The following is a 246,028-nucleotide window of genomic DNA, read 5'->3' as shown; positions in this document are numbered from 1 at the left end:
GAGTTAAGGTGTGTTCTACCAAAGATAATTTTTCATTTACCTTTATTGTTTACCTCTCTTCTCTCACCTGTCCTACCGCCTCAGGTATAATAGCTAGAATGAAGTCCAGCTTTCTGAACTAGGAAGAAAGGGAGGAAGAAAGTCTTTTAGACTATTTATTCTCTTTCTGACTGCCAAATCTTCCCTTGGGAAATGTATGTGGGCAGATATTTGTATTTGAAGACTTACTTTGTTGGCTACTTAAATAAAACAAGAATGTATTGAGCTCTAAATAGTTTAGAGGCAAACATTGACTCAAACTAATATGGTTAGTAATAATACTGATGTGACTTTTCCTGGGGTAACAAGAATGTCTGCTAGTTGGAATTTTTCCAAACCTCTTCCCAAGCCTTCCTATAGTGCCACCTCCTTGAATCCCCTACCTCAAGCTCCTTTTGTGGAAGTCTAATCATCATCAACCAATATTGAAGACATTAATAGCCTTTTACCAGGATTGCTAGACTGACTTTATCCATTCCTCCTGAACTCAGTCTCTTGTATATAGTAAAATGCTATAATAATGTTGCATTAATATTAATTAAAATACAGATGCCTTTGTTAAGGAAAAATGAGTTTAGGCAATCTTGTTACATACAGATTTGACTTCATATACACTTGTTACTGGAAAAACAAATTATCAACTTAATTTACAATTTATAGTTTTCTATCATTGGTATCAGTCAGCCTTACTAGGTGCCAAAACAATAAGATAATTTTTCATGACTTGGAGATTAAGACCTCTCCATTCTTTGGCTTTTTTCAGAGTGTGGGAGTGAGATGTGACTAGGAGAATTTCTGTGTAACAAGGGAAAACTACAAGGGTGAATATGATCAAAATGTACGTGTGTGAAAGCAGAACAATGAAGCTTGTTAAAACTGGTTTGGGAAGGAGAAAAAAAGGATGGAGGAGGAAATAGGGAGTAGGGAGTTTAATTGAGGTACTTTGTATGAATAAATAGACATGTCAAAATGACTCTCACCTTGCATAACTGATGTTAATAAAATATGTGGAATAGGGGCTAGGAAGGTGGCTCAGTGGTAGAGTGCTTGCCTTGCATGCATGAAGCCCTGGATTTGATTCCTCAGCACCACATAAGGAGAAAAAGCTGGAAGTGGCGCTAGCCTTGAGCTGAAGAGCTGAGGGACAGCACCCAGGCCCAGAGTTCAAGCCCCACTACTGACCAAAAAAAAAAAAAAAAAAGTGGGATGGGATAAAGGGAAAAAACTGAGCAGCATTGTAGTTGTTACAGATGAGCAATGTGGTGGAGCTCTTACTGTCTCATAAAGATGGCTAGAAATACTTTAAATATTATTTTTCAAAGAACCAGATTTTACTTTCATTAGTTTTTCTTTACGCAAATTTTCTTAATATCATTGATTTGTTAAATTTTATTTTCTTTTGCTTGCTTTGGGTTTAATTTGGCCCTATTCTTGTTTCTAGGGAAGACATTGATTTGAACCTTTTTTTTTTTCTTGTTTTTTTTTTTTTTTGGTTGTAGGGCCTGGGCCTGGGCGCTGTCCCTCAGCTCTTCAGCTCAAGGCTAGTACTCTACCACTTGAGCCACGGTGCCACTTCCGAGGATTCGAACCCAGGGCCTCATGCATGCAAGGCAAGCATTCTAACACTGAGCCATCTTCCCAGCCCCTTGAACCTTTCTTACTAATATAAACATTTAATGAAGTATCTCTGGATTTAGCCATATCCTATCAAATCTGATAGAATTATGTTCATTTTCCTTCAGTTCAAAACATTTTCTATTTCCATAGTTTAGGAGAATATTGCCAATTTCCAATTTTGGGAGATTTTACAGCTATTCAAGCTTTTGAAGATTTTGTAGATAGCTCTGTGAATTATTTCTAGTTTAATTTGTGGAGCATATGCTCTGTATAATTCTCTTAAAATTTTAAAGATTAGTTTAAGCCCAGAATTATAATGTATTGCTGAACTGCCCATGTTCATTTGGGCAGTTGTAGTACTGAGTGTTGTGTTATAAATGTTGGTTTACAGTGTTCTTTATAACTTCTATATCTTTCCTAATTTCTACTTGTTCTATAAATATTGAGTTCACACTGATACAAGGATTCCAATTCAAAATCCTAAGATTAATGCTACTTTCCCCACATTTTTTGCTTCTGCCTGACAGTTAAAAACAACAAGAAGAAAAATGCCTCTGATTCCTGTTTATTACTAGAATAATTACCAAGAGGTAGGAACAATTGTGCATAATGTTTGACAATATAAATAGGATGTTTTTAACATACTGTTGGTACTGGAGAGAGAGACAACTGCAAGATTCAAATCTCACCTCAGCCTCGCTGAGAGTTATTTGCTTTATGATCTTGGACATCTTAACGTTTCTGTGCCTAGACTAAAAACCAGGCTAACAGAAACGGTACTATTAACTCGTAGGGTTGTTGATTTAAGGTTATATAAGCTCGTTAGGAGTGGTCTTGCACTCTTGAAATCCCTACAACTTGGAAGGCGGAGATCAGGGGAATCATGGTTTTAGGAAAACCCAGGCCCCCCCCCCCAAAAAAAAAAAAAAAAAAAAGTCAAGCGGGGAGTGGCGGTTCACGCCTGCAGATCCTGGTGAGGTAGGTAGGTAGGGTTTCTAAACAGGGTCCTTCCTTAAAAAAAGAAAAGTGGGAGAACTCACAGGAAAAATAAAGCAAACGAACTAGGAGTTGGCTCAAGTGGTGGAGGAAGTCCTGCGCTCAGTCCTCGATACTGCAGAACAAAAACAAAACAAAGGCACATAGCATTGTTTAGATTTACGACACAGGCTTCCCAAGAGACGGGGTTAAACTAAGAAGCAGCCGGATACAGTTGAGAAACTTCGGTCACTGTCCCTTCTGGTCCCAGTGCACCCCTTTCCTTCCTTTTAGCTTCGGGCAGACTTTGCCCTGTAGTCCTCCCGGCCGGTCGTTTCAAGCCTTGAGACTCAGATCCCTACAATTCCCGCCTCTACAACAGGCATCGCGATGACGTCACGGAGGGCGGGCTGAACGTTCCCGCTTCTCATTGGCTCTTGGCCCGCCACCGCGGGTGGTGAGGAGGCGAGTACGTCGCCTCGGCTATAAAAGGGAAGGCTTGTGACGCAGAGGGCTGGAGAAGGCGCGTACTGGCTCCTCGGCCGCCTCTCCGCCCGACCGCTCGCGGGACTACGGTACAGCTTGGCGTCCGGCCGGCGCTGTCGTCGCCTCCCCGCAACGCCCGCCTCCGCTCCCAGCCCAGCAGCTGCCGCCGCCCCCGCCCGCGTCGCCGCCGCCGCCGCCGCCACGGAACTGACTGTATGATCAGGCCGAAGCCGTTCATGAGTAAACGCGCTCCGTCCTGTGGTGTTCTCAGTCTCGTATCTATGGAGTTCCCGAAGGGCCGCGGAGGCTACTGTCAGGCCCAGCACGGCCTTCCCGAGGCCAAGTGAACCGACGACGGTCCTCGCTGGGCCCCGGGAAGCCCCTCCCCCCGGAAGCGCGGCGCCCGGCCCGGAAGCCCGCCGGAAGCGTTTGGTGGGACTTCCGACGGGGACGGGGAGACCTCCGCCCGCTCCTTCATGTGACTCAAGGTGCCGGAACTGGAGGGCTGCTGCCACATGGCCTTTGGCTTCCGGCCCCTCCTAACTTCCTGTGCAGAGCGCTGCGAGTTCCCGGCGGACTGCACTACACTTCAGTGTCTCGGCCTCCCTTCCGTGTTCGGACAAGTTCTCTCATAACTGCATTGATCGTTTGCTTAAAGCTAGATGACCATGGCGCCCATGAACCGCCCAGCTCCTGTGGAGGTCACCTACAGGAACATGCGATTTCTCATTACACACAATCCAACCAGTGCGACGTTAAGCAGGTTTATAGAGGAACTGAAGAAATACGGGGTGACCACGATAGTAAGATTGTGTGAAGCAACTTATGATACTGCTCTGGTAGAGAAAGAAGGCATCCAGGTTCTAGATTGGCCTTTTGATGATGGTTCATCACCGTCCAAACAGATTGTCGATGATTGGTTACATCTGGTTAACATTCAGTTTCGTAAAGAACCTGGCTGTTGTATTGCTGTTCACTGTGTTGCAGGCCTCGGGAGAACTCCAGTGCTTGTTGCCCTAGCATTGATCGAAAGTGGAATGAAATATGAAGATGCAGTACAGTTTATAAGACAAAAACGACGTGGAGCTTTTAACAGCAAACAACTTTTGTATTTGGAGAAATATCGTTCTAAGATGCGCCTGCGATTCAAAGACTCTAGTGGTCACAGAAACAACTGTTGTGTTCAATAAAATTTGGCTGCTATTGTGCCATGGGTGTTGAACTCGAGACGATACCTAATGTAGCTACGTATTAAATAACATTTGGGCTTAATGAAAATTTCTTAGCAATATTGAAAAGTCACAGCTTGACAGAAGAGTAACCAACCGTTGTTTTGCTTACTACTATCTTGGGCCAGAAACAATATGTCAGGTATTCACTGAGGGTAGGTGCCAAAGATAGCCAACACAATATTTGTATATTTTTAGTTACACAGAATTTAAATCTCAGGAACCATAAACAACATTCTAGACCTTATGTGAGTTATTCATGTCAAACACCGCAAGTTGAACTTATTTTCCGGATTCACATAGGTACTAGTGTACATTGGGTTTGTGCAATAGTTGATTTCTTGGATCTTTAATCTTATGACTACCTAATGCCTTTCTATAAGACTAATTTTATGTTATTGTGATACCTCCATTTTGAAAAAAGAACTTCTAGTTAAAAGTTTGTCCAAGATCCACATTGTACTGAAGTGTGTGTGTTTGATGTCTTCATATATAAAAGCTTCACAGTAAATATTTTATGTGCAACTTAACAGGAAGGGCCTGAAAGACAGAATGGGAGAGGACTAAGATGTATTTTTAGTGAAGTGTTGCCTTTGTCTTATTCAGGGTGTATAGGATAGACTCTTTAGTAGACATCTTTTAAAGAGTAGAGACACTGTAGCTATAATGCTTCCAAATTTCTAAAATTCTTGTAATTCTTCATAGCTATTGGAAAATGCATATTACTTGGGTTTGAAGTTCAATGTTTCCTTTCTTTCTCCTAACCAAAACAGGAGTAGCCTTCTACCAATGAATTGCACACGTCATATTTTATGTATTGTTTAAACTGTGTACCAGTGTTAGGATACTTTATAATTAGTTTTATTATGAAGTTGATAAAATTATCTGTTTTAATGTTAGTTCAACTATTTCCTTACTGTCTGAGAGCCAAAGGTAGGAGATCTATGGGAGAAATAATTTGTTAACCATCAGCAGCTAGTATAATGTATGAATAAACAATGAATTACAAGAAAGATTTCTAAGATGGTTTAGTTACGTTAATATCAGAGTTAATATTAGAGTTAAATAACCACTAAAGTTTTCAAAAGTTTTAGTACTCTAGAAGTTATAACAATTCTAAACTTTTAAAAAATCTCTGTTCTAAAGTACATGAATATGTACAAAACTACAAGGAAGTTTGAAAAGTTTGCCATGGTAGAGGGGAAATTTTTCTGTCTTTCAGAAACAAGAAGATAAGAGTGTGATAAATAAACTTTTTTTCTTGGAGGGGGGGGGTCGGGTCGTGGGGCCTGAACTCTGGGCCTGGGCACTGTCCCTAAGCTCTTCAGCTCAAGGCTAGCACTCTACCACTTGAGCCACAGCACCACTTCTGGCTTTTTTCTTTTTGCTTATGTGGTACTGAGGAATTGAACCCAGGGCCTCATACATGCAAGGCAAGCGCTCTACCACTGAGCCACCTTCCCAGCCCAGGACAAATAAACTTAATCATATGAAAAGATGAGCATTACATCCAACAAGTGTGAGATACATATTCTTTTTAAGAACATGAAATACTTTCTTAAATTTGACTACATTTGATAAAAGCCAAATTTCCGACTTGAGTAATTTGAGTAATTCAGAACAAGTTCTCTGACCAAATTTCAATTGGGAAAAAAGTTTCTACCATGTAATTCAGAATTTTGAAAATCTATGTCTATAAATTCTACTTGTAGAGAGAATGTAGTAGATCATGGAAGCTTAACATTCCCCCAAAGTACTAGAAAAATAAGTCATACATGTAAATATATGTGAGAGCCAGTAGCAAGGACTAGTTGCATAGGAATTCCAGAGAGGAAGGAGCCTTCTAAGATGGAACACCATCTTTTCTAAATACCTTCACTGATCCTGGACATGGACTGTGAGGATAAGGCTTGGGCTAGGCAGAAGATCTCTGAAGGGATAGGGTAGCATGAGAAAATGGAAAAGCCTGGCCAGTTGCTTCCGTTGAAAGTTAGATTCCCAACAGGTTTATTAAGGGGTATTCTCAGGAAGCAACACCTGTGATGGAGTGTGAGAATAGATATAAATTTCATGATGCCAGATGTTATGGATCACATACAATCACTATATGAGAGGTTAAGAGATTAGGAGGATTGAGCTTCCCTGTGCAAAAACAAAACACAACAACAAAAAACCCCTTAGCAACAAACTAGTTGGGCATGATGGTACATGCCTGTAATCCCAGCTATGAAAGAGGTATATGGAGAAGGATAAAGGTCTGAGGTTGGCCCCAAGGAGTATAGATCCTACCTGAAAAACAAAAGTAAAAAGGACCAAGGAGCATATTTGAAATGATAGAATGCTTCACAAGAACAAGACCCTGCTTTCAAACCCTAGTATTGCCAAAGAATAGAGTTGAATAGAAATACACAGCTTCAAGATACTAAACTCAGTTAATCTCTTGGGAGCTCTAGAGATGGGATTACGATTTAGAGATGCCTGCAATTGAGGCAGAGAAGTTAGGCCCTTGGGATTCTAAATCAGTTAGCCATTGGCTATAGGTTACACCTGGGTATGATGGTATACCCTTGGGTGGGTCATCTTTCTTCAGGCAGACAGTTCCCTGAAGGGGATGCATTGTGAGTCTTAGCTGATAAGGGCTGGTAGGATCATGATGGTTTTATACTTGGAGACCTGAGCAGTGTAAAGGAAGCATCCACTGGACTGCATATGATAATGACCTCAGTTCTGGGAAGCTTAGAATGCAGGAAAATCATCTTGTTTAATAGTATGTTTAGCAGATGTTGTTCACTAGGAAGTCCAAATTTTTCCACATTCTCACCAACATTCCCCCTCCATGTAAAAAAATTGTCAGTTGAACAGTTGATTTTGACACGTCAATGGATACAAAGTGCCTTGGTTAGACAATCCTGTCTATAACTCACCCCATCCCCTCCTCGCCTCCCTCTCTAAAGCAACCTCAACCAGCTCCATTGTTTCATTTTCACACATAAAGTGTGAAAAAACCCATATTCACTTTTCTTCACTCTCTCACCTTCCCTCTCCTCTAGTATTTCCACCCAGGATAGATAGAACCTGTTTTTTATTCCATTTTTAAAAAAAGTATATGTTAATTCTTCAAATTGGTTTTTACGACGATTTTCACCTGCATGTACTGTACTTGAATCAGACAGCTTTCAATGAACACAGAGATGCAATAAATTTTTAATATTGTTCATTCTCAGTTGCAAGAAACAGAAGCAACATTTTGAGAGGTCGAATCAGGAGTCTTTTTATTGGAAATCCAGTGACCACAGGTGGACTTTGTCACAAAGACCTGCAGCCCCACGAATACACTTTAACAGTGTCAGACAACTGAGTCATGGGAGCAGGAGAGGAAAGAAAGCAGAAAAACAATACCAACAAACCAGAACATTGGTGAGCTGAAGTGGGATGGCATGGTGACTAGAGACAGGAGACACAGGAATACAAAACATGGCATAATAGTGCCTGAGCTGGTCTGGGTCTAAATAGAATTAGGGTCCAGGGGCAGGGTCGCAGGAAACTGGAGTCTGGCCAGCTCAAGGCACAGGACTGACAGGTCCAGTAACCAGTAATCTTTGTCCAAGTCCCTGCCCCTGCCTCTAGGAATTCAGGCACACCCATCACCTGGGAGGAGGGACTTTGCCTTCCTCTGCCATGAAGACAAGATAGTGTCAGTTAATCCAATTCCCTGTCCACCATGTAGCCAAGATGGTACCGGTTAGACCCAGCATCCCCACTTCACACTGTCCTTTGCTGGTGCTAAGGCTTGTCACTGTCCCCTAGCATAGGTCAAGAATGGCACTCTACCTCAGCCTACTTCTAACTTTTTGGTAGTTCATGGAAGCAACAGTCTCACAAGCTTTTCTGCCCTAGCTGGCTTCAAATGATCATCTTCAGATCTTAGCTTCCTAAGTAGCTAGGATTACTGATATGAACCATCAGCCTTATTAATTTATATAAAAAGGCTACCTGAACCATTGCAACAATGAGATGTACAAGTTATGTCAAAAACGAACTTTACAACTTTCGTGCGGGGGGGGGGGGGTGGGGGACTGGGGGGCATGGGGAGGATGGGAAGGGATGGGAAGGGGAAACAAAGGAGGAGGCCACAATGCTTGATAAGAAATGTACTCATTATCTTGCCCATGTAATTGTAACCCCTCTGTACAGTATTTTCACAATAATAAAAAAAAAAAGGCTACCTGAAGAGTTCTGGGATATGATGTAAAAAAGATAGTGTAAATGGTTTCCTGGTGTCCAGCTTCACTCTTCAAAGCCTTCTAAGAATAGCTTTCCCTTCTCTGGGAGGGTGAGATCATAGGAGAGGAATGTTTTCTAAGGATATTCTCAGTTAAGAAGAGTGTTTGCACCAAGGAAGCTAGTGCTACAAAAATAAGACCTGAGCATGTGGTGACTGATAACACTGCTAACTACTCTTCTAGGAGCCTAGTGGTCTATACACTTGTGGACACGCTTGTCATTGAGAGGTAGCCAGTGGAGATACTGAGGCTGAGGTGGCAGCAGCAAGGGTGGGACTATAAGCAAGAGTAAGACAGACTACGGGGCTGGGAAGGTGGCTCAGTGGTAGAGCACTTGCCTTGCATGCCTGAGGCCCTGGGTTCGATTCCTCAGCACCACATAAGCAAAAAGAAAAAAGCTGGAAGTGGTGCTGTGGCTCAAGTAGTAGAGCACTTGCCTTGAGCTGAAGAGCTGAGGGACAGCGCCCAGGCCCAGAGTTCAGGCCCCACTACCGGACCAAAAAAAAAAAAAGAGTAAGACAGACTAGAGACTGAAAGTTGTCATCTGAGCAGGTCTTAGAGGGGTTGCTACCTCTTTCCTCAGCTATATTCTCTGTAGTGTCTGCTCCCCTGGATATAGACAAGGTAAATGATGATGTGGAAAGAACTTGATCTCTGAAACACCCAGGGCCAGACTGACATCACCTCTACAAGGAAGCTGCTCTGGGCTGCTCAATTACTTCAGAGTATGGAGGATGGATAAAAGTGTGTTCCAGAGCCAGGAAAATGAAATCAAGTCTTCCTTAGAACTCCCCATGGCATTTTCCCTCACTGTTTTGCTTCCTCTTTACTCCCGGCCCTGCTGACCCTCCCCACCCATATTTCTCTGGCTTTCTTTTTAGTAATAACCCCCTGCAGAATCTCGGAGGGGAGTGTGATCCTAAGAAGGGTCTGGATTCCTTGATGATTGGACCATATTTTTTGGCTGATGATTGTACTCATACTTGCTCATCTGCCCCCGAGTCCCATCCATTCTTCCCCCTCGAGTCTCAGTGCAAGAACTACTCCTTGAGCCTTCTTTTGTATCTTACAGGAAACATCCTTCTTTGACCACCCTCCACCTTTATCTACATGGTTCTCATGGCCTTGAACCTTTTTCTGTTATGGCAAAAGGAGTTGTGTCCAATTACTCTCCGAGGCCTTGATGAGCTCTATAAAGGTGGGATCCTGAGAATTCTCTGTTTTCTGCAAGACCTAGACAGGAGCTAGAAATCAGGAAGGAACTAAGAAAAGGACCATAGGAAGGTAAACTGCCAGAGCCTTCAAGGACAAGTCCTCAACCACAGTAGGTACCAGCATCTCCCCTCCCACTAAAAATCTCAAATGGAAAAAAACAAAACAAAATGATGGCAACAAGGATGTCAGTTTTGGAACCCATTTATAGAGTGATGTTATAAGTTCCTGAAATGGCATTAGATAGTCTGAAAACTCATGGCTTCCTTGGGCCAAGTGTAGGTGTCCCCTCTAAAGGAGTCATAGTTGGAAGTGTAGACCAGGGATCTTAGAAAAGCCTCCTTGTCTGTGGGTTCCGGATAGTAGGAAGCCAGGTTGTGCTTGTATGCGTAGTCAAGGATCTAGGGGGAAAAAAAAAACAAACACAATCAGATTTGGTTGAGGAATTGAATCACCAGGAAAAACTGCCTAAAGGCCCTTATTTGAAAACCTAATGCAAGGATGGGGATTCACCCTAAAGAGCCAGCCATGTTCCTCCTCATGAACTGTGGGTAGGAAAATGCTAAACTTTTTGTTCTAGTCAGGCAACTTTGGCACAGAATAAATAGTGGGCCAGGGTCAAAAGGTCCAGTCTAAATTTTGGCCCATTTCCCATAGCCTGTGGGTTCCCAGTAGTAAGACATTATCCTAGCTGAGCTTCTATTTCCTTGTGTGTACAGCAGGTGTAATGATACATTTCTCTGGAATGGTGTGAGGCTAAATTTAATTAACAGGTAAAAGTAGCACATAATTAGAAATGAATTGCTTTCCCTCCTGAATGTGGATGGAAGTGAATTCACATGCTGGGTATTGTTTGGTGAGTGTGAGATTTGGTGTCAGGAGAGTATGAACTTGAATTTCTCCAGAAAGAAGGAACTGGACAGGGTAAAGACTTCTGATCTTTAGTCTGGTTTAAAGGCTCCTGCGCTGATTGACTTATGGGGAATGTGTGCTGTTGTACAATGCATTTTCTAAGATGATTTGAAAAAGTTATGGAAAAAAGATACATTAACAGACATAGCAGTATAATAGACCCTTATACGCCCTTTATCCAGCTTTAACCACTACCCCTTTGACCCAGAGTTGCACTCTGCTCAGATTCTTTGAAAAACCTATCGTTTCTGAATAGTTTCCTAGTCTGGAATAGATCATGAATTCAATTGTCTTAGGATCCAGCCAATCTGAGAAAAACAGGAAGAACGAGCATCTATTCTGGCCAGATAAGCACAGAATGTGGAGCTTTCTCACTGCTGTCTTTGAGCATCTTCAGAATTCTGGAAGAGAGGAACTGGCCTTTTTGGGAAAGGCTCCAGGGAAGGAAAGGACTGGGCCTCAAAACCCAAGCCCCCTTTTGGGATGCTATGCAAGCTAACCTTTCTTATCAATGGGTAACTCTGATTCATTTTTTTTAAAATTTCTACCCACTTTCCACTTCACAAGACTTCAGTGACTTTTCTGCTCCATGTCTGGGTAGGGAGGAGGCAGGATCAGGAACTTCCCCAGAACTGGTTTGGGTGGGTATTCAGGGTGGAGCTTGGGCTGCAGGCTCAAATTCGTTGCTCAGCCTCTGAGCCTCTGGGCTGCATGCCACAAAGCCAGATGAGCTCATAATGGCTTCACAGCACCATCTCCTGGCTCTTTTGGAGCCAGAAAGTGTCTGTGTCCCACCACCCTCTACTATGAGGAGAGCAGTGCTCCTTACTTTGGCAGCAATTCTTATAGAGACATCTCGAATGATGGTGAACGGTGGGTACAGTCTCCCCTGGGAAAGATGAAACTCAGAGACCTCCTCGGCAATGTGCTACAGACAGAGAAAGAACCAGGAGGAATCAGCTGTTTGTCCTTTCAGAACCCCAGCCCTTGAGCTGGAAGGTGGCTTAGTGGTAGAGTGCTTGTCTAGCATGCATGAAGCCCTGGGTTCCATTCCTCAGCTACACATACACAGAAAAGCTGGAAGTGGCACTGTGGCTCAAGTGGTAGAGTGCTGACCTTAAGCCTGGGACAGTGCCCAGGCCCTGAATTCAAGCCCCAGGACTGGCAAAAACAAAACACCCCCCACCCCTAGCCCCAACCCATTACCTAGAGATGCCTCACCCCTGCACAGGTGGTAAAACACTGTAGTTTCTACTGCTAACCATTACATAGTCTCAAAGAGAGTTGATACTTAGGCTGTTACTCACGCCTGTAATCCTAGCTACTCAGGAGGCTGAGATCTGAGGATCTGAGATCAAAGCCGGCCTGGGCAGGAAAGTCCATGAGACTCATCTCCAATTAACCATCAGAAATCCGGAAGTGGTGCTGTGGCTCAAGTGGTAGAGTGCTCACCTTGAGCTAAAGAGCTCAAGGACAGCACTCGCGTCCAGAATTCAAGCCCCATGACCAACAAAAAACCAAACCAAACAAACAAACAAAAACCCCAGGACACATCCTTTCTATACTGTGAGTCTGGCTGAGATTTAAAGTTGCATGAGACCTTCCAAATTCCAAAGAAAAATCACTAAGACCAAGGTAAATAAACTTGTGACCTACAAAGACTACAAAGTGTCCTCTTGGTTGATCTAGCGTTTTGCACAAAGATTGCTGGGTCTATCATTTTGTGGGCTTAGCCTCTTTTCACAGGCTTGGTACCATCCTGAGTGCCCATCAAAGCCTTAAGCACTGGTGCTTAGTCAGCCTTGCAAATCATTTTCTCCAATGTGGTGGTTGTGAATCTCCTCCCAATGGTGCTAAGAATATTTGTTGGTTTTGCCTCAGAGTTTACAGGCACTGGAAAAGCAAATCGCTCTCTCCTTTGCCTCCTTCTCATATTCCTATCTCACCTTTCTATTCATTCAAATGTTCACTGAGTTCTACAGTTCCACCTGTGCTAGGTGCTGAGACTCCATGGAGAAAAACTATAGTCTTTAGTGGGGAGCAGCAATCACTGGACAATTAATAAATAACAGTACCAATTATAATGAACTCATGCAATGAGAGGGGACATGAAAGCATATAAAAAGACAAGGCCTCATCTGCTGTGTAATGGAAAAAGTGGGATAGGCAGAGAGCTGATGAACTAATTATAAATCACTGGGTAGGGAGAAGGTATAGTACATGTAAATGCTTGAGGTATGAGAGAGGAGAGAGAGGGAGGACGGAGAGCTTGGACATGACATTGAAAATAATATTTAGTATGGCAATGAAGTGTCTTGCATAGAAACCAGGAGAGGTAGGAGAGTTATCCTGGAAGTTCAAGGAGTTGTACAAAGATATGAAATGAGGAGAGCCACAGCATGCTCCTACCCTTGCTTCTGACAGGTGCTTACTAAGTGGCTAAGGAGCAACTCCTGTGTCATTGATGGGCACTGTTCACAAAATGGAGCCAAAGGATCTCTTGGCACTGAGGGAGGGATGTGCAGATATGTTGTGGGGGTGACCTAAGAGGGGCTCAAACAACTATGTTTTTGCTTAATAGGGAAATCTGCTTTCAAAGTAATTTCAAATAGGACATAATTCTTTCCATGCTGGGATTTCAAACAACTCTACCCACAGCTACAAGAATCACCCATCACAACAAGGTGATAAGACTCATAGAATACTCAGACAAGGACAGAGGTCTGTCACCCAAAGTTGTAACTGGTGTGGGTAGGGTTGAGAAGTGGCTACTCCCCCCTCTAGGAGACATTTTTTACATGATCTGGCAGACTAATGCCAAGCCCAGCCACAGTAAGAACGAAGCTGGGGCATAAAGATGATTCCTTTGGGGCTGACAGAGAAGGATGTGGACAGGGCTGCACAGAAGCTATTCCTGTCTTGTTAGATTTAAGGCTTTCACCAGTACCATTGGGAGGAGGCCAGAAGTCACAGGAAAGCCTGTGGAGCTTGTTGAGTATAAATACATTCAATATTTGGATACAGCTTTGATTAGCTTATTTCATCAGAGGTATTTCTTTTTCTCCTCTCTTTCTCTCTCTCTTTCTCTCTCTCTTTCTTTCTTTTTTGTTGGTTGGGGGGCTTGAACTCTGGGCCTGGGTGCTGTTCCTCAGCTCTTCAGCTCAAGGCTAATGCTCTATCACTTAAGCCTCAGTGACACTTCTGGTTTTCTGAGTGTTTTATTGGAGATAAGAGTCTCACGGACTTTCCTGCCTGGGCTGGCTTTGAACCACAATCCTCAGATCTCAGCCTCCTGAGTAGCTAGGATTACAGCATCTGGTATTTCTATGCCTTGGTTTCTTCAGAGTGAGAATGTGCTTGGCACTTAGTGTTTGTAATTGTCACTCATAACTAATAATATGAATATGTTATTTTTCTTAATGAGTTCTTTCATTGCTTAAAAAAAAAAAACCAAATCAGCCAGGCACCAGTGGCTCACACCTGTAATCCTAGCTACTCAGGAGGCTGAGGAATATGGTTTGAAACCAGACCAGGCAGGCAAAGTCCATGAGACTGTATCTGCAATTAATCACATAAAAAGCCAGAAGTGGTGCTGTATCTCAAGTGTTAGCCTTGAGTAAAAGGAGCCCAGGGACAGTGTCCAGGCCCCGAGTTCAAGACCCAGGACTGGCAAAGAACAAACAAAACAAAACAGCAACTCTTTCTTCTAGTAAGGAACTTTTTCAAGTAAGGAATGCTTCTTTCCAGGAGCTTTTCCAGTATGATACCTAGACCAGAAACATCCTCAACACATCCAGAATAGTGCATGCACCCCAATTTGTTCCCCTATAGAAAGTATCCTAAAGGGGCTTACTGCCACCATGACTCCAGAGATGTGTTCAAGGTCACATGAAGAATCCATCACCCAGCATGGTCCATAGGTCCACACATTCAGGGGGCTGGTGGCATCTTCCCTGTCTATGCTTTTAGGTGGCATTGCTAGGAGCTGGAAAGCAGTGGGCTCATTACTAGCCCATCTCCTCACTCATTCTCTCCTTCCAATCCCCCATCCACTGACTATACCCCCTATCTTCTTAATAGTCCTTTGTGTGCTTGGAGCCAAGGCCAAGTCTCAAGGTAATCTGGAAATTCATGTGCTTTGGAGATCCATTGCCAAAGTTGCAGGCCCATGAGTAAAAGAGATAAGAGGAAAGGAATCTTTAGGGGCTACCAGTCTTGAGGACCTGGTGTGGACCCCAGGGCTCTATTAGAGAGCATTTGAGAGAGTGGTGACAGTGGTACCTCGGCTGTTAGGAGGAAGATCTCATCAGGGATGTGCCGGATCTTGCCAGCAATGACTCCCAGTGCCACCCCGGGGAACACGTAGGCATTGTTTCCTTGCCCAGGAGTGAATGTCTGGCCATTTTCCAGAGTCACACTGTCGAAAGGACTTCCACTTGCAAAGATCCCTCGACCCTGGAATCAAGAAGAAAAGCAGAGGTGGAGCTCCAAGATTAGTTTGGGGGCAGTCAAAGCAGTCCATTTTTACCTCCCAAATTTAAGGCCATTCTTCACTCTTTCTGGAATGCCCAGTATAGTTCTGAAGAACATGAAAGGTGCTCAAAGCACATTTATTTATTTACTTGGCCAGAAAGCTCAGTCCCCAATTCCTTTGGAGTTACCCAACAACCCCACTGAAAGGTGATGGAATTTGTGGGATCATTTTTTTTTTAACCTGTCACTTCCTGAGAAGGCCAATCCAGGACATGACAGATACTTCTCAAAGTCTTGGGGTTTTGGCAAGAGCTCTGTTTTTTGTCTTTTTGTTTTGTTTTTTTTGGGTCTGGTCGTGGGACCTGGGCGCTGTCCCTCAGCTCTTCAGCTCAAGGCTAGCACTCTACCACTTGAGCCACAGCGCCACTTCTGGCTTTTTTCTTTTTGCTTATGTGGGGCTGAGGAATCGAACCCAGGGCCTCGAGCATGCAAGGCAAGCGCTCTACCACTGAGCCACCTTCCCAGCCCCAAGAGCTCTATTCTTTAGGGGAAACCCTGAGCAGTGGGGAGAGCTTGGACTTTCAACTAAGACCTGTTCTTATGGACCAGTTCTCCTTATTAGCTCTGTGACCTTGGAAAACTTGTGTCACCTTTCCAAACCTTTCCATACCATGATGGACTATTTCTTGCCCCCTCAGCATGTGACTTGTCATTATTATTATGATGCCCTCTTAGCTGGGGGAAGGAGGGACTTCTGCTGACCTCTGTAAGCCGGTAGCACCTTTCAGCTGTGCACTCAGCCTTGCTGGTGGGGTTGCTCAGGGCAAAGATGACAGGGCGTTCATTGAAGGAGGCCATGTCCTTCAGAATCTGATCTGTGAAGGCTCCTGTGGCAGCAGCAACACCTACAGGGGAAAACAAATGGGGAGTGGGTTTGCCTACTCTGTTATAGACACCTCATTCCTCTCCTTGGTAGTAGTGGGAGAAGTCAGTGCACCATGAAAGAATGAGGAGTCATGGGAATTTCCCTATGACTCAAGTTTCTGCTTGAGCTGCCTAAGCCCTTGTATGGAGGAATCTGTCTGAGGGCACAGATCCCCTTCAGGCTCCTGATAGAGGCACCAGGAAGGCATTCCTGTTGCTTCCTTTGTACAAGGGGAGATAACACGATATCAACCCAGGATACTTCCTATGCCTTTCCTGTACATTGCAGACAAGGCCTCACCTAGGGCAGAGGAAGGCTTGTCTCTGCCTGATTAGCAGTCAGCCCCACAGTTTTCCACTGCCCTCTACCAATGTACATCATCAACCCAACTCTAGCTCATTCCTCTGTGAAATATAGAAATTACGCATGTGTGTATATATTAGATATTATATATGTAAACATTATATATATACACACACAGCTATAGATACAAACATAAACACAGAATGGACTTCATGAAAGTTTAGAGCCCAGAATGGGATGTGCCCTGGAGGTTAGAGATGTTTTTCCCAAGGGCGCTGGGTTCCCTGGATGAGCCCCAGCGTCCCTATTTGCAAGTGAAGAGGGCTGGCCAGCGGGTTGGGTTGCTTCCTCCTCCTACCTATAATGACGGTGGGCTTCACCAGCTTCACCACCTCCTCCAGAGAGTGCGTTTCCTGATGATCCTTGGCAAATACCTCTTTTCCATGGCCCATATTTCTCCTCCCCTGTTGGAAAGAAAGGTTCGTGAAGCAGCTGTGGTGACAAGGGCTTGCTGGCAGGGGCACTGATGCATCTGGGATTTCCAGGAGCACTGGCTCTAGGCTGAGCTTCCAGAAGCCTTGAGGGTCAAGTTTGTGATGTTATCACCCAGTAGTATGTAAGATAGAAACTAAATGTGTGTGTGTGTGTGTGTATGTGCACATATGAGGGGGTTTATAGCCAAACTACAGAAGGAGATCCTTAAATCTTGTGTGTGTGTATGTGTGTGTGTGTGTGTTCCAGTTCTGGATCTTAGACTCAGGGCCTGGGTGCTGTCCCTGAGCTTTTTGTGCTCAAGGCTAGTGCTCTATCCCTTGAGCCCCAGCCCTACTTCTGGCATTTGGTATTTCATTGGAGAGAGGTCTCACAGATTTTCCTGCCTAGGCTGGCTTTGAACTGAGATCCTTTCATCTCAGCCTCTTGAGCAGAGTAGCTAGTATCACAGGCACAAGCCACCCACACCTTGCAATCTTTTTTTTTTTTTTTCTTTTCTTTTTGGGCTGCTGGAGTCAGATAGAAAGGCTCTCAAGAAATGTCTTAGTCTCACCTCGTCCCTTGTTCCCAAGATATGCAGCACCTGAGCCCAGTTGAGACTTAAAGACTTGAGAATTCCAGGATCTGGGAGCTCATGGGAATGTATCTTACAAGAGTGTTTAGCCTTCTGGTAAGTCAGACAAAACTCCAGGACAGACTTGGAGTAGCCAGCTGTATCCAATCAGCTCCAGGTTCCTTGAATTTCTTCAGGATGTTCACAGGTCGGCTCACATGCGCAGGGACGTACCTACAAAGTTTCTACTAATTCCTCTGAGCCAGCTGGCCTCATGAGAACAAAAAGGAAGACACTAGCTTTGAGATCAACTTGAGTGAGCAAAATGATTTTGAAAAATGAGTCAGCAGAAAGAGTGGCAAGCCCTATTAGTCTATATGTGACGAGAAAGGTCATGCGTGGGGTGGGCAAAGAAACCTCCAAGCCTAAGTCTCCTCCAGGAGTAATCTGGCTCTTTATAAAAGGCTAGTTTCTTCTGAGAGTCTCTGCTATTCTTCGATGCATGACCCTGTGTGCTTTTATCTGCTATTTTTCTTTCTTTGGTGCTAATACTGGGGCTTCAAACCAGGGCCTTGGACTCTTTTTAGCTTTTTCACTCAAGGCTACTACTTTGCCACTTGAGCTACATCTCCACTTATAGCTTTTTCCAGTTAGGGATAATAGCCTTTCAGATTTGGCTGTCCAGACTGGCTTTGAACCTTGAACCTCCCCTGCTCAGTAAATGATATTTACTTATTTGCTGGCCCTGGGGGTTGAACTCAGGGCCTAGGTGTTGTTCAAGGCTAGTGCTCTACTTCTTGAGCCACAGCTCCACTTCCTGCCATTTTTGTTGTTGTTGTTGTTGTTGTTGCTCATAGGGCTTGAACTCTGGGCCTGGGCACTGTCCCTCAGCTCTTCAGCTCAAGGTGAGTACTCTACCACTTGAGCCACAGCACCATTTCTGGCTTTTTCTGTTTATGTGGTGGTGAGGAATCGAACTCAGGGCCTCATGCATGCAAGGCAAGCGCTCTACCACTGAGCCACCTTCCCAGCCCTCCTTCCATTTAAAAAAAAAGAAAAAGAAAAAAAAACAACAACCCACAAAACCCTCTCACTGCCATTCAGTGTTAATAGGACTGAGACATGAACACAGGAATTCTGAGTGAAGCCCTAACAGAAGGGGGGTGGCCAGCTGCATCCCTAACATGTTTTCATCAGATGCTGAGCTAGACCTCTCACTCCTTTGTACACTCACACCTCACTTGCTATGTTCCAGGTACTGACCGCAAAGCCCATCTGGCTAAGAAAACCAAAGGGCAGAACCAAAGAGAAGACATTAGTTTTGAGATCCACTTAGGTGGGCAAAATGATTTTGAAAAATGATCAAGCAGGAAGAGTGGCAAGCCCTATCAGACTACGTATGTGACTAGATTGTGTACTGAAAGGACGTGGGGTGGTGAAGACAGCTCCACGCTAAGCCTAGAAAAAGGGCAACTGCTCTACAGAGAGTCAGTGCAGTTTGGAGGGAGAGGGACTGGTGAGCACAAATACAGAAAATCAATTGAGACCTATGCTCCAAGAAAACTTGTGAAGGAGGCAAGTGACCTGTGATCTCAGGAGAGAAGAAGGGAATTGGGAAGGGGCTGAGGTTTGAGAAGGGGTATGTAGGAAAAGGAGAAAAACATTCAGGCAAAAAAAAAAACAAAACCCAAAATGTGAAAAGCTGTGGATGAGAGAGAGAGTACACACATTACTTTTGAAGAACTATAATATGGCTGAACGTTAACGCAAGACAGTGGTAGGAGCCGGGCACCGGTGGCTACTCAGGAGGCTGAGATCTGAGGATCGCGGTTCAAAGCCAGCCCAGGCAGGAAAGACTGTGAGACTCCTATCTCCAATAAACCTCTAGAAAACCGGAAGTGGCGCTGTAGCTCAAGTGGTAGAGCGCTCGCCTAGAGCTGAGGGACAGTGCCCAGGCCCAGAGTTCAAGCCCCATGACCGACAAAAAAAAAAAAAAAGACAGTGGTAGGAGAGAAAGCTGGAGGGAACATATGCCCATGGGCAGGCGCGCTCACGCGTGCGCGCGCGCGCGCGCGCACACACACACACACACACACACACACACACAGAACTTTTGAATTGGAGCCTAGGTCTTTGCCCTTGTTTAGCTCTCCATTCTGAGCACTAGGCTCTGAGAGAACTCTTTCCAGTCCAGGGGCTGGGAACTCCAAATATCAGAAAACCTGCAGGTTCCCAGAAAGACAATACCTTGATGATCAACCCATCAGCATCCATCATCCAGATCTTCTTTACAGCCTCTGGCTTAGACACACCTTCCTTTTCTAGTGCCATGATAAGGAGATGGGTGATGCCCATGGCGGCCTGGGAGGGACCACAAAAAGAGTGTTTAGTCACAGGATAAAAGGTGCTTGGAATACATCAGATTCTCCTCTTGTCTCTGCTAGCCCAACAACTCCCAGGAGAGCCAATTAAGTCCTTATATTGAGAAACCCAAATATTGAGGCTCAGGCAACCGAGACCATCACAATACTTGTATTACTTCCTCTTAGCAGAAGCCTAGAACATTACCCCCATTGTATCCTACGGGAACACCAGTAGAGATTCCCAGATGGTGCTTACCTCGCCTGCACCTAGGAAAACAAATACTTGATCAGAAAGCTTTTTCTTGGTGATTCGAAGAGCAGCCAGGATTCCAGCCACAGCAACAGAGGCTGTACCTGCAAGAGTGGACTGTGATCAGCCTCCCGCCATGGGCCCTCATCCCCCACCAGAAGACCTTTTTTTTTTTTTTGTCAGTCATGGGCATGAACTCTGAGCCTGGGCGCTATCCCTCAGCTCTTCAGCTTAAGGCTAGTGCTCGACCACTTGAGCTATAGCACCACTTCCGGCTTTTTCTGCTTATGTGGTGCTGAGGAATTGAACCCAGGACTTCAGGCATGCAAGGCAAGCACTCTACCACTGAGCCACCTTCCTAGCCCCACCAGAAGACCTTTGGAAGAATTCCCAACCCCTATGACCTGTGTGGGAGGAAACAACTTTCTTTAGCTCTTAAAGAAGTCAAACCTGAAATCAGGCAGGTTTTGTTTTGTTTTATTTATTTTTTTTTTGCCAGTCCTGGGACTTGAACTCAGGGCCTGGGCACTGTCCCCAAGCTTCTTTTGCTCAAGGCTAGCATTCTACCACTTCAGCCACAGCACCACTTGTGTCCTTTTCTGTTTATATGGTACTGAGGAATCGAACCCAGGGCTTCATGCATGTTAGGCAAGCACTCTATGACTAAGCCATATTCCCAGCCCAAATCAGGCAGCTTTTTAGAGCCATAATTTATGCCTTCTTTTTGTAGATTCCTATGGAAGAACAGACCTGATTTTTACTTATTGCTCTCAGAGGGGAGCAGCCAATTAGGTGCTGCTTCTGCCATCATTCATACATAAAGCAATGGGATAAATACATGTACATGGAGACCACAAAGAAGCCACAAAGAATGATTCACTAAAAAGATAATTAGATATATTTAAAATGGAGAACACACAGAGAGAGGCCTACTAAAGATTCAGGGCCTTCAAAAATGAAGGCTTGGGTCACTCTGTTGGGTAAAAACCCCGGCCAGCTGGGATCCTGTCTAAGGACAAGAAAACTTGGAATCAGAGACTGAGGAAGAAATTTATAAATGTCAGCTCTGGCCTCAGGACTGGTTAAAGGGACAAGGAATGTGGCAGCCATGTCTATCCCTTCCTTGACTGTTTTGTGACTATGTAATGGAATGCATTAGCTGATTTATTCTCCCTTCTCTTATTTTTACATCTCCCTTCCTTTATTACTCATCTTAGTTGTGTTGGAGGTAATTCTTTAGTCTTTGAGCAGTAGAATTTTCAAGTGTAACTGTGATTATTTATGACTTTATGACTATTTGCACAAATTAAAAAGATGATGTTTTCTAGAGTGAGTAAGGGAGCAATGAAAAATAAATGTCTCAGTATGCTTTTCATTTTAAAAAGCCATAGTTATGTCCTAAGTCATTTACAACAGTGCTGTCATGACAAGTTTAATAAAGGGCTAGTGGGCGAGTAACTTACGTTGTAGTCATTCAAGATGAATGGAAAGGATGAAAGTGGTGACATTGATTAAGGTACATTGTACTTGTAAATTGACTTTGTACAACTACTTAAAGACAGTAAAAATTAATTTAAGAATCATAAACAAAAATGATCATAACGAAGATTTTGTAACATCATGGTTCAGAGGGCTTTCTAAAAGCCTTATATGTTTTAATATGAAGGTATTTATTATTTAATCCTCACAGTTATCCTCCTTTTACACAGTAAAGAAATGAGGTACACAGCAGATCATGCAATATAAAGAAGTTTGAATGCAGAGAATCCGATACTAAGGTCTATGAACTTTGCTACATTGAGCCGCAAAGAACAGAACCATACAAAGTCTGTAGAAGGAAGTACAAGATGCTAATCATTGCTGGGCAAGTATGTAAGTGAATTTTAAAACTGTCTTTCCATCTTCACCCTTCCCTGTATCAATAGTATTATTCATGTTTCCTTGAATATGCCACCTATTTTGATTGTGTTTTTCTTACTCTTTACAAAACTAATTTATTCCTTAAGACTCAGCCAAATGCCTTCTGCTTCCATGAGGCATAATCAGTTTCTTCTTATCCCTTATCTACTTTAAAAAATCATATCTGAATACAACTAGACTACAACATAGCTGGGCACCAGTGTCTCATGCCTGTAATCTTAGCTACTCAGGAGGCTGAGATCTGAGGATCTCAGTTCCAGGCCAATTGGGAAGAAAAATCTGAGAGACTCTTATCTCCAATTAACCACGAAAAAGAAAATAAAAACCAGAAGCGAAGCTTTGGATCAAGTGGTAGATCAATAGCCTTGAGAAAAAATACTCAGGGTAAGCACTCAGGCCCTGAGTTCAAGCCCCAGTACTGACACAAATAACACCAACAATAAACCAAACCAAATCAACAAAAGTACTAGATTACACCATTGCCTGCATCAGCACTTTACTACACTCAAAACAAACTCTGAACTGACATCTTCAGAAACCACTGAAATCACTTAAAGCCACCTGGCGCTGGTGGCTCACACCGTAATCCTAGCTACTTGGGAGGCTGAGATGTGAAAATCAAGGTTTAAAATGAGCTCTGTCAGAACAAATCTGAGAGACTTATTTATAATTAACCAGCAAAAAGCCTGAAGTAGAGGAGTGGCTGAAAAGAGGCCCTGAGTTCCCATAGAGTTGACAAGGGAAATCCCATTGTCTTAGCCTCTCTCCATGTCCCAAGTCTTTGTGCATTATTTTCCCACCGGTATGGTGGCTCTTCTCCACTTCCATCTCCTGAAGAACTACTTTATCCCCATTAAAAGCTGCTTTCATTTTTGGTTCAATTGAGTCAGAGTCTGTATTTCTCTGTTTGATTTTTTTGCCCAGCATGATGTCAGCGAGTTAGCAGTTCCCTGTCATTTGGATACAGATTTCTGCTCAATAAGATCCCTGAACTCAGGGCCTGGGCATTGTCCCTGAGCCTCTTTGCTCAAGGTTAGTGCTCTAGCACTTGAGGCACAGCACTACTTCCGGTTTTTTTCTGTGGCACCGAGGAATGGAACCCAGAGCTTCATGCATGCCAGGCAAGCACTCTACCACTAAACCACACCCAAAAGATCCCATTTCATGGTAGCCTTTTGCATCCTCAAAGGAGGCACTTTTTCACCACCAGATGGCGCTAAAGATATTCTGTCAGAGACATTCCCCAAACAACATTCCTTGAATTATTTATCCTTTTTGGGTGTCAAGTATCTTTGGAAGTTAGAATCTGAGGGAGGGCCAAATAACTCGGACTTTTCTGCAGAATCTCAGTGCTAGAAGAGGGCTGGAGATCATGATAGATGAGGATACTGAGCTAGAGAGAGAGTTTGGCCTGGCCTGGTCAGTCACCCAGTGGAAAGCAAAGCAGAGGGATCTGGGGTGTAACTTCTATCCATTCAGCATCTGCAGTCCACACAGCCTTTCCTGATTGGAGGTGGAGGACACTGAAGAGTAATGGTGGTTTCTCTGGGGTGGGAGGGAGAGATGTGAGGGGAGAGAGGTAAAGAAGAAGGGGAGAAAAGAGAATTTAGGCAGCTCAGCTGTGGAAGGGGTGGGGTGGGAGACACAAAACACTGGGAAATCTGACAGGAAGGAGTGACACATTTCAGTGAAACAACACAAGAGCAGCTACCACTGGTTGCTCGTACTGTGATTGTGACTTTGTACTCTGTACCAGCTGCTTAATCTCCACCATCACCTGTGTGTTGTAAGCACTATGTGGTCCCACACTGTAATTCTCTCTCTCTCTCTCTCTGAAGAAGGTTCTGAGGCTCAAAGGCAACAGCAGCAATCAGGAGCAAACCTGGGAATGTTCTCACTACCAAGGGTACAAACCCTCTGCCTCAGGTTCACATGCTTTGTCATTTCTGCTGAACCATGGATGGACTTTCTCCTCCTAGTTAAAGCCATGGAGCCCATCCATCATTTTCGTCTTCTCAGGGAATTGGTCCTGTAATTTTCTTCTCTGTTTCTTGAATTGTCAATGTCTTCCTCTCTACTAGATTTTTTTCCCCTTCAATATACAAACATGTTTTAAAGCATCTAGCTTTAAAACACTCTCTTAGCTGGGTGCCAGCGGCTCATGCCTGTAATCCTGGCTACTCAGGAGGCTAAGATCTGAGTTTGAAGCCAGCCCAGGCAGAAAAGTCCACAAGGCCCTTTTCTTTAATTAACCAGCAAAAAATTGGAAGTAGAGGTGTGGCTCAAGTGGTAGAGTGCCAGTCTTGAGCCAAAAAGACAAGAGTACAAGGCGCTGAGTTCAAGCCCTAGCACTGGCACAAACAAAATCCCCCACATTTACCCCTACCTCATTCCCTGCATTGACCTTCTGTTGGTCTCATCTTATTTCTTACTCTTCTAGAGAGCCAGTCTCTTCTAAAGAGTTGAATATACTCACTATCTCTGTTTTCTTCTCAGTCTCTGCGAAACTCAGTCCATATGAATGGGTGCCACCTCTTGTCAAGACCACCAAAAACTTCCACCCTGCCAAATTCAGTAGTTGGTTCTCAGCTTTTCCTTTTCCTCGATTTCTCAGTATTTGATGTTTCTCCTTCATTTCTTTAGGAAGATCTTTCTGAACTTCTGAAATCCCATACTCACTGGCTACTTCAATGGCTTCTTCATCTCCTTTCCCTCCCCCCCCCCCACCTCTTTCTCATATCTTAATTGAGACAGTGTCTCACCATGTCGCTCATACTGGCATGGAACTCTTGATCCTCCTGCCTCAGTCTCCTCAGCTCTGGAAGTACAAAGGTATAAGAACAGAGCTCAACAAGGAAGACAGGGGTTCCTACGCCCTGAATGATAAAGTTCAAGAAGTGAAGCTATCATCGCCATCTTTGCAGAGGCTCATGGGCTATGGGCCTAGAATTTAAAAATGAAAAGAAAGGCGGTTGCTAAGTTTTTGGAGGTGACCATCTCAACAATTCCAGGGGTCCAGGAATATGTGGGCACATGGATGTGCCCATAAATGCTCTGGCCAATGTGCAGTATGGCTGGTTGTTCCCAATCTTGATGAAAGAAAAAATACATTTTCTTTTTCATAGGGAACATTCTCTAATGACATTTCCTGAAAACTGAAAACTTGAGGTTGTAGGATCAGAAATAACACAAAAGGACAAGCTGAGAGCTTAGTAGAGTTTCCATGATTAACTACGGGTTCCTGGAGGAAAAGGAAGCAATCCATTGCCCAATTAAGAAAGGTCAGAGCCGGGCTGGGAAGTTGGCTCAGTGGTAGAACGCTTGCCTTGCATACATGAGACCCTGGGTTTGATTCCTCAGCACCACATAAACAGAAAAAAGAAAGCTGGAAGTGGCGCTGTGGCTCAAGTGGTAGAGTGCTAGCCTTGAGCTGAAGAGCTGAGGGACAGCGTCCAGGCCCAGAGTTCAGGCCCCATTACCGGACCAAAAAAAAAAAAAAAGAAAGGTCAGAGCCGCTGTCAGTGGGAAGGGCTGGGATCTGGGGGGCTCAGGCTCTGGCTAAGGTGACAATGACCACAGAGGCCCGGGCGCCTGCAGGATGGGACAGTCTCTAGTCTAAAACTAGACCAACTTCCATGATCTGCAAGAATGATCTTCCTCCAGCAGCCAGCTGCCCTATTAAGCGCATACTGAGAGCCTGCTCTGGGCCTTGGATAGGTAAAGAATAAAACAGAAGTGTTCTAATTCTCAAGTTGCCGGGAGCATACATGTTCAGAAAAGTAAGGCTTCCCTCATTGAACACCAAGCCAAGGCCTTCAGGATGGTCTCAACATTCTTTCTGTGTTACAAGGGTGTCTTCCTGAGTTCTTGGATTCCCCCAAAGGGTGAGGCTAGGCCTATGTTTCCAATTTGGAAAAAAAGGCAATAATTACCATCCTTTCAGCCTCTCCAAAGTGTTAGCTGCCCAGCAGCCTGACATCTGAGTTCTCAGAGGAACTAAGATTATAAACATGAGACTTATGTGAACCTCACAGCCAGGGAAAACTTTGAAGCAGAGAATAGCCTCAGAACATGGGGGTTGGTGACAGGGAAAGCTTTAGAGACTGGGGAGAGACAAGACTAGGGGAACCAGAGGAATCTTTAGTACAGGACTAAGTGAGAGCTAAAGAAGGTCCAGAACTGGGCTCAGTGTGAGTGGTGGTGAAGAGAGGGCAGTGGACCCTCAGCTAGACAGAAAGCTGTGGTCTTACATAAAGGACAGACCATCTGACATGCCCATCTGCCTGTAGCTACTGTTGCCTCTGGAGCTAACTAGGCCTCTCCTACCCTCTTTCCCTCAGGTCATCTTCTCTTAGTGGTGTTTCACATCTCTTGGCTGCACATCCCTTCTGTGTCCCTGGGGAACTTTGGATCATTCTGCAAACTACAAGAACACTATTCAGTGAAACATCTGGGCCAAGGGAAAATGTAGGGTCATACAGATACTGGTGGCTTGGTCCCGGATACAGTATCTTGAGGGACAAACCCAAATTAGCTAAGAAAGGGACCAGAGTTCTAGGCAGAGGCACCAGTCCATTCATCATCACAGAGAGGGCAGAAAATTCTCATAGTAGAGACTGTAATGCTGGGAGAATGAGGCATCTGTGGGAAAGTGGAGAAAAGGGATTTGGGCCCTGCCCCCCTTCTTCTCAGGCTTCCTCCGTCTTGGGCTTACACAAGTTTTTGCTCACCTCCATCAGAAACTTTCTGTCTCAGATCTCAAACCTTGTACCCTCCTCCCATACCCGTGTGTTGACACCTATCATGCCCCAGAGATATTAGTAATAGGTACTATTACTATATTAGTAATAGTACTATGACTGAGTACTGCTGTTACTACTACTTAAGTAATAAGTCATGACTGAGTTCCTGCTCATGTACTCATTCCTACAATCCTTTACAATAAATGACATAACTGAGTTAATGATAAAAATGCTTAACAAGGAATTGGCATAGCTGCCAATCAACGAGTGAATGCTAGCCTTAGAAAAGCATCTTGGGCCAGGCACTGGTGGCTCACACGTGTAATCCTAACTACTCATGAGGCTGAGATCTGAGGATCTGCCTGTCCAGGCAGGAAAGTCTGTGAGACTCTTATCTCCTGTTAATTACCAAAAAAGCCAGAGGTGGAGCTGTGGCTCAATTGGTAGAGTGCTATCCTTCATCACAAAAGCTCAGGGACAGTACTCAGGCCCTGAGTTCAAGCCCCAGGACAAACACACACACACACACACACACACACACACACACACACACACACACACACACACACACACACACACAGTATCTTGGCAATTTTGGTGGTGTTTGGTAACTCTTATTCATGGCTGCTAATACTGTTATTTCCATTTTACAGAACAGGAAAAAGAATGTTCTGAGCTCTTTTGCTTAAACTCACAAAGCAGAAAAGTGAGGTTTCCACTTTAGACTTGTCTCAGTCTAAATGGCTGACTGTTAAGGACTTTGGCTTGCTAATGAAAGCTTAAAACTGTCAAGTGGTGATGCTGGCCTGACATGGCATTTAGGCAATCTAACAGGTCATGTGGCCCTGGGACGTGGAAGGAATTGTGCAGGGAAGGTCTGGGGAAGGCTGGTGGGCCAGAGGATGCTGTGGAACTGATGGGCCAGTTGGGCTTTCCTGTCCCTAGCCACAGTGTGGTCAGTTTACACGGAGGCCAGAAGCCTAGGGCCACTAGGCTAGCAACATTTGTGATCTGGTTCCTCGCATGCAACTCCGCTTTCTGAGGTCAAAGTTGGCTTGGCCCGGAGCATGACCATCCCCACTGCTTTTCCCCTTCCAGGCCTCTCTTCTTTCCTCACCTCAGAGCGGACATGATTTTCTGGTCCCAGCTGAAACAACAAAAGCCACCTGAGCCTCTGCCTTTTCCAAAATTCCTGAAGAAGCTGCCAGCAATGAATCAGTGCATGGACAGCCTTGCTTGCCAGGGTCTAGCCTGGCCTGGGCTGAAGCTTGCTGTGAATCTGATGGACGGTGGGGTTAGAGAGTGCAGGGGTTAGAGAATGCAATCGCAAGTGCTTTCCCCAAGTGCTTCGGCAAAAGAGACACAGCCGTGTGGCATTAGTGATTGCTTCCTTCCTCTCTCCTTCACTCTCCGCACCTTCAATTCTGTGCACGTGGAGGCATTCCTTTCCAGCTTCCTCACCACAGTGTGGTTTTAGGCTTCCTTTCTCCCTGCTTTGTATTTGGAAGGAAAAGGACATCTCCAGGATGGGCTGAATCCTGTGTCGACTCCTTCCTCCTCAGACCTCTTGGGTGTCCCCTCACCCCCTAGTGGTGGGAACATACATCACAGCCTGCTGGCCTCTGGTTCCCTCACTAACCACTCACTCTTCAGGTGATTCTCCTCCCCATTCTGGGCTGTGTAAACGGTAGGAGTTAGAGGAGGCTATGGGAACAATGAAAATGAAAGGACCACAGTGGTGGCATGCTGTGGGGGCAGTGACACCACATTGATGTAACGTCTGGAATTTAATCCTTAGAAAGAGGATCAAGTCCACCACCACATGGGGGGACAATCAGCAGCCTGCCACGAAAAAGAGTGAGAAATAACTGGGTTCTAGTCCTGACTTCGTGATTAACTTTCTGTGCAACCTTGAACATTTTCTTTCTTTTTCTTTTTTTTTTGCCAGCCCTGGGCTTGAACTCTGGGCCTGGGCGCTGTCCCTCAGCTCTTCAGCTCAAGGCTAGCTCTCTACCACTTGAGCCACAGAGCCATTTACAGCTTTTTCTGTTTATATGGTACTGAGGAATCAAACCCAGACCTTTATGAATGCTAGGCAAGTACTCTCCCACTAAGTTAGCCCTAAACTTGAACAACTTTTGCCCCTGGTACTTTAGTTTCTTCATCAGCAACATGGAGAAAGGCAGCAGTATCTGTCTGTCCATGAACAGGAGGGCCCTATTTCTGGGAACTTGTGATATAGTATGAATACAAAGCGCTGTTGAAACCTAAAGAGCTCCATGCATGCAAAATGTCATTATTTGTGACACCTGACATACAAGAGTGTTCAGGGTGTTTTATAGTGTTTAGGGTAATATAGGTATGAAGGCCTCAGCCGGCCTCACTGGGAGTTTAGTTCTACACTGGACTAAAATGGTTGGGTCACCATATCCCTTCATTAGTGGGTGAGAGTTGCTGCTGGCAGGCAAGACTGTGGGCAAAGTGGCTCTCTGTAGCTGAGGCCCTGCTGGATGTTCTGGCAGCCTTGTCATAAGCTGAAGCAATAAGCCTTTCCTTTAAGGAGATCTGGGTACTGCTTCCCATGTCCACAGCTTCACTGTGATCTGTTACATGTACACTATATGGCTGTGCACATCAAAGGCTAGAATAAATTAATGGAGAGCCTGTCATTCCTGTGCTGTTTGTCAGCTCTTCTCTAGATGAATGACTTCTGCCTTCATTTCTGAGAAAAGACTGGGAAATCCCTCTTTCACTTTCTGTAAGAACTAGAAACCTATTTCATTTGGCTTTGTCTGAGAACCCATAGGTAGGACAAAAGAGCCAATAAATTCAAACAAATGAATTTAATTGTAAAAAGCTCCATGTGTATGCATGTCGGCATGCATGTGTATTTACACCTGAGTATGGGCACATGTGGGTGCATTTATATGTGGGAATGTTTATGACATGACAATGAAGACAAGACAAAGGCTACGGGGCAGGTGTCAACTGTAGACAAGCACACCAACAGGTGGATGCAATGATGAGAATGTCCCACACAGGTGCACATCTCATTCATTCACTCCTCTCACATTTACTAAGGGCCTACAATGTTCTGGGAGCTGGAGAATAAGAATGAAGATGTGGTGACTGCCTCTGGAAGCCTCTTGCAAGAGGCAGAGAATGAAGTATAAGTATCAGGATACAGAAAGGGAAGAGAACTGTTATGGTTTGGATATGAAGGAGCAGGTGGATACAGCCATGGAGAGTTGACTGGGTTCTTAGTGCTCTGGATTCACCAATGGATTAATCAATTGATGGGTCGGAGATGAAAACCAAGAGGCGGGATTTGGTTTGAAGAAGTAGGTAACTGGAAGTGTGCCTTGAGATTTTATCTTGTTCCTGAGACCTTCTTGTTTGTTTCTCTCTCCTGCCCCCCCTCACTTTCTCTATCTGTTTCCTGGCCACCATAAGGTTCACGCTCTACCTCACCCCAGTCTCAAAAACAATGGAGGTAGTCAGCCATGGACTAAATCTCTGAGACTCTAAGTCCAGATACATCTTTACTCCTTTGTCTTTCTCATATATTTACTATAGTAATATAAAACTGACGAACACAAGAATGGACAGAGTTCCATTTGGGAGCCCCTGGGTGGGTAGGTAAAGCAGATTGGAGAAGCTGAATCATGAAGGGTGAAGGAGTCACTCAGGCAAAGATGATGGAGAGGTATGAGCAGAATTTTCACAGGGAGAAACCAGTGACTGGCAAGGAGATCAGATCACTAAAAGTGGAGGGAGGGTCAGAGGACAGAGACAACTGCCAAAGCCATATATAGTTCCGTGGCTAGTGTGGACTGTCTCACGGAGAGTGGATAGCACAGTAGTCTTATTCCCCAAGAGGCAAATTCTGGCAGCAATGTGGGGGTGGATGGAGGCTGACCGACTTCAGGGCTCTGGTGGGTTCCTGTGGATGACGTTTTGAGGATGTACACACTGTCTGGGTGTCTGTAATCCAGAGTTGGTATACCAGGTGTGCTACCCACATTGCATTGTTTTCCTCTTCCACCCTCTGGCCTTGGCAGTCCAGGTGGCTCAGGGGAGAGTTTTCCTGCCACTGACTCATGGGTGAGTGGTAGGATTGGGGAGCTGGTCAGGATCAGCTGACAGGTGCTTCCTCCAAGGCCACAGACAGACCCTTGCTGGCTGGGCTGTGAACCACATGACTGTCAGTCAGTGAGAAAATGCCTCCCTGACACCCCACCCTCCGCCAGTCTTCTTGGGTCCCTCCTCCCCCCAACTGTCACTGTGGCCTGCTTGGCTTGCTATAGAGCTGTATTCAAGGCCTATCAGAGGCCAAACTTCAGGGTAAGAGGAGGAAGAATGGAGAGGCTGTGAAGCTAGTGTACGATTAGGATTCAGATTTCCCTATTTGGATTTTCCCCTCACTGGGCACCCAACCTTCAGACAATGAAGTCACATATTTCAAGGCAGTCACCAAAAGTTGTGTTAGAACTGTTAGAACTGCAAATACAAGACAAATACAAAAAAAGTGTATTTCTGATATTCCCTAATGTGGACCGTCAGGAAAGGAAGAGATACTTGGGTACCATGAGGTACTATGAGTACTTGTAAACTTAGAACTTAGTCTCAACAGTACACAGTACATTTATGGGCTTTGTATGTTCCTCAGTCCCTCTGTGTTTCAGATACAGATGCTAATATCTTAGAAGAACTAAATGTGTAAAGTGCCTACCACAGTGCCTGATGTATCATAAATAGTCAGTGATAAACCTTAACTCATTTCACGGGCTTGAGTTCTCTCAGCCATAACCTTCACTCACTTGATGAAGAGTTGTGACCTTTTGGGGCCTCTAGAGGAATCATTTGGAGAATGAGTTCTTGGCCAATCTTTCACTCTCAGGGACCAAGTTCTTTTCCCACCAACTCGTTCTTTTTATGTGATCGGGCCACTGGATTTAATAAGACTTTGCTTGCCATTACTTACTAAGTAATACCCCATGGGGACGCATCAAGGTTCCTCTTCAGCCTTACAATACATGAGGAATAACTTCTAGTGCTCCTTATTGGGAACGCATGGACCAAGGGAGATGCTGCTAGTGAGGCTTTCCTCCTCTCCAGCCTCAGACACTGGCCCCTCCACAGCCACAGGCGTGCCTCAATTTCTGGGCTCTAGAATAGGTGACTAAGTTGAATCTGAACTAGTAGATGCTTCATATTGGCTTTCCCCCCTTTTTGGTGCTAGGACTGGGGCTTGAACTCAAGAGTCTTAGGCTCTTGCTTAGAGTTTTGATTCAAGGCTGACACTCTACCACTTTAGCCACAGTTCTGCTTCTGATTTTTGTTTGTTAATTGGAAAAAGAGTCTCATGGATCAATCTACCCGGGCTGGCTTTGGTCCATGATCCTCAGATCTCAGCCTCCTGAGTAGCTAGGATTACAGGTGTGAGTCACAGGCACCTGGCTCACATTGGCTTTTTTTTTTTTTTGGCTGGTAGTGGGGCCTGAACTCTGGGCCTGGGCACTGTCCCTCAGCTCTTCAGCTCAAGGCTAATGCTCTACCATTTGAGCCACAGTACCACTTCTGGCTTTTTCTGCTTATGTGGTGCTAAGGAATTGAACCCAGGGCCTTATACATGCAAGGCAAGCACTCTACCACTGAGCCACCTTCCCAGCCCTCACATGGGCTTTTAAAGTACTTCATGCTCCTGGTGCCCATGTCTCTCAGGTTTAGCATTCTCAGCTGTGCTCGTTCTGGCCAAGTGCAGGGAAGGACTTGCCCAGCTCTTCATAGGGACACAACTTTGTGTTCAGAAAATCCATGAGTACATTATGATTACAGAAAATAATGTTTTAAAATAATGATGGATGTTTCTATCTGATGGGTCCTGGCTGGGAGTACTTCCTTCCTATATATCTGTTCTTTAAATTTCTGCAATATTCTTCCAAAGCAATGATCATTTCCATAGGACTCATGACGAAAGTATGGTCAGGGAAGTGATTTTTCAAGTTCAAGTAGTTAGTAAAAGACATCACTGTAAGATTTAATATCTATCTATCTATCTATCTATCTATCTATCTATCTATCTATCTATCTATCTATCTATCCATCCATCCACACACACATATATGAGTATCTATCTAATTCCTACCCTCCTCTAAAGTAGCAATGTTTTCCATTTCATAAACAAGCAAATTGAAGATCAGCAAAGTGAAGGGACTTATCTGACATCACAGAACTAAAAGTTAGCCAAGTGGGAGTTGAATCCCAGCTATGAGATGATACCTGTCTTTTCCCTTGGCATCCGGGTGAGTCCTGGGAAATAGTGTGTGTCAGGTGAGTGGAAACATACCTTGGATATCATCATTGAACATGCAGTACTTGTTGCGGTATTTATGGAGCAGACGGAAAGCATTGTCATTGGCAAAATCTTCAAATTGCACGAGGCAACTTATTCCAAACCTGTGGGAGGGAGGGGCAGGGAAGAAGACACAATTGCAGATCTCCGGCAGATGGCAACCTGCACTAGAGAGGGAGGAGGCTCAGGCCCCAGGGTGGCGACATTATGGCTCCTTTCTTGGGTTTTTGCCACTTGGCTGGATTAGGAACTCCTGGCAGTTGAAATCTGTTTGCCCCAATGAACAGGGATTGGAAAGGGAGAGGGGAGCGGCCCTAGGCTTCACACTTATCCAAGCTAACATCAATGTGTCTAATCTGGTGGCAACCCTATTATCTCATGGTAGACCCTGGCATGCAGAAGGACTGAGATGGGGTCTGCCTTCTCTACAGCCTGTGGTCATCTGAGATCACAGAAGGAAGCTTACTCACACCCACATGTGTACAAAGAGCCAGGGTTCCCCAAGCACAGATGGCCAGGGCCTCCAATTATCTTCCTTGATAGACCTTGAGGCTTGTTGTTCCTCTACTGGAGACTCTAAATCGAGGTGCTATTCCCTAGTAAAGAAGGCTGGAAAAAAAAGTCACCATACAGCTACACTATCTTCTGCTAACACTTTGGTGAAGACGACTTTCAGCTTACAGGACTAAAAGAATCTATTTGTGAGCTTGTTTAAAATCCAGGCTTCCTCATAGTTGGCCTCACTCAGAGAATGTGAGATAAGGCCCAGGAATTGGCCTTTTTAAACAAGCACAACAGATGGTTCTGAATGGGAAGTCTAGAAAACTTTGAAAAATCACTGCCTTGGCGAATACAGACAATGCATAGTAAAGCTGCTTGAGATGTTTGTTTGGTAACCTACATTAGTTTGCCTCCAGGTCTTCCCAAAATGACATTATTCATTTGAATTTCATAACTTAATTTTTCTTTCTTTTAATTTTTGTGCCAGTATTGGGGCTTGTAGTAGGACTTACACTTTCATTGTTCTTTTTCCACTCAAGGCTGGCATTCTACAACTTGAGCTACATCTCTACTTTCTTAATTTTTCTTCTAAAGTTTGTGGTCTGCCTAAGCTGAGAGAAATATCTCGCTCATTTGCAGTAAGACTCCTGAACCTGAGATCTCTGAACAAGACTCTTCCCTAACTTCACTGTTGCTATCTGATTCTTGTATTTGCTAAGCAGGTATTCTACCACTTGAGCCACGCCACCAGCCCTGATTCTCCATTCTGAGTCTGTCTGTAAATGAGTATGGGATGAAGTAATCAAAATTACTTAATACATGGATAAAAATAGTTTATATCTTATGAATTCATTTGTGATTGAATAACAGTCTGGGAGGCCATGTTCACTGAGAAAAATACCTTGAGTGATCCACAGTTGATACAGGAGTGTGGAGGAATGTAATAGAAACAAGTGCTCTGCCATTCCTAACTTTGTGTGGATCACCATCTGGGACCCACTTGGGACCAGCTGTGAAAAGGTTTGTTGTTTTGCTAGAGAGCACTGGTGCCTTCTGTACCCTCAAAGCATCTCTCTGATGAGGCCAGTCACTACGAGGAGTGGGCAACACTGAGATAATCCAGAAAACACCTTTCCAACCTCATCATTTCACATGTGTTCCTGCTCAGCATCAGTGCCAGCAAATGGGCAAAGCTGTGCTGCTGTCTTCGTCTTCTAAGAGTGCTGGTTATGGAGCTCCAGTGGCGCAATTGGTTAGCGCGCGGTACTTATAAGAGTGTTGGTTATTCAGAGTTGCTGATAGAAACACGAAGACATGGAGTCACGTTTCAGGACAGACCTACAGAGCCAGTGACTAACTGTGCTTGGGCCGGGTGATTTATGGAACTGGCCTAGCTGTCCACATAAAACTGAATGGCCTTGTACATGTCACTTTATGTTCTATTCTGCCTCAGTTTCCCACTTGTTAATGTGCATAATGGTAACTACCTGGCCAACATTTGTGGGCTGCTGTGGGGATTAAAACTGAAGGTGTTTTTTTTTTCATCTCAACCGAAGTTTAATTGGTCAATTAAAATTGTATCTATTAACTTATGCATGATGACTTCATATTTGTAAATATAATAAAATGATTACCATATTTAAGCTAATTAACATATCCATTCTGCACATGGTTATCTTTTTTATGGATTTTCAAGTATACAGTATTGTACTATTAGCTATAATTTTCAGGTTCATTTTTGACTATAATATACTAAACTCTGTGCCGGGGGGTGCTATCTTGCCCCTTCTCTCCTGTATAAGTTTCTTTTTTGTGGTCTGATTGTTATGAGACAGAGTTTCACTATATAGTCCAAACTGCTCTTGAATCTGCACCCCTCTTACCTCAGTCTCTCCAGTGCTGGATTACTGGTGTGTACCATGCCTGGTTTGTACCCGAGTGTGTGAAAGGAAGAGTCATAAATGGTTTAAGTCAGTAGTAATAGCTGAAATCCCACTTCCTAGTTCTGAGAGAGAACACAGCTCTTCTAGGCTCTTAGGGAAGTAGTGGCCTCTCCCTTCAAGGTCAAGTTTCAACCTGGCCATGAAAACAGGGAGCCCTTATAGCAAGGAGAATGTAAAGTTTAGGGATCAGAAATCTAATTCTGAGAAGATAGTAGAGCTCTCTAGAAAAGAGACGAGTTTTCTAGATGACTCTTTTCTAGATAACTCTAGAACACCGTTCAGAAGGAAAGTGAGGTGTAAGGAATTGCTTTGGACAATGGGAAGCACACAAGTTCAGCTTTGAATTCCTGTGTGCTCCGGGAAGATTCATGACTGCTGTCTACCTCAGAAAGACAGCATAAAAGCAAAGGAGGGGGTAACAATGCTAGATAGGAAATGTACTCATTACCTAACTTGTGTAACTGTAAACCCCATCTGTACAGTATCTTTAGAATAAAATATATATTAAAAAAGACAACATAGAGGGGGCTATGATATATTCCCCTTTAAGGTCACCTGAGTATCAGTCAGTACAATCACCCCCTCCATCTCTCTGTCTCAGAATAACTACATACCAATTGCCATACATTTCAAGTTCTTAAAAAGTTTTTGTAGGGGCTGGGAAGGTGGCTCAGTGGTAGAGTGCTTGCCTTGCATGCCTGAGGCCCTGGGTTCGATTCCTCAGCACCACATAAGCAAAAAAGAAAAAAAAAGCTGGAAGTGGCGCTGTGGCTCAAGCGGTAGAGTGCTAGCCTTGAGCTGAAGAGCTGAGGGACAGCGCCCAGGCCCCGAGTTCAGGCTCCACGACCGGACCCCCCCCCCAAAAAAAAGTTTTTGTAGTTTCTTTCAATAATGCATTTAAACAGTTTAACAATCCTTTAGCAATCAGTACTGTGTCTGGCACATAATAGGTTCTCAATAATTTTGCCAGTATCTTCACGTGCTATAGCCATGGATTCAACCAATTCAAAGTCAAAACTATTTTAAAGAATACTGTTAGAACGGTACATGGTCTCCCTGATAAGTGGATGTTAAATCCAAAATGTTAGGTGATACGACAAAATTAACAGGACTTAAGAAACAAAGAACTTCCACTCATCTGGTCGAACCACTACTAAATAACCCCATGCTGCTGATCACATGTATGGTGTATAACATGTGAACACCGTTATATGTTATAGACCGTGATAGACAATTTGCTCCAGGAAAGTTAGAATGAGCTTGTGACTTTAAATGAGCATCATTATTCCACAATACTGCGAAATTTGGGAAATTATGTAATCACTTAATCACAATAAAAAAAAAGAATACTGTTAGTACTGAATATGTGCAGATGTTTTGTCTAGTCATTATTACTTAAGCAATGCAGTATAACAATGGTTGATAAGGTATTTAGATAATATAAGCTATTATAAAAATATAGAGATCATATAAAGTAAACAGGAGCTTGTTCATTGGTTGAATGCAAATATTTAATAAGGGATTTGAGCCTGCATAGCTTTGGTATCCAGAAAAGTTCTGGAACCAATCTCCCTTGGATACTGAAGGACAATTTTACCATGAATAGAAATAAGTAAAACCTTCCATCTATAAATATAATGCAGTGCATGCCAAGTCAAAATTTACAGCAATATTTTGTTCTGAGTATGAATTTCAAGTATTTGAACTGGGAGTGGGGAACAGTATTTCTTTAGATGCTGGAGAGATTTTTACTATTTACAGGACTTCCAGCATTACTCCACAGCTAGCCTGAGGCTAAAAGCTAAAAAGGTCAGACAACAAAACAAGCCGTGCCTGTTCTCCCTCCCTCCCTCCCTCCTTCCCTCCCTCCCTCCCTCCCCCTTCTCTCTGTCTCTCTCTGTCTCCCTCTGTCTCTGTCTCTCTCTCTGTCTCTGTCTCTCTCTCTTTTCTCTATCCTCCTCCCACTTCTCAGAAAGACCTTTAAGGAGTACCAACCATCATCTGCTGAGATAAAAATAAAGCAAGAATTATAAATATTCTTGGTTGGCATATGATTACTATTTCATATGTAATTCAGTTCTATATAAGAAAACTCCCTGGTTCTCTTAGAAAAATGGATGGAACATTGAGTATACCTCACTTCAGTTCATTTTATACACTCGGAATTGTACAAAAGGCTCTGTTGACCCCTCCATCTAATGTCCTGGGCCAAGACTTCCTAGAACTCCAGAACTGCCAGAAGCCCATCCTTGGACACACATCTCTATGCCTGCTTCCTGGGCCTTCCATCATCTGGTACCACTCCTACTTTAGGATTTCATACTGGCCTCATTTTAGTCTCTGACTATATCTTCTCCTTCTCCTTCCCTTGCTTTCACTGAATTTGTCAAGATCTCTGGGACCTTCACCATATTATTCCAGTTCTTCATCCTTTCCCTTATGGCTTTTCATGAAATCAGTCTGCACCAGGAGTGAGTACCCCAGTAACTGACTTAGCACCATTCATCCATTCATCATTCCTTCATCAATCTTCTCTCCATCAATCTCCCCATCCAGCTCTCCATCCATCTCTCCATGCATGTGCATACATGCATTCTTCCACCCACCATTCACCCATCTATCCATATCTCATGAAAACCTGTGGTGAGCTGATACAGTTCAATGGTGGTTTAAGGAAGGATAGATATATGGCAGATTAGTGTTGTGAATTTGCCAGACAACTTGTTAATGTAATTAAAAGCTAGTAAATAAAACAAAATTTCAAGATAAAAATGGAAAGTGAAATGGCTCAGGTGGAAAAACTTTTCTCAATCTGTCTGTGTGCACCCAAATGCACACCATAACACAAATTCAAATGGTACACACATGAAAATACTAACAATAGTTAATCTTTGCTGAGTATTTATTACCTATAGGACATCACACTTTATATATACTCTTTAATATTCACATTAATTTATGAAGTGAGTACTATTCCTTTAAAAAAATTATTTTTACAGTATTTTCACAGTAAAAAATTATTTTTATTATCATTATCTTTTAAGTCATTTTACAAAGGGGTTTTCAATTCAATATACCAGTCTGTGAATGCAATGCATCTTGATCAATGTCAACCCTTTTTTCATTCTCCCCAATCTTTCCAAATACCACCCATCTCTACAATTTACCTAGTTTCATTACAAATGGTTATATGCCACAAAGTAGGTGTCATGGTATATGTTGTCAGGTCTAAAAGCCTCTTCCATACTTGTCATGGAGAGTGCTAGCCTTCTCTCCTTTCATACAATACTGAAATTAGTAATACTTGCAGAGAAGGAATCCTGAATTGTAGATGCTTTTTGCCTAGGGTTACTTATTCTATGAACTTTGGTATGTGCTGCTGCTGAAATTTGGATCTGGATCAACCTTAGCTTAGTTTAAAAACCAATATAGATTCATCAGTGGTAAAATTAAATTGGTACCAAAGCTTTCTCCATCGAGAAAGACACATGGTGTAGAAGACACTCAACAGGAAGGCAGAAAAACCATGTTCTTTCTCTGCCTGCAAACACTTGCTTGAGTCTCCTCTGTCTCTGTCTCTGTCTCTGTCTGTCTGTCTGTCTCTTTCTCTCTGGGTCTCAGTTTCCTAATCAGAGAGTGTTGGAGGAGGAGGAGCACAAGCCACTTAACTATGATGTTGGAGTTGATACACTGCGGGGGCTTGGGAGGAGGTCCCAAGAGTTCTTAGTAAGAGCAACTGGAGCTAGGATAATCTAGAGAATGGGTACCTTGCAATCTTCTTTGTGCAGGTGGCCACTCTTCAAGGGGAGCATTAGTACCCACTCCCCCACCCACCTAAGGGATCTAATCAGGGCCCCTTACTCTGGGCAGCCCAGATTTGACTGCTCCTGTCTCCTGCTGCCCTTATGTCCTGGCAGAAGCTGTCCATCCCTTCTAGGAGGCTCTTGCTTATGTGTCCTGCTTTGAACTTTTGAACTCTCCACCCTTAAGCCCTGGCAGCAGCAGGGGAACATTGGATGCTTCTCTAGTGGGGAATTCCTGTGATGGGGAAAAATGCACCTCCCAAGCCACACAGGGAACAGCCTAGACTTCTTGACCCTGAGGACTTAACTGGGAAATGGCACTGGAGCTGCCAGGGAAAGCATTCCAAGGTCAGGGCTAACTTAAAAACACAGGAGGATGGGTGGATATTTGTTCTCCTCTCCCCTTGCAGCAAGGGTGATCTCTGCCTGGGAGTCTGGGAAAGCTATATAACAGTGCGATGAGAGGAGACCATGGCCAGCTGGAGCGAGTATCCATCACCTGGGATACAGACACTCCTGGGTTAAGGAAGTGATATTCTGCTCCTCCATCTGCAAGCTAGCAAATGTAGTGTGAGGGTTGGTGGTGGGGGTAGTAGAGCATTCCAGGGGTGGTAGACCTGGTTTCTGTGTTCCAGGGTCAGGACCTGCCATTCTTTCAAGCACCTGGTCTGACCTCTTTCAGGCCTGAACAAATATGAGCGACCTGGGAGGAGCAGGTGAACTTGCTAAGCCTGTCTCCAAACAGAATGACTAAAAGCTACCATTCATATTTCCATGGAAGCCTGCTCTATTGTCTCAGTGAAAAACACATGCAGGATTCCCACAGCAGAGTCCAGTGAGAATATCAGTTATCACCCTATGGAAAACCATTTCTTTCCATTTCTTTTCCTTCCAGGAACTAGAGATGACAGAATTATGAAACTCTAGGTCTTCCCCCCTCTATTTTACACATTCCATTAAGGTTTATGCCCTTAAAATGCTCTCAGGAAAAGGTGCATGGTAAAATAGCTTTGGACACCTCTGTATGTTAAACATACCACATAGAACATGTATGAGAAACACTGAGGAGTCCCACGTGAAGAAATCTGTGCAGCCCAGCATCTTCTAGACTTATTTGACCACAGACCTGACTGTGTTGTGTCATTCCTTCATGTCTGTGGTGAAGCACACTTTGAGAGACACTTGGAGAGGCTGTGATCCTATAATGACTGATTTCACCTCCTTCAAATCTATCTTTCATTTTCAACTGATTTTCCATATTTTATTGTGCACAAGTTTGCATAGGCCACTTATTTTTTAAAAATCCTAACAGGATTTCTCCTGGGTTATATTCAAATTCCCTAGGTGATGTTCCCTCTAGTCCCAGCCTGACCGCTTATTATCTATCCTCGACTTCCAACATTTTGCTGCTCCTCAGGCATGTAGGCCCTTTCACTGGTCTCTCTGTTTAGAAGGTTCTTGTGTGCCCAAGCAAACTCCTACTCAAATTGTAGGGCCGAATTTACCCAAATGACAACAATCTAGCCTACACTAAAACCACCAACACAACCATGTTCATTGTAGAATTATTTACTATATCTAAGATATGGAACCAACTCAGATGCCCCTCAGTAGATAAATGGATCAAGAAAATGTAGTACATTAGGCTAGGTGATGGTGGCTCATGCCTGTAATCCAAGCTACTCAGGAGGCTGAGATCTGAGGATCACTGTTCAAAGCCAGCCTGGTCAGGAAAGTCTGTGAAACTCTTATCTCCAATAAACCACCAGAAAACTAGAAGTGGTGCTGTGACTCAATGGTAGAGCACTAGCCTTGAGCAGAAGAGCTGAGAGACAGTGCCCAGGCCCAGAGTTCAAGCCCCATGAACGACCAAAAAAAAAGACAAAAATAAATAAAAAAGAAAATGTAGTATATAGACACAATGAAGGTCTATGCTTCCATCAGAAAAATGATATTACCCCATTCCTAAAGAAATGGAAAGACTTGGAAAAAATTATATTAAGCCAAGTAAGCCAGACCCAAAGAAACAAAGGCTGCATGGCTTTCCTCACTTGTAATGACTAGAATATGTCTATAAATCTACAGTTAATCCAATGGATAGTAAAAGACACATAATTACACCTGAACATGTAATTAAACATCACTCTAGACATTCACACAATGAAAACAAAAGAAGATATTCTTAGGAGAGGATCACAATGGCTCAATAGCTGTTTGCATATAACCATATAAAATGATGTTTATTGAAATGAACTCCAAGAAATGGAAACAAGAAGTTTTTATTGTACTGTTTTCAGTTATTTCTTTTTTATTTCTTTCCCCCTTTTGTTTATTCTCTTTTTCAGTGTTTTTCATCTCTGTACCTTTTGTCTTACATACAGGTTTATCTGATTTGGGGCAGGGAAGGGGACAAAAAGTGAACCAATTCAGCAGTGATACTCACTAGATACTATGTTGTAAATGAGCTTTACAACTGGGGAGTGGTATCAGAAGGAGAAAAAGTGGGAGAAAATGAGGGAGTGAGTAACACTGTTCAAAACAAAATGTACTCATCTTACTATGTAGCTGTAACTTTTCTGTACATCACCTTTACAATGAAACTTAAATTTAAAAAAAACCTGTAGGGCCCATCTCAAATGTCAAAAAGCTTTCTCTGACCAGTCGTATTCCCTGTCCTTAGGGTAGTGTGAATTTTCTTCTATGGGTTCCTGTGATATTCTGGATGCACTATCTCTCTCTCTCTCTCTCTCTCTCTCTCTCTGTAACATTATAGTACACACACACACTCTCTCTCTAACATTATAGTAACATATCAAATCATTTATTGAAATTTTTGTTCTAATTCAAAGAAAAGTCTCAGGCAGGGTAACCTCTGGATGCTAGGAATTATACTAGGTATGATATAAAACTTAATTCAACAAATAGGTCTCTATGAGACAGAGATTGAGGAGTGCTTGTTGTAGTCAGTGTCTGGAAGATCATTGGTGACTTTCACAGACCACTTTTACTGGAGTGGTGAAAAGGAATCTTACTGCATGGGGTTAAGTATAAATGGAAGGGGAAGATAATGTGTCCTAAGAAGTTTGGTGATGAAATAGAGTACAGAAGAGCCATTGGGGAATGCAGGACTGAAGGATGAATTTGTTTTGGAGATGAGAAGTATACACATGAGATAAGGCAATATAGAGGAGATAAGCGATGAAAGACAGGATGCAACATGGGAGGATGGGGAGATCCTGAGCAGCTGCTGGAATGTGAAGAGGAGGAGGGTGGATATCATGGGACTGATATGAACTCTCACACTAGAAGCCAGATGTGTGTGGGGAGTGACGCACTCTTCTTAGGTGGAAGGAGAAATGAGGGTCAGGGGCTGGAGAAGGAGTCATAAGGATGATAGGACAATTGTTCTGTAGGCGAAGATGCTGGAATGGATTGGAGAAAGGGGCTCAGTAAAACCTGAAAAAGAGAAGGCAGAGTGGATATTCTTCAAAATTAGGAAGGACTGTTCTGTGAGAAAAGAATAAATCTGACTTGTGTTTGTGTGGCCTTGAGGAAAAATAGCAAAGTCAATGTGTGGAAGTCAAGGTGACTTAGATCTCAGTGTCATGTAAGGCAGAAATGTCACACACTAGGTAGACAGAGTTGCTGGAGATGATTCCGTGGTCAACAGAGTCTAATATGGTGAGGAAATCCTGAAAGGGATCCACACAGGGTGAGGGTACACCTCAGAGGTCCTTTCTTTTCCAGCCCTCTGCCTGGGTGTGTGTGGGGGTCCCTGGCATGCCTGCCTGGTCCCTAAACTGGCCCCTGGGTGTGGTACTGTGACCTCAGGGGGGAACCTCTAATGACTGGCAAGATGTGACAGGAAGCAGCAATTTCTAGGCCAAAGTCTCAGGATAATGTGGTCATTCCTCAGTCATGGCTCTGATGACAAGTTTAGGCTGACAGAAAATACTTCAGGAACAGTGGGATTTCCTTGTGAATTTCCCTGTTTGTCTCAGTTCCTGGGCAAGCACACACACAAGGCGCCAGTGATCCTAGAGCTGGAAAGAGGGTGGGGGCTGACCTATTGACCTTTCAACCTCTCAACTGTCGGTAGCCAGCACTCAGTTATTCCTCCAGAATATAGCAACTCAACCCTGAAAGTCATAAAATATTTTTTGTTTCGGTCAACCACCCACTGGCTAGCCTGTCAGTTCATCAGTCCCCATAGATTATGTATCTAGTTGTCACTGATGCTCTCCATGAAACTCTCTGTTTATTCCTGTCTCCCCCTCCCCCAACCCGGTCTGTTCAGAGGTGCTACTGTAGAGTGCAACCAGGGATGCAATCACATCTTGATCTTCCTTGAAGTCATTTGGGGAACTAGGTGAATTCTATTTTGAATTATGCCAGTTGGTCTGTGGGGACATGAGGTCTTGAGGTGGGGCTTTTGGTACCTAAGTGAATCAAAGTTAGTGAGAGGAAGGAAGGAAAAGACCAGCTCACATAGCAGTGCAGGATCAAAACAGGCACTAGACTGAGAGTCTTAGAAGGCAGAGTGGTATCTCAGTCTCCATTGCATGGTGTGACACCTGAAGAGGAGCTTTATTGACTCTCTTTCCTGCCCCCTGCTCTAGACATGTGCATCTCAGACACATATTGAGGAACAAACATAGTACTGCATGTCCAGTGTCCTATGACTGCATGTTGAACAAATGAAAGAATGAATGAATACCAGAGAAAAAAAATCCTTTTCAGGGGCTGGGAAGGTGGCTCAGTGGTAGAGTGCTTGCCTTGCATGCATGAGGCCCTGGGTTTGATTTCTCAGCACCACATAAGCAGAAAAAGCTGGAAGTGGGGCTGAGGCTCAAGTGGTAGAGTGCTAGCCTTGAGCTGAAGAGCTGAGAGACAGCACCCAGGCCCAGAGTTCAGGCCCCACGACTGACAAAAAAAAAAACCTTTTCAGAGGAGTGGCCAATCACCATCAGACTATCCAGTCACATACTCCTCTAGAGGTACACAGGGCAAAGTATCTGCAGGCCACAATATCTGAAGTCTCTTTCTTGACCCCCAAGGAAGGAAGCCAACAGGAGCAAGAGCCACCTGGAGGGAGCAATTTTTCAGCTAGCATAGAGCAGCAAAGGGTCCCCTATAGCCAAAGGCATCAGGTTTTGGAGGCTTGTAGATTTATGAGTCTAGCTGAGTGATTTGGGGCTTGTAACGTAACCTTTTAGAACTTCAATTTCTTGAACTTCATGAGTCATTGGATAGTTACATGTAATGTACTCAGCACAATGTAGATGCTGTATAGAAATCAGTTGCTAACCCTTTCCAGAGAATAAGACCATGACTTTTTAAACCCAACTAAGGGTTCCAAATCCTTTAACTACTTATTCCCTCTAACCGGCAGGGCTATCTGATAGGCACATAGTAAAGTCTGCACAAATCTAGCAATAGTTATTTGAGTCCTTCTTCTTTCCTTCTCTACAGTAGATTGTAAGATCCTTGACAACAAAGTATGTTTCTGAGTTCTTACTGTGTTCAATGAATATGAACCAATACAGAAGTTAGATTAGTTAAAACCCAGGACTAATGGACAGCATCTTAGCCTTGTAAGCTGAAACCAGATGCAAAAGAAATCTTGTTTTAGATCATCTTGCCTCTGTTCCCATCCCTACCCTCTGCTAGTTTTGATTTCCCAGTGACTCTAGGGATAGGATTTGCAGAAAGGACCTGATTAGGAATTCATAGCCAATCAGAATGTTGTGGTACCTGACCAATAAAGCATCACCTTCCAAAACACCTAATTATCATTGAGGCAACCAATCAAAGCATAGTCTGTTGTATATAAATGCCTACACCCAGCCACCAGGACCCCTCCCTCCAATGCTCCCCCCAATAAGAGCCTTTCCATCAAGTTACTTCTCTACCAAATCAAATTCTTCCCAGTCATCCTTATCTGTAGACTTCATTTGTCTAATTCTTGAGACAAGAGCCTTCAGAGGCTATAGGGGCAGCAGTGGGCAGTGGAGCTACCACACTGGCAGACGTTGTCTGCCACTGAGCTGAACACTAAGCAGGCATGGCTGTGGCATGGCTACAGCCCCAACAATCTACTGGCTGCAGAGCCAGAAGGGATGAGTGTGTGCTGCCTACCACCAACAGTAGAAAAAGACGCGCATCAAATACATATAGTGTTGCATTCAGGACAACAGCGCTCATCTTTTTATAATCTTTGAAAGTTAGCATGGAATCCTCAAACTCTTGTCATAGTATGGATATCACAAGTTTAGTTTACCTTTGCTTTGAGGTCTGGATATCACAAGTTGAGTTTTCCTTTGCTTATGTCACTTTAAGACTAATAGGAGAAGTTCAGAGTCCCAGAGTCTTAGCTTTTCGCTTGGGAGTAGACTGGGCTGGCAAGGCAGCTAGGGTCTGAAGTTGATTGAGAGGCCTGCGGGGGTTTCCAAGCTCTGATGAACTATGGAGCAATTGGATGACTGGCCCTTAAATGGTTGTGAAAGAAGAATAAGGAGGAGACAGTTAACTACCCTGGATATAAGTGATGTAAGAGGCTGGCTGCTTTCTTCACTGCTGTTAGAGAGGTGTGTGGGTTTTTTGTTGTTGTTGTTGTGTTGTTTGGTTTTGTTTTTGCATGTGTTTCTATTACTAGAGCTTAAACTGAGCACTCTTGCTGGGCTTTTATTTGCTAAAGGTGCTTTATCACTTGAGCCACGCTTCCAGTCCAGCTTTTTGGCTGCTTAATTGGAGATGAATCATCTTGACTTTTCTTGCTTGAGTTGGCTTCAAACCATGATCCTCAGATCTCAGCCTCCTCAGAAGCTAGGGCTGGAGGTGTGAGCCAGCAGAATACAGCTGGAATCTAGAGTTTTGAAGACATTTGTATATCTGAGAATGGTCTGTTCAGCTTATTTGCCTGTTAGTTGGATTATTTGTTCTTTTAGTGTTGAATTTTTTAGGTCTTTGTATATTCTGGATATTAATCCTTTATTCATTGAATAATGGGGGAAGGTTTTCTCAAATTCTGTGAATCGCCTCTTAGATTCTGATCATTGTTTCCTCTGCTGTGCAAAAGTTGATGCAATCTGACTTTTCCATTCTTGCTCTTATCTGCTGAGTAATTGCAGTCTATTCAGAAAATATGCCTATATGCAAGACTTTCCCCTATGTTTTCCTGTAGTAGTCTTAAAATTTTAGGTTTTGTATTATAATCCATTTGGAGTTTATTTTTATAAAGGACAAAAGGACATGTAGATAACCAGATTGGCCAGTACCATTTGTTGAAGAGGCTGTCTTTTTCTCAGTGTATGTTTTTGGCTCCTTTCTCAAAGATGAGATGGCTGAAGCTGTGTGGTTTTATTTCTGAGTTACACTTGTTTTTGTGTCTCTTCTTGTGCCAGTATTACGATGTTTTTGTTAGGATGGCTTCTATAGTGTAATTTTAAGTTTGGAATTGTGATCGATCTAGTGTTACTCTTTTTTTAAAATTAAGATTGCTTTTGCTCTTTGGGTTATTTTAAAATGCTTCCATGTGAAATTTAGAATTTATTTTTCTGTTTCTGAGAATCATGCCGTTGGGACTTTGATGGGTACTGAATTGCACCTGTACATTGCTTTCAATATTATATTCATTTCCACAATGTTATTCAGCCAAACCATGACATGGGAGGTCTTTCCATCTTCTAGTGCCTTCTTCAGTTTCTTTTTGCCTTCTTTCATTCTTTATTTTCCTTTCTTTCTATCTCCCTCCCTCCCTCCCTTCCTTCTTTCCTTCCTTTCTGTACTCGTCCTAGGGCTTGAATTCAGGACCTGTGTGCTGTCTCTGAGCTTTTCTTGCTAAAGGTTAGCACTCTACCATTTGAGCGATCACTCTACTTCTGTTCTTTTGGGAATTTATTGGAGATAAGAATGTCATGAAGCTTTTCCTCAGAGCTGTGTGAGGTGCGTGTCGTGGTCTCCGAGTCTCCGGACAGCTCTACTACAAAGATGGCCAACGTACACAAAACCTGAAGGACTTTCTGTAAGAAATATGGCAAGCGTCAGCCTCTCAAAGTGACCCAGTACAAGAAGGGCAAAGATTCTTTGTATGCCCAAGGGAAGAGGCGCTATGATCGGAAGCAAAGTGGCTATGGTGGGCAGACCAAGCCAATATTCCGAAAGAAGGCTAAAACCACCAAGGAGATTGTGCTGAGCCTTGAATGTGTTGAGCCTAACTGCAGATCCAAGAGGATGCTGGCCATTAAGAGATGCAAACATTTTGAACTGGGAGGAGATAAGAAGAGAAAGGGCCAAGGACTCTCCTGCCCAGGCTGGCTTTGAACTGTGATCCCCAAATCTTAGCCTCCTAAGTAGCTAGGGATTACAAGCATGAGCCACCAGGGTCCAGTTAGTGTTCATTAAAGAGACTGGTGTATAGTTTTCTTTTTCTTTTGTTGTATCCTTGTTCAGTTTTGATATGAGTATAATACTGGCTTCAGAAAATAAGTCTGATAGAATTCCTTCCCTTCCTTTTTCTTTTCTTTTTTTTTTTTAAATTTAATTTTATTTTATTTGTGAACATACTGTACAGAGGGGTTACAATTACATGGGCAGGATAATGCGTACATTTCTTACCAAGCATTGCAGCCTCCTCCTTTGGTTTACCCTTCACATCCCTTCCCAGCCTCTTTTCTTTTTTTTTTAAATGAAAAACCTCTTGTTTTCATTTCTTGGCGATCATTTCTATAAGCATCATTTTATATGATCATATGCACATAGCTATTGAGCCTTTGTGATCTCCTAAGACTATCCTCCTTTGGTCTCACTGTGTGAATTTTTACAGTCCTGTTTAACTTATCATGTCCAAGTGTAATTTTTTTCTCATGGTTGGACCACTAAAACTTGAATGAGCTCCCCACAAAAGTGTTGCAGTGACATTTGCAAGTTATTTTACATTTTTAAGATAGTATTTCAGTAAAATTGTATTTTTAAATTTTAGTTCAGAGAGCAAGCATAGTGATAGTGGTCTTGAAGTCAGCACCCCAGTCTGCATTCATCCTTCATGGATATTATTCTCCCAGTGATCCTGAGTTCATGGAGACTCAGAGTGTTCCCTGTTCTGCTTGAGGTTACAAATCTAAGAGCAGCAAAAGTCAGGACCTGCATCCAAGTGTAACCATGATACTCCAAACACTTCATCAAAATGCTCCATGTTCCCTTCCTTTTTCATCGAAACATTTGCAAAGTATTGGTGCTAATTCTTCTTTAATAGTCTGATAGAAGTTGAAATTGAAACTGTTTGGTACTAAGCTTACTTGTATCTTTTCTTCTTCAGTTCAGCATTTGGCAAGAAAGAAAGTAACAGTGCAATAAGAGGATGGCAGCCTGGAGGACTGTGGAAGGCTGGGATGGGTATATTAATAAACTGTGGTTGTACGAGTATGACATCACTACACAACTGCCCCAAAGGAGATGGCTTTGGAATTGCCTGAATTAACAACAACAATAATAAACAACAGAAAACACCAAGTGTTTGTTACCATTCAGGAAAATGTTAATCATTTTATACGCATGAACTCATCTATCCATCATAAGCACTCTGCAAGTTAATAGTGCATATTAGAGCTGGGTACAGTAGTATATGCCAGTAATCCCAGCACTGAGAAGGCAGAACTCTGTGAGTTCAAGGCTAGGCTGGGCTACATAGTGATAGCTGTCTCAGAAAACAAAATTAAAAAGAAATTCAAGATACTTTGGAGATGAGGAAACTGAGGCAGACATGAATGAACTATGTGTCAATAAGTAGCTTGTTAATAAGACTCTCAAACATAAGCAGCCTAGCTGTAGAACTCATGCTTATATACATAATAGTTAATGGTAGAGTCTTCATAAAGTCTTCTATATTACACCAGACACATGTGCTTTATAAATTTGTTTCTTCACTTCTTAAAATGAAGCTAATAAAATTTTCTGTTTCATAGGGCTGTTGTGAGAACTAGATGAATTAATATAGTCTGAAGTGCTCCTATCAGTGTCTGCATTTAGAAGGTGATTAAGCAAGAATTGTTATTATTTTTAATCTATGGAGGGAAATTGAGTCTCTCACTCATTCACACTAACCCATGTAACACAAAAAACACACACTTATTCCTTCATGTACTCTGACGTAATCTGAGAGTTTTATGGCTGGACACAATCTTGTTCCTGTTGTTGAAGCCAGGCAATAAAATCAAGCTGGTGAGAGAAAATGAAAATTCCAGCTAGAATCATAGAATCGATCTCCCTGGCCAGTACATTTCCTCCAGTACATTTTGGTATGCGTCCCAAGGCTGGACCTTAACAAGAGAACTTCAGACCCTCTCAAGTAGTCAATCTGCTAGGCCATGATGGAAATGAGCAGGACCTGGTTTGGTTCCAGTGTGTGCTTTGCTACAGATTCCTAGCATATTCCTTCTGTGACCTAGGATAGACTCCATACAGGACCAAGAAACTGTTTCCATGTGGCATCTGGCTCTTATTCTGACAGGAACGTGTAGGAGCTAGACTCTCAACAATTAGCCATGTCAGGTTGTGACTGGAAAACTGTCTTGCTTCTTCAGAGGCCAGATGATCCAGAATGAGTTTCAGAGTTCCTTTGTCTAAGCTTTTCCTCAGCTGTAGTCTGATTCATAGCTTTCAGTCTGAGGTGGGACTGATCTGTGAAGTCCATCTACCCTAGGCCAAACAAACGTGACTTAAGCCCTTCTACAACAGTCTAGGCTTATCTTTGCTCAACCTCTTCTCTGACTGTGGGGAAAAAACAAGCTTAAAACATCTTATTCAACCATTATAGAAGAGATAGCACAATCTGGTATACATAACAAATGAAATATACAACAGATAAGAGTATAACCTGGGGGCTGGGAAGGTGGCTCAGTGGTAGAGCGCTTGCTTTGCATGCCTGAGGCCCTGGGTTCGATTCCTCAGCACCACATAAGCAAAAAAGAAAAAAAGCCAGAAGTGGCGCTGTGGCTCAAGTGGTAGGGCTCTAGCCTTGAGCTGAAGAGCTGAGGGACAGCGCCCAGGCCCAGAGTTCAGGCCCCATGACCGGACCCAAAAAAAAAAGAGTATAACCTGGGAGAGTTTCGCATCTGCTGATCAGGGTAGATATCCCTTGATTGATGGAAAGAGTTACTCTGATCAAGATATACTATACACATAAATGGACTTGTTACATTGTAACCTCATTGTACAACCATTTGTAGATAACAATAAATTACTAAAATTATTAATTTGGGAGATCACCTAGCTGAACAATATGGCTACCCCCCTACCAACTTTGCTATGGACAACACTGTTCTGGGAAAGTTGTAACTCATTATCTTCTACTGCAAAATTTGCCTTTCTGCTATCTGCCCCTGTTCTGTGATAAAAGATTTCTTTTGTATCTTTATGTGTAGTCACAAGGTTAGCTATTCCTGGGAAAAAAGATTAAAATGATGTGAGTCATAAGATTTCTAATCAGCAAATTTTGCTTTAGATTTACAAAATCCAGGCCATCTGGTGGACCTACAGATAGCAGAGTCTGTGCATCAAAAAAGCAGACCACCCCAACATTTGTGACTGCCCTGGGATTTGTAACTGGCCTAGCACCATGCCCTCAACCCTGCATAAGCCTGCAACTCCTGAGCCAAATAGTCTTAATAATAGCTTCTATCTTGTTTGGTTGTCTACCTTTCTAAATAAATATTTTCTTGTCTTAGAGTCACTGAGTGATGAACAACATAGAAAAGTATAGAAACCACAGAAATGAGTGTGTGCCCTGACTCCAGTGGTGAATAGTTGTGGAATCCCATCTCCTTGTGTCTAGTATTTACTTTAGTAATGTGCTTTGGTGTTTTGAATGGTCTGCTAAGCACTAAATCCTTTAATACTTCTCAGTCAGATTCGGAGAGAGTAGAGATGTCTAGTTTTGTTTTTGTATGTTTGAATAGAAACCCTACACAAATCAGGGTAGAAACAATAAGTTGGGCGAGACACATGTAGGGGCTGAAGGAACACTGGGAAGGCATGATGGGACACCTGGCTCTTGAAGGTTGAGGTATACGTCAAGTTTGGAAGAAAATATTAAGGGGCAGGCATGTGGAGAATGTGGAGAGACTGAGCAAAGGAAGCAGAGGTGCAGGGCTGTTTAGGTATCTTTGAAACTAAAGCTTTTTTCATATAGGCTATCGACAGTAGTTATTTTGACTGGTTAGAGAGAGAGAGAGAGACACAGAGAGAGAGACAGAGAGAGAGAATTTTTTTTCTTGAAACTAAAAGGTAGACAACTTATTTTCTTTTAGAAAGCAAAGTTCCAATAACTATTATTTCTCTTTTTTTGACACTCTCGTTTCGGCAACCCTAAAATCACTACATGTTTAGAATTCAGGGAACTGGAGAAAAAGCAAGAGATTTCCTTCCCTGATTTGCCTAGAGGCTGAAGCTACTGCTCCTGTTAAACTTCAGCCTCACCCATGTCAATTGTCAGTCAGAACTGGGACTCCGGTGCAAACTTCAATTAGACAATTCCCATCTATTCTTCTGTAAGCAACAGAAGAAGTGTTAACGGAAACCCTTCGGGATAACTTGTCACACTAGGATGTGGTGCTCAGGTGCAGGGCTTCAGGACCCACCACTGGCAGGAGAAGAGTAGGAAGGATGAAATGACTCATTTTTTGACATGTAATCTTAATCTTTATCTCAAAGATCAAGCTGAAGGATGCTTCCATCATCCTATTTTTGAAATTCAGACTTAATGGAGATTTTCTTTGCTTTGGTGAGACCTCTTAGTGGCCAGCTGCCAGGAAACAGGAACTGAACCATCCATACACAGTGAGTTGTTTTTAAGCTAAAACATTCTCAAGACAAATGCTAATTAATGAGGAGGGGTAAGAAGATGAAACATTTTTTCTTAACAGGAAGTTGGGGCAGAGAGGAGGATGTTGAAGGAGGAGTCAACATTTCCCAAGGTTCTTTCTTAAAATACCTTGTGTATGTCTTCAGGGCTTCTGACTCACACCGAGGCCAAGCATTCCATTTTGGGGCTATGATATTCCCAGCTGGTGTGTGGAGAGACCAGTTCACTCCCCACCTCCAGTATCTACAGAAACATCTGCTTTAGCTTATTAGAATGTCAAAGCAGCCGACCATCAATCCATCATCTTTTCTGTTTAAGGACAGATTCCTGTTGGCTGACGTGCCCTTCACCCTGGACTGCCTGTGTGTATCTGTGCAAGTGTGAACTGAATTTGGTGATCATTTGAAGAGCCCCTTACATCCTAGTTTATTTAACCTTCTCACAGGAATAGCAAGATTTCTCTTTGGGGAGTCATGGAATGATTACTGACTGGTTAGATAAGCGGCAAGCCCTGGAAGCAGGAAGTTAAAGTAGGCTCTTAAAGCCAAATTCCCTTCTCTCAGGTAATGGAGCAGCCTGGACACAGAATAAATAGACTTGAGTTCAGCTCAGTCATACCAGGAACTATGTGTGCTGAGTCAGATACTTTAGCCTCTAAGGGTCTCAGATTCCTCTTCAATAAGATTTCTCTTCTATAATAATAATTATCCTGTCAGTATCACAGGTGGGTCTTTAAAAAAAAAAAAACATTTTGTACTTGGGGCTTGAACTCAGGGCATGGGTGCTGTCCTGAGCTTTTGTGCTCAAGACTACTATCTAGCACTTGATCCACAGCTCACTTTCCAGCTTTTTGTGTGTGTGTGTGTGTGCTTATTTGGAGATTTTCTTTCCTGAGCTGGCTTTGAACTGCAGTCTTGACATCTCAGCTTCCTGAGTAGTTAAAATTACAGACATAAGCCATCGGTATCCTGCTGATCTCCCAGGATTCTTTTTCTTTCCTTCTAATTTGCTTTATTATTGTTTTAGAGGTGATATACAGCCCAGTTATCTTTATATATGTCAGGTAATAAGTACATTTCTTTTAGTACGTTGTCATCCTTTCCTCCATTCTCTCCTATGTCCTCCCTCCCGTCTCCACCCACAAGTTGCATAGTTCACCTTCATCAATGTCCAGTGTGCTCTACTGCTTTTACCCTTTTCCCTCTGATTCTGTGCCCCCCCCACACTCCCACAGATGTGCACATGAATACACCATATATAAGGTAAAAAATACAGAGTCATCAGAAAAAAAACCAAATTATGAAAAGTTCTTTGTTTCTATATCTTTGGAGTTTGTTTCGGTATGAATATTATTTTATATACATATAAAGAGACTCTTGGGTATTGTTTCTTTGTGACTCTCTCCTAAGACTATCCTCTTGGTCTCACTATATGTGGGTATTTAGAATTCTGTGTATTTTGTCATACCCCAGTGCATTTAGCTCTAACTTCTGTGTTTCAGGAAGAACATTAGCCATATGTCTCTCTGATCTTGGCTTACCTCACTTAATATGATTTGTTCTAGTTCCATCCATTTCCCTGCAAATGACATTATTTTATTCTTTCTAATGGCTTTGTAAAATTCCATTGTGTATAGCATAGGTACCACATTTTTTTGGATCTACTCATCTATTGGGGGCATCAGGGTTGTTTCCATATCTTGGCTATTGTGAATAGTGCGGCAATGAACATAGATGTGCAGGTGTCTTTATCATATCCTGGCTCATGATGCTCAGGGTAGATACCAGAGTGGTATTCCTTAAAACAATAAAGGCTATATATGACAGACCAATGGCCAACATCATACTAAATGGGGAGAAACTAAAACCATTCCCCAAGGCAAAGACACCCATTCTCTCCACTCCTCTTCAATATAGTTCTGGAATAAGGCAAGAAAAGGATAGTAAAGGGATTCACATGGGGAAAGAAGAAATTAAACTATTCCTTAAGGACCCCAAAATCTCCACCCCCAAATGTCTAGAGCTAATCAACCACTTTATCAAAGTAGCAGTTTTCAAAATTAACCCACGGAAATCATGAAAACAACCCCATTTGCAGTAGCCTCAAAAAATACTTAGGAATTAACCTAACCAAAGATGTAAAAGATCTTTATAGCAAAAACTATAAAAAAAAATCTAAAGAAAAAAGTCAAAGAGGACACCAGAAAATGTTAAGAACTTCCATGTTCATGGACAGGTAGAATCAGTATTGGGAAAATGGCCATTCTGCCAAAAATGATATACAAATTCAATGCAATCCCCATCAAAATTCCAATGACGTTCTTTACTGAGATAGAGAAAACAATCCAAAAATTCATTTGGTACAACCAAAGACCTAGAATAGCCCAAACAATTCTAGGTAATAAAAGCAATGTGGGTGGTATCACAATACCAGATTTCAAACTCTACTACAGAACCCTAACAAAAAACAACAGCAGTCTATAACAACAACAACAGCAAACACTTTGGTACTGGCACAAAAATAGACCTGAAGACCAATGGAATAGATGAGAAAACTCACAGGATTTTTTTTTTTTTGGTCGTTGTGGGGCCTGAACTCTGGGCCTGGGCGCTGTCCCTCAGCTCTTAAGCTCAAGGCTAGCACTCTACCTGAGCCACAGTGCCACTTCCGGCCTTTCCTGCTATTGTGAGGCTGAGGAATCGAACCCAGGGCCAGATGCATGCAAGGCAAACACTCCACTTTCCCCGCCCTCACAAGATTCTTAAGAGGTCAGAATAACGGGGAAGGAAGGCATGTTGAAGAGCATCTGAAATTTGAATTCCTTCTTACGAAGTCACCACCAACAATCTATATAACTTGTCTTGGAGTTCTTTTTGTGACCAAGAGTCCATTCTTCTAGACTTGGACATTGTGAGATAGATCTGATTTATTCTGTGCCCCAGGAGGCTTCTGTTGTCATTTTACCAATTGCTTCTTCTCTACTGGTTATTCAGAAACAAGTCCAATCTGTTTCTGTAAGAATAGCTTCTAGATCTCTGGAGGTAGTACTGCAGCTCTAATATAAAACCTTGCATTCCCTTCATTATTTTCTTTGGTTATTGTTCTCCAAAAATACTCTAGGTAATTTATGACCCTTAGCCTATTTTGTTTAGATCTGAATCTGCTATTTAGGATGGTTTGAAAGAGGAATGGCATGGGTACTCTTCCTTTGTTCTATATTCTATGCTTTTATGAGTGCATATAATCCTTGAATTAGTTTCTTTGGTGGCTACCTCTTAGTATTTCCTCCATCATTTCAACTACAAACTCCTATTTTTTGGTTATTACTTTCTTTCTGTCCAGCTCATTCTGCCTGGTGGCCAACTCAACATCTTTCAGACCCCATCGGACTGTTCCTTACCCTTCTCCTCTATTTCCTCATGTGTCTTTCTACTTAGCTTGGACTTTAAGAAATTGAGGGGAGGGGTAACAAGGTTGACAAAAAATGTATTCATTACCTTACTTATGTAACTGAAACCCCTCTGTACATCACCTTGACAATAACAAAAAGAAATTATCTTTAAGGAGGTGCCATTCAGCAAAGCAATTTATGAATACAATGCATCTTGATCAATGTCGGCCCTTTCATCATTCTCTCCCATCCCTCCTGACCTTCCCTCTTCTATCAATTTTCTTAATTTTGTAGGACATGCACTGACTGCTATGATTGCGTTCTATAGCCTAGACTTTTGCTGTATCATTATAATCATTCCCATGAATACAGTCACAGCTCCTTTTTTTCCCCTTTCTCTCTTGAACTGCAAATCAGGATCCCAATTATATTTTATTCTGTCTCATCCAGCCCTCCACCCAAAGAGTTAGACTTGCCTAGAGAAACACAGAAACAGGTCAATTGACTGTCTTACTTTGGTTTGTGTTTCTATAACAATCTATGCTTACAGTTCATCTGGGAAGTCCAATACAGAGCACTAGCATCTACTGAGGGACTTCATGCTGCATCATCCTATGGTGGAATGAGGAAGGGCAAGAGATCTCAGATTGGACTGGGTACCAATGGCACATGCCTGCGATTCTAGCTATTCAAGAGGCTAAGATTGGGGATGGGGGAATCACAGTTCAAGGACAGCATTGGAAAAATGAGTTTGTGAAACTCAATCTCAGCCAGGAGCTGGCTGGGTACAGTGGTACACACCTGTCATTCCTGCTACATGAGTTGAGAGGATTGTGGTTTCAGACTAGCCTGGGCAAAAATATTCATGAGATTCTATCTCAACAGAAAAGGCTGGATGTGGTAGCATGTGCAGATCATTCTAGCTATAACAGGAAGCATAAATGGGAGCATCACAGGTCAGGCTAGGAAAGTCACAAAGTGAGACCCTACTCAAAAATAGCCAAAGCAAATGGGCTGGAGACATGGCTTTAGTGGCAGAACACCTGAATAGTAGGCACAAAGTTCTGAGTTCAAAACCCCAGTACCACCAAAGAATGAGAGAGAAATACAGAAGCACAAAATCAAGCCTGCTCCAATCTAAAGGTCTCACTCCTACTGCATATGGCTTATATATAGTTTTACATGCAATATGTGCAAATATATAGGTTGCATTTTTCTTCCTGAAGTACCTTCAAAGGTTTCTCTAATGATTCTCTTATTATCAAAAATTAAATGCTAATACTTTTTGAGAATGAAAAATGAAAATAAAAACCTCTGCTTTAAAAAAAGTCACATGGGGCTAGGAAGGTAGCTCAGTGGTAGAGTGCTTACCTTGCATGCATGAGGCCCTGGGTTTGATTTCTCAGCACCACATAAGCAGAAAAAGCTGGAAGTGGTGCTGTGGCTCAAGTGGTAGAGCGCTAGCCTTGAGCTGAAGAGCTGAGGAACAGCACCCAGGCCTATAGTCCAGCCCCCACAACCAACCGAAAACAAATTATCAAAAAAAAAAAGTCTCACTCCCTTTTATAATTGGCATTAATCTATCTGTGAGAGTATAGCCCGCATGACCTAATCTCTACAGAATTCCATCAGGGATTGAGTTTCTGACACAGCCTTTATAGTTGATATGTTCAAATCATACTACTGATATGAATTAAATTCTTGGTCAAAAACCTCAAGGAGACTCCCAGAGCTAGCTGGCTAGTTCCCAGGTCTGTCTAAGTAACTTGGTCACATATCTTTATCCTTCATCCTCTAGTGCATCTTTCTCCACACTCACTCTCACTTGATGAGTTTATCTTCAACTAGACACGTCTCCCACTTGTTCCTTCCACCACTCCTACCCACTTGCTCCATCTGTGCCCAATATTCTGCCTCCTTCTGGATAGTTCTTGTGCTCCTAAGACTAAGCTCTCCAGATGTGTACTACATTATTTTATTTTTTGTTTCTGGTCATGGGGCCTGAACTCTGGGCCTGGGCGCTGTCCCTCAGCTCTTCAGCTCAAGGCTAGCGCTCTACCACTTGAGCCACAGCGCCACTTCTGGCTTTTTTCTTTTTGATTATGTGGTGCTGAGGAATTGAACCCAGGGCCTCAGGCATGCAAGGCAAGCGCTCTACCACTGAGCCACCTTCCCAGCCCCTCCCCCCCCATGTTTTACATTCTTGCCCTCCAACTTACTCAAGGACTTTTGTGCTCCTCCTGTACTCCATCAATTTTCTTTGCTACAGTATTATCTTTTTCTCTTTTCAAATGAGGCCCACTGACTAAACTGCTAAAATTCTGGCTTGCCCAGCTTGTGTAAGTGTTACCAGAACTCCATCCCCACAGCGTACCAGCTGGGACAGGAGCAGCAGGGAACCCGGACGGCAGACAGAAAAGGTAGGTGAGGAGCGTGGGGCTGCCAATATCTTCACCTCAGCAAAGACATGACATCTCATACATCTATCTAGAAGGTTCAGAGTTAGGTGGTCTTCAAGAATGGCTCATAATGCTGTTCTGTCCTCACATAGAGATGCAAAATTATGGTAAATGTGGCAAGCTACCCTCCAAAGCTAACTCATCAGAAGTATCCCATCTTTCTATCACTTGCAACATCTTGTTTATGCTGAAAACCCAGTCAGCTCCCACCAAGAGAGTTTTCCTCCTAGAACAACAGATTCTTCACTATTTCCAGGCCACAGAGCCTTCAGCCCATTAGTTGTCTTCCCTCTTCCCTCTTCTTCCAAAGATTCTTCCAGAGAATGCACCCATTCAATTCTTGTTTTCTATCTGATACATGGGGTTCAACTGGAATTTTCACACCACCTGGAAAAGCACATTATCTACTACCTCATATTTGAGGTTCTGCCCAAATAGTCATGGTATCTCCTAGGAGTCATTTTTACTGAAGGGACAGCTTTCCCACTTACTTGTCTGTCACAGCGTGCATGAATGCATCCAGAAACTCATCATATTCCTTCCCGCGCACACGGCGATGCTTTAGGCCAATGTACAGCGGGTCTCTGAGCAGCTCCTGGAACAGAAAGAGAAGAACCAACTCCATTGCTATTGATTTATTATCATTATCATTATTATTAGTTTAAAAACAACTGCCCAGGGCTGGGAAGGTGGCTCAGTGGTAGAGCGCTTGCCTTGCATGCCTGAGGCCCTGGGTTCAATTCCTCAGCACCACATAAGCAAAAAGAAAAAAGCCGGAAGTGGCGCTGTGGCTCAAGTGGTAGAGCGCTAGCCTTGAGCTGAAGAGCTGAGGGACAGTGCCCAGGCCCAGAGTTCAGGCCCCACGACCGGACCCCCAAAAAAAACAAAAAACAAAACAAAACAAAAAAAAACCTGTCCATGTTCAGCATGAAGAACTATGGGGTAGGAGAAAAAAGGAAGTAGAAAGCTGTCTGGGTCTTCCTATCCCTACCCAGGAATCATCTGGGAAGGTGATATCTGCCTGTAATTCGAGCTGAGGGGAAGTTAGGTGATCCTGGCTAGCTAGTCGGGACAGAAAATGATGGTAGAGACCAGCTCTAAAGTGGCAGGGAGTTGACATGGCAAAAAGAAAAATAGCTATTTTATTTCCATTGGGTCATACAGGTTCCAGTGCCCAAATGCATATGCGTTTTGTGGCTGTGGCCTGGTGTGTGCCCCCTTAGCCTCCATTCAATCAAAGGTTCCGTCCAAATCTGAGACAGAGGATCTAATCATGGGGGAGCCAAGTATAAAAACCCTCTGGTCAATTGGAGCAAAAGTATTCCCTTAGGGGAAGGAAAACAGAGGACCCTAACTGATCAGGCCCTGGGAGAGAATGTGCCCCCTTGTTTCTGGGCCTTTTGTTACACGAAGAGTCTGCCTTTTCTTCTTTTTAATCTTTAAGTTGTTGTACAAAGGAGTCTCCATTAACAAAGCAGTTTATGAATACAGTGCATCTTGATCAATGTCACCTCTTTCAACTTTCTCACACATTCCTCCCAACCCAGCCCTTTCCTCACTCTTAATTTTGTAGGATATACAAAATTCTTGACTATATCCTCCTTTTTTCCTCTTCATTGTCTACTCCTTTCCCCTTGACCCCACCCCACCCCTTTCAAGTACCAGCTTCCAGTGTTTATTTTGTTGAACTTTGATTTTGCCTTTCTAAGTGATTACACTATTGCTTCTATATTTTCACTGTCAAATAAGCCTTCTCTGTTTGCTTTAAATGTTTCCCTGCCCTTTGATGCTTTAATCCAAAGAGAAAACAAGCCTAAATCCTAGATAGTATCATTGTAACTCCTATCAATAAACACTTTTAAAAAGCTTTACCCTTTAAATGATTCTTTTATTAGAAAGATCATTGTACAACTCTCCAAGGAGATGGAAATGAAAAAGGAACTCAACATTCTGTGATAGGCTATTATTGTCACCTTACTTTTTTTTTTTTTGTCAGTCCTGGAGTTTTAACTTTGGGCCTGGCCGCTGTCCCTCAGCTCTTCAGCTCAAGGCTAGCACTCTACCACTTGAGCCACCGTGCCACTTCCTGTTTTCTGGAGATGAGTCTCAAGGACTTTCTTGCCCCAGCTGGCTTTGAACCGTAATCCTCAGATCTCAGCCTCCTCAGTAGCCAAGATGAAAGGCATGAGCCACTGGTGTCCGGCACCCCACTTCTTTAATGGAGAAGTTAAATACCTTGCCCAAAGTTACAGCACTAGCTCAGTGACAGAGAAAGTGACTCAGATGATACAATTCCAAAGCCTGAAGCCCCTTCAATATCACACTGAGGATGCTCAGAAAAGCATCTCAGTCATGGTCTCCAGGCCATAAATCTGGTTTCCTCTGTAGGATGGGGTCTTCTTGCTCTAACATTCTTTCTGCCTCCATTCATAGGGCAATTAGATTTAGCAAATAAAAGTCAGGACTTCCATCAAATTGAAATTTCAGATAAATATTAATCATATTTTATCATAAGCATGTTCTATGCAATACTTGGCACATAATTAAATTAAAAACAATTAGGAATTACTGCTTGTCCGAAATTCAAATCTAACATGACATCTGTATTTTATCTGACAATACTACATGCTGGAGACTTCTAAATGCACAAGCACATACCTAATGAGAAAAAAGGAAGAGGTCTGGGCAGTAAACGTTCCCATGGTCTTTCTTATATACAATTCAGTTGGTAAGGCACAGGGTGCAATGTGTGCCTCTTGCTCTGTGCAATTCCCAGCCAACGGCATCCTTGCTGATTTGGAAAAGCTACTTCATGCCTGCTAGAGGTATGACAGCTGGCTGCAGGTATGGATATAGCCTTTCCTGGGGTTCCATTCTGCCTTTCCCTACTCCAAGTATGGTCTGCAGAACAAGAGGCTGAACCCCTGGACTTTCCCAGTCACAACTGAGCTCTCCTGGGAGAACTAGAAGAAGTTCCAGCTATAGCCTAGTTCCCTGCCCCACAGTGTCAAAGTGCTGGAGAGGAGAGTCCCAGGTCATGAAACCTCCCAGCAGGGCTTGGAGTCAGGTTAACCTCAAACCCCAGCTTGCTCATCTATAAAGCCGAGATGAGCATAAGCCAGGATATTCAAAGCATCACATGAGTGAATCACTTGAATACTCTATATTAGCATAAGAAACCATTTATTTATTTATTATTTATTTATTTACTTATTTATTTATTTTGGTTGGCTGTGGGACTTGAACTCTGGGCCTGGGTACTGCCCTCAGACCTTCAGCTCAAGGCGAGCACTCTACCACTTGAACCACAGTACCACTTCCAGTTTTCTGGTGGTTTATTGAGCTTAAGAGTTTCATGGACTTTCCTGCCTGGGCTGGCTTTGAACCGTGATCCTCAGATCTCAGCCTCCTGAGTAGCTAGGATTACAGGCGTGAGCCACTGGCACCCAGCTCAAAACTAATTTTTACTATAATCTATATCTTGAGGCATCGAACATTTTATTATGAAAATACAATTTTAAAAAGTCTTTTACAGTCAATAGTATCTAATAAAGATTGTCCTTTTATTTTTACTGAAATGTACTGTGCAATGTTTAGAGCATTCAGAAATTCTTCAGGACAAATGAAGAGTTTGACTCATCCCAGTTAAGACTGTCAAGTCTGAATTGGCCTCCTGACTCTTGCGCACTTACTTTCTACTCAAGGTCTTGGGCATGTCAGAACGTTTCTGTAGTATGTTCCCTCATAACATAAGGGGAAATGAAAACCATGAATAATTTCCAGAGACCAACAAGGCATCTCCGTGTGATCTTACAGAATCACAACACTTCACTCAGAAAAAGACCTCTCTGCTCATGAGGTCCACTTGGGAAACTCTGCATTAAATTGGATTATCTCAGGGCTTGGGGGAAGCCCTGCTTTGGGGCTCTTTTTCCATATAAAATGAAGGGCTAAAGGAGTTAATGGTTCAGCTTCCTTCTAAGTTAGACAGCGTAACTGTCATGTGTTTTGTTTCACAGCACAGCACAACTAAGAGGTGCTCCCTTCCCTTGTTTTCTTGGAACTTATGAGACATCCCTTTTCATGGGAGCTGTGCTATGTATTTATTTTCCAAAACTCCTGGATGCTGGCAGGTAAAAGTGACTACATTTCAGGGCTGCATACAGCAGATGTTTTCCTTCAGCAGGAAACCTGCACGGGTGTTTTCTTTGATGATGAGTAAAACTCCTGTGGCCTCAGCAGTTTCATGGAGACACACACACACAGATGGTGGAGTTGTTCTGACACCAAGACTCCCTGGAACACACCCTCACTGCACTGATGCAGAGAGAAGTTATAAGGCTAAGCCTGCCTCTCCTGTAGCACAGGCTTGCTCTGAGCAAGACATGTGCCCCAGACTTGTGGGGAGAAGATCATGCAAATTGACACTTGAAGAAAATAAAAAGAACTGTAGTGTGGGAGATGACATAGTAAATCTATTGGAAGAGAGACAAACCATTGTCTTCCCAATGCTGGTCTACTCTGCAACTTTGAATTCTCATGCTCTGAGTGCAAGACTCAAGGGAGAAGCAGACACTTGGCGTGGATGTTACACAGGACCCATTAAAGTGAGCAATGAGGTGACAGGGTTGAAGCACTGACAACCAGGCTCTTCCACCCAGGCCTGGCTTTTTATTTATCCCCTTCATTCCTAGCAGAGTGCCTGACACTTACTAAACACTCAATAAACTTTTATTAAATAAGTAAAGTGCCCACAAAATAATCATAGTTGGAAAATTAGAACAAAATGACCAGCACACTATGATCATAGTTAGGTCATAACTACATCTAAGTATATGCATAGATAAGTGTGGAGGGAGATCACATGTATAGCATTGTGGAAGAAATGCTCTTTCTGCTTTCTTTCAAAAATTTAAATAATACTCCACAGTTACTTTAATTAAAAAAAAAAAACACTCCGGAAGTCAAGAATTAGTCTTCACTTACAAAGAAACTGAAGCCTCAGTAGTGGTCTAATATATGGAAAGGGTCATCTTAAGATCTCAGTCTTACCACTTGTAGCAGATCTTTTTTTTTTTTTTTTGTCGGTCGTGGGGCTTGAACTCTGGGCCTGGGCGCTGTCCCTCAGCTCTTCAGCTCAAGGCGAGCGCTCTACCACTTGAGCTACAGCGCCACTTCCGTAGCAGATCTTTTTGAGCAAATTAAACTCTCTGGGCCTCAGTTTCCCCAACTGGAAAGAGAATGATGACAACTGTTCTACTCTCTGGGCTACTGTTCGGCCTAAACTGAGTGTAAGGTACTGGTTTATGGTTATAGCTCATTTCTGGTCAGCTTTTCTGGTGGGTTTGTCACAAACTGGGGTCAACCCTGAACTTGAGCACACCAAGGGTGAGTGCTGGGGCCTTCAACAATGAAGGATTGTAATGTATATCCTAGAGTCAACGAATACCCTTTCAGGGGATTCAGTAGCCCTAAATCAAAATCATACGGCCAGGTTTTAGGAGTGAAGGTCTCCATTAAATCCAGTTGGAATACAGCCAGAGACATTGGATGGGAAGAATACCTAAGTTAAGGCTTGCTGCACTCATCTGTCTATCCAGGCAAAGATGGACGTTTTGAAATTGGAAGACCACTTTAATAGCTGCCTGGGAAAACTGATTCTGCTGAGCAGCTATACAGCTCGTGCTGCAATCCAGCCTCCCATCTCCTAGGCTGGCAAGGAGGCTTGTGAAGAAGAAAAGCTTTAAAGGTGGAGGGCTGCTCAATGATCTTCCAGTCTGGTTCCCATCCAGTGTAAGGAGATGCAGGGGCACTGGAAGATGCATCACTACTTTTCAGTCAGGTCTTGCCCCATGCCTCTTGTTCGTTCTCATCTCACTCTACCTACCTGATTTCCAAGCTTGTAAGCAGGGTCTGCCTGGAACTTAATCATTTGCTGGCATCTGTGGACAAAATCTAATAAAGCCCCATTCCTTGCTAGAACTAGCACACTCCTTTTTTTTGTTGAGAAATAGGGATGTGTGGTGTCTAGACAAGAGGAAATCTGTGGAGTTTTTCAAATTTTCTTGAGAGAAATCTCCACAGAATATAAATAAGGATTGCTTTTTGACAACGTGAAATCAAGAAAAGAATTTATCCTAAGGAAATAATCAGAGAAAGGGACAAAATGAGGGTCAGAGCATGGGTTGTCTACAGATGACCTAACTGCCCAACCCATGATATACCAGGCAGCTATTAAAATGACCAGGAAGAATAGTATTATATCACATGGAAGAAAACTTATGCTGTACCTCAGAAAGAACGATGAAAAACTATTGAAATATAGACCCAATTTTGTTCTTGTGAGTTTTTGGGGTAAAAAGGTTGGAAGGAATACAAGAAAATGTAAAAATAACATTAGCTTTGGTCATGTGACTGACACCATTTTTAATACTTCTTTGGATTTCAAAAATAAAGCTCATTAAGAAGGAACTGTTGAGTCATTCATTAGTGGCTCACACTTGTAGTATTAACCAGCAGCTGATATCTGGAGGTTTGTAATCCAAAGGAAAAAAAATCCACGAGGAACACTGAAAAGTCCACAAGATCCTAACTCTAAAATAACCAACCAACAAAAAGCTGAGCTGGAGGTGTGGCTCAAGTGGTAAAGTACCAGCAGAGTAAGCAAGCTGAGCAAGTGTGAGATCTTAAATTCAAATGCCCTATACTGCTGAGAGACTCGAGGAGAAAGAGAGAGAGAGAGAGAGAGAGAGAGAGAGAGAGAGAGAGAGAATTCTTGGGCACTTTCTGATGCAGAGACACAGAACTGAGAATCACAGACTTGCACAAATACTGCTCATAGTATTTGTGGTGCTTGTAGCAGACAAACTCTTGGCTAGGGTTTGGCCTCCAGTTCCAAGGCAGATAGAATTACTCACAACATAGCTAAGTTTCTCTCCCTAGGTTTACAGGTTGCTCAAATGCCTGATTCTGAGATTTCAGCCACTGGTACTGATGCTTGGAGTTTTAACCCTTCTACTCAGGCAACTCATCTAAAAAAATGCTGAAAAAGTACAGCACACTCTTACTTGCTGGTGATAACTGTCAAACACACCAGAGCGGTCAGAGAGGCTTTGAGGGGAATGGAATCTCTTTGGGATCTTAGAGGCAATGGATGAATGGAAGCCCAAGCAAAGGTTATGATGGGCACAGAAGTAGAGGAGAAGCAATGGGACCTGGAAATGAAAGTGGGCTGGAAGAAGCAGCAGCCAGGAAGAAGGAAGGTCCTCCCATTTATGTCTAATTGGGGATGGGAAGATTTTGACCTTGATCTGGTCAAAAGGATGCTGAACATAGCTTTTGACCTCTTCTGCTTGTCCTAGACATATACTGGTTATTGCAGATAAGGGAAACCATGGGACCTATGTTTCTTTGAGTCTGGTTTGCTTCACTTAATATAATTTTTTCCAAGTCTTTCCATTTTCTAACAAACGGGGTGATGTCATTTTTTTCTGATAGAGACATAGAATTCCAGTGTGTGTGTGTGTGTGTGTGTGTGTGTGTGTGTGTGTGTGTGTGTGTGTTGTGTATGCCACATTTTCTTGATCCATTCATCTACTCAGGGGCATCTGGGTTGGTTCCATATCTTAGCTATGGTGAATAATGCTGTGATAAATATGGTTGTGCTAGTAGCTTTGGTATACCTTGTTTGTGATAGTTTGGGTAAATGCCCAAAAGATGCTAAATGAAGTGAACCCCAAGATAGGAACACAAGAGGTTTTATCTTGATGTTCTTTTTAATGTACTTATAATGTACTATGTGATTTTTTTTTTGTTCCTTTGTATGTTCTTTCCCATGGTACAATCCCTGTTGTCACTGTATTTGATTCAGGTGTTCTGCAACTTGTATATACATTTTTCTAATTTTGGGAGGGGAAGGGAAATAACAAAATGATGAAATAAGGATTCAGGTTGACCCATTGTAATAATAAGATGTACAAGACAGTATGTTGAAAACAAACTTTACAACTTTGTGGGGGGAGGGGAGGGAGGAGTTGGGGAGGTGGATAGGGAAGGGATGGTAGGGGAAAAACAAAGGAGGGCGTACCAATGCTGGATAGAAAATGGACTCATTACCTTGCTCATGTAACTGTAACCCCTCTGTACAGTATCTTTACAATAAAAATACATATATATTAAGAAGAAAAAAAAGGATGCCAATAAAGAAATTGCTATGTGGATATAACACCCCACCCACAAAAGCACTCCTCCTCTCCTTGGTCTAGACAGTCTGTTACCTCGTTGTTGGTGCCGACATCCAGCAGGACAGGGAGGCAATGCTGTGGGCTCACCCCACCGCACGCTGTGTACAGGGTCAGCTTGCCAGTAGGGATGCCCATGCCGAAGGAGCCCAGGTCTCCCAAGCCCAGTATTCGTTCTCCATCAGTCACCACCACAGCCTGAAAAACACAGCAAGGAGCCATCAATTGAAAGTGTCTTCTGAGACAAAGCTTTCATTCTGTGTCTAGCAGTACGGCGTGACAACTGGATGTCCGCTGACTCTGTGGGGAATTCGCCAACCGCAGGTAGCTAGTCCTCGGAGCAGGCTGGTGAGAAACCCCACTGTGGGTGTGATGACAGAAAGACACCAGCCCTATATTCTGAGCTGTGGAGTGTGGACTGCAGACACAGCTGGCGGAAACCACATCTAGTCACTCTCCCTCAAAGAAACTCAAAAGAATTCTCAGTCTCAGGTGGAGGATGGCAGTGGAGAGGGATGGACATACGAAAAAAGAAAACGTTTCTACAAATATTTATGTTGCTTCTCCAACACCAGGGTTTAGAGATGGAATGTATGTGCTTCCTGGCCTCATCCTAGGCTGTGCTAACTCAGATTTGCAAAGGACATGGCTCCTTGCAATCTTTCCTAGAGTCTTTATTTCATGTGGAGTTAGGGAGATCGTCAAGCTGTTCTGAGATTACTTTTTGCACTTGACAATGAACCTTCGAGGGCCAACTATATATCTAATAATTCTAAGAATCTAATACTCTAATAATTATATCTAATAATGTGAGTTCAAAGCTTACTACCACAAGTTCACAGATGCTTAGGAAGTTGATGGTGATGACAGACATGATTATATGATTCTGTGGATTTCCATTATTCATTCACTTAATACATATTTATGAAGCATCTACTTTGCATAAGACAAAGTGCCAGATCCTAGGAAAAGGAGCTTTCTTTATCTATAAAACAAGTATGCATGGATTTAGCCCTGATTATAGGGTCAAACAGAAACAGAAGGTATATATTGACAATTTATGACTTTGGGACAGAGGCTTAGTACAATGAGCCAATTGGCATAAGGGGCAGCAGGGATGGAGAGCTCCTACCACCTTAAGGTAGGTTCACGAATGAGGGGACATTTGTGCTAGAGCTTGGGTGAGTAGAGATTGAGGATACAGAGGGGGAGAAAAGTATTTGGTACAGAAGGAAGTTAAGATTCAGGGTAGAGATGGGGGGTATGTAGAAAGTATCTGGGGAACAAGGAGGTATAGGTTTCATAAAAGGAGAGGATAGAAAGTCAGGTAGAAATCAGATAGTGAAGGATCATGAATGTCATGCCATGTCAGGGCAACAGTGAAGCTGTTTATAGGCCATCCCAAATTGCTCGCCATCACAGGGGGCCTCCATCTCTAGAAGAGTTAAGCTTTTCAGCTACTCACTTCTCCATTGGAACCTTGTGTTAGACCAGAATTTAGCATCATTTCTGAGCTTTGGGTGGCCTGGTTGGCCCCAAGCTTGGTGCCAATAGGCACACAGGACTTAGTTTAATCTATTCAGAGACAACTCTGGTTGCTGATGTTAAAGAGATGAAGACCATTCTTGCCCAGAAAGAGTTAATGATCTGATATTTGGAGGGTCCATGGCAGCCTTGCCCTTCTATTTTCTGTTCCTCTGGGGGTGAGTATATATGGCATGCAGCCGCTTTTTGGTAGAAACAGTTATAGAACTTCTAGAAACACTTCTGTGGAAAAGAAATCATGAAAAGTGCATCAGCCCCACAGAAATCCTACTATTTCCTCATAGATTTCTGATGAGTATTCACAAGCCTGCTGCTCACTGATCCTCTCAATAGCCTCAGCAAGTCTGAGATGGTTAAACCTCCCTCCTCAACAGAGCAAACTGAAGCCAAGGCCTTCTTCTTCTATCTGAAGCATCGGCCACATGTCAGACACTGGGTTGAAGTTTCTACACCAGTTATCTCAGAAAACCTAGTTAACTGACTAAGGTCACCTTGTTTGTGTATTGGCAAAATGTCAGGCTTTGGGTTTCTGGTTCAGGATTCTTTCTACCACTCCATTCTACTGTGCTCTTGTCCTGCCTCAGCACCCCACCTTCACTGCACCCCTCTCTGTAGCTGGCCTATGATTTCCTCCTGGCATCTCTTCCAACTAAGCCTGTATCTTTACACAGGCCCTGGGAACCCAAACTCTGGGCATTTCTCTACATTTTCTTCCAAGCAAAACTTCCTTATTTTGGCTCACCTTTTCAGAATCCTTTTTCCTGTCAAAAGGCAGTGAGTGACACAAAAATAAGAATAGGAAATCAACTACTCTAAAGCATTATTTCTACACCCCTGGAAGTCAAACAGTATATTAATCTAGGTTCTTTATTATTGTGTCATATGATATCTCGGATAACTTTTGTGAGCTTTAATTTTGCATAAAATGGATACAGTAATAATAATAATAAATAATGTCTAAATTATCAGATTGTTATAAAGATGACATGAAATAATGCATGGCTCATTTTAAGCTGGTACAATCAACATATAGTCACTGTTTTAAGATTATAATGATTATTTAGGGCAAACATTAGACTTTTAAATGACTTCTTGTTCACTAGTTCAGCATTACTACAGAAAGACCATACAAGCCTGGTGCTGGTGGCTCACGCCTGTAATCTTAGTTACTCAGGAGGCTGAGATCTGAGGATCTCGGCTCAAAGCCAGCCTAGGCAGGAAAGTCCGTGAGACTCTTATCTCCAATAAACCACTAGAAAACCAAAAGTGGTGCTGTGGCTCAACCAGTAAAGTGCTCGCCTTGAGCTGAAGAGCTCAGGGACAGCACCCAAGTCCAGAGTTCAAGCCCCACAACTGACTAAAAAAAAAAAAAAAAAAAAAAAAGACCAATGAGTATCTGTTAAATGAGAGAATAAAAGATGAAACAATGGGTCCACCTCTATCCCTAGTTAAATGATTTGTTTTTTCCCTTCCCCTCCACAAATTATACCAATCAAATACAGTGAAAGCAGGGGTTATATCGTGGGGAAAGGACATACAAAGCAACATAGAAATCATCTTATAAATATGTTAGAAACAATCGCATGAAAGAAAAAAACATTTAAATACTTATGCAACAAGGAGATGTACAACTCGTTATGTCGAAAAACGAACTTTACAACTTTGGTGGTGGCGGGGGAGGATCGGGTGGAGGGAGGAGAGGGGGGTATGGGAAGGGAGGGGAAGGGGAAACAAAGAGGAGGCAACAATGCTTGATAAGAAATGTACTCATTACCTTGCCCATGTAATTGTAACCCCTCTGTACGGTATTCTCACAATAAAAAAAAAATGAAACAATATGAGACCTTGGAGAACTATTTTGGAGGACAGTACTTGGGTATGAACTCACACTTGCAAGGTAGGCACTCCACCACTTGAGCCACTACCCCAACCTGGAAAATGCAGCTTTTAAGAAAGTCAGGCTATGCAAAGCTTTGAACATCCTAACCTTCTCATCTTTATCCATCCCATAAGCTTCTACAGTCACCTTTTAAGCAGATGACATTTGTAGATGGCTATTGGGACACAGCCACTTGGGTGTCTGATATTCCTCTCAAATTCAGCAAGTTGCTAAGCAAATAAATCTTCTTTTCCTTATTGTTTTTGAACATTTTTTTGTTGGGCTGTCCTCCTTCCTCATTTTTCACATCTCCCATGCCCGAAGCTATCCAATCTGTTCTATCTCCTCTCTACTGCTAGTTGGCCAACAAGTTCTGCTGATTGTATCAGGTCCATATTTCTGGCACCTTCTCCATGATATTTCTATCATCTCTACTGCCTTGAACCAGTGCATATATTTCTCATTTAAGCCATTACAGTTGAACAGTTTAGTGAACAGTTCTAACTCCCCATTCCATTTCATGTTCTCCAAACCATCTATAGGTGAATTACTTTCTTGCCTTCAAATCTCCAGTGGCTCCTTATCTCTATAAAATAAGGCTCACATATTTTAGCTTGACCTTAAGCTTTTCATAGACTATGTCCAATCTGCCCTTTAAATTTCTCCTTTATCTTCTCCATGCTTCATCCTCTCTAAAATCTTTTCAGTTTTGTATGAGCTTTGTATTTTCATGAATACACGCCTGTCTACTCCTCAACCCCTTTAATTTCTACATTCAAATTCTACAATCTTTGTAAATTCCAGTGGAAAACTAAAAAAGCATCTCCCAGCTGGGTGGTGGTGGCTCATACCTGTAATTCTAGCTATTCTAGGCTGAGATCTGAGGATCACGGTTCAAAGCCAGCCCTGGCAGGAAAGTTTGTGAGACTCTTATCTCCAATTAAACGCCAGAAAACCGTAAGTGGCGCGGTGGCTCAAGGGGTAGAGCACTTGCCTTCAGCTGAAGAGCACAGGGACAGCATCCAGGCCCAGAGTTTAAGCCCCACAACCAACAAAAACAGAACACAAAAAACAAGAAAACATCTCCCTCCCATCTTCCCAAAGCTGCCCTTCCAGAAGACATGACTTCCTCCTCTGAATTTGCATAGTAATTTTTTAAAAAATGATCTTTCGTTCCGTACTACAGTTGCATTCATTTCCTTCTCTTTCCATAGTAGCTCTATGGTCTTTAAGGACAAGTAATAGTCACGTTATTTTTTTGTTTTTGAAGACTTAGGGAAAACCTGGGCAACACCCTTGTGTTTTAAATGTGATGGAATTATATATTCCTTGTTTGGGTATTTCATAGGTCATAACTCCTTTGTCTTTCAGATGACTACAGGACAATTGGAGGATAATGTGCCATCAACTTTCTGTGCTTGCCACTTCATGCCTAAGACCCTTTCTGATATATTGGAAATGTCCATTGACTTAGATGGGTCCAATAGGATGTGTCAAAGACTGGCCTGAGGACCATGCTTCCTTGCTTTCACTGGGGCTTCTTTAGCTATGGGTATGGATGTTCCATAGGACTGTGTGTGCAACCATTTTCTTCCTCTTTTTTGTGTCATCTTGCCCTTTCTTCTTTCATTTTCTCATTTTTTCCTCTCCTCTTCCATAACTTAAATCTTGCACATTTCTTAGTTTCAAATCTTGATTCCACTTGCAAAGAACTTAATCTCAGATTTGTTTGTCTATAAAACACAGATAATTCTCATTCTATGCATTATCTTGCCTTTCTCCCTTTCATGGGGATTGGACCTAGAGCACTTCCTACTATGTGAATTAGTATCTCATAGACCATGTCTAGGGACACCCAGCCTTTGACACTAAGTAAGCACAGAGTGGAATTTAACACAACACAGATCAGTGCATGTTAAAAAGTAAGCACTTGGCCCTGACAATCTGATCCAAGTTTAAGCACCTACATGGCTGGTTTCTACTGGTAGCCTGTGTTTCCTTAACTCTACTATCTAAAGATCTCTCAGCATATCATTCCCCAAAGCTGCTGTGGCTGAGATGAGAGAGATTTAGGAACTTGGGAAATCTGTTGTGGAGGAGGGGGATTCTTAGCTGAGTTTTCTCTTGGCTCCAAGTAATGGACTATGTGGTAAAGAGTCAGAAAAGCAGTTCTCACTCTTCTTTTGTGACTAATGCTGGACAGCTCTTAGCAGCCTGGTGTGGCTTCGTCCCTGAACAAGAAAGGCTCACAAAACTTCACGATCTAGCATTTGGCTCCATTTCCCTCATGGCCCGCCTCTTTTACGTCTCGGCTTGCAACTTTACTTTCTAACTGGGAAACCACAGAGTTCAGTTTTTACCTTCTGACTTGAGTCCTCCTCTTTATCCAGGAAGCCAGTAGCAGCAGAGCCTAAAGACTGGGAAACTCTGCCTCAGCTACTCTGCTGCTGGGAGAGAGGAAGCTCTGTAGCAGGCTCTGGGCTGGGCCCCAACCCACATCTGTGAATGATCTCAGACAGGTTATTTCATCTTTACATATTCAAAAAAAAGCGACTTCATCTTAACATGAGCGAAGCACACTCCTGCCAATTCTTGACCCAGCCTGAGGGGCTCAGAAGCAGTCTTTCTGCCCTCTTGTGCCTTTGAAAACCAAATGAAATGAAGAATTCCTCCATCAGCCTAAAGCATTACACAAAGGATGATGAGTAAATTCATTACGTAAGCAGGGAGAGCTTTGCCTTCTCTCTTTTTTGGGGGGGAGGGGGGTCCGGTCATGGGGCCTGAACTCTGGGCTAGGGCGCTGTCCCTCAGCTTTTCAGCTCAAGGCTAGCGCTCTACCACTTGAGCCACAGCGCCACTTCTGGCTTTTTTCTTTTTGCTTCTGTGGTGCTGAGGAATTGAACCCAGGGCCTCATGCATGCAAGGCAAGCGCTCTACCACTGAGCCACCTTCCCAGCCCCCTTTGCCTTCACTTTTTAAGGCAACTGGAAAGAAGGCTGAAGCTTGGAACATTGGGAAGTTTTGGAAGGGCACCTTGGGTATGGGGGAGGATACATTCACAGAAAACCCCGGGAGTGGGGCAAGGTAGAAGTCTGAGCTACATCCAGCCCTAGTTGGCCTATTTACATACCAAACTATTGGCCCAACAAGTTACACTTCTTGGTTTTCTAAAAAACACACAAACAAAAACCCAGAAATCCAAGTGTTTTGGTATTTGTTTTTGAAAATGGTATCTTACTTTAAAATGCTACCTATAAATGAAAAAATTCTCAACAATCACTGAGGGCCAAATCAAATGTGTCTAGGGTCCACTGATTTCATTGGACTGCCTATTTCAGACCTCTGATTCCCAAGAAAGACACCTCCAAAGCTGCCTGTAATCTCTGCACAGCTACGAATACCACAGCTGCCTCTGATACCTCCAGTCATGACAATATTCATTCAATTTCCCTTTGATGTGCACACACATTCTAATATTCTTCACAGTAGGAAAGCAAAGCACAGAGAGTTTATCTGCACATAGTAAACAGAATATTCAAGACCAGAGTTCTGGTCTGTCTGTTGCAAAGCCAGAGTTGCTTCTGCTCCATAATCATTAGATCTCATCTTCAGGCTTTTCCAAAAGTGAAACGACCCTAGTTATTCACTTGCCCACTCCAGGGTCCTGCAGGGTGGGCGGGAAGCCAGTGGTGTGTGCTGTCTTTGCTTCCTGGTCAGCTTCTCTAACTAGCTTGAAAGCTCTTTGAGTTAGGGTCTAATGGCTTTATCCAGAAACCCTAAGAAACTCTTACAGAGCAGGCATCAATTAATGCTGTCCAGTGCAACTGAATTAGATGCCACTTACTGGCTCAGAGCTGCTTGTGTAACTTACACCATTCTTAGAGGTGTGGATAGTTCTCTTTTGGGGCTTGTTTGAGTCTTATTCCTTGAAAGTGACCCCCCCATCTCTGTGTTTCTCTACCTCTAAAATCATCACTGAAACCTAGAAGGTTTATTGAAGTCAACAGATATGCAGCTCCTAAGGTTTCCTAACAAGGGACATAAAGCTATTTGGGGACAAGACCTATGCTTCTTTTATTGTGCATCTGTTGCATCAGGACCTCCCCAGTAACAACTGTGCCCTGCCAAAAGGAGCAACTAAAACCTAAAATTCAGGCCACGATTCCCTTCCCCAGCCCCTGTGCCAGCTTGGTGGAAAGGGATTTCTTTTTTTAGTTTTTTTCATGAGAGAGAGTACCCTTTCATCATTCTTATTCATTCTTTGCAGTTTTTATAAACTACTACTATATGCATTAATGAGAACTCCATCTTAGTTCTTGGTGCAGTGCCTGGGATATGGAAGATGTTCCTTCAACTCAGCAAATGTCTTCTGAGATGCCTATTGTGTTCAAAATTTCCCATGGTTGAGCTGTCCAGGCATGTGGAAAAGATCAGTGTTCAATTCCTCAATATAATAAAGGCTGTGCATGACAAACCTATAGCCAGTTTTATTCTTAATGGCGAAAAGCTAAAGCCATTTCCTCGAAATTCAGGAATGAGACAAGGAAGTCCACTCTCTCCACTTCTCTCCAATTTAGTATTAGAATGCCTGGTTAGATTAATAATACAAGATGCAAACATAAAGGGGATCCAAATAGGGAAAGATGAAGTAAAACTCTCCCTCTTCGCAGATGACATGATCTTGTATTTAAAGAACTGCATGGACTCTACTCCCAAGTGTTACTTGAGCTGATTCAAAACTTTGGCAAAGTAGCAGGGTACAAAATTAACCCTCAAAAATCAATGGTTTTCTGTATGCCAATAATGAGAAGAGTGAGGGTGAAATCAGGAAAGCAACTCCTTTTGTAATAGCCCCACAAAAAATAAAATAAAGGGGCTGGGAAGGTGGCTCAGTGGTAGAGCGCTTGCCTTGCATGCCTGAGGCCCTGGGTTCGATTCCTCAGCACCACATAAGCAAAAAAAGAAAACCGGAAGTAGCGCTGTGGCTCAAGTGGTAGAGCACTAGCCTTGAGCTGAAGAGCTGAGGGACAGCGCCCAGGCCCAGAGTTCAGGCCCCACGAACGGACCCCCCCAAAAAAAATATCTAGGAGTTAACTAGTGAAGGACCTCTATGATGAAAACTTTAAAAACCTGAGAAAAGAAATTAAAGTAGAACTAAGGAAGTGGAAAAACCTCCCATGCTCCTGGATTGGGAAGATTAACATCATGAAAATGGCAATACTGCCAAAGGCTATCTACAAATTCACTGCGATACCTATCAATATCCCAACCTCATTCTTCAAGGAAATAGAAGAAGCAATCCAAAAACTCATATGGAACAAAAAAAGACCCCAAATAGCAAAAACAATCCTTAGCAAAAAGAACAGTGCTGGAGGAATCTCAATACCAAATTTCAAACTCTACTACAAAGCCATAATAATCATAACAGCTTGGTACTGGCACAAGAACCGACCTCAGGACCAATTGAATAGAATTGAAAACCCAGAAATGAACCCACAGACCTATAGTCACCTAATCTTCCATAAGGGAGCTAAAAAAATAGAATGGAAGAAAGACAGCTTCTTCAGTAAATGGTGCTGGCAAAATTGGTTAATCACCTGTAGAAAACTAAAGCTAGAACGTTCTATATCTCCCTGCACCAGAATCAACTCCAAGTGGATCAAAGGCCTTTGGGTAAAAGCAGATACCCTGAACACATTACAGGAAGGAATAGGAGAAACTCTAGGGCTCCTTGGCACAGGCCCAAATATTCTTAATAAAGACTCAGAAACACAACAAATCAAAGAAAGGTTGGACAAATGGGATTGCATGAAATTGCAGAGCTTCTGCATGGCAAAGCACTTAGCTAGCAAGATTAATAGAAAGCCCATGGACTGGGAGAAAATCTTCACTAGCCATACAACAGACAAGGGTCTGATATCTAAAATATACTTAGAACTAAAAAAATTAAGTCCCCTAACAAATCCTCAAAGAAACAACCACCCGATTAATAAGTGGGCTAAAGACTTGAAGAGAAACTTCTCTGAAGAGGAAGTAAGAATGGCCAATAGATACATGAAGAAATGCTCAACTTCTCTAGCCATGAAAGAAATGCAAATCAAAACAACATTGAGATACTACCTCACCCCAGTTAGAATGGTTATAATCAAGAAGTCTAATAACAACAGATGGTGGAGGGGATATGGCCAAAAGGAAACCCTACTTCATTGTTGGTGGGAATGTAAACTTGTTCAACCAATTTGGAAAGCAGTATAGAGGTTTTCCAAAAGATTCCACATAGAGCTCCTCCATGACCCAGCAATCCCACTTTTGGGCATTTACCCAAATGATCACAAACAAGGCTATACTAAAGCTATCTGCCAACTATGTTTAATCACAGTATTATTCACTATAGTTAAGATATCAGATCAACCCAGATGCCCCTCAGTAGAATAATGGATCAAGAAAATGTGGTGTGTACGTATACAATGGAATCCTATGCCTCCACCAGAAAGAGTAGCATTGCCCTATTTGTTAGGAAATGGAGACTTGGAAAAAATTATATTAAGTGAAGTAAGCCAGGCCCAAAGAAACATAGGTCTCATGGTTTCCCTTATTTGCAATAACTAGTACATGTCTAAGTCAAGAAGAAAAGGTCAAAAGCTATGTACATATGACCATATAAGATGATGCTAAGCAAAATGAACCCCAAGATAGGGAGGGACACAAGAGGTTTTATCTTTGTTGCTATTGTTTTTAATGTACTATGTGATTTTTTTTTTGTTTCTTTTGTATGTTCTTCTCCCATGGTATAACCCCTGTTCTCACTGTATTTGATTCTGCTGTCCTGCATCTTGTATATACATTTTTCTAATTTGGGGAGGGGAATGGAAATAACAAAATGCTGAAACAAGGATATAGGTTGACCCACTGTAACAATGATATGTACAAGACATTATGCTGAAAATGAACTTTACAACTGTGGGGTGGGGAGAGGGAGGAGGCAGGAGATGGAGAGGGAAGGGATAATAGGGGAAAAACACAGGAGGGGGTAACAATGCTCGATAGGAAATGGACTCATTACCTTGCTCATGTAACTGTAACCCCTCTGTACAGTATCTTTATAATAAAAAATATATTTAAAAAAGATCATTGTTCAGGCCCTTGGCAGCATGCCCACTGAGGTTAGTCTTGAGTTAACTTCCCATCATGAGCTAACTTCCCTTAAGATCCTCCAAATTTCGGGCTGGGAAGGTGGCTCAGTGGTAGAGTGCTTGCCTTGCATGCTCGAGGCCCTGGGTTCGATTCCTCAGCACCACATAAGCAAAAAAAGAAAAAAGTTGGAAGTGGCGCTCTGGCTCAAGTGGTAGAGCGCTAGCCTTGAGCTGAAGAGCTGAGGAACAGCGCCCAGGCCCAGAGTTCAGGCCCCACGACCGGACCCCAAAAAAAAAAAAAAGATCCTCCAAATTTCATTCCATTGATCCTAGACATGCCCTGGAGACTTGCCTGCAGGTCAAAGCCTGCAGATAACAAGAGTCTAAGCAGACAGCCAGGAAAGAAAAACACAGGGCAAAAATCATACCCAAACAAGAGATATACAAAATAAACTATTCATCATAAGCAGGATGCATATCCAAGGGCATTTTCTGTGGTTCAGGCCTGGCTACCGAGAGTCAGTTTTCCTCTGTTCTGCCAGAAGTGGACAGAAGTAGGCAGATAGAAGCTGTATTCGGTGCCTTTTGGAGAGGGGTGAAGAGGCTCAGCGAATTGGCAGGAAGGAGGGAAGAGAAGCCCCGGCAAAGAAATACTAGAGCACCACAGTGTCCTACTGGTGGCTGGGTGATGTGAGTGTTTGACATGAGAGTTACTTATACTCTACTCAGTCAGTGCCAACCCCTGCAGCTCATAGGGCAGAATAACTCTCTAAGCAGCTTCCTCCATGTTGTTCCCAGAAATGATAATGACTTAGATGCCAGAGCTCTTCAAACGCTTCCATGGAAGTCTTAACAGCAATAAGAGATCTGGGGACTTAGCTAGAAGCTAAGTTTCTAAATTTCTAAAACATTGCATGTTTTAAATTTAAAAATGAACACATTACATTTCACATTTATATCTTGTTTGTTATATAAAAATGTTTCCTCCCTAAATTTTGGAGTGAAATTGAACTTCAGAAAGAAATGTTGGGTTTGCAAGATAGGGACACAAGAGATTTTGTCTTCCCTGTTTTTTTTTTTTAATGTACTTTTAGTGTTCTATGTGATTTTTTTTTTGTTTCTTTTGTATTTTCTTCCCCCATGGTACAATACCTGTTGTCACTGTATTTGATTCTGGTGTCCTGAATCTTGTATATACATTTTTCTAATTTGGGGAGGGGAAGGGAAATAACAAAATGCTGAAATAAGGATATAGGTTGATCCATTATAACAATGAGATGTATAAGACACTATGTTGAAAAAAAACTTTACAACTTTGGGGCTGGGGTGGGGATAGTGGGGGAGGAGTTGGGGAGGTGGGGAGGGAAGGGATGGTAGGGAAAAAAGGAGGGGGTAACAATGCTTGATAGGAAATGGACTCATTACCTTGCTCATGTAACTGTAACTCCTCTGTACAGTATCTTTACAATAATATATATATACGTACATATATATATATATATACATACACACACACACACACACACACACACACACACACACACATATAATGTTGTGTTTGTCCCTCTGCATACAAGCCCCTATTGCTATGTATACCTGTGTCACATACACCCAGGTGAGGAGACAATGGTTACCTTACATTCTCTCTTGTTATAAAAAGTCCTCAACTACATCTTAGTGTCTGCAATGCCCAATGATCCAAGCTGTATCCTCAATTCAATTCATTTACCTCACAAAGACATAGCAGATTTCCTTCAAACGAAGAGTGGCCTCCGCTTCTTTGAACATCCTCAGCTCTTTCTCTGTTCCTCACTTATCTCTGATCAATTCTGCCTTGTTATTCCTCTGACATGTCAATGACTCTCTGTGTTGTTTTCCTTCTAATATGATGTGTATATCTAATATTTCCCATGGAAACTGGCTTTGTGTATTTAGCACATGCTCCATACATATTTCCTCAGATTCTTAAGAATAATAACAATAAGCAATTTCATACAGACATCTGGTTGAAGTAAATCTCTACTCTATGGTACATTTATGTTTGTTTATTGCAGGTTTGTGGTCTGGGCTTGGAAAGAAAGGTACAGTATGTTGCCATCAGCATTCTAATGGTTCCGTTTAAAAGTGGAATGATACTTTTTTTTTGGGGGGGCGTTGGTCATGGGGCTTGAACTCTGGACCTGGGCGCTGTCCTTTAGCTCTTCAGCTCAAGGCTAGCGCTCTACCACTTGAGCCACAGCACCACTTCCAGTTTTCTTGTGGTTAATTGGAGATAAGTTTCTCACAGACTTTCTTCCCTGGATTGGTTTTGAACTTTATTCCTCAGATCTCAGCCTTCTGAGTAGCTAGGATTACAGGCAAGAGCCACTGGTGCCCAGCTTAAAAGTGGAATGATTCTGATGCAGGTTGACAATAGAGCAACAGCAATGAAAACTGTATCATACCTTAATATTTTCTTCTGGCCAAGAGTTCAGGATTGTCGCAATGTGGTCCTTGTCATGAATGGTAATAAACAGCCCACTAGGAGAAACAAACACACAAAGAAAGAAACAAAGTGGTCAGACAAGAAACATAAGAGACCACAAGTACTGGATATCATTGCATCACTTAATTTTGCACATAGACTTGGGCAAAAGAAATTCCTTCCTCAAACCTTAACAGTTTACAAGTCCTGCTTTGGTTCTACCATTTTTCCTCTCCATAGAACCAAAAGTCCATCAGGCCAAGGGGTATATATGTCCATGTGGATTCTGTATTCTCCAGAAACTGCATTTTCTCATTTCCCTTTTGACCAGTTACCTACACTTGAGAATTCTGACTGCTTTGAGAACTGTATGGATCTATTCTCAAGGTCATTTTTTTTTTTTTTTGCTGGTCCTGAAGTTTGAACTCTGGGCCGGGTACTGTCCCTGAGCTTCTTTTGCTCAAGGCTAGTGCTCTACCACTTGATCCACAGTGCTGCTTCTGGCCTTTTCTGAGTAGTTTTATTGGAGAGAAAAGTCCCAAGGATTTTCTTGCTGGGGCTGGCTTTGAAATGTGATCCTCAGATCTCAGCCTCCTGAGTATTTAGCATTACAGACATGAGCCACCAGATCATTCTTGAAAACAGACCAGTGGCTAGATCTTAGGCCTGAGGCTGTGGGTGGAGCTTGGACATGTGGGCGACTCTGTTCAGACATGTATGCACCTGGTACCAGAAGTGCGGGACGTAGTTGAGATGAAGTGGGTAAGGTGAGCATGCTGAGAGTTTTCTCTGCACCACTGGAGTCTGAGAATTCAAAATTGGCTTTCCAGACCACAAACAAAGTATATTTGTATACATAGGATGCTAGAACATACTTTATTTATCAGGTAGATTTAGAATTCTAATATTTTAGACCTATAGTATATGGCCATAAATCTTCTGCCCTGGTATCAGGAGTGAGACATTATGTGTACCTATATGTGGAGAATCCACAGTGAATCACAAACAAATCTTAATCTCTCATTTCTTGTCAGGACAATCCTTTCTCCTTTCCCTTGCCAAACTTTTAAAAAGTGTTACCCAAACTAGCTGTATGTTTTTTGTTTGTTTTTCACTTCTTACTCAATCCTCATCCTCTACCAGTATTTTCCAATATCGTCTCTCAGCATCATGATTCCAAACTAGCAGTAAGTCTCACATCCTTAAATGAAGGATGCTTTCTACCCATGCCTCTCTCTCTGGCTTCTCAGTAGTATCTAGATTCTTTCTTTCTTTCCTTTTCTTCCTTCCTTCCTTCTTTCCCTCCCTCCCTCCCTCCCTCCCTCCCTCCCTCCCTCCCTCCCTTCCTTCTTCCCTTCCTTCCTTCCTTTCTTCCCTTCTTTCCTTCCTTCCTTCTTCCTTCCTTCCTTCCTTCCTTCCTTCCCTCCCTTCCCTCCCTCTCTTCCCTCCCTTCCCTCCCTCCCTTCCCTCCCTCCCTTCCTTCTTTTCCTCCTTTCTCTTTCCTTCCTTCCTTCCCTCCCTTCCTTCTTCCCTCCTTCCTTCCTTCCTTTCTTTTCCTTCCTTCCTTCCTTCCTTCCTTCCTTCCTTCCTTCCTTCCTTCCTTCCTTCCTTCCTTCCTTCCTTCCTTCCTTCCTCCTTTCTTTTTGGTGTCAGTCCTAGGGTTTGAAATTAGGGCCTGGGTGCTATTTCTGAGCTCTCTTTTTTTTTTTTTTTTTGGTCAGTCATGGGGCTTGAACTTTAGGCCTGGGCACTGTCCCTCAGCTCTTTAGCTCAAGAAGAGTGCTCTACCACTTGAGCTACAGTACCACTTCCTGTTTTCTGGTGGTTTATTGGAGTTTCAAGGACTTGGGGGCTGGGAAGGTGGTTCAGTGTTAGAGCGCTTGCCTTGCATGCCTGAGGCCCTGGGTTTGATTCCTCAGCACCACATAAGCAAAAAGAAAAAAAGCTGGAAGTGGCGCTGTGGCTCAAGTAGTAGAGCGCTAGCCTTCAGCTGAAGAGCTGAGGGTCAGCGCCCAGGCCCAGAGTTCAGGCCCCATGACCGGACCCCTCCCTCCCCCCCCCCCCCCAAGAGAAAAAAGAAAAGAGTCTCAAGGACTTTCCTGTCCAGTCTGACTTTGAACTGCAATCCTCAGCTACTCAGCTTCCTGAGTAGCTAGGATTGCAGACACTGGTGCCTGACCTTGAGCTCTTTTGGCTCAAGGCTGGTACTCTACCATTTGAGCCGCAGCTCCAGTTCCAGCTATTTGGTTGCTAATGGGAGATAAGAGTTTCACAGACTTTCCTGTCTGGGGTGGCTTTGAACTGTGATCCTTAAATTTCAGCCTCCTGAGTAGCTAGGATTATAGGCCTGAGCCACCAGCACCTTGTAGTTTCTAGCACCTTTACTCACATCCTCAAGCAAACTTTGAGTTTTCCTCCCTGTCCTCTAGCTCTACCTTCTTAGTCTCTTACTAGCCATTGTATGATAAGTTTCCCCAAAACACATACCTCAAGCCTGTCAGAACGGTAGTCATCAAGAAAACAAACAACAAATATTGGTGATGATACAAAGATAAAGGAACTCTTACACACTGGTGGTAGGAACATAAACTAATAAATGAAAATCAGTATGTAAATTCCTCCAAACATTAAAAATAGACCTACCTTATTATCCTGGCATACAACTTGGGCATATATCTAAAGGAGAATAAATCAATATACAAGAAAAATATCTGCATACCCATGTTTATTGCATCTCAGTTCACCAAAGTACTCAACAATTAGTGAATAAACTATTATATAATAATCCTTTATATATATTTATGCATATATATAAAGAAAAATGAAACAAAGAAAAATGGACAAAGATGGAGCTCAGATTGAGTGAGATGAAACTCAAGAAGTCAAATACGCCATTTTCTTGCTAATTTGTGAAATCTAGACCTCAAATAATGGTGAGTGATGATGACCATGGTAATGGGACCAACAGGTGGAGGGTAAAAGGAGGGGGTGCTGAGGGTACATGTGAGAGGGATAGCTAGTGTAGGACTCTCAGATGCTCCTGTGTCCTTGTGGCCCCAACCAGATGATAGGAACCACTTAAGTGCTACAAAGCGCTTTGTATTCTCCAGCGGAGCATTTCAATCTTGTCTCCTTTCAAAGGATCCAGAACCCTGGGGACACGATACTTGTGAGACATTGCCTACTGCTAGAGGTACACAGGGAATCAGGAAGGTGGGTGGAATTCCAGGAAGCCTTGTCTGGATCCAAGGCACAGGACATCTCTAGCCTATGAGTGAGTTATGCACAGTTTGGGATCCCAAGGTACTGAACTTTCTACAGTGAAGTCCTGCAGGCTGGGATAGCTGTCATTGAGGCCATGTCTCCTCTGAGAACTTAGAACATTGCTCACCCTTCCTGGGCTACCCAGATGGGCATGGAGGCAATCATGGTAATTTCACTGCCATAGTCACTAAGAGGAACAGGACAAAAACAAAAGTAATTCTAGCTACTGATGACTTCTTTTTTTTCCTGTTTATTTCAGGGAAGCAATTTTAGATCTTGAGGATGAAAAACATAATGTAATATGGCAAGCTGCCAACCTATGGAACCCAAGATTTTAATGAATTGCCTTGCTTTACATAAGACAGAACATAGACTTGAAAAGTTGTGAGTTAATAAAATATATAGGTCGAAAAGCATATTGTATGCATATACATGAGGTTCCTGTTTAAAGAGAAAATGTGAGGAATTGGTTAGGAATGTATATTATTTCCTGATGTGTTCATCTGCTTTCTGTTACTGTGACAAAATGACTGAGATAGACCACTTACTAGGAGGAAAGGTTCATGTTGGCTCACAGTTTTGAAGGTTCCAGACCATGGATGGTTGACTTGTTGTTTTTGAGCCCATGGTGGTTTCCATCATGATGAAAACACATGGCAGGGAAACCCTCACCTAGAGGCAATTAGGAAACTAAGAGAGAGAGTGGATCCACCCACTGGCCTGACTTCACCTCACTAAGCTTCACTTCTACCACTTCTCCATAGTGCCATAGTGAGCTTTTGGGGGAATATATCAGATCAAAATTATAGTACTTGATCTGTGGCTTTTCCAAGTTTGGAATTTCCTTCTTCAGGTCCTAGAAAGCAGGGTCTCTCTTAGCTGACATATGGTCAGCATGGCCACTGACCAAACCTGAGAAGCAATAGTCAAAGGAGCATGCGGGGTTCCCTCTCATGATATTTAGGGGTAAGTGTGCAGAGAGAGGAGGGAATAGCCTAAAGCTTAATCAAACCTGCCCTGATCATCTACTCTGTTCTATATCTCAGATACCTTGTGTGATCTCTGTTCCAAGCACAGGCAAAATGAGCATCCATGATTTGCTGAAATAAAATAAGGGTGGCCATTTGCTTTGGCTATAAAATATAAGTGGCTACAACAGAGCTTTCCTGTGTAGAGCTTTAAGAGTCAGTATGTGATTTACTCACTTCTTTTTCTCTCTTTGCCCCACAGAAACCTATATGATTCCAGATGGGGTTCTGAATAAAGGGTGACACAGAGCAGAGCCTGCAGGTTGGTGGTGGTAGGAATGGAATGTGCGTATGTGTGTACAGAAGCACATGGAACAGAAGCACAGAATTACTTTTGAGCATTGAGATTTTAGGATTGTTTGATACACAGTAGAACTCTATCATGTTTAACAAACTCAGAGATACCTAATATTCATTCATTTCCATCTCAGCACCCAATATTCTCTCAATAGGCCTCTGGCAATGACATCCAAGGAAAAGAAATCCTTATTATAAACAGTACTTGGCATTAACTAATATTTAGGACAAGGTACCTCTAATGCACATTTCATTTTTTCATATACTTTTTCATTTTTGTATATTTTTATTGTAAAGATACTGTACAGTAGGGTTACAGTTACATGAGTAAGGTAATAAGTACATTTCCTATCAAGCATTGTTGCCTCCTCCTTTGTTTTTCCCCTATCCTTTCCCTACCCACCTCTCCAACTCCTCCCTCTCTCCCAAAGTTGTAAAGTTCATTTTCAACATAGTATCTTGTAATCTCATTGTTACAATGGGTCAACCTGTATTCTTGTTTCAGCATCTTGTTATTTCCCTTCCCTTCCCCAAATTAGAAAAATGTATATATATGCAGGGCACCAGAATCATATACAGTGACAAACAGGGGTTATACCACTCCCATAGACTTTATGTTGCAGGAGGGCTATACCACATGTATCTTATTCATGGCTGTAACTATGAGGCCTAAAGGGGTGCCAGGCACACAGCAAGCACAAGGGAATATGTATACTAGCTACATTGGAGCTGAATTGGCTTATTGGTATTGTTTTTGTTATTTCTTTCCTAGCTGTGTTATGTGAATTTGTGTGCTGCAGACCTTTGTAACAACTGGTGGCCTGCAGCTTGTTAACTGTATAATAAATACACCAATAAATACACCAATATTCTATATTTTAAAATGTGGCTTCTGGGATGATTCACCTTACCAAATAAATTTCTATTGTTTCAAGAATCCAGTTTATGGTAATTTGTTATAGCAGCCCTCGGGAGCTAATACACCAACTACTCAAGTTTTGAACAGAAGCCACAAGGAGTGGTCATCACACTTCCTCTTCTGTACATTTCTTAAAAGTTCAAGGCTGTTGGAATTTCCTAAGGGCAAATGCAGGTAAAGCTTTCTCCATCTAACAAAGGCCTGCAAATTACATCATTATCTCCAGTTTCCATCAGGGGCCAGAAAAATTCTCTTGAATTTTAGAATTCAGTTACATGAGTCAGAAAGACAAACAAAGATAATGTTCACTTAACAGAATGGTATTTCTTGAGAAAAAAGGCTCATAACCCTTATCTCAGTCCACAGAGGAGTGACCCTTCAAAATTTCCTAAAATAGAATTGCTAAGACCAACAACAAAGCCCACTGAAAGAGACAACACTGGTTTAGTCTTCTTGGCACCAAGTCTAACACAAAAGGAGGACTTAATTAAAACAAGGTCAGTGACATTAGGCAAAGCACTGCAGCAGGCTGGGGTGGGGGGGAGGACGGGGGACCTGCACTTTCAACTCTACAACAAAGGCTCACTGTTGCCCATGAAATCCACATACCACACATTTTTGGCAGGAAGGAAACCTGTCCTCTGAAAACCTGCAAAAGGCTATTTTTAAAGCCTCGGAAATCTCCCAAAGTCCACAGCACAGCAGGAGTAACTAGGTCTAAGAAATCCAGGAATCTAAGAATCCATTGGGGCTCTATAGACCAAGAAGTTGGAAAACAAGAAGCAAAGTCATGGTTCAACTGGAGAGCTGCCAGTGAGGCCCCTGCCCATGCCTTGGAGGAATCACACTTAGGCTGTGGTCCACGAAGATCTCAGCGTGGTGTGATCTAAGTAGGAGATGGGTGTCCATAGATACCTGCCAGATAGGTGTCAATGGCTGGCCACTCACAATCCTTCCTTGGTTTAACTGTGTCTCTTAAGGAAGATATTGATTATTTATATACACTCAGCCACAGTACAGAATTTCCTGTTCTCTGGTCAGCCCGTTCTGTTTGCACTTGGTTCCTCTTGGAGGTTGGGTGTTACAAAAGGAGATGTGTGTCCTGTAACTGTCTAAGGGAGGTCCCCTTTCCTTCTGACCTTCCCTAATAACAGTGGATATGGAGTATTTCTGTACTGAAGTGAGGCTTCAGGTATGGACAGTGATTTTTATCCATGTGACACCATTAACCAGATCTTACAGTAGGTAAGGATACTTGCATTTACATTCCTTCCTCTCATCCCCTCCCAGTCCTGGGGCTTGAACTCAGGGTCTGGGCACTGTCCCTGAGCTTCTTTTGCTTAAGGCTAGTGTTCTACCACAGCACCACTGAAGGATTGAGTCCTGCCTTATTCCCCGGCGTCAAGCAAAGCACCAGGTATGTGCTCATGTGCTTGTCGGCAGGCAGGCCATTCTGACCTTGGCCTCTAGGAGACCTCTAGGAGACAACAGTCCCCATACCCAGAATTCTACAGTAAGCCTGGCCAAGGATATCGCCTTTCGTCCCCAGGAGACCATAGCCCACTTTTTTATTCTCTGCTTCCTTGTTAAGATCAGTATATAAGCCCACTCCAAATCCAATCCCTTGCACAACCTCCAATCCTACAGGAAGGTCTGTGCTCCTCACTGTTCCTCAATAAACAGTCCTTCCCTGTTGATGATCAAGTCTGGCCTATTCCTTTTCCATTCTCTTCCATTTTCCTAACAGCCACTTCTGGGTTTTTCTGTGTATATGGTACCGAGGAATCACACCCAAGGCTTCATGCATGCTAGGCAAGCACTCTACCACTAAGCCACATTCCCAGCCCTGGATTTACATTTTTGAGGTTAACAATTCCCTTGACCCACACAGGCTTTGTGTAGTTTGCATTGGCCTAGACTTTTTTTTGTTTGTTTGTTTTTAGGCACATGGGATACAAGGATGACTATAAGGTTGATTCTCAACCCAAAAGGTTTTCTAATTTAGGCAGACTAGAACAATAGCAATAAGAAAAGTACAGCACAATGTTGATTAAAGAAGTATTTTTGGAGAGCTGAGAACCATTAAATAAGAAGGTCCAGAATGACTAAATCATGATGTTAGGAAGTGGCAGAGCTAGGGTGTAGTATTTTATGGCCCCCTCTTTCTCAGCCTCTCTCTGCTGCTGCACTATGGTTTCCCCCAAGCAGACATGAACCATCACAAGGGTAAAAACCATGTTCTCTACTTCCATTGATTTCCATGGGTGCCTAAGTACAGCCCTACAAATAGAGTATTTGCTGTAGAGCAGTGTTTCCCATTACTAGATCTAGCCATGGGAATTTGAGGAGGCTAGTAGGCTCTCTTAGTCTGTTTTCTCCTCTGCAGAAGGAAGAAGCTAGATTAGATAACTTCTAAAATTTGATTATTTTATGACTATAATGTAGCAAAACTCACAGATAGACATGGAATCATTGTAAGCACATATATTTGGAGTTGGGCAAACCCTGATTTTTCAGTTTGTAAGTATGTATGTTTGTAACTTTTCTGAATCTAATGGATGTCTAACCATTAAATCCACCTTACTAAGTTGATGAGAACATAACATGCATATATACACTGTTAGTTATAAAGTAGTCTCTTGATAAACTTTAAGTTGGTGTTATAGAAATGTTTGCCAAAGGTATTATAGAAATGCCTCCAAGACACGTGCAATTTCATTCCACAGTTCAAAGACAGAGCAACTGCATATTCGGATTTTCATGTGTCATCATGCAATTATTATTTGTTTCCCTTTTCGCTCTAAAATACTTATCTGCAGACCAAGTATATTGAAGTCAATGCTACAAACATTTATTGGATGCTAGCTTGGGAAAGCTTAGCTCATTCTTTTGGTTACATTGTTAGAATCCCTTCTCTATGTAGTTATTAATTAAAATTCTAGTAACAACACAAACTATCTACAAAGTGGCACATAACTCAAAGATTTGCTATCCCTAATGCTATGGTTTGGTGTACTGGTTTCAAATTCTGCAGTTATTCTTCAATACAAAGAATGGAGTCATAGATGCCTCAGGCCAGCAAACTTCAAGCCTGGTCCTGGATCTTTTGAAGCCTGGACTTTTTATTTAAATATATGTTTTTTATTGTAAAAATACTGTACAGAGGGGTGTCAGTTACATGAGTAAGGTAATGAGTACATTTCCTATCGAGCATTGTTACCTCCTCCTTTATTTCCCCCTACCATCACTTCCCTCCCACCTCCCCAACTCCTCCCCCTTCCCCCAACAAGTTGTAAAGTTTATTTTCAACATAATGTCTTGTACATCTCATTGTTACAATGAGATCCTTTTTGTTATTTCCATTCCCCTCCCCAAATTAGAAAAATGTGTATACAAGATACAGGACACCAGAATCAAATACAGTGAAAACAGGGGTTATACTGTGGGGGGAAGAACATACAAAAGAAACAAAAAAAAAATCACATAGTACATTAAAAACAACAGCAACGAAGATAAAACCTCTTGTGTCCCTATCTTGGGTTCATTTTGTTTAGCATCACCTTATATGGTCATATGTACATAGCTTTTGATCTTTTTCTGCTTGTCTTAAACATATACTAGTTATTGCAAATAAGGGAAACCATGGGACCTATGTTTCTTTGGGTCTGGCTTACTTCACTTAATATAATTTTTTCCAAGTCTTTCCATTTCATAACAAATGGGGTGATGTCATTCTTTCTGATGGAGGCATAGAATTCCATTGTGTATATATATATATATATATATATATATATATATATCACATATATATATCACATTTTCTTGATCCATTCATGTACTGAGGGGCATCTGGGTTGGATCCATATCTTTGCTATGGTAAAAATTCTGCAATAAACATAGTTGTGCTGGTAGCTTTAATATAGCCTTTTTTGTGATCGTTTGGGTAAATGCCCAAAAGTGGGATTGCTGGGTCATAGGGGAGCTCTATATGGAGTCTTTTCAGGAACCTCCATACTGCTTTCCAAAGTGAGGCCTGGACTTTGGCTTCAGATACGTCATGTCATTATCACCTCTGTTATTAAATGTAATAAGGATGAAAGGAAGGAAAGAAGGAAGGGAGGAAAAAAGGGAAGAAATGGAAAGAGGGAAAGAAAGAAGGAAGGAAAGAAAAGGAAGAAAGGAAGGAAAGACAAAAGGAAACCAGAAAGGAAAATGGAAAGAAAGAAACCAGTATTTATTCAGCTCCATTGGAAACATTTTGCACATCATATGCCATTTATTCACTGCCAAAAGTCCAGGAGGTAAGTACTGTTTTCCTCATTACTTCTGAGAGCAGTAAGGTTAGGAGATGAAATAAGAAGCAGCAGAGCAGTATGGGAAATCAGGTAAGAAGCCACCCTGCTGTCTTCTATCTTGATGAAACTTCTGCCCTTTTGAAGACTCTAAAACACTAGGCCTTTTAGAAGACTGAATTCTATCAACGTAGAGGACAATCTGGAATAGGTTTCTAATTGTCTTTACTCTTTTTTTTTTCCTTACTGGAATTTACAAATAAAATACATTTGTCTAGCTTCTTTGTTGATCATGAGATGGTTTTTTTTGGCAAGAGAAAATTGTTGAGTCAAATTCCAAGCGCTGGAGGAATTTTCTCCATCTCTTCTCTTTGAATAAGAAAGAGATGGATAAGGTGTGCAAATAGCTGAAGAAGTGCAGTTTTCATTAAAAAGCATGAGTGCACAACAAAGTGGATAAAGAATGACCTGTATCTCTGTCACATCATTAGCTGACTGAATACTATAATCAGGAAGGAAAAAAAATAGCCTCTTATATGAGAAGCTCACCTGAAATCAATACTCTACCCCAAATTAAAAAAAATCACTTTGGAATCTGAAAATTCAAATTCTGCCACACACAGATGCTTCCAATTATTACAGAGAAGGTAAATGTAGTTTCAGCTGTTACTAGAAATATTCAAACGTGCCAAGAAACTTTGAGGGAGTTGGTACAAAGGCGTTTCTTTTTTCTACTGAAATATTTACTCCTCTAGAAATAATAATCACTGAGGTTTCAGACTCCCTTTACTTGGAAAAGTCACACTTAACACTCTTGCTTTCTTTCATGGCTGTGAACAGGGCAAAGACCCACACATGCCTCCACTTTATAAAGCAAACACCTTCCTGCCGCCTACAAGGCCTCTGGTTAATTTGTGTCTCTGGGTAGTACATTGTTTTGGAACATGTCCCTGTTTGAATTCAAACTTCTGATATCCAAAACAAATAGTCATCAACCTGAAATCCTGAAATGGCTGTCCTTCTGACTCAGAGGTATAGTCAATGAGTCATTCGGTTACAGGGATGTGGTAGATACAGAGAGACAAAAACATCCCATCTTCTTGCTTTTCTCAGGCAGCATTGAGATGTAGTTACACAGATTGTTTTCCACCGAGTCATAAATAAGTCTTTGCGGCTTCATTTTGAGAAATAGGCCAAAAACTCCGAACCCTATGGAGACGGACTGAAATAATAGGGCCTTGAGCCAAAGCCAAACTGAACTTATAAAAGCTCGAGTTTGTTTTAGGCTAGCATTTATGAGGCAAGTCTATGGGCAGACATCTGAGTTCTATCTTGAAGCAATTTGTAAGCGGAAGACCCTGCCCACTTTAATTTATCACATAAACATTTCTGGAGTTATCCTTGCATATTAGTCACAAAAGCTGGAATTTAATAAGAGAACAGAAAGTAGTTTCGAAGAGGACAAAAGTTCACAGGGAAAACATATGTTTAAATCTCAGGGACTCTGATCACTACAAATGAATGTAAGAGACAGCCAAGTGCCTGGAAAGTCTGCAAAAAGGCTACTTATTAGATGCAACTAAACAGAAGACACATTTGACCTCATTTGTTGTTTTGACCCAGTTAGTCTCCAAGCCACAAATACCTTTAATAAAAGTCTGTACATCAGACAACTCAGATCCGGAATGCTCTAAGCCAAGAGAGTAGTTTTCTTTGAGATGACTAGAATAAGACCTCAGCAGATCCACTCTAACTGCAAAACATCAATGCTATTATGAAGCCGGAGAGCAGAGCTCAGACAGACTTAGACTTGAATTCTAGGTATTTGGGTACTAAGAGAGTGACCCTAGTAAATGACCACATATTAACCTTAGTTTCCTCATCTGTCAAACAGAAGCAATGAAACACTTTCCATAAACCATCACATGTTAAAGTTAAAAGAGAATCTATGCAAATTAGTGAGTACAATGCCTAGTACAACTGGATTCAAAGAATCAATATAGTGAAGAAAGACAAGAAACACACCACTTTGGAAAGCTTCAATCTAGAAAAGAAGATAGCAGGAGAGGAAGAAAGAATCTATAAAACTAGCAGAAAACAATGAGCCAAAAAGAAATAGTTAAGTCCTAACCAATCAATAATTACTTTGAATGTAAATAGATTAAGTTTTCTAATCCAAAGTCCTAGAGTGAGTGAATGGGTAGAGAAACGAAACTCAAGAGCCTACAAGAGACCCACTTTACCTTTAAGGATTTACATAGACTTAAAGATCAGGGGTGGAAAAAAAATATCCCATGGAAATAGAAACCAGCAAGGTGCAGTGGTGATTATACTTCAATCACATGAATAGACTTTAAGAAAAAGTCTAGATAAAAATATAATGATAAAGGAAGCATCAAGATCGTGTAACTATAAATATATATGAATTCAACATTAGGCATTTAAACAAAACAAACATTAAGAGATTTGAAGGGAAGCATGCACTACACTGGAATAATAGCAGAGAATGTATATACAACAAAGGCAAAATTTATAACAAAATTCAAAATTCAATAAGGATATGTTAGATTTACATTACCCTTTGAACTAAATGGACTTAATGGACAGACATAGAACATTCCACCCTTAGGAGAGGACCACAAAGGCTCGATAGCTATGTTCATATGATCATATAAAATGATATTCATTGAAATGATCTCCAAGAAATGTAAATGAGTTTTTTTTGTTGTTTTGCTCTTTGTATTTTTGTTGTTTTGTTTTTTCACTATTTTTGTTTTCTGTACCTTTTTGTCTTGTATGTAAGTTTATCTGTTTTAGGGAAAGTAAGGGAGAGCATAAAAATGGTGGGACAAAGTGTGAACAAATGAGCAGGATACTCTCTAGACACTATGTTGAAAATTAACTACACAACTTGTGAGGAAGGGGGATTGTGAGGGAAAAACTGGGAGGAAAAGAGGGAAAAGGTGAAACTGTTCAAAAAGAAATGTATTCATTACATGATTTATGTAACTGTAACCCCTCTGTACATCACCTTTACAATAACAATACAAACATATTCAAAAATAAGTAGGCAATGTATAACAATGCAAATAAAGTAATGAATAAAAATTACTTTTTTAAAAAAAAGAATTCTGATGATAAGCGCATTCAGCATCTTGAATTTCAGATCAATTCAGTAGCAAGTTTAAATGTACAATTTGGAGATTAGTTCTAGCATCATTTTGCATTATTTTCAATTAATTATATTACCACTGAAATGTATCTAATTGAGAATAAATTTGCAATTGACATAAAGAAGGACATTCCAGTCAACAGTAACAGACTATACATTCTTCTTGAATCTGTATGGAACATTCTCCTGGTTAGCCACAAATAAATATTTACATATCTTAAGAAGCTTGCAAATTAAAGAGGTTTGAAATTAGAAATCAATAATAGGAACAAATTTGGAAAATTCACAGATATGTGAAGCAGTATTATCCTAAAGAGCCACTGGGACAAAGAATAAATTAAAATGGAAATTAAAAAGTATCTGGAAACAAAGCCAGCATACCACAGCTGATGGGATGCAGCAATGCAGCTGATGGGATGTTTATAGCAATAAACACTTTTATTAAAAAGACGAATGACTGGGCTGGGAAGGTGGCTCAGTGGTAGAGCGCTTGCCTTGCATGCCTGAGGCCCTGGGTTCGATTCCTCAGCACCACATAAGAAAAACGCCGGAAGTGGCGCTGTGGCTCAAGTGGTAGAGCACTAGTCCTGAGCTGAAGAGCTGAGGGACAGTGCCCAGGCCGAGTTCAGGCCCCACGACCGGACCCAAAAAAAAAAAAAAAAGACGAATGACTTCCAATAAACAATCTATTGTTACATGTCAAGGAACTACAAAAAAGAACTAAGTCCAAAGTCAGCATAAAAGAAAGAACAACGAAGTTAAGAGCAAAAGTAAATGAAATAGAAACCAAAAACAATAAGAAAGGCTAACAAAACTAACAAGTTTTTTGTTTTGTTTTGTTTTTGTCGGTCATGGGGCTTGAACTCTGGGCCTGGGCGCTGTCCCTCAGCTCTTCAACTCAAGGCCAGCGCTCTACCACTTGAGCTACAGCGCCATTTCCCTAACAAGTTTTTTGAAAGGATAAAGTTGACAAATGTTTAGCCAAAGCACTTACTTAAAGAGAGAACACTCAAATAAATAAAATCAGAAATAAAACAGAAGACACTAACTGATTACCATAGAAATGGAAAGGATGGTAAGAGAATACCATGAACAATTATATACCAATGGGTTGAATAATGTAGAAGAAATGGGAAAATTCCTAGGAACATATTACCTTCTAATACAAAATTATGAAGAAATAAAAAATTTGAACAGATTAAATCAATAACAAAATCAGACATCAAAGAAAAGCCCAGGACCAGATGACTTCATTGTTGAATGAGATTTAGAGAAGAGATACTAATGGAAGTGGAGGTGTGGTTCAAATGCTCAAATGCCAGCCTTGAGCAAAATGCCAAACTCAGGTAGGTCCTGAGTTCATGTGCCCATACTGACACATAGAAACAAAGAAACACACACACACACACACACACACACACACACACACACACAAAGTGATAATGTTAATACTGATTCTTTTCACACTCAAGAACTGTGATGAACACAGATGTAAAAGTCCTCAATAAAACATTAAAAAGACAAATTTAATAACACATTAAGATCATTCATCATGATCAAGTGAGATTTATCCCTAGGATGCACAGATAATTTAACATAGCCAAATCAATGAAAGTGATTCATCGTGTGAACAGACACTAACTACATGCTCATAATAACACATGCAGAAAAAAAGCATTTGAGAAAATTCAATGTTCTTTCATGGTAAAAATTTAGTGTAGAAGGAATGTTCAATGCATTAAAGAGCTAACATCATACTCAACATTGAAACATTGCCTGCTGTTCCGCTTAATGCCTACTCTTAACTGCTTGGGACTGGGATCTCAGGTGCCCTCTTAAGGCCTAAAGTCTTGGTCATCATTTGTTCTGGGAGGCAGTAAACTGTTATGAAGTGGGGCTTAGTGAAAGGAGGTGAGAGTGATACTGAAGGGGATCCTAGGACTCCAGCTCCCTCCTCTCTCTTTGCTTCTCAGCTTCCTCCACTGTGCAGTTCCACCATGATGCAGTCTCACCACAGACTCAAAGCATCAATCAACCATGGACTGAAACCTCTGAAGCCCAAATCATCTTTCCTTATTTAAAGCTGATTTTTTCAGGTATTTTGTCAAAGCAATGGAGAGCTGACACACCACTTACACTTAACATAGTCCTAGCCAGTCATAGCCAGAGTAATCAATCAAGAGAAAGAAATTAAGAGAACCAAAATGGCAAAGAAAAACGGAAAGTATTCCTCTTTACTGAGAATATGATCTTATATATAGGAAACTCTCAAGACTGTACCAATAACTAGCAGAATGATCAGTGAATGTGATAAAATTTTAGGGTACAAAATAAAACACATAAAATCAGTATTGTTTCTTTTTATTAAAAGTAGACAACACAAAAAGTAAGAAAGACATCCTGCTGACAATAGCATAAAATATTTAGGATTATATTTAACTAAGAAAGTAAAAGATATGTATACTGAAAACTTTAAGGCACAAATGGGAAAGATTGAACATGATACAAATAAGTAGAATGCTTAGCATATTTACTAAATTTTCAATAAATGAAGTTATTTTTACTTTTATTATTTCATGTATTCATTCTAGAGGATTCTTCACATCCGAGGCTTACCATTAGTAGAGACATGTAACAAGTAAATCTAAAAGTTGATGTGTTCTAAATTATGTGATTATGAGCAAAATTCTTGTTTATTATTATTACTGGCTTTTTTTTTTTTTTTGGTCCAGTCGTGGGGCCTGAACTCTGGGCCTGGGCGCTGTCCCTCAGCTCTTCAGCTCAAGGCTAGCGCTCTACCGCTTGAGCCACAGCACCACTTCCGGCTTTTTTCTTTTTGCTTATGTGGTGCTGAGGAATCGAACCCAGGGCCTCAGGCATGCAAGGCAAGCGCTCTACCACTGAGCCAACTTCCCAGCCCCTATTACTGGCTTTTTTGCATCAAGATACTTTAGGTCTATACATATAACCTCAAAACTATTCAATGCTAGAAAATAACAAATTATAATTTCAATTGTAGTCTTCTCAGGCAACAATATTGTTGCCATCAATAAAATTCATATTTCTTTTTTTTTTCATCTTTAACTCATAAAATTCTTTTTTTTTAAATTTAATTTAATTTAATTTTATTTGAGAACATACTGTACAGAAGGGTTACAATTACATGGGCAGGATAATGCATACATTTCTTACCAAGCATTGCAGCCTCCTCCTTTGTTTACCCTTCACCTCCCTTCCCAGCCTCCCCCCTCCCCCCCACCCAATCATACCCCCCCTCTCCCCCCCCACACCGACATTGTAAAGCTGGTTTTGACATGACATTTTGTACTTCTCATTGTTGCAACAGGTCCACCTGAATCCTTAAATGACTTGTTTGTCCCCATCTCCTCCACATGTTATACTGACATCAAATATAGTGAAAGCAGGGGTTACACTGTGGGGGAGGGACATACAAAGCAACAAAGAAATAATCTTATAAATGCGTTAGAAACACATGCATGAAAGAAACAAAAACATTAAAATACATATTTAAGGGTTCGTTTTCCTAACATCACATTATCTGACCTTTTCCGCTTGACTCATACCTATACTAGATATTGCAAATAAGGGAAACCATGGGACCTATGTTTCTTTGTGCCTGGCTTACTTCACTTAATATAATTTTTTCCAAGCCTTTCCATTTCCTAACAAATGGGGCAATGTCATTCTTTCTGATGGAGGCATAGAATTCCATTGTGTATATATACCACATTTTCTTGATCCATTCATCTACTGAGGGGCATCTGGGTTGGTTCCATATCTTAGCTATGGTAAATAATGCTGCAATAAACATAGTTGTGCTGGTAGCTTTAGTGTGGTCTTGTTTGTAAACATTAGGGTAAATGCCCAAAAGTGGGATTGCTGGGTCATAGGGGAGCTCTATGTGAAGTCTTTTGAGGAACCTCCATACTGCTTTCCAAAGTGGTTGAACAAGTTTACATTCCCACCAACAATGAAGTAAGGTTCCTTTCTGTCCACATCCCCTCCAGCATCTGTTGTTGTTCGAGTTCTTGATTTTTGCTGTTCTAACTGGAGTGAGGTGATATCTCAATGTTGTTTTGATTTGCATTTCTTTTATGGCTAGGGATGTTGAACATTTCTTCATGTGTCTATTGGCCATCCTTCTTTCTTCTTCAGAGAAGCTTCTCTTTAAGTCTTTCGCCCACTTATTTATTGGGCAGTTGTTTCTTTGAGGATTTGTTGTTGGGGGATTTAATTTTTTGAGTTCCAAGTATATTTTAGATATGAGACCCTTGTATGGCTAGTAAAGATCTTCTCCCAATCCGTGGGCTTTCTATTGATCTTGCTAGCTATGTCATTTGCCCTGCAGAAGCTCTGCAACCTTATGCAATCCCATTTGTCCAACCTTTCTTTGATTTGTTGTGTTTCTGGGTCTCTATTCAGAAAATTTCGGCCTGAGCCAAGGAGACCTAGGGTTTCTCCTATTCCATCCTGTAATGTTTTCAGAGTGTCTGCTTTGAGTTCAAGGTCTTTGATCCATTTGGAGTTGATTCTGGTGCAGGGTGATATATAAGGATCTAGCTTTAGTTTTCTACATGTAGTTAACCAATTTTGCCAGCACCACTTACTGAAGAGGCTGTCTTTCTTCCATTCTATTGTTTTAGCTCCCTTATCGAAGATTAGATGGCTATAGGTCTGTAGGTTCATTTCTGGGTTTTCAATTCTATTCCATTGGTCCTAAGGTCTGTTCCTATGCCAATACCAAGCTGTTTTGATTACTATGGCTTTATAGTAGAGTTTGAAATTTGGTATTGATATTCCTCCAGCAGTGTTCTTTCCGTTGAGGAGTGTTTTTGCTATTCAGGGTCTTTTATTGTTCCTAAAATTCATATTTCATTTTCAGAGATATACTAGCCTCATTCTCTTGTTTCTATTGGATTGTCTAAGCTAAAAAGTACTTATTTATTAATTAGTTCAATAATTGTTTATTAAATCCCTCTACATAATAGGTGCTATTCTAAGCACTTGAGATATTTATTTTAGTAGGTAAATCCCCAGATTTCTGTTCTCGTGAATTGTATACGCAGTCAATCTATCCATTTGTCCATTCATTTTTACATCCATTGCTCCATCTATTCAATCATATAGCAAATGATACAGAAGGAGTTAGGGAAAAGACAAAGCTATAAAGATGAGTAAAAAGTTGGGTTCTATTGCCTAACGCCTATAATCCTAGCTACTTAGGAGGTTGAGATCTGAGGATTGTGGTTCAAAGCCAGCCTGGGCAGGAACATCTGAGAGACTTGGATTTCCAGTAAATTTATTCAGAAAAGCCAGAAGTAGTGATGTGGTGCAAGTGGCAGAATGCTAGCCCAGACCCAGAGTTCAAGCCCTAGGACCAGCAAATAAAGATGAGTAAGATACACTGTCTAATTGAGCTTCCTGTCCAAAAAGAAGAAAGAGGGAAAGCAGATCTGTAAATAGCTATTAAATTCTAGTGAAATAAATTATGACATAGAGTATAGCTGAGAGCACTGGGTATGAATGAATGGAATGAGGGAATGAAGTATTCTACAGTGAGAAGAGAGGACAGAACTAGGGAGGTGGTAAGAGGTAAAGACATCTGAGATGGATTTTGAGGAGGAAGCAGGGGTTTGTTACATGGATATGGTGGAGAAAGGGCATTGGGCAAAGCAAAAACTGTTGGCTTCTATCAGTTAATATACTAAATGGTAAAATGCAAGATTAAAAGCAATTACAATTGCCATGTGCTGGTGGTACATACTTGTAATCCTAGCTACCCAGGGAACTCAGCTCTGAAGTTCAAACCTGAGCAGGAAAGGCCATGAGATTCTTATCTCTAGTTAAACACCAAGAAGCTGGAAGTGGAGTTCTGGCTCAAGTGGTAGAGTGATAGTGCAAAAAAGCTCAGGTACAGCACCCATCCTTGAGTTCAAGCCCCAGGTCCAGAAAAATAAGTTAAAGCAAATACAAAATATAAGCTGAGAAGTGATTACAACATATAAGGTGTTATATCAATCACTGAGTAAACCAACTCTTTAAGTAGAAAATGGTGTTTATTCTCTGTAAATTTTTTTTTTTTGCGTTGCACATTTTAATTGCACTGGTAGTTTAAATAAAGGGAGGAAACACCTTTCAGACAGCTATACTAGCAGGAAAAGATTCTATGGCATTTACATAGTAAATTTCTGTAACTTTACAAAAAGATTCTTCTTTTCTGTGGGTCCTGGACCTTGAACTCAGAGCCTGAGTGCTGTCCCTGAGCTTTTCTGCTCAAGATTAGCACTCTACCACTTAAGCCACAACTCCACTTCTGGCTTTTTGCTGGTAAACCAGTCTCACAGAGAGACTTTCCTGCTCAGGTTGACTTCAAACCATGATTCTCGGATCTTAGCCTCCTGAGTAACTAGAATTACAGGTGTAAGCTACCAATGCCCACCTGAACAAAAGATTCTTAATCCTTCCTTGAACTATACATGGGGGAAAAAGGAGCCCCCTCAGTAGATGTTTCTCTCCTTGAACAAACTAACTAAAGGATCTAAAATCAAGAGGCAAGCCTAGGATGTCAAGAGGGAGAGAAATGATAAAGGGTCTTTCATAAATTCCATGTCGACTTAAGACAACACGTCAAAAGATGATGGTATAAGTATCGCAGGGTACACGATCACCTTTAAGACAGAAGGTAATCTCAAAGACTGTCATTCTGAATCATAGTATCTGAATACCCTGGACTGCTGGATGTGGACACAATACTAGGAGCCAAATACAGGAGTTCTCTAGGGCTGTATACTCCCTACTTTGGCTTTTTGAATGAAGCATAGGCTTCTCTGCTGTCCTCCAGGCCATGTAATAGTCAAGGACAAAGGCAACAGAACTGGATTGTTCCTTACACACTAATCAGCTGGGGGAAGAGTTCATTGGCAAAAGTGTCCTCCCAAGAATGGTTTGCACCAAGAGGAGAGGACATGTCATTGAAAGGGGACGGGGACCCCTCATATCCACAGTCACTGTAAGCATCCAGCAGGGAGGAGGATGGCTTCAGGCAGTGGCCAGATGAAAGTAGATCTGAGATACCCAACTCCGGAATGAAGTCATCTTCTATCGGTTCTTACTTCACGGAGACAAATGAATTCAGGGTGATCTTTCTCTGAGGGGCTGAGAGGTGCTTCCTCAATGTTCACTACCACATTAGTTTGGTTCTCTGTCTCAGAGGGTATCTCTAGGATTAGAGGCTTGGTGTATACATGGTCAAAACGAATGAGTTCATTAATGGCTTCCAGCTTGGCTGATGACGTCCTCACTGACAGAGATAGGTAAGGAACTAGCTTCTTCTTGGCAGATCTCGGGGAGGTCCCCCAGACATCTCCTCTGGGCTCAGGTACGTGAGGCGCTGTCGCTTGCATGCTTGGGGCAGCCCCCACCCGCCGCCTCCGGGCTGGCCCCTCTCTGGCCGGCTGGGGTTCTGGCGGCGGTGGCGGGCCGGACAGAAGCAACACTTTAGAGACTCCAGCGGCCGAGCTCTGCGCAGCTGCACCACGACCATGGCCACAGACTGTCCACGCCACACCGCCCCGCCGCCGCCGCCCCCTCTGTAAATTTGTTTTGTGAGGTGAGACAAATTGAGTGGGCTCCAGGTTGGGGCTGTTCTCTGATGTTTTGTGCTACTTTCTTGCAGTGCTTATTAAAATATGATCCATAGGCTTCCTGCAGAGACTAGGTTGTGCACTGTTTTAAAATGGAGAATCTTAGACCCCTCTCTGGACAAAATGGTTCAGAATCTTGGTAAAGGGAGCTAAGTTAGTACTTTTTCATGAGTAGATTCTTAGGAAAGTTTGAAAGTACTGGCCTAGGAAGAAATTTATTCTCAAACACTTCTCTCTTACGTTGATAATAAAAAAAAAAATCATTAAATTGCTCCTCAATTATTTCAACTAGCACTTTTCATAGATTTTTTAAAAACTATTATTTGAATTCAACCTTCCGGCACTTTCTTTGACTACATAGAGAAATATTTCTGCTTTTCACTACTGGATATCTCTACTGCATCCCCAGGCAATCCAAAGAGGGTCACTCCAGCTTCATCTATTCTTCCAATCAGTTAAAAAGTTGCCATGACAACTTCACATCTATGTTCCTACGCTTGGCTGCATATGAGAAGAACTGATTGGCTCACTCGGGGGCCACCCTGCACCAGTAGGAAAGGGCAATCAATCTCTTCAGCCTCATTTATGATGAGGATTGGGCATTGTTATTAATTCTCTAAAACTAGGTATTCTGGACATGTAGGTCATAGTCTCATTTCAGTCAAGCAATTTGTTTCTTCCCAATTTATAGGCCTGGCTTTAAGGATAAAGTTATTTTGAAAACAATGAATAAAGCCTGTTCTTTTAATTATCCTGGTAACATAGAAACACTTGGTAAATACTTTTATCTCCCTGTGCCAGCATTGAAATATAATTAAATGTTAGAAAATTACTGAGTGGCTACCATGACCTAGGCAAATCTTCTTGTTGAAAATTCTTAGGGGAATCAAAGCATTTTTGCACTGATGTTCTAAAAAGTTTAAGTTAATGTGTTTTAAACAAAGAGTCACAGTTCTTGGTGTTTAAGGAAGAAGCCATTGATGATAGACGTTCACTTCTTAGGGTTCTATTAGAAGCCACTAGGGGATAGAATATTTCTAATTTCTTCTGTCTGCCTTTCCTCTCATGCATCTTTCCTTTTCCTCTAACAAGGAACACTGGCAAGTCCTGCCGGGTATGGGCATACAATAGTAAGCACAGTAATATTGCTTCTCCTTGCTGGGTTTTTAATGGATCAGTAGTAGAAAGCATCCTGGATGGCAAAATAGAAGGTTCCAAGCAATTCTTGCTTACTAATTTGTACAGCTTTGGGGGAGTCTCTTAATCTCTTATATTCTCTAATTCCTCAAGTGAAAGGTGCCCACCCTGCTTCACAAGGCAGTTGGAAGGACATTTTTCACTCTAAAACTTTAACATGTTATATAAATATAAGTAATAGTTGTGAATTAAATTTAATTCAAATAATGGAGAGAATACTTATCCCTGTGTACAATGGGAGAGGAGTAAGGAGGAGATCTGAGTTCTAATCCTGCCATTTCCATAGACTTGTGCCAGTGGTGGGCCGGGTGCTACTTCCTCGTTTTGGCTTTGGTTTGAGCTGGTTGATTGATAGCTCTGTGATCCTGCCAGAATATGCTGTGCAGGGGGGCAAATTTACAGAAAGGCAGAGCTCCAGGGTCTCTTAAGAGCTCCCCAACAAAATCTATTCAAAGACAGGGTCCTACTTACTGCTTCCTGGAGAGATTCAACTCTATTTTGAAAGGCCTCTTAGGAGACCAATGCCTCAGCATTGTTTGGGAATTCAGAGCTGGGAGTTATCTAAATGTTCTTGGGGACACACATGAGATGTTTGTGTTGGCTAAAACACTCCCCAGGCCACGCAGGGAGTTTTAAAAGGTGGAGGCCATTAAATAATCCAGACATCCAATATCGTGGAGCAAAAACCCCATCAAGTGCATGGTGTTTCCTTACCACGAGACTAAAGGCTCTGCCTGTGCAGTTGTGAGGAACCTGGGTAGAGTCCTGGCTTTCCTTCTCTGGCTCTTTAATCAAGAACCTTGACGTGGTGCTGATCCACAGCCCTGAATTTCAGCGTCTCACTGCAAGGGACTCTGGCCTTGAGGATGATGTGTGCAGCTCCTGCAGTACCTGTTTTCTAGTTTCTTTGGGTCTAGGAATGTGTTTGCTATGTAGTTGGTGGGGAGACGGGGAGGGCAGTTGGGCACAGTATGGCAACATACACAATTCAGGAATGCTGATTTTTTTAACAATGTAGGACCAAAATGGAAGAAGTGATCTTAGAAGAGTTCAGTCTGACTCACATCTGAGACCTCCTGCTTACAAGCCTCATAGCTTTAAGCAAGTTTTTCATTCACCATGGAACCTCTCATTTGAAGAACTATAATACATTCTGACTTCCTAGAGCTGTTGTGTGATAGAAAGATAATAAGAACAAGTTGACCATTCCAGTTCTGGCTGCTCAATAAAGGTGACTGAACTTGATAGTAGTAGTCCTTATAATCCATCTCAGTTTCCACGACAGTCCACGACAGCACTTTGCAATCTGACAACTCGGTCACCTTCACCCTCCCATTGACCAATCTCAACGTACTGCAGATTCCACTTCCCTCCTGGGATTTCCATACCTAGGATACTGTCAGGCTCTTGGATTTCATGCCTTATTTAATTGGGTAGTTCCCCTTGAACTCTTCCCTTTAGTTCTCTGGTCACTATTCTTCTCATGAAACCCTTCCACTACCTCCACTCAGTAGTGGATCCTGACCCCTGGCCAGCTTGATACAAGCTCTTCCCTTGGCTTTTCATCCAACCTGACTTTCCTCACCCTGCTTGGTTGTGTAATCTCCTTGTATGGCCTGAACATGAGTGGCCCGACTCAGTGGAAAGTCCTCTGTCCTGGAGACCATTGCTCAGTCACCAGAAAGTACAAGTTTATGAAATGAGAAACTCTATAGGGAGCCAACTAGGATGCACACTTTGGAGCCTGGGGAGGGAACTGTGACTCTTGTGGCCTTGATACCTCATCAGCTGTCTTAGTTTAACTTTCAGTGCCTCATGTCCCTCTTCATGAAAATGGGATTAATAATGTGGGCTCTGAAGGAATCAGGCATATAGATATCCTATGACACCGGCAATCCTAGTAACCAATCAGGGAAGGGGAAATGTTTTCAACCTTTTGACTTGACTAAAAGGAAAAAGAAAACTTACTTTATATAACAAGAAGTCTAGAACTATATGTCTCTGGGATTTCTTTTTTTTGTTGTTGCTGTTGTTGGTTGTGGGGCTTGAACTCAGGGCTTAGGCGCTGTCCCTCAGCTCTTCAGCTCAAGGCAAATGCTCTACCACTTGAGCCACAGCACCACTTCCAGTTTTCTGGTGATTTATTGGAGATTAAGAGTCTCACAGATTTTTCTGCCAGGCTGGCTTTGAACCACAAGCCTCAGATCCCAGCCTCTTGAGTAGCTAAGATTACAGGCATGAGCCACCAGTGCCCGGCTTCTCTGGGATTTCTTTAGTGACTCAACAATGTTGCCAAAGAAGACTCAATTCTCTATATTTCCACTTCAGCATCCCTCCATTGATGCTGGGTTTGTTTTTTCTCAGGGCTATGGATTATCAGATATGTGAGGCAGGTATGAGGATGTCTAGAAAAGAAAGGTCTCTCCTCTGAGTAGAAAAATCATTCTCTCAAGTCCTCTGGGAGATCACTCCTACATCTTTCTAGCCAGCATTGGGTCATGTGTCTGCACTTAAATTAGTCACTGGCAAGTGAACTACTATGATAGGCTGGGGTTATTGAGGACCCACTGTGTGACTGTGGAAAAGCAAAGTTATCAAAGGATATGATGATCTGGAGGAAGAAAGATAACTGAAAAATCAGGGTGTGTTAAGAAGGAAGGTTGGGCAATTCCCAATTCTGGGAATATATCATTCTTGGCTCGTTTCAGCTCAATGCCTTGCCTATAATATTCTTCCTGCTTGAAACCCATGTTATAAGGCTAAGGACTATGCCTGGAGTATTCCTAATGTGAATAAAAATCTTCTCAAGATTTCAATCAAGAGCCAACAAGTTAGTAGAGAGATAATTTACCATAATGAAATCACTTCAGTAGTTACAAAGAAAACCAGAAAATCCCTATCATACTTTCTGACATTTCCTTAGAACTGTTCTAGGAACCCATACTACATTTTAAAATTTATTTCAAAAATTATCTTTAAATAGTTGTACAAAGGGGTTTCAATTTAGCATGTCAATTTATGTGTACAATGTATCTGAACTGTTAATTCCTTAAGGTCAGAGGCCCTGAATAAACTATTATTTTGGGTCATTCATATGTTTGTGGTGGCCAACAGTACGGGCAAAGCTCAACCAATCTAATCAGAAGAAGGTAGTTGTTTTTATGGGAGGGCGGGCTGCCAGGGATGGAACTCATGGCCTCATTCATGCTAAGCACCCTTAGCTCTACTCCCAGCCCAGTGCAAGTCTTTAAGTGGAATTTCTAGTAAATGCTTGAAGAGACTATGCTCAATAAGTATCCTTGGGGATTCAGAGAAGAACAATTCACAGTTCCTTGCCCTCTGAAGCTTGTACTTAGGGAAAAAGATCATCTAAATATGTAAATCTGGAGAAATCTATCTTTACCACCTACACTATGTGTGTTTATTGTCTTTAAGCAGTTTTACAAAGGAGTTTCAATTCAGTATTTCAATTTATGAATAAAATGTATCTTGATCCAGTGTTGTTCTTTACATCATTCTTCCCATGTCTCTCAACCCTATGCATTCCCTCAAGTACCTAGTTCCAGTTCACATATGTACATAGAACATTAGGACTGTATCTGCCCACATTTCCTCCCTTCATTTGCTTGCTCCCCTTCCCTTAAACCCCTACTTCCTCTGACATGTTTCAGCTTCCTGCTATTCATTTTGTTCCTGTCTGATAATTGTTCAGCCCTGTGCATATCATACTTCGGTCAATTTGTGTATGCATATCGCTCTGTGTTTTCATATATGCTTGTATTTTTTAAATCAGATTTCCTCATATGAGAAAAAACATGTCCCCTTTGTCTCTCTGAGTCTGACTTGCTTCATTCAACGTATTTTTTTTCCAGGTCCATCCATTTCCCTGCAAATGACACAGTATTATTCTTCCTGATGGATAAATAAAATTCAGGTAGATGTGTATGTGGATACACATATATTGCATTTTCTTGATCCATTCATTCATTGTAGGATTGCTGTTTCCATAACTTTTATTTTAACTTACAATCTGTTGGATAATTGCTCAACAATGGCATGACTAGATCATAGAGTAATTCTATTTTTAGTTTTTTGAATAAGCATCATTCTGCTTTCCATAGTGATTGCAATAATTTACATTCCTACCAAGAGCGTAAAAGAGTTCCTCTTTTCTATTATTGCCAGCATTTATTGCTGTTCATATTCTTAATGATGCCATTCTAACCAGAGTGAGATCATATCTCAGTGTTTTTATTTGCATTTCCTTTCTGGCTACGATATTGAGCATTTCTTCATGTTTTTATTATTTATTTTATTGTGAAAATATCGTACAAAGGGGTTACAATTACATGGGCAAGGTAATGAGTACATTTCTTATCAAGCATTGTTGCCTCCTCCTTTGTTTCCCCTTCCCAACCCTTCCCAACTCCACTCCCCCCCAAATTGTAAAGTTCGTTTTCCACATAATGACTTGTACATCTCATTGTTACAGTGGGTCCACCTGTATTCCTATTTAAACGATTTGTTTTTTCCCTTCCCCTCCACAAATTATACCAAAATCAAGTACAGTGAGAGCAGGAGTTATACCTTGGGGGAGGGACATAAAAAGCAACAAAGAAATCATCTTATAAATATGTTAGAAACAATCGCATGAAAGAAAAAACATTTAAATACTTATCTTGGGGTTCATTTCACCTAACATCAACTTATCTGACCATTTCTGCTTGACTCAGACATATACTAGTTATTGCAAATAAGGGAAACCATGGGAACTATGTTTCTTTGGGCCTGGTTTATTTCACTTAATACAAATGGGGCAATGTCATTCTTTCTGATGGAGACATAGAATTGTGTATATATACTACATTTTTTGTCAATCATGGGGCCTGAACTCTGGGCCTGGGCGCTGTCCCTCAGCTCTTCAGCTCAAGGCTAGCGCTCTACCACTAGAGCTACATCGCCACTTCCGGCTTTTTCTGCTTACATGATGCTAAGGAATCGAACCCAGGGCCTCATGCATGCAAGGCAAGAATTCTACCACTGAGCCACTTTCTCAGCCCTTCTTCATGTTTTTTTTTTTAAATTATATATATATTTTTTATTGTGAAAATACCGTCAGAGGGGTTACAATTACATGAGCAAGGTAATGAGTACATTGTTGGCTCCTCCTTTGTTTCCCCTTACCATCCCTTCCCACCCACTCCCCGCCCCTCCCCCCCCACCGCGTCAAAGTTGTAAAGTTTGCTTTTCGACATAACGTCTTGTATATCTCATTGTTGCAATGGGTTTTTATTGGCCATTTTTACTTCTGAGAATTATCTATTTGTCCATTTATTAACAGTATTACTTAGTTTTTGGTAGTTTAGTTTCAGCCATGTTGCAATAATAGCTAAATATCCTTCTGTTTGGGGAGGACTCCTCATGCCACCTTCCTTAGATCTACTCCAGCATCAATCCTGAAGCCATAGCACTGAGCAACCCGTAATAGACCATGGACTCTACAGTAGGTCTATCTGCTCATTTGTGAATCAGTGCTTTCAGAAAAAGTGACACTCCAGCAGATAAGCCTGCAAGCTTTTTCTTGTCAGAAATGAATAGTATGCATTTTCATCCACTTTTGCATTTTTTCCCTCTTAAATGCCAGAAGCCTTAAGAGACAAATTTATAGCTGCAGTGCTCTAATTTGCTCTAAAAAATGAGAGATTGTTAGGGTTAGAAGGAGCCCCTGAGCTCCCTTAACAAAACTCTCTCATTTTATAGATGAGGGACTTTGAGGCTCAGAAAGAGGGAGGGATTTCCAGAATTGTTAGTTGGTGACAAGAACTGGAACCAGAACACATAGCTCAGGATGCCTAACTCTTGCTACTAACATACAATGGGGACTGGGAGTATCTACTTTGGATGGCCTGTGGCGATTCCTTTCACTATCCTTCAATTCAGGGGTTCTCAAAGTCTGGTTCCTGCAGTGTTGATGGTTCAGCATCACCTGGACCATGTTAGGTTTGTATGTTCTTGGGCCCTTCCTAGACTTCACTATCTGTTCTTTATCAAGCCCTTCAGATGATTGCAATGCATGCTAAGGATTGAGATGACTTACTTTCATCTGTTTGCACCATCCAATCTATTAACAAGGGAATCAGGAATCAATCCTATTCATCCGATTTCATAGTGCTTTTTTCAGTTAGGCTTTTCTCGTTTCCCAAGGCAGAGGTTTGCTTCAGTTACCTCTGAGAAAAGAGTTTGCAGTATAAATTTATGTGGAAAGTCACACGCACTGTCTTTGCTTGTGTTTTTCCCTCTCCTGCTCTTCCATCTGCTCTGTTTTCTCTCCATAGATTCATTTCTCCTGCTTCTTGGTCCTCTTTTTGTTCCTTCATAGTTGGTATTTGCCTTTAGTTCAGTATGACTTTATAATCTGACTAGGGCATTCTTTTGCTTTCATTTCACTTTCTAAATGGAAAAATAATTTCTTGTTTCAGTTCAAATTCGTAAACAGATCTCCAATTGGCCCTGTTCATCATTTGAGCCATGCCATCCAAATCACATGCTTGCCCAAATGATTCACCCTTAAGTACAATGTTGTTTCTGTCTAATCAGTTGTTGATATCAAATATGTGGGCTGCCATTACCATTAAAGGTGGGCGATTACACTGTGTGTATGTGTGTGTGTGTGTGTGTGTGTGTGTGTGTGTGTGTGTGTGTAGAATGCCAGTGAAGCCTGAGAGAGAGGTGAGTCCTATGTGTTGATTGTGGAGAACTTGGGGAGGAAGAAGATAGTAAGACTCACCATCCCTAGCAACCCTGTCAATAGACATGAGGGCAGTAGGGCTCAACAATTTGAATTTGCTGAGGGCTCTGATGGAGATGAACACTATATTACATGATGAGCCCAATCATCACATATACTTCTAGGTTGGGGGACCTGGAAAATAAAATGCAAGTTAATCAATTCCCCCCAAAGTCATGGAAGAGCTAAACTAGGAGGAAGGATAGAGATTACTCTAGAATCTCTTTGGGAACTTTGGGAGACGCCATGTACTTTCCATGCACTGAGAATAGCTGTTCAGACAACATCGTTTTAATTTCAAAGGTGGGAAACTCAGGCTCAACAACACAATGTGACTATGCCTCGCTTTAAGGAGTCATTTCTAACTTGTTTATTGTTAGAGTTGGAGGAGCTCACAGGTACCATGTAGACCCACCCTACCACTTTCACTGCAGTGAGGCTAATGAGTCAAGCACTTGCCTTAGAATTCATAGCCAGGAAGGGGTAGTTAGGGTAGAACCCGACCTCCTAACTCTGGATCCAGTGCTCCTCCCATAGCATCCAGGGCTAAAGGACTAAGAGGGCCAGAGGAGAAGCTGCAGACCTCGTGCTTTCTTCCCTCAAGAAAGAGCTTCCAGCAGCACAGCTGAAAGAGTTTGGCAGAAGAATCTGGGTGTAACTGGATGTGGACCAGTCTTGGCAAAAGGAATCAGTACTTTCGTGCCCTGAGGCAGGAGATGAGGTGTTTCTTGATGCTAATCCTTCATTTCTGCCTGCCTTCAGTTGTGCTAGGAGTATGTGCGTGTGAGTGTGTATGTGTGCCTTTAGTCAGCAGACGCTGAGTTGGAATCCAAACTGTGATGTACTCAAACACTGGATGTTCTGATGATCAGGGCCTTCTTATTTGCTGAAATGAGGTTGTGTTTGTTTTCAAAGATGTTGACACCCATATTTCAATAGATGGCTATTCATGACCCTGGATGAGCCTTTGAATGGGTGATATGTGGAGAAGGTGGTGGTGAAGGTGGCTGAAGATAAAAATGTCTCAACAAAAGAAAATGAAACTCATCAGAAATAGTAAGCAGGAAACTATAAGGAAGTGAATGAAATGTAACCATGCCTTTTTACAGGGACTAGGATTATGAGGACCATTGCACTTGATAAAGCATTTTCACATGCACTTAGCTCATCCTAGTTTTGCAAGAATCCCACACAGTACCAAGTTTCTGTGATCCAAGCTTGGGAGGTAGAGTAGCCAGGCTCCAAGGACATGTGGTTATTAATGGGGAACTGACACCCTCTGGACTCCAAAGCCATTGCTCTGTCCACCAAGTTATACTTCTCTTCGGATGTGTGTGTGTGTGTGTGTGTGTCCAAGCCCTTCTTGTGTGCAGAAGTTCCATCATGGGAGTTTATAGAAAGGCAAGAACATAACTGTTTATCTCTGTTTTTACTAGGGTCCTAAGAAGCTGGGCTATAAATCCATGAAAACCACAAGGAATTGGCTCTAGTTTAGCTTTAGCTCATATATAATATACATAAATTTTTAGCCGAGGGCCCACCACAGTCATTGCAACCATTCAACAAATGAAAATTGTTAATCTAATGTGTGTGTGTGTGTGTGTGTGTGTGTGTGAGAGAGAGAGAGAGAGAGATACTGGCCTGTGTACAGAAACCCACCTGTTTGTAGATAAGAAAGCCAGATACTTGGCTCAGAGCCAAGGGCTGTTAGCTTTGTCCAAACCCAAATACATCTTCCAGTACCAGTCCGATTCTAGTTTTTCTAATTCATCACAGACTGCTTTCTGAACTCCAGTGCCATTGCTCTGTCCACCTAAATATACTTCTAATTCTTCACTTGGTTATGAATTTGCTAGTTAGGAAAATTCAGAGAATTTGACGTCTGAATCAAACAGAGTATGGTGTGGGTATTTCAGAGAACTAAGATCCCCTTAGTTTATACTCTTGGGTAGGATGATTAAGCCACATTCTAGGGGTGATATGTCAGGCAATTTATAACTGCTGAGCACCTATGAGAGCAAGACTCTTTATATATGCAATCCCATACAATCTTCACAAATAGCCACATACATAGGTATCATTCATATTTTGTGCATTTTGTACACACACACACACACACACACACACACACACACACACACACACACACACACACAAAGTCATCAGAAGCTGAGGTTCAAAGCCAAGACTGCCTGACTTCAAAGTCCAAGCTCTTTCCATTACCCACAATTCAGCTGTGTGACAAATTCTCTGACTAAAACATTGGTCAGATTCCTTAGTCCTTTCTGACTAGGTCAGACAGTAAGCTTTGCTCTGTCCTTTGACAGTAAGCTCTCTCTTTTTCTCCATGCAAAACCTATTCTGAGAAACACTTCTTCTAGGTCAGTTTAGCAAACTTCCCTCCCTTTTGATATCTGACCACCTTGAAATCTTATTACCTAGTTTAATAATCATACCAACTTAGTTCAGCCAGAAACCCCTCATTTTGTTTATTTACTTATTTTATTTATTCATTTAGTTTTTGCCAGTCCTGGGGCCTGAAGTCTGGGGATGGGGAGGAGTGTAGTTGTGGAAGTGGGAGGGAAGGGATGGTAGGGGTAAAACAAAGGAGGAGGCAACAATGCTTGCTAAGAAATGTACTCATTACCTTGCTCATGTAACTGTAATCCCTCAGTATAGTATTTTCACAATAAAAAAACATATAAAAAAAGAGTCTCACAGACTTTCCTGCCCAGGCTGGCTTTGAAGTGAGATCCTCACATCTCAGCCTTCTGAGTAGCTAGGATTACAGGCGTGAGCCACTGGTGCCCGGCTTATTTTATTTATTTTTAGTATTTTCCTATCCACTGCTCCCCATATGTTCTTGTTGGAATTGAATCCATTTTCTGAAGAATCACCGTAGTGTTCCTGATACCTATGGCCATGTCCCCCCTCCCTCTTGAATAATGTCTTTCTCATCATCTTCATCTGTTTCATGAACATCTTTTTTTCTTTTTTTAATTACAATAAGTTTTTTTTCATTAATACCTCAATCACACAAGAAACTTCTTCCCACTTCCACAAGTGGACTTCATACCGAAATGGAAAGTGTGAGGTTTACAAATATGTGCATATCATTTGGAGTCTAAGTGGATCAGGAAGGTAAAGACAGGGCTGGTCAAGAGCATGGTAGATAATGTTGTAAGTTCTTGCTTGAACACTTTTGCCCATTATGTCCTGGGTCCTGACTCAAACAGTGGAAAGAGTCAGGGTGGTGCAGCACAAAACCTAGAGAAGGAAATGCCAGAAGAAACCCTTACTATAAAAACTGCCCTCTGAGAGTACTCCATTAGACTCCTCTTTGAGGTCCCTCTTCAAATGGAGTTTCTCTACTTTCCTTTCAGGACTTTCACTTTCAAATAAACTTACTATATTTACCTTAGGAAAAAAAAAGAAGCTGTGTGGCCTGGGGAGGAAGAGTATTCACTAACATTGGACACCATCTTGGCGTCCCCTTCTTGTCTCTTTTCTGGGTGTGATCTGTCCTGGCCTCCACCAGCCTCACCTATGACTTTCTTCCAAAAGACCTCTGGGAACATTTCTGCAATCCAGGTCCATGGGAACACATGCAGAGGATGGGCAGGAAGGGGACAATGGTGAGGGCTCCAACAGTTCCCAGAACCTTCTCCTGTATCTAGCTGCCCCTACCCTCAGGGACCTTTGAGACACTGGCATCTCCTTCCTGGTAGTGAGGTGATTCAGAGCCCAGGCATGTTGGAGGCTCAATTTTAGTATCAGCTGGACCTAATTAACCTTGGTGGGGGCCAGGCCTTTACAGAGGCCTACATTGTTCCCAGGAACCTGGCAGGAATGTTTATCTTTGCAGAAACTGAGAGGCCTGGCTCTCTTCCTCTTGGCCTCAAGGCTGTCCTCCCTTCAGATGCTAATCCGCAAAGCCATTTGAGGCCAGACCTCAGATGAAGCTCAAGGCTGGGGCAGGAGCCTAAACTCTCCTTTCCCTCAGGAGAAAGGCAGGTGTGAAATCAGCACTTGGAAAGCAGCCAAATGGAAACCTAGAGCAGCAGCTCAAAATGTCACATGTCAAATAATTTAATTGGGTAATCATCTGAAGAAGGGTTCGTGCAAAACATAGGCAGGAAGTCTGCTGACTGTGAGGGACTAATCCGAGAAGACATTCTGTCTGCCCGAGCCTGCCTCAGCCTTACTCCACTGCAGGCCTAGGACTTGGCTGGAAAATTCTTTGCAAGGAGGCTCTAGAAAAAGTCTCTGGCAATCCCTGCCTTAGACTCCTGGGCAAACATTCCTGGCACTACAATGGGACACCAAGCCCATTGTCTATCAAATGGCTCACAGTCCTGTGTAAGAGAGTATGGTAAATGAAGTGCAGTGGTCCTGGCTATATGGTTCAGGTTGCATGGGTTGTGCCCTGGCTTTGATAGTTACAGGCTGTGTGATTTGGCAACTGCTTTCTCTGTGCATCAATTTTTGCATTTGCAAATGGGATGGTAGTAGTTCGTGTATCCAGAAGAAGTGCAACAAATAAGATATGTAAAGTTTTTTTAGGATAGCATTTGGCCTTCAGAATTATATTTTTCTCCTCATTCTACCTCATCTGTAGGTTTCCTGTTGGGACCGGGCATGCCTATTTTTCACATGTGTGCCCAGCTTCTATAGCATCCTGTCTACCTCACCCAGGGATGTCCTGGTTTTCTGGGGTGAATAGCTTCAGGGACCTGTTATTACTCACATGGAACCCCATTCTGCTGTCACTGCCTTGTTCATTGCTAGAGGACCAATAATGGGGTCTAGACCTAGGTCTGAAACAGTTCCCCATTAATCCAACTCCCTTCCCTTGTTGGTGATTAGAAAATCAAAGACTTCCTCTTGGTTGGGTGAAACCCCTTGCTCAGTCTGCTCAGCCCCTCTGCAACATCTTATTTCACCCAAATGTTCCAGGAACTATTCTAATGAGTGCACGGAGAGGTATTCTTGGATCAGTGTAGACCCTTTTTTGTCTTAGTTCTTCACATCCATCTTTCATGGTCGAGTCAAAATTAACAAAAGCTAACCATGATGACATGACATGCTTCCCATAGAACACATGAATTACAAACACTGATATATGCATTCTGTATGAATGCAAATTACACATCTGAGCACATAATGTATTTGTATATTCTAACATAGGTTAGGTAGCTCCATTGTCTTTAATGTGGGAACTATGTATTATAATAGCTAGTCACCTTTCACTGAGAACAGTTTGAATATTCTTTCATTATTTTTCCTTTTCAAAACTATTCTGTACTCAACATAAATAAAACGAAGTGCTTTTTGGAGAAAAATGTCCCCCATGCCCTGCCCTTCTCCAAATACTTTAGCTCTGGAAGAAAATGCAATGCTAAAATTTTCCCTAGTAAAATAACGTTTTTCATGGAATCTGAGTCAAGCCCAAGTGAAGGTATACTGGCTCTTTGAGGCAGTGAGAGAATTTGTGTATGTTTTCCAACACTCTATTCTTCATTACCCTGAACTGCCAGGAGAGCAGTAGGCACTTTGGAGATGAACAGAAAAAAGGGTGTGGGCTATCAGATAATGTGAGAACAATGTGAACTACTTCTCAGGCCAATTCTGACAACATGCTGAGCAGTTATTTGAAGATGGAGAAGAGTTAATGCTTTTCTAGCTACTCTCTCAGCCTATTTCTCTGCCAGTGACCTACTTTTCTTGGGCCAGTGTTTTAACTCAATTGTGTCTTTATTGTCCTCTGTGGAGCCCCCTCCCTGCTCAACCCTTGGGCACCGGCACTCACCGAGGCCGTCGAAGGATGACGCCATAGTGCTGGCAGGCCAGCCCCACCGTGGGTGTGTACACGATGGGCATAAACCTCTCCACATCTGAACTGAGCACTCGGTAGAACAACTTCTCATTCCGGTCTTGGAGGGTCATGAGAATGATATACCTTGAAAGGGAAGAGAAGAAGCACGCTGATCTCAGGAACACAGGGTTGAGGCCAGGTGCTGCTGCTGAGTTGCAAGGGAGAAGCCCAGTGCAAGGTAGTGCAAAGCACCTGGGCTCCCCTTCAACTGCAATGACACAGTCACAGGCAAATCACCTGTTTTGAGTATGGAGACAACAGCCGTGGAATGACAGTAGTATAGCCTGCCTTACAACACTTACTAGTACATGCAGTGTAGGAACCATTCTACGTAGTTTACAATAACTCATTCAAGACTTGCCAATGCCTGGTGAGGTAGGTACTATAATTCTTTTTTTTTATTGTGAAAATACTGTACAGAGGGGTTACAATTACATGGGCAAGGTAATGAGTACATTTCTTATCAAGCATTGTAGCCTCCTCCTTTGTTTCCCCTTCCCATCCCTTCCCATCCTCCCCCCACCCCCCCCCACCCAATCCTCCCCGCTTCCCCACCCCCCCACCAAAGTCGTAAAGTTGGTTTTCGACATAAGGACTTGTACATTTCATTGTTGCAATGGGTCCACCTGTATCCCTATTTAAACGATTTGTTTTTCCCCTTCCCCTCCACAAATTATACCGTAGGTACTACAATTCTAACTATTTTAGAGACAAGGAGACTTATGTAGGAAGAATGAAGTTCAAGTTTCATGACAGAGTAGGGATCTGAACTTAAAAAAGTCTAACTCCAAAATCTTCACTAACAACTGTTGTGCAAGATGGCTTGTATGACTGTATGGACAGGAATGAGTGACACTTCAATGATAATGACCTGGAGTAGGTCAAGGGAAGTATATGAGCAATGTCTGAATTGGCTTTTCCTGATACCTAAGGCTCAGGAAGCATGTGCCAGAAATTATGTGGGGTTTTCCCCCCACTTAGCACTATGGATATAGAGGGAAGCTTTATCTTCATCCTACATGCCTGCTACACCCTTTACAAGGTGACACATCTGTTTTTTTAAAATAAGTTATTTATTGTGAAAATACTGTACAGAGGGGTTACAGTTACATGAGCAAGGTAATGAGTACATTTCTTACCAAGCATTGTTGCTTCCTCCTTTGTTTTTCCCCTACAATCCCATCCCTCCCACCTCCTCAACTACACCCTCCACTCCCCCAGTCCCCCACCTAAATTGTAAAGTTTGTTTTTTCAACATAGTGTCTTGTACATCTCATTGTTGCAATGGGTCAACATGTATCCTTATTTAAACATTTTTTTCCCTTCCCCTCCCCAAATTATACCAACATCAAATACAGTAAAAACAGGTTATACCGTGGGGGAGGGACATACAAAGCAACAAAAAATCATCTTATAAATATGTTAGAAACAATAGTAAGAAAGAAAAAACCACTTGTGTCCTTATCTTGGGATTCATTTCGCCTAACATCATCTTATCTAACCTTTTCTGCTTGTCTCACACATATACTAGTTATTGCAAATAAGGAACCCCATGGGACCTATGTTTCTTTGGGCCTGGCTTACTTCACTTGTTTAAATAGGGATACAGGTAGACCCACTGCAACAATGAGATGTACAAGATGCCATGGTGTGAGGGGTGGGGGTGAGGGGTGGGGGGGAGTGTAGTCGTGGAGATGGGAGGGCAGGGATGGGAGGGGAAAAACAAAGGAGGAGGCAACTTGCTAAGAAATGTACTCATTACCTTGTTCATGTAATTGTAACCCCTCTGTACAGTATTTTCACAATAAAAAGCTTACTAAAAAAAGAAGCCTTTTGTTATTTAGTGGTAGAATATGGACTGGACTCAGTCTAGAACTAGAGTTTGGCCTTGTAGATAAAACTAAGTCCTGCTGACTCAACTTTGAAATAGCAAGAGAAGATTAAAAACATAGACTGAGGAACTGCTGTCTGTTTAAATCCTCCTTGGGCCCGTTAATAGACATAAAGCACGGACACAACAAATTCCTATAGTAAAGCTGGGAACGCAGACTCGGAGACTCATAAATGGGGTTCTTTGTATTAACATCTCCAGTAAGGAGAAAGGAGGCCCATTATTAACTTGCTCATAATCCCCAACACCTGGTATGTAGGTTCTTTCCACAGTATCTCCTATCCACCCCACTCTCCTATCTTCAGATTCCAGAAACCTGGGCCATGCACCACTTCCTTAGCATTCCTGTCTCTACAGTGTTGATCCATCTCTCGCTGTCTCTGTAACATGCTCTCCTTAAATGCCGTAGTTGTCTGATGAAGCCTCATCAGTATTTCTGGCACAGATTCATTTCTATCACTGTCAGGAGGACCTCTCAGAATCCACTGGGTCTCTTTCCTAGTTCTCCAAGATCATGCGAGCTACCCCTCTGTCATCACAAATCTCATCGCTCAGAAGGATGTTCACTCCTCACTTCAGAATTGGACCTGGGATCTTTCAGCCTTTTGTAGGTGGAGCATACCCTCCAAACTCCCAGTGGGCCACAGAAAATAGGATTGGACAGAGAACAGATTCAGGCACTGACCTATCCAGGTCTGTGCGCAGCTTGTCATAGTATTTCATGATCCTGAGGAGCTGGACATCTTGGCTCTGGAAGCAGGGGGCCAGTAGTCCATGGATTCCAAGCTGTAGCCTTTCTTCAAGTGTAAAGGCTAACCCCTGGGGAGAGCGGGGAAGAAACATACATAAATGGTGCTTCAGAAAGTCACAAAACAGAATCGTCTACAGAAAGAAGCAAAACTGTGTGATTCAGTAGAAAGCACCTTAGACACAAATCCCATCTTTGCTTTTAAAGCAAAGGCAATCTTGTGCTACTTACTGGGAGGCTACAAAAGTGGGGGAAATACCAGCACAATCAGGTTTTGACTGTTTTTAGTTGTAAAATTTTTAGAAATTTTAGATTTACAGAACAATTGATACTATAGAACAGAATTTCCATATACTTCTTCACCAAGTTTTCCTAATTATTGATTTCTTACATTAGTGTGCTCATAATTCATTCAGATTTTCTTTGTCATTTTTTTGTGCCAGCACCGGGGCTTGAACTCAGGACATGAACTACATCCTTGAGCTTTTTTTTCTCAAGGCTAGCACTCTACCAGTTGAGCCACAGTGCTACTATTGGCTGTTTTGGTAGTTGATTGGAGAGAAGAGATTCACAGACTTTCTAACCCAGGCTGGCTTCAAACTGCAATCTGCAGATTTCAGCCTCATGAGCAGTGAGGATTACAGTGTGTGAGCTGCTTGCACCCAGTTCCAATCTTTCTACTCTTACAAACACATTTTGAGGGACATTTTACAACCTCTGCTTTACAGATGAGAAGGTTAATGAAGATAGTTTTCCTAATGCTTTGCAGTTACATGGTTATTATTTCTTATTATATTCTTAAATTAGGACACATCTTATAATCAATGAGTACATTTATCACAATAGTTTTGCCATGATTATGTTTGACTATAGGTAATAGAACCAAGATTTGGTCACAGCTTACCTTGTTGTCTTGTCACTATAAATCATCCCCAAACCTTCAAGAAATGTTGAGAGGGAAGGGTGGCAAGGGAAGCACAGGAAAAGAGAAATACAAGTGTGGGTGCAGTGGGGGGAGAAGGAGTGAATGAAAGGCCAGGTGGCTGTCCTCCATTTCCTCTTTGTTTTGTAACTTGGTGATCTTTGCCACTGAATTCCTTCTGCATTTTTATAGAGTAATAATGGCAACTCAACTTCTGAAAACCTTGAAGAATTGTTCCTTCTTCCAGAATTGCTGGAACTAGGAATGATCCGTCTTAAGACAGGTCCCGTTCTGTTTGACAGTATGACTCACAGAGACCTCTCGAAAGTATTACCACACATAAAATTCCAAAGCTTTCCTTCAGCAGAGTCACCAGTTCATAAATCCCTTGTGCTGGCCACCAGCTTTGCAAGCAGGGAGAAACATTGTGCTCATAGATCCTTTTCCAGGAAACCACTTCACCCTGGAGACTGGGCACTTTCACCAAACACCATTAGGTAGGTGACTGCTCGCTGCCTTAGTAAAGACTGATTCCCTCTCCTTAGCCCCAGGGATCCCAGAAAGCCCAGACATTTAATTATGACATCATCTTTGCTAATGACCACTATGGTTTTTAATAACAGTCTGCTTCTCTCTACAAGGCTAAGTGTTTCTCTTGGCTGACTTCCATCAGCTTCTTTTGTATTTGAGGAAAAAGAATAACTGTTGAGCAACTGGTAATTTCAGGGATTTAAAGAAATTACTTCTAGAAGCTTCTTTTCATCTTAAAGCTAATGCTAACAGAACTTCAGATTTACAACTTTGCAAAGCAGAAAGGCAAGTGATTTAGCTGTACCGCAACTCTAAAATAGGACTCTAAAATAGGCATTCTTAAGACCACTCACTATCGCTATTAGAATTTGCATTTATCTACGGATTTGTTAGCCTATGGCCGTTCCAATCATCCAGTGTCCATGCCATATCAGATTTAATCCTTCACTCATCACTCCTACTTTTCTCAAACCCAGCCTCTGAACTTTGTCCATGGACAAATTTGTTCAGGTTTCTAGGACAAAACTAGGTGTGTGAGAAAGGATATTTGAGTAGATTCCACTATCAAATGGCAGGGCCAGAGGCAGCAAGGTACTCAATTGTACTCTCTCCTAGCCTTCTGGGACTGAGGATTCCCAGTGCTCTTGTTCTTTATGACTAAACTTTTCTAAAAGTCTGTTTCCCACCAGGTACCTCCTAGCTACTAAGGAGGCTGAGATCTGAGGATTGCAGTAGAAGCCAGTCCAGGCAGAAAAGTATCTGAGACTCCAATGAATCTCTAATTAATCAGAAAAAAAGTGGCAAGTGGAGGTGTGGCTCAAGTTGCAGAGTGCCAGCCTTGAGCATAAAAGCTAGGGGACATTGTCTAGATCCTGAGTTTTGGCATGTAGCTCTGGTACTGCCATACACTCACACAGAGTCTGCTTTTAGTCCTGCATGATGATCCTAATGCTTCAACCTATATCCTTACAGTGCACTTGCCAATCTCTCCTGATATACCACAAGCATCCATGAGTTCCTGCTCATGCTAAGGTTTCCATAGCACTGGAGAGTCCAAGGGACTAGATTCTGGTCATTGACCTGAGAAATCAATTAGACTTGTGGACCAATATTTAGTAGGACTACTTTTAGTGGGCTACCTTTCCCACTTAGGCAACATATGTCTGGTTTTCATGTGCGTAAAGTGCTTTCACACAGATCCCAACATGTAGAGATTACTTAGTGAACACATTGTTCTTATTACTGTTATTATTTTGTTCAAAGATGGTGATACAGGAGAACTCATTAGCTGAGTCTTGAGGACAGTAAAGAGCTTGTTTGGACAAAGGTCTGCAAGATAGGAGCTGACGTGATGTCCCCACATCGAAGTGTGACTGCTACTCTTTGGGCTCAGACAAGACTTCTGCCTTTGGAGCTCTGAGCATTATTCCCTTAAAAGACATACTGCCAACCATATTCTGACCAGTTCTCTCCCACAGCTTTCAGTCCACAATCAAAGCTTCCTACCCCCAGGCCTGCTCTGGTGCCAGTCAATGCTGTGCAGTTTAGCACTTGCAATGTGTCTTCATTTGTTTTCTTGAGCATTTATTAGGTAATAAACTAGGTGGTGAAGAAGCAAAGCACAGACTTTAGCACAATGATGGCAACATCATTTTATATATATTTTAAATCAACATCAATGATTACCACTTACAGATACCCATGAGATTGGGTCAGATACTGAGACACAGACATATTACACTTGTCCTCTCATCTGATCCCTCAGTGACCCTGAAAGGGAGCTGTGACTATTATTCCTATGTTGTGGATGAGGTAACGTTGGCTAGATGCATGATTTTCCCAAGGTGACAGAACAAGAAAAACCAGCAGTAGAACCCGAACCCAGGTGTTTTCCAGGTTCATGCTTTTCCCACACAGCTAATCTACAATTCTTGAGGTTGGATGGAATGAAGAAGCTGGATGGAACTGGAGATCATCATGTTGAGTAAGAAAACCAAGCTCAGAAACACAATTGCATGTTTTTTTTTCTCATATGTGGAATTGAGACCAAAATAAACTAATGTGACATGATTGTAAAAGGGGGACTGTTTGTGGGAGCCAAAAGGAAGAAGGGAAAGGAGAGACTTATAGTGTATGTGAATATTATATGTACTATGTAAATTATGATTATTAAGATATACATATACTATTATAATAGTTACTATAATATAATATGAACTGCTATATATATATATGATGAAACCCACTAAAAACTCTTAAAAATGATGTGAGGTTGAGAAAGAGTAGTATAAACAGGGTGAATTTGATCAAGCACATTATAATAAATTATATCCATTTATATCACATATAATTATTATATGTGTAAATATCACAATGAAACCCTTTTGTATAATTAATTTATACTTATAAAATTTCCTAAAAGAAACTGTTGCCTGGGTTGGCCTTTTCTGATCAGGTATGTGGTTATTTTGCATTTACCTATTGAGCCAGGTATACTAATCATTTCAGCTACTGTTCAGAGTTCCCTCCTTTGTATTTGTATCAGATCACTCAATTCATCTGCAAACATGTGTGTGCTTTTACTTCAGAGTTTCTGTACATGGCCCATGGCATATGCATAGCCATGTTTGCTCTCTCAGCATCATTACTGGTAGGAAAAGTTAGTAGATGAAGGTGTAACTGTCAAGGTTTTCTGGTCCACAGATCATGAAGTTATGCTCTGTATTGAGTGCTTATGTGATAGCCAACTTCTTTCATTCATAAAACAGAACATCATAGAGTAGTCATAGCTAGGAGAGAGCTGGGAACATTTGATCTTCAGCCTACACAAGGAAAACTGATTAGCTGTTAGAGAACCAAAAGACATTTTCTCCTTAGGGTTTTTTTTGGTTAAAATGAAATTATGATTTTATTAATTTAATTAATTAATTTATGATCCTTCAGTAGTTGTACAAAGGAGTTTCAACTCAACTCATCAGTTTGTAAGTATAACACATCTTAATCAATGTTACCCTTTCATCATTCTGTCTCACATATTTAACTCCCAAATATTCTGCAAAATAAAAGTTTGACAATCAGGATAATCAATATGTCTAAGGGCATTCTGGGATTGCAGGCATAATGCCAGGAGTCTTGAGTACCATTTTAGAAACATTATGCTTATAATTTTTAAGGGTCAGGGTGATGTAATTCCTGGATGGAGACAGTGGGATAATGAAGGCTGCTATTTTTTCTGTCTACATCCCAGGTTTATGAGAGACCTGAGCACATTCCTGGAATGGACATAGAGGATCTCAGAAACACAAGCTTTAGGATGTTTCTGCAGACAGAGACCTGAGAATGGCCTTCTTCCAAGACTTGTTTCTTTGTACAGGTGCAGAATTATATATCCAAAAATACTTTGTATGTCCCTGAGAGAGGAGAAGAAAAAACCTGCTCACTGCTGCTCAAACAAACCCTAAATCAGACCTGGGCTCAAAGACTAGGCTCTGGGGTTGTGGCCTGCATGTGTATGGGGGAGGTATGGGTACGTCCATCTTCCATATTGTAGTTGGGCCCATTTATTACTGTGGAATTAAATGGAGTGCAGTCAGTACACAGAGGTGTGTACTCCCAGGGGCAGTATGGGAGTTGGAGGAGGGACTAGGAAGAGAGAAAGTCCACCTGAAATTCTCTTTTGTCTATGTGATCCTGATGAAATTACATCCTCTCACTGAGTCTGCTGACTTTGCTGGAGTTTTATATCAGATTGAAACATAAATGCTGATATCTCTGTAAATAACTGATCTGTGATGACTGTGTGTGTGTGTGTGTGTGTGTGTGTGTGTGTGTGTGTGTGTTTCTGTTTGTTTTTTGCTGGTTGTGGGGCTTGAACACAGGGTCTGGTTGCTGTCCCTGAGCTTTTTGGTGCCCTATCATTGAGCCACAGCACCACTGCTGGTTTTCTGGTGGTTAAATAGGAGGTAAGAGTCTCTGGGACTTTCCTGCCCCAGCTGGCTTTGGATCATGATCCTCAGATCTCAGATCTCCTGGGTAGCTAGGATTATATATATGAGCCCTGGGAACTTGGCAATATTTTTTTTAAATATAATAATCCCATTCTATAAGCTGTTTTTATATTATTATATGATTATTGTAGTTTCAAATCATTCTAGGTGACTGACTAAACAATTTAGCATAATTAGCAAAAGTACATATTTAGCTGGGTTATTGGACTTGGATTATTAATCCTTAAGAACCCTGGAAAACTGTATTGTATCCTTCTTACCCTGTGCTAAATATCAACTCTAAGTAGATCAAAAGATTGTAAGACCTGTAACTTTGAAGCTGCTTCAGGAAATGATCATGGAAAACATTGCCCCTAAGCAGTATGGAGGTTCCTCAAAAGACTACACATAGAGCTCCCCTATGATACAGCAATCCCACTCCTGGCCATTTACCCAAAGGATCCCAAACAAGTCCACACTAAAACTACCAGCACAACCTTGTTTATTGCAGCATTATTTACCATACCTAAAAGATGGAACCAACTCAGATGCCCCCCAGGAGATGAGTGGATCAAGAAAATGCTTCCATCAAAAAGAATGACATTGCCCCATTTGTTAGGAAATGGAAAGACTTGGAAAAGATCATATTAAGTGAAGTAAGCCAGACTCAAAGAAACATAGGCTCCATGCTTTCTCTCATCTGTAATAATTATGGGATATGAGATATGGGATATGTCTGGGATAGTCTTAGCAGGGGATCATAATAACTCAATAGCTATGTACATATGACCATATAAAATGATGCTAATCAAAATGAACTCCAAGATGTGGAAACAAGAAGTTTCTCTGTTTTTAATGTACTGTGTGAAGTTATTTCTTTTTATCCTTCATTCCCTTTTCCTTTCACTGTTTTTGATTTTGGTACTCTGCGTTTTGTATATGGTGAGACAAAGGGCAAAGGGTGAACCAATGCAACAGCAATACTCACTAGACACTATGTTGGAAAGGAACTGTACAACTTGTGGAGGAGAGGAGTGGGGTGGGGAGGGAAAGTGGGAGAAATTGAGGGTAACAACTTTTGACAAGAATGTAGGAAGTGCCCTGTGGCTCAAGTAGAGCACTAGCCTTGAGCTGAAGAGCTGAAGGGACAGCACCAGAGTTCAAGCCCCATTACCGACAAAAAAAGGAAATGTACTTATTACCTTACTTATGTAACTGTATTCCATCTGTATATCACTTTTACAATTTAAAATAGTGGCAAAGTAAAAAAAGAAAAGAAAACATCGGCTCTATAGGCCAAGGCTGTGGTTTTCTGAATAAAATTCCAGCTTTTCAGAAATAAGAAAAAGGACCAACAAATTGAATCATATCAAACTAAAATGATTTTATACACCAAAGGAAATAGTAACTGGGCTCAAGAAACAGCTTTTAGAATGGGAGAACATTTTCCACTTATATAACCTGACAAGGGATTAATAATAAAATTGTATTTATATTTTCAACTTCATTTTATTCTCAGTCGATGTGTCAAAAACTATGGGTCAAAAACTATAGATGGCTTTCTCAGCTCTTTCTCAGCTCTTTCCTTCTCTTGTCTTTCCCAGCTCTCCTCTCTTTCCCAGCTCTCTCTCATCTTTCCCAACTCTCTTTCCCAGGCCTTTCCCAGATGCATGGAGTGCCAACCTTGCCTGGTCTTAGCAGGTCTACTAAATAAACCTACCCCCTACCTGAATACCATGTGCGTGGTGCTGTTCTTACTCCGCTACCTCTTTTTAAAAACCTAACATAAATGGTGCCAAAACCTGGGAAGGGCTTAAAGTCAGGATAGGTGGGATTCCTCTCCGTTTTTTCTTTTTTTGTTTGTTTTTCCCTTTTTTCTCTGAGGAATATCCACAGTTCTGACAGCCTTTTGCGAACCCGTCTGTCTGCTGCGGACACAGTGCATCGATACCATTGCTGGCCTTCACATCCACATCCACACCACTTCTCTACTCTGGTGAGTGAAACTACTCTCTACGGTTCTCTGTTGCTCAGTCTCTGTCCAGACGTGGCACCACACCAGAGAGCTCCTATGGCCTTTAGCTGAAAGGCTGGTCACTTCTGAAGCCGCTTGGTTTTGGGGCTTGGCTACTTCTCTCTAGAGGGCTCTGGGGGAAGTCAGAACGCCGCTTCTGCCTGGTCAGCTCTCCTTCACTCACCAGACTGACTCTCCTACTCATTTAATGGGGTGCTGTGAATCATGCCTGAGCCGTGAAACCCCTTTGAAATGCCTCCTGTGCTCCCTGGAAAGCCAGAGCACCTATAATTTTTATGCCATTCTCAGATATAGACAGGTTTTGCCACTGCAATGGTAAATGGTCAGAAGTCTGTTTACTTTCAGGCTCTCTTTGCTCTCTCTTTCTGCCATTCATGTCCAACTTTCCCTATCTCTCCCTTCCTCTTTTCTACATTTTGGCTTGTGCCCTGAAGAGTGCGATACAGGCTGGGTCCCGGGGACCCCTCCTCTAGGTTCCCTCTCAAAGGCTAGCCAATGTAAGCTTGATCTATTTGTTCAGGGTTTCTTTGCATTTTTTTCAGAAATTCACCATCTTGAATTTGCCATCTTGGCCACATGGTGGGTTAAGGGTTTGGCCCCATGTGACCCTTAACCTTCTACCAAGCTTACTATTCCATCCAGCTATTCTAATGTGCCTTGCTAACAAGTTGCTCTTTTCACAGGCCCTGGTAACTGAGGCCCAACCATCTGATGTGCTTTGTTAGCAAAGATGTCTACACATTGTTATAAAAAATTTTAGGTTTTGAGTTTTGCCTTTTTTGTTTTGTGTTGTGTATTCTACTACTGACTACGTGGTTCTAAAATTCTGGGCCTATCTGTGCTAAAATTCTCATCACATCTAACAAGTTTTGTCATTGCAGAATATTTGTTGGTCAATTCTTGATAAGGACCAGGTAAGCTCTATTCTATTTGATCTCCTTGTTGCTTTGATTGGAAATAATAAAAGGCTTTTGTGGCAAAGATTGCAGTTCAAAGCCAGCCCAGGCTGAAAAATCTCTTAGACTCCATCTCCCAACTAACCTGCAAAGAGCCAGGCTGGAAGCTTGGCTCAAGACTCTTATCTCTAACCAGCCAAACACTGGAAGTGGTACTGTAACTCAACGTGGTAGAGCAGTAGCCTTGAGCAGAAGTGCTCAGGGATAGTGCCCATGCCTTGAGTTCAAACCTTGAATACCAACTGGGACAAGCCACCCCAGCATCGAGCACCTAGACTCAGCCAGTCTGGGGAACAAGGTACCATGGAGAGGAGTAAGAGGAGATAATGTCACATCAGCAACTTTGTGCCTGCCCCTTCAAAATTAACCAGAGCCGGGAGGTCAGTAGAAGCAGCCTGCCCATCCAATGTCTATATCTGTCTACCTATTAACAACAGGAATTTATATTCTTGCTTTTGTCACCTGACTTCTCTACTTAGTTGCCAGATGTCAGAAGTAGCTAGGGACATTTCTACCAACATTTTCAGCCCCAAGTCCTTCCTCTTGCCATTTATTTGCTCTCTAGTATTTTTTTACCAGCCTCTCAATGCCTCATGAGACTTCTCCAGACTTCATCTAAGGACTTGCCACCAAGGGACAGCTGCTGCTTGCTGCCTTCTCTGGGAAGGGACCAAATTCCAGCCTTTTACCCCTATTTCGATACCCCTTGTCAGCAGGAAGTAGCCAGAGAGAATCTGCACCCTATTTCATGATTATTAAAAGGCTGCAATGTAAAGTCTGCTCCTGGATGGTGAGCAGACTCCACACTCCTCGCAGCAAAGTCTCGGCTCAGTACCTGCATTACCTAGGCAACCGGCACACCTGGAAGAGGTCACATCTGCATCCGCTGAGGTCACATCTGAATTTGATGTGGCCACACTTTTCTCCGCCCATATCCTAGATAAGACCTAGCCCAGGCCCAGACGCTCTTTCTCAGCTCTTTCCTTCTCTTGTCTTTCCCAGCTCTCTTCTCTCTTACCCAGCTCTCTCTCTTTCCCAGCCGCGTGGAGTGCCAAGCTTGCCTGGTCTCAGCATGCCTACTAAATAAGCCTACCCCCTACCTGAAAAAAAAAAAACAACCAAAAACTATATATGGAGGATGGCTGGCTAGATCAGTGGATGGATAGATTGATTTGACAAAAAAATATTAAGTTGGGGAGGAGGATTGGGTGGGGAGGGCGGGGGGAGGATGGGAAGGGATGGGAAGGGGAAACAAAGGAGAAGGCTACAATGCTTGATAAGAAATGTACTCATTATCTTGTCCATGTAATTGTAACCCCTCTGTACAGTATTTTCACAATAAAAAAAATAAGATAAAATAATAAAAAATAGTAAGTATCTCCTATATACTGGGTGCTATTTTAGCTCCTTGGTAACCACTAATGAAAAGTCATAGAAGCATCTAGCATTCTGTAGGCTTCAGATGAACCCTCCCTAGAGCAGAGAGCAGACTGTCTGTGTTACTACACCAGCACAGCAGTCTGTTCAGTGCTGCATGAGGAAAATATTCTATATTTGCCACCAAATGCATGGAGATATGGAACACTTGAAATGCGGCAATTATGACAAAAAAACTGAATCTTTATTTTTCACTTTAATTAAATACAGAGATATATACTGAATTAAATGGGGTAGATTTTCTCACATTATATTGCTATTGTTCCTGGTAGAAAGCATGGGATGAGGAATCAGGGCTCTGGTCTTGGATCTTGCCTCTGGCTGCACAGGGGAGACATCTTAATCTGCCTGAGTGGGGCCTGATAGTCTGTCATGTGGAGTGGGCTGGATAGAGCTTGGAAAGTAGAGTTGATGATGAACTACATGACAGGCAAGACCCCAGAGACATGCACCTGCACCTGTGAGGCAGTAAGGGGAGAGGCCTCAAAGTAGTTTGAGAGTGGCGTCTTGTGTCCAGTGTAGCTGAGAGAAGAAAAGCAAGATGGTGGGAGGCTGGGAGACCTTTCACAAGAAGTAGTATATCTTTCATAGAGGTTTAAAAATTAAGAATAATTTTCTTTACACATAACTTACTAAGTAATTAAAATAACTTAAACATACATAATATGCTAAAATGTTTTCAAAGGGAATAGTTTGGCTTTCCATTGTAAAGAAAATTAAATACATACCTCTAAATTATGTTTGTTAGACAATTGTAATTAGATGTAAGCAGGGGTTATTGGCTATGGAGATTCATTTATTGGCCCTATTTTCAGAGCTCCTAGATAATTTCCTCTATTAATAAATAGGTATAGCTTGAATGTAACCATGACAAATGATCATTGGCATATCTGTCCATTGCCTGTAATTGAATATACAGTCTATAATTGCACAAATTATGTATTTGTTGTGTTATAACAATTTATTTATATCAATGCTGCTCATTTACATTTTCTTGTATGATAGCTGTCTTCTGGATAAGTGTATAAGCCAACTAATTCACAAAAGATGTACAAAAGGTATATGCCATATTCAATAGTTCATGGAATGATTGACTGTGAATTTCTTTCTGAAAGACCTGAGACTTCAAGGGTCTGATCATCAAAAAGCTTTTCTGTGGCTCACATGATTAGATTTCTCAACAATCTACCTATCATTCTTTTAGTGGACGCAATTTTTTTGGTGAATGAAATCACATCAAATAATATGTCATGTTGATTCCAGCTTCAAGTTGTTTTTAGGACTTTAGGATTCATGATAAAATTCATGATAAAATTCAATAATAGTATACTTAGATAATAAGAGTTTCTGTTAATGGAAAAATAAAATTTAATATACAAACACAAATACATTATATTAAAATAAAGACATGATTCAAATAAAAAAAATTAAGAATAAGGGGTTGGGAAGGTGGCTCAGTGGTAGAATGCTTGCCTTGCATGCCTGAGGCCCTGGGTTCGATTCCTCAGCACCACATAAGCAAAAAGAAAAAGCTGGAAGTGGCGCTGTGGCTCAAGTGGCAGAGCGCTAGCCTTGAGCTGAAGAGCTGAGGGACAGCGCCCAGGCCCAGAGTTCAGGCCCCACGCCCGGACCCCCCCCCCCAAAAAAAAATTAAGAATAAGGAAACATTAAAAAAAAAAAGCTGAATGAAAGATACATGCAAATTAAACCTATGAGGAAAACTTGTTCAACCACTTTGGAAAGCAGTATGGAGGTTCCTCAAAAGACTTCACATAGAGCTCCCCTATGACCCAGCAATCCCACTTTTGGGCATTTACCCAAATGTTTACAAACAAGACCACACTAAAGCTACCAGCACAACTATGTTTATTGCAGCATTATTTACCATAGCTAAGATATGGAACCAACCCAGATGCCCCTCAGTAGATGAATGGATCAAGAAAATGTGGTATATATACACAATGGAATTCTATGCCTCCATCAGAAAGAATGACATTGCCCCATTTGTTAGGAAATGGAAAGACTTGGAAAAAATTATATTAAGTGAAGTAAGCCAAGCCCAAAGAAACATAGGTCCCATGGTTTCCCTTATTTGCAATATCTAGTATATGTATGAATCAAGCAGAAAAGGTCAGATAATGTGATGTTAGGAAAATGAACCCTTAGATATATATTTAAATGTTTTTTTTTCTTTCATGCATGTCTAACGCATTTATAAGATTATTTCTTTGTTGCTTTGTATGTCCCTCCCCCACAGTATAACCCCTGCTTTCACTATATTTGATGTTGGTATAATTTGTGGAGGGGAAGGGGAAAAACAAGTCGTTTAAATAAGGATACAGGTGGTCCCGTTGCAACAATGAGAAGTACAAGTTGTCATGTTGAAAATGAACTTTACAACTTTGGTGGTGGAGGGGGGAGAATTGGGTGGGGGTGTGGGGGAGGGGGGAGGCTGGGAAGGGATGTGAAGGGTAAACAAAGGAGGAGGCTGCAATGCTTGATAAGAAATGTACTCATTATCTTGCCCATGTAGTTGTAACCCCTCTACAGTATGTTCACAATAAAAAAAAAAAAAAAAGAAATCCTACAGAAAACATCCAAAAAAAAAAAAATCAACCTATGAGGAAGAGAAAGGGGGGGCGAGGACAGAAATTCCTATAAAAAAAACTTTTCTTCAGTGTAATGATCGCCTCCACTCTCTATCTCTCTCTCTCGGTGGTACTGTGTTTTGAACTGAGGACCTCAGATTTTCTTGGCACATGAACCATACCCTTCTGCCCATTTTGCTTTAGTTTAATTTTCCAGTAAGGTCTTGGCATTTGCTTCTTTTTCCTGAAGCCAGTGTCAGAGATGAGTCTCCTACCTGTAATCCCCTGCCTGGTGGTCCTCAAAGCAGCATCCTCTTATCTCCACCTTCTACCTGGCATTACAGGCAAATACCATCACACCTGGTCTTGCAGGTGTGTTCTGCAAGTACTGCAAGCAGTCAGAACATCTTATAATGCTAGAGTTCTAGCATATGTTCTTTCTGAAATAACCCATTATCTGGCCATTGAAGGTGTTTATTTCTTGTGGCTATTGTGGGAAGAACTAAAGAGGAAAAAAGAAAAGTTGATAAAAATCTACCAGACAAATGCTAGAGAATAAAACTTTTCTAACCATCTGTGTTTTGACAGAGGTACCGCATTAAAAAGCTTCCACAGAAAGTATCTGAATTTTCCAAAGATGTTTCCCCTTGTCTGTAAAGATCTAGAAGCATGCGAGCCTGTCTGCTTGGCCTTGACAAGACACTGACGATCAGTTCTTAGACAAAGCAGGTAGTGGCAGAGATGGTTTTCCAGTCACAGCCTAACACGCACTGACTTCCTCCAGCCATGGGTCAACACCCTCTGGAGGAGGGCCTCAGGGAGAAAGGAGAGAGTGACTATCCTATGCTTCATTCCTTCCTTTTGGGAAGAAGTGTTCTAGTTTCAGTGACTCACGTTGGGAACAACAGAGACATAAGAGAATACGAGAAGGTCTGTGTCCAATTTTTGAAGCCATTCAGCCTCTTTTAATCCAAAGTAATTTGTATTGCAAAATACATGAGGGCATCAACTTCTGAACCACAGCAGTGATTAAGAGCTGGGATTTGCAATCAAGCAATCATAGTCTGAAAGTCTTACAAGCTTGTGACACTGAGCACATTAGTTAAGTCTTTGAACAACAGTTTGCCCATTTGCTTTAAAAGTTCATTACCAGCTGGGCATCGGTGGCTCACGCCTGTAATCCTAGCTATTCAGGAGGTTGAGATCTGAGGATCGAGGTTCAAAGCCAGCCTGGGCAGAAAAGTCCGTGAGACTCTTATCTCCAATAAACCACCAAAAAAACAGGAAGTGGCGCTGTGGCTCAAGCGGTAAAGCGCTCACCTTGAGCTGAAGAGTGCAGGGACAGCATCCAAGCCCCAGAGTTCAAGCCCCACGACCGACAAAAAAGAAAAAAAATGTTGATTACCAAGGATTTTTGTAATAAGATATGTGAAGTGTCCAGTAGCCTAAGTCAGCTATTTGATGTGATAACAAAATACACAGACTACTTATGAAGGAGTTTTGTTTACATCACAGTTTTCGAGTTTTTTTTTCCTTTTTTTTTTTATTGTGAAAATACTGTACAGAGGGGTAACAATTACATGGGCAAGATAATGAGTACATTTCTTATCAAGAGCTTTCAAGTTTTAAATCCAAGAAAAGTCATCCCATCTATTTGACCTCTCGTCGGGGCAGTGGATAGCACATCATGATGGCAGTGGGTGGAAGGACACGTGATCACAACTTAAGTCAGGAAGCCGAAGGTCAAGAGAAGACAGGGCTGTTCCTTCCAATAAATCCTTCACAGGAACAATGATCTCATGAGAATTATTGTTGCACAACAATTATCTTCCTTAAGTACGCCACAGTTATCTAAGGACTTTCCACTAAGTCTTACCTGTAAAAGTTCCACCATTTCTCCATTGTGCACATGGAGGACCAAGTCTTCATCACATGTCCCTTGGTGGGACACTCAGACCTTGCCCAAACCACAGCGCTAGTGCTCAGTAAACACAATAAGTGGGCAACTACCTATTCTTTTACATTTATTCCTTAAAAATAAAGAGGAGACCTGGGGCCTTATGGCTCACACCTGTAATCCTAGCTACTCAGGCTAAGATCTGAGGATGGAAGTTGGAAGCCATCCCAGGCAATTAGACTCTTATTTCCAAAAAGTGGCGCTGTAGCTCAAGTGGTAGAGCGCTCGCCTTGAGTTGAAGAGCTGAGGGACAACGCCCAGGCCCAGAGTTCAAGCCCCATGACCGACAAAAAAAAAAAAAAAAAATGGAAAGACTTGGAAAAATTATATTAAGTGAAGTAAGCCAGGCCCAAAGAAACATAGGTCCTATGGTTTCCCTTATTTGCAATAACTAGTATATGTCTGAGACAAGCAGAAAAGGTCAGATAAGTTGATGTTAGGTGAAATGAACCCCAAGATAAGTATTCAAATGTTTTTGCTTTCATGCAATTGTTTCTAACATATTTATAAGATGATTTCTCTGTTGCTTTGTATGTCCCTCCCCCACGGTATAACCCCTGCTTTCCCCATATTTGATGTTAGTATAATTTGTGGAGGGGAAGGGAAAAAACAAATCATTTAAATAGGGATACAGGTCATTATATTTTACAACTTTGGGGGCGGGGGGTAGGGTATGGGGCGGGGGGAGCGGGTTGGGGAGATGAGAAGGGATGGGAAGGGGAAACAAAGGAGGAGGCTGCAATGCTTGATAAGAAATGTACTCATTATCTTGCCCATGTAATTGTAACCCCTCTATACGGTATTTTCACACACACACACACACACACGCGCGCGCGCACACACACACACACACACACACACACACACACACACACACACACATCAGAAAAAAAAAAAAGAAAAAGACCAAAAATGGTGGAAGTAGGGTTGTAGTTAAATTGGTAGAGTGCCAGCCTTGAGTGAAAAAGGTAATGGATAACACCCAGGCCCCGAGTTCAAGCCTCAGTATTGACATAATAAACAAACAAACAAACAAATAAAGGCAGTGCTGTGATTAGCTCAAAGAGATGCTTAGAGGAGAGTGGGTAGGGGAAGCAGATGACTATAGTTTTTTTGGGGTGATGAATCAGAATTAAGTACTATTCAGTGCTGCCAACCTGTATTGTAGATTCCCCTCCTCTCAATGCATTTTAGACACTTGATGGCAAGAGGCAGCCACAATGCAGAGAAAGTGGGGAGGGATGCCCTTGCCTGGAGTACTATATCTCCTGCCTTTTTTGCTTCTACTCAGCCTTGTTTCCAAGTTTCTTTCCAGTGGAGGTCTTGGAGGATTGCTCAGGAAACATGCTCTTCTATGTGGCTACTGACTGAGACAGCAGCTTGCCTTGACCCATGTAATGCTGGGCTATTTGTACGGTCCTACCTCTTTCCCTTCTGTGCCTTTCCTGGAGTCATTGGGGAGAGGTGCTACACTACTGTGAGATACTCCTTGATGTGGACCCAGCATGAACACTACCTGCGCTGGCCTTCTCTCTAAATACCTCTTAATTTATTTTTTTTTTTTTCTCTCCATTCCTAGGGATTGAACTCTGGGCCTGAGTGCTGTCCCTGAGCTCCTTTTTGCTCAAAGCTAGTGCTCTACCATTTGAGCCATGGCACCACTTCTGGCTTTTTCTGTGATTAATTGGAGATTAAAATGAGTCTCATGGACTTGCCTGGCTGGGCTGGCTTTGAACCGCAATCCTCTGATTTGAGCCTCCTCAGTAGCTAGGATTACAGGTATGAGTCACCAGCACTGGGCAATTTAGGGTTTTTGAACACATTTGCATCAGTGTAGTAGATGGAATCCCTGCCTAGTATTGACATAATCAGAAGCACCTGATTCGGATACTGTTGACTCTTGTATATTGTTGAGTAGATCTTTTTCTTTACCTGAATTTTAAGCCCATTATGGTCACCATTCTATTCTTCCATTACTTTCTTTAGACTTACAGTCAAGTCCATAGATTCCTGTAGTGATAAGTAGAAAGCTTTTGATCCCATCACTCTGTGGAAGGATTGCTTTCTTCACTGCTCTCACGCTGAAGCCTATTTTAACCTTCCATAAACATATTTGTGCCTCAGGACACAAGCGAAACACTAAAAGAATCATAGGATAAACAGGGCCACTCAGACTGCTTTGGGTTCATTTTAATCTGAAGAGATTGCCCAGCCCAGGGACCAGGAAATCACTGTTGAGAGAGAACACAGGGCCACATGTGCGGACGTGTTCTTGCTCTCACAAGATTCTGCTGAATCAGAATGGGAAGTCTGCTAACCCTGTAATTGGATTTTGGAGGTTCACACTGCTCTGATCAATGTCTTCCTTTTCTGTGGCCTGTTCATTCATTCGTTTGTTCACGCAACAAATGTCGGGCACCTCTTCTATGTAGGATACTTTACTAGATGCCAGGGTAGTCCCTGGTTTTCTGACTACTGTAATATTAATCAAAATGCAGCCTCACATAGCAGAATTAACCCAAATGACTTCCTTATTGCTAGGAAAGTAAAAGAAATCTTAATATTTAAGAAGTGTGTTAATTTTTTATGTTCTACCTTGTTTACTCAAGCATTTATAAATATAAAATACATTACACAAGTAGTTACATGTCTTGCCCAATATTGTTGCCAATGATAAAAATACCATGTGTAGTTTTACTGTTTTACTGTGTCTAAATGTCCTCAAATATGTATCCCCTGGACTTCTGTCATGGTGTCAGGAATCAAATAAGATCAAATGTCCTTATGCCATTTGATCCTAGATGGTGCAAGTGCTATTGTCACTATTTTTATGAGGAAATTAAGACTTATATGGGTCAGTGACCCACTAAGAACATGTGGTTAATATATGACATTCAAAAGCATGTGAAAATAATGTCTACTTCAGTTACTTCACCATTGGAAGTCTAGTTTATATAGTTATTGAATCTTAATTTTAAAAAGTGAGCCAATTTTTACATTCTCTTATTGTTTGTTTCTAGAATGGGAGGAACATCTGACTTTGCAAGAATCTGCTTTTGAAATACTTGGTGATGTTAGGATTTTGTCATTAATGAAGAGGGCAACAGAAACGGACAGTTAGAAAGATCGTGAATCATTCTCTTGGGAAAATTCCCTGAGGTACTCTGAATGCTTCATGACTTCCCATTCCCCAAAGCCTATTCTTTAAAATTTCAATAATATTGTTCTTGGCACCCTAAAGGGGCTCTCCCTCTGCTGAGCCTCAACAGGGAAGGTTATGGGCAGAGGAACAGCTGAGAACAAGGGAGTCAGCTTCCTTCCTCCAACAGCACAACTGCACTTTGATGGGCCTGCATGGGATGATTAGGTCAAAAAGTCAACTGCAGCCAGAAGGAATAAAACAAACAGGCATGCTTGGTTGGGGGAGGGGGCTCAAGATGTGCCTCATGCATGCTTGCCTGGTGCATGTGGATGAGGAGGTAGAAGCAAGAAACTAGATCATGAGATGATCGAAGAAAAAACTCATCAGTAAGACAGTTGACCGGATGTTATGCCCTGATTTGAACCACATCCTTATCCTTCTGGGCCTTCACTCATTTTTCCTGGAGACAGGTGACCATTGCAGTACATACAAAATGAAGGTGACAGGTCTCTCTCTGTGTCTTGAGATCAGGGGATGGGAGTTCTGAGGTTCACAGTTAATTTTCGTTTTGGATTAAAAGCGGCTTTCCCCAAACTTTGTTAGCCATGAGCGCCACTCTCCCATGAGTTGGGATGTGAACATATTGAGAGAGAGAGAGGCAGAGGAAAACTAGGCAGAGAGGGAACTACAACAGCTCTGACAGAGACAATGCCCCTTCTTCCAGAAGCCTTTGAAGCTGGACCAGAAGGAACGGGTTCTATGCCCCTTAGGAAGGGGCGGGGTGGACAATGATCCAATCAGACACTAGCACATCTGAGTTCATGAGTGTCTCGCCAATCAGAGATCACTTTCCTGCTCAGAGGAATCCTGAAGGGGTAACACAAGACAGCTTCAGCTGACTACTGGTTTCCAAGTCTCCATCTCTGGCTCCGAGAGTCTGTCGGCTCTTTCCTGCCGAGGATGCAGGTGGACAAGACTTCATATGGCATCACGTGGTTGTCCTAGTGGAGACCTCGTTGGAGGTTTATACTAACCCAACACTAGCCAAGAGGCAGTTCATGTCTTCTTTGGCACTTTACTCTCATTTTCAAATAAACTTTGCTTCTGCTTCTGCTTTTCCTGCCTGATTGATTAATTCTTTATTCAGCGGAGAAAAAGAGCCCTAGACCCCTGGACAGTATCATCTCTCATTTTGTAGACCAGAAAGATGAGGGTAAGGGAATTCAATGATCTGTGGCCGTAGCAAGATGCAGAAGGGAAATCTGAATCTTGAGTTCCATCTCAGTGTGTTGGTTCAGTAGTTCATTTACATAATTATTCATTTAACAAGTATGTTTTGAATTCTAGCCATGTCTCAGCCATCTGGACTATAATAAGATACCAACTATAGAGATTTTTTTTAGCATCTTTTTATTGAGATTAGGTGATTACATAAATTGCACATATTTCATAGTATTGTGGAATAGTGATAAAGTCACAAACACATTTTAACCTTCAGAAGGCAAATTGTCATTATCATGGTCTATAAAGTTTGTGAATTATATGAGCTTTGACAATACAATTATTTCTTCTATATCAGGTCCAACTATAGAGATTTGATCTAGTAATCATTTAAGTCAAACCAAAGTCCTTTACATCCATATTTTTAAGGGTTAATCTGGTACTATGTGGGTTGGTTTAACCTTACTATGCACTTTGGTGCTCTGCACAAGGCATGAGTTTAGATGTGCACAGACAGACTTGCCCATGGGAGGAGGGAGGCTATAGAGAAGGAAGATCAGACATTGATGTAGGATCCTGGGTTTATGTTGTGACTCACTGCCTGCCCCCATCATGGGTTCAGGAACAAGTTTTCAATTTCTTTGACCCTCCATTTTATTTATCCATTCAATGAATACCATTTAGTCATTTCCAAAGATAGATGTGAGAATTGGCTGGAGCCACATGAGAGGCACTCCACGAATGCAGCTGTGACCAGGTATACCAAATGCTGAGCACTGTGGACAATGAGACTCCTGAACATCACAATCCTGAAAGTCCCAATAGCCTCTGGGTGTCTTTAGGATTTCTAATGCCATTGATTCTTCCTTCTCCAACCTCTATCCTCAGTGAACTCTGCTTATCATTCTGGTTCTCAGAGTTGCTGTATCTTATGTTTGGAATATATAGTTTATACTCAATAAATTTTAACTGGTGATGGAGATATAAAATTAATCTGAAAAACTTAAATGAGACTGAACTGAAAGTTAAAAGTTCAAAAATGCTTTTTGAATGACGTGTCCATGTTTTTATTAAACTTATATTAAAAGAAAAGAAAGGAAGAGATGGAACCTCAGGAGTTTTCCTTCTTACTAGTGCCTGGTTTATATACTCCACATTTAATTGTTTTCTTTATTTTCTCTGGAGACAGAACTAATTCCTGCACTTAGTGAATTTGAGTATCTTTTTTATTTTAATTTCTCATTTATAAACATGACTAGCTTTTTCCTTTTTGGTTTGCAGAAGATTACTAGGATTCCTGCAAGTGTGGCCTGGCTGTGACAGATTGTTGCTGTCTATTCTATAATTTGTGGAGGGAAAGGGAAAAAACAAATTGTTTAAATAGGGATACAGGTGGACCCATTGCAACAATGAGATGTACAAGTTGTTATGTTGAAAAATGAACTTTATAACTTTGGTGGGGGTGGGTGGGAGGATTGGGTAGGTGGTGGGTGTATGGGAAGAGATGGGAAGGGGAAACAAAGGAGGAGGCAACAATGCTTGATAAGAAATGTACTCATTACCTTGCCCATATAATTGTAACCCCTCTGTACGGTATTTTCACACAAACACAAAAAGCTAAAAAAATAAATAAATAAAGGAAGCCATGTTGACATTCTTGGAGACCTACAAGGTTACCTCTCCTCCAAAGGTCTCAGTATAAAAATTCTACACCTGATGATGTATTCAGTGCTGTTTAGCTACTAGACTCTGTTAAAGCCTATATCTTGTGATACATCAAGTCAATATTTAAAGTCTCCTTTAAATAACCCCTCCTGCCACCCCTCCATAGGTAACCTTCAACATAGCCATAGCAGACAGCCATTCTGCTGACTCTGTGTGTGTGCACATGGGAGTTCCTCTCCTGCAAATGGCCTTCCCTGCCTCTGTCAATCACTGAATTAAAGGAGGAAGAGGATATCGACTCAAGCTACATCTACACCAACTCCCAGAGTTTAGTGTTCATCAGGATGCCTTGGTTGCTGGTTTCTATTCCGGATCTGTATCCCATGTGTCCATGTTAGTCTTAACAGGGCAGAGCTATTCACCTGCACTCCTAGTGATGGTGAGAAACTGAACCCAAAGAGAAGACTCTTAGCATATATTCTGATCCTTAACACTCAAATTCAGGAGTAAAGGTGACTATCTTTGTTCTTGAGAAATATATCAACAGAGATTTAGTTGAGAGAACTTTATAAGTGGGGTGGAAGGAAGGCATTGACATTTTGGAAAATAACTCCCTTTCTTTTTCTTCCTCTCTTGTACCCATGTTTGAATTCAGGGCCCTAACATTTACTTGGCTTACTTTCTTAGCGGTACTCTACCACTTGAGCCATGTCTTCAATCCAGATTTTGCTGGCTATTTGGGAGACAGAGTCTCACAGATTTCTCTGCTCAGGCTGGCTTCAAGCCTTATCCTCCTTATCCCAAGGAGCAAAGATGACAGCTGTGAGCCATCAGAGACTGGCCAAGATTCATCTTCTAAAAATGAACAGCAGGGGCTGGGAAGTTGGCTCAGTGGTAGAGCACTTGCCTTGCATGCCTGAGGCCCTGGGTTCGATTCCTCAGCACCACATAAGCAAAAAGAAAAAAGCCGGAAGTGGTGCTGTGGCTCAAGTGGTAGAGTGCTAGCCTTGAGCTGAAGAGCTGAGGGACAGTGCCCAGGCCCAGAGTTCAGGCCCCACGACCGGACCCAAAAACAAAACAAAACAAAACAAAAAAAAATAAATAAAAATGAACAGCAATAATATGAAGGAAAAATACTCCTCTTTAGCATAATTTTCTATGAATATTTTCCTTTAAAATATAAAAGCTGCATATCTCAAAAGCAAAATAGTGGCTCTGTTACACGACTATAACAAGTCTTGCACTATGTAAGTTTATAGTGGAGAGAAAAATCAGTTGTTATGCTAAGGGATAAGACAGAGTTGAATTGTTTAGATGGAGTCTGAAATAAAGTACTTTTGATGTCAATTTCTGGAATAAGAGTGTAGAAGAGAAAAAGGAAAAAGAAGAGGAGGAAGAAAAAGAAGGAGAAGAAAAGGAAAGGAAAAGGAGAAAAAGCAACAGCAGCTTCGACAAGTATCTGTGCGTTAGAGGCAGTTAAACTTTGGTGGTAAACCAAGAATAGAAGCTGGCTTTTTGTAGGGAACAAATCCTCCTCAGCCTTGAAGCATTTTTATGGCTGAAAGTTAATGAAAACCAGGCTGTCTAAGACTTTCTGATACTATCTCTGTTGAGCTAGACCATCTGGCCCACTCCGAATACTCAGTTGCATTACCTTTCATTCATTTGTTCATTCAGTGTGAGCACTGCTGTGTGATATACACAATCCTAGGAACAGTGAACGAGAGATGGAAACCCTGGAATCTCACACTCACCTAGCCAGACTTGACTGAGAAAATACAAGATGACGTGATCATTCAAAGTTACCCAGCAAAGTGACACCATTTCATAACAGCTTGTGGAGCAACTACTTTGTATTGTGTAGTGTGCTAGGCAGTAGAAACTTTTGGAACAAAAACAGATGTTTTACATTTGGATGAGGACAACAATTCAAAATAAATAATTACTGAAATAATCATTTTATTACAGGAAATACTATAAGTCAGTTTCAGAGGTTGCTATGAAATATAAAGAAGGGGATCACCAATATAGTTTTCTTTAAGTGTGTATGTGATTAGAAGATGCTTCCTAGGTAAACTATATGGAAACTAAATGAACTAAAGACAAATTATCTTCAATAATAGTCTTGGGGAAACTGAATATCTACATTCAAAAGAATAAAATTAGATCTTGAAGTATATGCAAAAAATGGAATAAAGAATTAAAAAGAGGACCTGAAAGTATAAAGTTTTTCAGGAAAAAATAAATTCATGGTACTGATCTCTGGGCAATGGTATTTCAAATTTGGCAACAAAATTAGAAACAAAGGCCAGACAAGTAGAATCGTAGCAATTAAAAAGCTTCTGCAACGATTAACATAGTGAAAAGGTAATCTACAGAATGGGGAAAATATTTCCAAACCACTCATCTGAAAAAGAACGAATGCTCAAAACATAAAAGAAACTCAACTAAATGGCAACACCCCCTCCCCCACACCTGATTAAAATATTGGCTAAGAACTTGAGTAGACATTTTTGCAAAGAAAGTATACAAATGGCCAGTAGGCATATGAAAAGATGTTTGAAATCACTAATCACCAGAGAAATGCACAATGAGCTATCAGCCTCATACCTATTATTAGAAAACCCAAATCTTTTGGTCAAAGGTGTGGGAAAATTGGAATTCTTTTTTTTTTTTTTTAATTTAATTTAATTTGTGAACATACTGTACAGAGGAGTTACAGTTACATGGGCAGGATAATGTGTACATTTCTTACCAAGCATTGCAGCCTCCTCCTTTGTTTACCCTTCACATCCCTTCCCAGCCTCCCCCTCCCCCCCTAATCCCAATCCTTCTCCTTCCCCCCCCCCCCCCCGCACCAACGTTGTAAAATTCGTTTTGGACATGACAACTTGTACTTCTCATTGTTGCAACAGGTCCACCTGTATCCTTAAACAACTGGTGGAAAATTGGAATTCTTGTACCTTTTTGGTGGAGATGTACACACAGTGTAGCCACTTTGGAAAACTACATGGATATTCCTCAAAAAAAAAATAAAAGCAGAATTACCATATCACTTCAAAAATCTCAGTTTTGAGTATTCCCAGAATTGAACTCACAATCTCAAAGAAGTGTTAGCATTCCATATTCACTGCAATACTATTCAAAATAGCCAAGATTTAAAAACAATTTAAATGTCCTTTGACAAATGAAATGAATGAAAATATGTGATATTTCATACACTGGAATATTCCTTAGGTTCAAAGATGAAGAAAATTCTGTAACATGGAACCACGTGGATCAACTTTGAGGACATTATGTTCAATGTAATGAACCAGTCACAGGAGGGCAAATATTGCTAATTAATTGGGAGAAGGTTTCAGTTCTGCAAAAATGAAAAAGTTCTGGAGATCTATTGTACAGCACTGTGCCAATAATAACATATTGCATGGTACAGTTAAATGTCTGTTTAGAATGGTGGATTTCATGTTAGGTGTTCTTACAACAACCATAATAATAACTCTGTAGTAAAGAGCAATCAACTATCTTTAAATGTTGCAACAAAGAAGAGTTAATTAGGCTAATTGGTGGGGTAGGTTTCATCGGGAAAACTTTCTAGTTACTGAAGAGACAGCTTGCTCCAAGATTTGGGAAAGGAAAGAAGCTCAGACAGGACAAAGATTATATAGTGACTTTGCTAGGGATTAAGGTTTGCAACTTCAGGGCAGTGGAAAGTACTGAGTGACATATAATTTACTATTTTTATTTTACTTTATTTATTTATTTATTTTACGAAGAGAAGTTCTGGAGGACACTGCCAATGTGCTGATGAATCAGGAGTTCCTTGCAATAGTTCAGGTGGGAGGGAATAACAGCTTGGCCTAGGAACACAGTAAAAAGAGGACAAGGGCTACGTGGGAAAATAAAATGCACAGGAGTTAGTGATTGATAAGACTTGGAGAATAAGTGAAAAAGAGGGTGGATTTTTTGGTGGTGTTCACTGAGACAGGACGTCAGTTTCCTTTCTAAAGTTCTCTCAGTCAAAGTAACTAATAAATACCAAACACATATTAGTGACTTACTTCCAAATTTTCAAGGGAGTTTCACTGCGTAAGGGCTATCTCAGACCTACACAAATGCAGATAGTGATGGAAGAAATCATGGCAAAATGACTAACTTCTTGTCTTACTGAGGCTTCCTACATCAGTGGGGACCCTGTGGAAAAGGACAGCATCAGGTCCCATATTTTTAATTCTCAAGACATGTGATTCACTGGAGCAGAAGGCACAAACATATCTAGCTTTTGGACAGCCATTGTCCTCAGACTTGGGCAGTATGGAGACATAAGTGTCAGTCTCCAGTAGAGCCCCGAAATGCAGCCAGAGTTGAATTCCACATGGGCCCTCTCCACAGCCCGCCCATCCATCCACTAAGATATGAAAGGCAGGGAGAGACTTTTCCTTTGTCAATGGGCTCAATTCATTTCTAGTGAATGAAAGCCTGGGTTTCCCTACAGTTTACTCATGAGTGACAACATTATTTAAAGATCTCCGGGCACAATGCCTTTTCTAACTCCTCAAGGGACTGGGACAAAAGGATCTGGCAGAGGCACGGGGCCTGTGTGTTGTGAGGTGGCAGCTGTTGTGTCCCTGGTGATGGAGAGTGCTCTCTTCCCCTTGGCCTCCCTCACCTTCCAGGGCCTGGTCTGTGCACTCAGCCCTGCTGGGGACAACAGCTGAGCAGGGCTTTTCACAGAAAATCCTTTTCCATGATTGCTTTAGTGGTGGCAGGAGGTGCCTAAAAGCACATGGGACTGGGAATTTAGGGGGTTCTATTTGGGGGTACTGCCTGGAGAGTCAATTGCCTTGTCCTTTTTTGGTAGCATGCTGTCACCTGACAGTCCTGGATTGCTAAAAATATTTGTTGGATTTACTGCAAATGTTTGTTTACAAGTCTCTCTCCCCATTTAGACTCTTGAGTTTCCTCATGGCAGGTTTTCTGCCTTGTTTATTTTTTACCATCATTCTGGGCTTGTCATGGGAGCTGAATAAATGGAGAAAATGAATGTGTGTGTGTGTGAGAGAGAGAGAGAGACTGAGAAGACAAAGAATATGATGAATGAGTGAGTATCTAAGGTTGGATAAGAGATGCCAACCTGGTTTTAAGACTCTAGTGAGCATCTGCAGAAATGTCTTACTTCCTCCCTGTGGTTTTGTCCAGATTTTGTATTATTAATCATACATTATCATACATATTATACATTAGACTTTTTGGGATTTTGTTTCAATAAAAAATAAATTGTCTTCTTGCTTTGTTCTGTGTTTAAGAGAGTCATTTTTATAGAATACTGGACTAGATTGTCTATTTGTTAAGTTGTTTCCTGAGATCTCTTTGAGCTTTGGTGTGCTTTGTGAAGTACCTCTATTGCTTTAATTCCTTTTTTTTTTTTTGGTCAGTCATGGGGCTTGAACTCTGGGCTTGGGCGCTGACCCTGCACTCTTCAGCTCAAGACGAGCGCTCTACCACTTGAGCCACAGCACCACTTCCAGTTTTCTAGTGGTTTATTGGAGATAAGAGTCTCATGGAGTTTCCTACCTGGGCTGGCTTTGAACCTCGATCCTCAGATCTCAGCCTCCTGAGTAGCTAGGATTATAGGTGTGAGCTACCAGCGCCCGGCTATTGCTTTAATTCTTGACAACTATTGGAAAACTTTTCTACATGTTTTTCTTGGAAAGCTGTGTGAGGAGTGACAAAAGTAAGGCCTTCATTTGTCATATATCTGTGAGATCCAGCAGCTGAGTTTCTGCTGCTTGGCACCACATGGCCTGGTTCTGCTGAAGTGTGAGGGTCTCACGTCAGAGAGCTAAAGTATGAGGCCCTTTGAGGTTGCATCTATTTTTAAGCTGTGTTTTCAGCTCTGTTCACATCTAATTTTAACTTAACCACTGCATTTTATAGCACTTCTGCAGACTGTCTCCTCCTTGTGAGATGACATGGAAGACAGAAGTGCCGCTGACAATGTGTGAGTCAGTGATGCTTTACAAGGGTAGTTTCCTTCTCGTGGTCTAAGAGGTGGTGCAATTCTCCTGAGCTATTCCACATAACAGTCCTGTACACGTGGGCAATAGTGGGCAGGAGAGTTGCAGAGGGAAATCCAATCACCTGAATAAGAAGTTCACTGGGATTTTGGATCCAGGCTGTTGCTTTTGTATGAAGGGCCAATTGGTTCCAAATCCTACAGCAACTCAGCTTCCAGCAATAGCTCAGACCTCCTTGGCCAAGGAAGGAAAGAGAATATTCTGCTGCAAACTAGAATGACTATTGAACTCTGCTGACAAAAATACTACTTGTGAGGATAATATGCATAAATGTATCTATCATTGAACAGTCCAAGGTCTTCAGAGAGGTCAAGGAGCACTTCAGAAAACTCATTTGCCCTCCAGCTGGGAGTCTTCATTACGGCATCCACAGAGAGAAGTGTGACCCTATGGCCTTAATTGGACAAACATAGCACACTGTTTGGGAATCTTATTGTAACCAATAGGAAGACAGGGTTTTCACAGACAATTGCTGGATGTGACTAGGTCAGTCTCCAGATCTGAGATAAACCATTTATATAAAGGTTGCTACTTAAACCAGCAACAAAGGAACATTTGACTCAACTCTCGTTCAGATTTGGAAATGCCAATTTCTTTTTTTTCCCTTCTGGGTAGTCATATCAGAGAAGGTTAAAAACAGGGCAAGCTGTGATATTCAAGGAATCCCTCAAATTTAGCACATGGAGAATATACTGCCTAGTCACTGGAAGGTACAATGAGGGGGAAATTTGGAGTCTAATCGGCCTATATTTGAATCCTGGCTCCATTAGTTACTAAGTACAATCCCTCAGCTTCCTGGTCTGTAAACCTGATGTAATATGGGCTTCTCTGTACAGAGGAACATGAAGAGTCTGTTGACTGTGTAGGAAACAAAACAAAGAAGCTTTGTGGAGATGACAATAGTGGGCTTGGCTCCCTGTTAGGAACATGATGCAGTTTTGTAGCCAGTGGTACAGTCATGATTACCCTTGCAAATAAATGTGGAAGATCAAATACCTGCAATATGTCAGGCACTCAGCACAACACAGGCCAGTTCCCTTCTCCAGGAAACCACTGTGCCTTTCCCAATGTGTCAGTGATGTTAACATCTGTTACAAAAGGATATAATAATGCTTTTGACACTTTCTTTGGATACTGTATGCACAGTGGGAGTACCAACAATCGCTAGCTTTTCTTCTTTTGGATTTTTTTTGTTGTTGTTGTTGGTACTGAGGCTTGAACTCTGGGCCTGGGCACTGTCCCTCAGCTCTTCAGCTCAAAGCTTGTGCTCTACCACTTGAGTCACAATGCCACTTCCAGTTTTCTGGTGGTTAATTGGAGATAAGAGTCTCACAGATTTTCCTGCCTTTGAACCATGATCCTCACATCTCAACCTCTTGAGTAGCTAGGATTATAGGCGTGAGCTACTGGTGCCCAGCTCTTCCTTTGTTTTTGTTTTTGTTTTTTTGCTTAATATTCTGCAACACTATGCTTTCATGTATGCAAGCCCCATGAAAGCTATGGAACATCAATGCACAACTAGCAGGCTACAGAACTGGTCATGACCCTGGCTATCATCTCCCTAAGGTTCACAGGGAGTTTTGTAATGCATGTTTCCCAAAGTTTAAAAATTATGTATGCTTATTATACAATTGAGAAAAAGAATCACACTTTATTATCATCATCCAAAATTAAACATTGTGTCATTTTGATCTACTTCTTCCTAGTCTTTTTACCTATGCTAAAAACAAAATAAAAAAGCTTTAAGTGAATTTAAGATCATGGTAGAGGTAAATGTTCATACTTCCTTATTTCCAATTAGAGTTATGATTATTTTTCCATGTACTAAAATTTCAACTTAAAGCATCATCACAAAAGCATCATAAAGCATCATCACAAAACTGAACATACTCCAACTAGTTAGCTAAGCATTCTTGTTGTCTAAATTATAACTGTATCTAAACTTCTGCCACTGTAGTTTATGCCATGATGAATACACATGCAACTTTGCATTTGTGACTGTATTTTAGATTGAATTTCTATAAACAAATTTAGGATGATTCATTCATTCATTCAATAAATACTGAAGCACTCATTTAGTGTTAAGTACCATTCCCCATTCACAATATAGTAATAAGCAAAAATCCACATGACTATAAAATGTGTTTACTTTCTTTAAAGTTACATTCGAGAAAGATCTCAACAGTCTTAAGTCTCTTTAGATATAGTTCCAAATAATTTTCAGAAAGGCTGGAATAATTTACAATTTTGGCAGCAGTATATAAAAAGCTGTTATTGAATGTTCACTAATACAAAGTAACATGATTTGTTTCTTTGCTGTCTCATGACATTTTACTTTTCTTAAGAATTTTCCCTTTCCCTCTCCATTCTTACATACTTATCCATTCAAAAAACACAAGTAAATTGAAGAGTCATTTGAGCTCTTATTGCTAGTTTGTTCTCTAAGAATGAACTCTCAAAAATTCTTCCTCCATGGGCTGGGAAGGTGGCTCAGTGGTAGAGCGCTTGCCTTGCATGCTCGAGGCCCTGGGTTCGATTCCTCAACACCACATAAGCAAAAAGAAAAAAGCCGGAAATGGCGCTGTGGCTCAAGGGGTAGAGCACTAGCCTTGAGCTGAAGAGCTGAGGGACAGCGCCCAGGCCCAGAGTTCAGGCCCCACGACCAAACCTCCCCCCCCCCCCCAAAAAAAATCCTCCTCCAGTAAGAAACAATTCTATCCCCTAAACAGGAATGCCATCAGAGGACTTTTACTTCCTGTACCTTACAAGGTAACCCTTAAAAGTAGTGGAAAATGATTATGACAAGACTGCTTTGTCACACAGAGCCTGGAAAAATCAGAAGAGACACCAGAAGTAAACTGCACCATATTTTTTTAGGGGGAGTGGGGAAGTAAGCCAGGACAAACCCATTTAGGTGTCTGAGGAGGCACGGAGGTCAGGATCAAATGAGGCCTCCAGCAAAGTGTTTTGTGCTGCGAAGCGCCCAATACTGGAAGGGAGTTTTGCTATTTATCATAGAGGCAACAGGGCAATTTTGAGGATTTTATCATAGGCTTACAATGAAAGGGGATAAATACGTTATATATTTAACTATATATATGTTAGGGTGTTTAAAATATTTTCAAATTTAAAATATGTGAAAATATATTGAGAGGTACACAACATAAATGTATAAAATAAAAATAAGTAAAATACTGGGACTGGGAAGGTGGCTCAGTGGTAGAGTGCTTGCCTTGCATGCATGCAGCCCTGGGTTTGAGTCCTCAGCACCACATAAGCAGAAAAAGCCGGAAGTGGTGCTGTGGCTCAAGTGTTAGAGCACTAGCCTTGAGCTGAAGAGCTGAGGGATATAATCCAAGCCCAAAGTTCAGGCCCCATGACAAAAAAGTAAAATACTATATGTACAATAGTTTTGAAGTGTTAGAAGCTTTCAGAATATTCTTACTTAAAAATAGATACATACCGGTATTTATTTTTGTGTGTTTATCTATATAGCATATATGCAGTATACTGTATTACATGTATCACATATATGGTATATAGTATACTATATGCACCTTATATGCTATGTATAGTGCATATATGCATATAGTACATATATAGCAAACACACACACACATGCACACACACACATATATATAGTACTGTTATATATTGGGAATTCTTTTAAATACTGATAACTTATGAGTAGATACTATTATTGTCTATATTTTTTGTGTGTGCCAGAGTTCTGGAGCTTGAATTCATGGCCAAAGTACTCTCCCTTAGCTTTTTTGCTCAAGGCTGGCACTCTACTACTTGTGCTACACTCTATTTCTAGCTTTTTGGTGTTGAATTGTAGATAAAAAGTCTCATGGGCTTTCCTGTCCAGACTGGCTTCAAACTTGGTCCTCTGATCTCAGATTCCTCAGTAGCTAGGATCACAGGTGTGAGCCACTAGCACTGGCTATTTTCTACATTTGAGAGATGAAAGAACAAAACATAGAAAGTCAAATAATTGTAAAACTATGTCCTGATTCCAATTGGTCTGTCTTTAGAGGTTGTACCCTTACCTCAAAAGAAAGCTGATTATTAGAGGAGGAAGTAATATCTATGGTTTAGTAGGTCAAGTCAAGAGAGATTTACTGAATGTCTTCTACAAACCAGATGCTGTACTGTCCCAAGTTCACTAAGCTCATGAGTGAGTGGACTAGGAGCTTGAACCTGGCTGAGGATCTGACTCCAGGACTATATTTATTCTCCTGCATCCTGTTGAAGGCAAACTATTTGTTCATTTGCACTGATGTAAAAAGCAAGATGGCACATGGGACAGCATTTGTAAAAAAATGTCACAGCTAGAACAGAAGCTTTCAGGTACATGATGCTTTCGGAGTCAGTTACATTAGAAGGCACCTCTGAGTTCACCTTTCACTGTACCTTCTTGGCCCCTGACTTTCTAATATGGTCCAGATGGTTTCAAAGTTACTGTTTGGGTTCAGATGCTTGTATGCAATGAGCAAAATATCTTAAACAATTCCACGAAGTATTGTTACAATCCTAAGCTTTGGCATTAGAATTCATTGAATCTCTGGTTTATTGAAAATTCTTTAACATTTTCCCCTTGACAACTCATACTATACTTCAGACTGCTTTGATAGCTCCCTTAACAGTTGCCTTCATATTTCAAAACCTAGGAAATGACATATTTGAAGGGGATTATTCACTTTTTTCCAATGGAAAGCACATATACCCCATAATGCTTTAATAATACTAACCAGATGGATTGAGGGACTTTGACAAGGGGTTTCTTGAGCTAATTTGAGAACATACTGAATTTCAGTCTCTTTTGTCTAAAGTCTAAATGGGCAGAATGAAAAGTGCTCTGTAAGTTTTCTACTTCTGGCTTATTCTCCCATACTCTGAAGGGAACCCAAAAGACTGAGAAACCTTATGTACATGTAGAACTATAACTTGCCAGGGATATAAGGGACCTTGTGTCTACATGAAGGCACTAACTAAAGTCTCAGAAAGTTCAATAATCTGTCCAAGTCATCAGTTAAGACATAACAGTTGACAACCTTACTCTGCATGTAATGTCCACACAATATGGCACTTGCATCTCTTCTTTCTGCTGTTCTGTATTTTCTCTCATTTTCTTTACCTGTTTTCCACTTTCCCCATCAGGATCAGGTCTTAGATGGTGATGGGATGGGCAAAAGCAAGGTGGCCCGTTTATGAACAACCAAATTCAGCAAGAGAAGGTAGGAAACTGAAGGAATATTCTGGAAACAGCTAGCAAAGTTGCAGCCAACCAGACTAGAGAAGGCACAGGCTAGGTTACATAGGGGATATGTTTAGAGCAGGGAATTTGTCATAGGAGGGCAGTAAGCAGATAAATAAGTAGTCTACAACAAGAGCCCAGCAAAATTGCATGTCAGTGCAGGATTCCCATCTTAAGAACTGAGGTATGGATCCAAGCCAAGGATGTAACCACAGAGGCCTTTGGGAAACTAAAGTGAAAATCCAGAGTTCAGTTCCATGGAACAAGTGTGTAAGGTCATCAGAGCCAGCAGTGATCTTCTGGCCCTGAGTTTCTTAAACTATCCCAAACAGTGCCAGGGAGACAGTTACTATCTAAATAGTTCCTGTATCTCTGGTAGCTGGCTTGGGACCATGTAACTATTTCTGGTGAAAGAACTATGAGAAGTAGAGGCCATGACAGGCATATAACTTGTTTGGGAAGGAGGGGAGACACTGAAAGTCTCAGAGTCTAGATATACTCCAGCAACTTGTCCACTCTACCTGACTTCTGTGAGGAGTTCATTCTCTAGGATATATATAGCCTTATACATGGGCTAATTAACTACATGGGAAAGGATACCTTGCTACAAAGGGGCTGTTTCCTAGAAGAAAACAAGAACAAAGAGGGTTCCCCATTAAAAATCAATGTTTTCTTTTATTGTAATTGTTTTTGTCAAAAACCAAATGAAAATAGGATCAAAGTAGACAATTTATAAATAATATACAGTAAGAACAGAAAAGAGATTTATAAGCTGGGTGCCAGTGACTCACAGCTGTAATCCTAGCTATTCAGGAGGCTGAGATCTGAGAATCTAGGTCCAAAGCTAGCCCGGGCAGGAAAAGTCCATGAGACTCTTATCTCCAATAAACCACCAGAAAACTGGAAGTGGCACTGTGGCTCAAGCAGTAGAATGCTTGCTTTGAGCTGAAGAGTGCAAGGACACCACCCAAGCCCAGAGTTCAAGCCCCATAACTGACAAAAAAAGAGATTTATATAGATGTAAGTAGGTGTATATTGGGTTACATCTATATCTCATTTAATTTTCTCAGCAGATATGAATAAGGTATTATTATTCCTATTTTACAGACTTGGATCTCAGCCACACAAAGTGTGAGTAGGTTGAGACACAGCTGAGACAAGAAGCCTCTAAGCTAGAAATTACATTTTAATAAATAGTTAAGGAAATTATATCTAAATGTTTACATTCTAATAACTATCATTTGAGCTGAAGTCAATCCATTACATCATGTGTATTATTTAATTTAACAATGAACAATTATAAAGGGAATGATTTAACATTTGGTGTATACATAATTTTGTACAATCACTACCTGTCTAGTTCCAAACATTTTTATTATACCAACAAAAGAAATCTTCTACCCAGTTACACTCCATTTTTCTTAATTCACCAAGCCTTCAACAACCCCCATTCATACACAACCATTAATCTACTTTTTGTGTCTATGCAGTTTTTTTTCTGGGTATTTCATACAAGTGGAATCATGCGATCTCACTTATTTACATAGCACACTGATTTGAGGCTCATCCATGCTACAGCACACATCACCACTTCCATTTTATAGTGGTTTAATATAGTATTGTTTGATTACCCTGAACATGGCTTATTCTCTTTTATCTGTTGATGGACAGGTGCTGAGGACCAATGTGTTGCATGGTTTCTAGATTGTGCCATCTGCTACCCCTTGGAGCACTTGCATATTGCGTTCTACAAGTTATGTGGCTGCATGTGTTTCTGAGTCATGTGTTTTGACCTGAGAATCTGTGATCAGGTATAGGTCCTGCGAAGCATTTGAGGGTGTGTAGAAGAAATTACACTGGCTTTTGAAGACTTTTTTATTGGACCTCAGCTTTGCTAAAATAGATGCATGATGTCAGGCCATCTTCTCTAGGCCTCAGCTCTTTGTCTACCAATCCTGAGAGATGCTGAGGGCCTTCCAGCCCTGACAATCAATGACCTGCATTTTCTGGAGGAAGGGTATTTTTGTTGTATTGAAGTCAGAGCTCTTTATTAGTACTCACCTTTCATTGATGTTTTCCATTTTACGCTGTATTTAAATTGTTTCCAATCTTTGCAATGATCATTTAAGACAGATTTATTAAAAATTCTGTTCTTTTTATAGCTAGAGTAGATAAGTAACTTCTCTGAGTTACACAGCCAGTTACACCCCTGAGGAGCTAGGGTTAAAAGTAGACATCCAGACAACAGTTTTTTTCCCTTCAAGTATCTACTTCAGTACCAGTTTAACCATTTTCTCTTCTTTGATCTTCTCCCCTCCTCCACAGTTTCATGGATCTCTCACAATAGCCCTTTCCGGCCCCACAAATTCGACTCTTTTTCCACTGTATGCATTTTCTAAGAGCTCCTGAAGCCCAAATGACCTCCCATTGAAGGATCTGGGGAGACTAATTCATGTTGCAGAACTAAGCTTTCCCCCAACCTCCCTCCTTCCACAAAGCTACTGGAGCTAATTTGAGAGTGTCACTAAAAACAATATCATGTACCCCTTACATACCAGTGATCAATTTACCCACCCATCACTTTCTCTTGCCTTAAGGGACTATGACAGCAATTTCATAAATTAAATGAGGGGACAGAGAGGTCCATGGCCACATAGCTGGCTCCAAGTGTTCCATTTCCCTCCTAGGCCTTTGGCATGCTGTGTTGCCCTGACATGTCTCAGAAACATGCTCCTTGGGGGCTTGGGAGTTGGCTTAGTGGCAGAATGTTTGCCTTGCATGCATGAGACCCTGGCTTCCATTCCTCAGCACCACATAAGCAGAAAAAGCTGGAAATGGCGCTGTGGCTCAAGTGGTAGAGCGCTAGCCTTGAGCTGAAGAACTGAGGGACAGCGCCCAGGCCCAGAGTTCAAGCCCAGAACTGGCAAGAAAAGAAAAAAAGAAACATGCTCCTCTGTTTCTCTTTGGGGACAGCAGAGGGCTGAGGGTGTCTCTGGCTATTTATAGTGCCACTCAGAATACTAAGGTCTACCCGGGCTTGCCTCTAGTGCAGATATGTCAGGAAGTTCTAACTGCTTGAGTGTTCCATTACACAGGCATCCATCTTACTCGGCTCTGTGAGCTTGATGGTCCCCCAAACATTCCTGACAACCCCAGTGACTAATCTTTACCAGATGCTGTTTGGGGATCATGTCCTTCTCTGGGTATAATGGAAAAACCCTGCCTTCCACCCTGGGAACTGACCCACAGTTCGCAGTGCTGATAACTCTCAGGACATAAAAGTTTAAGAATTTCAGGGAGTGACATGGTAGTTCTGATTGACAGACTGGTTTTGATTTGAAGGTCATTTGTCTGGAAATATTAGCTTGGAACTGATTCTAACCCTCTCTCAGTCATCCCATTTTTTCCCCTCTAATACACGCTGTTACCAAGAGAAAGAAATATAAATATATGAGGTTGCTGTTTTCGGCATGAAACTCACCAGACAATCAATGCCAAACCAAGATTTGCCTGAAATCTACTCTAGCACCAATGACCAGAAAAGGAGACAGAGTTTTATTTCTTGTAAAACAGCAGTTCATTTTGACACAGTGTGTTTGTGTTTGTTGTGTTATTGTCATTTTTGCTACTGTTGTTATTTACATAGTTGTTCCGTAGCTGGGTTTTTCATTTACTTCAGTATTGCTTCTTGAAACAACTTGCTGAATAAATCCTACCAACAAATTCACAACCATGAAGAAATCGAACAGTTTATCCTCCTGGAAGAATGATGTTTGTAAATCAGAACTGTGACTATGCTACTCCTTATGTGGGCTATTGTGCCCAGGAGTTACTTTTCAGAACTGTTGGCTGGACAGATATTTATCAGGCATTCCACAATACTCTGAATTGGCTAGTTTACCTTTTTATTGGCTTAAATCCATTCCATATTGGTTATTAAATATTTTGGATATCATCTTTGATTATTAACTGCTACCACTGCCCTAACCTTTAAGACACTAAGGGAAGTCATACCAGAAAATACACCATATCTTTTGGTCTGGGCATCGCCAGCTTCTTCTATCTTCGCTTTTCTGTTGATGCTTTTAGGTATGTGTACTCTTCCCTGGCCTTGTATTCTTTCTCTCCTCTCACAATATACAATGTTAGCTATTCCTTCCTCTCTGATTCCACAGCATGCATACAGACTAATGAGTAAACAGACATAGTTCCTTCACCAGAGTGGAAAAATAACCACAAAGAATCAAGTATTTATCTTCAGAAAATATAAACTAGAAGAGTAAATCTTTTTGAGCTTTACAGAATCTTAGTGTTACTTCCTATTCCTTTCTGCAGGGTTTTTGGTTTGGGGTGTGTGTGCGTGTGTGTGCCTGGGTTTAAACTTGGAGCCTGGGCACTGTCCCTGAACTCTTTTGCTCAAGGCTAGCGCTCTACCACTTAAGCCACAGCTCCACCTCTGGCATGTTCGTGTTTAATTGGAGAGAAGAGTCTCAGATTTTCCTGCCCAGGCTGCCTTCAAACTAGGTTCCTCAAATCTCAGCCTCCTGAATGCTAAGGTTAAGGGCATGAGCCACCAGTGCCTGGCCTCAGCAGTATCTTTAACAGATGTTTCCTTGTTTCAATATACATTGAGTATATGCAGAGATAGGGAAATCAGTGGGTTTTTGTTTTTGCCAGCATGGGGTTAGAACTCAGGGCCTAGGTACTGTCTTAACTTTTTTTACTCAAGGCATATGCTCTATCACTAGAACCACATCTCCACTTCTAGCCTTCTGCTGGTTAATTAGAAATAGGAATCTCCTAGACTTTTCTGCCAGGCTGGCTTTGAACTGAGATCCTTAGATTTCAGCCTCCTGAGTTGCTAAGATTATAGGCATGAGCCACTGGTACCTGGTTGGAAAGCCAGTGGTTTTTAGTTTGTTTCCCTTAAATAAAGATTTTTACATTGAGATAAAGTTGACCTTGCAGTGAAGTCTTTTTCATACACTCTTGGTTTGTTTTCTAGAAACATGCCAAGCAAATCCCCATTCTAGTTGATGACCCTTCAGGTATTTGAGAAAGGCTCTCCTCTGTCTCTGTCCTTCAGAATTATTTTTTTCCATGTTAGGGAGAGGATTATACTTGACTCTCCCCTTAAGCCAATGCCTGTCAGGTATTTCCCAAGTTCTTGGCAGCTGGCAGGTATAGAGGGAAAAGTAAATATATTTTGTTACAAAACTGATTCCAGTATAAGCATAAGTAGTGTACTCTTTAAATACAAGGTTACAATAGAAGATAAAACATCCAAAAAACTCCCCAAGTTATTTTTTAGACAGCTTGGACAGGGGAGGTTTTGCAATGAGTGTAGCAGAGCAAAGTTCAGCTGCAGCTAATTATTTTTGAATTGTTATGCCAATTTCTTGCAAAGTAACCAAGAGGCAGCCAAAAGATAAGGCCTCACTTGCTTAATTTAGGGGAGATTCTTGGGGGGCTCTATGGGGAGCTGGACACTATTCTGCCATGAAATCTAGCAAAACTAAGTATGCATTGAAATGGAAGCAATCCAGGCACTATGCACACCGAATTTGCAGAGATGATTCTGGAATTTTTCTGAGGATCTGCTCACAATATTTTCAGTAAGAGTTGGACTCAATACCCGCTAAGTGCCCTCTAGAGGCAGCTGCCAGGGGAGCTCCTGAGCTCAGATGGCTGTTCCAAATTCCAGAGCAATGAAATACCTTGATTGTGTCTGTCTGAAGATGACATAACAAAACTCACTGAAAGTTATTGCATAACAGGGTAAGGAGATGAAAGGGAGAGTAAGTGAGGGTATCATCTCCTTAAAGTACACGTACATATGTGTGAAATACCACTGTGAAACTCCTTTGAACAATGAACACACACTTAACAAAATGGAAGACAGAAATGTAAAACTGATCCTATCTGGGAAGTGACCCCCAAGCGGGACAAGGGAGGGCCAACAGAGAAGGTGAATGAGGGTGAACATGGTCAGTATACTTTATGGGCATGTGTGGAAATGGAATGATGAGGCTTGTTGACACCGGTTTGAAAGAGGGGAAGGAGGATGAGGGAAAGTGTTAGAAGGGGGTAAGTCTGATTAAGGCACATTTTATAAGAATATAAAACTAAACCAAAGCTATAGTGAGGAGTGTTGTTGTTGTTTTGTTTTGTCAGTTGTGGGGTTTGAACTCTGGGCCTGGGCGTTGTCTCTCAGCTCTTCAGCTCAAGGTGAATGCTCTACCACTTCCACTTTTTTTGAGTGGTTTATTGGAGATGAATCTCATGGAGTTTGTTGCCCAGGCTGGCTTTGAACCGTGATCCTCAGATCTCAGCCTCCTGAGTGGCTAGGATTATAGACGTGAGCCACCTGCACCTGGAGTTGTTGTTTTTAAGGATGGCTCACATCTGTCATTCTAGCTAGTCTAGAAGCTGTTATCTAGAGGATCTTGGTTTGAAGTCATCCCAGGCAGAAAAGTATGTAAGAGCCCTGCAAACTAACCAGAAATGCTGGCCTGGAGATGTGGCTCAAGTTGTAGAGAGCTAGCTAGACAAGTAAGAGCTATTAACTTGTAGATCTTGTTTTGAAGTCAGCCCAGACAGAAAAGTACATAAGATTCTTTCTCCAAAATAACCAGTGAAATTTTTTTTTTGTAGGTCATAGGGCTTGAACTCTGGGCCTGGGTGCTGTCCCTCAGCTCTTCAGCTCTGGACAAGTGCTCTACCATTGAGCCACAACACCACTTCCAGTTTTCTGGTGGTTTACTGGAGATAAGGGTTTCGCAGACTTTCCTGCCGGGGCTGACTTTGAACTGTAATCCTCAGATCTCAGCCTCCTGAGTAGCTAGGATTATAGGCATGAGCCACCAGCCCCCAGTGAAATTCTGTGGCTTAAGTCATAGACAGCTAGCTAAGCAAGCAAGCCAAGAAAGTACAAGACCCAGACCAATATTGGCAAAAAAAAAGAAAGAAGGTACTCATTATCTTGCCCATGTAATTGTAACCCCTCTGTACAGTATGTTCACAATAAAAAAAAATCAAAAAAAGAAAGAAGAACTTCTAGGAGATTTTCATGTCACTTAAAACCTGCTCCTTAGAAATAGCCTGATCGGGGGTTAATTTCCATGTCAAACATAAGAGCTGAGTTAGGGCTGAATTATTCTCTTATAATGAATGAGTACAGGAGCAACTTTGCTCCAAAAGAGCAAACTGAAGAGACCTAATTTTTGTCTTGCCATCAGAAGGCCAAATGAACATCAAGAGCTTCCTAAAGGTAGAACAACCTTGTCTGGGACTCAGGTCTCTTGATTTCCAGAGTACTGCTCTTACCTTGGACTTCAGTACCTTATCTTCTCTACTTCTTTTAATGCTCACCAACAAGGTACCTGAGATTGTTTTTTCATTTTTTGCCAGACAATTCTCTGACCTAAATGTTCTTGAAATTAAACTTTACAATAGTTTGTTTCCCACTAGGCGAAAAACAAGTCTAGTCATTTTTTATACTTTTATTATTCTTAATATTATTCAGTATAAAATGTTTGCTCTTCCCAGTTATATACCACTTATCACTTCAGTAAAATTGAGATACTTCATTATAAAATGTCTCACACTTTAAATCATGCCACAAGAGGACTTTTAGGGGTTTGAGAATGTAATAATGCACCATTCTGTCAGAACAATTATATATATATATATATATATATATATATATATATGTACTATAAAACACACAATATATTATATATGTAAAATATATTCTCCATATATTATATATATAAATCATATATGAAATATTGTATATATGTAAAATATATTTCATGTATATTTACTATATATCATATTCCAGTGTGAGAAACCAACAGGTACAGCCTTTGGCTGGGAATCCATTTGGGATCTTTGTTAGACTAACCTCCTCCATCTCAGGAAATACTCTGCTATCTTAGGCCCTGCTGTAAAGTATGGCCTTTCCCTGAAATCTGGTGACACAGCCCTTTCCCCCAAATTAGCTGACTCAGGCCTTACCTTATCGGATGACACAGACAGCTGCAACCATAAACCTTACCCCCACCACAACGAAATCCCCCGCTGTCATGCAACTTACAAAGTCTATGTCTCACACAAACCAGACTACAGAATACTCCACATCCCTACTGAAGACTCCACTCCCAGACTCTTAGCCATGTATACCCCCTTGCTCAAGGACAAATGCGGATCCTGCCTGGGAGGGTCAGTCTGTCGGCTTGCTGACAATCAGCTTTGCTGCACATGTCTTGGTGTCCACATGGTCTTCTAGGCTGAGGATTTCTTTTTTTGGGGGGGGGGGGGTCCAGTCATAGGCCTGAACTCTGGGCCTGGGCGCTGTCCCTCAGCTCTTCAGCTCAAGGCTAGTGCTCTACCACTTGAGCCACAGCGCCACTTCTGGCTTTTTTCTTTTTGCTTATGTGGTGCTGAGGAATTGAACCCAGGGCCTCATGCATGCAAGGCAAGCGCTCTGCCACTGAGCCACCTTCCCAGCCCCCTAGGCTGAGGATTTCAATTTGCCTTTTTACCTTTTAGAAATCAAAATCCGAATTTATGAACCATTCTTCCACATGATTAAATGTTAATGAGCTTCTGTCTACATATGGACCTTAACTCATAATTTTAGGGACATATATAATCTTCTTCTTCTTCTTTTTTTTTTTTTTTCCAGGGCTGAGGACCAAACCCAGGGCCTTGTGCACGCCAGGCGGGCTCCCTTCTGCTGGGCTAAACCCCCAGCCCCATATAGAATCTTCTTGAAACAACTTTATTTTCCCCAAGTCAATTTGCACTGGGGCTTGGTAGAATGGCAACCGGAAACCACCCTCTCAACTAGGTAACATGGCACCCAATAGTGGTGAGGAACAACGATTCTAAGTCAGGCATTATATTGCCCATCTAGAATTCTAACACTCAAGAGGCTGAAGTAAGAGGATTGTGAATTGAATTGGAGGCCAGTCTGAGCTATATAGTGAGACCTTGTTTCAAAACAAACCAAACAATGACAAAGATTACTCCTTTGTGATATTCTTCCTACAGCTCAGAAGCCCAGTAAATAATGAGAATCAGATAAACCTAGTTGGAGAACATTTTATAGGTCATGAGAAATAGGAAAGACTGAGAGACACTGGTACAGAACAGGAGGAGAGCCAGGGAGAGGCGGTGTGTCCCTTGAATTGGGTCCCAGAACAGAAAAAGGACACCAGTTGAAAAACTGGTAAAATACAAATACTGACTGGACTTTGTTAATAATGACTCCTCAAGATCAATATTTCCATTTTGGCAAATGTCCCATAGAAAGGTTAATAATGTGAAGAAAGCAGGTGAGGGCAATACATGAAACTTCTACACTATTTGGTGACTTTTCTATAAACTTACAACTGTACAATATAAGAGCTTATGTTTTTTAAATAAAAAAGATGAAAAACAAGGAGTTTCTGAAGCCAGCATGTTTTTGAGCCCTGCTTCTGGCATTTATTACAGCTGAGTAGGCTTGGACAAATTATTTCTTTAAGCTTCAGTTCATCCATTATATATGAAGAAAATTACCCACTACAGTGGGTCACAAGAACAATCATGCAGATAAAGCACTAAGTATTTCCTGGCATAAGGTGAGCATGTTTTACGTTTAGTTCTACTGTTCTTCTTTCTGATTCTTAGTTTCCTCTATGGTAACTAAGAGCTTTTAAAAACAACAACAAAAATACACAGCTAGGTAAGGAGTGGAAAACTAAATAGCCTCATTAAAATTTTACATTCAACGTAAGGGAGGCAAGTTATTACACAAATCTGGAAACATACCGATATGGGTCATTGCTCTCATTTGCTATGTATTTATTGGGTCATTTCCTAAGGGCTGGCTTAGTGAGAAGATTCAAGATGTTGAAGAGACTCCACATTGATTGCCCCAAATAACCAACTTACTGTCCATTGTAAGACAGGTTTTTTTTTTTCATTTAAACTACTTAGAAAAACAATCTTATAGAGAATTGAAAATGTTCTATGCTTGGCCTCTATCCAAAGGCAAATTATTTTAGCATGAAAGTCTAAGGAAAATAATTTAACCACAGGCTATGTGAGTAGGAAAGGGAAAATAACCAAAGGATAAAGAAAATATACTTTGGTTCTTTCATATATAAAAATTTACTTTTTGGGGTGGTGAACTGTAGCACAGATGTGAAATCTGATCACAAAGGTAGATTCTAAATGATGAAGGCAAAACAAACAATCCACACATCTAAACAAGTATTCTGAGATGGCATTAAATCACAAGGACTATGAGTAGACATGGTTGAAACTTATTATTCCACATCAGCAGACCCACAGTGCAGAACTAATAATAAGACATAGAGTCACAGATTACCTGATATAAATCCTCTAGCTTGGTTTCCTTATTCCAAAAGTTGTGATAATATCTATGCCACAGTTCCCTAGTGACTTAATACAGAGTTAAATATGAAAAATGTCTGTCAATAATCATGGAGGAGGTAGTGAGAATACACCAGCCAATCTGAGTCTGAACATCCCTAGCATTGAACTGGTGAGGTGTATACAATCTTGCTAAAGAATTTGCAGTCTTGTTAATAAAAGGCATTTATAAGAAAATGCATTCAATAGTACTGAAATTTCATCATGAAGCATTAAATTTATGGTTAAACATATGTTAATAGCTTCAGGTTCCTTTTGGCTCCTAAATTTGATCTACCTTAGCATGATTTCTTTTGGAAGTGGATAGAAGGAAGGGTTCGGATTGAGCATCATACATTCATTAGAAGAGATAATTCATCTTTTGGGTGTGAGCCTGATTAATGTTATTCCAACTATGAGATTCGAAATAATTTATAGCAACAAACTATCTACTAATACAATTTTCTTATGTAACTAAAAAATAAAAATGAAATTGCTTGTTACCTGTTTCCTATCTTCCCTTAAACCAATGGCACTTAGCATACTGCCTGGAACATATGCTCAGTAAATGTTTGATAAAACTGAAGTGTATGCCACGTATTTCTGACCCTAATCAGAGTAAATGAATGTAATCAATCTTATCTTAATAATTGCAGTCATTATTGTGAACACAATAGCTATGTATCATTTCATGCATGTGAAGCTCTCTGGGGACATTTTGCCCTCATAAAATGGTCAGCTGTGATCTTGAAATTTTTTCAGTCTTTTTTTTGTTTTTTTTTTTTTAGCTTTCTACCTCCTGTTTTGTTGAAAAGATATCAGCTTTTGCTACTGGATATTGTCTTCCTGCCTCCTCTTAGGGTCTGCTCTGCTTATATCTTGTGTCCTAGGAAGCCAAAGAGCCAACTGCTTAGCACCATCTCTCAAAAGCAGCACCAACAAGTTCTCTGTAGGAGGCTTCAGAGCTAGTGTCTGAGCTAAGATCTTTGAGTTGCAAATACACTTATCTGCCATACCGCAGTGACAGAGAGAATGTTAACTACACACACTATTTAAGTAAGTTTATCACATGATTCATTTTAAGATGGATTCCATTACTTATAAGAGATTGCCTTTATTTCTTCAAGACAATAGAAGCACGGAGGTGGGTATAACGGTACATGCCTACAGTCCCAGTACTTGGGAGGCAGAAATAAAAAGGCTGAGAGAATAGCTCGGGCTACATGCAAATCTGAGGCTATCTAGGCTACATACTGAGACTCTGTTTCAAAAAAATGATCAACAACCAAAGACAAATACAATATAGATGCGTCTACCATTTTGAGGAGTTGCTTTTAATTATTTTGTGTACTTTCACATAAGACAGCATTTTCTGTTCAAAGTACTTTAAAATGTAGACATTTTGCTAATTTAGATGTTTGGCTAATTTCTCTGTCCTCTGGAGACTGTCCATTTTGCTGAGGTTTTATCAAATGGTCTCCATCTTACATCAGGTCAGTGTCTCACTCTCATTTTCTTATACAGATTGACCCATTGCAACAATGAGATGTACAAGACAGTATGTCTTGTGGGGTGTGTGGGGGTAGTTGAGGAGGTGGGAGGGAAGGGATGGTAGGGGGAAAACAAAGGAGGAGGATAAGAAATGTACTCATTACTTTGCTCATGTAACTGTAACCCCCTCTGTGCAGTATTTTCACAATAAAAAGCTTATTTTTTTTAAAAAAGTGAGTTTTTAAACTGCCTGTGTCTGGTTATATAATACAGCACGGTCCACACTCCTGACCAAGCTTTCTCCATAGCATAGTCTGGATTTAAAGCCAGAGATCTGTTAATGTTGGGAAATACTTGCAGACCTCTTAGTGAAGCCTGCAGGCCACAAAGTCTATGTCGAGTTCAGATCAGAAAATGAAAACCCACCTGTTCATGTTGTCTCAAAAAAATCTCCATAATTGCCTGGGGAACATTGTTTGCCTAGTTGAAATATTCATTTCCCATCTCAATGCAATGTTCTTTGGGAGGAAAAAGAGGAAAGGAGGGGAAAAAAGCACCATTTTCAGCAATTTCAATCAGATCTAAGGCCAGTGGAAAAAAAGAAAATAAACATTGTTTTTATTGGCACAGAATTCATGAGACTTGAACAATAAAGGTCAACTGAAGCATATTTAAAAAATGTTGTTTTCCTTTTAGTCTTAGCTAATTTGTAAGCATAAGTCTCAGAATTCTTAAACAAAAATGTAGGAGTTTGAATTATTTACAATTGGCGTGAGAATTTCTCTTGAGTAATTAAGAGGCCATGACTGATTTCATCACTTTAGAAAATGTAAATTTATGTGCTTCCTTTCCCTTACTAAAATATTCTTTTTTTCCTTTTTAAAAAATTTTATTTTATTGTAAAGATGCTATACAGAGGGGTTACAGTTACATGAGTAAGGTAATAAGTACATTTCTTTTCGAACATTGTTACCCCTCCTTTGTTTTTCTCTTACCATCCCTTCCCTCTCCCACTTCCCCCACTCCTCATCCCCCTCACCCCCAAAGTTGTAAAATTCATATCCAACACAGTGTCTTGTGAGTATCATTGTTGCAAGGGTCATTTTGTGTCCTTGTTTGAGCATTTTGTTATTCCCGTCCCCTCCCCAAATTGGATAAATGTATATACAAGATGCAGGGTACCAAAATCAAATACAGTGACAACAAGGGATATACCACAGGGGGGAAGAACATACAAAAGAAACAAAAAAATTACATAGTATATTAAAAACAACAACAACAACAACAACAACGAAAAACCTCTTGTCCCATGGTTTCCCATATTTGCAATAACTAGTGTATGTCTAGGACAAGCAGAAAAGCTCAAAAGCTATGTACATGTGACCATATAAGATGATGCTAACCGAAATGAACCCCAGGATAGGGACACAAGTGTTTTTATCTTTCTTGCTGTTGTTTTTAATGTATTTATAATGTACCATGTGATTTTTTTTGTTTCTTTCCTACATTCTTCCCCCATGGTAAAATATTCTTCCTTATTTTTGGGGGGGGGGGGGGGTCTGGTCGTGGGGCCTGAACTCTGGGCCTGGGCGCTGTCCCTCAGCTCTTCAGCTCAAGGCTAGCGCTCTACCACTTGAGCCACAGCACCACTTCCAGCTTTTTTTTCTTTTTGCTTATGTGGTGCTGAGGAATCAAACCCAGGGCCTCATGCATGCAAGGCAAGCGCTCTACCACTGAGCCACCTTCCCAGCCCCAAGGTAAAATATTCTTAAATCCAGAGCTTTGTCTCTTTTTTCCCCTTTACCTACCTTTTTTCCTTCTCCTCTCACTCTCTCTCTCTGTCTCTCTCTCTGTCTCTCTCTGTCTCTTTCTCCTTCCTTCCTTCCTTCTTTCCTTCTTTCCTTCCCCCCTTCCTTTCTTCCTTTCATAAACAGCTACAATCCTTAAATTTGTTTTTGTCAATAGGACTGCATTTGAATTCAGGCTGATCTAATAACCTAATTTAAAATAAAGTAATTCCAATGTTTTATCTAATTGAATAAAGATTTAGAGGGGTTTCTGGACAAACAGCAGTCAAACCATAATTGTAATCTAAACTGGAATAATGAAGTGAGGGAAGGGTTGTGTGAGACTTGAAAATATTTGTTCAATGGCTTTCTATATAAACGAAAAGAAATGATTTCAAAAATGAAATCATCCTTTTTCTTTAAAGGACATATTAGCTATATATTTTTAGAGCTATCAGGATTTTTTGGGGGGGGCGGTCTGGTCATAGGCTGAACTGTAGGCCTGGGCGCTGTCCCTCAGCTCTTCACCTCAAGGCTAGTTCTCTACCACTTGAGCCACAGCACCACTTCCGGCTCTTTTTTTTTCTGATTATGTGGTGCTGAGGAATCGAACCCAGGGCCTCATGCATACAAGGCAAGTGCTCTACCACTGAGCCACCTTCCCAGCCCGCTATCAGGATTTTTATAGATCAACTAGTCTAATGATGACAAGAATGAGTCAGTTGGGAACCAACTTCAAGAAATTGTTAGTGGATGCCTGGGGTGCTATGTCAAAAATTAAATTAGATAGCCCATCAGGGCTTGTTGAGGTATGCCCTGATGGATTGATAATGCCTGCCATAGTCAGCAGATAATAAAAGAAGTTGCAGGACTTGTGGAAGAACTTGTTCCAGTCACTTGTCTCTGGTCCAGTCCATCTACAACCTCAAAAGAGGAGAAAATTAGGAGAGAAAATAAATGTCTGCAATGGTCACATAGATAGCTAGCTTGTGTCAGATAACAGAAGTAAAGATCTGCAGTTTGAGTTTTCATTTTTAGAATCACTGAACAATGGGAGCCATTTAAAAATGCATTGCATACTTCCTTGCCACAGTACATAGATAATCCCAGACATCGAGAAATTCCAGGAGCAGTAGTTGTACTTTTGGTAATAGGACAGAAGCTAGAGTTTTCTGAGGGCTTCCTTGTCCTTGGCCCATTGTTTCCATAGATCTGCCTGTGCAAGTGAAATCCGCTAATTGAGACTGTCAGACAATCTATAGCCTTCTGTTTCCAATTTGTCTTAATCAAGGCCAAGTTTGGTTTTGTTTAAACAGAAGACAGTAAGCACTTACTTTTACTAACAGTAGTTAAGAAGCTTGTGGATTCTTTGACAACTTCATCCAAGACAACAGACAAAATGAAGTAGAAATAGTACATTTACCAATATACTTTGAAATGACTTCTCTATTTTCTCCTCTTCCAATGTTCCATTGAACTGTAATTTTGCTGTAGATTATACTTATAAAGTTTTTATACAGTCATACCATATAAAGTTTCTATAGCTGCTGTTGTTCATAAGAACATTTGAGGTATAGTCACAGGAAACTGCTTAAGATTTAAACATAGTCCAGGTAGAAAAGTTGGTTGGTTACACTGAATGATAACATTTTACAGGTTAATCAATGAATTGATAAAGGTTGTGACCACTCTTCTACCTTTATCTTCTTTTTTCTACTGTGGCATTTGAAAGAAAAAGCAAATGAGCTGCTTTAAGGACTAGATCTTCATATATTGTTGTGTAATGTTAGCTACTGAGAGAAACAGTATTGCAAAGAAAATGTAGCATGTGAAGCTTTTAGACTATTTAGATCCTTGTGGTAGAATGAGAAAGGAGATAGGGCCTGGCATACTCATGAGAAAGAACACTGTCCTGAAATGATTTAGTTCCATTTAATGATGCTCAGATTTGTAAGAAGCAACACTTTTCAGTATTTTAAATAAGGTACTTAGCTTTCATAGTTTCACTATAAGAAAATCCAAATACTTGAACAGCATATAAAACAAAAAGCACAAGAATCTCTTTCCCTTTGCTAAACTCCTAACTAAACACTAAACATAGCTAATACAGTACTCTGAGAAAGTTTGCTGGAAATGCAGCTCTCAGGGTTGGGTGACTATTTACAGGGTGAAGGGATTCTCTTCATGCAGGACAATCAAGGAATAGAGAGCTATAACTGATCATACTTTCTAGATAACTCATAGGTCATCAGAAGCCACCTTCTATTTAAAATTCAGACAGCAATGGTGCATTTACATGTCTCAGGGACCTTCATCAGGAACCTCATGTGTTACTGGATGGCAAAGGTGTAGCTTGCCAATTCGTGACTGGGAAGAAAATGGCCTTTGGGAGGTCAACAAATCTGAGTCTGAATCTCAGCTCTGATCAGCCATTGTTGACTTAACTTTTCTATGACTCAAATCTTCCAGATTTTATCCAGCAACTCAACAAATATTTATCAAGAACCTCCTGCCTGCCAGACCTGGTGGCAGGCACAGGGACGCCCATAGTCAACAGAAGAGATTCAGTCCCTATGTTGCTAGTCTACTGACAAAACACTGGGTCATCAAGCACAGGTAAAAGTAAAACAGAAATGTAGGGCAGTGTAGGGTAGTTTAAAGAACACACCCTGGAACAAGACTGTCTGGGTTCAAGCTCTGTTTCTTCTACTTACTTTCTAGCCAAGTGTATCCTTGAATAAGTTATTTCACTTCTTTGGGCCTCAATCATCATTCATAAATGGAGACAATCTTAGTATCTGCTCCCACAAACTTTGGGTGACAATTAAACCTAGACAAGTGTTTCAAACTGTGCCGGCACTGAGGGCTTATTAGTACTTCCATCCACTGCAGTAAATGAAATGGATAAGAGACGCTTAATACAATCGAGACATGATGGAGAAGATTCGTTACAGCCCCAAGTTCAGAGGGGGCTCCCTGTTCTAGTTGTTAAATTATCACTTCTTTGTTATAACCTGCTCCCCTATCATCTGTGCTGGGATATTGGGGAACCCTGAAAAACATGATCTTGCTTTAAAAACTGAATTTCCATTCAGTACTGTCAAGAGGGCTCCCTGGAAAGAGACTATAAACGAAAGAATAAGAAGGAACTTATTTCCTAAGTGACATCTGTGCCTTCCGGTATCTGTGAAAGGTTCCTAGACATCAGCAGATCCTACGTGGGGCAGAAGTTTAGGAGAAGTTCAAGAAGTTTCTATCATTGGTAAAACTAATCACACTCCACCTTAGAGAAACCTCAACCAGCCAGCTGTGCTCCCTTTTCTGAGGTCTAGGGCCCAGGACCTAACGCCCCTTCTCTAAATTTCTACATTTACTACTTCCAGCTCTTGGCTCTGTAGACCTAGAAATAATAGTTGCTTCTTGAGGTTGTTAAAGTTCTTATGCAAAGAACCATGGAATAAATACTTCATACCTTGGGTGCCATGCATTATTTTTGTTGCTTTTGTGTTTCTGACAATGTAGAGACCATTCTTAGCTTACTGTGGTACAAAAAGAATGAACTAGAATTGGCCCACTGGCCATCATAGTTTGACAACCCAGTTTAGAGTTTTATCTGTTACCTGGTTAATAATTTAAAAATAATTGAATGCTCACTAAATTACTAAATATTAGTATTTTAAATTACTGTTAAATTATTTTAATAGTTATGTACTTATTTAACATTCCGTTTGTTTAAATAACTGTGCAATTTCTGTCTCCTACCTACATCTTGTTCAATATACTCACAATATTTAGACCTAAGTAAGTAGAGAGCATCTAACAGCTTAAGGATTGGAGATGGGAGAAAGATCTCCAGGAGGTATGTAAATGCCTCAGAGTTCTAGGGTAAGGATCACTCTAGAACTTCTGTGCTCAGAGCAGACAGATCCATGGTTAGCATAAGGCCAGCCTGTGCAAGACTTTGGATGCCATGTTTAGGATTAATTTTTATTCTTTCTTTATTTTTTTTGCTAGTCCTAAGGCTTTAACTCAGGGCCTGGGCACTATCCCTGAGCTTTTTGCTCAAAGATAGCACTATACCACTTGAGTCATAACACCACTTCACTTATGGCTTTTTCTGTTTATATGGTACTGAGGAATTGAACTCAGGGCTTCATGCATGCTAGGCAAGCACTGTAACACTAAGCCAGTTTTCTTTTTAAAAAGTATTGGAAAGCCACTGGAGGGCTTGATACACACAGGCTACAGGCATATAATTTTATTTCAAAAACATCTTCATGGATGAGATAAAGTATGGTGGGGATTAAATAATCTAACATTTACAAAATAACTTTCATAAGCTTAATAGAGTCAACAAATCTCAGTTTTCCACACGTATCCCCTTTCTATGCTATGGAATATTATATAGACTGTGCTGGATTTCTGACAATATTGCAACCAAACTTGTTTGTCCTTTGTGGTGTTTGGCTTTGGAAGGATAACTTTCAAACAGTGAAAGTCTCTCTGCCCATACACATATAAATATTAAGTATATTTCTTTTATCCTTGTCTTGCCCAAGACCACAAATATAGTTTTTCAATCAGACACATAGTGAACTTACCAGCATTCTGAGAATCCTGTACACAACCATTTGGCAAGCACCTTCTTGGCAGCTTTTCTGCTGACTTGTGTAGTCTGACACCCACTCCTTCATTCTGAGGTATTCTGTATCAACCTCAAAATCACAGCCCTTGGGACTTAAGTCAATATGCTCAAGGCTCCTCTGCCAAGGCCTTTCTTTTTAGCAGATGTAGTGTGCAGCAGACTTGTGTACTTTGACCAAAGTGAAAGGATAGGAGGCTGCCTGTGGGGTGAGAGGCTCACAGATTCCCAAAGAAAGGGTGGCTGCAATTAAGCCACATGCAAGTCCATTCCTCATTTCAGCAGAATAACTTCTGGAATGAATGAATATGAGAATATGATCTTTTCAAGGGTATCTATACTTCTGACCAGAGTTCTCTCACCACCATCACCTCTCCATTTGCTAAATCACCCTTTGCTAAATAACTGTACCACGAGGCCTGGGAGACTGAGGAAGAATGACTTAGGCTCTTTCCTCTAGAGTGCACAGTTTAGTAGGGAAGAAGATGGTATGAGTTGGCATTTTGAACCTTGAAGGAGCTGATAGTCTAGTTGGAAAGTTAAGATTAAAGCCTGTAAAATAATTACAAGCCAGTATATAGAAACAAGTCTACTCTCTGGCTTCCACCTGGATCACTTTGTGTAGCAGGTATGGGAGGCTGTTCCCAGCCTTAGTAAAGCTCTGTTGCTTGTCCCTGTCTCCAGGCTCCTCCCAAGTGCTGCTAGGGTCACTGAAGTCTCTTCTGGGTTCTGTCCCTGGGAAAGCAGATATATAGTAGATATATAAGCAGCTCTAAGCCCACATTCCAAGACACAGCCCTTTCCTAAGCAGTCATCCTTGGTTTGGGTTATACATTTGTATTACTTGAAGAGCTTTAAAAATCTGATGCCCCGACTATAACTTAATTTAATCATGATCTCTCAATTATTAGTATTTTTTAACTTCTCAAATAATTATAGTCCAAGTAGAGACCCAATGTCCTACAATTGATCTTGTAGACTATTTAGTAATCAGACCTATGTCTTCATTCTGACATCATTCTCTCTCTCTTTAATATAATATATATATATATAAAACATACTGTACAGAGGGGTTACAGTTACATGACAAGGTAATGAGTCCATTTCCTATTGAGCATTATTATCCCCTCCTTTGTTTTTCCCCTACCACATCCCTTTCCTCCCCACCTTCCCAACTCCTCTCCACTCCACAAAATTGTAAAGTTCCTTCTCAACATAGTGTCTGACATCATTCTTATGTGGAAGCTCTTAATGTTTTCGTTCTTTATCTCATGTCTTAGAGCCCTACTCCATTTGAAGAAATAGGTTAACTAAGTCAAGAAATGGAAAAACAGACTTTGGATTTATGCAGGTTGGACTTATCTAATACCTCTACTGTGTGAGCCTTTGCTAAATTATGGGGCCTCTGAGCCCCATGGATGGTTTTACCATCCTTCTTGTAGAAAAAAAAAATCTGACTTTACATGAAGAAGTGCTTCAACACTCAGTGTTTGCAATTGGTAAGTTGAGGATAGAACAATAAAACACGACTTTTGAGTGTGGCCATCATCGGATTATCCAACGGCCTAACTGATGATTTGTCTTTGGAGGAGGGAAACCTGGGTTTGGAACTGGAGCCTCGCTAGCTTTCTCACCAGGGTCATGAGAATGTCTAGCATCTCGAGTTCATGTCCCTTAGCTTGTATTCCTTTGTCATAACATTTACAACAGCTGGACCAGTTATTCCCAGAGGAATGGCTTTGTCTGTAGGCCTTCAAAACACATTTCCAGGGAACGATGTAGGGCTTGTATTCATTTATTTATTTTCTTAAAGAAGCCCTTAATGAAAAAGTTTAAAAACAGAGGAATATTTTTTTTTTAGCTGATGTCAAACCCTCCCTTCCCCTATGGGTATAGACAGCACATTTATCTGGTACACTTAAATTGCTCACATGTTTCACTGGGAGCCTTAGATGTTTCAGGAAGATAAAACCACTTAAATATTTTATCTGTGATAGAAAAATACTAAATGAGTCTATACTCCCTTCCAATGTTACAGTCAGTTCTTAATGTTGTGGGTGTCATAAGCCTTGGTGGTCCCATGTTTGTTTCCAGAGGTCACAGGGATCCTCAAACTTAAGCCAGGGGCATCTGAGGTGGTGAGCAAAGCAATCACTCTTACCTAATGAGGAAGCTGACAGAGCCCTGGCTGCAGCACCAAGCTCACCACCCACCGACTACCTCTAGCTGTCTCCGAGACAGTTTTGGTGGTGAAAAATGATGATTGAAGTTGGATATGAATAACAGAATTTGAAATGCTGGAGTTAATTTTGCTAAGCATAAGCACAACAATGAGATGATATGAATGAATACAGATGAGGAAAATGAACCTGAATAAACTGAATCTAAACCATTTATTTCAGAATTCCAAAACCAGAAGAACTTCAGAGTTTCTACAGACAATGATCTAGAACCCCAGAGGAGACTTGCATTGCCTTGAACTATTTTATAAGACAATTTCTAGCCATACTAGCAGTTGATGCAGGATTGAAGTATCTTTGCTATCATAAAGGGGAATGAACAAGTAGCAAAGTAGGGGTATATATTAGGAGACCCTAACTAACAACACTTGCTTGGCAGCTAGAGTTTGCAGGTTTGGGCCTCACACTGTGGAAACTCCCGTGGCCTGAGTTGGATACTTGAGTGAATTTGTCTTCCATGAGTCTCCTGTGTCTCTCACAATACTGTGGTTTATGCCATTTCTGGGTTTCCATGAAACAGATCACTGGATATGTATTCCTAGACCTTTCTCCAAAGACAGAATTTAGAGTGACTTGGTGCTTTATATACAAACTTTCAGACCCAAAATCAACATAATTTTAGGTGAAAACCAAACCTCCTGCAGTGCTTGCCTCAAAGAAATCCAAATGCCAAGAGAAATCAAGGAAATAAAGCAAATTTGAACCCTAAGAATTGTGGTATGGAGAAAACACACTCCGTAGCAAACCAACCTCAAGCATTTCCCTGGAATTGTTGTTTCTTGAATAATTATGTTAATAAGCATGAGTCAGATGCTGGAGACCTGAAGGCAGAAGTTCAGGTGCCAAGGTTGGTGCTGCTCAGTGCTGCAGGGGATGTGGACAATGGGAGGCAGAACGAGCTTGGAAGAAGATTTGAGACACTATCAGAACCCCCCTGTGAGACAGACCTGGGACTACCCAGGGCCCGGAAAGAAGCAGGCCCAGAACCTTCAGGCAGCCAGATGCTCTGGAAGGGATGGCAGGAACAGTACAAGTAGTGTGAACACTGAGGTGAAGAACTGACACAGGAGAGTCCAGACCTAGGGGTCAAGGCCAGGGGAACAGGAGTGGAGAAGCAGTGGGTTTGGGAGAAAGATGTTTTGTTCTGAACTGCAGGTTTGGGGTTGAACAAAATGCTTAACAATCAGTCCAAAAACAGTGTGGTTCTGCAGCTTGGTTTGGGAAGATTAAGCCATTTACCAAAGATCATACTAGCCTGTAAATGAGAAAGCTTGGGTTGTTCACCTGAGAATTTTGAATTCTGAAGTCCAGTGTTCTCAACCCCTGTGTTTTCCTTTCTCTTCACCTTAGAGGCATGTAGCTCATTAAAAGGAGTAGATAAGCCTGGCGCCCGGTGGCTCACGCCTGTAATCCTAGCTACCCAGGAGACTGAGATCTGAGGATTGCGGTTCAAAGCCAGCCCGGGGAGGAAAGTCCATGAGACTTCTTATCTCCAAAAACCACTAGAAAACGAAAGTTGCGCTGTAGCTCAAGCGGTAGAGCGATTGCCTTGAGCTGAAGAGTGCAGGCACAGTGCCCAAGCCCAGAGTTCAAGCCCCACGACTGACAAAAAAATAAAATAAAATAAATAAAAGGAGTGGATAACAGAGATAAGAGAAGATTTTCCAAAGTTTAAGCCATCCCACCTACAAAACTACCCTAACCATGAAAGATGTAAAACAATTGAAAACAAACAAACAAAATAAACAAGAGCTGTATGCCGGTGTGGGTGGCTCACACCTGTATCCTAGTTACTGAGCAGGCTGAGATCTGAGGATCAACCCAGACAGGAAAGTCTGTGAGACTCTTATCTCTAATAAACCACCAGAAAACTGGAAGTGGCGCTGTGGCTCAATTGGTAGAGTGCTTCCCTTGAGTTGAAGAGCTCAGGGACAGTGCCTAGGCCCAGAGTTTGAGCCCACGACCAACAAAAAATAAAAACAAGCAAAACAACAACAGCAGCAACTAAAAAGAGCTGTACTCAAGGAAGCCCTGGAAAATGGGAGAGGGAGAAATGGTTCATGGTTCTTAAATCCAAATGCATGCCAGAATCTCCTTAAGAAACTTTTAAACTCCCTCCACTCATCCCTTCTCAGAATACCAAACTGCCTTGTTTGCAAAACTCCCCAGTAATTTTGATGTATCAGTAACTATTGGCATAATATAATCAGAGAGAGTTAGAAGATAGCAGGTTCTATTACTAGGCACTATGCTGCCTATGTATCAGGTGACGTTCTGAAGGATGGTTCTAAATTATTTTATTTAATGTCCACTGTGGAATGTTTCAGACGAAGAAACTGAAGCTCCAAGTGGCAAAGTACCTTGTTCCTGGCCATACCAGCTCAGACTTACTTGACTGCAAAGCCATGATGGTGCATCTGATACCTTGGAAAATGATGTGTGCAAGAGAACTGGGCTTTCAAGAGCAAGTATAAGAATCACATGGTTATCTCAATAGATGCAGAAAAAACATTATGATGAAGGCTCTGGAAAAACTAGGAATCCATGGAACATTCCTCAACACAATAAAGGCTGTGTATGACAAAACTACAGCCAGCATTATACTTAATGGTGAAAAACTAAAGCCATTTCCTCTTAACTCAGGAACAAGACAAGGATGTCCACTCTCTCCACTTTTCTTCAATTTAGTATTAGAATGCCTAGCTACAGCAATAAGACAAGATGCAAACATAAAGGGGATCCAAATAGGGAAAACTAAAGTAAAACTCTCCCTCTTTGCAGATGACATGATCTTGTATTTAAAGAATCCCACGAACTCCACTCCCAAATTACTCAAGCTGATTCAAAACTTTGGCAAAGTAGCAGGGTATAAAATTAACCCTCAAAAATCAATGGCTTCTTTTTGTTTTTTAAGGATACAGGTGGACCCGTTGCAACATTGAGAAGTATAAATTGTCATGTCGAAAACGAACTTTACAATTTTGGTGCGGGGGGGGGGGGGGGGGGCGGGGAGGATTGGGTGGGGAGGGAGGCTGGGAAGGGATGTGAAGGATGTGAAGGGTAAACAAAGGAGGAGGCTGCAATGCTTGATAAGAAATGTACTCATTATCTTGCCCATGTAATTGTAACCCCTCTGTACAGTATGTTCACAAAAAATTAAAAAAAATAAATTAAAAAAAAATCAATGGCTTTTCTGTATGCTAACAATGAGAAAAGCGTGGCTGATATCAGGGAAGCAACTCCATTTGTAATAGTCCCACAAAAAATAAAATATCTAAGAATTAACCAAAGAAGTGAAGAACCTCTATGATGAAAACTGTAAAAACCTGAAAAAGGAAACCAAAACAGAACTTAGTGGAAAAATCTCCTATGCTCCTAGATTGGAAGGATCAACATTGTGAAAATGGCAATACTTCCCAAGCTATCTACAATTCAGTGGATACCTATCAATATTCCAGCCTCATTCTTCAAGGAAATAGAAGAGGCAATCCAAAAATTCACATGGAACAGTAAAAACCCCAAATAGCAAAACCAATCCTTAACAGAAAGAACAGTGCTGGAGGAATATCAATACCAAATTTCAAAATCTACTACAAAGCCATAGTAATCAAAACAGCTTGGTACTGGCACAAGAACAGACCTCAGGACCAATGGAATAGAATTGAAAACCCAGAAATGAACCCACAGACCTATAGCCATCTAATCTTTGATAAGGGAGCTAAAAAATAGAATGGAAGAAAAACAGCCTCTTCAGCAAATGGTGCTGGCAAAATTGGTTAATCACTTGTAGAAAACTAAAGCTAGATCCTTATATATCACCCTGCACCAGAATCAACTCCAAATGGATCAAAGACCTCGGAGTCAAAGCAGACACTCTGAAAACATTACAGGATGGAATAGGAGAAACCCTAGGTCTCCTTGGCACAGGTCAAAATTTTCTTAATAGAGACCTAGAAACAAAACAAATCAAAGAAAGGTTGGACAAATGGGATTGCATGAAATTGCAGAGTTTCTGCATGGCAAAGGACATAGCTAGCAAGATCAATAGAAAGCCCACGGATTGGGAGATCTTCACTAGCCATACAATGGACAAGGGTCTCATATTTAAAATATACCTGGAACTCAAAAAATTAAATTCTCCAATAACAAATCCTCAAAGAAACAACTGCCCACTAAATAAGTGGGCTAAAGACTTAAAGAGACACTTCTCTGAAGAGGAAAGAAGGATGGCCAATAGACACATGAAGAAATGCTCAACAGCTCTAGCCATAAAAGAATTGCAAATCAGTCGGGTGCTAGTGGCTCACGCCTGTAATCCTAGCTACTCAGGAGGCTAAGATCTGAGGATAATGGTTCAAAGCTAACCCGGGCAGAAAAGTCTATGAGCCTCTTATCTCCAATTAACCACTAGAAAACCGTAAGTGGTGCTGTGGCTCAAGTGGTAGAGCCCTCGCCTTGAGCTGAAAAGTGCAGGGATAGCCTCCAAGCCCAGAGTTCAGCCCCATGACTGACTAAAAAAAAAAAGAAAAAGAAAAAAGAAATAAAGAAATGCAAATCAAAACAACCTTGAAATACCACCTCACCCCAGTTAAAATGTCTAGAATCAAGAACTCTAATGACAACAGATGCTGGAGGGGATGTAGCCAGAAGGGAACCTTACTGCATTGTTGGTGGGAGTGTAAACTTGTTCCACCACTTTGGAAAGTAGTATGGAGATTCCTCACAAGACTCCACATAGAGCTCCCCTATGACCCAGCAATCCCACTTTTGGGCATTTACCCAAATGTTCACAAACAAGACCACACTAACGCTACCACCACAACTATGTTTATTGCAGCATTATTTACCATAGCTAAGATATGGAACCAACCCAGACGCCCCTCAGTAGATGAATGGATCAAGAAAATGTGATATATATACACAATGGAATTCTATGCCTCCATCAGAAAGAATGACATCACCCATTTGTTAGGAAATGGAAAGACTTGGAAAAAATTATATTAAGTGAAGTAAGCCAGGCCCAAAGAAACATAGGTCCCATGGTTTCCCTTATTTGCAATAACTAATATATGTCTAAGTCAAGCAGAAAAGGTCAGATAAGTTGATGTTAGGTAAAATGAACCCCAAGATAAGGATTCAAATGTTTTTTTCTTTCTTGCTATTGTTTCTAACATATTCATAAGATATTTCTTTGTTGCTTTGTATGTCCCTCCCCCATGGTATAAGCCCTGTTTTCACTATATTTGATGTTGGTTTAATTTGTGGAGGGGAAGGGAAAAAACAAATTGTTTAAATAGGGATAAAGGTGGACCCATTGCAACAATGAGATGTACAGGATGTACATCTTGTAAAGGGGGGAGGGAGTGGGATGAGAAGGGCTGGTAAGGAGAAACAAAGGAGGAGGCAACAATGCTTGATAAGAAATGTACTCATTACCTTGCTCATGTAATTGTAACCCTTCTCTATGGTGTTTTCACAATAATAAAAATAGAGAGAGAACTGTGCTTTCCTGGGAGACCTGTTGGGGCCTCACAGTTTGCTGGGGATGGAGATAAGAAGTTGGCTGACCCCTGAAAGCAAGAAGGAGTTAAAACCTAAAACTAGACTGTCTTAGGAGCCAAGTAGACTTTGCTATATGCCTCTGCTTCATACTTGAGGTTTGTGTTTCTGCCTGCTTTTGTCTGTCTATTCCTCATTCAACAGGCAAGTAGATTCACTTTTTCATTTGACAGAATTCTCTGAGAAGCATAGGAACTTGAAACAGATCCTACTGTTAACCATTTTGCCCACCTTCAGACAGTGTGCACATCTGCAAAAGGAAGAGCTGACCTGTGCTCATCTCTGAAGTTTCTTCTAGCACCACATGATTTACTGGCCACGTATAGAAGAGCTGGCCAGATCTGTGGCCATCTGTAACAGTGAGGATGATGAGGACCTCACAGGGGCAGAACAGCCCTCCTGGGCCTCGGGTGGACATAGGTGGCAAGTAGTGGAGAAGGAAGGCAGCTTCCTTTGGGGTAACGTACGGTGCTGTGCAGCCTATGAATCCCCCTTGACTATTTGCCACTGAAGCCTGGACCCAGGCTCATGGCTCCAGTGACAGTAAATGCATGAGGAGGAAGGGTTTTCAGCGTTCACATGACTCAGCCCTCTCATTTATGAGTCAGTCACCACAGCCAAGTGGCAGCACTTAGTCACTCTGCCTTGGAGTACCAAGTGGGCCCTAATGTTTAGGGACACAGAGTTGGATGTTGAGGGTTCCCACAGGAAAATGCTGTGGGTCTTTGATATGCATTTCAGTCACCATCAAGCATTGTGTGGCCTGGCTGAGGGTTTGGTTTCTTAAGTCTCTAGCCACAGAAATTCCTCTTTGCAAAATCGAAGGCCACTCTATACTCTCCATTCAGCTGTCACCAAGAACACAGCCACAGTGGCCAAGGGACATTTAATAACTCTCTATATTCAGGGACTGTCTCATACTGAGAGCTTTGAGTGTATAAACTCATTTAAATCTTTTTTTTTTTTTTTTGGTGCTGGTACTAAGGCTTGAACTCAAGGCCTTGCATTCCTGCTTGGCTTTTTCACTCAAGGCTGGTGCTCTACCACTTCAGCCACAGCTCCACATTCAGCTTTTTGCTGGTTGATTGGAGATAAGAGTCTCACCAACTCTTCTGCCTGGTCTGTCTTTGAAGCACAATCTTCAGATCTAATCCTCCTGAGTAGCTAGAATTATAGGCATGAGCCACCAGTGCCTGGCTTCATTTAATTAATTGTAACAGTAACATGATAGCTGCATTAATAACTATGTGGTAAGCTAGGAAACTACCTATTTAGCCTCTCCTCATAGTCCCATAGTTTAGGTAGGTAGAGACAGAATTCAAATCTAGATATTTCTTTCTTCAGGGCCCCTACTGTTAAATGCCACCTTTCACTATCTACATGGAAATAACGGGAAAGTCAGGGCATGGAGAAAGAACATAATACGAGAGAGAAAAAAAGTACAAAGACAGACTGTGGAAGGACATTGGGACTACTTGTGCCTGGATTGCAAATACAGGTTGTTCTAAAACCCAAATCCATGGCTTTCCAGACCACATGGCCGCACAGTGCCAGAGAGGTCCAGAGAAAAAGGGAGTGTGTTCATCAGCTGTAATCATAAAAAGTTCCATAAGATAGAAATATATCTATGAACAATTACAAAGTTGTCTAGGGACCAGTGAAGATGGTAGAGGGGTGAGGATAATTCCAGGAGGTCATTGTAGCAGGTAGAATAGCCTGAGCGAAAGCAAAGAGGTGGGGGGATCGAGCTGAGGAGTTGTACTTTCTTGAGTCACTGAGGATGTGAAAGAAGGTAATGGTGGAGTCCATCTAAAGAAGTTTGTTCACAAGAAACTTACTTCTATAGCCTAAGGAGACTGGCTTTTGTCAGATAATGACTGTTATGAACCTTTGGAAGTTGTTTCAGGAGTTGACTGAAATAGAAGCAGAGCAGTGGGCAGAAAGGCTAGTGCTGAGAGTGCTGGGCTGACAAGCAGCTGTTACAGTAGCATCAGGAATCCAGAAGTGAGACACACTGGTAAGGAAGAATTGTTAGGGCATGTAGGTGGGAACTATCAGAGGCAACGGCTCACGGTGCTCATCATGGATGCCTGGGGAAGTAGGAAAAATAAGGCAAGTTACACTTTGAGACAAGCTTAGACACTTGGAGGCAGAACAGATTCCAGAGATGAGAACATAAGGTGGGCTCCATAGGGGCTGCTGGCTCTCAGTGGGCTGGATTTGAAGCCATTGGACAAAAAGAAGCCGAGGAACAGTGACAATACATTGTCTACCCCCACAAAGACCCACATAGTTTTGCCTTCTGTGAATGTGAATGGTGCTTACAGAGGAGCAGTTAAGAGCACAGAGTAGAGCTAGAGTGTTCTGAGTCCTACCTCCATTCCTACAAATTACTCAACCTCTCTGTGCCTCAATTTAAAATTCTGCAAAATGGGGTACTAACTAGTACTTGCTTCCAAAATATATTATGATACACAACAAAGTTAAAACATGTTACAACAATGTTTGCATGGCACACAAAAAGTGCTAAATGAGTGTTAGTTGACATTATACTTGATGTTGACAGAAAGGGCAATTTCTGTCTTTCAGGCCTTCTGATTTGTCATCTGATACAGTTATCATGGAGATGCTAGGAGACAATTCCTGAGCGGAACACCTGGGTTCTGAGCAGTCGGATGACTTAGAGGTGGGTGAAGATCAGCCCACCCGCTCAGAGCACTGAAAAGATTCTACCACCTCACTGTCTTTGGAGCACACAAAGGAAGAAGAAAAGGAACTAGCTGGCTGCAGGTGGTTTACACTTGTAACACTTCGCTGCTTAGGAGGCGGAGATCTCGAGGATGGAAGTTCAAAACCAGCTTGCCGAAAAGTTGGCAAGATTGAATTTCCAGAATAACCAAAGAAAGATAGATCCAGGTTGTAAGGGTGGCTTGCTGAGTACCAGCTTAGCAAGTGTTAAGCCCTGAAAACCCTTGGACCAACAATAAGAATAATAACAAAAATAGTGGTAGTAGTAGCAATAATAATAATAGTAATAATAACAATGAAGAAAGTAAAGGAACCAGAATTTCTCTGTTACATCCCATCAATGCAGTTCTCAAGGGTCTCACTGAATATACTCCTTTCATTTTGATAAACAGCCATCTTGGACATGGAGAGGGAAAGGAGGAAGTAAGAGGAGGAGGAAGAGAAGAGATGGGGAAAGCTGAGACACATGTTCAGGGAAGTCTCCATTTGGTCTGTCAGAATAGAGGTTCTGACTTGATTCTTCCTTTCAAGATGATCCTGGCTTCATGGAAGCAGAGCCCTAGGGACCTGACTCTCTGTGTAAACTACCATCATATTTGCCAGACTATCCTCATACTCTTAACTCACCAGCAGCCTGAGCAAACACAAAGCTCTATGTCCCAAAAGTCTGACAGTCAAGGTCATGTCAGCCAATGGGCCAGTGCCCATTGGGATGGCATCTTAAACCCTAGACTTCCCTGTCTTCTCCATTTACAATCAGAGCACAGGATTGTCTGTCTTACTTGTCTGTCTTACTCAGCTTACCTGTCTCACAGCAAAGCTATGGCCTTTGGTTTTAAATAAATTATCATACCTCCCATAGAAAATTATCTAAAACACAAAGGATGACTGGGAGCACTTAGTCAAATGCCTGGGTACACAAAGGCTCAAGTTAGAGTGGATCGCATTCCCATGCTGGAGAATGGTTTGGGGTTGTTTTCTGTTTGGTTTTGTTGTTCTATTTTGCTTTTTACTGTGGAAAAAGAAAAGGTAAGCACAGATAGGAGCTAGTTTGTCTATTATTTCTCCCTGGGAAACCTTTCAGCAAGTTCTTTGAACATTCTTCTTGGCTTGTTCTCCTACAACAAACTTAAACTATGATTGTTGATAAGAAACAACAAAAGTTTATTTAGGCAGAATTCTCCAGTTTTAATGTTTGCTATTGTAGGATGAAAAATCTTACCAAACCCCCAAATCCTCAAGTGGCAGTTTCTGAGGAGTGAGGCTCTGTTAAACAAAATTGGGGCTTGAAGCACAAGGGCTTTAGAGGTGACCTTAATACGTCCACCAAACTAGGAGGCCTTGGTGATTGCTTCTTTTCTGATTTACCTCTGCTCCTCCTCATTAACATCATAGAGATATATATGATCCTTTGCTAAGAGGCTATAGAGGGCTGACCATCCCTGAAAAATGTGTATATGGGGCACTAACCCCTAGTGTGATGGTGTTTGGAAGTAATATATTTGGGAGTGATAAGAAGTCATGAAGTGCTATCAGGCTCTGCTGATGAGATTTGTGCCTTTATAACATTTATCCTTTGTGAGACTACAAAATGATGTTTTATTACAGCAGACTGAACTAAGATGAATGTTTTGTAGATTAGAGAGGATCTGTGTCATTTCCTAAGACAATTAAGAAGTAATGTTACACCCATCATACAGATAAGGAAACACAGAGGTTAAAGGACAAACACAAACCAGGTAAATAATAGAGCCAAGATTGGAACTCTGGTCTTTTGCTTCAATTATTTCCCTCTCTGGTTCTTTTGGGTCATCTATGCTTAACCTGATCTCCATATTCTGAGTAGATTTATAGGTTAAGTGTACGTAGTGCCAGGTAGTGATGGCAGACATGTATTAGCCTACCAAGGATACAGAGAGGAGACTTGAGCTGTAGCAGAAAATGCCCACAACTGAGAGAGAAAGAGTGAGTTCTGTATAACTGGCAGCTGGGGAAAGGATGTTTGGTATGTGACTTTCTGGGTTAAATAACACCAAGGGATGACTCTTATGTTGTTTATACCTAGGGGTATTTAATCACATACAAGGAAATCATTATGGTAGGTTCCCTGGAGAATTTTATAAAGTGTAAAATGAGATAAATAATACCTATGAAGTGCTTTTGCAACATGAGCTGGTACATAGTAAACACTTGGAAGGGAGGGTTTGAGGTCATGACTTTGTCTGGAGAGAGGTAGTGAGCACTGCCCGACTATTGTAGCCAGTGCTAGTTAGAGACAGGTCACCTGACAGAAGCCCAAAGTGACAATACTCTCACATCTAGAGACATGTGACAGCCTGCAAAGCATATTCACGGCCACCAGCTCTACTTCCTTTGGGCTTCCAAATGGGGAAACTGAGATCTAGAAAGAACCATTCCTCAGAGCATGCACAAGCTTTGGAATCTGAGCTGTGTTTATACTTTGGGATTTTCTGTTTTCTCTCTCTCTCTCTCTCTCTCTCTCTCTCTCTCTGTGTGTGTGTGTGTGTGTGTGTGTGTGTGGTCTTGGGCAAGTTACTTCTCAGATTCTTAATTTCTTCATCCTAAAAAAACACAAAAGACGAATCAATAAATGACTACCTCAAAGGTTGCTATGAGCATTCAATGAGAAAGATATGTGATGGTCTCTTTAAAAAGTCAGCGTCTATTTTCTTTAAGTGGTGGTATTGGAGTTTGAACTCAAGGACTTCTGTGCATTCTACCACTTGAAGCTATCCCTAACCTTTCCTTTTGCAGTTATTTTCCAAGAGTCTTAATTTTTGCTAGGGAAGCCCTGGACTAAAGTCTTCCTATTTTCACTTTCCGCATAGCTGGGAGGTCAGGCATGTACCTAAGCTGTACTCAGATTTTTATTGGTTGAGGATCTTTAACACCTTCTGCCTAAGCTGGCCCGGAGCTGTAATCCTGTGTATCTCAGCCTTGCGAGTAGCTGGCATTACAAGTGTGAGCCACTGCGAACAGATCAATGCTTTCCAAGTGTTATCTAGTAACTGGTAAGAGGCAGAGTAAGTGTCTCAGATTTTGGCTTTTAGGTGTTCTGAACCACAGGTATGGATTTAAAGAGAAAGTGAGAAGCAAAAGGTCTGAAAGAATATATCCTATATTTGCTGTTAGTCACCCATTACTCTTAGATCTATCTATGTAAGGAATAAAGAAGAACAAAATGGAGTGGTAATGGGAAAATCAAGTCAGACACTGGTAGCCAATGCCTATAATCTTAGCTACTCAGGAGGCTGAGATGGAGAAGATTGTATCTCAAGGCCAGCCTGGGCAGAAAAGTTCAGTAGACTCCCTTCTCTAAAATAACCAGTGAAAAGGTGGGCTGAAGGTGTGGCTTAAGTGGTAGAATACCAGCCTAGCAAGTGCAAGACCCTGAGTTCAACATCAGTACTGCCAAAGGAGAAAAGGGTACTCAGTCATAGTGCCTGTATCTAGAATCTCAGTGGACTCAGGGTTGACAGTGACATAACCAGAATTTACACATGGTAACTTAATCTTGAATCATTTATCCAATCAATACCGCACCTGTGGCAGGGAGCTGGCGGCTCACGCCTGTAATCCTGGCTACTCAGGAGGCTGAGATTTGAGGATCTTGGATTGAAGCTAGCTTGGGCAAAAAAAAGTTCATGAGACTCTTGTCTCATGAAAGAGCCAGAAATGACACTGAGGCTCAAGTGGTAGACTACTAGTCTTGAGCAAATGAAGCTCAGGGACAATGTCCAGGCCCAGAGTTCAAGCCCCATGACCTGCACACACACACAAAAAGCATCTGTGTAGTGAGTGAAGCACGAAGCCAGGCTCTTGGGGCTACAAAAAGTGACAGAATGGTCATTGCCCTTAGAGGATTCTAATACAGTATGTAAGATAAAAAGAAATGAATTCCTTATCACAGGAATGTGATACGGGTATAGTTGTGGAATGAATGCTGAAATATGATGGAAAAAAGCTCATATTTGGTGTGGAACTGCCAGGAAGATGACATGAGAATTGTCAGATCTAAGAACAGGGAAAGCACAATAAGATGCTGAGATGGGATTGGAATGGACCTGGGTATGTTGGAAAATTTAGTTTGTTGTAGCTGGGCACAGGACACACACTGAGGAATAGAGATAATGGGGTTGGATTGAGACTCCCCTCAAGAAAGGCTTTCCCTGGGCTGGGAATGTGGCTTAATGGTAGAATGCTTGCCTAGCATGCATGAAGCCCTGGGTTCGATTCCTCCTTATTACATAAACAGAAAAAGCTGGAAGTTGCACTGTGGCTCAAGTGGTAGAGTGCTAGCTCGGGACAGTGCCCAGGTCCTGAGTTCAAGCCCCAGGACCTGGGGCAAGGTGCTGGGGGAGGGAAGAAAGGCTTTCCATATTATGCTAAGGAGTGGAAGCCACAGGACCCTTTTCGAGAAGGGGAGTTCATGTTTTAAACACATTCATCTGTTTATATCCTACAAAATTAAGAAGAATGAAGGAAAGGGTAGGTAGGATGCGGATGTGGGTAGGATGAAGGATGGGTTAGAATGCTAAAAGGAGTGACATTGATCAAGACACATTGTATTAATAAACTGCTTTGTTAAATAGCAACTCCTTTGCACAACTACTTAAAGATATTAAAAGAATCAAAGTAAAACCTCTTAAATACATGCATCTGGTAGAGGTTGAAGTAGAAGAAACTGGATTGAAGGTAGAAGCAATGGAAGATAAGGAAACTCATGCAGGAATGATGCCAATTTCCAGATGAGAGAAAGATGAGATTCTGAACTTTATGTATTACATAAATGTTGTAACTGGAAATGATAGGCTAGAGCTTGAGAACCATCTGTCTGTCTGTGTATCCATGTATCTGTGTGTATATATCTATATGTATGCATCTACCCGATTTCATATATAAATTGGCATGTGTGCACATGCATACACACACAGAACCACCTGATTGCTTCTGTCTTTCCTATGACATATTGGCCTGAATCTTACCTGGTTCCCAAGTCCCCCAAGGCTTGGTACTGGCTCCTCACAGGTTGTCTTAGGCATGCCATACCCTCTTAATTCTCTGCTGTGGTAAACCCAAATGGCTTTTCATTTCCAGACTAACCTCAGACCAGGTTTTGAGGTAATTAAACACTGTCCGTGAGCCTGTGGTACTGGAAACTTCCTCCCAAACAATGTAAGTGCAGGGTGTGTGGTGTGCCTGGATACACACACCGGCCCACAGACATGCAGTCGTAGAACAGCATAGTCTCCCACGAGTCTGCCTTTAAATGATCATCATCATCACTGCCACCATGGGAGTGGGAACTCAGCATTGACTATGGGTTTTTACAAACAAATGTAAAATAAAGATAACCTGCAGTGAAATAAGTAGTATGAAACATGCCTTTGTTGAAAGCTCTTACTCAAGAAAAGACAGGAACTACTATGGAGTGTCAGATGAAGGTGAATGGCATGGCACATTATCTTTCAATGTTAGTAAAGGTGTAAGGACCTAGCTAGTATATACTGGGAGCCCACTAAATATCAGATACTGTGTTAGTGTCTTTTTTAATCCTCAAAATGACCATAGGATGTTGGGATTATTTTCTTTGTAGAAATAGGAAACTTCGGGAAAGAAAGATCAGGTAGAGTTTCCCAAGATGAGATAGTCTTCACTAAGTAGGTGGTAGAGGTCAGGACATGAATCCTGGAATTCCAAAGCATGCACCTCTGCACCCCTGACCATCTCTTCATCAGAATATGAACCAAGCTACTCAAGAGGCTGGATCTGAGGATCTCAGCTCAGAGTAAGACTGGGTGGACAAATCCAAGAGGTTCTTATCTCCAATTGACTAGCAAAAAGCTGGGAATAGGGGTACGGCTCAAATGGTAGAGTACCAGCCTTGAGCGGAAAAAAAAGCCAAGCAAGAGTGTGAAGCCCAGGGCTGGGAAGGTGGCTCAGTGGTAGAGCACTTGCCTTGCATGCATGAGGCCCTGGGTTCAATTCCTCAGCACCACATAAGAAAAAAGCCGGAAGTAGCACTGTGGCTCAAGTGGTAGAGCTCCAGCCTTGAGCTGAGAGACAGCACCCAGGCCCAGAGTTCAGGCTCCACAACTGGACCCAAAAAAAAGAAAAAAAAAAAAAAAAAAAAAGAGTGTGAAGCCCAGAGTTCAAGTCCCAATACCTGCATATGCACATGTGTGCATACATGCACATGCATGAGCACGTGTGCATGTGCATGCACACACACACAATTGTGTATGCATGCACATGCTCCCACAAGAAAGTGAATGATTGTACTAAATCCTACATGCTTGTTACTTAGATTGGAAATATTCTCAGAAGAGATCTAAGTCAATATCTCAGAAAGAGAAGACAAGCAAGCCCTCAGGTCACACACCAAAGAGGCAGTAGGCTCACTGGATTTAATGTCTTCTCTCCTCCAGCCAGCATTCTTACTGCTATTTCAAGCTGAAGTCCTCTGTCTCAGGAGTTAATGGCTTCTTACAAAAGTTTATTGCTATTGTTTCCTTAATCATGAGATTTTTTTTTTTTTTTTTTTGTCGGCCGTGGGGCTTGAACTCTGGGCCTGGGCGCTGTCCCTCAGCTCTTCAGCTCAAGGCGAGCGCTCTACCACTTGAGCTACAGCGCCACTTCCGGTTTTCTGGTGGTTTTTTGGAGATAGGAGTCTCACGGTCTCTCCTGCCCGGGCTGGAGAGATCCTCAGATCTCAGCCTCCTGAGTAGCTAGGATTACAGGCGTGAGCCACCAGCGCCTGGCTCTAATCATGAGATTTTAATTCTTGCCTGAGTCTGAAAATAAACTTGGAAGGTGATACTTTCTCCTTTAGCAGATTTATTCGATGGAAAATCATGAGCTGAATAAATGTACATAGTTTACACCCACAAGAGCTTATAGAAGAATGAAGAAGAAATGATTAAATCACAGCAAAGTGGTTTTATTTATAATTAGAACTCAGCCTCTTGAAATACAAACCTCCCACCCAAATATTTATCCTGAGGGTAAACATGTCCTCCACACATTGCCATAACCAGTTCCTGCTGGAATAAAGGCGTATATCAGAACCTAGAATTCAAATGATCCTTTTAACAAAGGTTCAGAGGACACTCCTGTGTGTGGCAGCCTGCCCTCACACCCTGGACCAAAGTTTCACTGGGTCTAGAGTTAAAGCTAGTTTGCTCTCAAGATAAAAAACAATAATTTATAAATTCAGTTTTGTGGATCTCAATGATATCTTGAGCAGAAAGCCCTTGTGTTTCCTTCCAATTGAGGGATAAGAAGTTAGTTCCACATCAAAGCAGAGAACTTCAAAGCTAAAGAAACCTGAATATCATTTAAAATCAAGCTATTTGCATAGTATGCTCTTGGGTTTACAAGGTTCAAGGCCCTACAATGCTCACTATTTTTTGTGTGTGTGTGTGTGTGTGATTAGTGGGTGGCAGAGTGCAGGATGTGGTTAGACAGGGTGGAGGGAAGTAGATGAGCAGAGCTGATGGGAATGAGAACCACCCCTACCCACCCCGCATGCACTCATGTGTGACCTCAATGTGTATGTTAGACAGGGAGAGCTGTTGTAAGGCCAGAATTGATCTGTAGCTTCAAGACCAAATCTCAGCAACTTACATGCTGTTTCAGTTTTCACCACTCCCCTCTCTATTAAGAAGTGGGTACAATTAAGTGATAATCATTGGCGAGATCCTTGACGTAGGAATAGGAGACAACAGAAACAAGCCTACATAATAGTCCTTTGGTGTTAGGGAAAAATTTCTTCAGCAGAAGAGTCCAAGCTTGGTGAGATCTACAGGGAGTGTTAGCTTCTGGCACAAAAGGTCCCCATAATATTGAAAGAAAGAAACCATGGGATTTCCCAAGGCCAGAAGTGCTCTGGGTCTTAATCTCAGTGGCACTGAAGTTCTCTAGGCTGTAGTAGCACAGAGCTTAGTCTGTAGATGTGAGTGACTTTGACCCACTGTTTGGGCAACAGCTTAGAACCTGACTAATGTACTTAAAACATCATGTGGGACCACAGAGTCTTATACCAACGGGGAGAGTCTTGCAGCTTTATTTGATTTTCTTAAGAAGCTGTCTTACCTCTTTATGAGGTGTCAAGATGCAATAAAGCAATACTACCCCGCAGGTACTCAGCACTTATTCTAATCCTGAACTATTTCATCTTGCCTCTTAAAGATCTCAATCCCCATCTTCATCTCTTTTCACCTCTTTTCTTCCCTATCTGCCATGTTATACCTTAGATTATACCCTCCAACAGGACACACAACACAGTGCTTCTTGGCTTCTACCACTGACACACTTTAATGTTCAGATTCTATCTCATCTTTCTTGAGCTTCCTTGATCTTCTTGGTCTTGCCTACCATTGATCTTTCCAGATGCATCCTTCCCTCTCATCCAGTCCCCAGGACCTCATTTTAAGATGTTGCCTTTTCATTCATTTTCCTAGGAGAAAAAAATGGGAATTTCCAAGTCCTCATCAACAGGTCCAGCAACTAGGGAGTTATTTAAACACATATAAATGGCTTGCTTTCTGTTTTACTGGAGTTAACAGAAGGCACATGTGAGCCGATCTCAACGCATGAATATATAGCCTAGCATGGCACTGAGTAGGGGTGAGACAGGAGGAGTGAGAATTAGAAGCTAGTCAGGTGCTGGTGGCTCACTCCTGTAATCCTAGCTACTCAAGAGGCTGAGATCTGAGGATCACGGTTCAAAGCCAGCTCGGGCAGGAAAAGTCCATAAGACTCTTTTTTTTGGGGGTCCAGTCGTGGGGCCTAACTTGGGGCCTGGGCACTGTCCCTCAGCTCTTCAGCTCAAGGCTAGCACTCTACCACTTGAGTCACAGCACCACTTCCGGCTTTTTTCTTTTTGCTTATGTGGTGCTGAGGAATCGAACCCAGGGCCTTGAGCATGCAAGGCAAGCGCTCTACCACTGAGCCACCTTCTCAGCCCCCATAAGACTCTTATTGCCAACAAACCACCAGAAAACCAGAAGTGGCGCTGTGGCTCAAGTGGTGGAGAGCTTACCTTGAGCTGAAGAGCCGAGGGACAGCACCCAGGCCGAGAGTTCAAGCCCCACGACCGACAAAAAAAAAAAAAAAAAAAAAAGAAGCTAATTTAGTCCATATACTCATCCCTGTCTAAAAGGAAATGATACATTTAAAAGAATATATATTAAAGAAAATATACATATATATAATTCAAATTTATTCTATTTAAATTTATTCATCTATTTAAATTTATTTTATTTTAAAATTTATTTATTTAAATTAAGCATGCTACAATGGAAGGGCTAACAATGCTTGACAAGAAATATACTCATTGCCTTACTCATGTACAGCAAGCTTTACAATAAAATAAGACTTAAAGAAAAAATAAATCTACAATGCTTGATAAGAAATGTACTCATTATCTTGCCCATGTAATTGTAACCCCTCTGTACAGTATTTTCACAATAAAAAAAATTTAAAAAAAAGAAAAAATAAATTAAGCATGCTGCTTAATAACTCTAATGAAATTCTCTGGGCTAAGTATCAAATCTTAACATTAAGTAGAAAAAATAGGAAGAGTTTTCTTCTAATTCACTTGATAACTAAAACAATAAAATAATGGTAAAATTAATGAAGTAAGGCAGAAATGAAATTATCAAATTAAAACTAAAGGCAAGTGCCACCGAAAGATGATCTGATCAAAGATGCTAATGTGGTACTTCCTTTTAGTGTGCTAATGAAAACTACACTTCTGAAGTAAAATCAATGAGAAATGCTCCCACTCTGGAAAACAGGGATTTAGAGACCCTTAGATCTATAAACCATCAGCTAAATGGATGCAAATGTGTTACAAACCTTCCTTCTTTGAAGCTATAATATCATGAAATGTTTACAGTGTTAGACTCCATTAAGAAAATTTGTTCTTTTGAAGAGGAGTGAATTAAAGACAACTATTACAGTTATATTCTACAGAGCAAGTTACACAAGATCAAAGAGATTGGAAACCCAGGATGTAAAACCAAAGGACTTTCACAATTGTACAAGAATCACAAGACTGCTAGCCTTCCAAGAACATTTCCTTCTGGAAAATCTTTTCATCACTGTGATGTCTGGGAATCATGGTTAGAGTCACACCATATGCAAATGATCTTTCCCAGATATACCAAAAATGTAGGGAAATAAGACCGGCTTACCGTGTTTTAAAAAAATTTTTTTTTCTGCTAGTCCTATTAAAATTTCACCACTTAAAAATCTTTACCAAATTTACTTAGACAAGTGGCTGATTCTGGGTGGAACTAGCCAAGAAAATCATTCCCACAAACTTCTGATTTTCTATTTTTGTCTACCAGGAATCATGTTTTATAAAGCCAAATGAATGCTTGGCAAAGAGAAAGGCAAGCTCAAATTCAACCCAATGGAGAAAGTGACAACACTTAGCCTGTATAGAGAGCTAAATTTGTGAAAGGTCCTATTGCATGAGCTCCAAATCCTTCTCAAAAAACAGAGGAAGAAAAGAAACAAAAAAATAGGAAGGATATTCTCATCTAGAAAGTAGAATTCTTTTCATTTTCAAAGAGAATACTGTTTTGGGGTGTGGAATTATTCAGGAAGTATCTGGAGCTCTTACATGTGTTACTCATGTCTTTGTGCTGGGGCACTCCTACCAGTTACTGCCTGCAAGGTTGAGCAATGTCCTCCCAGGGACAAAATACCAGAGAATGAAACATTTCAGCCAGTCGGCACTGTCTCCACACTTTGGGAGGTGTTGCTTTGTGAAAACAGAACCAGAACAAGGGTGGTTAGTTAGATAAAGGACAATGACATCAACACCACAATGAAAGACCGAACATAATAAAAAGAGCCAGCCACAGTCCTCACCTCCTCCACAGCCCTAACGTTTCCCTGGGAGAATTTCATAGTTTGAAAGATCCTACCTATGTACTTTTTGACATTTAGTGGCATAACCTGTAAACTAATAATAGCATAAGAAAACCAGTATTGTTTTATTTTGTTTAATTTTCTAGGCAAAGGCAAAGGAAGGTAACATTCCTGATTGTTCTATGTAAATTTACAATGAATAAATACAAGGTTTCCATTAGAGTTTTATTGGAATGATGGCAATAGCTGTTGGACTTATTATTATGGAACTCACTGAACTCTGGAAGGATCTCAGTCTCCTGCTTGGCCACTCAAACGTGTGTTCGCCTCACCATCAGCCATAACAGATCCTCTTCATTCCCTCATGGGAAATGAATTCCTTCGTGTGTGTGTGTGTGTGTGTGTGTGTGTGTGTGTGTGTGTGTGTGTGTGTGTGTGTGTGTGTGTGTGTGTGTGTGTCCATCCATACTGGGGCTTGAACTCAGGGCCTAGGTGCCATCCCTGAGCCCTTTTTCTCAAGGCTAGCACTTTACAACTTGAGCCACAGCTCCACTTCCAATTGTGTGTGTGTGTGTGTGTGTGTGTGTGTGTGTGTGTGTGTGTGTGTGTGATTCCTTTTAGCTTGATTCCTGATTTGGGGCCATTTCACACCTTTCTCATCACACTCCTGTATTGCCTTCCTACTGTCAGCACCTACAATACATGTGAAGTCTACATTCTCCATCTTCCAAAAACATCCTTACCCGGTAGCTCATACCCTCACTGGTTCCTTTTCTTCAACTCTTTCCAAGTATCACATTCTTAGCTAATCTTCCCTGGCTATCTGAAGTACATCTTTTATAATTTTCCCCATGCTATGGTTTGGATATGAATCTGATGTGTCTCCCAAAAGGCTCCTATGTGGAAGACATGGTCCCTAGCTGATGATATGTGAGGTGACTGGAACACTTCATTACTCAATCAGCCCATCGGTGAGTCATGGGCAAATGGGCTATTAGGAGGTGGGGTCTAGTTGGAAGAAGATGTGCTTTTGAAAGGTATATCTTGTCCCTAGACCCCAGCTTCTTCTCACTTATCTATCCTGTCTGCCATAGGCGAGCTTGTTTCCTTTGCCACACACTCTTGATGACATGATATTCTGCAGGTGTTTAGATTTTCAATATATAATCATGATTAATACCTAAGCATGTCTTTGTCTTTTAGTGGAGAGACTCCAAAAATGTTTCTATTTAAGAAGGTTCATAGCTGTCTAGCTTATGATGTTATTCCCATTTCCTAATGGTATGTGGTAGTTAGTAGATGATCAATAAACATTGGATGGATGGATGAATGGATGGATGGATGGATGGATGGGGCAGGGAATGACATGGGATGACATCCAGGGCAGAAGGCAAGAATAAAGGAAAATGTCTTCTTAGGTTGGCAGCTTTGAGTATCTTAGGAGTACCACGAAGACCTTCAGGATATGCTTTATAACAATGTGTAAGGGAGAAGCTGCCATGGAAATAGGAAGTGGAAGAGCTACAGGTTCAGTTGACCTTCAATATTTCTTCTCCCTTGGAATAATCTATGTAAAGCACCCATCAGAGTATCTGCAATGGTAGTAGATACTGTGTGAGAATTCGTTCTTTTTATTTCTGATGTTATTATCCCAGGGATTATGAGCCCCAGAAGAGGCAGCCAATGCTGTCTAGTCACAGATTGAAGATCATGGAAGATTAGACAGCTCAGTAAGCAAGAGAAGCCACCAAAGATGGTCAGGACACTCCAGCCCTGACAATAAGTAAGGCCAGCAACAGAAAGCAAAGGGTTATTGGAGGTGAATGGAGGTTTCTGGGGGCAGGCAGGGAAGAGGACTAAATTTCTACAGGGGAGGACTTTCCAAATCTCTTGACTGCCTGCCTTGTGGCACCCATGCCATCACCTCCCCAGGTGGCTTCTGAGAAGAAACAGCTGTCAGCATTCAGAGTGTGAAACAAGGGAAAGACGTCAGCTCTGATGGATAGATTGCAAAGTCTGTTTCTAAAAATGGCTGTTAATAGGTTTTTCTCCTCATCTACCATGTTGACACCTTTTTCAAGTGGTAATCACACTATTCACTGTCTTTGTGACCTCAAGTGATTTTACCAGTCAAAACAAGTAACTGTGGAATAGAAGAGACTAAAAGTAAAAAACAAATGAGATAAGAAAGGAGAAAGATGACATGAGGCCTAAGCCTTCTGTCAAACAGTTTTTGGTCTGGAAGATCACATTACAGCAAAGGAAAATAGAAACTTACAAAGAAGTGGGAGGAGGGGCAGTCACCAAAATGGAACGCTCAGGAGCTATGTCAGCAGGTGTTTATGCTCGCAATATGACAATGATTAATAGTAAAGCATGTTTTTGCCTTTCTATGGAGAGATTCAAAATGGCTCCTGCTTAAGTTAACAGAGGCTGACTCAAGACACTATTTCAGGATAGTGGGCAGAGGGGTATAGGAGACAAATGCAGCTGAATCCTCCCTTCTAGGGTCCCTTCCTAGACAGGTAGAACATCAGTTCCTTCGTATTTGTAAAATGGTGGTGAATGGCCAGGATACTATTTGTTCAAAGACAAGTGGTCGGACAAGATAACCTCTTAAGTCTTTCAGGCAAATGCTCACCCTGAGTTCTGAGGAGAGATGACCATTTAAAATAATACATGTATGTCGAAAACAAACTTTACAACTCTGGTGGGGGCGGGGAGGAGGGTTGGGTGGGGAAGTGGGAGGAAGATGGGATGGGAAGGGGAAACAAAGGAGGAAGCTACAATGCTTCATAAGAAATGTACTTATTATCTTGCCCATGTAATTGTAACCCCTCTGTACAGTATTTTCACAATAAAATAAATAAATAAAAATAAAATAATGCATGTAAGTATTTATCATTTATATACAGCAGAGTGCATGGGGACTCTATTAAAGCACCTTGTTTAATCTGATATGAGCTGGGTAAATGGGCTCAGACAGACCTAATTTAGGTGAATTTAAAGCACCATTTTAACATTTAATGCTAAACTATAGCTGCAGACATTCTCTTATCTTGCTGCCTGGCTCTCATAGTTCATAAGACTGGGAATGTTTTAGTGATGATAGAGAGAGAGGGGTAAGGAGAAAGTTCACTATTCAGGTAAATTTGGATTTGTTTTACAAGTAGTTTTTTTTTTTTGTAGGTCGTGGGGCTTGAACTCTGGGCCTGGGCGCTGTCCCTCAGCTCTTCAGCTCAAGGCGAGCGCTCTACCACTTGAGCTACAGCGCCACTTTTACAAGTAGTTTTAAAAATGATTAAAATGTGCTAGGAGTTGGGCACAGGAAGCTGAGATCTGAAGATCATGGTTCAAATCCACCCTGACAAGAAATCTGGTGCTACTTCTATTTCCAAAAACACCAGAAATGGAGCTCTGGCTCAAGGGGTAGAGCACTAGCCTTGAACAAAAAAGCTTAAGGACAGTGCCCAAGTTCAAGCCCAGGACCAGCTAAAAAATGTTCTAGGATTAGAGGCATGGCTCAGATGGAAGAGCGCCAACCAATGAGGGAAAGCAAGTGTCAGATAATAAATTTGAGACCTGGTTGCAGGCAAAAAAATATGATAAAATACTGGGACAAAATGCTTATTTCTATTGGCAGCCATTCACCTCTGTATCAGATTTAACTTGTAGAAGTATCAGAGTTAAATGATACTTAAATTTCTCTTCTAGGGACATTTTTATATCAAGTTTTTTAAGACAAAAGTCTGGATTATTCAAACTTCAGTTCCATCAACTACAAAGAAATTATCAATGAAATTTCTGCCCAGCCTGTCTCTTGCCTGACTTGATTCTCTCCTATCAAGTCTACTGCAAACAGACATAGCTCATGCCTAGGGCAAAGAATGGCTGCTTAGACAGGCGTGGATGGAATCTAAGCCTATCATTCTGGTGACAGGCTTCACTCAGTGTATTAGGAACACATTGTGATAACAGGCTTTAGCAATGTGGGCTAACACTTAATTGTATGATTTGCATACATTATTTCAATTAAGCATTGTAGCAACCTATCAAGTTAGGTGAATTTTTATTATCATTTCTATTCACAGATGAAGAAAATAAGGCTCAGAGAAGGGAAGTAGACTTCCAAGCCCAAGTGGGCCCTTCCTGTGTCTAGTGAATGGCAGAGCTAGTATGGGAATTGTATGAGTCTACTTTTTGTTACTAAGTACTTGAAACTGAATAACTTCATGAAGAGTGTTATTTTGACTCATGGCTTTCTGGTTGGAGGTCAAGATATTACAAGTAGCAATGTCCTTCTTGCTTTCAGAGTCCAAGGTTAGCATAGAGCATCACATGGTAAAAGTTAGGGAATGTGTATAAGGTTGTCTATGGGTCCTCTGGTCTCTCTCCCTTTTTAGAAAGTCAGCAGTATTCAATCTTGGGTCTCTACTCTGAGAACCTCATTTAATCCTAATCACTTCACAGAGGCCTTTCCCTTTAAATGTCATAACCAGACTGAATTTCCATCCTCTGAACATCTCCCAGTAGGGATTAAATTTTGACGTGTGAACAATTGGAGAACACACTCCAGGCACAGTCAAGCCCAGCCAAAAGCATGGGCTTTCTGAACTAAGTCTCTAGGTTTTAGGCTGTGTGCTTTGCTCAGGGTCACAGGCACCACAGTGTGTGTGTGTGTGTGTGTGTGTGTGTGTGTGTGTGTGTGTGTGTGTGTGTGTGTGTGTGTGTGTGTGTGTGCTCTGACTACTTTGCTCACCCACCCAGATCCTTCAACCTCTTGGTATTTGTAGCACATCTAAATTTAATGTCTTCAAAGCAACCCGAGGTTAAGAATAAATAATCTCATCAGAAAGATGCTGTGATGTTAATGAAATGCTTCAGAACATAGGACTCTCTTGAAAGAAATGTATTTCCAAAATGTCCATCAAAGATTTTTCTTGGGTTTTGAAATCACCCAAGTGTCTCATGGGAAAAATCACAATGAATGTATGTTGTCAAGTGACATTTTTCACTGTTTCAGAAGAGATGGAAAATGGGAACTCAAATGTCTGTCTCTGCTCTAGTGGTTTCCGATCCGTTGTGGCCAAGGAAATGTAACTCATGCTTCTTGAGGGTGTGCCAGGAGGAAGGTGGCACGCTACCCAAGACAGTATCCTGGATGTAGAGATGACACAAGTCAATAGAGACAGATGTCCAGACTAACAAATGTACAGTGATACCAGATTTGTAACAGAGCCACAATTACCTACACATGTGAAATGCTAAAAGGATGATGATCAAGTAGCTCCCATGTGGCAGTATGAAGGAAAGCAGTGTAGCGTAGCTGGCTGTAAAATGCTGAGTCCTAATGTGTTCTGAAGTATTTTTTTCATTTAATTTTATTATAAGAGTGATGTATAGAGGGCAAAGTTTTGATAAATAGTCCAATGAGTATGATGCTCCTTCCAGCTTTGTGTACCATACCATCAATGAAAAGAATAAAATCAAAGATTAGATCTAAATATAGGAGATTCTCAATTTGTCAAACTAGAGACTTAAAAAAGGTATTCAGGTCCATGAAAATGAAGCCCTTTACAGGATATATTGCATATTTTCTGCACATTCAACCATAAAAGTAATCCCTGGCTAGTCTCAGATGTAATACCATTCTCATAGTATGACTTAGAACAAGTTCTCTTTTCTCCACTTATAATTGCCAACTCCAACTCTTTCATTCCACGCTTAACTTTAACACTTGCAATATGCTCTTCATTACACCAACCCACCAAATTGAAACTGCTTCTTTATTCATTGGTCTTTATCTGTACTTGTCTTATACTGCAAGCTCCTCATAGACAGAAAAAGAAACATTTTATTTCCCACAAGGACTCCTCTGCCTAGGATGGAACAAGAAAATCAACAAATGTCTATTGGCAACTTTAATACAGAAACAAACAAGTCAGGGGTATTATACACATTTAGACACCGAGGAAAAGGTATCTAGTGATCTTTAAAGTTCCCTTCAAACCAGTGTGGTAAAACATGCCTGTAATCTCAGTTGCTCAGGAAGTAGAAGCAGGAGAATCAAAAGTTCAAGGCCAGTTCTAGCAAAGTTAGTGAGAGACAAAATAAAATAAACTTCTCTCCAACTGCAAGACTTGCTGAATCTAACAACTAGTGTAAGCAATAACAATTCAGATAGTAAAGAGCAGGAATAGTCCAATTGCTACTGTGGACACAGCACATCAGACTTTGTTCAGCAATTCCAAGTGACTGGATCCTTGTACGCTGGAAGTAATAGTGCAGTATGTTGGGTGTGAGTGTGGACCCAGATGATCTGGGCATGAGACTCAGCTTTGTCATGATCTGTTGCATGTCCATGAACAAGTGGACTAACCCCCCTCATGCCTGTTTTCTCATCTGTAACATTTAAATAAGTGTTTACCTCAAGAGGTATTGTAATAAATTAGTTAATGTATGTCAACTGCTTAGAACAATTACTGGCACATTCTATATCATTAAAAAATACTATCTGTTGCCATGGGTCAGTGGCTCATTGCTTATAATTTACCTATTTGAGACAGAGAAGATTGTGGTTCAAAGTTACCCCAGTTAGCAAAGTTATTGAGACTCCTTTTCAATGGAGAACTGGATGTAGTGGTGTGTACCTGTTACCTTAACCATGGTGGGAAGCTTACACAAAGTAGATCTCAGCATATGCATATGTCTGGGCAAGAAGTGAAACCAGGGTTTGAGCTAAGGATCTTGCTGCTTCCCGCTGAATCATGCCTCCAGCCCTTAGTACTCCCCCCACCCCCCAGAGCTAGCTATAATAATTATATGTTTTCCCTCTGTAACCTTACCAAAGGGAAGTCAGTATAATAGGAATCTGAGTTGGAGTCTCAACACTTCTTTGAAGACCAGGAGGGGATGGAGACAGTTTGGCCCCACTGTACACTGGTTGGCCACATCTGGTCGGGAAGTTATTAGATAGTCCCACAACTCAGAAGAGACACCAATTTGTGGAAATATGAACTCTTTCCTTTTGTTTTCCAAAAAAGCTAGCAAAACAAAACAAAGGGCTCAATAGAGCCTGCTCTCTCCAGATTCCCATACCACAGTGTGTTATAGCACAGGTTGTGTTGGGGCTGCCTGTAGTACACGACGAAATAATACAGACTGAGATAAAATTCTTTTAAAAATTACCTTTTCGAGGTGGTGATATTTCCTCTAGCCCTTCTAGTTTCCAGTAACCACCTTTAAAAGCCAGAGCAGTTTTAATTTTCTTTTATTCAAGGTCTGATCATTGCATCAAAAGTCCTGCTCCTCAAATGACTGGGTACATTCTACTCATTACTCTGTCCTTTTGGTAAGAGCTGTGTTTTAACCAGGCTGCCTGGCAACCTTTTGGGTACAAAATGAATGCATGCTTTTAGCCACTGACCTTGGCACCCTCGGTTGTAGGATATCGGTCAGATTTTCATCTCAAATCATAGAACATCTTTTGTGCTCTGCTTCAAAAAGGCACTCAGACCCCAAAGGGTTTCTCAATGTACTCCCTACACATCAAAGCGAAGGTTTTGAAGCTGACTGGAATCTATGTCTTTGCAAACAAAAGTGCTGCACATTACTGTTTTTCTGCAAGGACCATACAAATCAAAAGACCTCTCACTAGAAGACTGGAATTTGGAAAGAAAAGGGCAGATAATAAGTCAATCTTTGGTAGAAATGACAAAAATGTAAAGTAAAACACATCTATAACCCCCCAGCCTACAAGACTAAAAGATAACTGAAAGAGACTGGATATCACAGACAGGCTGTAGATGAGTCTGAAAAAGCATTCAAAGAAACCCTATATAGAACTGAGACCTGGACCGACTTCAGATCCCAACTGCTCCTGGCTGGAGCCAAGCTACAGGTAACTCTGATTGATATTTGCCTTTAAGCTCTGCTAGATATTGCTGTTTATAGCTGCTTTTAGGACTGGTAGCAGGTCCTTGTGTTAACATTTTGTTATAACATGAATGTAAACCTATTGTCTCTAAAAGGTAACTAATTATAAAAGCTTGAAATAATAATAATGTTTAAGAGAGCTCCCACCCAGAGTTTACAGATGGGTCCATTTCCAAAGGTTGATCTGAATGTTATTTGGCTCTACAAACTTGACTTCCAATAGAAACTCAAACTTAAAATTGAAAAGTCAATGTAAGATTAAAGAAGGAATATATCTCCCATCATCCCACTTCCCCAATACAATCATTTTTATTCTTGTGCCAGTCCTGGGGCTTGAACTCAGAGCTTATCAACTGTCCCTGAATTGTGTGCTCAAGTCTAGTGCTCTACCACTTGAGCCACAGCTTCATTTCTGGCTTTTTACTGTTTAATTGCAGATGAGATCTTGTGAACATCTGCCTGGGCTGGATTTGAACTGTGATCTTCAGATCTCTGCTTCTTAAATAGGTGGGATTATAAGAATGAGCTACCAGGGCCGAGTCTGAATATAATCTTGTTTTTTTCTTTTTGTCAGTCGAACTTGAACTCTGAGCCTGGACATTTTTCCTGCGCTCTTCAGCTCAAAAGAGCGCTCTACTGCTTGAGCCATAGCACCACTTCTGGTTTTCTAGTGTTTTACTGGAGGTAAGAGTTCTCACGGAGTTTCCTGCCCTGGCTGGTTTTGTACTGTGATCCTCAGCCTCCTGAGTAGCAAGGATTACGGGTGTGAGACACTGGCGCCTGGCTCATAATCTTTTTTTAATTTTTTGATTGTGAAAATACCTACCGTACAGAGGGGTTACAATTACATGGGCAAGGTAATGACTACATTGCTTATCAAGCATTGTTGCCTCTTCCTTTGTGTCCCCGTCCCATCCCTTCCCACCCCCTCCCACCAAAGTTGTAAAGTTAGTTTTTCGACATAATGACTTGTACATCTCATTGTTGCAATGGGTCCACCTGTATTCTTATAAACGCTTTGTTCTTTCCTTTCCCCTCCACAAATTATACCAACAGCAAATACAGTGAAAGCAGGGGTTATACCGTGGGAGAGGGACATACAAAGCAACAAAAAAAACCCATCTTATAAATATGTTAGAAACAATAGCAAGAAAGAAAAAAACATTTGAATACTTATCTTGGGGTTCATTTCACCTCACATCAACTTATCTGACTGTTTCTGCTTGTCTCAGACATATACTAATTATTGCAAATAAGGGAAACCATGGGACCTATGTTTCTTTGGGCCTGGCTTACTTCACTTAATATAATTTTTTCCAAGTCTTTCCATTTCCTAACAAATGGGGCAATGTCATTCTTTCTGATGGAGGCATAGAATTCCAATGTATACATATATATCATATTTTCTTGATCCATTCATCTACTGAGGGGCATTTGGGTTGTTTCCATATCTTAGCTATGGTCAATAATGCTGCAATAAACATAGCTGTGCTGGTAGCTTTAGTATGGTCTTGTTTGTGATCATTTGGGTAAATGCCCAAAAGTGGGATTGCTGGGTCATAGGGGAGCTCTATGTGGAGTCTTTTGAGGAACCTCCATACACTTTCCAAAGTGGTGGAACAAGTTTACACTCCCACCAAGACAAGAAAAGGCCATCCCACTACCACATTATAATCTGCACAGGATCAATTCAGACCAAGGAAAAGATCCTTAAACCTGTTAAGGAGAAAAGATCAATCACCTATAAAGGGAAACCAATTAGAATCATCTCAGATTTCTTAGCAGAGACAATCAAAGCAAGAGGAGCCTGGAGCGATGTATGCCATGCCCTAAAGACAAACAACTATCAATCAAGAATACTGTACCCAGCTAAACTTTCCTTCATAACTGAAGGTCAAATAAAAACCTTCCATAGCAAAGAAAAACTGAAACAATATATCTCTACCAAACCAGCCCTACAAAAGATACTTAAAGATGTCATAAACATTTTTATACATTTACTTTCAAGCCATATTCCAAAGTTATACATATGTATATCTATACATATACACACATACATACACATATGCATACATACATATACACACACATATATGTACATATATACATGTGCATACATGTATACATACATATATACATATTTATGTATATATACACATATAAACATATATTTATTTATTTCTGAGCTTGGGGATGAAGTCAGGGCCTGGGTGCTGTTCTAGAGCTTTTCTGCTTGAAATTAGTGCTCTAATGGTGGTTTTGAGCTGTGATCCTCAGATCTCAGCCTCTTGAGTAGTACACTGGTGTCCAGCTGAAAGTTGTATCTTTATTGCAATACTCATAGGTGTAGATTCCATTTCATATTTACATAATTCACATTCTTTGAAGAATAATTCAATCATGCCTATGAGAAAACACTTTCTGAGTATAAATGTCAGGTGCCAGGAATAGCAAATCTCATTCCAGAACTCCTTGCTTCCAATTTACACTTGCTCAACTTTCAGACTGTTGGGGGTAAAGCATCCCTGCCATGGTTTTTCTTATCTCCATCAAGACCCCTGCAAGACTGGGGAAAAGGAGGTGCTCAGAATCGCAGTGGAGGCTCCAAGGAGTCATATGGATAGTGGGGCATCTTCTCAGTTATTAATAAAATGAGAAGTCCTGCAAAAAGGAGGATGCTAACCACTAGTGGCTAAGAAGAGCAACCAGCCAGTGCAAGATGCTAGCACTGGCTGGGAAGAGCCAGGTTGGAGCAGTGCATGAGGTAGACGAGAAGCAAAGGATGAGGTCAAAGAGAGCCCAAAGTGTGTAAGAAATGGTAAACTATTTGACTTTGTAAGATTCTGAGCAGCAGAGTGGCATGATTTTATAAATTAAATATTCATGAACATAAGCCAACTTTTTGAAGTCTTCACAAACATCACACACTTATTTAACAAAGAACATGAAATAATCACTTGCTGATGTGTTGAGGATAAATGTGAGGGGACCTGTTGGAAAGCTGCTGTTGGCATTCAGAGGGCTTAAACAAGGTGGAGCTAGTGGTGGGGTCAGACCCCAGATTGAGTCTGAAGAGAGAGGATTTTTCTGGTAGATTCAATGTGGGGCCTGCATTAGTTACTCATTAGTTACTTTTGTGCTACTGTGATGAAATACCTGATGCAAGCAATTAAAGGAAAAAAGGTTTAATTTGAATAAGGGCTTTTGAGGGTTCAATCCATGAGTGCTTGGCCCCACATGCTTGAGCAGAATATCATTTCAGAGGAGTATAACCAAGAAGTAGAGAAAATAGAATACAAGAAGTCAGAACAATACATAGTCCCAAAGATGTACTGCCAACGACCTACTTTCTCCAATGAGGCCCCTCCTCCTTCCTTTTACCAACTCTCAACAATGCCATCAAATCATGAATCCTTCAAGGCATTAGTTGATTAATTTGTTCAGAGTCTTCATGATCTAATTCTCTCTAGAAATGCCATAACTGATACCTCCAAAGGCATGCTTTGCTAATCTAGGCATTTTGATCAAATCAAGTTGGCAATGTTAACCTAACCACAGGGTCTGATAGAAAGAGAGTAGTCAAGGTATGTTTGACTAAACCAAGAAGATTTAAACCAATTAAATAGACCCATTACAAGCAATGAAATAGAAATGGCAATAAGAGATCTCCCACCCAAGAAAAGCCCAGGACCAGATGGATTCACATCTGAATTTTATAAGGCCTTCAAAGCAGAACTCACACCAATACTTCTCAAACTCTTCAAGGAAATTGAAAGCAAAACTTCACTACCAAACTCATTCTATGAAGCCAGCATAACTTTCATCCCAAAACCAGACAGAGACTCATCAAAGAAAGAGAACTATAGACCCATTTCTTATGATGAACATCGATGCAAAACTTCTCAACAAAATTCTGGTCAATCGACTTCAACAATTCATCAACAAATCATACATTATGATCAAACAGAATTCATTCCAGGGATTCAAATCTGGTTCAATATATGCAAGTCTATTAATTTAAGTCATCACATCAACAGGAGCAAGGACAACCACATGATCATCTCAATAGATGAAGAAAAGGCATTTGACAAGATCCAACACCACTTTATGATGAAAGCTGTGGAGAAACTAGGTATCTATGGAACATTTCTCAATATAATAAAGGCTGTGTATGAAAAACCTATAGCTAGCATTATACTTAATGGTGAAAAGCTAAGACCATTCTTCTAAGTTCAGGAAGAAGACAAGGATGTCTTCTCTCTCCACTCCTTTTCAATATTCTATTAGAATGCCTACTTAGAGCAATAAGGCAAAGGGCAAATATAAAGGGGATCCAAATAGGGAAAGATGAAGTAAAACTCTTCATCTTTGCAGATGACATGATCCTATATTTAAAGGACCCCATAGACTCCACTCTCAGGTTACTTGAACTGAAGCAAAACTTTGGCAAAGTAGCAGGGTATAAAATTAACCCTCAAAAATCAATGGCTTTTCTGTATGCCAATAATGAGAAGAGTGTGGCTGAAATCAGGAAAGTAGCTCCTTTTGTAATATACTCCCCCCAAAATAAAATACCTAGGGAATTAACTTAACCAAAGAAGTGAAGGACCTCTATGATGAAAACTTTAAAAACCTGAAAAAGGAAATTAAAGTGGAACTAAGGAAGTGGAAAAACCTCTCATGCTCCTGTATTGGGAGGATTAACATCGTAAAAATGGCAATACTGCCAAAGGCTATCTACGAATTCAATGCAATGTCCATCAATATCCCTACTTCATTCTTTAATGAAATAGAAGAAGCAATAAAAAATTCATATCAAACAAAAAAAGACCCCGAATAGCAAAAATAATCCTTAGCAAAAAGAACAGTGCTGGAGGAATATCAATACCAAATTTCAAACTTTATTACAAAGCTATCGTAATAAAAATAGCTTGCCTCTGACACAAAAACAGGACTGAGTACTGATAGAATAGAACTGAAGACCCAGAAATGAACCTGAAGACCCATGGCCACCTAATCTTTGATAAGAAAGCCAAAAAACAGGATAGAAGAAAGACAATCTCTTCAAAAAATGGTGCTGGAAAAATTGGTTAAACACCTGTAGAAGTTAGATCCTTGTATATCACTCTGCACCAGAATTAATTTCAAATGGATCAAAGACCTTGGGGTAAAAGCAGATACTCTGAAAACATTACAGGAAGGAATAGGAGAATATCTAGGGCTCCTTAGCACATGCTGAAATTTTCTTAATAAAGATCCAGAAATACAGCAAATCAAAGAAAGGTTGAAATGGGATTGCATAAAACTGCAGAGTTTCTGCATGGCAAAGGACACAGCTAGTAGGATAAATAGAAAGTCCACAGATTGGGAGAAGATCTTCACTAGCCATACAATGGACACAGGCCTCATATCAAAAATATACTTAGAACTCAAAAAAATAAATTCTCCCAAAACAAATCCTCTAAGAAACAACCATCCCATTAATAAGTGGACTAAAGCCTTAAAGAGAGATTTGTCTGAAGAGGAAATAAAAATGGCCAATAGACACAAGAAGAAATGCTCAACATCTCTGTCCATAAAAGAAATGCAAACCAAAACAACATTGAGATTCCACCTCACTCCAGTTATCAAGAAATCTAGTAACGACAGATGTGGTCAAAAGGGAATGTTACTACATGATTGAAGGGAGTGTAAACTTGTTTAACCATTCTGGAGAGCAGTAAGGAGGTTCCTCAAAAATCTAAACATAAAACTCCCCTATGACCCAGCAATCCCACTTCTGGGCATTTATCCAAATGACCACAAACAAGGCCATACTAATGCTACCAACACAACCATGTTCATTGCAGCAGCATTATTTACCATAGCTAAGAGATGGAACCAATCCAGATGTCCTTCAGTAGATGAATGGATCAAGAAAATGTAATATATTTATATATATATGTGTGTGTGTGTATAATAGAATTCTATGCTTCCATGAGGAAGAATGACATAGTCCCATTCTAAGGAAATGGAAAGACTTGGAAAAAAACCATATTAGTGAAGATAAGCCAGACCCAAAGAAACAGATTCCCATGGTTTCCCTCATTTGTAATAATTAGTATATATCTAAGATAGTCCTAGCAGATGAGCAGAATAGCTCAATAGCTATGTACATATAACCATATAAGGTGATGCTAAGTGAAATGAACTTCAAGATATGGAAACAAGAGACTTTTCTTTGTTTTTGTTGTTTTTAATGTACTAAGTGATTTCTTTTTCTTTTGTTTTTTTTCCCCCTATGGTTTGTCCTCTGTTGTCACTGTATTTGATTTTGGTACCCTGAGTATTGTATATATGTTAATCTGAAGTAAGGCAGGGAAAGGGAACAACAAAATGGTGAGACAAAGGACAAAGGATGAACCAATGCAACTACAATACTCACAAGATAATATGTTGGAAATGATCTGTACAACTTGGGGGGGGGATTGGGAAGAGAGGGAAAGTAGGAGAAAAATGAGAGAAGAAGTAACAAGTTTGAGAGGAAATGTACTCACTACCTTATGTAACTGTAACTCCTCTGTATATCACCTTGACAATAAAATTAAATTATAAAAATAAATAAATAAATAAAATATGTTTTTAAATAAGGTATGTTTGAGGTCTCCTTCCCTGTTTGGTTTGACCTAGAGGAATGGATTGAAACACTTCAGATTGGGGAACTAATTGCTAGGAGAAAAGTTTTTTCCATCCTGAAAGTACTAACATAGTATTAATGACATGTAGACAGATTTTTTAAGATTTAGAAAAATTAACAATGAAAAAGAATGAGCTACAGATCAACATGATATGGTAGTATTCCCCAAATAGTCATTCTCTCTTTCTTTAATGGTGCTGTACAGTTGGCTGAAAACATGGGTGATCAATCAAGGATTAACTTTCTCAGGTTCTGTTGTAGCTAAGTGTGCATAAGATCAAATTATGATCAACCTGATGTGAGTAGAAGTGTGTTTGAGACTTTTGAATGGTGCTTATACACTATGTAAAAAAAACTATGCAACTTGTGGGCAGGGACAGAAGGGAGAAAATGGGGTGGGGAGAGGAAGCAAAGGAAGGGGTGACATTTTTCAAAAAGAATTGCATTTACTACCTGATTTATGGAATGATAACCCCTCCATATAACACCTTAATAACAGCAATACAACATGTATGTATTTTTTAAAGAGAATTTCCCCTTCCCATTTTGTAGTGAATTGACAGTTGAGCCAGAGAGCCATCTTGGATCACGAGGCAAAATGCATAGGGACAATAACAGAGCAATAGCGTCAAACCACAAGCCAATGCAGGAGTGCCTACCCAGATTTGTTTATATGAGAATGGGGGTAATTCTATCTTGTTTAAGCCTTTGAATTTGGGGTTCACTTTGTTAACTGCTTGACCTTTAGTCTGAATAATGTGAGTTCTTTTAGCTCCTCCAAGCACAAAGCCCAACACCAAATTCTTACCTCTCATGAAAATATGACAATATTAAATGGGGAAAGACTCAATTCCTAAAATACCTGAATGATATCTGAGCTTCCGTGCCTTGACTCATTGCACAAGGGACCCAGGTTTAGAATAAATTTCTGCCTATGAAATTAATGCTGACTAATTAATCTGTTGCTTCTTTTTCAATCATATTTGAAGAAAATGTTTTTGGAAAGCATTTGATATCTGTCTTGGGCAGAGTCTTCAAACGCTTCATAAAACCCAGCCATCATCTCCTGTATGGTGGGTAAGTGAAGTCTGTGACGACTAAAATGGGCACAAATATGTACTTCATTCACAGGCAAATCATAGCCAGGCACTGGTGGCTTGGGCCTATAATCCTTGCTACTCAGGAGGGTGAGATCCCAAGGGTCATGGCTCAAGGACAACTTGGGCAAAAAAGTCTGAGAGATGCCACTGTCAAAATAACTAGCAAAAAGTCGGGTTGGAGGCATGACTCAAGTGGTAGAGCACTAGATAAACAAGCAAACCAAACAAGTTTAAACACCAGAAAGAGAAAGAGAAAATGATAAACCCTAGCTGTGTTGAGTTCATTAAACCACCACAGAATGTAGAAGGATGTCACCTCCACCCCAAGCAGTCGATGCTGGGTTCTGGTCACTCAGCTTCATGCTTCCATGGATGGAAATGTGTCAAGTGTTCATGGGAAGGCTGCCTCCTACCATGCCTTGCTGTGTCTGAGGGCCCACTTCACACTGGTCTACAATGGCAGTGATTTGACAAAGTACCCTTTTCAATCATTATCTCTTTGAATATCAAACTCAAGACACTGAGAATAAAAAATAAAACCAAAAGACGATCAAGAGAAGGGTCAGTGAAATATTATGGCAAAAGTTATATATTCTGATTAAAAGAGGAAGGCTCTTCACTGTGGAAAATAACACATACTTTGATGGAATGATTGCAAGATTAGGGCTGACTAGTGTAACGCCATCAAAATGGGCCATTTGTAGGCATTTCTTCTCTAGGCAAGGAGTGTGTTGGGTTATGCAGGAGTAACATTAACCAAGTTGAGAGGAAAGGAGCACTGCTTGAGTAAATGTTTATTCAGTGTGGCAGGTCAAGCTGAGAGAATGTCACTCCACACAAGTCCGCCTTTGTCCTCCATGTGCTGTCTGTGTAGCATGGAAGACAAACTGTTCAGCCAGTGTAGTGGTATGCTCAGTGCCACAAGGGAAAAGAAAAAAACAACAGCAGGGCAACAACAAGAGTAATATTACAAATGCCAGGGAATTCCAATATAGTTTAAGCAGTGCAAATTAAGATACATTTCCTAAAAGGAGTGATAAATTGGGTTGGGGGTGTAGCACAGTGGTAATTTGCATACTTAGCCTTTATAAGACCCTAGATTCTCTCTCCAGCACCATAAAAAGTAGGATGGAGGAGCTATAGATAAATTTAGGCCCAAAACATGTTGATATCTCATCTGTTACATTTTATGGATATCTGCTTGGGATGATATCTCTATAAAATGGGGCTGATAGTTCCTATTTAAGGAAGTAAAACATGATTGATTCAAAGATTCCTTTGTTACCACCATCTACATGGACAATGGAACAAGCCTATTATTGAAATTCGAGAAAAAAGACAGAGTATTAGTTTCCAAGAGAAAAGGAGAGAGCTAGAAGAAGAATCGATGGATTTTTCATCCTTTAGAAAAATCAAGAGCTTTGGAGGAAACTTGGAAACATCTAGTATTACTTCTGTCATCAACAGGAATATGGCTAAATTGGCCACAGCCAATGGCCTGTCATCACAGTGAATTGAAATTTTGGAGGCAAGATGGATAAGTCTTGCCCACTTCCCAAACAATGGAAAAGCTCTATGGGATCTCGTGTGTGTGTGTGTATGTGTGTGTGTGTGTGTGTGTGTGTGTGTGTGTGTGTACGCACGCGCGCGCATTCACGTGGGCTGACCCTGGGGCTTGAATTCAGGGCCTGAATACTGCCCCTGAATTGATTTGCTCAAACCACAGGTCCACTTCTGTTTATTGTTTTGTTTCTTTTGTTGTTGTTATTGTTTTGTGTGTGTGTATATGCATGTGCACACATGTACATGTGCGCTTAACTGGCAATAAGAGTCTCACAGACTTTCCTGCCTGGGATGGCTTCAAACTGCCATCCTGCTGCCTGAGTACCTAGGATTGCAGGTGTGAGCCACCAGAACCTGGCTGTTTTTCTTGATTTCTTTTTTAAAGGCTTTTCTTCTAAATGTAATGATGTGGGATGTAAGCACACTGCACTTTTCATGGAGGCAAAGGCTGTCTGTGATCCACACAGTAGTGCTACCCCAGGGCCTAAGGAACATGTAAAATTTACCAGGATTACCCAGTCGGTATGACAGAGCAGCAGCAAATGCTTGCCCTGTTCGGTAGCTAATGCTCTCTAGAGGAGTCTACCTCCTGATCAGCCTCTAGCATCAAGTTTCAACTTAAATACCCCTCTGATCTGTCAAAAAATCAAATAGAAATCCAGAGGATAAATTCCAACAATTTGATGTTAATTCTACCTTCTTCAGGAACTGTCCTGCCACAGGGCCAGGTGAGTCACAGGTACACAAAACTTAATCCCTGTCCTGGAAGAGCACCCTTTGTACTAGAAAAAAATTCCACCACAGACTTGGCCTCTAATCACAGTACCAACGATGCTGTCAAAGCTGCCCTGCTCTTCTGTGTCCTCTGTGCTAAGTATATTGTCCTGGCTAACCTAACACAAGCCTCAAGACTTCCTGGGAGTCAATCTGAATGCCGTTGGCTATAGCCAGAGGGTGACATGCCAAAGAAGGGTGTCCACACATTCCCCCAGCATGGATGTTTCTCCATTGCTTCCTTCTCTCCTCAATGGCCCCCAAAGGGGACAGTGTACAGGAAAGGAATCTCTATCCTAGATACTCTCTTCACTTTAGACCAGAGTCGATTGACTCCAGAGAGGGTTAGAAATGTTGTATAGCATCATGAAAAGGTCAGGCCACATTGAGGGATGGATAATCATCCATTTATATTATTTAGGAGGAAATACATTCACATCACAGACAAGAATGCTTTTTTAGAGAACCAAAGAGTACAGTTTAAAATGAAAGGCATTTCAGCATCAAGAATCCAAATACACCTGCTGGCAGGGCAGGTTAGGGAAAGGAGTCCCATTGCACTGCTTGGGGGCATGTAAACTAGTACAACCACTCTGGAAGACAGTTTGGCAATTCCTCAAACAATTAAACATAGACCTAATCTATGATCCAGTGATACCATTCCTTGACATCTACCCAGAGCATTATAAGTCAGAAAAGACAGTAAAGAAATATTAGAGATTTAAGTTAGAGTTAGCGAGCACAGACTGCATAAAAGACACTTGTAATCCATGTTCATTGCTGCACAAAACCTGTTATTTAAATAGTTCAGATGCCCTACAATGGATGAGTGTATCAAGAAAATGTGGTATAGTACATATATACAATGGAATTTTACTCATCCATTAAAAAGAATAACATTATGTCATTTGCAGGGGAATGGATAGACCTAGAAAAAATCATGCTAAGTTAAGTAAGTAAACCAGGCTCAGAGATAACAAATAGAACATATTTCCTCTCATAATGTGAAAGCTAGATCTAAAATACAACTATGTATGATAATATACAGAGAGCTCAATACATTTACACCCAAACTGACTAAAGGAAGATATTACTTAGGGAAGGAGTCCAAAGGTGTAACTCCTCTGAATGACTACTATACTGTAAAGTACTACTGTGTTTATCAGTATGAAAGTCAGAAAGTGGAAACATGTTTTGGGCATGGGGGGGTTGGCATGGGAATGGATGAAGGAAGGGTGAGCAAATGCAGTCATTATATTCAATGTACATTATATGAAAAATGAACTATGTGACAAGGATAGAGATGGGAGGGGGAAGATGAGAATGAAGGAAGGGGTAACTTTGACCAAGAAGGAAAAACAAAGGAAGGGGTAACAGTGCTTGATAGAGAATGTACTCATTACCTTACTCATGCAACTGTAACCCCTTTAAACAGCATCTTTCAATAAAAACATATATTAAAATAAAGAAATTACTCATGAAGCAATACATGTTGGTTGGTAATATGCCCATACTTCTAAAGACATTTTTGCTATAATGAAGCAATCCACCTTAGAAACTTACTATTTTGCTTTCCAGCATCCATCCCTCCTCCTGATGAATGACATTCAGACTTATTATAGGAAAACCATATCTACACACACACACACACACACACACACACACACACACACACACACACACACACAGATATACACCCACAGACCACAGAGAGAGGGAGAGAGAGAGAGAGACAGAGAGACAGAGAGACAGAGAGAGAGAGAGAGCGACTAAGCCATACACCAAGCCAGATGGTGCAGGTGGCCTACCTTAAGAGTCCACATATAAGCTAGGCACTGGTAGCTCATGCCTATAATCCTAGCCACTCAGGAGGCTGAGATCTGAGACCGCAGTCCAAAGCCAGCCTGGGCAAGAAAGTCTATGAGACCCTTATCTCCAATAAACCGCCAGAAAACTGAAAGTGGCGCTGTGGCTCAAGTGGTAGAGCATTAGCCTTGAGCTGAAGAGCTCAGAGACAGTGCCCATGCCCAGAGTTCAAACCCACAACCATCAACAACAACAAAGAGCCCATATATTTACAAACACATGTACCTTCCCTCCAAGGGTAGGCTGTAGCTGGCCAAAGTTACTGATGACTGATTTATGAATGGGAAGTAAATAATGCAGGGCCTATAAATGAGAAGAACTCATTTTCTGAGCCTTCACAGAAATCCATCCTCCTTCCACCCCTAGAAGAGACTATCTGTGTCCCTGGCTGGTGTGGTGTGTGGACAGGAGATGGGGCTCCATTGGATGGAAGCTGAGAGAGAAGCTAACATTGCAGAGGCAAGGTAGAGACCCAGAATAGAAACCAAATTTTTAGAAATGTTTGGTCAAGCTTTGTTGGCAACTTTTCCCCATGGTTCTGTTTGGTTTAAAGGAGCTTTTTGTTTGCTTTAACCAGTTTCTAACAATGCCAAAGTAATTTAAACTGATACAATCACCATACGTTTGGAAAGGAGACAAGTAAAAAACACGTAAGACCTCTTTGGGGTATAGTAAGAGGTCAGTGTGATAGGTAGAGGTTTTTAATTAATCACAATACTTAGCTTTATACAGATGTTCTCATTTTCTTCATAACTTGTTTCATTTGAATTTCACAGTACCCAGTATTAACATTTTTTTGGGAGGGTCCTGTCATGGGGCCTGAACTCTGGGTATGGGCGCTGTCCCTCAGCTCTTCAGCTGAAAGCTAGCACTCTACCACTTGAGCCACAGCGCCACTTCCAGCTTTTTTTTTTCTTTTTGCTTATATGGTGCTGAGGAATCAAACCCAGGGCCTCATGCATGCAAGGCAAACGCTCTACCACTGAGCCACCTTCCCAGTCCCAAACATTTTTACTTTGTAGCAATCACTTAGCATTGATAGTTTAAAATATGATTTCAAATTCAATGATCTGTTTGTCACGATAACCAAATGAGGTATGAGTGGTGAGTCTGTAAGTCTGTTGAGCCTCAGTGAAGTCCACTGAATTGTCCAGTTCATGTGAGGAGGTGGAGGAGAAGGCCTCATACCTAGGCTTCTTCCTTCTATGGCTCCCAATCCAATAATCTGAACCAAATGCACTGACTCTATTCCCAGAAACAAATACCCTGCTTTTAGGTTCATACACTGACCTTAGTATCAGGCTGAACTCTATTAAAACTTTAGAGACCTCAATTCCAAGTTGTAAATAAATAGGTGGTAGCCTTAGGAAAGTTCCTTCTGTCTCCTTTTCTGTGAAAGGAGATGTTTGAATTGGAATCTCTAATGCCCTTTCAAGGATTAAAATTCTGCATTAAAAGAAAATGTATGCCAGCTCTGAGGCTTGAACTCAAGGCCTGTGATCTTGCCTGACTCTCACACTTCAGGCTGATGCTCTATCATTAGAGCCACACCCCACTTCCAGCTTCTTGCTGGCTAATTGAAGAGAAAAGAGCCCCCCACCCCCAAGATTTGTCTTCCCAGGCTGGCTTTGAACCACAATCCTCTGATCTCAACCTTGTGAATAGCTAGATTATAGGCATGACCCACTAGCACCTGGCTAAATTCTATAATTTCAAAACACACAAAAACCTTCTATATTTCTAGAACTTTCTGTTCCCACACTCAAGTGCATGTTTTCCCCAAGATAATAATCCCAGGCTGGGAAGGTGGCTCAGTGTTAGAGCGCTTGCCTTGCATGCATGAGGCCCTGGGTTCGATTCCTCAGCAACACATAAGCAAAAAGAAAAAAAAGCCAGAAGTGGCACTGTGGCTCAAGTGGTAGAGTGCTAGCCTTGAGCTGAAGAGCTGAGGGACAACACCTAGGCCTAGAGTTCAGGCCCCATGAACGGACTCAAAATAATAATAATAATAATCCCAACCTTAGCTGACATTTTTTTCCTTGCTAGTGTCAGATACTGTGCCTATATTTTCTTTTTCAGTCTTTCAACATTCCAAAGAGGGTTATATCTCCTTAAAGATAAGGAATCCCTCACTGAATTCATAGAGGCTTAATAAACTGTCCAAGGTCGGCAGGGTCAGTATCCATGAAGAGAACGAGTCACTCTAGTCAGAATGGCCATAGGAATCTTCACTTGGTCTGTAATTGTTTTTGCAGAAGGCGTTAAACTCTGCCTTGCTCGGTCCCTTTTCTCCATGCAGAAAGGGTTGGTAGAAGGAGACGAGAGGCTAAACATCACTACATCAAGCTGCTTCAAGGCAAAACCAGACCGCCCTGGAAAGGCACCCACATGACAGGACCCTTCGAAGCCAGGACCCAAGGGGCAATGTGTCCTCCCTGCCGGCCCCATAATCCCTGGGCCAGAACTAGCCGCTTACCTTGTTGATGGGTGGAGTCCTGATGACTTCAAACCCGCGCTTCTTCAGGAGCACTGGCTGCGAGGACTGGACCTTGGATTGGCAGCCTCGGGCGGGCCCAGAGGGTGCCCAGTGCGGGAGGGTGCTGCTGATTCTGCGGGGCAGAGGAGCCAGCCTGGCGCCGGTGACCAGCACAGTGCCCATGGTCCTGGCTCAGACCTGGCACGAGAGAGAGATCAAGGTCAAGGGAGTTGTATACCCCACCAGGATCCATGTGCCAGCCCTCAGGGCACCATGTCTGATCTGAAGGCCCCCAGCAGAGCCCTGGGGGGACCCCAAGACTGAAAGGAAGCTCACTTCATCCCTCCCCAGTGACCACCTGCTGGGCTCACTGTTGGCAGCATGCCAGGCCTCACCAAGCAAGGCCACAAGCGGATCCAATGAGGGGACCACCTGGCCATCCTCGTCCTCATCCCACACCCACCATCCCACCTGGTGGTCAGCCTCGGTTCCCTCCTTCCCGGCTCACTTGTGTGTGTAGGGGAGCCCAGGGGGAAAAGGGTGACAAGGCAATCCAGCTGTGGAGCTGACAGGTGAGACAAGGCCCTGGGGTCCGTTAGTTCTCTGCCGCCATTGGTGAGGCCACGCGACGTGCGCTCGCGATCGGCTGCGTTCTGGAAAGATAGGTTCCGCGCGTTGTGTTCCTAAAGTTTTCTTTGGGGAAAGGCCATGTGACCTCGCCAATGCCCCTCCCAGGCTCGCCCTCCAGATGCGCAGGATTGAGGGTAGCATTTAGGCCTTCTTCATGCCCCTGGCTGCAAGATTAGAAGTGGAAATTCCCGGGCACCCTGGGCTCCCTGCTACCCTGTGCAGTCCAGGAAAAGCCATTGGCTACGTGTGGCTGGATACATTTAAATAAATTAATTTAAATACTTTAGCATTTAAAGATCCAGTTTCTGGGTCACACTAGAGCGTTGCCAGTGCTTAAGAAACACTGAAGACATTTCCATCTTTGCAAAAAGTTCCATTGGACAGGTCTGGTACAGGGTGGGAAATTCTCTTAGAGGGAACCCCATGATTCCCACCATGGACTGTGGAGGCCAGATGGTGACTATCATTGACCTTTGAACTGAATTTTATATTTTCTCCACACAGTTAGCAGGAGATTTGGTTTTAAATCAAACATTTTATTGTGTGTGAAATAAAATGCAAACCTTTCGGGAGCCTATTAGGCTAGTCGATAGCCTGGTTCTTGCCAACTTCTCTTCCTTGGGTCCGTTGTACTCTTTCTTTTCATGTCAGTTTCTCCACACTACCCAATTCTTTTTCATCTTAGGACTCCAGCCTTCAAAACATCTACCACTTGTCTGGTGCTGGTGGCACATGCCTGTAATCCTAGCTACACAGGAAGCTGGGATCTGAGGATCACAGTTTGAAGCCAACTGGGGCAGGCAAGTCTTTGAATACCAACCAACTACTTCTTTTTCTTCCTTAAGTACAACAACTAACTATTTCTTTTTCTTCCTCCCCTGAACTGAGGGTTTTTTTTTTGTGTGTGTGAAAATACTGTACAGAGGGGTTACAATTACATGGGCAAGGTAATGAGTGAATTTCTTATCAAGCGTTGTTGCCTCCTCCTTTGTTTCCCTTTACCATCCCTTTCCATCTCCCCCCCACCCTGCGCCAAAGTTGTGAAGTTCATTTTCGACATAACATCTTGTACATGTCATTGTTGCAATGGGTCCACTTGTATCCCTATTTAAACAATTTGTTTTTTCCCTTCCCCTCCACAAATTATACCAACATCAAATACAGTGAAAACAGGGCTTATACTATGGGGGAGGGACATACAAAGCAACATAAAAATCATCTTATAAATATGTTAGACACAATGGCAAGAAAGAAAAAACATTTGAGTCCTTAACTTGGGGTTCGTTTCGCTTAACATCAACTTACCTGACTTTCTGTTTGTCTCAGAGATATACTAGTTATTGCAAATAAGGGAAACCGTGGGACCTATGTTTCTTTGGGCCTGGCTTACTTCACTTCATATAATTTTTTCCAAGTCTTTCCATTTCCTAACAAATGGGTGATGTCATTCTTTCTGATGGAGGCATAGAATTCCATTGTGTATATATACCACATTTTCTTGATCCGTTCATCTACTGAGGGGCATCTGGGTTGGTTCCATATCTTAGCTATGGTAAATAATGCTGCAATAAACATAGTTGTGCTGGTAGCTTTAGTATGGTCTTGTTTTGGGTAAATGCCTAAAAGTGGGATTGCTGGGTCATAGGGGAGCTCTATGTGGAGTCTTTTGAGGAACTTCCATACTACTTTCCAAAGTGGTTGAACAAGTTTACACTCCCACCAACAATGCAGTAGGGTTCCCTCTTGGCCACATCTCCTCCAGCATCTGTTGTTATTAGAGTTCTTGATTTTAGCCGTTCTAACTGGGGTGAGGTGGTATCTCAATGTTGTTTTGATTTGCATTTCTTTTATGGCTAGAGAGGTTGAGCATTTCTTCATGTGTCTATTGGCCATCCTTCTTTCCTCTTCAGAGAAGTTTCTCTGTAAGTCTTTAGCCCACTTATTTATTGGGCAGTTGTTTCTTTGAAGATTTGTTGTTGGGGGATTTAATTTTTTTTGAATTTTTATTTTTTTATTGTGAAAATACTGTACAGAGGGGTTACAATGACATGGGCAAGATAATGAGTACATTTCTTATCAAACATTGTAGCCTCCTCCTTTGTTTCCCCATCCCATCTATTCCCATCCTCTCTCTGCCCCCCGGGATTTAATATTTTGAGTTCCAGGTATATTGTAGATATGAGACCCTGGTCCGTTGTATGGCTAGTGAAGATCTCCCAATCCGTGGGCTTTCTATTGATCTTGCTAGCTATGTCCTTTGCCATGCAGAAATTCTGCAATTTCATGCAATCCCACTTGTCCAACCTTTCTTTGATTTGTTGTGTTTCTGAGTCTCTTTTAAGAAAATTTTGACCTGTGCCAAGGAGACCTAGGGTTTCTCCTATTCCATCCTGTAATGTTTTCAGAGTATCTGCTTTGACTCTGAGGTCTTTGATCCATTTGGAGTTGATTCTGGTACAGGGTGATATAGAAGGATCTAGCTTTAGTTTTCTACAAGTAGTTAACCAATTTTGCCAGCACCATTTACTGAAGAGTTTCTCTTTCTTCCATTCTGTTGTTTTTTTTTAGCTCCCTTATTGAAGATTAGATGGCTATAGGTCTGTGGGTTCATTTCTGGGTTTTCAATTCTATTCTATTGGTACTGGGGTCTGTTCTTGTGCCAGTACCAAGCTGTTTTGATTACTATGGCTTTGTTGTAGAGTTTGAAATTTGGTATTGATATTCCCCTAGCACTGTTCTTTCTTTAAGGATTGTTTTTGCTATTCGGGGTCTTTTATTGTTCCATATGAAATTTTGGATTGCCTCTTCTATTTCCTTGCAGAATGAGGTTGGGATATTGATAGGTATCACATTGAATTTGTAGATAGCTTTGGGAAGTATTGCCATTTTCATGATGTTGATCCTTCTAATCCAGGAGCTTGGGAGGTTTTTCCACTTTGTAAGTTCTGTTTTGATTTCCTTTTTCAGGTTTTAAAAGTTTTTTATAATAGAGGTCCTTCACTTCTTTGGTTAAGTTAATTTCTAGGTATTTTATTTTTTGTGGGGCTGTTATGAATGGAGTTGCTTTCCTGATTTCAGCCATTTTTTTCTCATTGTTGGCATAAAGAAGAGCCATTGATTTTTGATGGTTAATTTTTGTATTGAGGTTTGAATTCAAGGCCTCATGTTTGAAAGGCAGGCATTCTACCATTAAGGAATACACTCAGCATTCCCTGAAAACAGGTTTTCATAAGTCTATGTAAGGGCTTAAAAGAGGGGATTAATTTAAAAATTTGTAACTTTCCAGCAAGCTTTATTGCTTTAAAATTTTATTTATAAGTCTGCCCATTTTATACTCATAAATTACTGCCAAAGAACTCTTGAATTGGTATCGTTGCTAGCAATATTTGCAAATACCTTAACTGTATTTTTTTTAGCAACAAAGGAAATTGGTGAGGAATATTTATCTCCCCTTCATCTGCACAGTCACTACCTTACACATGTACACAGCATACTGGGGTTTTACCCATGTAGTTTCCTCCACCTTTAGCATCTTACAATTCCTTCACAACTCCATTCAAATACCACCTCCTCCAGAAACTCTTCCAGATTCCCCTGCTAGTAGCTGTTTTGATTACTATGGCTTTGTTGTAGAGTTTGAAATTTGGTATTGATATTCCTCCAGCACTGTTCTTTCTGTTAAGGATTATTTTTCTATTCGGGGTCTTTTATTGTTCCATATGAATTTTTGGATCGCCTCATCTATTTCCTTGAAGAATGAGGTTGGGATATTGATAGCTATCGCATTGAATTTGTAGATAGCTTTGGGAAGTATTCCCTTCTAATCCGGGAGCTTGGGAGGTTTTTCTACTTTCTTAGTTCTGTTTTGATGACCTTTTTCGGATTTTTAAAGTTTTCAACATAGAGGTCCTCCCTTCTCCATGATCCTCTAATGGTGCCATTTGAGTCTGTTTCATTACTTATCTTCTTGAGCTTTATTTGTGTGTGCCTATGCATGCATGTACAGATTACTGGGGTTTGAACTCAAGGCCTGGATGCTGTCTCTTTTTTCACTCAAGTCTGGCACTTTACCATATGAGTCACAGCTCCACTCCCAGCTAGGTTTTGCTGCTGTTTAATTGTAGATAAGAGTCTCAGGGACTTTTCTACCTGGTCTAGCTTTGAACTGCAATCCTTAGTTCTCAGCCTCCTGAGTAGATAGAATTATAGGTATGAGCCACCAGAACCTGGCTTTTTTTTGAGCCTTAAAGGAGTTCATAGAGATGAACAACTTTGAATTCAGGCAGTGTGGATGTCACCCGACTAGTTTGTGTGACCTGCAGCATTTTCTGTGACCTCTTTAAACCTCACCATCGTCTTGGATAAAAACCAAGATCCCAATATTACTTTCAACAGAGGTTTTATTTTTATTATTTAAAATGTATTTGTCAAGTATCTGGCACTGTACTATGTGTTTTTACAAAAACAGATGGTTCTCAAGGGTTTTTTTAACTTTCAGATGTTTCAGCAGCAATTGTACTTCTAATTTTGATCTTTATCCAGGCTAGTGAGATTTCATTCTGAAATAACACAAAGAGATGAAACAGAAATTTTGTAGTAGACGTTCTTGATTTTTCTGTTACATTGCACTCTCTTTATTGTTCTATTACATAGCCATAAGTTAATACCTGGTTTTAATGAGAAATAAATATATTTTAAGTAGAGAGGTTTTCTCCCATACTGGGCAGAACTTGCTGTATTGCCAACTGTGATGTCTACTAGGTAGATTCAATGCACATTTCAACTCATGGGTCATTAACTCCATTGTGAGTCAAGGGGTGTACTAACTCATTTAGACTTGTAATTTTTTCTGAAATACTGAGCTTTTTCCCAGATTATTTCTTTCACCTCCAGATCTACCTTCTACACTCTGGTTTATGGCTGGAGCTTAGCTCCTGACATCCAACTCTTTCTCAGCAGGTTTTCCATTAATGTCTGTCAATAGCAGGCACTAGAGAGAGAATGAAGACCACAGAGTTTCTTTCAGCAGTAGCTTTTCACCAGTGGCCTTTCACCTAGCATCAGTCATTGGTTCCAAGGTGCAGCCTCCTTCCATGCTCTCACAAGGCTCCTACAGAGTCAGCAGCAGGTCTCTTGTCCTATAGGTCCTGTTTCTAGTGGTCCCAACCTCTTCCCTTGTTCATCCACTAGAAGAGCTGGAGCTATGGTTATTTATGTTCACCCCAGCATTCTTTTTCTTCTTGGTTGGTCCTCCAGCAAAATTTATATTTTCTCTTCCTTCCTTCCTTCCTTCCTTCCTTCCTTCCTTCCTTCCTTCCTTCCTTCCTTCCTTCCTTCCTTCCTTCCTTTCTTCCTTCCTTCCTCTTCCTTCTTTCATTGTGCCAGTACTGGGGCTTGAACTCAGGGAATGGGTACTGTCCTTTAGCATTTTTGCTTCAGGTTGGCATTCTACCATTTGAACCATATCTCCACTTTTGGCTTTTTGGAGATGCCCTTTAAAGGAAGAATGAATTAAGAAAATATGGTGTGTGTATATATATATATATATATATATATATATATATATATGAGTATACATTATATTTACATATATAATATATATACACCACACACATATATATCCTATGAATCTTACTTATTGATCAGGAAAGATGATATGTGTTATTTGCAGGGAAATGGATGGATGTGGAGAAAATGATGTTAAGTGAAGTAAGTCAAGCTCAGAGAGACAAAAAGATTGCATGTTTTTCTTATATGTGGAGGTTAGCTCTAAATTAAATATATATGTAAACATATGTACACATATATACATATGAAGTTTGATATATAATGAAAAGGATTCCAATGGTACAACTCCTTCGAACAACAAGCTTAAAATTTAACAAATGAATACCAGGAAACTGCAACTTGTGCTGGCAAGGTGGAGTCAAGGAGAAGGAGGTAGACAAATGGAGAAAGGAAGGGTGGGCAAAGGCAGCCATACTTTCAATGTATAGGTGTGAAAATGAAGCTAGAAAATTTGGGGGTGGGGTGGGTTTGGGAGAGTTGAGGGGAGAATGATGAAAGGTGTGACATTGATCTAGATGCATTATCCCCATAAACTGACATGTTGAACTCTGTATAATACTTAAAGATAACAAAAAATTTAACTGCAGAATGCTGGAAGGGGTGATATCAATCATGGCTCATTGTACTTATAAACTGACATGTTGATAGAGATAAAATATAATTAAAAGTTAAAATGCATTTTTAAAAAAGAAATGTGTTTTTTATGTTTCTATTGTATGATCTTGTGTCTATTCCTTTACTGTATTGTCATAATTTAAATACTCAATGCTAATGAGAACTGAGTACATTTTAAGTGATTATTTCTACTAGAGGTCACCTTTCAGAGAGTTCAGTCTCTGTGTATTGTTATCACAAAAAACACTTTGGAATCTTTGTTTATAAACTTTTTCTGCTTTGAAATGTTTGTTTATAAATCCCTTCAGCCTTCTACTCAAGTAGTTATTACATGAAGCATAATTGCTTCCAGATAGAAGAACAAATATGTTGCACTTTTCATCAGGCTCCCTGCCTGGTCTGCATTGAGTCCTGCAGCTAATTCTCAACAGGCCTACTTTCATCCAAAGCCTGGTCTACAGGCCTGCCCTTATTTTCATGTCTAGTTTATGCACAAACAATTTATAATCCATTTCATCCAAAACCCTGCATCCATCCTGCAACAGGAGTCCCAAGAAGAAAATGTCCTAGCTCAGAGGGTTGAGGGAGAAAAGCAAGAACCAATGCTTTCTCTGTGTCTTCTAAGGCCTCTGGATTTCCCAGACATAGTTGTGTTCTTTTTTAAAATCTACTTTCTGCCCCTCTTGAAATACTCTATTCAAGCATTCATTCCTGTGACAACCACTGCACCATTTTTTCCATTGTCCTCCAGGCTCCTCCACCTCCCCCTTCCTCACACAAAAGTTAGACAAAAAGGCAACTGTTAGAAAAAGGCAGGATTTGGAAACAGAAACCCAAGGCAGCAGCTGCTGAGCTAAGCAGCTGATAAGGGGGAACAAATTTGTGCCCTCCTCATTTGTTTGGGGTCAGAGTGGATGCTCGGCGGGGTAAGGGAAGCATCCTTTGTCCACAGTGTGATTTTCCCATCTGGTCTATTCAGCATCCTTTAGACCAGCTGACCCAGGCTGACCGGGTGCTTCCCTGGCTCCTTCATGGACACCTGAGTTTGTTAAACTGTAATAAGCATAGCCTCCGGTTTCCTAATTGACTTTGCAACCATTCCAAACACACTTCCAAAGTGTATGTGTGTGGAGGGAGGGTTATGGAGAGTTACGTTCTGGCTGAAAGTCTTGCTTCTCAGTGGGACAAATCTCATCAGCTATGTAGAGGAATCCTAAGGACTCCAGTTGAGTTTGGATTATTTCCCTTCTAAGTGGTTTTTTTTTTCTTCATATAATTGGTGAGATGAAGAAGGCTGTTCCTAGGGGATGTGTGTCCTCTTCAGCTCTTTATCACTTTGGGTTTTTGTTTTTTCTTCTCCCAAGATTCATCCATTCATCCCTCATCTCAGCTGCTATTCAAGCTCAAATCCCTTTCTTTACCTCATTTCACAGAGCCTTTCCCTGAAGAGATGTAATTTGTTTCCTTTGTGGATTCACAGCTCCTGTGTAGTTTATTATTGTAATGGATGTTATCAGCACCAGGGCAGCCACAAAGCAAGCATTCATGGGACTGTGAAACTCGGGAGGCCAATGGTTCTCCCTCCAGGTCACACCAATTGCTCACCGTAGGTTCCTTATTATCAGGAATATTTGTGCCTCTAAGAGCAGGTGGATTTGGTCCTTCTTAGCTGGAATTTGGGCTTTGCTTCAAATCTAAAAGACTGGCACACAAGGGTTACAGTGGAGACTGCTGCATGCACGGTGGGCTTGAGAGTTACCAGGTTGGTTTACTGGCATCCTAATTAGCTACAGACCTTATTTGTCTTCTTCTTTTAAAAGGCAGATGCTGCTGTTTCAAAGCAGACCTTAAGACTGGAGCTCTACCAGCATGTTATTTAACACTTGGATTTGCACAATGAAATAAAGACTATAAAGCAAGCCTGTTGTTTCAGGTTATTGTCTCATATTTTGCCCACTTAAAGTTCAGCTATTGCTTTCTCCTTGGAGTTATATCTAAGTGTGAATCGCAGTTTGACACTCATTAGCAGGTGTGATCTAGGTGATTCTAAAGTTCAGCTCTAGCTATTGAAGTGAGGATAATAGTAGTATGTAGTTCCTAAGGTGGCTATAAGGATTAATATTGAGCCATAGTAAATCAACAATAAACATTAAGCTTTTATCATTCCGATACTTCATCCGTATCCCCATAGAAAAATTCCAGGGAGCTAATAATGACTGAATAAACAATGGATACATTTTACAAAGGCTTAATTTCAAAGGCTCAGTGGGAGATATTGGTACATCTCCAAAGCAGGTGATACCCAGAGGCAGAGGCTGAGTATTCATTGAGTTTAGGTATTCTTAAACAATCTGTAGCATACACACACACACACACACACACACACACACACACACACACACACACACACACACACACACAAGTTAGATATCAGTTTCTATTAAAAAGAGAATCATGTGACTATCCACTGGGCCCCATTTCCCTCTAGTTGCAGGTGAGGTCACTCACACCCCCTGGCCTTCAGATTGCTAGATCTACCTCTCCCACTTTCAAATACTAGGATCTTAGCTCACCTCAACTACATACATATCTAGAAGTCAATCCAGTAGAGAGGCAAGTTTTGTGATCTAAGCGGTACTTGGGTGTTCTCTTCCTTGCCCCTGCTCACCTTCTCTAGTGTCCAGCACTGCTCCCTTCCCACAGCCATGGAACACTGTCACTTCTGAGGCCATCTCGGTAGTTATATTCTTAGTTGGTGCTGCTAGAAACACTTTTCTTTTTTTATCCATCCCTACCTTTCCTTGAATCCCTCACATAGACAGGTGGAGCTGGAGGTCTAGAACTCCTTTTTCCATGGAGTTACTGGCTCCTTAGTGGAGGGAGGCCCATTCAGGATGACAGGGGCCTTCACAGATTTATTGTCTCCTTCTCAGAGGGGAAAAGATGGCTCTGGCCAAAATAATTCATACTCTGAACTTCTGCTTCCTCCAGTCCCTCCTTTAATTCTAGTCTATCCTGCACACATTGTCTGTTGGCTATAGTTTTCCTGGAGGAAGGCAGTCTCCTTGTCTGTATTCAAGCTTCAGTAGGCCCAACAGGTCCTGTACAGGTGACATCTATAGGGAAGAACTATACAAACCCTTCTCGGGCTCATCAGTGATACACACTAAGGAAGCCAGGAACTCTGTCAGATCTGAGCTTTCTGTCTAGAGCATGCCAAGAATCTCTGAGTGTGGAAGAAGCTGTGTGCTTTGACAGCCAAGATACCCTGCCACATATGCTTTAAAAATATTTGCTTTAATAAGTTAACTGTGACAGATGAGGGCATGATTAGAGTTTCTTTATCAATCAGAACTATTGAAGCTTAGATGGAAGCTTTCTAAAACTCCAAGTTATTCTACAATATTATACATTATAATTATATATTATACTGTATGTAATTGTACCATTGGAAGGGACCCTTAGAAACAATCTAGATTCTATAATTAGTCAATGTTGTGGCCCACACTAGACACTGTGTTCCCTGGGAAGAGTTTTCTGGATGCCAGAGACACTCAGTCACCCTGCAGTGGTGGGATACCTGATGGAGAAGACCCTTCCCTTTGAGGAAGAAATTATTTATTATTTTTATTTATTTATTTATTTATTGTGAGAATACTGTACAGAGGAGCTACAATTATATGGGCAAAATAACGAGTACATTTTTTTTTTTGGGTCTGGTCGTGGGGCCTGAACTCTGGGCCTGGGCACTGTCCCTCAGCTCTTCAGCTCAAGGCTAGCCTCTACCACTAGAGCCACAACACCACCTCCGGCTTTTTTCTTTTTGCTTATGTGGTGCTGAGGAATCAAACCCAGGGCCTCATGCATGCAAGGCAAGCACTCTACCACTGAGCCACCTTCCCAGCCCTAATGAGTACATTTCTTATCAAGCATTGTTGCCTCCTCTTTGTTTCCCCTTCCCATCCCTTTCCATACTCCCCCCTGCCCCCAACCCGATCCTCCCCCCCCCACACCAAAGTTGTAAAGTTCAACTTGTGCATCTCATTGTTGCAATGGGTCCACCTGTATCCCTAGTTAAACAATTTGTTTTTTCTCTTCCCCTCCACAAATTATACCAACATCAAATACAGTGAAAACAGGGGCTATACCGTGGGGGAGGGACATACAAAGCAACATAGAAATCATCTTGTAAATATGTTAGAAACAATTGCATGAAAGGAAAAAAAAACTTGAGTACTTATCTTCGAGTTCATTCCCCTAACATCAACTTGTTGTTGTTGTTGATTGCAGGCTTGAACTCAGAGCCTGGGGCTTGTCCTTGAGCTTTTGTGCTTAAGGGTAGCTACAGTTCCACTTATGGTTTTCAAGTGGTTAATTGGAGATAAGAATCCCGTCTGGCTTTAAACCACAATCCTAAAATCTCAGCCTTCTGAGTCGCTAGGATTACGGGCATGAGTCACCAACAACATCTGGCAAGAAACTAATTTTTATTGATTAAAACAGATGATAACACTCACAGATCTAGTCTCCCTCCCACTTATTTTTAACAAGCTTCATGTTACAGATAGACATTTTCTCCTTTTAAAGAAGAAAGTGAGTGAATAGACTGATTGGCAATCTAGATACAGAGCAATGGAGCTATCATAGACATTAAGTTCATGGCACTTGATTAACTCTAATTTAGGGATTTAAAAAAATCTCATCAGGGCTAGGAAGGTGGCACAGTGGTAGAGTGCTTGCCTTGCATGCATGAGGCCCTGGGTTCGATTCTTCAGCACCACATAAGCAGAAAAAGCTGAAAGTGGCTCTGTGACTCAAGTGGTAGAGCGCTAGCCTGGAGCTGAGTGTTGGGGGACAGCGCCCAGGCCCAGAGTTCAAACCCCACAGCCAAAACAAAACAAACAAACAAAAAACTTCATCAGAATTTCCAACAAACTCTTAACAAGCCAACAAGAGAGACTTCCTGGATAACATGAATGGCTGGTAATAATGGAGGCTAGTAGAAAAGCTGTTAATTTAGCACATCTTTGCATTTTAAATATCTTGCTTACCAAATAAGCACTCCTATAATCTGAGCTGCTCAGGATGCTGAGATCTGAAAATTGAGGCTTAAGGCCAGCTCAGGCAGACAAATCCTCAGACTTTTTATCTGCAATTAACCACCAAAAAGCCAAAAGTAGAGGCATGTCTCAAGTGTTAGAGCACTAGCCCTGAACAAAACAGCCAATCAGGAGTCCTCGATGCCTGGAGTTCAAGCCCCAGTCCAAGGATTACAAAAAAACTATTTCCAATTGTTCCATATAATGTGTAACAGGCTATTGAATGGGATTTTTATTTGCCCAGAGTTTCAGCTAAATCCCCAAATGATGACCATTAGGAGATACCCCATATTGTGTAAAGAAATTGAGGAGCCACCTGCTACGGCCTCCGGTGCTGAAAGGAGGGACCAAAAGAAGCCACATCCTCCCCACATTCCAAGTCCTCACAGAGCCCAGGACTGAGGAGAGCGGGCCGACAAAGGGAGACTGCTCCAAGGCAGCCCCACGTGGAGATGAGGGCTGCCATCAGAGGTCAGACGGGCAGAATGGCTGCATGCTTAGGGTGCTGTCCTGCTGGTGGCCATCAGAGTAGATTTATGAGACAACTTAGAAGAGAGGCCAAGAATATCTCTGGGTGGTAGGAAATTCAGCCCTCAGAGGCTGAGTGGGAGTGTTAGCAATAGTGGGAGAGCAAGAGGACAGTTGTGTAATGGAGTGACCTTCCATTCCTCATGATAGAGAGGATGAGCCAAGATGTTTGGAGGCCAAGAGAATCCCACAAGAAGTAGCTGAGCCATACAAGGCTATGGTGCCCATGAAGACCACATGTAGTTTTCACTCTGTTTCTAAGAGAGGGCTATGGAATTAAGGGACTGTGGCATTTATCATCCAACTAGGAAGAGAGCACATGAAGTCAGCCCGGGAGCTTTGCACCCCAGCCAGGCTTCTGTAAAGGCTTTCAAGAAACTTGCTTTCACATGCAATGACACAGCCAGCTTTGGAGCACTTGCCACACAAAGGGCATCAGCAGTCATGAGAGAACAACAAAAGAGCATAATATCAACACAAGGGTTTTTTGCACCCTTGGGCTCTTCCATTAATTTTCTAGGGCTGCCATAATAAGATACTATAAACTAGGTAGATTAAAACATTATATATTTTTCACTTACAATTCTAGAGACTAGAAGTCCAAAGTGAAAATTATCAGTAGGACTCCCTTTCCTCTAAAAGTTAATGCATTCTTTGCCTCTTCTGTCTTTTGGTGACTCCAGAGTTCCCTGACTTGTGGCTGTATCACTCCAGTTAGTCTCCCAAGTCACTCTGCCTCTTACCTTTCTCTGTATGTTTCTCTTCTGTATGCTTCTTGTAAGGACAAGTCATTGGATTTAAAGCCACCTGGACAATCAGGATCATCTCAACACAAGATCTGTAACTTCATTTCATCTGCAGAGATTCCCTGTCCCCTTTGTAGGTTCACAATGGCAAGTTCTAGTGTTTAGAATCTTGTGGGAGGTTTAGGTGTGTTTACAGTTCAACCCACTGCATTCCTGTCATTTGCTTCTCTAACCAGGTCAGGACCTTAGAGGGAGACATAAGTATGTGGGGGAGAGACTGAACCATCCTTACCCCCTACCAAGATTCCCCACTCTATCTGAAGTGGGCTGGAATTGGAAGAAGAATCTTTGAAATATATGTAAGCATGGAATTTTGTACTTCACTAAACTTTCATTAACTCAAAGTGACTTTGAAGTTATAGGAATTGCCCTGATTTTCTCAGGAGTCATGAGGAGGTAGAACAAGCAAAACTGAAGTCAGTGATAGAAAGGATAAGATAGCATTTCTTATTGTATTCTGTAAAGGTCAGCCTGTCCTATACACTAGCTATACAAATATTAGTTAATACTTTATGAATTTCCAATATAAGAGCTCTAATAGAAGAGCTCCCTTTTAAAATACAGTTTGGAAAGAATATGCTAATATGTCTTCAGCAAGGATCATTTTAAGAAAAGACAAGATATTTGGAATAAATGTCCCTAGTCATCCAAACTATCAGATTTATTGAATGCTCATCACTGAAGTGGAAAAGTGAGAACAAGAAAGTCTTTTAATAGTAGATGTTCTCATTCCCCTTCTTGGCCACCAACTCCAAGTATGGACTGTATATTCAAAGTTTCTTACCTACCCCGATTCATCAAAAGCTAGGCATTTGTGGCTTACTCCTGTAATTCTAGCTTCTCTGGAGGTTGAGCCTTGACAATTATAGTTCAAAGCCAACCTCGGCAGGAAAGTCCTTGAGACTCTTATCTCCAATTAACCGGCAAAATATCAGAAGTAGAGGCAAGGCTCAAGTGGTAGAGGGCCAGTCTAAGTAAAAAAAAAAAAAAGCTAAGGAATAGCACCCAAGCTCTGAGTTCATGCCACAGGCACTCCCCTAACCCACTAAAATGCATGTGTATAATTATATAAATACGTGATATGTAAACAATTTCTGTATTATTTCATTCATTTTTATTGGTTTTATAGTAGGTATAGTTTTTATTGGTAGCAAAATCTTTAGAAATGGGCAAAAGATAAAGAATAAGAAACAGATTATGCTTCTTGTTTGGGCATTTAATCATAGCTATCAATCAAAATGCCTATAATTTATATTTATCAAGAAAGTTCATGAAACCCCCATCTCAACTAATAGCTGGGCACAGTCCTGTGTACCTGTCATCTCAACTATGAGGGAAGGGGAAATAGAAAAATCTCAATCCAAGCTAGCTTTGTAAAAAAAAAATAAGACCTTATTGGAAAAATCATGAAGCTTGAAGGCACAACTCTCATGGTAAAGTGCCTTCCACCAAGCATCAGGCCCAGAGTTCAACCCCTGGAACTGCCAAAAATAATGATCATTTTTATTTAATATTATGAATTGCTTAATCACATGAGTCACTTTCATGGTTGGGGCACCAATTATCATGATGAAGAAAACATTAAGTCAGCATTCAATGGACTCATTCCAGCTCTTGTGGTATGCTTGTTTCCAAGGCCATGTGTATTCTGGACATGTTCCATCAGAGTACTGAAACCACCAATTGAATGCATGTAAAACCACGGCACCCAGTATTGTAGCATGGAAATTCCAGCATTGTCATTGACAGACAACCAAAACGACTGATAAGCATGAGCTGAGCAGTGCTAACAGAGTTGATATTATTTCTCCCTAAAGAAACTTGACCTTTCGTTTTAGCTGATGTGAGATTTGTTTCTACTAAGCTGAATTTATTTTTGAACCTAAACCTTTACTTTTTCTCTCTCTCTCTTTTTGTTAATACCAGCTCTGTAGTTGAACTCAGAGACCAGGTGCTGTCCCTGAGCTTCTTTTGCTCAAGGCTAGTGCTCTGCCACTTGAGCCACAGCTATGTTTCTGGCATTTTGCTGGTTAATTGGAGATAAGAGTGTCACAGACTTTCCTATCTGGGCTGGCTTTAAATGGCAATCCTGAGATCTCAGCCTTTTGAGTAGCTATGATTACAAGTGTGAGCCACCAAGGCCTGGCTTAAGTCTTTACTCTCTGAAACCTAAGATCTGGGAATGCCAAGGTGAGAGTGAGGAATCTCTGGCATAAGCATCCCTGAGTCTCCAGCCAAAACTCAAATGTGTTCAGTGTTGCTGTAACGGCAAAGGCTCTGGTTCCAAAAAACCTAGCTCATACATGCCTCTATATGTTCACTACTAACTTAAAAACAAACAAAAGGCTTTGGAATCAATTTTAGTGTCTTGACTTGGCAAATACCCACTTGCCTGACTTCAAAGACCAGTCTTTACTTTTATAAGAACAGTCAGTAAAGAAAGAATGGTTTATAAAGTCCTACTGTACAGTAATTTATTCCAGTCCTACTGTGTGCTGGGTACTGAATTAAAAACCGCACATTCATTGTCTCCATTCTTGGAAATTCTTTGCAGAGTGAACTATCCAATCTATCAGATGCATAACAATATATAAATATATATGTATGTATAATTTTATTCTTTTGTCAGTTGTGGGGCTTGAACTCTGGGCTTGGGCACTAACCCTGTGCTCTTCAGCTCAAGGCGAGTGCTCTACCGCTTGAGTCACAGCATCACTTCTGGTTTTCTAGTGGTTAATTGGAGATAAGAGTCTCATGGACTTTTCTGCCTGGGCTGGCTTTGAACCGTGATCTTCAGATCTCAGCCTCCTCAGTAGCTAGGATTACAGGTGTGAGCCACCAGTGCCTGGCAGCAATTTATATTTTTGTGCAATTAATTTTTCCTCTTTAAGCCTCTTGCTTATCCTCTGTTTAGACTTTTGACAGTGGTTTGATAGTGAGAAAGCTATTACAGAAGTAACTTAAAAAATAAGAAGGAGGTTGAGGAGGTGATGGTGGAGGAGGAGAAAGTAAAGGATGGATGAGTAAAATCCCATTGTGAATATATAACACATTTTCCTGGTCCATTCCTTGGCTGAGGCACTTCTGGACTGATTACACCTTTTGGCTATGGTAAATAGTGCTGCGATGAACATATTAATTATCCCTAGGAATTGTAGTCCAAAGTCTTGCTGACTTACAAAAACCATGCCAGAATTTTGTTATTGGCATACAGAATTTTATTGGAGTATCAATTGTCAACAAATGTGCAATTTTCATGTCCATGATGACTTTCTAATTCCAGTGTTTTAATAATTTTACAACTAATACAAACAACTATTTTATCACAGTAAGTAATATGTGCCTAAAGTGATAAGAAGAGGAGTTACATCTGAAGAGATTGTAAGAAACAATATAGATTATATGGGAAATGAACTTCACAACTCGGGGGCTGGGGGGGAGAGCTGGGGAGGAAGGAAAGTGGGAGAAAAACAAGAGAGGGGTAACAATGTTGGACAAGTAATGTACTCATCGCCTTACTTATGTAACTGTAACCCCACTGTACAACACCTTTACAATAAAAATTAAAATAATAAAAAAGAAACAGTGTAGAGAGGTGTAAACGCAGTGGAGAAGACTTCAATAGGATTAGTGGTCAGAATGTTAAGCATGAGAAGTCTGAATGTTGAAGAGTGTTTAGAAATTGGAACAATAGCTGCGGTAGTTGAATAAAGAGTAGCAAGAAAATACTTGGGGACCAGATTGCTAAGAGCCAGAAATATCAACTTGAGGAATCTGAAGTTTTTTCTCCCAATGAGGAAGATTGGGAAGGCTATGGACAGTGGGGTAGAAATAGGATAAAAGATTGAAGCCATCTCTGATTAAGAAAAAAAAACAATAAGAGCATGTGCATGGAATTGTATCAGAAACATGACAAGAGAGGTTTCAGATGTAAGTACTGATAACCATTTGGGTGTAGAGAAAGAGGAGGCACGAAGTAATTGACAGTAATTGAACATAGGGCTGGTTGTTCAGGATGCTATCTTATAGATATAGGATAGAAATTGCATTTTCAGTAAGGGACAGTTTTAGAGCCTGGATCAGACTTTTGGGAGCAAGCTTCATGTCTAACACTTTGAGATGGTAGCAGAGCTTTGTGGGGATTTCTAGATTATTCTTCAATGAGGAGGCAGGCATAGTGGTAAAAACAGATTGCAGATCCTGATAATGATCTGAGTGAAGAAATTTATTTTAATTTTTCTTTTGGTGCACAGGGCTGGACTGATTATTTATGTATTTATTTATTTTGATGGAACTGGAGAGATTGAACACAGAGCCTGAACTTATTAGGCAGGTACTCTACCTCTTGAGTTATACCTTCAACCTCTTTTGGAATTGGTTGCCTTTTTTTTAAACTTTTTAAAAGCTATTGTTATAAAGATGATGTATAGATGAGGTTATAGGTACATTAGTCAGGAAATGAGTACATTTTAGACAATGTTAGCCTTCTCTAGCTCTCCCACAGTTTTTTACCTCTCATTCCCTTGAATTGATTACCTTCAAGGTAGAGTCTCACTTTATGCCCTGAGCTGCCAACCTCCTACTTGTGTTTTCCTGTGTCACTGGGGTTAACACGCATATTCCACCCAGCCATTTTGTGTCCTTTGTAGCTGGGGACAATGGGCACATACTACTGTACCCAGCAACCGACTGAAGAGGAGTCTCCTGAACTTTTTTTTTTTAATCAGTCATGGAGTTTGAACTTGGGGCCTAGGCACTGTCCTTGAGCTTTTTTTTTTTTCTTTTTTAGCTCAAGTCTGGCACTCTGCCACTTTGGATCATAGGGCCACTTCTGGTTTCTTAGGTGGTTAATTGAAGGTAAGAGTCTCACAAACTTTCCTGTCTGGGCTGGCTTTGAATCATGATCCTCAGATTTCAGCCTCCTGAGTTGCTAGGACATGAACTTTTTTTTAAATTTAATTTTATTGTAAAGATGCTGTACAAAGGGGTTACAGTTAGGTGAGTAAGGTAATGTGCACAATTCTTATCAAACATTGTTACTCCCTCCTTTTTTTCCCTACCAACCCTTTTCCCTTTCCAAAGCTGTAAAGATCCTTTCCAACATTCTCCTGAACTTTTGAGCCTGGACTGGCTTGATCTTCTACCGCTACCTCCTAAGTAGCTAGAGTTATAGCCTTGACTGATTACACCCAATTTGAAGTTTACTTTTTAAAAAAATTGGAAAAATTTTACATTTTGGCTAGCACAGACATTTCCTATACACTCTACACCCAACTCCCCTTAATTTGACATATGTTAAGATCATGATACTGTTATCAAAACTAATCAGTACAATATTAGTAACTAATCTGTAGATGATATTTAGCACTTAAAAATACCCTGAAATGCTTGCCATTGTCCCTACTATTATTGTACCTACATGATCTAAAACCAGATGTGTAATTTGCAAAATATCTGGTAATCTTCTCGGGAATATACTACTGAATAGTCTAGAATGCCAAAAGTGGTGAGTTATTGAATGTAAGGTTGTCGATGTAGCAGTTCCTGATGAACCAGTGAGCTCACCACCAAAATGTGTTTAATTTTCTTACTTTTTAAAATTTATAATCACCATAAGAAAAGAATAAATTATTGACAACTTACCTGCCCTTGAAGAGATATACAGGGAGTGAAAGGACCCAATGAAGGAGAATCAAGTAATTTGACCTCATTGAGTCAGTGATGTTTCAGTCCAATCTCATTTTGTTTTGCACTTCTAGTACCTAATGAAGTGCCTGTATTCTCTTCTGAATGAATGAATGAATGAATGATGTAAGAGGCAAAGGAATTATGGTAGCTCTAATACAAGTAGCAGGAATGATACTTGATTGAGTTAGAGAGCCCCTCACGGGTACCTGACATTTCCCTAAGCCAGTATTTGATTGCAATGTTTGGAGCTACCTGAAAATAGCAATTATGGGATTTACTTGCAAAAGTTTAGATCAAATGCAGAGAATGTAGGATTACCATCTTTCATATTGTGTATGTTATACATTTAGCTACTTTTAATATTTTGCTAGTAGTCTTAATGGCTTGTTTTAAACAGATAGTAGTTAATATTAACACAGATTGCCAAAGTCTTGTTCAGAAAGTATTTGATCATGTGTGTTTACATGTGTGTTTTCTTGCTAGCTAGATTAAATTAAAACCTTGTGGGCAGAAGACTTTTGTTCTTGTTTTTCAATGCTTCTTTACGCAGAACTTCTCAAATAATGTCCTCTTTGTAGAAAAAGGCACATACAATAAGCTAGATTCTTTTGGGCAGATAATTTTAGTTCTTCCTTGTACTCCCACTCATTTTACAAATGGTAAAACAAGGGCCTACAGCCAGGAAACACTTGGGCTGCACAGTGTCTTATAAACATTTTTCATGTGTATATTGGTTCCGGTCATGGAGTATGAAGGTGTTTCTATCAGAGAATCTTAGACCCAGAAGGCCAACTTCATCCAAGTAATTGATGACACAGCTAAGAAAAGAGCTGTCTCCCAGTTTTGAGTCTGGTACTTCTGTGACCTGAGGGCATCAGACTCTGCAGATGTTTCTTGGTTACTGTTGACTGATGCATGATGGATCTATTTGCAATGAGAGACACTTGTTTCTGGCTAGATAAGACTTCCTACCCAAGTGAAGAAGTCATCATAATACAGCCTTGCTAAGGTTAATTGGTGGCTTATCAAGTTTAAGTTGTTTCTCACTACATATGGAAAATTTCCAAGGAATATTTGCAAATTTGTGCCAATTTCTTCTTGCTTTTTAAAACTCAGCAGAGTTCAACAACAATTGTTCTTGGAATTTCTGGATTTATGGGCTGGCACATTCCTGCATCCATGTAAGTGCATGTCTATAGCTGCATGTTAGGTGGCACTGAAGGCCCCCTGCTGTGGGAACAAAGATGAAAGATTCCTTTGACTTACACCTACCAACGTGTCTGACTCCACATGTCTCATCATGATGTTTCCCCTGGAGGTTGGTTTTCCAGATTTCAATAGCGAAATAAAAGAGAAGCCAAATACTGGTATCATTTAGAATGTGCCAGACTTTCCCTGCAGAGATACTTTCATGCAAATCAGTTTTCCACTTGCCTGAGGCTTAAAGCTTTTCCTTCCTGGATCAGGCTCTCCACCAAGGAAGCTTAGATTGAAGGATCTGTTCAATTAAAATGTGTAGTGTGTGTGTGTGTGTGTGTGTGTGTGTGTGTGTGTGTGTGTGTGTGTGTTTCATACAATGAATTAACTTGCTGATTATAGCCCAACACCATTATTTATCAACAAACTGTATAAACAATTCATTTTAGCAAATTAAATCAGGAAAAAAACAATTTAATCAAACAAGTTAATCAAGAAAGGTACAATCTAAATTGAAATAGTGCGGTTATTTTTCTAGCTCTCAATTTTATTTTGCCCACAGTGGTTTCTGAGGCAAAAGAAATGAGTTGAATATGTAAACCTTGATCTCATTTTAGTTCCACCCAAAAAAGGCCACTTGCTGGATATGCTTTTAGAGGAACCTGGGAGGTAGAAGAATTAGAGCAATGACAGAAGAGGGGGAAAAAGGAGAAAACAGAGATTAAAAGGATAGACAGAAAGGAGAGGAGACATGAGAACTAGACAGACTGATAAGGGAGAAATTTTGAGGGTAGAAGAAATCCTTTGGCTCAGCTACATGCATAAGAACTGATTGAAGTGGACGAGATGGAAAGATAATTTTTGCTTTTCATTTTCTCCCATTAATGTTTTCTAACAGATTTCAAAAAAATTAAATGTTGTGTAGATTTGTTTAGATTCAGGTCTAAATTTTTTCAATGTGAAACCATGAAAAGATGGAATCAGTATGGAGCTGAGACTTACCTTAAAGCTAAACAGGTCAGTTATCTAATAAAAGTGAGGGAGATTATGTGGGAACAAGTCCAAACTCTATTTTGGAGAAATCAAACTAGTACCTATAGAGTAAAATTCAGGAAACAAAAGACAACATATGCATAAAATACCAATAGTGCAGAGAGAATATTGATCATAAAGGGGTAGAGAGTGGAGCAATGTGTAACTTGTTTCATTCTCATTTGAGCATAAGACAGGCATCATTCTATCTACATAAAATTAAGAGCCTGTTTTCTCTGTACATTTGGCTACTTAATGTTCTAGAACATTTAATAGTAGAGACATATAATCATGGGTTGGGGCAAGGACTTCTTTGAGAGGTAGACAAAGGCTCACTCTATTAAAATGCACAAATATAAGATCTATGAGAATATGTATGTATATATGTTGAAAATTTAAAGGTTCATAGATACTCTGTAGACTGGCTTTAAAATTCCTTCATCATTCAAAAATACCAAGTGCTTGTAAAAGAGATGTCCTTGTCCTGACATGAGCCACAAGCTACAGGAGCAACAGTGACACTATGTGTAGAGCAGGTAGAAGAAAAAGTACTTGCACAGTAATACTGCAAATGTAAAGCAAAACTCAACATTTTAGAGGTATATTACATTGAGTCAAAAGAAAATTGTTTGGTACTGCTAGGTAAATGACAAAAATAGGTAGCTTTGCCTACCCCCCCCCCCCAAACAACAGGAAGCCTGCTCCCCCCAAATCTTGAGATAACATTTATGAATGTTTAGGTTTGCAATTCATTATTTTACTGAAGTTTTAAAATAAATACCTTTTGTTGAATAGCCTCAGGGAACTCAGGCAAACTAAGGTTGTAGGTTAAACTACAAAACAGCAACAGGATTAGATTTTTCCAATTGAGTTGAAACATAGAAGTTTTTAGTGGAAAATTTTTGTCTCTAAATATATACCTTTTCTTAGAATGTACTGCTTGGGTTCATTCAGTCATTACACTGTTAATTGATTATATATCTAGTGACTTTGCTACCAGAGTTTAAATGAGATCTTGTACATAAAGCATTAAAGGTTCTAGCAAGTGCTTAATAAACAGATGGTCTTTCTAAGATGGCAGAGCTTTTTACTGTGACTCTGCAGATGTGCCTACCACTGAAGATGATGTTTGGTGGTCTGGCTGTCTAATACAGCCTCTGACCTGCCTGAAGAAAACAAAACAAAACAAAAATAAACAAAAAACATTGGATTCCAATGCTCAGATAATTCATACTTCTTGGTGTTTTGTCAGCAGTAGGAAGCAACCTTATTTTCCACAGCTATTTTCCTTATACCCTACAGATTAGCTAAATTAAGTTCAGCAGAAAAATGATGAGAAAGCACCAAGTGACACTCAGAGAATTGGAAAACTCAGGTTTATTATGCCAGCGAGCCCAGAGGAGTCCCTGCCCCAGTCTGTGAGCCCTGACTGACAGGGGTACAACCCTTTTATTCATTAGTGCACAAGAGTTTTGAGTTTTGGTTTACCTAATGGTTACAGTGTCTCAAAAATTTGCAAGCTGGGATGTGAAGGGTAAACAAAGGAGGAGGCTACAATGCTTGATAAGAAATGTACTCATTATCTTGCCCATGTAATTGTAACCCCTCTGTACAGTATGTTCACAATAAAAAATAATAAAAAAATAAAAAAATTGCAAGCTGGTTCTAGTAATATCAGATTGAGTTAGCTCTGATAATGGCAAAGTTGAGCTGGTTCTGATAGTGGCAAATTTTCCTTCTCAAAGTATCAACTTTTTTCTCCAATTCTGAACCACAGTTTCTCTCCTTAACTCTTATCCTCCTAGTTAAGAAGTCCACTTGGGATGGGTGCTGGTAGCTCATGCCTGTAACTCTGGTAATTCTCAACCTAAGGATTGTGGTTCAAAGTGTTCATAATAACTGAGGGCCAGGATCCTGGTTCACAGTACAGCTCCAGCTTTTCACACCATCTTTGATGAGATAAACAATTGCCCATGGTGGGCATGAATATTTCCTGGGGGAAAGTCCATGAGACTCTTATCTTTAATTAAGAATCCAGAAACGGACCTATGGCTCAGGTAAAGTGCTAGCCTTGAGTGAAAAAGCTAAGGGAAAGAACCCAGGCCTTGAATTCAAGCTCCAATACTAGCACAAACAAACAAAAAGTCCACTCGGAGATGAGGTGATATTAAACTCATTATGATAAAAAAACTCTTAATTATTTTTCTTTCATTTTCTGTCAGGTCTAGCCCATTTTCTACAAAAGTAAAGTATCCATTGTTTTATTAATCTCCTGGGCAGGTGGGCATATGCAGCCTTAGAATTGCAGCATGAGTCCTATTCAGTAGGAGACATCACCCTAGTTAGAGCAAAGTGGATTGTTCTCCACTCTGAATCACCTGGAAAATGCTACCTCTATTGTCTGGCCAATCCTGGCTTGTTCATCATGAGTCATTCATTCATTCCTAAAATGCTTATCTCATCAAGGACAGTGTGAAAAGCTGGAGTTGTACTGTGAACCAGGATCCTGACCCTCTGTAACTACAAACACTAAAATAGATTTCCATAATAGAAGTAAACAAGTAAAATCATACTAATCCATAAGAAGTGAGAGTCAGAACTATGGATCTAAGTGCTTCTGGAGATAGAACTACTGTTCTCTTGCATTCCTTAGTTTCAGTTTTATGAACAAGCCATGCTCACTCACACTTAATAAGTTTCTTGTATCCTTTTCACCCAATTGAATATGTCTTACTTTTATTTAGATGAAGAATGTTGGCATTGAGAGAGCACCTATGTTACTATTGGTGGTTGTCCAGAGTTCAAAGAAAACCATGGGTTTCCCATAAATTTCTTCCCTGTGTTTCTACTCCCAAAATTCATGGACACCTTCTTTTGCCTACACTTGTTTCCATTTGGGTGACTTGACATAATTGTTCTTCTTGAGCCTTGCTACAAATACTTGCCCATCCCTGTTCACTAGCATTTTATCTAATTCTTTGTTGAATTTGTTGCTTTTTTTTGAATGTTAAACTCTAAGTCCAGGTGTTTATGTTGTTTGATTTTACATCCTCTCTTACTCCTAAAAAAAGTTTTTTTTTTAAAATTTAATCATATCGGGCAAGTCTTCTTCTTTGTTTTTATCTACTACCAGTGCATTTGAATTGTTCTACCAGTGCATTTGACTCCTTGAGGCGTGCCCATTTTATCTACTACTCAAAGAACTTTGGCCAGAGTGGGATTTTCTACCATACATGCTACTGCTATTGGATATTGATTGCCATATGCAAAATTGGGATGCACTTCCTATCAAAAATGTTGCATTACATAAAATAAAAGTAGGTGAACACAAATCACTCCTGAATATACCAAAAAAAGTTTCATAGTCATCCTTGGCAGATAAAGGGATTTCATTTTGTGATATGTGTGTGTGACCACTCAGTGTCATTCCTAACCTCATTACCTGTAGTTTGCCACCTAGTTTTGCTGTGTTTGAATTCCTTCAGCTTATCATATCTAGTCATAGTATAGTCCAGTAAGTCTCTCCAATCCTCACCCCATCACCCATCACATCTTTCATGATCTCCTGTTCTTTTCCTTCATCACACTTTATCCACTCTAAGTCATTTAATTTGCTATTGTGTATATAATAATTTGTTTCAGGCCTAGACTAGACTCTAATTCTGGTCAGGTTAAGGATTTAAAGTCATAACTGTAGCAATGGAGACAAGAAAATTACCTGAGGCAAAATAAATGTTCCACAAATATAAGGTGAGTAAACAATATTGATTTCTGTCTTCACATCCTGAACTAGTGAAGGGATCTCATGGCAATGCTCATCACAGGCGTACATTGTTATTCTATGGACTAGGTCGCTGACCTTTGTCATGATCTTTCTTTCACTGTATCTTTCATTAGCCCCTAAAATTCAGTTATTTGTAACACCAAGCACACACTTAGAATTCGAACAAGTAGGATTTGTAGGGCCTTCATTCCTCTACCACAGTCTAGTTACTGTCAATTTTTTTGGTTATGTCACTTAAATTCTTTTGTTCAAAAGAGCCTTTCAAAACACCCATCATTTGCTATGATTAGTTTTAAGGCTGGGTTCCCCCTACCCTTTGGAATTCCTCCAACTCAACAGAGCACAAAGAATAAGATTTTACTCCTCTGCCTTGGGCAAAACTGAAGAAGGACTTCAGCATGAATGTGAACTGCCAACCCCAACCTGTCAGCTACCTTTCTTTTCTGTGCTCTCCTTCCTTATTTGGGTTATATCTGCTACCAGGTGACAAGCTCTCTCATTTGGAACCTGCCTCTCTCCTCTCTCCACATCACCTAAGTTTTGTTTTTTCTTGTGCCAGGGGGTTGGGCTTGACCTCAGGGACTGGGCTCTGTCCCTTACATTTTTTCACTCAAGGCTAGCCCTCTAGGACTTGAACTACAGCTCTACTTCTGCCTTTTTGGTGGCTAATCGGACATAAGTCTTACTGACTTTTCTTCCTAGGCTGTCTTTTAACTTAGCTCCTCAAACCTCAGGCTCCTGAGGTGCTAGTATTATAGGCATGAGCCGCTGGCAACCTGTCTCCACATCACTTACTTTAATGTCTCATCTAGAGCTCTCTGCTATACAGCATGATAATCTTCAAAGCTATACAGAGCCACTAAGCACTAAGGTATTGCCCAACTCAGGGTGATGAGGTTATATTTCTGTGAGACCTCAAATGGATATAATTTAATCTAATAACTAATTCCACTGGGAAAAATGCCACTGGCAAGAGTGCCACGTTTCCAGAATAAACAAAGAGAGGCAGAAACAGTATATAAACTCTCTGAAGAAGTCAGAACAGAATAGAGGAAATACTCTTGAAAGTATCAGAGCCTGACAAAGTTAGGGTGAGAGGCAACTTCTGACCCTTGGAACAGATAATTCTTAAGTGTTCACAGTAAGTAGTTATCACATTTTATTACTGACAGTAAACATTTTGTCCACATGCAAATTAATTCAGAGAACTCCTTGTAATTTCTCAACAGTTGAAAATCGTTGGAGCACATAGGGATCAGTTCATGTTATCAATTACATATTCCTTCGTGGAACCCATAGACTCAGAATGATTACTGATTGCATGGCTATTGTAATGACAAATGAATAGAACATGACTTATTTCAATTCTGTGCTCATTTGGACTGTTTATCTGTTGAAAATTTGAAACAGGGAGAAAGTAGCTGAAGTGATTGGTTAAAAAAACCAAGTTTGGAAAAACCAAATCCGACTGAATATGATTCTTGGGGTCCCACTTTGCTGTATAATGTGTGCCAGAGACCACTGTGGTTTTTAAATATTTTTTAAGTATACTATTAAACCTCAACAGTAATTGTAAAGCAATTGTTTATAAGTTCTTAAATTGACCACAGATATTTTGGGTAGAAGTATTTTATCACTGACATTGTTTGGAATTCACTAGCCTTGACAATAATTAAAAAAACAGACCAACTCTTATTTCATTTTTATTACAGTTTTCAAAATTTCTACTAACCATGCACCCCTATCTTGCAAGCAAACCAGGAAGATCGTCCTACTGTCACTCATAAAGTTCACTGCACATGGGTGCAGATTGACATTATGGCATTTTCTGTGCAATGTTCAACAAAATGATTCATTTAAAACATTCGTGTTTATCATTATTTGGTACTTAAAATGTGCTGAGACCAGGTAAAAGCTTTGGCTCATTTTATCTCCACATAAACTCAGAGAAGCAGTTACTAGATGGTCAAATTGTTACTAGATGAGCAAATTGTAAATCTGAGACCACATTCAGGACTGTTTTAGTTGAAATTGTAGGTAACCCTCTGTAAGGGTCATTTGCACATCTCTGAATGTCTTTCACACACTACTCTAGTATCTGGCTGTTAATGATCTCTCTAGCTTCTTTTCCATAGTATCCTTATCTCTCGCAGCAGGCTGTCACAAGACCACACTGCTATTGCACCCTCAACTTCCCATCATGATTTGATTCTTTCCTATTGCTCTTTAAGATAGTTGAGACATCACTCCCATTCTCAACACTTTCCCTTGCCAATACTCATGCCCCGACTAAGCAGCCACTTTATTGTGTTCCATGTCCTACAACTTGGGAAGGGAGTGGGGCCAGGAGGGAAAAAACTGGGAGAAAATGAGGGAGGGGTGACACTGATCAAAAAGAAATGTACTCAATGCCTGACTTCTGTAACTGTAACCCCTCTGTATATCACCTTTACAATAAAAATTAAAAGAAAAAAATGAAACCTACATACCTAGTAGAAATTGTCTATATGTTTGCCTTCCAGCCATTCTTCATGTAACTGGCAGGACTCCATCTTTGTGCTCTTAACATTCAGCACTATGCCTAGAATGTATAGTAGTAGCTGCTTAAGAAATAGTTCATAACAATTTAGAAAAGCTAGGTCTCAAGAGCTGGCAGATGTCAGAAAGTCAATAAGTCTACCATCACATGTTTGGCTTCCTCTATAACATATAACCCTCCCCCCTGTTTCCTGAGGACTCATACAGCTGAAGACAGAAAGTGTCTTGGGTATTGATCTTCATTTGTCTTTTTGCCCTGTATATACTTTTGTACCATTGACCATTCATCTGAAAGATATTGCCAGTTTCTCCAGCAAATATGTTTGATTAATGCATGATGCCATTTTCTTTCTTTCCTTCTCTTTTTCTTTCTCTCTTTCTTCCTTTCTCTCTCTCTTTCTCCCCTCCTTCCTTTCTTCCTTTTTTTCTTCCTTTCTTTCTATCAGTAATTTTTGTACTGGTGAAAGGGCTTGAACTCAGGGCTCCTGGCTCTCCATAGCTTTTTTGCTCAATACCGGCACTCTACCATTTGAGCTACACTTTCACTTCCACCTTTTTACTAGTTACTTGGAGATAAGTGTCTCAGGACTTTTTTTGGGGGGGGGAGTCCGGTCATGGGGCCTGAACTCTGGGCCTGGGCACTGTCCCTCAGCTCTTCAGCTCAAGGCTAGCACTCTGCCACTTGAACCACAGCGCCACTTCCAGCTTTTTTCTTTTTTGCTTATGTGGTGCCGAGTAATCGAATCGAGGGCCTCATGCATGCAAGGCAAGTGCTCTACCACTGGGCCACCTTCCCAGCCCCGTGGATTTTTTTTTTTATTTCATTCAATCTGGCTTCAAACCATGATCCTCAGATCTCAGCCTCCTGAGTAGCTAGAATTACAAGTATGAGCTATTGGCATCTGGCGGCAATGTTATTTCCTAGTTCAGTAAATTAAAAACAAACAAACAGAAGGACTGAGCTCCTATTTATTTCCTTTTCCTTCTTCTTCTTTTGACAGTCACAGGGCTTGAAGTCTGAGCACTGTCCCTGAGCTTTTTCACTCAAGGCTAGCACTCTACCACTTTGATCCAAAATACCAATTCCAGGTTTCTTATGGTTAATTGGATGTAAGAGTCTCATGGCCTTTCCTGCCCCGGCTGTCTTCAAACTGTGATCGTTAGATCTCAGATTTCTAAGTAGCTAGGATTACAGGCATGAAGCACTGGTGCCCAGCTGGGATCCTGGCTTTATTCAAGAGTTTTAATGCTATTTGATCAACCCCAAAGAAGCCCACCAGTGTACTATATCATTTATTAATTGAAATGGGTGAGAACATCATGGAGATGGTATGAGTGGATGAACAGCAGAGTAAACTCTCCTCCTCATTCAAGGAGCTCCTATTAGTGGGTCTTCACCTAAGAAAGTAGGTTTAAGTAGGTCTTCACCTAAGAAAGTACCTCCAACAGTTTGGCACCATGGAAAGCCCCTGGGCAAAAGTGGTCCTGAGCTTTCATTAGTCCAAGTGTCACTGATCTGTTTTCATTAGGCCAGAGCAAGTTACTCTGAGCATTGCTATAAACTTTAGCAGTTAAAAGCATCTTTCCTCCCCAAATGGTTTTTGCCACCCAAATTGTTGGCTAGGTAAAATTAGTTCTGCAAGTATTTGAAGGAGACAGATCTGAGCCTCCCAATATTCTCCCTGTTCCTCCCCACAGAACCAGATGTCCAGGCTGATAAACCTCTGTGTGAGTGCAGTAGACTTTCTTCAGCTGTGTTTGTCTCTCTTCTTGTTGTCATGTTTGCTTTGCTGTGTTTTCCATCACAGCTCTGTGTATTGACAAAATTTCTAGCCCATGTGTGTCTGAGGACATACTTGATCTGGTCTGTTTCACAGTGAATGACTATTTATATTCTAGGCTTCAGCATTTGGGAGAACTAAAAATGGGTATTAGTCCAGGGTCTCTGAATTGCAGAGACTAGTGTTTGATATGATCAGAAAATGTAGCAGTCCTTAGGGTCTAGAACCAGAAAGAAAGTCTCTTAGAACTCGCCTGGAGGACAGAAAGGAACCCTCCGACACTGGCATAGAATACTTTACCAAAATAATCATAATGAAATAGACCTTGATCCCAAAGCAAAAAGTTCCTATGCTCATGTAACTTCAGGGACCATATAAATTATGTTTCTGGTTGTGCCTTTAATTTGCTGTGATTCTGGGAAGTCTTCTGAATCTTTCTCTGCTTCTGTTTTCCATTTCCAGTGCTTACTTTGAGTGTTGTTGAAGAGTAGTAAGTTAACCAATAGCAGAGCACCCGGCACATAGTAAAGAGCAATCTTTTTATCTTGATACTAGCTATGTAGTTTGTGGTGTAAAATTTCTCTTTAGCACTAGGTTGATTCCTTTTTTCTCTCTTCCTTTATTCTCATGATCACAATAATGGACCGACTATTTAACATAAATTATTTGAATAGCTAGATTATTTAAAGTAAATTACTTTGATAACTGATTACTTAAAGTAATCAATTTTATAATCTATAAAATGATAGAAAATTTGATATGAAATAGTATTATGAGAAAAATCTTACAGCAAATTACTAGTAATAATCTTTATAATTCTTTTTTTAAATTTTTTATTTATTTTTTATTGTGAAAGTACTGTACAGAGGGGTTACAATTACATGGGCAAGATAATGAGTACATTTCTTATCAAGCATTGTAGCCTCCTCCTTTGTTTCCCCTTCCCATCCCTTCCCATCCTCTCCCCACCCCCCCCACCAATTCCTCCCCCAATCTTTATAATTCTCTATATATAACAAATATAACCCCATCTTCAACATGAAGATGAATAGCTCAAAGTATTTATGTTCTACCCAATGGCTGCATTGCACTTCAGCTCAGCTATATTTGCTTTGACATTTCTATTTCAGGAGGGTATAAATTATTTCACCTCACTGTCTCAAGTTATTTATTTGTGAAATAGATACCTGAGTTTCTTCCCATAGGACTCAGTGAAGCAAGATAAGTGCTCGCCAAATGTCTGTCTTTTCACATGTATCCAGTATATGGTAGCTATAATCTTTTTTTTGTGTGTGTGTGTGTGTGTGTGCGCGCGCGCGCTCATGCTCATTTCAGAGCTTGAACCCAGGATGTGGGTGCTGTCCCTGAGCTTTTTTTTTCTTTATTTTTTCTTAAAGCTGTCATTCTACTCCCTGAGTTACAGCTTCACTTCTGTTTTTTTGTTTTGTTTTGTTTTGTTTTGTTTTAATCACTTACTTGGAGATAAGAGTCTCATGGACTTTCCTGCCCAGGCTGGCTTTGAATCACAATCTTCAGATCTCAGCCTTCTGAGTAGCTAGTATCCCAACATGAGTCACTAGCACCCAGCACTATAATCTTTACTAACGATTAGTTATCAATTATTATTGATTTGGTCAACTAACCAGCACACTTTCTCTTTTTTCATTAACTAAGACTAGTGCTACATTAGAAAAGTACTCAACCCTTCTTAGGCCTTATGTGTATGTTCACTTATTTACATATTAGTAATAATAATTACTATTATTAATTAACATATAAGTTAACATATAAGTAAATTAATCTGATAGTAAGAGAGAAAACCTGCAAGTAACAAGAGAAAAAAAATCTCCAAGATGAGAAGAAGGAAGGAAGAGTGCACAGGAGATGAAGTGCTCTATATCTTCATGCTTCTGAGTTTGTTCAGTGACTAGGATATCTTGTGATCAAGACTGGAATCAAAACTTGGGATCAAGGCTGGCAACCCAAGTAATATTTTCTGCTCTGTTCATCTAAACAGACTTAGTTGGCACCAAAATTGTTAGTAATTACTGTAAATTTATATTATTTTTCCAAGTACTCATGTAAATTGCTCATGGAACCTAACATTGCAAGGATTAATCTTTTAAAGTCATGAATGTGGGATTTTAGAACTAAAATAAGTCTCAAGAATTGTGTTAGTCCAACACAATACCGGAGAGAAATCAACTTAAAGGAGGAAAGGTTTACTTCAGCTCATGGTTTCAGAGGTTTAGCTCTTGGTCAGCTGGCTCCATTGTTTCTGGGCTGAGAACAATCATGGCAGAGAGGGTGTGACAGAGCCGAGCTGCCCACAGCTCACCTCACTGAACCAGGAAGCAGAGAGAAACGGGAAGGGGCCAGAGACAAAATACACGCTTCAGCCAGGTGCGGGTAGTTCATGCCTGTAATCCCAGCTACTCAGAAGGCTGAGATCTGATGATCACGGTTCAACGCCAGCCCGGGCAAGAAAGTCCGTGAGACTCTTATCTCCTATAAACCACTTGAAAACCGGAAGTGGTGCTCTGGCTCAAAGTAGTAGAGCGCTTGCCTTGAGCTGAAGAGCTGAGGGACAGTGCCCAGGCCCAGAGTTCAAACCCCACAACTGACAAAAATAAAAAAAAAATTAAAAAAATACACAGTTTAAGGTGACATCCCCAGTGGCCTTTTTCCTCCAATTTAGGCCCACCTCCAAGTGGCACACCACTTCCTCAAAACGATATTAAATTAAATATTCATCAATACCTTTGATTAGGTTAGAGCCCTCATGAGCCAGTCACTTCTCCAGGCTTGAATCCATTAGCTAGGGACCAAGACTTTGTCACATGAGTTTAGGGGGGCACTTCACATCCAATCCAATCCACGACATCATCCACGCTAGTATTTTCTGTAATGATAGGTGGCATCTGATATCGTTTTATGGGGCACATGGGTAAGTTTAAAACTAGTTTTAACTATTATTTAACTAATAATTATTTTAATGTATCTTAGAAAAAGTAACAAATACATTTTTCATAGATATTGTTTAGGACACAGATAAATTTATTTTTTTAATAAAGCTTGTGATTCTAGGATATATGGCAATGCTTGGATCAAATGTATGATTATACCAATAATGAACTATGAATAAAACTCTTCTTTTTTATTTTCAGGTACTGGTACTTGAACTTAGAGCCTAGGCACTGTCTTATAGGTTTTTTGTCCAGGGCTGATGCTCTACCACTGGAGCCATAGCTCTGTTTCTAGCTTTTTGATGGTTAATTAGAGATAAGACTCTCAGAGAGTCTTATCTCTTGTCTGGGCTGGCTTTGAACCATGATCCTCAGATCTCAGCCTACTATCTACAATTACAAGTGTGAACCACTCTTGTGGCAAGGATAAGACATTTTTAAAGCAATTTTATGAAGGCCCCAGAGAATAAGACAAAAGTAGACATAAATTCGATAAGAGCCTGATTCCTAAAACAAGGACCACACTGAGCGAGAACCAAAAGTATCTAAGTTCTACCTGAGGCTTTCCTCAGATGAGTGTACTCAGAAGGACAGATCTTATTGACTTTGAAAAACAGATGGCAGGGCCAACATGCAGCTCAGTGGCAGAAAGCTTGCTGGACATGCACAAGGCTCTATATTTGAACCTAGCATCACACACATATACAAAAAAAAATTAGATTGCAAAGTTCAGGCATTACAGAGTGGTAAGAAATTAAATTAAAGCAAGAAATCTGGGTAAGGAAAGAGCCACAGAAAGGAATCCCCAAAGCTGTAAATAAAATTCCCTTAAAAATTTAGCATATGCCTGACCTCTGGATATTTAGGGAAAAACATTGAATTGTTGGGGGGGGATGAAGCTTATGTACACACATGTATGTACTCTCTCCCCTGCTTGGATCTAAGTAGAATTTTCATCTATGGCTCACCATGAGGAACATAGATTTGTAGTTGAAATGTTATATTAGAGCTACATGGTAAAAAAAAAAAAAAAAAACAAACAAAACTTAAGTTTCATGAAATCTAACTAATTAGGAAGCTGAGAACCGAAAACTTTGGTTTGAAGTCAGTTGGTCAGGAAAGTCCATGAGAGTTTTATCTCAAATTAAACCATGAAAAAAAAAGTCAGAAGTGGAAATTGGTTCAGATTGTCAAATACCAGCCTTGGGTTAAAAAGTTAAGGGCACCCAAACCTGAGTTCAAGCCCTGGTACAATCTCTCTCTCTCTCTCTCTCTCTCTCTCTCTCTCTCTCTCTTTCTCTCTCTCACACACACACCACCACTGCCACCACCACCACCACGAACAGCAACAACAACAACACAACACAAAACAACTTTTTAGGTTCTTTTATTTGAATCAGAGTCTCTGAAAGGCATTAAATGAAGATCACATGTTAAAGATCAGGAAATTGGCCTAGAACTACATGTAAAACCAAAATGGACATGCTCTTAGAATGACAAAAATCAAACTTCACAATACCAAGGTGAATTCCTAGTAATTGAACTTGTTACTAAAACAAGACTCAATACTCCTAAAAGAAATGGTAAAACCCCAGAACCTTTACAACTTTAAAAAGCAGTACATAAGACTGGGCATGGTGATACATGCCTATAATCCCAGAACTCCAGAGGAGGAGATCACATTTCACAGGATCTTACTATGTAGCTCAGGCTTTGCTTGGGACTTGTGATTCTTCTGCTTTTCAGTCTCCTAGTGTTAGGGCTATAGGCATGAAGCACCACACTTAGCTAGCTTATATCCATTTATTTATATAAAGGAAAAAGAACTACATCCACTTAATACAAAGGGCATGTAAATAAAAAAAGCTTAACATTAAACATATATTTTTTTTGGTGTGAGAGCAGGATTTAACTTGGTACCTAACACTTGCACTCATTGGCTAGTGCTCTACCAACTGAGCCATTCCTCCAACTCCAGAATATAATTCTTAATGATGAAATTCTGAACTTTTTCTTTCTACAATAAAAGACAAAGCAAGTATGCTTGTTCTTACCACTTCTATTCAACATTCAGAAAGAATTAGTAAGAGGCATGAGGCAAGAAAAAAATGTCATAAGGACCGGAAAAACAAAAACAAAGTAAGAATGTCTTTATTCATCTTCAATAAGATTGCTTATTCAAGGTCAGCCCTTGACTATACCACACACAAGGCTGCCGACTCAGACTCATTGTCTTCTGGTAGACGGGCAATTATGATAGGCAGAAACAGATGGCTCAATAGGCCACACACAAGAGAAAGATCAAAAATTCATGTTAAAAAGAATATATATGTGCACATATATGCATATACATGCGTGTGTATATATATGCATATATATGCTGTGTATATATGTATATATATGTGTATGTGTATATATATACATACAAAACCGAGCAATGTATATATTGGTTCCAGGGCTTGAACTCAATATCTCTCACTCTGGATCAGCTTGCTTGCTCTCAGCTGATGCTCTATCACTTGAGCCACACCTCCAATCCAGCTTTTTGGCTAGTTAACTGCTAGGGTTAGATTTGAATTTCAGTCCTCCAGATCTCAACTTCCTGAATAGCTAGAATTAGAGTTATTGGCATGTGGTTAAAAATAAGTTTTAAAGGGCAAGATGGAGAAACTTTAATATAGGTAGATTGCCATCTAAAGTATGGAAAGTCTTAAATTTCTTATCTTTAGAGAAACAACACTGTGAAAATGTATGTATAATGTATTTTCTATTACTAAGCAATGAAGAGAATTGAGAATGGGGGGCAGTGTGAAATAAAATGCCTACTTTCTCAGGTTGCTTTTGGTTGTGATTGTGGAATATCTTTCCCTTCTCTGTCTCTGTCCCTGTCCTGTCTGATTTCAATGATCAAATAGAAAAACAAAAATCCAGACTTCAGCTGCCTGGAGGTTTGATAATTTGCACTGGAAATATCAGGAATCTGTTTCTGCCTGAGGCAGAATCTTTTTTTATTGCAATTCCCAAACATGAAAAATCAGTCTATGCATCATATTCTTCCTTTCCATGGCTATTAAAGCATGAAGCATTGTGCACAGTGCTAGTCAAGCCAAAAATTTTACTCCACCAAACTCTCAAGGCAAGAGCTAATCCTCAAATAAGAGGTAAAGTCCAGCTGGCATTGTTTCTAATATATTTATAACGTACCATGAGATTTTTTTTGTTGCTTTGTATGTTCCTCCTACATGGTATAATCCCTGTTTTCACTGCATTTGATGTATTTGGGGAGGGGAAGGGATACAGGCTGACCCATTGTAACAATGAGATGTACAAGACACTATGTTGAAAAACAAAC

At 41.1% G+C, this 246,028-nt stretch overlaps 2 protein-coding genes and 2 pseudogenes across 2 annotated transcripts; 2 read left to right on the top strand and 2 right to left on the bottom strand.

The window, feature by feature from the left end:
• Positions 1-3,355: 3,355 nt before the first annotated feature.
• On the top strand, positions 3,356-5,312 carry LOC122115717 (protein tyrosine phosphatase type IVA 1-like). The gene has a single exon (XM_042689155.1). The coding sequence runs from the start codon at positions 3,780-3,782 to the stop codon at positions 4,305-4,307; it is 528 nt and encodes a 175-aa protein (XP_042545089.1). The 5' UTR covers positions 3,356-3,779; the 3' UTR covers positions 4,308-5,312.
• Positions 5,313-10,080: 4,768 nt separating this feature from the next.
• Positions 10,081-210,627, bottom strand: Me3 (malic enzyme 3). Its single transcript, XM_042688403.1, has 14 exons — positions 210,445-210,627; positions 116,418-116,551; positions 113,776-113,925; positions 79,327-79,402; positions 66,362-66,523; positions 58,577-58,680; positions 33,124-33,233; positions 20,119-20,216; positions 19,747-19,860; positions 16,813-16,918; positions 15,989-16,131; positions 15,035-15,208; positions 11,583-11,681; positions 10,081-10,242 (listed from the first exon to the last, which is right to left on the bottom strand). The coding sequence occupies exons 1-14, from the start codon at positions 210,625-210,627 to the stop codon at positions 10,081-10,083; spliced, it is 1,815 nt and encodes a 604-aa protein (XP_042544337.1).
• LOC122117055 lies at positions 38,752-38,862 on the bottom strand (annotated as a pseudogene).
• On the top strand, positions 47,351-58,365 carry LOC122113568 (annotated as a pseudogene).
• Positions 210,628-246,028: the final 35,401 nt, after the last annotated feature.

This window comes from Dipodomys spectabilis, unplaced genomic scaffold, assembly GCF_019054845.1.
Source record: "Dipodomys spectabilis isolate Male_0828 unplaced genomic scaffold, ASM1905484v1 ptg000003l, whole genome shotgun sequence".
Lineage (NCBI taxonomy): Eukaryota > Metazoa > Chordata > Mammalia > Rodentia > Heteromyidae > Dipodomys > Dipodomys spectabilis.
The sequence above is the reverse complement of the archived record's forward strand: the minus strand, read 5'-3'. Positions and strand labels throughout refer to the sequence as shown.

What these genes read in the sequence shown, in the direction of transcription:
- Me3 (XM_042688403.1), bottom strand. Translation starts at nt 210,627, where the DNA reads ATGGGCACTGTGCTGGTCACCGGCGCCAGGCTGGCTCCTCTGCCCCGC. An exon ending in GTCATCCTTCGACGGCCTCG is followed by an intron (nt 79,403 to 113,775) that starts GTGAGTGCCGGT and finishes TGTTTCTCCTAG; the next exon opens with TGGGCTGTTTATTACCATTC. An exon ending in CTGATGGGTTGATCATCAAG is followed by an intron (nt 16,919 to 19,746) that starts GTATTGTCTTTC and finishes TCTTTCCAACAG; the next exon opens with GGGAGGAGAAATATGGGCCA.
- LOC122115717 (XM_042689155.1), top strand. Translation starts at nt 3,780, where the DNA reads ATGACCATGGCGCCCATGAACCGCCCAGCTCCTGTGGAGGTCACCTAC.